Source organism: Rhinoraja longicauda, chromosome 1, assembly GCF_053455715.1.
Source record: "Rhinoraja longicauda isolate Sanriku21f chromosome 1, sRhiLon1.1, whole genome shotgun sequence".
Taxonomy (NCBI): Eukaryota; Metazoa; Chordata; class Chondrichthyes; order Rajiformes; family Arhynchobatidae; genus Rhinoraja; species Rhinoraja longicauda.
Genome location: NC_135953.1, coordinates 141041577 through 141329934, shown reverse-complemented (window position 1 = coordinate 141329934; position 288358 = coordinate 141041577). Strand labels below are relative to the sequence as shown.

Here is a 288358-nt window from a genome sequence, read left to right as displayed (position 1 = left end):
ACAGGCGGCATCTCGGGAGAGAAGGAATGGGTGACGTTTCGGGTCGAGTCCCTTCTTCAGACTGATGTCAGGGGTGGGTCAAAGATAGGATGTAGTCGGAGACAAGAAGACTTGTGGGAGAACTAGGAAGGGCGAGGGGAAGCAGGGACTATCTGAAGTTAACTGGGAAGGGTGAGGCTTCCCTCTCTATCCCCTCCCCTTCCCAGGTCTCCCACTAGAGTTCTTGTCTCCGACTACATCCGACTCGGTGTGCACCAGAGATGGTCAGTGATACTGGCCACTGCTCACAGGGGTTTAGAAGAATGAGCATGCAGGGTTCTGAGGGGTGGTGGGTGGGGGGGGGGGGGGGGGGGGGGAAGAGGGAAGAGGGACTGGTGCTAAGATATGTTTCCCCTGTTTTGCATCACCTCATACTCAATCTTCCAAAATCGTCAGGATTTGACAATAGAGACATTGTTTTGGGTTGCTGATTGAAGACTGTGAACTTTCCATCTTACACAGAAACATAGAAAAATAGGTGCAGGAGTAGGCCATTCAGCCCTTTGAGCCAGCACCACCATTCAATATGATCATGGCTGATCATCTAAAATCAGTACCCTGTTCCTGCTATTTCCCCATATCCCTAGATTCCGTTAGCCCGAAGAGCTAAATCAAACTCTCCCTTGAAAACATCCAGTGAACTGGCCTCCACTGCCTTCTGTGGCAGAGAATTGCACAGGTTCATCTGGTGGCTCTTGGCATGAGGAGAGAGGAAAGGGGGGGGGGTATAGAAGGGAGCGTGGAACAAAATGGGGGGGGAAAGAAATGGGGTAAAAGGTGCCCGGGATCAGGCTAGACAGGTATGCTTGAGTGGGGAGGGGGGGGGAGAGAGGGTGCAGACGGTGGGCTTGGGTCCTTGTGTGTTGCATGTCGCAGTGCGGGGTACGGAGGAGAGGGCTTGGGGTCGGGATTGGATGGGAAAGTGAACAAGATTCTGGGGAGTCTGTTAACATCACAAAGGGCCTCACACACACACACGCACACGCACGACTGGCTCATTTCTTACGCAGCGTGGCATTTTAGAAATCGCATCTTTTCGTGTTAAGATGTTTCCTCAAAGTGAAACTGAATTCTGCGTCATGCTAAATTGAACAGGTCGTTAGGTTGAGCCGTGGAAGCAGATGTGGTGGTCATTAAGTTCTGTTAGTGAGTGATTCTCCTTCAACGTGAAGATGTTGGGGGGAAATTGCCTTGTAATCTTAACTCTGTCAGCGGTACCATCAACGTAAATATACTGGGAAACATCGTGCTGCCAATGATGTGTTTGTTGCATATGTAGATTTAAAAGCAATAGATGGCAGAAATCTGAAATAAAACTAGATAAAGGGGGATGTATAGTTTAGTTTAGAGATTCAGCGCGGAAACTGGCCCTTTCCGCCCACCGGGTCCACGCCGACCAACAATCCCTGCACATTAGCACTATCCTACACCCACAAGGGACAATTTTTACATTTACAAGCCAATTAACAAGCCTGTACGTCTTTGGAGTGTGGGGGGAAACCGAAGATCTCGGAGAAAACCCACGCAGGTCACGGGGAGAACGTACAAACTCCGTACAGACAGCACCCGTAGTCGGGATGGAACCCGGGTCTCCGGCGCTGCATTCGCTGTAAGGCAGCAACTCTACCGCTGCGCCACCGTGCCGCCCTCTGAAATAAAACTAGATGAAAGGGAATGGATAGGGTAAATGCACAGAGTCTATTTCCCAGGGTAAGGGGAAACAAGAGCCAGGCGACATAGGTTTAACGTCAGAGAAAGATTTAATAGGAACCTGAGGGGCAACTTTTTCACACAGAGGGTGGAGGGTGTATGGAATGAGCTGCCTGAGGAGGTAGTTGAGGCACGCACTGTAACAACATTTAAAAGACATCTGGACAGGTACATGAATAGTAAAGATTTAGGCGATGGCGCAAATGGGACTAACTTAGATGGGGCACTTTGGTCAGCATGAACAAGTTGGATCGAAGGGCCTGCTTTTGTGCTGTATGGCTCTGTAACAATGACTCTGTACTGGAAATGCTCAGGTCAGGCAGCATCTTTTGAAGAGAGAGAGAGAGAGAGATACCTTTTCAGGTCAGTGTAAATGTAGGTTGTACATGTATCATGGGATCACTTGCTATCTATTTATTCGTGAGTGGAAAAGCCCACTAACCAATCATCATAGTGTCATGAGATTTCAAAGCAGTTCTACGTGGTTATTGTGTGCATGTATGCCTTCATTGTGCCTCTCAGACGTCAAATGACCCAGAAAATGCTTCCTTCAATGTTACTTCCCCACAGGGTGATCATCCTGCCTTTATTCCAGAGTTGCACAGAGTAAAAACTCTAGCTGAGCCTGACAAGTGACAGCTTCTCACCCCAGCTTCACTCAAGCAAGTGAGATGCTTCCTTGATTGTGTGTTCATAAGTTCTAGCACCGAGCGCGGCACGGTGGCGCAGCGGTAGAGTTGCTGCCTTACAGCGAATACAGCGCCAGAGACTCGGGTTCGATCCTGACTACGGGCGCCGTCTGTACGGAGTTTGTACGTTCTCCCCGTGACCTGCGTGGGTTTTCTCCAAGATCTACGGTTTCCTCCCACACTCCAAAGACGTGCAGGTTTGTAGGTTAATCGGCTTGGTAAATGTCAAAATTGTCCCTAGTTGGTGTAGGATAGTGCTAATGTGCGGGGATCGCTGGTCGGTGCGGACCCGGTGGGCCGAAAGGGCCTGTTTCTGCGCTGTATCTCTAAACTAAAAATAAGGCTATTTGGCTCATCAAGTTTACTCCACCATTCAATCACGGCTGATCTATCTTTCCCTCTCAACCCCATTCTTCTGCCTTCTCCCCGTAACTCCTGATACCTGTACTAATCAATAATTTGTCAATCTGCGGCTTAAAAATATCTATTGACTTGGCTCCACTGAGTCCGTGAGTCTGTTGCTGCTTCCCAGACTGAGGGATGGTTTGGGCATGAAGGGTGGAAGTGGGAAACTGTTTACAGTGGGTATAAGGACCAGGATGGTGGTGCAGCGGCAGAGCTGTTACCTCACAGCGCCACAGACCCAGGTTCGATCCTGACTACAGGTGTTGTCTGTACGGACTTGATACGTTCTGGAAGTGTATACACTGGAATTTAGAAGGATGAGAGGAGATCTTATCGAAACGTATAAGATTATTAAGGGGTTGGACACGTTAGAGGCAGGAAGCATGTTCCCAATGTTGGGGGAGTCCAGAACAAGGGGCCACAGTTTAAGAATAAGGGGTAGGCCATTTAGAACTGAGATGAGGAAAAACTTTTTCAGTCAGAGTTGCGAATCTGTGGAATTCTCTGCCTCAGGAGGCAGTGGAGGCCAATTCTCTGAATGCATTCAAGAGAGAGCTAGATAGAGCTCTTAAGGATAGCGGAGTCAGGGGGTTTGGGGAGAAGGCAAGAACAGGGTACTGATTGAGAATGATCAGCCATGATCACATTGAATGGCGGTGCTGGCTCGAAGGGCCGAATGGCCTCCTCCTGCACCTATTGTCTATTGTTCTCCCTGTGAGCTCGTGGGTTTTCACCAGGTGCTCTGGTTTCCTCCCACACTCCAAAGACATCCAGGGTTGTAGGTTAATCAGCTTCTGTAAATTGTCCCTGGTGTGTAGGATGGTGTTAGGCTGATGTTGGATGGTGTCGCTGGTTGGCCGAAGGGCCTGTTTCCACGTTGTATCTCTAAAGTCTAAAGTAAAGTGTTTATCCAGCTTTCTCTGAAACACTATTTCCCTCCACCATTCACTGTGGGTCACAGTTCTGCTCTCTGGTTAAAGCACTTTCTCCTGAACGCCCAGTTTAATTCAGCATAGTTTTATATGAAGAGAGTGTTTCACAGTAGCGAATGCTGGACTCTCCTGGAGTGTAAATAAAGAACTGCTGGCTGCTCTGGAAAATACGAGTAGGATTGTAGTGAGGAATGTTTGCAACAAAGTGAATATAGACATAAAGTGCTGGAATGACTCAGCGGGTTAGGTTTGGCAGCATCTCCAGAGAAACAGGAAAGGGGATGTTTTGGGTCAGGAACCTTCGTCGGACCTGAAACGACACCCATCCTTTTTCTCCGGAGATGCTATCAGACCCACTGAGTTGCTCCAGCACTTTGTGTCTATCTTTGGCATAAGCCAGCATCTGTGGTTGTTTGTTACGACAATGAAGTTGAGATGTTGTTAAGTTGGTGGTTCAGGTAGACGTTGATCTGTTGGGTGTGCAGAGAGCTTGAAGTAGTTCCTCCTTTACTGACAGACTGCAGTTGTGGCTGCAGATGTCTCTTGAGTGTGGGCTGGAGGGAATCCCCTGCCCATGTGTGTTTAAATTAAGGATGTTTCCTATTGATTAGGCTTGTGTCCCCATGAGTAGAGGCGGGGCTTGCTTTTGGATCAGTTTGGGTGGGTTTTTTTGGCAAAGAATACTATTTTTGCTTATTAACAAAAAAAATCATTCAATCTCAAGTCAACTCTGTACTTGCCAATAAGTACATTCTGGTTCAAGCATTTAGCACAGCTATTTTGACAAAAGATTCATTCTTTGTGTAATTATGGACACATTTGCCCCATTCCTTCCCACAGACAAACAAGATTTGCCATTTGTGGCATTCTTAAAGCAGAGCTGGATCTTCAGTGGGGTTGGCTTGGCTGTCATGCTTTGGCCAGAGTGCAGAGAAGTTTCATGAGGACGTTGCCTGGACTCGAGGGCCTGAGCTATAAGGAGAGGCTGGGCAGGCGAGGACTTTATTCCGTGGAGCATACGAGGATATGGGTGATCTTATAGAGGTGTAGAAAATAATAGAGTCTTAGAGTGATACAGTGTGGAAACAGGCCCTTCGGCCCAACTCACCCACACCGGCCAACATGTCCCAGCTACATTAGAATCATAGAGTGATACAGTGTGGAAACAGGCCATTCAGCCCAACTCACCCACACCGGCCAACATGTCCCACTTGCATGCGCTTGGTCCATATCCCTCCAAACCTGTCCTATCCATGTACCTGTCCAACTGTTTCTTAAACAATGGGATAGTCCCAGCCTCAACTACCTCCTCTGGCAGCTTGTTCCATACACCCACCACCCTCTGTGTGAAGAAGTTACCCCTCGGATTTCTATTAAATCTTTTCCCCTTCACCTTGAACCTATGTCCTCTGGTCCTCGATTCCCCTACTCTGGGTAAAAGACTCTGTGCATCTACCCGATCTATTCCTCTCATGATTTTGTATCCCTCTATAAGAACTCCCCTCATCCTCCTGCGCTCCATGGAATACAGACCCAGCCGGCTCAACCTCTCTCTATAGCAGATGGCGGGACTGTTATATGAGGAAAGATTGGAAAGACTGGGCTTGTATTCACTGGAGTTTAGAAGGATGAGAGGGAATCTTATAGAAACGTATAAAATTATAAAAGGACTGGATAAGCTAGATACAGGAAAAATGTTCCCAATGTTGGGGGAGTCCAGAACCAGGGCCACAGTCTAAGAATAAAGGGGAGGCCATTTAGAACTGAGATGAGAAAGAACGTTTTCACCCAGAGTTGTGAATTTGTGGAATTCTCTGCCACAGAGGGCAGTGGAGGCCAGTTCACTGGATGGATTTAAAAGAGAGTTAGATAGAGCTCTAGTGGCTAGTGGAATCGAGGGATACGGGGAGAAGGCAGGCACGGGTTACTGATTGAGGATGATCGGCCATGATCACAATGAATGGATGTGCTGGCTCGAAGGGCCAAATGCACCTATTTTCTATGTTTCTATGTAATGGATGGGTGACGTTTTCTGGGTTGGGATCCTTTCTCAGGCCAGGTTTAGATGGATGTATGAGCCAAACGCAAGTAGGTGGGACTAGTGTGGACAGGGCATCTTGGTTGGCATGGGAAAGCAAGGCCAAAGGGCATGTTTGCATGTTGTAAGACTCTTATGCAATGAAAACTATCCAGCCCTGAGTAAAACATTGAGAGAGGGGGTGAAGGTGCTTCCTGTGCTGTGAGATGTCCAGAACAAGGGAGCAAAGAGGTATAAATGATGCGCTTGTTGTCAAGGAATGATGTTGGCAAGCACATGGGACACAAAGGCAGTGGAATCTGTAACCCACCTCCATCCACACCCCTCTGCTCGCATGGAATCAAATGCCAGAGGAGGTAGTTGAGGCTGGGATTATCCCACCATTGGACAGGTACATGAATAGGACAGGTTTGGAGGGTTATGGACCAAATGCAGGCAAGTGGGACTAGAGCAGCTAGGACATTGTTGGCCAGTTGGGCTGAAGGGCCTGTTTCCATACTGTATAAATCTATGACTTCATGGCTTCATACCTCTGTACACGGGATAATAGACTAAACTGAATAAACTCAACTGAAGGAGGGACAGGCCTGGAGTGTTGGGGGAGATTTACCTATAATGACTTGAATACTAGGACAAACTCGATGGGCTGAATGGCCCGTGGCGGGCGCCCAGCACAAGTGACTATTGCATTGATAGGAAGAATGTGGGGTGAGCCAGCGTTTGCACAGTCTGGTAAGGTATCCCGATTTCTTCCAGGGGAAGGTGGGAGAAGTGGATTTTGCGCGAGATCTAGATTGCTGCATTTTGTGGTCCTGCTTCTTTTTACGGTTTCACCGCTGTGTTCCTTTTCCCTGCCACCCGAGATTCTCGTGGACTGCAGAGGAGAAATGGGAATGAGTTTAAGTCTGATTAGTTATGAACGTCCATCTGGAAAAGATGTCTATGTCATGAAGACAGTGGAGCTGCTTGTGTTTCTGGCTGAAATGTTAAATCCACCCCATCCGTGCTGCATGATGCTAATCCCTTTCATGCTGATGTTTTCCATAAACCACTCCCTGATTTCGACTGCAGCACTGTTGGGTCTAAAATAATACTTACTGATGTTTGAGACGTGTCGTGTGGATTTTCTCGGCAAGTTGAATGCTCTGATTCATTCTGCAAAAACCATGCAACACCTTGAACAATGTGGTACTCTATCCAAAGGCAAATTCCCTTATTCTGGAGAGAAATTAAGAGCTAAGGTAGGACACAAAATGCTGGAGTAACTCAGCGGGTCAGGCAGCATCTCGGGAGAGAAGGAATGGATGAAGAAGGGTCTCGACCCGAAACGTCACCCCTTCCTTCCCTCCCGAGATGCTGCCTGAGCCGCTGAGTTACTCCAGCACTCTGTGTCCATGTTCTCCAGAGATGCTGCCTGACCCGCTGAGTTACTCCAGCACTCTGTGTCCATGTTCTCCAGAGATGCTGCCTGACCCGCTGAGTTACTCCAGCATTTTGTGTCTACCGTTGATTTTAACCGGCATCTGCAGTTTTTTTTCCTACAGAAATTAAGAGCTGTTTTTTGTAGCTTAATCGAGATGGCTTGAATATACCAGTGCCTGCGTTCATGTATTATAGTCAAAATTGTTAGGTGTACAACCAGATAAAGGGCAAGAGACGAAAGCTTTACAGGTAGGCTTTAAAGAATGATTGTGTGGAAGGGAGAATGGAATTTGCATGCTGGTTACTAAGGGACTCGTTGAAAATGTATTCATGTCTGAGCAAAAGCTGTGCTTTCCTGCAGTAAGGGGAACAATGGTCCATTGTGGAGTCTGAGAGTGCATGAGATTGTTTTCTTCCCTGGTAAGGTCGAGTCTTGCTGTAATCATAGGGTTGTACAGCACGGAAACAGGCTCTTCAGACCAACTGGTCCCAATAGACAATAGGTGCAGGAGGAGGCCATTCAGCCCTTTGTGCCAGTACCACCATTCACTGTGATTATGGCTGATCATCCACATTCCTGTCTTCTCCCCATATCCCTTGACTCCGCTACCTTTAAGAGCTCTAAAAGCTCTATCTAACTCCAACGAAGCCAGTGCCATGCACTAGGGTTAGGGTTAGAATCTTGCCCCTCTCATGGAAACAAATGGTTCTTGATTCCTCCATCCTGGGAAAAAGACTGTGCATTCAAAAAGACCCTATCCATGATCCGTATGGTTTCATACACCTCTATAAGATCAACCCTTAGCTTCTTCCACTTGAAGGAATAAAGTCCTAGCCTGCCCAACGTCTCCCGATAGCCCAGGCCCTCAAATCCTGGCGACATGGTTGTAAATCTTCCAGCTTAATGGCTTATCTGCTTGAGAAAAAGTTGGGTGTGCCTAGCAGGTCTTGTGGCATCATCACAATTGTGCATCAGATCTAGAGACAAAGGGCGGTCACAGTGATGCAGCGGTAGAGTTGCTGCCTTACAGCGAATGCAGCGCCGGAGACCGGGTTCCATCCCGACTACGGGTGCCATCTGTACGGAGTTTGTACGTTCTCCCCATGACCTGCGTGGGTTTTCTCCGAGATCTTCGGTTTCAACCCACACTCCAAAGGCGTGCAGGTTTATAGGTTAATTGGCTTGCTAAATGTAAACGTTGTCCTTAGTGGGTGTAGGATGGTGCGGGGATCGCTGGTTGTCGCGGACCCGGTGGGCCGAAGGGCCTGTTTTTGAGCTGTATCTTAAACTATCTAAACAAAGTCCAATGTCCACAATGGGGTAGAGGTGGACATTGGACTTTGTTTAGATAGTTTACCCTAGCTTAAGGAAAGGGCCGTCCAGAAGCCTGATAACAGAGGGGAAGAAGCTGTTCCTGAGTATGGTGGTGCGCGCTGTCAAGCCTCTGTACCTTCTGCCGGACGGGAGCGGGGAGAAGCAACAATGAATGACTGGGTTTCTTTGCGAGATCTGGCGATGAGGCAATCTGCCAAATGATTTGGACAGTCTCCGCAGAAAACCACCCCCTGCAGAGCCTCCAGGACATCCTGTGCCAAGCAGCCTGATCGGCTTGTGGTTGAGGGCCTTTCTGTGAAGAAGGGGCAGTGTGGCACAGTTCAGATCAGTTTAGTTTAGAGATACAGCGCGGAAGCAGGCCCTTTTGGCCCACCGGGTCCGAGCCGACCAGCGATCCCCGCACATTAACACTATCCTACACCCACTGGGGACAATTCCCAGTTGGCAGCCATTTTGATTTCCCTTCCCACACCGATGCTGTCCTTGGCTTCCTTCACTGTTGGGTGAGGGCAAGCTCAACCTTGGGGAACAGCCCCTCGTGTTCTGCCTGGGTAGTCTACAATGCAATGGTACGGACGGTATGCTCCAGTTTCAGGAGACGCACATCCCCTCAGCCTGAAGAAGGGTCTCGACCAGGAACGTCACCCATTCCTTCTCTCCTGAGATGCTGCCTGTCCCGCTGAGTTACTCCAGCATTTTGTGTCTACCTTTGATTTTAACCAGCATCTAAAGTTGTTTTCCTACACATCCCCTCTGTTTGTTCCCTTTTCTCTTTTATCTGCCCTCCTCCTCTCTCACACTACCATCATCTATCTCACCTCACCCTCCAGCTCTTGCTTATTCACCTCCCCTCCCCTCCTCATCTGCTACTGCCCTACAATCAGATCACATCCCAGGAGCCTGCGGCCTTTTGTTCCCCATATCACCCCCGCCCTCTGTCTCTGTCCCCACCCCCTGTCTCTGTCCCCACCCCCTGTCTCTGTCCCCACCCCCTGTCTCTGTCCCCACCCCCTGTCTCTGTCCCCACCCCCTGTCTCTGTCCCCACCCCCTGTCTCTGTCCCCACCCCCTGTCTCTGTCCCCACCCCCTGTCTCTGTCCCCACCCCCTGTCTCTGTCCCCACCCCCTGTCTCTGTCCCCACCCCCTGTCTCTGTCCCCACCCCCTGTCTCTGTCCCCACCCCCTGTCTCTGTCCCCACCCCCTGTCTCTGTCCCCATCCCCTGTCTCTGTCCCCACCAGCTGCCCTCCATATTTTTTTCTGTAGAGATTCCAGCATCTGCATCTTCCTATGTTTGCGTGCGTGTGTTTATGAGTGTAGAGAGGGTGAGTGTGTGTGCAGAGTGCGAGTGTGTGTGTGTGTGTAGAGGGTGAGTGTGTGTGTATGTAGAGGGCGAGTGTGTGTGTGTGTAGAGGGCGAGTGTGTGTGTGTGTAGAGGGCGAGTGTGTGTGTGTGTGTGTAGAGGGTGAGTGTGTGTGTAGAGGGTGAGTGTGTAGAGGGTGAGTGTGTGGGTGTGTAGAGGGTGAGTGTGTGGGTGTATAGAGGGCGTGTGTGTGTGTGTAGAGGGCGTGTGTGTGTGTGTGTGTAGAGGGTGAATGTGGGTGTGTAGAGGGCGAGTGTGTGTATGTAGAGGGTGTGTGTGTGTAGAGGGCGTGTTTGTGTAGAGGGCGAGTGTGTGTAGAGGGGGAGTGTGTCTGGGTGTAGAGGGTGAGTGTGTGGGTGTAGATGGTGAGTGTTGGTGTAGAGGGCAAGTGTGTGGGTGTAGAGGGTGAGTGTGTGGAGAGTGTGTGTAGAGGGTGAGTGTGTGTGTGTGTAGAGGGTGAGTGTGTGTGTGTAGAGGGCGAGTGTGTGTGGAGGGTGAGAGTGAGTGTGGAGGGCGAGTGTGTGTGGGTGTAGAGGGCGAGAGAGTGTGTGTGTGAGTGTGCAGCTCCCTGTGGTGGATAGTTGACCCACTTTGTGAGGCCTTGTCTGAGAGCCTGCCCTTGGCTGTGGTGGGCACACTGGAGCCACTGTTGTTCTGCTTGGGCATCACAGGTTGGCTGCAGGCAGCCTTTGATGCACAATAAAACTGCAGCGTCTTTCAGCGTAATTAATCAATGTGCCCGAGTTGGGAAAAAGCACCTTGGCAACAGTTTAGAACAGCAGCCGCCAATTCAATAGATGCGTGAATTAACACTTCTTCATAAATTCACAGGCCTGCCTTTGTGTGTCTCCGAGCCGTGACACAGGTGTTGTTTATAAAAGGAAGCAGCTTTCAACTCTGCATCAAACAGATCTTTTGCCAATGAAAATCCAGAGAGTTGAATTTTAATGTGGCTAATTGAACTTTAAAACACAAATTAGCAGAAGTGTTTTGGTTGTCCTGGTGGTTCAGTGGCTATCTGTGCATGTAATGCAGCGCAAGAAACTGTGTCACTGTGTGGTCGTGATCAAAGTCAGGGGGAGGTTTGGCAGTTTATTGGAAGGATGGGGTGGAATGGGCTGGGGGGGGGGGCTAGGGATTGAGGGAGAGCTGAGAATTCTTTACCTTTTTAGATTTAGAGATACAGGGCAGAAACAGGCCCTTCGGCCCACCGGGTCCGCGCCGCCCAGCGATCCCCGCACATTAACACCATCCTACACCCACAAGGGACAATTTAAACATTTGCCCAGCCAATTAACCTACAAACCTGCACGTCTTTGGAGTGTGGGAGGAAACCGAAGATCTCGGAGAAAACCGACGCAGGTCACGGGGAGAACGTACAAACTCCGTACAGACGGCGCCCGTAGTCAGGATCGAACCCGAGTCTCCGGCGCTGTATTCGCTGTAAGGCAGCAACTCTACCGCTGCGCCACCATGATCTGTTGCGTAGAAGGGGATTGGGATGATAGCAAGGTTCTGTGGGAGATGGTGAGGTCTTCAAAGAGCTATCACGGTGCATCACCGTGGGAGGTCACGGTGGCGCAGCGGTAGAGTTGCTGCCTTACAGAAAATGCAGCGCCGGAGACCCGGGTTCCATCCCGACTACGGGTGCTGTCTGTACGGAGTTTGTACGTTCTCCCCGAGACCTGCATGGGTTTTCTCCGAGATCTTCTGTTTCCTCCCACACTCCAAAGTCTTATAGGTTTGTAGGTTGATTGGCTTGGTACATGTAAAAAAACTGTCCCTAGTGGGTGTAGGATAGTGTTAATGTGCGGGGATCGCTGGTCGGCGTGGGCCGCGCTGTCTAAATCTAAAATCTGACAAAAAAATCTAAGCTAGCATGGACACAGTGGGCTGAATGGCCACGTATATTATGATAGCGCTGTAGGTGATTGAGCCAATGGAGGTGAACAAGGAATTTGTCCTGGAGAGACAAGACTGCAGATACTGGAATCTTCAGCACCAACACAAAGTATTGGGGGGGTTGCAGTGTCAGACTCAGGCAAGGTCTGGGGAGGGAATAGACGCTTTGTGTCAGGATCCTTGTTCACACTGATGGAGCAGTGGGGGAGAAAGCTGGAAAAGAGAGGTAAGTGGAGGTGGCAAAGGCCTGGCAAGTGATAGGTGGATACAGGTGAGGGGAGGGTGGGGAGGGTTGTTGGTTGGCAGATGGGTGGACTCAATGACAAAGGCAAGACCTGAAAAGGAGCCAAAAGGATGTCAAGATAAGGAACAAAGTGGAATGAAACAAAGCTGGAATAGAAGGGAGACCCAAAAAAGCTGGCGTAACTCAGCCGGGCAGCCAGCATCTCTGGAGAGAAGGAATGGGTGACATTCAAGATTTAATTTAATTGTCACGTGTACCAATTAAGGTACAGTGAAATTTGAGTTACCATACAGCCAATTTCAAGTAATGCCTGACCTATTCTCCACCCTCCTCCCCACCCTGGTGTGCATATCAGTCCATCCTCCAACTGCCAGTCACCCTGCTCCTTCCCACCCTCCTCTGCTCTTCTCTTCTCCCATCTCCCCAGTCCCACATTCCCTTGATTCTACCATTTATTCACGTGCGAGTGTGTGGTGGGAATATGGTTGCTGTAGGAGCCATTTATGTTTAGTCTAGCTACTGTTGGCATATTATATTATTTTGTCTAGATATATCTTGCCGTATTATTCTGGACACTTGGTCGTTAGATGAACAGGGTGGTGTGTATGTATGTATATACATATATATATATATATATATATATATATATATATATATATATGCATAATGGACTGGGAGTGGTCAGATACAGGGAGAGAGTGTTTGCAGTTCTTACCAGACCTGGGAAAGATCTGGAGACCTGGGACCAGACCAGGGTCAGAGCAGCCAGCTACGACTAGAATGCAATATAAGTAAAGCCTGGTATGTTCATCACCTTGTTTGTACAACTACTTCAATAAACAACTAATTAAACTGGAAATAACGACTGGAAGATCCGTTCTGTTGGGTCTGCGTAAAGATCACTCCGACTCCCTGTGTAGTAATGGCACTGCAAAGTTTCTTTGCTTTAGACTTTACTATAGACTTTATATATACAGCATGGAAATGTGGCCTTCGGCTCACCGAGTCCATGCCGACCAGCGATCACCCCGCACACTAGCACTATCCTATACACTCGGGACAGTTTACACTTTACAGAAGCCAATTAACCTTCAAACCCGTTCGTCTTTGGAGAGTGGGAGGAAACTGGAGCACCCGGACAAAAGGTACGTAGTCACGGGGAGAAAGTTCAAACTCCATACAGACAGCACCCGTAGTCAGGATCGAACCTGGGTCTCTGGCACTGTAAGACAGCAGCTTTACCGCTGCGCCACCTTTGATTGAGCTTTTGATCAGGATTCTGTCTCCTTGTTAGCTCATGGTCAAAGCTCTTTGGAGACAAGGGGTGGTGTTTACAACTGTCCTCTGGAGCACTTTGTGTGGTCTGAAAACATTAAAGGTACAGTATAATTGTAGCATTTTGCAGGAAAGGTCCCTTCTGGGAATTTGAGATGGAGATGTGAATCATCACCAGCTGCCTTGCACTTGCTTCCCTTCATTGGAACAGGCTCCCAACAGGTGGCTCGGCCACATCACACCAACAATCGACAGCCATGTCTACAAGTCTATTCAGTGCAGCCCAGACTAAAATAGGCTCAGATGGAGTTAGGAAGGAGTTTTTCGGAAGTCTGCACTAAATCTCCAACTGTACTGCACAACTTGAGCAGCTCGGCAGTTTACTAACATTGGCTGACTTGCATCAGTCTTTAGACTTTAGAGATACAGCGTGAGAAAAGGCCCTTTGGCCCACCGAGTCCACGCCGACCAGTGATAACCCCGTACACTATTCCACACACTGGAAACAATTGACATTGTTTTACAGAACCTACAAACCTGTACATTTTTGTGGGAGGAAACCGCAGCACCCGGAGGAAATTCATGGGGTCACAGGGAGAACGTACAAACTCCACACTGACAGCACCTGTAATCAGGATCGAACCCCGGTCGGTCTCTGGCGTTGTGAGGCAGCAACTCTGCTGCTGCGCCACTGTGCCACCTTTCAGTCCGTGAAAAGAAAGTGAAAGAGAATCGAAATGGTGTGTCCTGAATAAATGAATATGAATATGAATGAATACCCCCTGACAATTAATTGTCCGCTGGGATAGAGATGGGATTTGTGTTGGATTATGGCCACTACCGCCTTTTTACCTTTTATCCTTTTATAGCTGCACCTAGTCACCAACTGAAGTTCTCCAAGAACTCGTAAAAGCTACCTGTCGCAGTTTCTTAGCATTTGTACTTCAAGAAAGTCAAGAGTGTTCAATTCTCATATGTACCGAAAACGGGAACAATGAAACTTTTACTTGCAGCAGCATAACAGGCTTGTAAAACACAGTCTTCACAGATAACATAACAGAAAAGCTCGATAAATTTTAAAAAACAATATTAGTGCAAAAAAGCCCAAAGTCCTCAGTACAGCCATCGCAGTTTGTAATTTATTTGGAGTTTGTCGTGCACAAGAGCTCTGGGTGGTTGTTGGAAAGAAGCTGTCCTTGAACCTGGAGGCTCCAGTTTTCAGCCTCCTATACTTTCTTCCCGATGGCAGGAATTGCATGAGAGTGCGGCCAGCATGGTGTGGGTCTCTGATGCTTTAAAGAAGCATTAGAAATGTATTCTTTAACAGCAAAAATGTGAATTAAAAAAAATGCTAAATGTTCTGCGCATTCATTAATTGTATTAAAACATGAATAAATGATACCCTTATACATTATTTAGTCTATTCTACTGAAAGATAAAGGATGGCATTTACATTGTATCTAAAATGTGAATGCCATGTTGTAAAAGTTTTAAATTAGCTAGCAAATGCATCTAGAAAATGAATGATTTGGACAAAACAGTTCCCAATTTGTGCCAGTTGCAACTGCCCACTTGCCTTGTATTTACTCCTTATGTCTAGTTTTAGTTTTAGAGATACAGCGCGGAAACAGGCCCTTCGGCCCACTGGGTCCGCTCCGACCAGCGATCCCCGCACATTAACACTATCCTACACCCACTAGGACAATTTTTTACATTTACCAAGCCAATTAACCTACAAACCTGCACGTCTTTGGAGTGTGGAAGGAAACCGAAGATCTCGGAGGAAACCCACGCAGGTCACGGGAAGAACGTACAAACTCCGTACAGACAGTGCCCGTAGTCGGGATGGAACCCGGGTCTCCGGCGCTGCATTCGCTGTAAGGCAGCAACTCTACTGCTGCACCACCGTGGCCTACTGGAACAGCGGTTCAGGGTTTCCCTCGTTTTACGTCAACTCTTTGCCTATCCCCCTCTCCACCATCTCTCCCACATGCGCAGCCAACATGCTTTGCTATTGAACCTGCCTCATCTACGGTGTAACGAGTGGAAATGAATCTCTGTGCGCAGGGTTAGAAACTGATCGGTCATCTTGAAAGGTCATATTCAGGAGCTGCTGGAAATGTTCCTGTGGTGATCCGTCCCATTTTCAAAAAAATATGATCAATACTGTTGTAGAAAAATGTATGCAGAGCTTCGATAGAGTAAGTAAGGAGAGATGGTTTCCAATGACAGGAGTTGATAATGAAAGGCACAGTGAAAATCTTGCTTACAACAACACAGGCACATAGACCCAGACAACACATACAAAATGTAAATTATGCATTCGTTACATACTAATTCTGAAACAGTGTAAAGAAAATGACTGCAAAACAAAAACAATTGGAAAAGAAGTCCACGGTGGTGCAAGGAGTGGTCCACAATATTCTGTTGCCGAGGTGGGATTAGGGTTGTGAGGGTCGGGTCAAGCACCTGACTGTTGTAGGAACGTAGCTGTTCCTGAACCCAGACGTGTGGGACTTCAGGCTTCTGTACCTCCTGTCCAACGGTAGCAGTGAGAAGATGGTGGGGATCCTTGATGCATTCTTGGGGCAGCGCCTGGCGTAGATGCTCTCGATGGGGGGGAGGACCGTGCCCGTGATGGACCGGGTTGAGTCCGCCCACTCTCTGCATCCTCTTGCGTTCCTGTCCGCTGGAATTGCCGCGTTTCAACCAGTCGGGATTCTTGCTGCGGTGGCATGCCGACTCTCTTTACATATCTAGGAAAGTTGAGGTGCTGGCACGCCGCCTTTGTGATCACGCCCATGTGCTGTGACCATTGCCTAGTTTTGGACTCGTTATTCAAGGAGCGACCTGCTAACAGCAGAGGCAGTCCAGGGAAGGCTCCTGGGATGAAGACGTTGTCTTGCAAGGAAAGGTTGCTTTTAAACTCGAAGGTTAAAGAGTTGATAATTATCAAAATGCAAAAGAGGGAGCTAGATAGCAGAGGTGAGAGGATTTATCAGATGTGGGGAGGGGGAGAACGGTGGAAGCCACAGCTTGGCAACATAGTTTTAGAATAAATTCCATTTTCAATGGTGTTGAAGAGGAGTTTCTTCCTCTGTGGTCTCGAATCTTTGAAATACTGTACCCCAGAATTGTGGATGCTACTTCATTGAATATGTTCCAAGCCATGTGATATTTCAGTCTGGGAGTGGGTGAAGGTTATGATCAGGGAGGCAAGTACAGCTGAGGAGGCCCAGGTCAGTCGGCCATAATTTTTGTGGTGGATCAGGCTTGAGGAACCAAATGGCTTTCTCTTGCTTCCTTCTAATGTGAGTTCCTTCCTCCAGCTGGCAAAGCCACGATGGGCAGCACCAGCCTCCGTCATTTGGGTATTTTTCCAATGGTACAATCAAAACTGAAGCATAGATACAGGCCAACTGCTCAGTGCTATTGCATTCGCTCCACTGAATCACCTCCCACATCATCTCCCTCCATTCCTTTCTCCCCTCACATTTATCCGGGTTTCTGGTATTCGCCACTAGTTCTGCGTAGAAACGAGTCTGCACGCTCTCTGGGGCAAGGTTTATTCTCAGGTTAGGCAGATGCAACAAGTGCAGATGGGAAATGTTGGCCAGTGTGGGCAAGTTGAGCGGAAGGGCCGGTTTCTAGTTTTAGCATCACTCTTCCACAGTCCCCTGGTTGTCTTTGCTCTATGACCTGTGTTGCCCGCAGTCTACTTTTTCCTTTGTTCTTGAACTGTGAAGCTGAGATGAAGAGTCCAATTGTCCTTTTCTCCCATTTATAATGTCTGGCATACAGTCTTGGCTGATTCCGTTTATGAAGCATTATCCTGTAACTCACAATGTGGGGTATCATGTGGGTGCTTTGCAAGAGGTTTCTCATGTTATTGAGATGCTGAAGACCAGAATCAGTGGTCGGAGCTGCTTGATAGTAATTCCAAAATCCTATAGGGAATGTAGACAAACATTTTTTTTCACCCAGTCAGGAGAATATGGAGAAGCAAAGAACTGCAGATACTGGTTAATACCAAAGATAGACACTAAGTGCTGGAGTAACTCAGCGGGTCAGGCAGCTTCTTCAATCTGAAGAAGGGTCCCGACCCGAAACATCACCCATCCTTTTTCTCCAGAGATGCTGCCTGACCCGCTGAGTTACTCCAGCACTCTGTGTCCATGTTCTCCAGAGATGCTGCCTGACCCGCTGACTTACTCCAGCACTCTGTCTATCTCAGGAGAATGTAGAGCTAGCTCTCAAACTTGGCAAAGTTGTGGTAATTGTTTCTAATATATATAAATGATTAGGGTGAGAGTGTAGGGTGTGTGCTTATCTAGCAAAGTCTGCACTCCCTGGTCCACTCGTCCCTTCCTACCCAAACCACCCCATCCCCGGGCACTTTCTCCTGCAACCGCACGAGATGCAGTTTCCCCAGTCCCTTTACCTCCCCCATCAACTCCATCCAAGGACCAGCACCGCCATTCATTGTGATCATGGCTGATCATCCACGATCAGTAACCCGTGCCTGCCTTCTCCCCATATCCCTTGATTCCGCTAGCCCCTAGAGCTCTATCTAACTCTCTTTTAAATTCATCCAGTGAATTGGCCTCCACTGCCTTCTGTGGCAGAGAATTCCACAAATTCACAACTCTATGGGCGAAAAAGTTTGTTCTCGCCTCAGTTTTAAATGGCCTCCCCCTTTATTCTTAGACTGCGTGGCCCCTGGTTCCGGAATGGGCCGAATGGCCTTAATCTGCTCCTGCAACATATGAACATGAGGGGCAGCATGGTTGGCATGGATGAGATGGGCTAAAGGGCCTGTTTCTGTGTTGTGTGTTTCTGAGTCTAATTGCTCCAGGACTTTGGTAAGGCAAGCTTCCCAGCCTCTGAAATTCATTCAGTCAGACCCGGCAATAAACTGCTTGCCACATATTAAAATCACACCATGGGCAATTATCCTAATTGGTGGCAAGTTTATAAGGTGAATGGAACATGAAAGCTGTAAACCGTCTCTGAGCATGCATTCACTGCCTCCCAAAAGTAAGTCCGTGCCCTCACATATTTTGACCGTGTTAATTGGTCCGTGTGAGGTTGTCTTCCACTTGCACACACCATAAACCTGAACTTGCTGCTAATTTGTAGTTCTGATTTGTAGCCTGTGTCACCCCTTGCCATCTCTGCTCACTGATCTATGCCGCCTCTCCTTCCTACACCATAGAACAGAACAGTACAGCACAAAAGCAGTCCTTTCGGTCCACAGTGTCTGTGCTTAGCCCTTAAAGATTAAGGGGTGGGCAGACTATCGAGGACTGAGATGGGGAGAATAAATTTCACCCAGAGAGTTGTCAATCTGTGGAATTCTCTGTCACAGAAGGCAGTGGAGGCCAATTCACTGGATGAATTCAAGAGAGAGTTAGATAAAGCTCTTAGGGCTAATGGAATCAAGGGATATGGGGAGAAAGCAGGGACAGGGTACTGATTGTGGATGATCAGCCATGATCATATTGAATGGCTGGCTCGACGGGCCGAATGGCCTACTCCTGCACCTATTTTCTATGTCTCAGTTTAGTTTGGTGTATTGTCACATGTACCGAGGTACAGTGAAAAGCTTTTCTGTTGCGTGCTATTCAGTCATTGGAAAGACTATACATGATTACAAACGAGCCGAGCGCAGTGTGCAGACACATGATAAAGGGAATAATGTTTGGTGCAATGCTGAACGTGATGCCAAGAGCATCTTTTGAAGGGTACAAGATGCAGCCTAAAATGTGGCTATTCTTATGTGCTGACTCAGTGTGGTCTACTGTCTTACACTCTTACACGTAGTCTGATTCTGCCGAACGTATACTAGGATTGTCACTGAACTGTCTGTAACAAAATAATTTCACTGTACTTAAGCACAGGTGTCAATAAAGTAGCATTAATGATTTAATATAAACATAGAAACGTAGAAAATAGGTGCAGGAGGAGGCCATTTGGCCCTTCGAACCAGCACTGCCATTCATTGTGATCATGGCTGATCATCCACAATCAGTAGCCCGTGCCTGCCTTCTCCCCATATCCCTTGATTCCACTAGCCCCTAGAGCTCAATCTAACTCTCTTTTAAATTCATCCAGTGAATTGGCCTCCACTGCCTTCTGTGGCAGAGAATTCCACAAATTCACAACTCTCTGGGTGAAAAAGTTTGATCTCACCTCATTTTTAAATTGCCTCCCCTTTATTCTTAGACTGTGGCACCTGGTTCTGGACTCCCCCAACATTGGAAACATTTTTCCTGCATCTAGCTTGTCCAGTCTTTTTATAATGTTACATGTTTCTATAAGATCTCCTCTCATCCTTCTAAACTCCTGTGAATACAAGCCCCGTCTTTCCAATCTTTCCTGGTATGACAGTCCCGCCATCCCGGGGATTAACCTCGTGACCCTACACTGCACTGCCTCAATAGCAAGGATGTCCTTCCTCAAATTAAGAGACCAAAACTGCACATGATACACCAGGTGTGGTCTCACCAGGACCCTGTATAGAAGGAACAGCAGAAGGATCTCTTTGCTCCTATACTCTATCCTCTCATTATGAAGACCAACATGCCATTAGCTTTCTTACCATCAAATCTCATATCTGTCTGCACATAACCCATATCCATCAATTCCCTGCATATCTTTGTGCCTATCCAAAAGTATTTTAAATGCCACAAACCTATCTGCTTCAACTTCTGGCAGTGTGTTTCTGGCACTCACCACCCTCTGTGTGGAAAAGAGAACTTGCCCGGCACATCTACTTTAAACTTGGATGTTAAGGCTTTGCCCTTGATTTCTGGCACTGCTTCCGAACTTGCAGCTCTGCACCGATCTTTGTCTGACCTTGTACACCCGCCGAGTTTCATCACGCTCCCACCCCCAATATGTGGAATTCCCACCCGAAATCTTTCCCTTTTCTGTAAAACCAAGCGTGTGGCCATCTTGAATATTGTTAGGCAGCATTCCAGTTCGACTTTGGAGAATGTTTACTGACATTCGAGTTGTTCATGCGTTTTTTTTTTGCTCGCTCTTCGTAATGGGATTCCCAGGCACCTGATCCGTGCCGGCTTTCCGTATAAGTGCTGCGGATTAGGGATGTGCTGCGATAGACACAAAATGGTGGAGTAACTCAACGGGACAGGAGGCAGCTTGAGAGAAAAGTAATGGGTCTCGACCTGAAACATCACCCATTCCATTTCTCCAGAGATGCTGCCTGACACGCTGAGTTACTCCAGCATTTTGTGCCTATCGTCAGTGTAAACCAGAATCTGCAGTTCCTTCCAAAACAATGAACTACTTCTGTTTGCAGCCTTCCTTTGCCCTAATCCGTATCTGATTCGTATTCTTAAAACAAGCATATTTGTTTGCCATCAGAGTTCCAAATGTTACAGATCTTATTTATCCGGTGTTGCAATAATTTAAACTGCAGATCTATGGTTTGCCCAAAGTTGAGGCAAGGCTGATCATGGGTTAAACCATCATGGGCTCTCCCGGCATCGGAGTAGCTGGTGGGTGGCATTAGTAGTTGTTTTGTTTATTTGAAGACGACTCCCCTGGCACCCATTTAATGGCAGAGGTATTTATTTGGGCTGTTTCTTTGTTACTGCAACTTATCTCAGCTGGGACCAGCTGTTGATGTTGATGATGCTCCTCAACTGTTGAAGCCCTTGCTGTGGAGTCACTTCTGCCGGTGTAGCGAGGCAGAGAAATAATAATGCAGTCAGAACCCTGCATAACTCTGAGGGTTTGTGTAGAATAAGGAGGGAGCAACTTTTCCCCGCTGGCAACAGGGTTGATAGCCACAAGACCACGGTCGGTCACGCTGGCGCAGCGGTGGAGTTGCTGCCTTACAGCGAATGCAGCACCGGAGACCCGGGTTCCATCCCGACTGCGGGTGCTGTCTGTACGGAGTTTGTACGTTCTCCCCGTGACCTGCGTGGGTTTTCTCCGAGATCTTCGGTTTTCTCCCACACTCCAAAGACGTACAGGTTTGCAGGTTAATTGGCTTGGTAAATGTAAAAATTGTCCCCAGTGTGTGTGGGATGGTGTTAATGTGCGGGGATCGCTGGTCGGCGCGGACCCTGTGGGCCGAAAGGGCCTGTTTCCGCGCTGTATCTCAACTAAACCCAAAGAAAAATATATTGCAAACAAACCAGAGGGAAGATAGCCCAGGGCCGAAGGAGACTACAGAGAATGGTAGACATTACCTGGTCCACCACGGGTACCTACATCCACCATCGAAGGGACAAAATGGCAGCCAATATATCAGGGACCCACACCACCCTGGCCATGCTTTCATTTCCATCGGGAAACATGGAAACATGGAAAATACGTGCAGGAGGAGGCCATTTGGCCCTTCGAGCCAGCACCGCCATTCATTGCAATCATGGCTGATCATCCAAGATCAGTAACCTGTACCTGCCTTCTCCCCATATCCCTTGATTCCACTAGCCCCTAGAGCTCTATCTAACTCTCTTTTAAATTCATCCAGTGAATTGGCCTCCACTGCCTTCTGTGGCGGAGAATTCCACAAATTCATAACTCTCTGGGTGGAAAAAGTTTTTTCTCACCCCAGTTTTAAATGGCCTTCCCTCTATTCTTATACTGTGGCCCCTGGTTCTGGACTCCCCCAACATTGGGAACATTTTTCCTCCCCACTCATGGGGAGTTCACAGCTAAAGGTGTGCCCATTTAGGAACAAGATGAGGAATTTTTCCTGAGGATTAGGAATCTTCGGAATTCTCCGCGTCAGAAACTTGTAGAGGTGAAGTATGTTCAAGGCTGAGTAAGGTTTTTTGGACTGATGGGCAATCTAAGATACTAGGTAGAAACAAAGAACTGCAGATGCTGGTTTACACCAAAGGTAGACACAAAGTGCTGGAGTAACTCAGTGGGTCAGGCAACATCTCTGGAAAACATGGACACAGTGCTGGAGTAACTCAGTGGGTCAGGGTTCCATGGACACATGGAGAACATGGACACAGAGTGCTGGAGTAACTCAGCGGGACAGGCAGCATCTCTGGAGAAGATGGACACAGAATGCTGGAGTAACTCAGTGGGTCAGGCAGCATCTCTGGAGAACATGGACACAGAGTGCTGGAATAACTCAGTGGGTGAGGCAGCATCTCTGGAGAAAAAAGATGGGTGAAATTTCAAATCAGCTATCCTTTTTCTCCAGAGGTGCTGCCCGACCCGCCGAGTTACTCTAGCAGCATTTTGTGTCTATCTAAGACTCTGGGTGTTGGGTAGGATAGTAGATGTGAGACGCACAGTGACACCATTCACGGACTTGTTGTCAAGGGGCTTTGTGACTACTGCTGTTTCAGCAGCACATTGCAGACAATATCACAGGAGAGTGGTGTAAGCAGCTTTGCATTGTCTCAGAGCGTCCACCTGGATTATATACTCGACTCTCAGCCCAACCTGCAGCTTCTCAATTCGAGCACTCGAGTGCTGCCTACTGATCTGTAGTGGGGAAGTTGAGTTTATTGTCACGAGTACCAAGGTACAGTGAAAAGCTCTTGATGTGTACCTACTAGTCAGTGGAATGACAATGCATGATTGCAATCGAATCTTCCACAGTGCACAGATATACGATAAACGGAATAACGTTTAGTACAAGCCTGTAAAGTCCGATCAAAGGTAGTCCGAGGGTCTTCAATGAGGTAGATAGTAGTTCAGGACCGCTCTCTGGTTGCGGTAGGATGGTTCAGTTGCCTGATAACAGCTGGGAAGAAACTGTCCCTGAATCTCGAGGTGTGCGTTTTCACACTTCTATACCTTTTGCCTGATGGGAGAGGGGAGAAGAGGGAGTGACCGGGGTGAGACTGGTCCTTGATTGTGCTGCTGGCCTTGCCGAGGCAGCGTGAAGTATAAATGGAATCAATGGAATGGAGGTTGGTTTGTGTGATGGTCTGGGCTGCGTCCACAACTCTCTGCAATTTCTTGCGGCCTTGGATGGAGCTGTTCCCAAACCAGGCTGTGGTGCATCCTGATAAAATGCTCTCTATGGTGCATCTATAGAGGTTGGTGAGAGATGTAGGGGACATGCCGAACCTCTGACGCCTTCTAAGGAAGTAGAGGCGTTGGTGTGCTATCTTGGTCGTTGCTTCAATATGGGTGGTCCAGGAGAAGTTGTTGGTGATATTTATTCCCAGGAACTTGAAGTTTTCAACCATCTTACTTTGGTGCCGTCAATGTAAACTGGGGAATGTGTACTGCTTCACTTCCTGAAGTCCATCACTATCTCCTTTGTCTTGCTGACATTGAGAGAAAGGTTGTTGGGTCGAAACCAGGACACGAGGTTCTCCATCTCCTGTGCTGCGTCTCATCGTTGTTTGATGTCCGGCCCACAATGGTGGTGTCGGCTGCGGGTTTGTAAATTGAATTGGATTTGTACGTTGCTGCACAGTCGTGGGTGGACAAGGGGCAAAGGTGGCTGAGAACGCATCGTTGTGGCACACCAGTGATGAGGATTATCCTGGAGAATGATTTGTCACCAATCCTCACTGGTAGGGGTCTGTTGGTCAGGAAGTCAAGGATCCAGTTGCAGAATAACTGCAGATACTGGTACAAATCGATAGTATAAGAAGTTTCGATTTGATCCATTTGCAGAGGTGAGTGCTGACACCAAGTCCCGCGAGTTTGGTGATGAGCTTGGATGGTGTAATGGTGCTAAAGGCAGAGCTGTAGTCTGTGAATAGGAGTTGACGTAGGTCTCTCTTTTCCAGTGTTCCAGGGATGAGTGTAGGGCCAGGGTGATGACATCATCCGTGGACCTTTTGTTTAGTTTAGTTTAGATTAGAGATACAACGCGGAAACAGGCCCTTCGGCCCACCAAGTCCGCACTCACTTCCTTACTCAGCCTTGAACATACTTCACCTCTACAAGTGTCTGACACTGACCAAGTCCACACTGACTCCCGCACATTAACGCTATACTACACCCACTAGGGACAATTTACACGTATACCAAGCCAATAACCCTACAAACCTGCACGTCTTTGGAGTGTGAGAGGAAACCGAAGATCTCGGAGAAAACCCACGTGGTCACGGGGAGAACGTAGAAACTCCGTACAGACAGCACCTGTAATCGGGATGGAACCCGGGTCTCCGGCGCTGCATTCACTGTAAGGCAGCAACTACTGCTGCGCCACTACTGTTGTCGCAGTAGGTGAACTGCAGTGGGTCAAGGCTTCTTGGTAGACTGGATTTGATGCGTTCCATAACTAGCCTCTCACAACATTTCAAGCTAAAACTGAACTGGTTCAGATGATTTGAAAACACATACTATATGTGTACCAAATATATGAATAGGGTACTGTATCAACATGTACCTCGCGGTTCATCCATGGTTTTTGGTTGGGGAACACTGGGATCGCCTTCGTCGGCACCCAGTCTTCCGCACACTTGCTGGTGAAGTCAGTCACGGCGGTGGCGAACTCATTCAGGATAGCTGCAGAATCCCTGAATATGGACCGGTCCACTGACTCAAAGCAGTTGCGTACAATGCCATCCGTGTCTGTTGACCAGCATTGAGCAACTCTCTGTACCGGATCCTCCTGCTTCAGTGTTTATTTGTAGGCAGGGAGCAGAAGCACAGCTTGGTGATCAGATTTCCCGAACTGTGGCCGAGGCGTTTGTTTTATTGAAGTGCAGCAGTGGTCGAGGATGTTCTGGCCCCTGGTGTGACAAGAGACATGCTGGTAGTACTTTGGTAGTACGCCCCTGAGATTGGCTTCATTGGAGTCTCGGGCCACTACGACCAGTGTGTTTTGCCTTGAGGCTATTGATAGCAGAGCACAGTTTGTTCAGCACAAGCTTGACGCTACGTGGGGGCGGGGGGAGGGGGGGGTAGGTGGGTGGGGGGGTGATGTAGACTGCTGTCAGGATAGCTGAGGTGAATTCCGTCAGCAGGTAGTAGGGACGGCACTTCACAGTCAGATATTCCAGGTCCGGGCGGTCACGGTGGTACAGCGGTAGTGTTGCCGCCTTACAGCGAATGCAGCGCCGGAGACCCGGGTTCCATCCCGACTAAGGGTGCTGTCTGCACGGAGTTTGTACGTTCTCCCCGTGACCTGCGTGGGTTTTCTCCGAGATCTTCCGTTTCCTCCCGCACTCCAAAGACGTACAGGTTTGTAGGTTAATTGGCTAGGTAAATGTAAAAGAAATTGTCCCTAGTGTGTGTAGGACAGTGTTAATGTGCGGGGATCACTGGTCGGCGCGGACCCGGTGGGCCGAATGGGCCTGTTTTTGCGCTGTATCTAAACTAAACTAAACTAAACTAAAGCGGCATCTCTGGAGGGAAGGGCAGAGTTACTGATTTAGGTCAAACAGCCTTCCTTGCTGAGTGTCTCCAATATTTTGTTTATTCAGATTTCCAGCATCTGGAGCAATTTACCTCAGTTGCTTCTGATCTTTGTTTACTCAGGGAAAGGTTTGTTCAGAAATTCACGGTGGATAATTTAAGGTGTTGATCCGCCTATCTCTGCATATCTGCGGATGGTATCCATTTGGTACTAGGCCGCACAATGTGTGGGGCCACAATAGCGGCACGGTGGCGCAGCGGTAGAGTTGCTGCCTTACAGTGAATGCAGTGTCGGAGACATGGGTGCCATCCCGACTACGGGTGCTGTCTGTACGGAGCTTGTACGTTCTCCCCGTGACCTGTATGGGTTTTCCCTGGGATCTCCGGTTTCCTCCCACACTCCAAAGACGTCCAGGTTTGTAGGTTAATTGACACGGTATAATTGGAAATTGTCCTTAGTGTGTGCAGGATAGTGTTAGTGTACGGTGATTGCTGGTCGGTGCGTACCCGGTGGGCTGAAGGGCCTGTTTCCGCACTGTATCTCTAAACTGAACTAAACTAAAAAAATAGCTGGTGTTTGATTCGCAAACACCAAAGCAAAGGGGAAAATATCTCCCTCCACCTTCCTCAGTAGTGCTGGTGCTTACAATGATAACTCCATAAGGATAATCCTTGTTCCATTTGGTCAGGAAACCTCTCCATACTTCAGCACGGCACAACAGTAGAGCTGTATCACAGCTCCATAAACCTAGTTTGACCTGACTGCGGGCGCTGTCTGTACGGAGTTTGTACGTTCTCCCTGTGACCGTGTGGATTTTCTCCAAGTGCTCCGGTTTCATAGAAACATAGAAAATAGGTGCAGGAGGAGGCCATTTGGCCCTTTGAGCCAGCACCGCCATTCATTGTGATCATGTCTGATCATCCACAATCAGTAACCCGTGCCTGCCTTCTCCCCATATTCCTTGATTCCACTAGCCCCTAGAGCTCTATCTAACTCTCTTTTAAATTCATCCCGTGATTTGGCCTCCACTGCCCTCTGTGGCAGAGAATTCCCTCTCTGGGTGAAAAAGTTTCTTCTCACCTCAGTTTTAAACAGCCTCCCCTTTATTCATCGACTGCGGCCCCTGGTTCTGGACTCCCCCAACATTGGGAAAATGTTTCCTGCATCTAGCTTGTCCAGTCCTTTTATAATTTAATATGTTTGTATAAGATTCCTCCCACACTCCAAAGATGTGCAGGTTTGTAGGTTAATTGACTTTGGTAAATAAAAGGTGAATTGTTCCTAGTGTGTGTGTGTGTAGGATCGTGTTTGTGCACAGGGTGACCGTTGGTCGGCACGGACTTGGCGGGCCGAAGGGCCTGTTTTCACACTGTATCCCTAAAGTCTAAAAGTAGGTTTCCATACCATGAGCTGGACCACATTAACAGTTCAACAGAGCTTTATTTGTCATTCGGTACCAAGGTACCGAACGAAACTACATAGCAGTCACACACAAAAAAGAACACAAGACACATGACCCCAACACAAACGTTCATCACAGTGACTCCAAACACCCCCTCACTGTGATGGAGGCAACAAAACTTCCACTCTCTTCCCCACACCCACGGGCAGACAGTCGCTGTCGCTGTCATGTTTGTGTTGAGTAGCTCAGTAATACCCATAGCTGTTGGTACTGTTTTGATTTTGTTTATACGACACGAGAGTAAGAGTGCTCGCTGAGGCTGCCCCATGCAGGGAGGAGTTGAACTTGAAGCGCCAGAGGCAAACCGCCTAGCCCAGGTACCAGGTGTGGCAGGCCCTCCCCTGACACCTTCGAGTTCACTGCCGATGCAATGTAAGGAGAAGCCTTTCTAATTTGAACTGTGCTGCACACAAAGATGTAGTTACTCCCAGCACTGTTTACAACACATCATGGATGGGTGTGGGTGTAAGTGGTGTTGCTAATTGTCACATTTTCCCTTGGGCTGCACTGCTTACTGACTTAATGTATTTGTCTGAGACACATTGCATCTGCTCCAGGTAGGCAGCTCGATTAGAGCCATCCAGCGATGCAGCACGAGAACGGGCCCTTCTTGCTCATGTGGATCAAGGTTCAAACACGGGTGGCACGGTGGTGCAGCGGCAGAGTTGCTGCCTCACAGCGCCGGAGACCCCAATCCTTTCCTGACTGCGGGTGCTGCCTGTACTGGAGTTTGCACGTTCTCCCCGTGACTGCGTGGATTTTCTCTTGGTGTTCTGATTTCCTCCCACATTCCAAAGACGTGCAGGTTTCTAGGTTAATTGGTTACTGAATATTGTCCCTAGTGTGTAGGATACAACCAGTGAATGGGCAATCGCTGGTTGGCATGGGCTGAAGAGCCTGTTTCCACACTGTATTTTTTAGTTTAGTTTAGGGATACAGCACAGAAACCGGCCCTTTCGGCCCACCGGGTCCGCGCCAACCAGCGATCCCCGCACATTAACACTATCCTACACCCACTAGGGACAATTTTTACATTTACCAAGCCAATTAACCTACAAACCTGTACGTCTTTGGAGTGTGGGAGGAAACCGAAGATCTCGGAGGAAACCCCTGCAGGTCACGGGGAGAACGTGCAAACTCCGTACAGACAGCACCCGTAGTCGGGATGGAACCCGGGTCTCCGGCGCTGCATTCGCTGTAAGGCGACAACTCTACCGCTGCGCCACCGTGACCGGCCAAACCTCTAAACTAAACTCCATGAGCTAGTCCCATTTGCCTGTTTTTGTCCCAAAACCCTCTAAAGTTTTCCATGTACCTGTCCAATTGTTTTTTTAAAATATTAATATTTAAAAAATGTAATAGTACATTTTTAAAATATTAATATTTTAAAAATGTAATAGTACATGCTTCTACCACTACCCCTGGCAGCTCATTCCAAATACCTACCACCACCCTCTACTTAGAAAGCTTGCTCATCAGGTCCTGTAGAGGAGGATGGGGGTTTAAGAGTTAATGCAAACAGATTGCATGTTGCGTTTGGTGAGCCTGGTTTACTTTCTTGGAATTGCTAGCTCAAGTATAACAGGTTGTTTTGCTGAACTGCAGAGGGTGTTGTGACTAAGGGAGAAAGGCTCGATACCAAGTAGTACAGCAGAGAACAACAAGTCTGTTCTAGACAACAAGAACCAGTGCAGAACTGTGCCGACTGTGTGATTAGCTGGACCCGTGACTACTTGTGTTATAAATATACTGCTGATGCACAAAATCATTGGGTGGGACTGTCGCGAGGAGCTGGCAAGTATGTAACCATACTCGCAGTGACTCTCCCATTCCTGCTAACGTAATAAAGTTGTGTCTTCACTATATGAGCATCAGTGTCTGACGGTGTTTGTTATTTCAGAGCGTGGGCAGGCTTTAACAGTTCCCCTGTAAATCTTTTGTCATTCACCTTCTATCTATTTTAGACTCCCCTACCTTGGGGTAAAGAGACTGCTCCTCATTATTGTATAGACCTGTGAGCTCAGCCCTCAGCCTCCGAAGCTCCAGGGAAAGCAGTCACATGCGTCCACACTTGAGATATTATCAAGTTTTGCCCATCCATTCTACTTGGTCTCAGATTTCCCTGCAGTGGCTGCGAAAAAGCACTGAGGTTTGGGTGTAGTGTATGTATCTGGGTTCCTGAACTCTCTTCCATTTCTCTATTCCCCCCCCCCAACAAAAAAACATCGACTGCTCCCAAACAAAGCCTCCAGCATGGGTGGTCACGGTGGCACAGCAGTAGACTTGCCGCCTTACAGCGAATGCAGCGCCGGAGACCCGGGTTCCATCCCGACTACAGGTGCTGTCTGTTCGGAGTTTGTACGTTCCCCCCGTGACCTGCGTGGGTTTTCTCCGAGATCCTCGGTTTCCTCCCACACTCCAAAGCCGTAACTTTAGAAGGGAGATGAGGGGGAATTTCTTGAGTCAGGGGGTGGTGAATCTGTGGAATTCATTGCTACAGATAGTTGTGGAGGCCAAGACATTGGGTATATTTGAAGCGAAGATTGACAGATTCTTGATTAATAAGGGTGTCAAAGGTAACGGGGAGAAGGCAGGAGAATGGGGTTGAGAGGAAAAGATAGATCAGCCATGATTGAATGGCAGAATAGACTCGATGGGCCGAAAGGCCTAATTCTGCTCCTCTGACATATGAACATGAAGTAGTTTTCCAGAAAGCCAGCATCAATTCGAAGCACCCTTAGCTCAATGATCTTCATTGCTTGAAGGGAAGCGGAAGTCATGTTCAAGGCAGTGAAAACGAGGTCAACGCTGAATTGACTCAAGAAATTCCTCCTCATCTCCCTTCTAAAGTTACGTCCTTTTATTCACTCGAGCACTGTGCAAGTCTCTCGATGGTGTCTACACCCGAATGCTCAGGAAAGTTCAAAATGTCAGTTGGAGGGACCACACCACCAATGCCCAGCTCTACGTGGAGATTCCACCTCTGACCGAGAGGATCAGGTCGAGAAGGATGAGGCTGGCTGGTTGTTGCTACCGCCGTCCAGAAACACTAGCAAACAAGGTAGTGCTGTGGGAACCCACCCATGGAAGACGGAACCCGGGACCACCAAACAAGACCATGCTGACGACGTTGATGGAAGACGCAAATGTAGAGACCAAAGAGGAGCTGGCCAGCTGTATGGAGGACAGAGATATGTGGGGCGTCCATCACCGTGCCCGTCGCAAACCAGCGCCACTGCGTCGCTAATGTTTTCAACGATTTTAACTTAATTAAAAAATGAATGTGCCCTCTAGTCCTGCACTCTCCCACTAGTGGAAACATTCTCTCCACATCCACTCTATCCAGACCTTTCACTATTCGGTAAGTTTCAGGTCTACACAAAAATGCTGGATTAACTCAGCGGGACAGGCAGCATCTCTGGAGACAAGGAATGGGTGACGTTTCGGGTCGAGACCCTCCTTCAGATCCTCCCACTCATCTGAACTCCAGCGAGTACAGGCCCAGTGCCATCAAATGCTCATCATACGTTAAACCAATCATCCCTGGGATCATTCTTGTAAACCTCCTCTGGACCCTCTCCAACAGCAGAACATTCCTCCTCAGATATGGGGGCCTAAAACTGCTCGCAGTAGCTCTGCAGTCTCCTGGCACTTTTGCCAGAGTCTTGTGACAGGATTGCAGATCCAAGTTCAATTCTGTCAGTGCACTTTGACTGTCTAATTAAACGGCACAAATTGGACAAACACGGGACAATGCAGGCACGTTATGGCAGTCCAAGTCACAGGAATTAATCCTCATGGAATTCACAAATCGCAGCCAAAATATCTGGCGCGATGAATTAAAAGAATCACTTACTAAATATATGTGACAATAAGTAAATATAATCTTTTGTCTTTCAACTCTTATTTTTTGATTCCTGACACTCTTCATTCCCCCATCCCAAACATCCCCCATCCCCACGAAAACATGTCCAGCAAAACTTGGCCTGAGCGGCTTTAGGGAATGTTATCTAATAATGGTCCCCATGTTGGGGGAGTCCAGAACCAGGGCTCACAGTTTAACAATAAGGGGTAGGCCATTTAGGACTGAGATGAGGAAAAACTTTTTTTCACTCAGAGAGTTGTGAATCTGTGGAATTCTCTGCCACAGAAGGCAGTGGAGGCCAATTCACTGGATGTTTTCAAGAGAGAGCTAGATAGAGCTCTGAGGGCTAACGGAAACAAGGGATATGGGCAGAAGGCAGGAACGGGGTACTGATTGTGGATGATCAGCCATGATCACAGTGAATGGCGGTGCTGGCTCGAAGGGCTGAATGGCCTCCTCCTGCACCTATTTTCTATGTTTCTAATGCAACTCTCCTGTTGGATCGGCCGTGCCAGGTCCGAGTCCATTGCATATCGGAGCTGGCAATGTAGTCGGCATGTGGAAGAGATTGTGAGACGTTTCAGACCACGTCCTCAATAGTTGAAGCAGTTGGATCGTTCTCAGGGGCACCCCCAGGTGAAGCCTGATGTTTTCCAGCCGAGTCCCTGGGGAGGGAGTTGTGCCGCCTGCCGTTGGCCTGTTGACACATTTGGAGCTATCTCTCAACATATGGCACCTGAAACTCCAGGGGCTTCTCCAATTAATTTCCAGGTCCACTGGGATAATGACTCATGAACGACTTCAACTGAAATAATTAACAATAAACCGAAAAGAACAAATTGTTTTCTATTTGGGCAAATCTGATCTTCAGCTGCTATTCATTTTGAGCAAATGTTACACGTGGATGTGGGGGTTTCCCTTCTGTCTAATATGCCAAAACATTATGACCACTGACAGGCAAAGTGAATAACATTGATTATCTTGTTACAATGGCACCTGTCAAGGGGTGGGATATATTAGGCAGCAAGTCAGTTCTTGAAGTTGATGTGTTGGATGCAGGAGAAATGGACAGGAGTAAAGACCTGAGCGACTTTGGCAAGGGCCAAATTGTTATGGCCAGACGACTGGGTCAGAGCATCTGTGAAACGGCAAGGCTTGTGGTAGTGGTGAGTACCTACCGACAGTGGTTCGGCGACAGACAGGGTGTTGGGCGCCCAAGGCTCATCGATGCGCGAGGGCAACGAAGGCTATCCCATCTGGCCCGAACCGACAGAAGGTGTACTGTGGCATAATAGACAATAGGTGCAGGAGTAGGCCATTCGGCTCTTCGAGCCAGCACCGCCATTCACCGTGATCATGGCTGATCATGCACACTCAGTGCCCCGTTCCTGCCATCTCCCCATATCCACAAGTCACAGAAAATTTTAATGGTGGTCACGGGAGGAAAGCACTTTGTCAAATCTGTCAATCTCTGGCATAAAAATATCCATTGACTTGGCCTCCATAGCCATCTGTGTGGCAACAAATTCCACAGATTCACCACCATCTGACTAAAATTCCTCCTCATCTCCTTTCTAAAGGTATGTCCCTTTATTCTGAAGCTTTGGCCTCTGTGCCTAGACTCTTCCACTAGTACAAACATCCTCTCTCCATTCACTCTATCCAAGCCTTTCGCTATTCAGTAAGTAACCGAGTTCAGCACTGAATTTTGCTGAAAATGCCGAAACATAGAAAATAGGTGCAGGAGGAGGCCATTTGGCCCTTCCAGCCAGCACTGCCATTCATTATGATCATGGCTGATCATAATGGCTTCTTTGACTTTCATTGGCACAACTTTGGTCCTCATGTTGATAAGCAGCGATAAAAGTTTCCGAAGGTGATGGAAAGACTGGAGGAAAGACTAGGTGCTGAGAGCTCTCTTATACCTGCATTAAGGGGGCAATTAAACACACCCGAGCAATTACAAATGCCCGTGAAGCCATGTGTCCCAAACATTATGGTGCCCTGAAATGGGGGGGGGACTATGTGTAAATACAACTGTAATCTCTATGTGGTGAAACCAAAATGTATAAAAATGGCCTTTAATAAAATCTGACAATGTGCACTTTAACCACAGGTGATTTTATTTCTGTAACAAATCTCAAATTGTGGAGTATAGAGGCAAATAAATAAACGATGGGTCTTTGTCAGAAACATTATGGAGGGCACTGTACCTATCAACCTTCATGTGAAAGAAGTTGCCCCTCAAGTTCCTTTAAATTGAGTCTGCACACGCGTTGGAATGTTGGCTCTGAACCAGTAACTGCGAGTTCATGCTACGTACATGCATCAAATGAAAGGAATCATGTGTCTTCCTTCTGAATGCAGAGGGGAGGGCACAGAGGTGCAGCGGTAGAGTTGATGTGTCACAGCGCCAGACACCAAGGTTCTATCCTGAGTACCGGTGCTGCCTGTACGGAGTCTGTACATTCTTGCTGGGACCGTGTGGGTTTTCTCTGGGTGCTCGGGTTTCCTCCCACACTCCAAAGATGTGCAGGTTTAGTTTAGAGATACAGCGTGAAAACAGGCCCTTTCGGCCCACCGGGTCCGCGCCGACCAGCACATTAACACTATCCTATACCCTCTAGGGACAATTTTATTTACATTTACCAAGCCAATTAACCTACAAACCTGTACGTCTTTGGAGTGTGGGAGGAAACCAAAGATCTCGCAGAAAACCCACGCAGGACACACGGGGAGAACGTACAAACTCCGTACAGACAGCTCCCATGGTCGGGATGGAACCCGGGTGCTGCATTCGCAACTCTACTGCTGCGCCACCGTGCCACCCTAGGTTTGTAGATTAATTGGCTTTAGTGGAGTTGTAAATTGTCCCCAGTGTGTAGGGTGGTGTTAGTGTACGGGGTGATCGCTGCTAAGATAGGTTTAGTGGGAAAGCTGCATCTGTTGCTACGGTGGAGTTGGGCTGAAGGGGCGGTTTCCCTGCTGTGTGACTCAACGACTCTATAAACTGCTGCCTCAAGGTGCTTTCTTTCTAAAATATTCCTTGCACAATCATCTTTAACCTATTTTGCCCGCAGAGATCCTGGTCTCGCGGGCATGCCATAACTTGTTCTTCTCAGGCCGAGAAATATCTGACGGGAAGTATTAATTAAAAAATTACAAAGACGCTCGTTTCCACCCGTGATCTACTACTATGATCAACAGGGAAAAGCAAGGTTGTGGAACTCTGGCTGGGTTTAAAATTAAACCATGACACAAACTGGACTTTCATTGCTTTAGCCTGAACTATTGATTCACCTCCTCAGTCTGCAGATGTTGCATGACCCGATTTTAGTTTAGTTTAGAGATACAGGATGGAAACGGGCCCTTCAGCCTACCGAGTTCACGCCGAACATCGATCACCCATAAACTTGTTCTGTCCTGCATCCTGAGGGCAATTTGCAGAGGATGATCAATCTACACACCCGCACGCCTTTGGGATGTGGGAGGAAACCAGAGCACCCGGAGGAAACCCACACGGTCACAGGGAGACTGTGCAAACATCACACAGACTGCATCCCGATGTCAGGATTGGACCAGGGTCTGTGGCGCTGTGATACACTAACTCTACCGCTGTGCCACCATGCTGCCACTAATTGCTTCCGTCATTTATCATTTGCTGATCCCACCTTAAGTGTGACTCATTGACTCGTTGTGACTCATTGACTCGTGAATGCAATGTAGGGGACAGTGTGGTCCACTGGTCTCTGCCATCTCCCAGCAGAGCAGTCTCATGAATCCCAGGCCCTCTCTTATCTCCCTCTGGCTCTGCAGCTTCTTCTCCCTGACACATCCTTGCAACCCCCTTTTGATTCTTTTGCCAGTCAACTAATGCCACGGAGCACATTCCAGTGGCCAGTTACCCATGCCACACATCTCTGATATGTGGGAGGAAACTGGAGCATCCTGCAGTTTAGTTTGGGTTAGAGATACCACATGGTAACAGGCCCTTCATCCCACTGAGTCCACGCCAACCATCGATCTCCCGTTCACACTACTCTGTCAGCCTGAAGAAGGGTTCCAACCCAAAACGTCGCCTATTTCTTTTCTCCAGTGATGCTGCCTGACCCGCTGAGTTACTCCAGCACTCTGTGTCCATGTTCTCCAGAGATGCTGCCTGAGCCACTGAGTTACTCCAGCACTCTGTGTCCATGTTCTCCAGAGATGCTGCCTGACCTGCTGAGTTACTCCAGCACTCTGTGTCCATGTTCTCCAGAGATGCTGCCTGACCCGCTGAGTTACTCCAGCATTTTGTGTCTACCCATTCACACTAGTTCTATGTTATCCCACTTTCTCATCCACCTCCCGACACACTGGAAGCAATTTACAGAGGGCCAATTAACCCACAAACCCACCCCTCTTTGAGATGTGGGAGGAAACCAGAGCACCCGGAGGAAACCCACGCGGTCACGGGGAGAACATGCAAACTCCACACAGACAGGTCAGGATCAAACATGGGTCTCTGGCGCTGTGAGGCAGTGGCTCTACCCACTGTGCCGCCCCGAAACAGTGAAACATGGAACAGGGAACATGAAAACTCCACGCAGGCAACACTAATTATCTTCTTAAAAGTTTGCGAAATGCCATATTTCTGCTCTCTCCATAATCCTTAATGACCATTGGGAGCAGACATATGGTCAGAGGATGGGTATATTTTCTTCAAGGATTATGTTATATTTAGTAACGTAACAATGATTCTTAGAAGCGATTTTGTGAAGGCCTTTTGTACCCTCTGCTTCCAGAATAAGTAGCAGAAATAGTATCTGTATAATAATGAACTGTATGTGACCTCTCTGTCTTTTAATCTGTTGATAATCTCCTTTTGTTCTTTAGAATGAGCCTGGCAGATACCTACTGAAATATTTAAGGTCTTTAGCCTCAGCATGTCATTCATTGATCCATTGTGGTCCTCCAGAAAGATTGCTGGAAGAAGCTCCATTGTGTAGAAATAAAGCCCCATCTCATTTATAAACACAAAATGCTGGAGTAACTCAGGGGCTCAGGCAGCATCTCGGGAGAGAACGAATAGGTGATGTTTTGGGTTTGGACCAGTCTGAAGAAGGGTCCGAACCCGAAATGTCACCTTTCTATTTTCTCTTGAGATGGTTCCTGGCCCGCTGAGTTACTCCACCATTTTGTGTCCACTTTGGACCATTTTGATAGAAACCAGCATCTTCGGTTCATTTAATTACCCCTCATTCACTCTTTCTCCAGTCATAGAAACATAGAAAGATAGAAAATAGGTGCAGGAGGAGGCCATTTGGCCCTTTGAGCTAGCACCGCCATTCATTGCGATCATGGCTGATCATCCACAATCAGTAACCCGTGCCTGCCTTCTCCCCATATCCCTTGACTCCACTAGCCCCTAGAGCCTCTATCTAACTCTCTTTTAAATTCATCCAGTGAATTGGTCTCCACTGCCTTCTGTGGCAGAGAATTCCACAAATTCACAACTTTGGGTGAAAAAGTTGCTTCTCACCTCAATTTTAAATAGCGTCCCCTTTATTCTTAGAAAGTGGCCTCTGGTTCTGGACTCCCCCAACATCGGGAACATTTTTCCTGCATCTAGCTTGTCCAGTCCTTTTATAATTTTATGTCTCTATAAGATCCTCTCTCATCCTTTTAAACTCCAGTGAATACAAGCCCAGTCTTTCCAATCTTTCCTCATATGACAGTCGCTCCATCCCGGGGATTAACCTTGTGAACCTACGCTGCACTGCCTCAATAGCAAGGATGTCCTTCCTCAAATTAGGAGACCAAAACTCCACACAATACCCCAGATGTGGTCTCAACAGGGCCCTATACAACTGCAGAAGGACCTCTTTGCTCCTATACTCAACTCCTCTTGTTATGAAGGCCAACATTCCATTAGCTTTCTTCACTGCCTGCTGTACCTGTATGCTTACTTTCAGTGACTGGTGCACAAGGACACCCAGGTCTCGTGCACCTCCCCTTTACCTAACCTGACACCATTGAGATAATAATCTGCCTCCTTGTTCTTGCTGCCAAAGTGGATAACCTCTCATTTATCTACACTGCATCTGCCGTGCATCCACATGTCCCTACATGTGGTCCACTGTCGCTTCTCTCTATTCCTGTCAGGCACCCAGCTCCTCCACCCTCACTCCTGTAGCACCTCCCTTTCATTTTATCGATGTAAAGAGAGCTAACCTATTAGTTTTGGTTTATTATTTTCATGTGTAACACGATACGGTACATTGCTTTCAATCAAATCATGCCATACAGGAGTACAGTCAAGCCGTACAACAAGTACAACAGGTAGTTCAAAGAGAAAAACACCAGGGTGCAGAAAAGTACCAGAGTGTTGGTGCCACGGCATTTCAGAAAGTGCAAGAGCCACAATGCGATGGATTGGAAGATTGGGACTGCACACCAGCTGATTTAGTTTAGAGATACAGCGATGCAACAGGCCCTTCGGCCCACCGGGTCCGCGCCGACCAGCAATCCCCGCACACTAACACTATCCTACACCCACTAGGGACAATTTTTACATTTACCAAGCAAATTAACCTACAAACCTGCACGTCTTTGGAGTGTGGGAGGAAACCGAAGATCTCGGAGAAAACCCATGCAGGTCACGGGGAGAAAGTACAAACTCGGTACAGACAGCGCCCGTAGTCGGGATGGAACCCAGGTCTCCGGCGCAGCATTCGCTGTAAGGCAGCAACTCTACCGCTGCACCATCGTGACCGCCTGCCGGAGCGGAGTGGGAGGACCGTTTAGTTGAATGATAAGGTGCAGGTCAGACGCATTTGGAGTATTGTGAGCAGTTTTGGGCTCCATACAGTAGTATCTGAGGGTGGATTTGTTGGCCTTGGAGAAGGTCCAGAGGAAGTTCACAAGAATGATCTGGGAGATGATTGGGTTGATATATGATGAGCGTTTGATAGCATTGGGCCTGTACTTGCTGGAGCTTAGAAGGATGAGGGGGGGATTCTTACCAACTTTCCGAATAGTGAAAGGCCTGGATGTGGAGAGGATATTTCCACTAGTGGGAGAGTCTAGGAATAAACACAGCCTCAGAATAAAAGGACATACCTTTAGAAAAGAGATGAGGAGGACTTTCTTTAACTAGAGGGTGGTGAATCTGGAATTAATTGCCACAGTCATAGAAACATAGAACGTAGGTGCAGGAGTAGGCCATTTGGCCCTTCGAGCCAGCACCGCCATTCAAATTCAATATGATCATAGCTGATCATCAAAGATCAGTACCCCGTTCCAGCCTTCTCCCCATATCCCTTGATTCCGTTAGCCCTAAGAGCTCTATCTAACTCTCTTGAAAACATCCAGTGAATTGGCCTCCACTGCCTTCTGTGGCCGAGAATTCCACAGATTCACAACTCTCTGGGTGAAAAAGACGGCTGGGGAGGCCATGTGATTGGGGTTAGGCACAGATTGAGATTCTTGATTAGTATGTGGTCACGGGTTGTGGGGAGAAGGTGGGTATATGGGGTTGAGAGGGAACGATATATCAGCCATGATTGAATGGCGGATTAGATCAGATGGGCCAAATGGCCTAATTCTGCTCCTATAACTCGAATGTATGAGATCTTGGGATGTCATAGGACTGGATGAGGTTACAGGTTAGGGAGAGATGTGGACAGTAGAGATGTTTAGTTACCATATGTATGGAATACTGAGCAATGGGCTTAGAAGATAGACACAAACTGGTGGAGTAACTCAGTGGGACAGGAGGCAGCTTGAGAGAAAAGTAATGGGTCTCGACCTGAAACGTCACCCATTCCTTCTCTCCGGAGATGCTGCCTGGCACGCTGAGTTACTCCAGCATTTTGTGCCTATCGTCAGTGTAAACCAGAATCTGCAGTTCCTTCCTAAACAATGAACTACTTCTGTTTGCAGCCTTCCTTTGCCCTAATCCGTATCTGATTCGTATTCTTAAAACAAGCATATTTGTTTGCCATCAGAGTTCCAAATGTTACAGATCTTATTTATCCAGTGTGACAATAATTTAAACTGCAGATCTATGGTTTGCCCAAAGTTGAGGCAAGGCTGATCATGGGTTAAAGCATCATGGGCTCTCCCGGCATCGGAGTAGCTGGTGGGTGGCATTAGTAGTTGTTTTGTTTATTTGAAGACCCACCCCCCCGCGATGGGCCAAATGTCCCAGTTCTGCTCCCGCGACACGACAGCAGCCAAGAGAAGGCTGTTCTTGAACCCGGTGCTTGTGTTTTGAAGCTTTTGCATCATCTGCTCAAGAGGAGAGAGGAGAATAGGGAACGACCGGGCTGTGAGCGGTCCCTGGTGACGTTGGCTGTTTTCCCGAGCCAGCGTGTGGATGGGCCTGGTGCGGGGGAGGCTGGTTTGCACGATGGACTGGGCTACATCCACAACACTCAATAAAAAGCCATTTTTATTCATCTCCAATGGTGCTAATAAATAACTGTCTTGGACAGTTATGGGATTTAGTGCTGATCCTCTGCAGAATGTGTACATCTTTAATCTAACTCCTTGCTCTTGCATGGCCATTCTGACTAATGGCTCTTCCCGATCCCCCAGTTTTTTTTTTGCTGATCAATGTGCTTAAAGCTCATTTGATAGTGGCTTTCACTGCTTAATATAACCTCAGTTGTTTCTACCCCTTTTTTGTCCTGATATCCTAATGCCATTTTTATTTGCGTTGCTTAGGTATTTAATTGTGAGCCATTTTATTGGGAGCTGAGTGTCTTTATATTAAAATGTTATTTCACCGGTTTAAATATTCTGCTGATGAATCATGGCCAGAGTATCCTATTTCCCCTTTCATCGTTACACAGCACGGAAACAGGCCATTTGGCCCATCGTGCCCTTGCTGACTTGGCAGACCCATCGTGTTAATCCCATCCTCCACCACTTGGCCAGTAGCCACCCGAGAGCTCGGAGATTGTGTGCTTGCCCATACCTTTAAACGTTGCCAGTGACTCGACATCCACCACCCTCTCCAGCAGTGTATTCCAGTAAACTCGACACTCTCTGACACAGATGTCACCTAGTAGCTCCTGTTTAGCTGCTGAAACTCTTTCAACATTGAAAGACAGAACTGTGACTGCCGGTCCTGAAAAGGACCTTGTGTCTTGTTCTTGAGGTAACACTACCTCTGGATCGGGGTACAGCAGTTGGTAGCCATGGATACAGTGTGTGGTGTGGTAGCGGGATTCGCAGATACTTGTAGGATCTCCACATGCTGAAGTGGGGATATACTGAAGATGCGGCAGACTGCGAGTGGGGACAGGGCCTCCAGACTGTGGAACATCTCCTGAGCTGTGACATGCTGTATGACACACGCACTGTAAAGGATCTTGCAGAGGCTAACCACGTGGCACTAAAATTTGCTCGTTATTGGCAAATAGTTGTGTGATGACAGGAAATATATATATACCTACACTCTCTGGGTGAAAATGGTCTTCAGTTCTTTGATAAATTTCTCGCCTCTTAACCTAAATCTTCTGACATGGTGAAAGGTTTTCTTTAGTCTATCTATATCAGTCATAATTTTACATGCCTCAACCATGTCCCCTCGTAACCTCCATTCCAGAAAAAGCACCTAGTCTTATACTCAGCAGCCTGACTAATGAACTCCATCATCCCATATCATTCTTCACCTGCCGCTTGCCCGCTTTCCAAAGTTCTACGGACATGTACAGGCGGTCACGGTGGCGCAACGGTAGAGTTGCTGCCTTACAGCGCTTGCAGCGCCAGAGACCCAGGTTCCATCCCGACCTCGGGTGCTGCCTGCATGGAGTTTGTACGTTCTCCCCGTGACCTGCGTGGGTTTTCTCCGAGATCTTCGGTTTCCTCCCACACTCCAAAGACGTGCAGGGTTGTAGGTTAATTGGCTTGGTAAATTTAAAAATTGTCCCCAGTGGATGTAGAATAGTGTTAATGTGCGGGGATCGCTGGGTGGCGCGGACCCGGTCGGCCGGAGGGCCTGTTTCTGCGCTGTATCTCTAAAATCTACTAAAAAAAGACAAATGAAAGCCATCTTCCCATATTATTCTTCACCTGCCGCTTGCCCGCTTTCCAAAGATCCATGGACTTGTGCATCAAGATGTCACTGCTCCTTTGCTCCCTAGGAACTACCATTCATGGATGACTGAGCCTCAAGAGTGCTCCATTGTGAATGTCCCAGAACTGGAAACTATTTTAGCTTCAGAGATATTGCGTGGAAACAGGCCCTTCAGCCCACCAAGTCTGCACTGACCAGCGATCACCCTGTACACTAGCACTATCCTACACACTAGGGACAATTTACAGAAGCCAATTACCTACAAACCTGCACATCTACAAAATCATGAGAGGAATAGATTGGGTAGATGCACAGAGTCTTTTACCCAGAGTAGGGGAATCGAGGACCAGAGGACATGGGTTCAAGGTGAAGGGGAAAAGATTTAATAGGAATCCGAGGGGTAACTTTTTCACACAGAGGGTGGTGGGTGTATGGAACAAGTTGCCAGGGGAGGTAGTTGAGGCTGGGACTTTCCCATCGTTTAAGAAACAGTTGGAAAGGTACATGTATAGGACAGGTTTGGAAGGTTATGGACCAAGTGCAGGCAAGTGGGACTAGGGTAGCTGGGACATTGTTGGTCGGTGTGGGCGAGTTGGGCCGAAGGGCCTGTTTCCACACTGTGTCACTCTATGACTCTATCTCTGGAGTGTGGGTGGAAACGGAGCACCCGGAAGAAACCCACACAGGCACAAAACTCTGTACAAACAGCACCAGTTATCAGGATTGAACCTGGGTCTCTGGTTCTGTAAGGCAGCAACCCTACTGCTGCGCCACCGTGCCACCATTGCGTACTCTAGGTGAACCTGCATGCCTCTCGGGCGGTTTGTGGCTACTTCAGAGTTTCGTGTCACGTGAAAGTGTGAAGTAATATTTTTTCTATTTAATTAATTGTAAGTGATCCTAGTTCCCTACTTAAAATTATGACCCTTCAAAAAATTAAATTGAAACGTCTAGGCAATTTCTTCGGCACTTGACATTCAGCCATGTTGTCGGGCTTCATCCAACTGTATTCCTTTCTTTCCAAACATACTATCACAATAATACAATACATTCATAATTATCTAATTCCCCAAGCCTTGTCTAGACATCTACTTGCTTCTTATGGTGATCTCTGTATTTTCCTTACAAAGAAAGATTTGAGTAAATGGTGACGATATATTGTCTATAACAAGATGAAATAACTCTTTGTCTTTTCTCAAAGACATTGAATATTTTAAATAGTGTTTGTCCTGAAAAGGTAACTATTTCTTCCCCCGATGCTGCTGATCTGAGCATTTCCAGCATTTTGTTATTTTAGTTCAGGGATACAGCGCGGAAACAGGCCCTTCGGCCCACCGGGTCCGCGCCGACCAGCGAACCCCGCACATTAACACTATCCTACACCCACTAGGGACAATGTTTACATTTACCAAGCCAATTAACCTATAAACCCGTACGTCTTTGGAGTGTGGGAGGAAACTGAAGATCTTGGAGAAACCCCACACAGGTCACGGGGAGAACGTACAAACTCCGCACAGACAGCACCCGTAGTCGGGATGGAACCTGGGTCTCCAACGCTGCATTCGCTGTAAGGCAGCAACTCTACCGCTGCGCCACCGCGACTGTTGTATTGTAGACATCTGGCATCTGCAGTTCTTAATTGTTCAATTCAATAACATTGTTTTTGATAAATATGCCAGCAGATAATGGTACGAAGCATGTCTTATGGATTTGAAGTCATGATTCAGATATACTATTAGAAATAATTAATTTGTGATTGAGCGGGAATAATCTTTGATCTTCCCGTAATCTTGGACCTTGGAGCGATTTCTTCTGGTGAGGAAAACTAATACATTTCTGAGGAGCGATTAACCTTTGGTTTGGATGGGCGGGCATAAAATTATGGTACATAGAATATAGAACAGAACAGTGCAGCACCGGAACAGGCCCTTCACCCCACAATATCTGTGCTGAACATCATACCAAGACCAACCCTTATCTACCTGCACAAATGCATGAGTCTGTCCAAAAGTCTCTAAAATGTCATTATCGTATAGAGTCATAGTGATACAGCATGGAAACAGCCTTCAGCTGCCTCAAACCTAATCCCAGCCATCCCATCCCTAAACCTCACAACAGTGCCTTGTCTTCATATGGAGCCTTTAAGGTAATAGATTGTACACCAGAAAAGGCTGTTTTATGAAGGCTCTCGTGAGATAAGGGGGCAGCCGAGTCAAAGATTAATCATTGTCATACAGGGTCGAGACAGGCCCTTCAGCCCAACTTGTTCATGCCAACCAAGATGCCCCATCCAATAGACCTCAACTCATCTGTACCCACGTATCACTTGCCTGTAGAAACAAGGAACTGCATGTGCTGGTTTATACCAAAGATGGACACAGAGTGCTGGAGTAACTCAGCGGCTCAGGCAGCATCTCTGGAGAACATGGACACAGAGTGCTGGAGTAACTCAGCGGGTCAGGCAGCATCTCTGGAGAACATGGACACAGAGTGCTGGAGTAACTCAGTGGCTCAGGCAGCATCTCTGGAGAACATGGACACAGAGTGCTGGAGTAACTCAGCGGGTCAGGCAGCATCTCTGGAGAACATGGACACAGAGTGCTGGAGTAACTCAGCGGGTCAGGCAGCATCTCTGGGGAACATGGACACAGAGTGCTGGAGTAACTCAGCGGGTCAGGCAGCATCTCTGGAGAAAAAGGCTGGGTGACATTTCGGGTTGCGACCCTTCTTCGCCCTGGTTTTGTCTTACTCCCCCACTGCCCTTTTCCAGCTTTCCCCCCCAGTATAATCAGTCTGAAGGTGGGTCGTGACCTAAAACACTCACTGCCTATCTATGTTCTCATGCTGCCCGACCTGCTGAGTTACTCCAGCACTTTGTAATTCCCCCCCCCCCCCACCTAAGGGTTTGGCCCATATCCCTCCAAACCTTCACCATTCATGAACCTGTCCAAATCCCTTTTAAATGTTGTTATAGTACCTGCCTCACGTACCTCCTCTGGCAGCTCGTTCCATTGACTCATCACCATCTGTATGAAAAAATTGCCCCTCAGGTTTCTATTACATTTTTCCTGACTCACCTTAAACCTATGCCCTGTAGTTCTCTCCCTGTGCCTCAGCACTTCAACTCCCCCTCCCATTTCCAATCTGACCTTTCTGTCCTGGGCCTCCTCCATTGTCAGAGTGAGGCCCAGCGCAAATTGGAGGAACAGAACCTCATATTTCGCTTAGGTAGCTTACACTCCAGTGATATGAACATTGACTTCTCTAACTTCAGATAGCCCTTGCTTTCCCTCCTTCTCCATCCCCTCCCCCTTCCCAGTTCTCCCACCAGTCTTACTGTCTCCGACTACATTCTATCTTTGCCCCTCCCCTGAGGGTCTCGACCCGAAACGTCACCCATTCCTTCTTTCCAGAGATGCTGCCTGACCCGTTGAGTTACTCCAACATTTTGTGTCTGCCAAGGAATTTCAGAAATTGGTCTTCTAAAGACATTGCTACTTTGGTAACATCCCAATGTCCCATAGTATTTGAAGTTCTACTTGGATTTTGAAATACTGCTGTGATGCTCCTTGATGTTTTACTCGATGATGCTTTGTATGTTCAGTTTAATTTATTATTGTCAAGTGTACCGAGCGAGGTACAGTGAAAAGCTTTTGCTTGCATACTATCCAGTCAAAATAAACGACTCAGCATGATTCAAATCAAGCCGTCCACAGTGTACTGATACATGATAAAGGGTACACCATTTAGTTCAGGTTAAACTCCAATTAAAGATAGTTCAAAGGTCTCCAATGAGGTAGTTGGGAGGTCAGGACCGCTGATGAGAGGACGGTTCACTTGTCTGATATCAACTGGGAAGAAACTATTCTTGATTCTGGAGGTATGCAAATCACAAACATTTGTATCGCTTGCCAGAAGATGACTGGGGTGAGACAGGTCCTTGATTATACTTAGGAAAAAAACTGCAGATGCTGGTTTAAAATCGAAGGTTGACACAAAATGCTGGAGTCACTCAGCGGGTCAGGCAGCATCTCTGGAGAGAAGGAATGGGTGACGTATCGGGTCGACACCCTTGTACAGACCCTTCAGCCTGAAGAAGGGTCTCGACCCGATACGTCACCCATTCCTTCTCTCCAGAGACGCTGCCTGACCCGCTGAGTGACTCCAGCATTTTGTGTCTATCCTTGATTATGCTGGCTCCCTTGCCGATGCAGCGTGAAGTGTAGGTGGCATGCGAGTAACTGATGTCATTGTCGTCCTTATCTTTTTAAACTGATATATAACCAAAACACGAAGCTTCATTATCTACTCCTCAGGGGCCACGTGTGAACATGTGTGTCGTATACAAAGATGTTTGCCACTCCTCACCAAGTCCCAGCGGTACACGTTCCCTGCGCTCTGTATCACTCGGGGGGAATGGGTGAGAGTGTTTGAATAAAAACACGATGGGTGCAATCATTGCTTACCCCTGCCCTTCCCCACCCACACGCCTCGACAACTGCAGCCTGACTTCCATTGAGGCGAACACACGGCGTTGGAGAAACTCAGCAGGTCATCATATCATATATATACAGCCGGACACAGGCCTTTTCGGCCCTCCAAGTCCGTGCCGCCCAGTGATCCCCGTACATTAACACTATCCTACACCCACTAGGGACAATTTTTACATTTACCCAGCCAATTAACCTACATACCTGTACGTCTTTGGAGTGTGGGAGGAAACTGAAGATCTCGGAGAAAACCCACGCAGGTCACGGGGAGAACGTACAAACTCCTTACAGTGCAGCACCCGTAGTCAGGATCGAACCTGAGTCTCCGGCGCTGCATTCGCTGTAAAGCAGCAACTCTACCGCTGCGCTACCGTGCCGCATCTTTGGAGTTCGTGGATAAGTAGCGTTGCCAACTTTCTCACTCCCAAATAAGGGACAAGGTGACATCACCGCCCCGCGCCCCACGTGACCTCACCCAGCCAGCAGCCACTTGCTCCCGCTCCACCAATGGTGGCAGCCAGGGCCGGGAGGCCAGTTGCTATGCGACCTCCGTTAGGCGGTGCCTAGGCCTCCGGACCTACACTGTGAGGGCCTACACTGTCCGGGCCTACACTGTCCGGACCTACACTGTGAGGGCTTACACTGTCCGGACCTACACTGTCTAGCCCTACACCGTCCGGGCCTACAGTGCCCCCGGGTCTAATGCGGAACAAGGGCAGTTCCGTACGGGACAAGCCAATTTAGCCCAAAATATGGAATGTCCCGGCTAATACAGGACAGTTGGCAACCCTATGGAAAAGTGACGTTTCCGGTCAGGACCCTTCAGTCGAGGCACTGTTTCCATCAACCATCTATGGAGCACCTTAAAGGAGCAACACTTTAACTTACAGCAGCACCCCCACTGGTTCTAGAATTTCCGCGTTCGCCCCATTACGATGTCTTGGGTTTTGTGTTTTCCCTGAAGTCCCCACATCCTCTCAAATCTCCCTGTGTGTGGTGCTTCCTCAAATGGCAGCCAGTATCATCAAGGATGAGGCTGGCTGGTCGTTGCCACCGCTGTCCAGAAATACCAGCAAACAAGGTAGTGCTGTGGGAACCCACCCATGGAAGATGGAACCCGGGACCACCAAACAAGACCATGCTGACGACGTTGATGGAAGACGCACATGTAGAGACAGAAGAGGAGCTGGCCAGCTGTATGGAGGACAGAGATGTGTGGGGCGTCCATCACCGTGCCCGTCGCAAACCAGCGCCACTGCGTCGCTAATGTTTACAACGATTTTAACATATTTTTAAAGATTAATAAATCATCAAAGATTCACACCATGCTCGCTGGAAAGAAACTGAATCTGGAGATGTGTGTTTTCACATTTCTGTACCACGTGCCTGATGGGAGAGGGGAGAAGGGGGTGAGACTGGTCCTTGATTATGCTCCTGACCGTGCCCATGCAGAGCCGTGTAGATGGAGTCAATGGGAGGGAGTTTTCTTTGCGTGATGGGCTGGGCTGCGTCCACAACTCTGCAATTTCTTGTGGTCTTGTACGGAAGACAGAGATGTGTGGAAGACAGCTCTTGTATGGAATACAGGTCTCAGACCATGCTGTGATGCATCCCGATAAAATGTTGTCTACAGCGCACCTGTATAAGTTGGTGAGGGTTGTGAGGTACATGTCGAATTCCCGAAGCCAACATCATTAGAGACCCACACCACCCTGGCCACGCTCTCATCTCGCTGCTATCTCCAGGGAATTCTGGAGTAGTTCCAGAAGGTAGTTGGGGCCAGTTCATTGGCTATATTTAAGAGGGAGTTAGATGTGGCCCATTTTGCTAAAGGGATCAGGAGGTATGGAGAGAAGGCAGGTACAGGTTACTGAGCTGGATGATCAGCCATGATCATATTGAAGGGCCGAATGGCCTACTCCTGTACTCCTGTACCTATTTTCTATGTTTCTATGGAAGAAGGTACAGGAGCCTGAAACTATGATCTCCAGTTTCAAGAACACCTTCTTCCCTCAACTATTAGGCTCAGCGCTAACCTCAGCAACTGAAATCTGCAATGGGCTGTCTTTGGTTTCATTACGGACTTCAGTTTTTGCACTAATGTGATTAGCTATTATTACGGTTATTAATTTATTGCTACATTGATTATACGTTTGTGTGTTAATGTTAGTGCAGCAAGTAAGAAGTTCACGGTTTTCTGTTGCTGGTACATATGACAATTAATTCAACACAAAGATAGACACAAAGAGCTGGAGTAACTCAGCGGGATAGGCAGCAACATCTCTGGAGAGACCTTTGTCATTTGGCCATCATTGGAGGGAGGAACACCACCACCTATGGATCAGCCATGGATCAGTCACGCATCAGCACAGGATGAGAGGTGCACAAGATCATGAGAGCAAATGATAGGGTAAATGCACAGTCTTTTACCCAGAGTAGGGGAATCGATAACCAGAGGACGTAGAGAGAGGGAAAGTTGAGAGAGGGAAAGATGCAATAGGAACCTAAGGGGGAAACCTTTTTTTAACACAAAGCGTAGTTAGTGTATGGATCGAGCTGCCAGAGGAGGTAGTTGAAGCAGATACTATTGCGATGTTTAAGAAACGTTTGGACAGGTACATGGATAGGACAGGTTCAGACGGATATGGGCCAAATGCGTGCAGGTGGGACGAGTGTAGCTGGGACATATTGTTCGGTGTGGGCAGGTTGGGCCAAAGGGTCTGTTTCCATGCTGTTTGACTCTTATGACCGTGTAATGCGGCAATATATTGCTGATCCATCCTCGTTACTGGGTTAAAACCGTAGGGTTCCCCGCCCATAGCCCTGTGAAGTACTCACGGAATTGCCCATCCTTGTACTAGGTTAAAATCTTGGGATTCCCTGCCCAATAGACAACATAGAAACATAGAAAATAGGTGCAGGAGGAGGCCATTTGACCCTTCGAGCCAGCACCGCTATTCATTGTGATCATGGCCGATCATCCACAATCAGTAACCCGTGCCTGCCTTCTCCCCATATCCCTTGATTCCGCTAGCCCCTTGAGCTTTATCTAACTCTCTTTTAAATTCATCCAGTGAATTGGCCTCCACTGCCCTCTGTGGCAGAGAATTCCACAAATTCACAACTCTCTGGGTGAATTTTTTTTTTCTCACCTCAGTTTTAAATGGCCTCCCCTTTATTCTTAGACTGTGGCCCCTGGTTCTGGACTGTGGAAAAACTCTCAGAAGGTCCATCCTAGTCAACAGTCAGTACTTTCATTATTGTCATGTGTACCAGGTCCAGTGAAGCATATTTTTGGCATACAGCTCAGCATGACACATAAGCACAATCGCCCCAGTTAGTACAGTGCGCACAGAACAGCCCGCCGAGTCCATATGCAGGAGGTGCCATTTTCAGGTCCCAGCTGCAGCTGGCCACAAAGCCCGCTGCAGGTGTCTCCTCCATTTCGGGGGTCCAGCGATCCGATGTTCTTCTCCACGCCTGGCCCTCTCCAGCCCTCGTTCCCTGGGTTCTCCCCGCCCATTAGCACTGTGGAAATAGTCTCACAAAAGGTCCATCCTTATCATCATCATCGGCAGTCACTGGAAGCGAGTATGCCTGTCCTCTCCAGAGGGTCGTTGGATCCCCTTTATGGAGGACGCCTGTGCGTGACTTTGACAGATCTGGGTCAGGATCCAGTGGCGTGGAGTCCAAGACGATCGGGGACCCTTTTCTGCCGCAGCCTTCATCCATCCGCCTTCCTAGCCGTTGTGACGCTCCACTAAAGTCAGCCGCCATCCTCGGCCTGTTCCACCGTTGAGGTCTTGGTTGGATTGCTCTTTGTCAGGGACCCCCCCCTCGACCTTACCGCCATGGGTGACCCTACCAGGAGCGTAGCTCCAGACGGCATCGCTCTCAGGATCTCAGGACCACACGAGCTTCTCCACCACCACAAGGTGACAATCCACAGAGAAGCCCATCCTTACACTGGATTAAGATCACGGGTATTCCCCGCCCATTAGCACCGTGGAAGTACTGTCACAGAAAGACTGGTGCTGTTGAAGAATGTAACTCAGCACCACGTACAGAGCCACTAACCATGGACGATGCACACCAGCCTCTACAACATTGCCCATGTCCCATGGATGTATTCCCATTGCACCAACATTTTTACTTGTTTCTGCAGTCAACTCTGCAGAAAATTTCCTGTCAAACTCAATGTCTTTTCTTCAGTTAACAATGTAAACCATGCACTAATGTAGAGATGAGCTGATTGATGTATTATAGAAACATAGAAAAGAGGTGCAGGAGGAGGCCATTCAGCCCTTCGAGCAAGCACCGCCATTCATTGTGATCATGGCTGATCATCCACAATCAGTAACCCGTGCCTGCCTTCTCCCCATATCCCTTGATTCCGCTAGCCCCTAGAGCTCTATCTCACTCTCTTAAATTCATCCAGTGAATTGGCCTCCACTGCCTTCTGTGGCAGAGAATTCCACAAATTCACAACTCTCTGGGTGAAAAAGTTTTTCCTCATCTCAGGATTAAATGGCCTCCCCTTTATTCTTAGACTGTGGTCCATGGTTCTGAACTCTCCCAACATTGGTAACATTTTTCCTGCATCTAGCTTGTCCAGTCCTTTTATAATTTTATGTCTCTATAAGATCCCCTCTCATCCTTCTAAACTCCAGTGAATACAAGCCCAGTCTTTCCAATCTTTCCTCAAATGACAGTCCCGCCATCCCGGGGATTAACCTGGTGAATCTACGCTGCACTGCCTCAATAGCAAGGACGTCCTTCCTCAAATTATCTGTCTGTGTGCAAATGTTCTGACGAAGGGTCCAGACCTGAAATGTCACCGGTCCATGTTCTCCAGTGACACCTGCCTGACCCGCTGAGTTACTCCAGCATTTTGTCTTTTTTTGTAAACCACCATCTGCGTTTCTTTGTACCCAGTTTAGTTTATTATTGTCGTGTGTATCGAGGTACAGTGAAAAGCTTTTTTGTTGCATGCTACCCATCAACAAAAAGGCAATGCATGATTACAATCAAGCTATTCACAAAATGCTGGAGTAACTCAGCAGGTCAGGCAGCATCTCGGGAGAGAAGGAATGGGTGACGTTTCGGGTCGAGACCCTTCTTCAGACTGATGTCAGGGGGGCGGGACAAAGGAAGGATATAGGTGGAGACAGGAAGATAGAGGGAGATCTGGGAAGGAGGAGGGAAAGGGAGGGACAGAGGAGCTATCTAAAGTTGGAGAAGTCGACGTTCATACCACTGGGCTGCAAGCTGCCCAGGCAAAATATGAAGTGCTGTTCCTCCAATTTCCGGTGGGCCTCACTATGGCACTGGAGGAGGCCCATGACAGAAAGGTCAGACTGGGAATGGGAGGGGGAGTTAAAGTGCTCGGCCACCGGGAGATCAGTTTTGTTAATGCGGACCGAGCGCAGGTGTTCAGCGAAGCGATCGCCGAGCCTGCGCTTGGTTTCGCCGATGTAAATAAGTTGACATCTAGAGCAGCGGATGCAATAGATGAGGTTGGAGGAGGTGCAGGTGAACCTTTGTCTCACCTGGAAAGACAGTTTGGGTCCTTGGATGGAGTTGAGGGGGGAGGTAAAGGGACAGGTGTTGCATCTCGTGCGGTTGCAGGGGAAAGTGCCCGGGGTTGGGGTGGTTTGGGTAGGAAGGGACGAGTGGACCAGGGAGTTACGGAGGGAACGGTCTCTGCGGAACGCAGAGAGGGGAGGGGATGGGAAGATATGGCCAGTGGTGGGGTCCCGTTGTAGGTGACGGAAATGTTGGTGGATGATATGTTGGATCCGTTGGCTGGTGGGGTGGAAGGTGAGAACGAGGGGGATTCTGTCCTTGTTGCGAGTGGGGGGAGGGGGAGCAAGAGCGGAGCTGCGGGATATAGAAGAGACCCTAGTGAGAGCCCAATCAAGCCATCTACAGTGTACAGATAACGTGTACATTATTTAGTGCAAGATAAAGTCCAATTAAAGATAGTTCAAAGCACTCCACTGAGTTATATTGGAAGTCAGGACCGCTCTCTAGTTGGTGATAGAATGGTTCAGTAGCCCAATAATAGCTGGAAAGAAACTGTCCCTGAATCTGGAGAATTCGCAGAGTCTGAAGAAGGGTCTCGACCCGAAACGTCACCCATTCCTTCTCTCCCGAGATGCTGCCTGACCCGCTGAGTTACTCCAGCATTGTGTGTCTACCTGAATCTGGAGATGCGTGTTTTAACATTTCTGTACCGCTTGCCTGATGGGAGAGGGGAGAAGTTGGTGAGACTGGTCCTTGATTGTGCTGCTGGCCTTGCCGAGGCAGCGTGGTGTAGATGGAGTCAATGGAAGGGAGTTTTCTTTGCGTGATGGTCTGGTCTATGTCCACAACTCTGTAGTTTCGTGTGGTCTTGTACGAGGCTGTTCTCAGACCATGCTGTGATGCATCCCGATAAAATGTTCTCTACAGCGCATCTGTAGAAGTTGGTGAGGGTTGTTCGGTACATGTCGAACTTCCTAAGCCATCATCATCAAAGTATGGCACGGTGGTGCAGCGGTAGAGTTGCTGCCTTACAGCGAATGCAGCGCCGGAGACCCGGGTTCCATCCCGACTACGGGTGCTGTCTGTACGCAGTTTGTACGTTCTCCCCGTGACCTGCGTGGGTTTTCTCCGAGATCTTCGGTTTCCTCCCACACTCCAAAGACATACGGGTATGTAGGTTAATTGGCTTGGTAAATGTAAAAATTGTCCCTAGTGGGTGTAGGATAGTGTTAATGTGCGGGGATCGCTGGTCGGCGCGGACCTGGTGGGCCGAAGGGCCTGTTTCCGCGCTGTATCTCTAAACTAAACTAAGCCCACACCTCCCTGGCCACGCTCTCATCTCGCTGCTTTCATCGGGGAAGAAGGTACAGGAGCCTGAAAACCGTGACCTCCAGGTTCAAGAACAGCTTCTTCCCAGCAACCATCAGGCTCGAAGATTGCACAACACTGACCTCGGCAACTGTGATTGTTTATGGACTGCGTTGTTGGTTACATTTCCTGTCCGTAGTTCCGGAGCCTTCTAAAGAAGTAGAGGCAGTGGAGTTCTTTCTTGGCCATTGCTTTGATGTGGCCAAATGCTTGGTCTTTGTGGTGGGAAACGGAGCAGCCAGTTTGCATGCACAGGTTTGCACTGTTAAAGTTCAGTCCGCGCTTTCAGCCAACAAACCACATCAGACACCTTCAGAATGAAACACCTTTTCCTTTACGCATGCGGATGTGGGAGAGCACCCCGAGTATGGCCAGGGGCATACTCTCTGTCCCTCGTGGTCCCACACCAAGGTTCGATCCCAACCCGTGCTTACCTCTTTCATCACCAGCACCCTTGATACAAAGCCCCTCGTGTTGGGACATGGCCGGACGTCCTCCCCTGCACTTACACTCTAAATCCTTTCTGGCACCAGTACTTGTCTGGATCAGACTTGTCTTCCTGTGTGGTTTTACTTTCACAATCGGGCATGTCTGCCTTACCCGCTGAGTTACTCCAGCATTTTGTGTCTCCCCTCCCCTCCCCTGACATCAGTCTGAAGAAGGGTCTCGACCCAAAACATCACCCATTCCTTCTCTCCCGAGATGCTGCCTGACCCGCTGAGTTACTCCAGCATGTTGTGTCTAACAATCAGCCACCTCGTTATTTTGTCACACCTTGGATCCGTTTCTTTTGTCATGCACAACATTGTAATTTCAACTAATCTTGTTTCCACATATTTCTTGTCCGAGTCATTCCTCTGCTGTTCTAAAACTCTGTCAGCACGACAAACAGTGATTGACATATCAACATTAAGGCTCAGGTATCACAAAATGCTGGAGTAACTCAGCAGGTCAGGCAGCATCTTTTGAGAGAAGGAATGTGTGACGTTTCGGTTCGAGACCCTTCTTCACTGATGTCAGGGAAGGGGGACACAAAATGTCACATCAGTCTGAAGAAGGGTCTCGACCCGAAACGTCACCCATTCCTTCACTCCAGGGATGCTGCCTGACCTGCTGAGATACTCCAGCATTTTGTGATACCTTCGATTTGTACCAGCATCTGCAGTTATTTTCCTGCACAACATTAAGACTCATGCCGATCCAGAGACTGACACACTCCATTCGAAGCACAACTTTGTCGCAGGAGGAGTGGGCAATTTACGTCTGCACATTTTCTCTGCAGTTCCACAAGATCACCAGTGCACCAGTGACCTTTACCTCAGTGCTACACCCCAGCTCTAACCACATGCCTGCATCATCCCATTGAGTGGCCTTCTGATCGTGCATTCACAGAGCGGTCAGCCGTGACAGTATTTTGCCTGTCTTGCAGAGACAAAATCACATTGATAAAATATAGGAGTTCTTAAATTCCTCGTTTCTCCTGGAATTGAGAAAGATAAAACACGCAAATCTTGTGTAGGAAGGAACTACAGATGCCGGTTTAAACCGAAGACAGACACAAAAAGCTGGAGTAACTCAGCGGGACAGGCAGCATCCCTGGAGAGAAGGAATGGGTGGCGTTTTGGGTCAAGACCCTTCTTCAGACTGGTTAGGGATAAGGGAAACGAGAGATTATAGACGGTGAAGGGAAACACAAAATGCTGGAGTAACTCAGCAGGTCAGGCAGCATCTCGGGAGAGAAGAAATGGGTGACGTTTCAGGTCGAGACCCTTCTTCAGACTGATAGACGGTGATGTGGAGAGATAAAGAACAATGAATGAAAGATGTGCAAAAAAGTCACGATGATAAAGGCCATTGTAAGCTGTTTGTAGGGTGAAAATGAGAAGCTAGTGCGACCTGGGAGAGAGAGGGAATGCTGGGGCTACCTGAAGTGAGAGAAATCAATATCACACCACTGGGCTGTAAGCTGCCCAAGCGAAATATGAGATGCTGTTCCTCTAATTTGCGTTTAGCCTCACTCTGACAATGGAGGAGACCGAGGACAGAAAGGTCAGTGTGGGAATGGGAAGGGGAATTAAAGTGTCCAGCAACCGGGAGATCAGGTTGGTTCAGGCGGGCTGAGCGAAGGTGTTCCGCAAAACGATCACCCAGACTGTGTTTGGTCTCGCTGATGTATCAGAGTCCACATCTTGAACAACGGAAATCTTGTAACCTGCTGATTGCCGCCTTAGACCTTAAACCTTTTCTTCATCACCCCTCAACTCTTCTCCCCTTCCCCCAACCCCTCTCCAACTCCCCTCCCCTCCCCCACCGATTCCCCTCCCCTCCCCCCTGACTCCTCTCCCCTCCCCTGACTCTTCTCCCCTTCCCTCGACTCCTCTCCCCTCCCCCCGACTCCTCTCCCCTCCCCCGACTCCACTCCCCTTCCTCCAACTCCTCTCCCCCCTGACACCTCCCCCCTGACCCCTCTCCCCACCCCTCTCTCCAACCCCTCTCTCCCACCCCTCTCTCCCACCCCTCTCTCCAACCCCTCTCTCCCACCCCTCCCACCGCTCTCTCCCACCCGTATCTCCCACCCCTCTCCCCTACCCATCTCCCCTACCCCATGCTACCACTGCCACCCCTTAAATGTGTTTGGAAAATGTTTTGACAGATGATTGTGATAAAAGACGCTACAGATGAGACTCCTGCATTAGTACTAATTCAAAGCTTGGACAGGAGCCAAGAGGAATAATAGTTTTGAGATCTGTTTTATTGCAGAGTGCTTTTATTATATGTTCTGAATTTAAGGGCCCTTTTGTGACCTTGGTAATTCTAAACAGCGGCTATTCCTAGGGGAGGCTGTGAAACATGGAATTCAACAATTGCTTTCCGCTAAGCGCTTGGGGTGCACCGGTACTGAGAGTCTTGGCAGACATTGAAACTGGTTCTGTGTGCGGGTGAAAGGAGAGAACGGAGCAGCCAGAGTCTCACTGGTATCACTCTGTCCCAGGCAGAGGGCTCTATTGCATCCACCTCTGCCTGATGGCCGTAATTGAAGTGTAACGATGAAAGTATTAATGAGGTGTGTAACCGGAGCACACAGGCAGAGAATAATTGAAGGAAGAGTCAGGGGGGAGATGCTTTGCGGTGTGCACTGTCTGTACGGAGTTTGCATGTTCTCCCCGTGACCTGCGTGGGTTTTCTCCGAGATCTTCGGTTTCCTCCCACACTCCAAAGACGTGCAGGTTTGTAGGTTAATTGGCTTGGTAAATGTAAAAATTGTCCCCAGTGGGTGTATCCTATAGGATAATGTTAATGTGCGGGGATCGCTGGTCGGCGTGGGCCGGAAGGGCCTGTTTCTGCGCTGTATGTCTAAACTAAACTAAACTACTGGGAAGTGCCGTTAGGGTGGCACTTGAAGTGAGAGAAGTCAAGATTCATACCGCCAGGGTGTAAGCTGTCCAAGCAAAATATAGGTATTTCGTATTTCGCTTGGGCAGCTTACACCCCAGTGGTCTGAATATTGTCCTCTAACTTCAAGTAACCCTTGCCCTCCCTCTCTCTCCACCTCTTCCTAGTTCTTCGACCAGTCCACCTGCCCCACCTACATTTTATCGCTGTATGCTTTGTTGCCACCTTCTCCTGGATGACTATGATCCATTCTACATTTCCCTAGATCAACGTCTCCTTTGATATCTCGTTTTCACACCTTACACTTCCTTATCTCTGTGTCCCCTGACTCTCAGTCTGAAGACCCGAAACGTCATCCATTCCTTTTCTCCAGAGATGCTGCCTGTTAAGCTGAGTTACTCCAGCATTTTGTGGTCTATCTTCGAGCTAGATGGGAGATCAGGACCGCACTCCAGCTGATGAGAGGATGGTTCACTTGCCTGAGCTAAATGCAATGCTCCTTTTAATGTTCCAGTGCAGGTCAGTCACCTGGTCACGCTCCCTCTACCGTCCATTCCTGGATTAAAGCTGAGGGGTGGGTGGAGTTCATAACTTATAGGAGCAGAATTAGGCCATTTGGCCCATCAAGTCTACTCCATCATTCAATCCTGGCTGATCTATCTTTCCCTCTCAACCCCATTCTCCTGCCTTCTCCACATAACCTCTGACACCCTGACTAATCAAGAATCTGTCAATCCCACTTTGAAAATACCCAATGACTTGGCCTCCACAGCCAATGAATTCCACAGATTCACCACCCTCTGACTCAAGAAATCCCTCCTCATCTCCTTTCTAAAGGAATGTCCTTTCATTCTGAGGCTGTGCCCTCTGGTCCCAGACTCTCCCACTGGTGGAAACACCCTCTCCACATCCACTCTATCCAGGCCGCTCACTGTTCAGTACTCTGTCTCGGGCCCTCTCTCAGCAGGCCCTGTCCCTGAGCTTGGGGCAGCCACGTCCAAGTTGCAAGCCCTCCTTGCTCGGTCCCCCTGGCCCCCATACAGGGCAGGCTGTGGGACTCTGCACAACCACCAGCCAGCAGGTCACCAGTCTTTCTCCATCCGTCTCTCTCATTCACTCTCTTGACAACGCTTGTAGCCGACTTTTGGAAATTGGCGCCTGTTACTTAATGCGGCCATCTTCTGACATTTTAATGTGGGTTTATAAATAAAAATTATTCTCTAACTTCATATCTGGTTGTTAATCCAATTTTTTTTCTTCTGGGCGAGAATGCCTTCCTATTTCCCCATAACCCCCAGGCAGTCACGGTGGCGCAGCGGTAGAGTTGCTGCCTTACAGCGAATGCAGCGCCGGAGACCCGGGTTCCATCCCGACTACGGGCGCTGTCTGTACGGAGTTTGTACGTTCTCCCCGTGACCTGCGTGGGTTTTCTTCGAGATCTTCCCACACTCCAAAGACGTACAGGTTTGTAGGTTAATTGGCTTGGTGCATGGGTAAATTGTCCCTAGTGTGTGTAGGATAGTGTTGGTGTGCGTGGATCGCTGGTCGGCGTGGACCCGGTGGGCCGAAGGGCCTGTTTCCGCGCTGTATCTCTAAACCAAACTAAACTAAACTCCCACTAACTTTCCTCTGAGGCGTTTTTCAGAGATACAGAGTGGGAACAGGCCCTTCGGCCCACCGAGTTCATATAGACCAGCGCTCACCCCCATATACTAGCACTATCCTACACACACTAGGGACAGTTGACAATTTACAGAGACCAATCAGCCTATAAACCCGCACGTCTTTGGAGCGTGTAAGGAAACAGGTGCACCCGGAGAAAACCCTCGAGATCACAGGGAGAACGTACAAACTCTGAACAGACAGCACCTGTAGTCAGGATCGAACCTGTGTCTCTGGTCCTGTGAGGCAGAAACTCTACTGCTGTGCCACCAGCAGCTGTGCCCAACTGCACTGGCAGAGTCCATTCATTTCACACACGACTGATCATTGACCGAAATTGCCCACGTTGCCAAACCATGCTGGGCTTATGCCTTTGGTCAAGGTTGTGCTATGAGCCATGACAGTTCAGTTCAAGGATTGTAGGAAAAAAAACTGCAGATGCTGGTTTAAATCGAAGGTAGACACAAAATGCTGGAGTAACTCAGCGGGTCAGGCAGCATCTCTGGAGAGAGGAATGGGTGACGTTTCGGGTCGAGACCCTTCTTCAGACTGAACTGTCTACAGTTCAGTTCAAACTAATTCAGTTCACAGGAGCAGAATCAAGGGTGGTGGCGCAATGGTAGAGCTGCTGCCTCACGTCACAAGAATACCGGGTTCCATCCTGACCTCAGGTGGTGCCTGTGTGGGATTAGCACATTCTCCCTGGGACCGTGAGGGTGTCCTCCCACATCCCAAACACGTGCAGGGGGGTTGGTTCCTTGGCCTCTGTAGGGTGTAGTAGAATTAGGTGATCAATGGTCGGCGTGGACTAAGTGGGCAGAAAGAAGGGCCTGTTTTCATGCTGTATCTCTAAAAAAAAAAATTAAAGCCATTCTGCCCATTGAGTCTACTCTGCCATTCGATCAAGGTTGATCTACCTTTCCCTCTCAACCCCATTCTCCTGCCTTCTCCCCATAACCCATGACTCCCTTACTAATCCATCTTAAAAATACCCATTGACTTGGCCTCCACAGCCGTCTGTGGCGATGAATTCCACAAATTTGCCACCCTCTGACAAAAAAAAATCCTCTACATCTCCTTTGTACGTCGTTTTATTAAAGAGGTTGTGTCCTCTAAGCCTAGACTCTCCCACCAGTGGAAAAGGCCCTTGAGTAAAATGGATGGGCATGGGGACTCCTCTTCTTGTTGGGACAGGTGCAGTGGTAGAGTTGCTGCCTCACAGCGCCGGAGACCCGAGTTTGATCCGACTACGGGTGCTGTCTGTACGGAGTTTGTACGTTCTCCCTGTGACCTGCGTGGGTTTTCTCCGAGATCTTCGATTTCCTCCCACACTCCAATGACGTTGTGAGTTAATTGGCTCAGTGTATGTGTAAATTGTCCCGAGTGCGTGTAGGACAGTGTTAATGTATGGGATCGCTGATCAGCGCGGAAAAGACTGCATAACGTTGTGAACACTGCCCTGTCCATCACCAGCTCTGACCTCCCCACCATCGAAGGGATTTACCGGAGTCGCTGCCTCAAAAAGGCAGCCAGCATCATCAGAGACCCACACCACCCTGGCCACACTCTCACTGACCCACACCACCCTGGCCACACTCTCACTGACCCACACCACCCTGGCTACACTCTCACTGACCCACACCACCCTGGCCACACTCTCACTGACCCACACCACCCTGGCCACACTCTCACTGACCCACACCACCCTGGCCACACTCTCACTGACCCACACCACCCTGGCCACACTCTCATTTCACCCCTGCCATCGGGAAGAAGGTACAGGAGCCTGAAAACTGTAACGTCCAGGTTCAGGAACAGCTTCTTCCCTACAGCCATCAGGTTATTAAACACCACAACCTCCAAATAAGCTCTGAACTACAATAGACTATTATTATTATTATTATTATTATTTACAGTGTACTATGTTTAGATATTCTGTTGTGCTGCAGCAAGTAAGAATTTCATTGTTCTATCTGGGACATATGACAATTATTTATTCGTGTCACACAACTGTTTGCCAATAGCGAGCAAATTTTAATGCCACGTCGTTGGTCTCTGCAAGATCCTTTACAGTGCGTGTGTCAATAAAACACTCGACTCCTGGCTTGGTGGACCGAAGGGCCTGTTTCCGCGCTGTATCTCTAAATTAAACTAAACTCAGTGGGGAATCTTTTATCCAACTGCCTGGGCTGTTTGTACTCATTGAGGGAAAATGTGATGGAACATACATTGGTGTGAAGCTTTGTCAGCCACTTTGCCTCATTGTGTGAGGGGGATTCGTAGCATGTCATCCTTTATGAGGGAAGGTTTGAATGAATGACTGGAGAGACATCGATTCCCCCCCCCCCCCCCTCCCCACAGTGTGCCTGATGAAATGTTTACACTGCATGGTCTGAGATGAATAATGGTTGTTATCTCGCAGTGGCATCACACTTCAATTGTAGAGTTCTACCTTACCCACGCTTATTAGAAGCCACGGTGGCTTCCAGGAGTTGAAGTGTTTCTGCCTGTTGCCTTTGTGATGCATGTGGATGATTATGTGTAAGTGAGCGCGAGTATCATGAGCAAGAATTGGGGAGAGATTAGGAAACCATCTGTCCCAGTGACCTGTGCGTTGTCTATTTTACATCAGGGGGCCCGAGTGTCAAAATACTTTCTTTTTGAATCCTGCAAGAATACTGTCTTTGTCCAAGAGTTTTCTGGAAGGTAAATACTTTGCTTTTCTAAGGTCGTATTATTGAATTTCTGCCGTTCTATATTCACACTGGCACTCCTCCAGCCTGCATAGAACTTTCAGGGTGGCGCAGCGGTAGAGTTGCCGCCTTACAGCGCTTGCAGCGCCAGAGACCTGGGTTCATTCCCGACTACGGGTGCTGTCTGTATGGAGTTTGTACGTTCTAACTGTGACCACGTGGGTTTTCTCCCAGATCTTCGGTTTCCTCCCACACTCCAAAGACGTACAGTAGGTACAGATGTAGTAGGTTAATTATCTTGGAATAAATGTTAAAAAATCTTCCTAGTGCATGTAGGATAGTGTTAGTGTGCGGGGATCGCTTGTTGGTGTGGACTCGGGCTGAAGGGCCTGTTTCTGCGCTGCATCTCTAAACAAAAGTAAATGAAGCTAAACTAAACAAGTACTATTTATAACTACTTTTTAAATATAGGAATAATGTGGTGGCCATTGAGCCCTTCAACGCCTGCTGTAGTATTTGGTCAGTCTTTCAAGTATTTCTTTGTTCTACATTCTATGCCTTCAAGCGATGATTGAGTGATGCAGTAGACTTGATGTGTCGAATGGCCTAATTCTACTCCTATGATTTATTAACTTATGAACCTCTAACAAAAATTTATTTTTGACATTTGCTTCCAAAGACTCTTTGAATGGGAGTTAACTAAATGGTTTCCAGATGCTTTTTCAATAGAATGCCCTGAAAGAATTTGTTGAGCAATTCATAGGGTGTGGGATGAACAAGTGGGTCAGACTGGGAATGGACAATCAACATTTTTGGTCGGGATCTTTACAATTGAAGAAGCAGTCCAACCCGAAACGTCGTCAGCCTGAAGTAGCCTCCAGAACTTGAAGCTTGAAAGGGTTCAGAAAAGATTTACGAGGGTGTTGCCAATGACTAGAGGGTGTGAGCTACAGGGAGAGGTTAAGTAGGCTGGGTCTCTATTCCATGGAGCGTAGGAGGATAAAGGGAGATCTCATAGAGGTGTATAAAATCATGAGAGGAATAGATCGGGTAAACGCACAGAGTCTTTTACCCAGAGTAGGGGAATCGAGGACCAGAGGACACAGGTTCAAGGTGAAGGGGAAAAGATTTAATAGGAATCCGAGGGGTAACTTTTTCACACAGAGGGTGGTGGGTGTATGGAACAAGCTGCCAGAGGAGATCGTTGAGGCTGGGACTATCCCATCGTTTAAGAAACAGTTGGACAGGGACATGGACAGGACAGGTTTGGAGGGATATGGGCCAAGCGCAGGCAAGTGGGACTAGTGTAGCTGGGACATGTTGGCCAGTGTGGGTGAGTTGGGCTGAAGGGCTTGTTTCCACACTGTATCACTCTATGAGTCTATGACTAACTGAAACGTCGCCTGCCACTCCCTCCTCAGATAGTTCGATGGTTTCTTTATTATCTCCGGTAACAAGGTACAGTGAAATGAGCATGCAGCTCAGTAAGACGATCGCCATACATGTGCACAATCCCCCGGTGAGTACAGAATGCACACAGCAGCCCACTGAGTCTATATGCAAGATGCTTCATTTTACAGTCCCAGCTGCAGCTGGCCTGTAAAGTTGTGAATCTGTGGAATTCTCTGCCTCAGAAGGCAGTGGAGGCCAATTCTCTGAATGCATTCAAGAGAGAGCTAGATAGAGCTCTTAAGGATAGCGGAGTCAGGGGGTATGGGAAGAAGGCAGGAACGGGGTACTGATTGAGAATGATCAGCCATGATCACATTGAATGGCGGTGCTGGCTCGAAGGGCCGAATGGCCTCCTCCTGCGTCTATTGTCTATTGTCTGCAGCCGTCCATTCCGGTCCCCCTGCTTCCTGACAAATGGTAGCTGCACCAGTGGGTCAATCTGTGTTTGAAAGTAGACTCTGCATATAGCAGTGAGACCAGCCTTGGCTAATCAAAGTCCATCTCTGCATTTCTTCCACTTAGAATCATAGAAAATAGGTGCAGGAGGAGGCCATTCGGCCCTTCGAGCCAGCACCGACATTCATTGTGATCATGGCTGATCATCCACGATCAATAACCCGTGCCTGCCTTCTCCCCATATCCCTTGATTCCACCAGCCCCTAGAGCTCTATCTAACTCTCTTTTAAATTCATCCAGTGAATTGGCCTCCACTGCCTTCTGTGGCAAAGAATTCCACAAATTCACAACTCTCTGGGTGAAAAAGTTTTTTCTCACCTCAGTTTTAAATGGCCTCCTATTTATTCTTAGACTGTGGCCCCTGGTTCTGGACTCCCCCAACATTGGGAACATTTTTCCTGCATCTAGTTTGTTCAGTCCTTTTATAATTTTATACGTCTCTATAAGATCCTCTCTCATCCTACTAAACTCCAGTGAATACAAGCCCAGTCTTTCCAATCTTTCCTCATATGACAGTCCCTCCATCCCAGGGATTGACCTTGTGAACCTATGCTGCACTTCCTCAATAGCAAGGACATCCTTCCTCAAATTAGGAGACCAAAACTACACGCAATACTCCAGATGTGGTCTCACCAGGGCCCTATACTACTGCAGAAGGACCTCTTTGCTCCTATACTCAAATCCTCTTGTTATGAAGGCCAACATGCCATTACCTTTCTTCACTGCCTGCTGTACCTGCACGCTTACTTTCAGTGACTGGTGTGCAAGTGTGGAGAACTGTCCGTAGCCTCAAGCAGGTGTGAGAGAGAAAGAGAGAGCCTCAAGCATGTGCCTAGCACACAATGCTGCAAAGCCCATGCGGAGTCTAGTGGCTGAAGCAAAGAAAAAGGACAGTTCTCCACACAAGGACACCAAGGTCTTGTTGCACTTCCCCTTTACCTAATGTGACACAATTGAGATAATAATCTGCCTCCTTGTTTTTGCCGCCAAAGTGGATAACCTCACATTTATCTACATCATACTGCATCTGCCGTGCATCTGCCCACTCACTCAACCTGTCCAGGTCACCCTGCAATCTCCTAACATCCTCTTCACGTGTCGTGAGCTGGCCTTCTGCAGGGAAGGTCATGACTAATGTGACTCATTTTCATGTGGTTGAACATGTGGGCAGTTTCAGAACCCCACACAGACCAAAGATGGAATGTCTGGCAATTATCCAGCCAGCAAACGTACTCTGCCTGTCAGCAGAGTGGCTGCATTATCATTTCTTTATCGGTGCCAGTGGTTAAATCACTGGACTTGGTATCCAGAGGCCAGGCTAATAATTGGCAACAATCGAATGGGAGATTTTAAATTCAGTTCTTGAACCTGGAATGCAAGAGTCATACTAGACCAAGTGGACCCATTGGGCCCAAACCTCTCCTGCATTGGTGCAGCACCCTCTCCTCCCCCCCTCCCCTCCCTTCCTCCCCTCCCCCCCTCCCCTCCCCTCCCTTCCTCCCCTCCCTTCCTCCCCTCCCTTTCTCCCCTCCCTTCCTCCCCTTCCCCCTCCCCTCCCTTCCTCCCCTCCCCCTCTCCCTTTCTCCCCTCCCTTCCTCTCCTCCCCCCCTCCCCCTCCCCTCCCTTCCTCCCCTCCCCTCCCCTCCCTTCCTCCCCTCCCCTCCCTTTCTCCCCACCCCTCCCCTCCCTTCCTCCCATCCCCCCTCCCCTCCTCCCCTCCCCTCCACTCCTCCCCTCCAACCCCTCCACCCCCTCCCCTCCACCCCCCTCCACCCCTCACCTCCCTCCCCCCTAACCTCCACCCTTCCCCTCACCCACTCCATCCCCCTCAACCCCCCCTAATCCTCCCTCCCTCCCCCCTCCCTCCCTAGATCTAAACTTTAAAATGTGAATAACTTTAAAAATATGACACTGATTTCAATGAAACTTCTTCCATTAGCACCAAAGGGACGACGGTGAGTAAGGTGGGCCTAAAATTGTCGCGCTATCATGTAGGCTGCAGTTCAGGAACAAACAAACGAGAGTTTTAGTCTATAGATGTCCTGAAACGTAATAATGAAATTCTTACTTGCGGCAGCATAATAGATATGTAAACACAGTACTCTAATTCAGTAATTCAGTAAATAGTAATAAAGCTAATTCAGTGATAGGGACCATGCAAGAAAAGATTGTTCTCACGCCCCATCTGATTCACTTACAGTCCAATAAACAAACTCATTCAAACCTCTGCTGCCAGTGTCCTAAGTCTGTTAGGCAACGTTCTAATCGGCCTAGCAGGGCACCACCCTGCCTGAGGTCATTTGTGGTTGGCCCAGATTGGTCCTGGTCTTTTAGTTTAGTTTAGAGATTCAGAGCGGAAACAGACCCTTTCGGCCCACCGGGTCCGCGCCGACTAGCGATCCCCGCACATTAACACTATCCTACACCCACTAGGGACAATTTTTTACATTTACCAAGCCAATTTGAGAAAACCCATGCAGACCATGAGGGAGAACGTACAGACAGCACCCATAGTCAGGATCGAACCCAGGTCTCCGTCGCTGCATTCGCTGTAAGGCAGCAACTCTACCGCTGCGCCACTGTGACCGCCCAAATGTTCTCGCCGGCAGCTCTTCACTTCACCCCTCCCCCCCACCCCCCTATTTTCAGCCTGAAGAAGGGTCCCGACCCAAACCGTCACCCAATCCTTTTTTCTCCAGAGATGCTGCCTGAGCCGCTGTTACTCCAGCACTCTGTGTCCATGTTGTCCAGAGATGCTGCCTGACCCACTGAGTTACTCCAGCACTCTGTGTCCATGTTCTCCAGAGATGCTGCCTGAGCCGCTGTTACTCCAGCACTCTGTGTCCATGTTCTCCATAGATGCTGCCTGACCCGCTGAGTTACTCCAGTTCAGTTTCGGTTCTGTTTTCATTTATTGTCACGTGTACCGAGGAACAGGGAAAAGCTTTTGTTGCGTGCTATCCAGTCAGCGGACGGACAATAAACAAGTACAATCGAGCCATTCACAGTGTACAGATACATGATAAGGGAATAATGTTTAGTGCAAGGTAAAGCCAGCAAAGTCCGATCAAGGATAGTCCGAGGCTCTCCAATGAGGTAGATAGTAGTTCAGGACTACTCTCTGGTTGCATCTAGATGGTTCAGTTGCCTGATAACGGCTGGGAAGAAACTGTCCCTGAATCTTGATTATGCTGCTGGCCTTGCTGACGCGTCATGAGGTATAAATGGAGTCAATGGAAGGGAGGTAGGTTTGTGTGATGGTCTGGGCTGCGTCCACAATTCTCTGCAATTTTTTTGCTCCAGCAACTTTGTTCATCTTTGGTATAAACCAGCATCTGCAGTTTCTTGTTTCTACATCCTGGAAAAGCCACGCGTACACCCGCTCCAAAGCCTCCTCGTGGCTTGTGCTGCTTTGTGGCCTGTTACGATTGCTGGTTGTGAATGTAGCAGCTACCTCGGAGTACGAAGCAGAGGATGCACTTACCCCAGCAAGAGCCCTTGGATTTATTATTGTTATGGTCACGTACACAGAGGTGCAGGGAAAAGCTTTCTCGGCATCGTCGCGTAACAGTTCCATAGACAATTTCCAGGGGCGGCACGGTGGCAGAGCAGTAGAGCGCTGGAGACCCGGGTTCCATCCCGACTAGGGGTGCTGTCTGTACGGAGTTTGTACGTTCTCCCCGTGACCTGCGTGGGTTTTCTCCGAGATCTACGGTTTCCTCCCACACTTCAAAGACGTACAGGTTTGTAGGTTAATTGTCCCTAGTGGGTGTGGGTTAGTGTTAGTGTGCGGGGATCGCTGGTCGGCACGGACCCGGTGGGCCGAAAGGGCCTGTTTCCACGCTGTATCTCTAAACTAAAAAAAAATCTAAACTAAACGAAGTTCAATGTCCGTAATGAGGAAGGTTGGAGAATCAGGACGGTACCCAAGCTTATGGAAAGACCATTCAGAAGTCTTGTGTCCAATTTGGTCAAAGCCTCCCAAGGGGTTGGAGCAGATGTATTGGAGAGACTAGAGAAGGAGAGATGATTCCCTTATAGAGTCATGCAGAGTGGAAACGGCTCTTCGGCCCAACTTGCCCATGCTGACCAACATGCCCCATCTGCCCTCGGCCCACCTGCCTGCATTTGATCCACGTCCCTCACACATATCCCACCCATCAAAATCTTTCCAATCCATGTACTTGTCCAAATGTTAAACATTGCCATAGCACCAGCCTCAACCATCTCCTCTGGCAGATAGTTCCATACACCCACCACCCTTTGTATAGAAAAGTTGCCCCTCAGGTTCCCCTCAGGTGCAGGAGGAGGCCATGAGGTGAGAAAAAACGTTTTCACCCAGAGAGTTGTAAATTTGTGGAATTCTCAGCCACAGAGGGCAGTGGAGGCCAATTCACTGGATGAATTTAAAAGAGAGTTAGATAGAGCTCTAGGGGCTAGTGGAATCAAGGGATATGGGGAGAAGGCAGGCACGGGCTACTGATTGTGGATGATCAGCCATGATCACAATGAATGGCGGTGCTGGCTCGAAGGGCCAAATGGCCTCCTCCTGCACCTATTTTCTATGTGTCTATTCAGTCTTTTCCCTCTCATCTTATGAGAGATTAAGAGGCTATTGATGAAGTTCTGAGTGGCAGTGATTGGCGAGAGTGAGATGAGTGTGTTCCTCAGTGATCCAGAACCTCTTTTCTGAAAGGATAGTGGAAGCTTTACAGAGGGATTTGGAGAAATGCTCATGGCTGTGGGGAAAGAGGGGCACAGTCGGACCCACGGGGAGACCTTTTCATTGCCAGCAGAGGCACGATGGCCTGATTGACTTGTGCTGCCATTGTTCTGAGACTGGGCGGCAGGCACGGTGGCGCAGCGTTGGAGTTGCTGCCTCTCGGCGCCAGTGATCCAGGTTTGATCCTGACTACGGGTGCTGTCTGTACGGAGTTCGTACGCTCTTCCCGTGAACCGCGTGGATTTTCTCCGGGTGCTCCGGTTTCCTCCCACATTCCAAAGATGAACAGGTTTGTAGTGTAAATTATCCATGGTGTGTAGGATAGTGTTGGTGTACAGAGTGAGCGCTGGTTGGTGTGGAATCTGAGGGCCGAAGGACCTGTTTCCGCGTTGTATCTCTAAAGTCTGAATTTGTGCTGTACCATTGCCGGGAGTCTAGATGTGCCTGCACCATTGGTGACCATACATCATCGTCGTAACAAGGGACCAGCCCAAAATATGAGCACTTCTCCCAAGTTCAGTGCCGTAAATTTGTTCGAAACCTCAAACATCAAAAAAAACGTCTGTGCGTCAAACTCTTAAGCCGTCACAGCCAGACAATCCTGGAGAATTTGCAAAGGTCACCTAGTTCGAAGGTGGGTAACTGAATTGTGGGATCAGTGATTCACTCCTCACTTAATATGGAGAATTGTGAAGTGCTAATGATTTATCACGCACCTTGCTGCATTAAACTTGCCTTTTAAACTGATCCTTTATTCCTGCACAATATCCATCCCTCGCGAGTGTGTGTGTTTTTTTTTTGCTGCTCTGCTAATGTCATTTTGTGACTGGTGTACAACACTCGAATATAATCTCAGTTTGGAAGTTAGCCAGTGAGCTGCTGGGTGCATTGCTTTTTCTCAGCAAACCTACAGTGCTTGGAGTCACACAGCATGGAAGCAGACCCTTCAGAACAAGTCGTCCATGCCGACCAACCCAGCCAGTCCCACTTGCCCGGGCCTGACTTACCCATTACCCCTCCAGATCTAGTGTAGGAAAAAAACCTGCAGGTGCTGGTTAAAATCGCAGGTAGAGACAAAATGCTGGAGTAACTCAGCGGGTCAGGCAGGCAGCATCTCGGGAGAGAAGGAAGAAGGGTCTCAAACCGAAATGTCACCCATTCCTTCTTTCTCTCGAGATGCTGCCTGATCCGCTGAGTCCGTCCAAATCTTTCCCATCTATCCTCCATTCTGTGGATGCAAATCTATCTTCCAGTCTCAAGAAATGTCCCGACCGAAACATAACCTACCCATGTTCTCCAGAGATGCTGCCTGACCGCCCCCCCCCCCCCCCCCCCCCGTTTATTCTATAGCAAAAGTTAGATTCCCTCCCCCCTAGCCACTTGGAGAAGCCAAGTAAAGGTCGGGTTTAGACTTGAGCGATACAGTGTGGAAACAGGCCCTTAAGCCCACTGAGTCCACACCGACCAGCGATCACCCCGTACACTAGCACTATCCTACACACTAGGGACAATTTAACAATTTTTTCAGAAGCCAATTAACCTACAAACCTATACGCGTTTGGAGTGTGGGAGGAAACCAGAAGCACCAGGAGAAAACCCTTGTGGGGGAGTGTGCAAACTCCGTACAGACTGCACCCATAGTCAGGATGGGACCCGGATCTCTGACGCTGTGAGGCAGCGACTCTACTACTGCACCACTCTGCCGCCCTAAAGAGTTGCCAAAATATACACTTGTTTCTTCGCAAGTTCGTGTGGAGTTGTTGGCTGTGTGGGCCAACTCACAAGTTGTCAGGGCTACCCCGATCCCTCACTGTTACAGGGAGACTGTACAAACCGTGTACGCACAGCACCCGCAGTTAGGATTGAACCTGGGTTGCTGGCGCTGTGAGGCATCGACTCTATGTGGTACACTCTGGAACTGGTTGAACAGCTAGGGAGGAGGAAGGGGGCAAGAGGAGCGGGGAATATTAGTAGGTTACTTAAAATTAGAGAATTGAACGTTCATGCAGCTAGGTTGTGAGCTGAACGCGTGAAATATGAGGTATATTGCTGCATCTGGCTTTGCACATGACTAAATGTGAAGTAGACAATAGACAATAGACAATAGGTGCAGGAGGAGGCCATTCGGCCCTTCGAGCCAGCACCGCCATTCAATGTGATCATGGCTGATCATTCACAATCAGTACCCCGTTCCTACCTTCTCCCCATACCCCCTGACTCCGCTGTCCTTAAGAGTTCCATCTAGCTCTCTCTTGAATGCATTCAGAGTGCGGCCCATGTTAGATTTTACTGCTGCCTTGTTGGTTCAAGGTCCTCCTTTAACTAGGGATTGGCTAAGGGGTGGTTGCTTCACTCTCATCTGTTGGAGCTGCGTGTGTATCTCTGATGAGTTGGCAAAGTTCCAGTTACATCGGAGCGCAGCACAGAGTGGTCACAGCAGCCTGCCGCCCGCCGCAAGATCATTCAGCTGGCCGGACAATCTTCACCTTCCTCACAAAAGCGCAGCGTTCTGATCGATTGGAAGGCCGGGGCAATGGATAATTTTAAGCCCAGGATTGACTGATTTTTGATTAGTACGGGCGTCAGGGGTTAAGGGGTTATCAGGAAGGAAAATGGGCTCGAGAGGGAATGATAGATCAGCCACAATTGAATGGCAGTGTAGACTTGATGGGCCGAATGGCCTAATTCCTCTCCTCGAACTGATGAAAGGGACAGCATTGAAACGGGCCCTTCGCTCCATGTCGACCATGAACGACACGCTCACACCCGCTCCATGCCATCCCACTCACAATGCACCAGGGGCAGTATACAAAGGATGAGTGGGAAGTTTTGAGCTTGTGGTAGATGACACTCATTGCACAGGCTGGACACTTCATATGGCATCACTTTACAGCTGAAAATTAAATACGGAATGGAAACGGGTCCCTTCGGCCCACCGAGCATGTGCAGACCAATGACCACCCTGCGCCGTGCAAGACAAATGTTCCCAGTGTTGGGGGAGTCCAGAACCAGGGGCCACAGTCAAAGAACAAAGGGGAGGCCCTTTGAAACCGAGGTGAGAAAAACCCTTTTTCATCCAGAGAGTTATGAATTTGTGGAATTCTCTGCCACAGAGGGCAGTGGAGGCCAATTCACTGGATGAATTTAAAAGAGAGTTAGATAGAGCTCTAGGGGCTAGCGGAATCAAGGGATATGGGGAGAAGGCAGACACGGGTTACTAATTGTGGATGATCAGCCATGATCACAATGAATGGCGGTGCTGGCTCGAAGGGCCAAATGGCCTCCTCCTGCACCTATTTTATATGTTCTATGTTCTACACTAGCACTATCCTCCACACCTGCGACAATTTACAATTTATAGAAGCCCTGTGACCTACAAACCTGCACGTCTTTGTAGTGTGGGAGGAAACCGGAGCACCCGGAGAAAACCCACGTGGTCACGGGGAGATCGTGAAATCTCTGTACAGATAGCACCGTGTACAGTCAGGATGGAACCGGGGTCTCTGGCGCTGTGAGGCAGCAACTCTACCGCTGCGCCACGGTGCCGCCCAAAAGCCATTGAGTCCACTGTTGCTGGTGAGTCTACTCAAGGCACAGTGTGAGGTGGTGTGTCAACTATAACTTGCATCCACAGTCAGACGCAGCCGCCTGTACTTTCAATCTCTCATCCTTTACTGTAAGCTGCTGTTCAAAATTGCTCAGCCTGTCTCCAGGGTGCACACGATTCACAACTTAACATACATTTAAATACGTTTTCCACAGTTCAGCAGCTTTATGCAAGAAATTGCTGGAAATGTTTCCTTAATTTATTGATGGGATGTGGGCACTGCTGGCGAGGCCCGGAGTTAATGCACATCCCACCTCCTGATTGCACGCACTGGTTGCAAATGCATGCTAACATAGAAACATAGAAAATAGGTGCAGGAGGAGGCCATTTGTCCCTTCGAGCCAGCACTGCCATTCATTATGATCATGGCTGATCATCCACCATCAGTAACCCGTGCCTGCCGTCTCCCCATATCCCTTGATTCCGCCAGCCCCTAGAGCTTTATCTAACTCTCTTTTAAAACCATCCAGTGAATTGGCCTCCACTGCCCTCTGTGGCCGAGAATTCCACAAATTCACAACTCTCTGGGTGAAAAAGTTTTTCTCACCTCAGTTTTAAATGGCCTCCCCTTTATACTGTGGCCCCTGGTTCTGAACTCCCCCAACATTGGGAACATTTTTCTTGCATCTAGCTTGTCCAGTCCTTTCATAATTTTATACGTTTCTATAAGATCCCCTCTCATCCTTCTAAATTGCAGTGAATACAAGCCTAGTCTTTCCAATCTTTCCTCATATGACAGTCCCGCCATCCTGGGGATTAACCTGGTGAACCTACGCTGCACTGCCTCAATAGCAAGGACGTCCTTCCTCAAATTAGGAGACCAAAGTTGCACACAATACTCCAGATGTGGTCTCACCAGGGCCCTGTACAACTGCAGAAGGACCTCTTTACTCCTATATTCACATCCAGGCTATGGAGCAGGTTGTGGTGCTTGGTATGGCTGCATGAAAAGGTTGGACGAGAGTGGGTATTCCACACACTGCAGTCAGACATGCAGCACGGAAACGGGCCCTTCGGCCCAACTCGTCCATGCCCACCAAGGTGCCCTATCTCAGCTCATTCCATTTGTCAATGTTTAGTGTTAATGTGCGGGGATCGCTGGTCGGCGCGGACCCGGTGGGCTGAAAGGGCCTGTTTCCATGCTGTATCTCTAAACGAAACGAAACCTTTGGAGTGTGTGAGGAAACCGGAGCACCTGGTGTAAACCCACACGGTTTGATGGAGAATATATTCAAGATCTGCATAGATAGCACCCGTGGTCAGGATCGAACCTGGGTCTCTGGTGCTGTGCCACTGTTGGAGCTTGAAGCATTCTTGCCATGAGAGCATTTGAAGAAACATACTGGAGGCACAGGCAGGATAAGGATGCGGGACAGGTAACTTTAGTTTTTATTTCAGTTCAGTTTAGAGATACAGCACGGAAACAGGCCCTTCGGCCCACCTGGTCCGCACCGACCAGCGATCCCTGCACATTAACACTATCCTACACACACTAGGGACAATTTTTACATTTACCAAGCCAATTAACCTACAAACCTGTACGTCTTTGGAGTGTGGGAGGAAACCGAAGATCCCGGAGAAAACCCACGCAGGTCACGGGGAGAACGTACAAACTCCGTACAGACGGCGCCCGTAGCCAGAATCGAACCTGAGTCTCCGGCGCTGCATTCGCTGTAAGGCAGCAACTCTACCGCTGCGCCACCGTGACCACCTGAGAGAACCTCCTTGAATAGTTCACCAGTTTTCCTGATCAGGATTCCCGGGTCAGTTAGCAAGCGAGCATATCTTTGCCCCGCTGGGATTTGAGTGTGGTTACTTGTTGTAAGCATCAGCAGACTGGAAGCAAAGAGCTATGGGCACTGAAGTGATGACACTCTGCTCGAGAGGTCCTCCATCAGCAATTTTGGAGCAGATTCGTTATGGAACAGGGTAATACTTAAAACAGAGAGAGTGCAGGCTAATGTGGAAAGAGCAGAGGAGTGGGAGTGATTAGGCAGCACTCTCAAAGTCAGTACGGGTTCGAGGAGCACTTTCTGTCACTCTGAATTCTAATGTGACCAAATTAAAGAGGTTGATTTCATTTTATGCTCCAAAAATACAATATTTTGATTGCAAGCCACTAGGAATTTAGGTGTATTATCATCATGTGTACTGAGGTAGAGTGCAAAACCTTGTGTCTGCAACTCATGCACTCCAATTCTAAGAACGATATTTTGCACTCTGTATCTTCCTCTTTGTTCTACTTATTGTATTTGAGTTTGACTTTATTGTATTTATCTCTCGTGTTATCTGATCTGTTTTAGATAGCATGAAAGACAAAGTCCAATATCTGTGGTTGGGTGAAGATGAATTGGAAAGTACCCTAGCTTCAGAAGCCTGAGACCCTAGATTCAAAAGCCTGAGACCGGATCCCAGAACTTGATGTTTAATAGTTGCACAAAAGAACCAGGGGCCACAGTTTAAGAATGAGGGGTAAGCCATTTAGAACGGAGATGAGGAAAAACATTTTCACTCAGAGAGTTGTAAATCTGTGGAATTCTCTGCCTCAGAAGGCAGTGGAGGCCAATTCTCTGGATGCTTTCAAGAGAGCTAGATAGAGCTCTTAATGATAGTGGAGTCAGGGGGTATGGGGAGAGGGCAGGAACGGGGTACTGATTGAGAATGATCAGCCATGATCGGTGCTGGCTCGAAGGGCCGAAGGGCCTCCTCCTGCACCTATTGTCTATTGTCTATAAGATTACTTGTAATTTTTAGAAATTGTGCTACAAATCTGCTAGACGTTTGAAAAATGCAAAATAGTACAATAACAGGAATGTCCATCAATTATGCCAAGAAACTGATCTCATCCTCATGTACGTGATCCATATCCCTCTATTCCCTGCATATCCGTGTGACTGTCCAAAAGCCTCTTAAACCCACTATCGTATCTACCCCCACCCCTGGCAATGTGTTTCAAGGCCCCCACCACTCTTTGTGTAAAGTGCCCCACACATCTCCATTAAACGTTCCCCCTCTCACCTTATAACTACGCCCTCTAGTGGTGGACATTTTCATCCTGGGAAAAATGTTCTGACTGTCTACCCTATCTATGCCTCTTATAATTTTATATACGTCTATCAAATCTCCCCTCAACCTCTGACGTTCCAGAAAAAAAACTATCCAAGTTTATCCATCCTCTCCCTGCAGCAGAAACCCTCTAATCCAGGCAGCGTTCTGGTAAACCATCTCTGCAGCATCTTCAAAGCCTCCACGTTCTTCCTGTAACGGGGCGACCAGAACTGCACTCGACACACCAAATGCTGTCTGACCACAGTCCTATAGAGCTGCATCATGACTGAATGGTTGTGCAGGAACTTAGATTCGACTTTAAACTTTGGAGATACAGCGCGAAAACAGGCCCTTTGGCTCACCGAGTCCGCGCCGACCAGCACACTAACGGTATCCTGCACACTAGCGCCAATTTATAATTTCACCATGCCAATTAACCGACAAACCTGTATGTCTTTGGAGTGTGGGAGGAAACCAGAGCACCCGGAGAAAACCCACACAGGTCACAGGGAGAAGGTACAGACAGTACCCGTTGTCAGAATTGAACTTGGGTCTCTGGCGCTGTGAGGCAGCAACTCTACCGCTGTACCACTGTGCCGCCCAATCTTCTCATTAAAGAGCTCTCTGTTCAATTGCCCTCGTGTTTGTTGATGAATTAGAAGGATCTTCATATATAAATGCAGCAATTTTGAAACGGAGCTTCAGAGGGAGTTAGTTCTTCTCAAAAACTGAAAAGGGAGCTATTAAATTATTTTTTAAAGCCGCCTCACAGGTTAGCAGACACAGAATTCATAAGTGACGTAATAAACAAAAAATTTCAATAAATTGAAAACAATAAATATTAGTCCAAAAAAACCAACTCCAAAATCAGTCCAAAAAACGCCCAACTCTCACCAACTTCTACAGATGCGCCGTAGAAAGCATTTTATCAGGATGCATCACAGCTTGGTTTGGGAACAGCTCCATCCAAGGCTGCAAGAAATTGCAGAGAGTTGTGAATGTAGCCCAGACCATCACACAAACCAACCTAAGGTAGACACAAAATGCTGGAGTAACTCAGCGGGTCAGGAATGCGTGGCGTTTCGGGCGGAGACCCTTCTTCAGACTGATGACACAAAACAACCTCCCTTCCATTGACTCCATTTATACCTCACACTGCCTCCACAAGGCCAGCAGCATAATCAAGGACCAGTCACTCCCTCTTCTCCCCTCTCCCATTGGGAAGAGATACAGATGTGTGAAAACGCACACCTCCAGATTCAGGGACAGTCTCCTCCCAGCTCAATAGACAATAGACAATTCGGGCCAGCACCACCATTCAATGTGATCATGGCTGATCATTCTCAATCAGTAACCCATTCCTGCCTTCTCCCCATACCCCCTGACTCCGATGTCCTTAAGAGCTCTATCTAGCTCTCTCTTGAATGCATTCAGAGAATTGGCCTCCACTGCCTTCTGAGGCAGAGAATTCCACAGATTCACAACTCTCTGAGTGAAAAAGTTGTCATCTGGTGCTTAGCTGTTATCAGGCAACTGAATCATCCTACCACAACCAGAGAGCAGTCCTGAACTACTATCTACCTCATTGGAGACCCTCGGACAATCTTTGATCGGACGTTACTGGCTTCATCCTGCACTAAACATTATTCATGTTATTCCCTTTATCATGTATCTGTACACTGTGAATGGCTCGATTGTACACTACAGACACCAACTGAAATATGAACTGTCTTGATTGCATTAGAGACCAGACTTAAGCTAAACCCTAAAAAGCCTGGTCACTAATACAACCAAGACAGTTCATATTTCAGTTGGTGTCTGTAGTGTGCAAGAGCCTGATGGCTGTTGGGAAGAAACTGTTCTTGAACCTGGAGGTCCTACATGAACCTGTGGAGGACACTGTGGGTGAAACTGTTGTGCGGGTGCTGAGGGCAGAGCTAGGTAGTGTGGCATTGAAGCAGAGCTGCCTGAAATGGTATGTGGCACAGAATTTCAATCTTGTAGCATAGGAGACAATCGGCACGGTGGCGCAGCGGTAGAGTTGCTGCCTTACAGCGAATGCAGCGCCGGAGACCCGGGTTCCATCCCAACTACGGGTGCTGTCTGTACGGATTTTGTACGTTCTCCCCGTGACCTGCGTGGGTTTTCTCCGAGATCTTCGGTTTCCTCCCACACTCCAAAGACGTACATGATTTGTAGGTTAACTGGCTTGGCAAATGTAAAAATCGTCCCTAGTGGGTCTAGGATAGTGTTAATGTGTGGGGACCGCTGGTCGGCGCAGACCCGGTAGGCTTTAAGGGCCTGTTTCTGCGCTGTATCTCTAAACTCATCTACAATCCTCGCACTAACTTACTAGTGAAACAGTTTCTCCATACTCCATCAAAAGGCCAGTGTTGTGACCACCCTCAGTGAGTCTCCTTGTCGTCCCTGCTTTAAACCTGGGCGCCATCTTATCTAGATCCAAGATGGCGCCCAAGCCAGGCGAGTCTTTGTGTGCCGGTCACAGAAGTGGATCTGTCATCACGCATTCCAATCGCTCCACTCTTTTAAATCTCCATTCCAACAGCAGCATTTCTTACTTTAACTGAACATTATTCACGTTAATCCCTTTGTCACGTAAATGTGAAGTGGAGATGGCTCAATTGTAATCATGTATTGTCTCACCACCGACTGGGTAACACCCAACAAGAACTCTTCTCTGTACCTCGGTACATTTGACAATAAACTAAACTAAACTAAACTAAAGAAGCTGAAATGGCCAGGGATGTTTGATGCATTGTGTGGAATTCCCCATTATTCCATGCACATCTCCAAAGATTGGTGCTGGGCCCAGCACAATAATGTGCAAACGTAAAAAGCTCATCAACGCCTCTACTTCATTAGAAGATTGAGATGATTCAGTGAGTTGCTAAATACTCTTGTCAAACGTCAAGCACACAACACAAAGTGCTGAAGGAAGGAACTCAGTGGTCAGGCGTATCTTAGCAGTGGGGTATAGACAGATGACATTTTGGACCGGGACATTTTGGACGGCACGGTGGCGCAGCGGTAGAGTTGCTGCCTTACAGTGAATGCAGCGCCGGAGACCCGGGTTCCATCCCGACTATGGGTGCCGTCTGTACGGAGTTTGTACGTTCTCCCCGTGACCTGCGTGGGTTTTCTCCGAGATCTTCAGTTTCCTCCCACACTCCAAAGACTTACAGGTATGTAGGTTAATTGGCTTGGTAAATTGTAAAAATAAAATGTCCTTAGTGGGTGTAGGATAGTGTTAATATGCAGGGATCACTGGTCGGTGCGGACCCGGTGGGCCGAAGGGGTCTGTTTCCGCGCTGTATCTCTAAACTAAACTAAACTAAAGTAAACGAACGATTAGTGCATTACTGTGGGCAGCTGGCTTTAATGGGAATTTGGAACCATAAGGTAATACCTCAAGGTAATGCTTCAAGGACTAATGAATTAGCTATAAGCGTGTAGTGCCGTCCAGACCCAGTGATGACCCACAGTAGGAGTGCCTGCTTGCTGTACAATGTAGCTGATGCCCAGACCCGAGGGAGTTCCCTTCAGCTCCAGTACCTTGCTGTATGTAGCGTGATACTCACCCCTTCTCACTCTGCCTAATGAATACTGCCTTCTTCATGGCTCGATGTAGTTGGATATAGTTCTTAGGGCTAACAGAATCAAGGGATATGGGGCGAACGCAGGAACAGGTTACTGATTCTGGATGATTAGCTATGATCATATCAAAGGGCTGAATGGCATCCACCTGCACCTATTTACCATGTTTCTAATTTCAATGCCTGAGAACGAAGGAGAAGGCAGAGAGTGGCAGACACTGCCCAGTCCATCACAGGTACTGACCTCGCCACCATCAAAGAGATCTACTGGAGGTGCTGCTTCAAACATACAGCCAGCTTCATCAGAGACCCACCCACACCAAAGGACCCAAAGTACTGGAGTAACTCAGCGGGTCAGGCAGCATCTCTGGAGAACATGGACACAGAGTGCTGGAGTAACTCAGCGGGTCAGGCAGCATCTCTGGAGAACATGGACACAGAGTGCTGGAGTAACTCAGCGGGTCAGGCTGCATCTCTGGAGAACATGGACACAGAGTGCTGGAGTAACTCAGCGGGTCAGGCAGCATCTCTGGAGAACATGGACACAGAGTGCTGGAGTAACTCAGCGGGTCAGGCAGCATCTCTGGAGAACATGGACACAGAGTGCTGGAGTAACTCAGCGGGTCAGGCAGCATCTCTGGAGAACGTGGACACAGAGTGCTGGAGTAACTCAGCGGGTCAGGCAGCATCTCTGGAGAACGTGGACACAGAGTGCTGGAGCAACTCAGCGGGTCAGGCAGCATCTCTGGAGAACATGGACACAGAGTGCTGGAGCAACTCAGCGGGTCAGGCAGCATCTCTGGAGAACATGGACACAGAGTGCTGGAGCAACTCAGCGGGTCAGGCAGCATCTCTGGAGAACATGGATAGGTGACGTTTGGGGTCGAGGCCCTTCAAACAGATTGTAGGGAGAAGAAAACAGTTGGAAAAGGATTGCCCAATGATCCACACCACCATGACCACGCTCTCATCTCGCTGCTCCCATCAGACACATTTAAGGGAAACTAGGGTGATATTTGTTGAATGTTTTCAGCTAATTGTAGAATCAGGCAGGGCAGGGGATGGAAAGAGCTGCCAGAGGAGGTAGTTGAGGCTGGGAGTATCCCAATGTTTAAGAAACAGTTAGACAGGTACATGGATCGGACAGGTGTGGAGGGATATGGGTAGGGGTGCCAACTATCTCACTCCCAAATACGGGACAAGGTGATGATCCAGCCAGCGGGCACGTGCTCCCACCCCACCAATGGCGGCTGCCCGGGACGGGAGGTGGGTTGCCAAGCAACCTCCGTTAGGCGGCGCCCAGGCCTCCGGCCCAACGGTGGCCAGAGCTAAAATGTCGGAAATCTAGAGTGTCGGGACTTAAACTGTCGGGACCTACAGCGTCGGGGCCTACAGTGTCCGGGCCTACAGCATTGGGGCCTACAGTGTCCGGGCCTATGTCCCCCCCCCCCCCCCCCCCCCCCAGGCCTAATATGGGACTTGGGCGGTCCCGTACGGGACAAACAGATTTAGCCGAAAATACGGGATGTCCTGGTTAATACGGGACAGTTGTCAACCATAGATATGGGCCAAACACGAGCAGGTGGGACGAGTGTAGCTGGGACACGTTGGCCGGTGTGGGCAAGTATCACTGTTCCACGCAATATCACTCCATGACTCTATGACTCTTACCCTTTGGCCCATCAAGCCTGTGCTGGCTCTTTGCAAGAAACCTCCAATTAATCCACTGTCCTTCCTTTCCCCACAGCTCCACAGAATATTACTTTTCAAGTTTTTATCCAACTCCCTTTGGAAGGTTAGCATTAAGTCTACTTCCACTGCCCTTTTATGGCATTTCCAATTTGATTCACAATTCACAATTCACAATAATACTTTATTAGCCAAGTATGTTTTGCAACATACGAGGAACGTCATTTGCCACACAGTCATACCAATAAAAAGCAACGGGACACACAAAATACATTTTAACATGAACATCCACCACAGTGACTCCTCCACATTCCTCACTGTGATGGAAGGCGAAAAAACATTCAATCTCTCCCTTCTTTGTCCTCCAGCGGTCGGGGGCCTCGAGCCTTCCGTTGACGGGACGATCTTGACCCCCGTAGCCGGCGGCGGGCCTTCCTTGTCGGGGCGATCAAGTTCCTGCATCGGGGGGGAATCTCAGCTCCCCCGCGCCGGGCGATCTACCCCCGGGTCGGGGCTGGTCGAACCTCCTGCGGCTTGGAGCTCCCAACTTTGGTCTCCACCCGAGACTGCGAGCTCCTTGATGTTAAAGTCCGCAGGCCGCGGTTGGAGCGTCGATCCCAGGCAAGGGATCGCAGGCTCCGATGGTAAGTCCACGCCCCGCGGTGGGGCTCAAAGTCGGTCCCGGGCAAGGCCGCCAGCTCCACGATGTTAGGCCGCAGAGCGACCGGAGATACGATCCGCAAAACAATCGCAACTCCGGCAAGGTAAGAGATTGATGAGCTCCTAGCAGTTGGCACTTTGTTGTTGTTTGGAAAATTCCAAACTCGATTCTTCAGGTGAGCTGAATTTCACACATGGCCGCTGGCTGTAGTGGCTGTGGGTGTGAAGGTGACGCTTGTTGTATTTTGTGGCTACACAGCAGCGATCAGTCACTTCAGTTTCACTAATGGTGTTTGTTGTGTGTCGCTCCCTTTAACTGGCACCTCCCCTCAACTGAGACGTGTGGAAGTGATTCTTGAAACTAATGATCATTCAACTGAGTGTGAAGCTGTGGATAGGTCCAGAGGGCACACAAACAGTCTGGCTGCAGTATCAACAATCCTGAGCTGCTGCGGTCGGTCGGTGGAAGATGTGTGCCGCCTTGTTCACACCGAGTTTCCGAACAGACCCTTTAGTAAATGCAAGTCTTCTTTTCGCCAATGTTTTCCTGACCTGATTTAAAAATAAATGTTGTCATGGCACCACGGAGAAGTTGCTGAGGAACTGCTGGCACAGGCGCGCCCGCGTGAGGACATGGTGTGGCATTTATTACCAACCAGACCAAGCGGACCCGTTGGGCCCAAAGCCCTCCTGCATTGGTGCAGCACCCTCTGACGTGCTGAGTTACTCCAGCACTCTGTGTCAATGTTCTCCAGAGATGCTGCCTGACCCTCTGAGTTACTCCAGCACTCTGTGTCCATGTTCTCCAGAGATGCTGCCTGACCCGCTGAGTTACTCCAGCACTCTGTGTCCATGTTCTCCACAGATGCTGCCTGAGCCGCTGAGTTACTCCAGCACTCTGTGTCCATGTTCTCCAGAGATGCTGCTTGACCCGCTGAGTTACTCCAGCACTCAGTGTCCATGTTCTCCAGAGATGCTGCTTGACCCGCTGAGATACTCCAGCACTTTGTGTCCATCTTTAGCGTAAGCCAGCATCTGAGGTCCTTTATTTCTACAAAAGATCTCGCCTTCCTTGCTAAGCAAACCATTTTTGAGGCAAGTACAGACATGCTCCTTTCACTCAAAGGGTCTGTTCTCCATTCCAAGCGACCACTTCTCTAATTGGTAGTTTGTGGAGACTTCTGCAATGTAATATACATCGAGAGCCACTTTCTCCTTCCTCCTTGCATACACTGTACACAAAAGAGTCGCCACAAGGCACCGACAAAGTTACAAAGTACCCTTAAATATTGTTGGTCCCTTCCCGCCTCCCCCCTCCCCCCACTACAGGTTCCTCTTGTTCTCGGCGCCCCCCCCCCCCCCCCCACGCCGGGCCCCCTTTGTTCCCTGTGACGCGACGCGACCCGTCCACCTCTACCCCCAGGGACTGACCTCGATGTTCCACGTCGCTTCTCAGCTCAGTGCAGATGCTCAGTTTAGTTTATTGTCATGTGTACCGAGGTACAGTGAAAAGCTTTTGTTGTGTGCTATGCAGTCAGCGGAAAGACGATGCATGATCACAATCGAGCCGCTTACAGTGCATGGATACATGATAAGGGAATAACGTTTAGTGCAAGGTAAAGCCAGATCATATTTAAAGCAAGAAATGTTGCCGTAGGATTAGAGATTTAAGAGTGTGGAGCGAATGTAATATATTTTTGTGGGGTGTCACGGTGGCGCAGCGGTAGAGTTGTTGCCTTACAGCGAATGCAGCGCCGGAGACCCGGGTTCCATCCCGACTACGGGCGCTGTCTGTCTGTACGGAGTTTGTACGTTCTCCCCGTGACCTGCGTGGGTTTTCTCCGAGATCTTCGGTTTCCTCCCACAGTCCAAAGACGTGCAGGTTTGTGGGTTAATTGGCTCAGTAAAAGTAAAAATTGTCCTTAGTGTGTGTAGGATAGTGTTAATGTGCGGGGATCGCTGGTCGGTGTGGACTCGGTGGGCCGAAGGGCCTGTTTCCACGCTGTATCTCAATATGTAATATCAATGGGTTCAGGTTGTTGCTTGTCAGACCCAGACCCATAGGATTGAAAAAGACCGGCTTCCATTGCACATTGTGACGTGGTTGATGTAGGAAGCTGAGCCAAGTGGTATGTAACTGGAAGGCTGAGTGGGTGCTTATTAGGGTTGCCAACTGTCCCGTATTAGCCGGGACATCCCGTATATTGGGCTAGATTGGTTTGTCCCGTACGGGACTGCCCTTGTCCCGTATTAGGCCCGGGGACCGCTGTATGCCTGGACACTGTAGGCCCGGACAATGTAGGCCCGGACAGTGTAGGCCCAGACACTGTAGGCCCAGGGGTCGCTGTAGGCCAGGACACTGTAGGCTCATGGACTGTGTTCGGGGAGCGGGGCCGAATGTGTTCACCTAACGGAGGTTGCGTGGCAATCTGCCTCCCGGCCCGGGCGGCCGCCATTGATGGAACGGGAGCATGTGGCCGTTGGCTGGGTGAGGTCACGTGGGGCGCAGGGCGGTGACGTCACATTTTGTCCCTTATTTGGGAGTGAGAAAGTTGGCAACCCTAGTGCTTATTGAGGTGGTGGCCATTACACTGGGCCTTAGCATGCACCCAGCACGTGGGCTCGAGGTTCGGGGTGCTGCCCCAAAAGCTGCTCCTCCACTCTAGTGCTAGTGGACCAGGGAGTACGTGGACACTGAAAAGAAGTAGCTGATTAGTTGTCTAAAATTAAAGACCTTGCATTCATACCGTCAGATTGTAAGCTTTGAGGTGCTGTTCCTCCAATTTGCATGTAGGGCCTCACTCTGGCAATGGAGGAGTGTTCTAATCTGGCAGGTCTTGGCAGCCCAGCAAAACGGTTGCCGTGCCTATGCTTGGTCTCACCGATGTACAGGAAGGCACATCGGGATCACGGTGGTGCAGCGGTAGAGTTGCTGCCTTACAGCGCCAGAAACCTGAACTCAATCCTGACTGCGGGTGCTGTCTGTAGAGAGTTTGTACGCGTGGGTTTCTCCGGGTTCCTCCCAAACTCCAAGGACGTGCAGGTTTGTAGGTTAGTTATCTTCTGTAAATTGTCCCTAGTGTGCAGGATAGAACGTGTGTGCGGGGATCGGTGGTCGGTGCGGACTTGTTGGGCCGAAGGGAACTGTTACCATGCTGCATCTCTGAACTAAACACATGATGCAAATGCAACGAGAAATGTGCTGTGCTGACCACAGTGACTGTAATCCACTGCTGATATTGTGGCCATTTTGGACGGGCGGCACGGTGGCGCAGCGGCAGAGTTGCTGCCTTACAGCGAATGCAGCGTCGGAGACCCGGGTTCCATCCCGACTACGGGTGCTGTCTGTACGGAGTTTGTAAGTTCGCCCGGTGAACTGCGTGGGTTTTCTCCGAGATCTTCGGTTTCCTCCCACACTCCAAAGACGTGCAGGTTTGTAGGTTAATTGGCTTGTTAAATGTAAAAAATTGTCCCCAGTGGGTGTAGGATAGTGTTAATGTGCGGGGATCGCTGGTTGGCGCGGACCAGGTGGGCCGAAAGGGCCTGTTTCCGCGCTGTATCTCTAAACTAAACTAAACCTGTTGGTAGACACAAAATGCTGGAGTAACTCAGCGGGTCAGGCAGCATCTCAGGAGAGAAGGATCTGAAGAAGGGTCACATTCCTCCCGTGATCACCATTAACATTTTCTGTGACTTGTGCCACAGTTGACCTTCTGTCGGTTCGGACCAGACGGGATAGCCTTCGTTGCCCTCGCGCATCGATGAGCCTTGGGCGCCCAGCACCCTGTCTGTCGCCGGTTTGTGGTTTGTCCCTCCTCGGACCACTGTCGGTCGGTACTCACCACTGCTGACCGGGAGCACCCCACAAGCCTTGCCGTTTCAGAGATACTCTGACCCAGTCGTCTGGCCATAACAATTTGGCCCTTGTCAAAGTCGCTCAGGTCTTTACTCCTGCCCATTTCTCCTGCATCCAACACATCAACTTCAAGAACTGACTGTTCACTTGCTGCCTAATATATCCCACCCCTTGACAGGTGCCATTGTAACAAGATAATCCATGTTATTCACTTTGCCTGTCAGTGGTCCTAATGTTTTGGCTTACATGAGTACAGTCAAGCTATATGCAGGTACAACAGGTGGTGAGTAGAGAAAAATGCCAGAGTGCAGAATATAGTGTTGTAGCGTTGTGGTGTTAAAGTTCTGGAGAAAAGGTCCAGTGTCCACATTAAGGAAGGTCCCAAGATCAGGACTACCCCATAGCTAATGTGAGGATAATTTAGTAGTCTGAATGTAGTCAGATAATTTAGTAGTCATGCAGCGACCCTCTGTGGCTCCGGTTTCAACATACTAGGAGCATGGAGAACCAGCTGGGAACAGACATCGCCACTTCCTCAATTCACTGTCGCACCGAACACCACAGCCCCACCCGGCTCGGACATGCCCCGCAAAGAGTGGGTCGCCCTGAACCGGCTCCGCACAGGGGTCGACCGGTTCAACGCCAACATGCATCGTCCATCAGCAGCCTGCGTGTGTGGAGCAGACCAGCAAACAGCGCAGCACGGCATGTCCGACTGCACTGTCCTCCGTCCCCCTGGTGGAGGGGTAGACCTCACGGCCCTCGACAACAGCACATTACACTGGCTACAGCGCCTGGAGGCCGTTACATAACTTCTGCTGCCTCAAACGCAAGAAGAAGAAGTAGTCTGAATACAGAGGGAAGAAGCTTTAGTTTACTTTACTTTAGAGACACAGCGTGGAAACAGGCCGCTTGCACCACCAAGTCAAACGCCCATCAATGATCACCCGTACACGAGTTCTATTTTATCAAACGTTCGCATCCAACGCACTTGGGAGCAAGTTACAGAAGCGAAAACTGGAAAACGGGCTACAACGTCCGGACCTACAGTGTCCGGGCCTACAGTGTCCGGGCCTACAGTGTCCGGGCCTACAGTGTCCGGGCCTACAGTGTCCGGGCCTACGGCGCCCCCCGGGCCTAATACGGGACAAGGCCGGTCCCCTACGGGACAAACAAATTTAGCCCAAAATACGGGATGTCCCGGCTAATACGGAACAGTTGGCATGTGTCATGTGTCATCCGTTTATTAATGAAAGCCTGTTCTCAAGTTTAATTCCTTCAGTGGTCAGAAGCTGCAGGATCTGTTGTTATTTCTGTGAGTTTCCCTCCTCCCCTTCCCATTGTCTGTTCGATTCTGACAATTAACAAAGGTGTGTTCTTAGTCAGTCAAGCAACAGAGAATAACAGCTTCAAACTGCAGTGGAACACTCCTGGGAACGAGAAACAAGTTAGTCTGAAGAAAGGTCTCGACCCGAAACGCCACCTATTCCTTTTCTCCCGAGATGTTGCATGACCCGCTGAGTTACTCCAGCACTCTGTGTCCATGTTCTCCAGAGATGCTGCCTGACCCGCTGAGTTAGCCCAGCACTCTGTGTCCATGTTCTCCAGCCGATGCTAGTTTATAAAAAAAAGGACACAAAGTGCTGGAGTAACTCAGTGGGTCTGGGAGCATCTCTGGAGATCTAGGATAGGTGATGTTTTGGGTCGGGACAGGGTCGACACGTCACTTTTCCATGTTCCCCTGAGATGCTGCCTGCGTGCTGAGTTACTCCAGAATGTTGAGTCTCTTCCTTTTATTGCTAGGAACTAATGGATGAGTTTAACAGTGCCATGGTTTCATCAAGCAGCCTGTGAGGCAGGGTCTGCAGATTTTGTTTTGGGGTAACAGCACATTGTTAGCCGTGCCAATGTGGCGCAGCGGTAGAGTCGCTGCCTCACAGCGGCAGAGACACGCGTTCAATCCTGACTACGGGTGCTGTCTGTACGGAGTTTGTACGTTCTCCCCGTGACCACATGCGGTTTCCCCAGGAGCTCTCCGGTTTCCTCCCACACTCCAAAGACTGGCACCTTTGGAGGTTAATTAGTTTAGTTTAGTTTAGAGATACAGCGCGGAAACAGGCCCTTTCGTCCCACCGGGTCCGCGCCGCCCAGCGATCCCCGCACATTAACACTATCCTACACCCACTAGGGACAATGTTTACATTTACCAAGCCAATTAACCTACAAACCTGCACGTCTTTGGAGTGTGGGAGGAAACCGAAGATCTCGGAGGAAACCCAGACAGGTCACGGGGAGAACGTACAAACTCCGTACAGACAGCGCCCGTAGTTGGGATGGAACCTGGGTGTCCGGCGATGCATTCGCTGTAAGGCAGCAACTCTACCACTGCACAAAGTGACTGCCCACTTCTGTAAATTGTATATTGTTAATTGTTAAATTGTTATTGTTAAATGTTCTGTTAATTGGCTTCTGTAAATTGTATATTGCCGCTAGTGGTGGCTGGGAAGGGATGGAGAATGTGAGAAAGGCCAGTCACGGTGGCGCAGCGGTAGAGTTGCTGCCTTACAGCGAATGCAGCGCCGGAGACCCGGGTTCCATCCCGACTACGGGTGCTGTCTGTACGGAGTTTGTACGTTCTCCCCGTGACCTGCGTGGGTTTTCTCCGGGATCTTCGGTTTCCTCCCACACTCCAAAGACGTGCAGGTTTGTGGGTTAATTGGCTTGGTAAATGTAAAAATTGTCCCTAGTGGGTGTAGGATAGTGTTAGTGTGTGGGGATCGCTGGTCGGCGCGGACCCGGTGGGCCGAAAGGGCTTGTTTCCGCGCTGTATCTCTATACTAAACTCTCAACTTTCCCCTCTGCATTACGATCTTCTCCGCTGCCTGGAAAGTGATACTGTAGAAGCCAAGCGGAATTGGATAGTTGAACTTTTTATTTTTTAAAGAGCTCTAGCAGAGAGTGAGGTCATGCCTCGTTGCCTGAATGACATCTAGCTCGGCATCACTGAGCTCGGTAACTAATTCCCTTTTGCTCTGAGAGGATTGGGTACCATCTTGTGGATGTGAGAAAGTGTGAAGTCTGTTGAAGATCCAAATATTGAACAGTTCTTGAAAGCTGTTCACTCGGGGGAATGAACACTTTGGCAGAGTTTGTGAGTGAAATGTGTTGGAACAATCTGCAACTGTTGAGGGCTGTGCACAGCACTCTGCCTTCCCAGAGGTTACTTAGTGCTCGTGGTAATGGCTTCTCGTCCAGCCCCAGCATAATATCTAGCGTGATTTTTATTTGCAAACCTGTCAATTGTGGAGATGTTAAATTAGTGTGGACAGTTGGCACAGTGGATGTTCACTCTCCAGTGACTGGAGAAGCAATTGACCGGAACTGTTAGCAAATTGGCTTCTTGTCCATTTGGCATGGGGTGCTGTGGCTGCTTGATAAATGGCTGCATGCATTCAATTGGATTCAGGATCAATAATCAGTTTTTGTTGCCATCGCAAGCAGTGAGGAAGAGGACGCACTAGAGATTGCTGCCCGCTTACATTGATACAGACTTTAGAGATGCAGCGTGGAAACATGCCTTTCAGGCCCACCGAGTCTGCGCCGTCCAGCGATCACCCCGTACACCAGCACTATCCTACACACTAGGGACCATTTGCAATTAACAGAAGCCAAATAACCCACAAACCTGTCCTTCTTTGGTTTAGTTTAGAGATACAGTGCAGAAACAGCCCCTTTTGGCCCACCGGGTCCGCGCCGACCAGCGACCCCGCACATTAACAGCATCCTACACCCACTAGGGACAATTGTTTACATTTACCAAGTAAATCAACCTACATACCTCCACGTCTTTGGAGTGTGGGAGGAAACCGGAGCACTCGGAGAAAATTCACGTGGCCACAGGGAGAACATACAAACTCCACACAGACAGCACCCGTAGTCAGGATTGAACCGGGGTCTCTGGCGCTGTGAGGCAGCAACTCTACCGCTGCGCCACCGTGCTACCCCAGTCCACCCTGATCTCATTGACCACATCCTTCTATGCCTTGGCTGCTCTTGCCTGCCTAGGTGTCTAGCATAGTGACTGTACCTGATTCCACCACTTCCTCTGACAGTCACTGGCAGATAGGAGATGGCAACTGCAGCAAAAGATACAAAGGAGGGGGAGGGGGGAGTTTTCCTCCAGCTTTCCCCCCCCCCCTCAATCAGTCTGAAGTAGGAACTCAAACAGAAGCATCATCTATCCATGTTCTCCAGAGATGCTGCCTGACCCGCTGAGTTGTTCCAGCACTCTGTGTCCATGTTCTCCAGAGATGCTGCCTGACCCGCTGAGTTACTCCAGCACTCTGTGTCCATGTTCTCCAGAGATGCTGCCTGACCCGCTGAGTTACTCCAGCACTCTGTGTCCATGTTCTCCAGAGATGCTGCCTGACCCGCTGAGTTACTCCAGCACTCTGTGTCCATGTTCTCCAGAGATGCTGCCTGACCCGCTGAGTTACTCCAGCACTCTGTGTCCATGTTCAGAGATGGTGCCTGACCAGCTAAGTTACTCCAGCACTCTGTGTTCATGATCTCCAGGGATGCTGCCTGAGCCGCTGAGTTACTCCAGCACTCTGTGTCCTTTTGTGCATTGAACTGCATCTGCAGTTTTCTTTGTTTCCACAGCTGTTGGAATCTGGGGCAAAAAGCAAGCTGCTGGGGGATCTCAGCGGGCCAGGCGGCATCCGTAGAGGCAAGGGGATAGGCAACATTTTGGGTCAAGACCCTGCACCAGGATTGACCGACCTCCAATTTTGTATTTCAAATTTCCAGCGACTGCTTTTATTTTATTTTGATCCTTATTCACTGTTAGGTTCCCTGCTTATCCCCCACCTTTCTCAACTAGTGTGACAGGTATAATTGAGGATGTTGCCAGGACTCGAGGTCGTGAGCTATAGGGAGAGGTTGGGCAGTCTTGGACTTTATCCCTTGGACAGCAGGAGGATGAGGGGTGATCTTATATGGAGGTGCATAAGATCATGAGGGGAGTAGATGGAATGAACGCACAGAGTCTTCTACCCAGAATAGGAGAATCAAGAACCTGCAGACATCGATTGTAGGTGAGAGGGGCAAGATTAATTGCGAACCTATGTCCCCTGGTTCTTGATTTCCCCTACTCTGGGTAAAAGACTGTGCATTCATTCTATCTACTCCTCACAGGGTGGAAATAGGCCCGACGGCCCACCCAGTCCACGCCAAGCATCGATCACCCGCTCACACTCGTTCTACGTTACTCCACTTCCTCATCCACTCCCGACACACTAGGGGCATTTTACAAAGGGCCAATTAACCCGTACAAAGGGCCAATTGGTTAACCTACAAACCTGCACGTCTTTGGAGTGTGGGAGGAAACCGGAGCACCCGGAGAAAGCCCACGCGATCACAGAGAGAACGTGCAAACTCCATTCAGACAGCACTCGTAAACATAGAGACATAGAAAACAGGTGCAGGAGGAGGCCATTTGGCCCTTCGAGCCAGCACCGCCATTCATTGTGATCATGGCTGATCATCCGCAATCAGTAACCCGTGCCTGCCTTCTCCCCATGTCCCTTGATTCCGCTAGCCCCTAGAGCTCTATCTAACTCTCTTTTAAATTCATCCAGTGAATTGGCCTCCACTGCCCTCTGTGGCAGAGAATTCCACAAATTTACAACTCTCTGGGTGAAAAGGTTTTTTTCCACCTCAGTTTGAAGTGCCGTTGTGGGGATGTATCCCGGGTGTCTGGCGCCGTGTGGCAACAACTCTGCCGCTGTGCCGCCCCTATCCCAGTCACTTTGGCTCCATGACATATTATGGTGGTGAAGACCTGAGAGAGGTACATGGGGCGATGTGCCAAATTGAAATGGGGCTGAGTGGAGGGACTGGTGATTTGTGTGGTGCTGAATCAGTTGCTGGCAGCTGAATCACTGAGAGCCTGTGTAATGGAGTGTGGGCTGAGAGTGCGTCCATCAGTAAATTCTGTACATCTTCCTCCCACTCCTATGCTAATCATGGAAGTGCAGTGTGGGAACTATGCCAGATAAACAGCATTTTCCCAACATTTATTAGGAAGGATTGAAATCCATAACTCTCTGCAATTTCTCTGAGTCAGTGGCTATTTCACCAGTTCATTTATATTGGAGCCTCAACCTTTCAAAGTGTAACTATTACTTTAGTTTAGTTCGCTTTAGAGATACAGTGCTTCATTCAGCCCACCGAGTCGGTGCCGACCAGCGATCACCCCTTGCACTAGCACTATCCTACACACACCAGGAACAATTTACTATTTTTACCGGCCAATTAACCTACAAACCTGCACGCCTTCAGAGTGTGGGAATAAACCGGAGCACCCGGAGACAACCCACGCGGTCACGGGGAGAACGTACAAATGCTGCAAAGACGTTTAGGGAGAGGTTGGGCAGTCTTGGACTTTATCCCTTGGACCGCAGGAGGATGAGGGCTGATCTTATATGGAGGTGCATAAGATCATGACGGGAGTAGATGGAATGAACGCACAGAGTCTTCTACCCAGAATAGGAGAATCAAGAACCTGCAGATATCGATTGAAGGTGTGAGGGGCAAGATTAATTGCGAACCTATGTCCCCTGGTTCTTGATTTCCCCTACTCTGGGTAAAAGACTGTGCATTCATTCTATCTACTCCTCACAGGGTGGAAATAGGCCCGACGGCCCACCCAGTCCACGCCAAGCATCGATCACCCGCTCACACTCGTTCTACGTCACTCCACTTCCTCATCCACTCCCGACACATTAGGGGCATTTTACAAAGGGCCAATTAACCCGTACAAAGGGCCAATTGGTTAACCCAATTAACCTACAAACCTGCACGTCTTTGGAGTGTGGGAGGAAACCGGAGCACCCGGAGAAAGCCCACGCGATCACAGAGAGAACATGCAAACTCCATTCAGACAGCACCCGTAAACATAGAAACATAGAAAATAGGTGCAGGAGGAGGCCATTTGGCCCTTCGAGCCAGCACCACCATTTATGGATGGATTAACTCAGCGGCTCAGGCAGTATCTCTGGAGAACATTGATAGGTGACCTTTCGGGTTGAGTAAATCGGGTAAGTACTATAAGTATGTTTAAAAGACACTTGGACAAGAACATAGATCAGAAAGGTTTGGATGTTACGGGCCAAACGTGGGCAAATGGGACTATCTAAATGGGGTATGTTGGCTGGCATGGACGCGTTGGGCTGAAGGGCCTATTTCCTGCTGTATGACTCTGTGTTGCCGATTACTCTTCACTTGCTTGCCTTAGTGTCGAGCCCCTGATTCTGACCGTGTGTCCTGGGCATCACCACAGTGCTGTGTTCCCCCTGCTCAGCACTGATGTAGCACTGAAGCCTCTCAGCACCCCAGGGATCGGAGAATCCCTTCAATTATCTGCGGTCTGTTTTGCTCGACCTGTTTCTGAACCCACGGCTGAAATATTTTGCAGGGAATGCTATAATTCCCGTGGGCAATTGCTCCGGTTGTCAGATCTGCATCTGCAGACAGTGAGAAATGTTGTGTAAGGGTTGTCGGAGCTGTAAGATGCTCAGAAGGTTAATTAGCATCAAAATTACCGTTCCTGTCGTTCGTTCATGGTCTTCTTTCCCAGCTGTCAAGGATATTACTGTACTTTCTTAATTGCATGTTTGCGGTTTTTTTGTGAGCAGGCTGGTTCAGACAGCCGACGCTAAATACCAGGAGCCCTTGGCTGATTCCACGGAATATCAGGATATGTCCAGACCCGTACACACTTGACTGTACCTGAGTATTTGCATCTCAGGGCAGAAATTCAGCTGCAACCACATTCTCCACATTCCAAGCCACCTTTAAGTGGCAGCACGGTGGCACAGCGGTTGAGTTGCTACCTCACAGCGCCAGACTACGGGTTCTGTCCGTACAGAGTTTGTACGTTCTCCCCGTGACCGTCTGGGCTTTTTGGGGTGCTCCTGTTTCAATAGACAATAGGTGCAGGAGGAGGCCATTCGGCCCTTCGAGCCAGCACCGCCATTCAATGTGATCATGGCTGATCATTCTCAATCAGTACCCCGTTCCTGCCTTCTCCCCATACCCCCTGACTCCGCTATCCTTAAGAGCTCTATCTAGCTCTCTCTTGAATGCATTCAGAGAATTGGCCTCCACTGCCTTCTGAGGCAGAGAATTCCACAGATTCACAACTCTCTGACTGAAAAGGTTTTTCCTCATCTCCATTCTAAATGGCCTACCCCTTATTCTTAAACTGTGGCCCCTGGTTCTGGACTCCCCCAACATTGGGAACATGTTTCCTGCCTCTAACGTGTCCAACCCCTTAATAATCTTATACGTTTCGATAAGATCCCCTCTCATCCTTCTAAAATCCAGTGTATAAAAGCCTAGTCGCTCCAGTCTTTCAACATATGACAGTCCCGCCATTCCGGGAATTAACCTAGTGAACCTATGCTGCACGCCCTCAATAGCAAGAATATCCTTCCTCAAATTTGGAGACCAAAACTGCACACAGTACTCCAAGTGCAGTCTCACTAGGGCCCTATACAACTGCAGAAGGACCTCTTTGCTCCTATACTCAACTCCTCATGTTATGATGGCCAACATTCCATTGGCTTTCTTCACTGCCTGCTGTACCTGCATGCTTCCTTTCAGTGACTGATGCACTAGGACACCCAGATCTCGTTGTAAGTCCCCTTTTCCTAACTTGACACCATTCAGATAATAATCTGCCTTCCCATTCTTACCACCAAAGTGGATAACCTCACACTTATCCACATTAAACTGCTTCTGCCATGCATCTGCCCACTCACACAACCTGTCCAAGTCACCCTGCAACCTCATAGCATCCTCCTCACAGCTCACACTGCCACCCAGCTTTGTATCATTTGCAAATTTGCTAATGGTACTTTTAATCCCTTCATCCAAGTCATTAATGTATATTGTAAATAGCTGCGGTCCCAGCACCGAGCCTTGCGGTACCCCACTAGTCACTGCCTGCCATTCTGAAATGGTCCCATTTATCCCCACTCTTTGCTTTCTGTCTGTCAACCAATTTTCTATCCATGTCAGTATCCTACCTCCAATACCATGTGCTCTAATTTTGCCCACTAATTTCTTATGTGGGACCTTGTCGAAGGCTTTCTGAAAGTCGAGGTACACCACATCCACCGGCTCTCCCCTGTCAATTTTCCTAGTTACATCCTCAAAAAAAAAAGCTCCTACACTCCAAAGACGTGCAGGTTTGTAGGTTAGTTGGCTTCTGTAAATTGTTCCCAGTGTGCGATAGTGCTAGTATACAGGATGATCGCTGGTTGGCATGGACTCGGTGGGCCGAAGGGCCTGTTTCTGCACTGTATCTCTCTAAAGATCAAAGAATTTAAGCTTTTGTCGAGTTATTACCAATCCTAAGCATCCTAAAAGTGGGTTCTGCAATGATTAGCATCTCCCACTGTCATTCGGCAGAATGTATTGGGTATATTGCCTCAAAATGGCAGATCTATCATCAAAGATCCCAACCCCACCACCCCACCTCTTCTCACTGCCACCATCGGGCAGGAGGTACAGAAACCTGAAGTCCCACGTCACCAGGTTTAGGAACAGCCAAATTGTGGTCTCCAAATTTGAGGAAGGACATTCTTGCTGTTGAGACAGTGCAGCGTAGGTTCACCAGGTTAATTCCCGGGATGGCGGGACTGTCGTATGTTGAAAGAATGGAGCGACTGGGCTTGTATACACTGGAGTTTAGAAGGATGAGAAGGGATCTTATTGAAACATATAAGATTATTAAGGGATTGGACACGTTAGAGCAGTGCTTCTTAAACTGGTGAATGGTTCACCAAAGTGCCAATGAAATTATTTTGGGGTGAATGAAACTATAGGGGTTCTCTAGTTAAAACATAAGAACATTTAGTCGAGGGTGAATGAAATTTTGTGATAAAGACTCAAGGGTGAATGACACTGAAATAGTTTAAGACGCACTGCGTTAGAGGCAGGAAACATGTTCCCGATGTTGGGGGAGGCCAGAACCAGGGGCAACAGTTTAAGAATAAGTGGTCGGCCATTTAGAACGGAGTTGATGAAGAACCTTTTCACCCAGAGAGTTGTGAATCTGTGGAATTCTCTGCCAGACGACTAGGTCAGAGCATCTCTGAAATGGCAAGGCTTGGGGGGTGCTGCTGAAGAATCTGCTGCTAATATTTTGGTGCCAGATACCACAGGACACCTTCAGGGGTCTTGTAGAGTCCATGCCTCAGCAGGTCGGCACTGTTTTGGTGGCACACGGAGGACCAACAGCATATTAAGCAGGTGGTCATAATGTTTTGGCTCATCGGTGCAACTCCGAGCAGTGGTGTGTGGAACACTGTTGAGAACTCTAGCTATGTGTTGCATTCGGTGGTGAATCTGTGGCATTCATTGCCGTAGACGGCTGTGGAGGCCAAGTCAGTGGGTATTTTTAAAACAGATTGCCAGATTCTTGATTAGTTGGGGTGTCAAGAGTTATGGGGAGAAGGCAGGAGAATGCAGGAGAGGGAAAGATAGATCAACCATGGTTGAATGGTGGAGTAGACTCGATGGGCCGAATGGCCTAGTTCAGCGCCTATGACATATGAACGTACTGATGCAACTTGTGTCATGAACCGAGGGTCCCGACTCGAAACATCACCTATCCGAGCTCTCCACAGATGCTGCCTGAGTTACTCCAGCACTGTCTTTTTTTGTCAGGGACCATGACTTAAATGGGTGGAAAGAGAGACTTGCCTTTCTGTTGTGCCTGTTGTCATCTCAGGAGGAAAACAGCCCAAGCTGTTTTAGAATCAACAAAAGCCCTGGGAATCACTGTGACAGCCAGTGAATGTACTGCCAGCCAGTTTATGCCCAGTAAGCTCCTATGGACAGTGACAATCTGATAAATCTATATATATCTATACACTAAAACTCTTGTTTGTTTGTTTGTTTGTTTGTTTGTTCCTGAACTACAGCCAAAACGGTGCACGATAGCGCGACAATGTAAGGCCCACCTTATTCACCGTCGTCCCTTTGGTGCTAATGGAAGAAGTTTCATTGAAATCGGTGTTATATTTTTTAAGTGATTCACATTTTAAAGTTTAAATCTATCTCCTAGGGAGGGAGGGGAGTGTAGGGAGGGAGGAGGGAGGATAAGGGGGGTTGAGGGGGATGGAGCAGGGGGGAGGGGAATGGGGAGGGGGGGAAGGGAGGGAGGGGGAGGGGGATGGGAAGAGGGTGGGGGGGGGGGAGGAGAGGGTGCTGCATCAATGCAGGAGAGGTTTGGGTCCAACGGGTCCACTTGGTCTAGTATATTAAACACTCATCTTGTATATTTGTGGATATATTTGATCCTGAAATACAGCCAAAACGGTCCACGATAACGCTACAATTTTAGGCCCACCCTACTCACCATTCGCCTGCGGTCTCGATTGATCAAGTTTTGTTACATTTTAAAAACAATTCACTTAATAAACTTTAATAAATGTGTTCCTCCCTCCCCCCCCCCCCCGCCGGGAGGACCGGCGCCCGTCCCTGCGTGCCCCGCGCCTGACCTTCCTCCCATGGTGCAGCGCGGCGGCAGAGGGTCAAACAAGATGGCCGTCGCCGCCGAGCTGTCGCTGCAGGAGAGGTTTCCACCCAATGGATCCACGCCAGATTAGTCTGCTTTATAAATCAGTTAGCAAATGCAGTGCTTTCTAAACAATAACCATTGGTTGGCACACCAAGATGAACTCTGCACTTTCAGAATAGGTTCTGATTTACTATTGTCACGTAATGAAGCACATTGAAAATCTTTAGTTTTGCACACTGAACTATCGAATCAGATAATGCTCTGCATAAATAAAATCAAGCCAAACTCAGGTACAGTAGGTGGAGCGAAGGGAAAGATACAGAGCGCAGAATATAGTTCTCAGCATTGTAGCGCATCAGTTCTACAGACAAAGTCCAATGTCCGCAATGGGGTAGAGGTGAATCGGACAGTACCCTAGCTTATGGAAGGGCCGTTCAGAAGCCTGATAACAGAGGGGAAGAAGCTGTTCCTGAGTCTGGTTGTGCGTGCTTTCAAGCTTCTGCCAGATGGTAGCGGGGAGAAGAGTGAATGACCGAGGCAGGGCCAGTCTTTGATTATGTTGGCTGCTTTCCCGGGGCAGCGTGAGGTTCCTCTTGCCAGTTCCACTTTGGCACCATTGGAGCAGATTGGGGCCTGCACTTCACCACGCTTCCTATGGTCGACATCTAGCTCCTTCTTCTTGCTGACAGTCAGGGGGAGAATTTTGTCCTGAAACCATGTTACTGAAGAAGGGTCTCGTCCCGAAAGGTCACCCATTCCTTCTCCCCAGAGATGCTGCTGGGATAGGGACTAGTCTTTGATGATGTTGGCTGCTTTTCCCGAGGCTGCGAGAAGTGTAGATGGAGTCAATGGTGGGGAGTGTGGTCTGAGTGATGGACTGGGCTACGTCCACAACTCTCTGCAATTTCTTGCAGATTTGGGCAAAGCTAATCCCGTACCAAGCGGTGATGTAACCCGACAGTCTGCTTTCTACGGTACATCTGTAGGAGTCTGTAAAAGTCATGGAGGCATGCCGAATCTCCTCACCTCATCACGAAGTAGAGGCATTGGTGTGCTTTCTTGGCTGTTGTTCATAAGATCATAAGTGATAGGAGCAGAATTAGGCCATTCGGCCCATCAAATCTACTCCGCCATTCAATCATGGCTGATCTATCTTTCCCTCCTAACCCCATTCTCCTGCCTTCTCCCCATAACTCCTGACTCCCATCAAGATCAAGAATCTATCTTTCTCTCTGCCTTAAATATATCCACTGACGGCCTCCACAGCCTTCGGTGGCAAAGAATTTCACAGATTCACCACCCTCTGACTAAAGAAATTGATCCTCATCTCCTTCCTAAAGGTACGTCCTTTAATTCTGAGGCTGTGACCTCTGGTCCTAGACTCTCCCACTAGTGGAAACATTCTCTCCACATCCACTCTATCTTCGGTGTAAACCAGCATCTGCAGTTCCCTCCTATTCATAGAACATAGAAACATAGAAAATAGGTGCAGGAGGAGGCCATTCGGCCCTTCGAACCAGCACCGCCATTCATTGTGATCATGGCTGATCATTCTCAATCAGTAACCCGTGCCTGCCTTCTCCCCATACCCCTTGATTCCGCTAGCTCTTAGAGCTCTATCTAACTCTCTCTTAAATCCATCCAGTGATTTGGCTTCCACTGCCCTCTGTGGCAGAGAATTCCACAAATTCACAACTCTGGGTGATAAAGTTTTTTCTCAACTCAGTTTTAAATGGCCTCCCCTTTATTCTTAGACTGTGGCCCCTGGTTCTGGACTCCCCCAACATTGGGAACATTTTTCCTGCATTTGTCCAGTCCTTTTATAATTATATATGTTTCTATAAGATCCCCTCTCATCCTTCTAAACTCCAGAGAATACAAGCCTAATTCGTTAGACTTGCTGATCCCCCAGAAGAGATGGTTGGTCCATGTCAGATCACTGGTAACATTCATGCCTAGTAACTTGAAGCTCTCAACCATAGTATTGAGAGATGGTTAAAGACCACGCTAGGGCTGATGTGAACTCAGTACAGCATCTCCTGCTAAAGGTGGCACCTCTGGTAGTTTGACATTGAGTCTAGCACCTGTCATGTTAGGAGAAACAAGCAATTGCAGATGCTGGTTTAGGAAAAAAGACACAAAGTGTTGGAGTAACTCAGTGGGTCAGGCAGTATCTCTGGAGAACGTGTGTAGGCGATGTTTTGGGTCGCGATCCTCCGTCAGACTGGAGGGGAAATTGTCTGAAGAAGGGTCCCCACCTGAAACTTCACCTACCAATGTTCTGTAGAGATGCTGCCTGACGCCGGCACAGAGTGCTGGAGTAACTCAGCGGGTCAGGCAGCATCTCTGGAAAACATGGACACAGAGTGCTGGAGTAACTCAGCGGGTCAGGCAGCATCTCTGGAGAACATGGACACAGAGTGCTGGAGTAACTCAGCGGCTCAGGCAGCATCTCTGGAAAAAAGGAATAGGTGATGTTTTGGGTCTAGACCGTTCTTCAGGTAAGTTAATTGTCGTGACTTGTAGTGTTAGCCTGTTTTGCCTTTGCACTGAAGTTTCTGTGGAGGTTGGTTACTGTTTAGAGACGAGCTTGTTGTGGATCCTGCACTCATGCATTGATTTTGAATTGTCAGCGTGCCATGTGGTGTCTCACCAGTTTCCAGTGGACTACCTTTTATAGTGCATAAATGGAAAGGAAAAGAACCAGCTCCCGGAACCGCCGTGTTCCTCGTGTGCCTGACAGCCGGAACGATGGGAGCCAGTGTACGCCCTGCTGCTCCATAATGCAAGCGTGGCTCTGCCTAGCCGGCCTTCCGCAGGCTCGTCTACTTTCATCCCTTCATATAGTTGTTCCGCAAAATTGGAAGCACATATCAATCATGATATAACAATAAAGGGGAGGCCATTTAAAACTGACGTGAGAAAAAACTTTTTCACCCAGAGAGTTGTGAATTTGTGGAATTCTCTGCCACAGAGGGCAGTGGAGGCCAATTCACTGGATGAATTTAAAAGAGAGTTAGACAGAGCTCCAGGGGCTAGTGGAATCACGGGATATGGGGCGAAGGCAGGCACGGGTTACTGAATGTGGATGATCAGCCATGATCACAATGAATAGCTGGCTCGAAGGGCCGAATGGCCTCCTCCTGCACCTATTGTCTATGTTTCTATGTCTCCATGAGGGGAATAGATTTGGTGAATGCACAGAATCTTTTAACCAGGGTAGGGGAATCAAGAACCGGATGTCATGGGTTTACGGTGGAAACATTTATTAGGCAGCTGAGGAGTCACTTTTTGTACACAGAGGGTGGTGGGTGTGTGGAACGAGCTGTCGGAGGAGATAGTTGAGGCAGGTGCCATTGCAACGTTTAAGAAACGTTGCAATAGCAACGGTGGCAACGTGGGCGTCGCGGTGGCGCAGCGGTAGAGTTGCTGCTTGACAGCGAATGCAGCGCCGGAGACCCGGGTTTCATCCCGACTACGGGTGCTGTCTGTACGGAGTTTGTACATTCTCCCCGTGACCTGCGTGAGTTTTCTCCGAGATCTTTGGTTTCCTCCCACACTCCAAAGACGTGTAGGTTTGTAGGTTAATTGGCTTGGTAAATGTAAAAATTGTCCCTAGTGTGTGTTGGATCGTGTTAATGTGCGGGGATCGCTGGGCGGCGCGGACCCGGTGGGCTGAAGGGCCTGTTTCCGCGCAGCATCTCTAAACCAAACGAAACATTTAGACAGGTACATGGATAGGACAGGTTTAGAGGGATATGGGTCAAACTCAGGCAAGTGGGACTAGTGTAGATGGGGCATGTTGGTTGGCGTGGGCAAGTTGGGCCGAAGGGCCTGTTTCCGTGCTGTATCACTCTATGACTCTAACTGCCGGAGCAGCTCCTGGGCGGGAGCCACTCTCTGTGTTCAGCCAGCTCTACAGTCTCTGGTGCCTCCTAGTATTATACTAATCGCATTTACCTGCATCAAGGTTTCTATACCTATGTGGTTCATCTGCTTAAATGCTGTGCGATTATTTGTCTGTATCACCCTTGTGACGTGCGTTCCAGATTTCAGCTTCTCCCCCTCCCCCACCCCAACCCTAAACTAACACTATTCGAAACTCAGCGGGTCAGGCAGCCTCTCTGGAGAACATGGATAGGTGACATTTCGGGTGGGGATCCTTCTTCAGACATGACCCGAAACGTCTCCTATCCATGTTCTTCAGGGATGTTACCTGTCCAGCTGTTACTTCAGCATTTTGTGTCTTTCTTTGGTCTAAACCAACATCTGCAGTGCAGTTCCTTGTTATTACATACTGACAGCTCTCTAGTTTTAGAAACTTCAGCTTCTGAGTTTAGTTTAGTTCAGAGATACAGCATGGAAACTGGTCATTCGGCCCACCGAGTCCATGGCGACCAGCTCCTCTATGCACTAGTGATAATTTATAGTAGTCAATTAACCTACAAACCTGCACGTCTTTGGAATGGGGGAGGAAACCGGAGCACCCGGAGAGAACCCACACAGTCACGGGGAGAATGTACATCACCCGTAGTCAGGATTGAACCTGGATCTCAGGCGCTGTGAGGCAGCAAGTCTACTGCTGCGCCACCGTGCAGTCTGTTCTGGTACATAATCTGTGAGCACAGTTCCCACCTACACTGCAACCATATCTGTGAATGTACAGTTACAGGGATAAAACAAACTATATTGAACCCTTCTCTGTGGAGTCCAGGAATGTTATGTGCTCTTTCCCTCGGTCTGAATAACTCTGAATGCTACCTGGCCTCATTGAAATCTCATTCTGTTAACAATCCTCTAAACATTTTTTAGTCTAGTTTAGTTTAAGATACAGCGCGGAAACAGGCCCTTCGGCCCACCGGGTCCGCGCCGACCATCAATCCCCACACATTAACACTATCCTACACCCACTAGGGACAATTTTTTTTACATTTACCAAGCCAATTAACCTACAAATCTGTACGTCTTTGGAGTGTGGGAGGAAACTGAAGATCTCAGAGGAAACCCACGCAGGTCACGGGGAGAACGTACAAACTCCGTACAGACAGCACCCGTAGTCGGGGTGGAATCCGGGTCTCCGGCGCTGCATTCGCTGTGAGGCAATTTGTGTTGGGCATGTCTTGATTTACTCGATGCAAGGAGCATATCAACTCAGGCGTACTAGCACTTTGTCAAAGAGTTCTGGCAATAACTTTCCTCATGATTTAATACCCTTAAATAGCCCCTGAAGCCCACTCTTGCAGTGGAGTGGCAGGGCTGTAATTTGAAGGCATGATTCAGGATGATTCACCAGGGCATTCCCTGGGCTTGTGGGCTTGAGTTATAGGGAGAGGTTGGATAAGCTGGGACTTTTTTATTTGGAGGGTAGGAATAGGGTTGCCAACTGTCCCGTATTAGCCGGGACATCCCGTATTTTGGTCTAAATTGGTTTGTCCCGTACAGGACCGCCCTTGACCCGTATTAGGCGCGGGAGGCACTGTAGGCCCGGATGCTGTAGGCCCCGACCTGTAGGCCCGGACACGGTAGGCCCCGACGATGTAGGTCCCGACAGTTTAGGTCCTGACACTCTAGGTTTCCGACATTTTAGCTCCGGACAGTCTAGGCCCGGAGGCCCGGGCGCCGCCTAATGAAGGTTGCCTAGCAACCCGCCTGCCGGCCCGGGCGGCCGCCATTGGTGGAGCGGGAGCACGCGGCCGCTGGCTGGGTGAGGTCACGTGGGGCGTGGGGCAGTGACGTCACCTTGTTCCGTATTTGGGAGGGAGATAGTTGGCAACCCTAGGTAGGAGGCTGAGGGGTGACCTTATTGAGGTGGACAAGATCATGAGGGGCATGGATAAAGTGAACGCTCAGTGTTTTTCCCCAGGGTAGAGGATTCTAAAACTAGAGGACATGCGTTAAGGTGAGAGGGGAGAGATTTCAGAGTGATGTCTGCAACTTTTTCACTCAAAGGGTAGTCGTATCTGGAAAAAGCTGCCAACGGAAGCTATAGAAACGGATACAATTCTGACTTTTAAAGACGTTTCGTTTAGCTCAGTTTAGAGATACAGTGCGGAAACAGGCCCTTTCTGCCCACAAGGTCCAGGTCGACCAGCGATCCCCGCACATTAACACTATCCTACACCCACTAGGGACAATTCTTACATTTACCAAGCCAATTAACCCACAAACCTGCACGTCTTTGGGAGTAGAAACATAGAAACATGGAAAATAGGTGCAGGAGGAGGCCATTCAGCCCTTCGAGCCAGCACCGCCATTCATTGTGATCACGGTTGATCATCCACAATCAGTAACCTGTGCCCAACCTCTCCCCATATCCCTTGATTCCACTACCCCCTAGAGCTCTCTCTAACTCGCTTAAATTCATCCAGTGATTTGGCCTCCATTACCCTCTGTGGCAGAGAATTCCACAAATTCACAACTGTCTGGGTGAAAACGTTCCTTCCCACCTCAATTTTAAATGGCCTCCCCTTTATTCTTGGACTGTGGTCCCTGGTTCTGGACTCCCCCAACATTGGGAACATATTTCCTGCATCTAGCTTGTCCAGCCTTTTATAATTTTATATGTCTTTATAAGATCCCCTCTCATCCTTCTAAACTCCAGCGAATACAACCCCAGTCTTTTCAATCTTTCCTCATATCACAGTCCTGCCATCCCAGGGATCAATCTCGTGGGAGTGTGGGAGGAAACCGAAGATCTCGGAGAAAACTCTCGTAGGTCACGGGGAGAACGTGCAAAGTCCGTACAGACAGCACCCGTAGTCGGGATGGAACCCGGATCTCCGGCGCTGCATTTACTGTAAGGCAGTTACGCCACCGTGACGTCTCTTTGGGCAGTTTGGGCAGATATATGGACAGGAAGGGTTTAAAGGGAGGCGGGCCAAATGTGGGGTAATGGGATGAGCCCAGCATGCCAGCTTGGCCGGCATGGGCAAGGTGGGCCGATGGGTCTGTTTCAGTGGAGTACAGATCCTTGACTACGGTTGCAGAATTCCAAACTTCACAAGTCATCCTAGTCCTCAAGAATCTCAGAACCAATGGTCTGAATAAAAATCCAAGAGAAAATGAATAAGAGCTCTCACTGGCCAGTCCGTCCCTGACTTTCCACCGCCTCTGCCCCTCAGAAATATCCCAACGCCTGATGAGAATTTAAGGTGTGTGCATATACGGAGAGCTTCCCTGCTGACCTCTGTGGGTTTGTAGGTTAATTGGCCTCTGTAAATTGCCCCTGGTGTGCCGGGAAAGTGGGATAACATAACTTCAGAAGCTCCTAGACTTACGATGGGGGTCATGTTCCGATAAACTTTTTAACTTTTTCACTCAGAGAGTTGTGAATCTGTGGAATTCTCTGCTTCAGAAGACAGTGGAGGCCAATTCTCTGGATGCTTTCAAGAGAGAGTTAGATAGAGCTCTTAAAGATAGCGGAGTCTGTGTCCATGTTCTCCAGAGATGCTGCCTGACCCGCTGAGTTACTCCAGCACTCTGTGTCCATGTTCTCCAGAGATGCTGCCTGACCCGCTGAGTTACTCCAGCACTCTGTGTCCATGTTCTCCAGAGATGCTGCCTGACCCGCTGAGTTACTCCGGCATTTTGTGTCTACCTAGAACTGGTGTGAATGGGTGATCAATGGTTGGCATGGGCTACGTTCACCGAAGGGCCTGTTTCTACGCTGTGTCTCTAAACTAAACATGGGAGGGTACAGCACAGGAAGAGGCCCTTTGGCCCACAATGTCAAGGCCAAAGATGATGCCAAGATAAATTAATCTAATCTGCGTAGATACTATTCCCTGCATATCCATGTGCCTACCTAAAAGCCACTTAAACACCATTATCGTATTTGCCCCCATCATTACCCCTAACGGTGCCTGCGTTCCAGGCACCCACTACTCTCTGTAAAAAAAAGTTTTGCCCTGCATTTATCAATTTTGCCTCTCTCACTTTAAATCTAGTATTTGATGCATGCTAAACAGGAACTCATGGCAGTGAAGTGCGGTTCTGATTATTGAACCGTGTTGTGATGACTGGATTATTATAATTTATCATGTTCATATTACTTCACGTAATTAGAGTATTGATGAATCAAGCAGAATATCTTTTTGCGTCCACATCTTCCTTCGTTAGGGCGGTCACGGTGGCGCAGCGGTAGAGTTGCTGCCTTATAGCTAATGCAGCGCCGGAGACCCGGGTTCCATCCCGACTACGGGTGCTGTCTGTACGGAGTTTGTACGTTCTCCCCGTGACCTGCGTGGGTTTTCTCCGAGATCTTCGAATAGTAATTTGCGGGGATCGCTGGTCGGCGCGGACCCGGTGGGCCAAAGGGTCTGTTTTCGCGCTGTATCTCTAAACTAAACTAAACTAAACTAATCACCTCTTCCACAGCCAACAATGAACCATTGTGGGCTCCACCTATCCTTGTCACCGGTGCCAGCTCTGATTTGTTCTGAACCTTTTCATACCTCCAGTTTCCATCCCCCCCCCCCCCGACTCTCAGTCTGAAGAAGGGTCTCGACCCTCCTTCAGACTGTTCTCCAGTCTCATCGTCGCCCATTCCTTCTCTCCAGAGATGCTGCCTATCCCGCTGAGTTTCTCCAGCATTTTGTGGTCTATGGTGTAAACCGTAAAATCATGAGAGGAATAGATCGGGTAGATGCACAGACTTTCTTGCCCAGAATATGTGAATCGAGGACCAGGGGACATAGGTTCAAGGTGAAGATTTAATAGGAATCTGAGGGGTAACTTTTTCACACAGAGGGTGGTGGGTGTATGGAACAAGCTGCCAGAGGAGGTAGTTGAGGCTGAGACTATCCCAACATTTAAGAAACAGTTAGACAGGTGCATGGATCGGACAGGATTGGAGGGATATGGACCAAACGCGGGCAAGTGGGACTAGTGTAGCTGGGAGGTACCCCAGCATTTTGTGTCTATCTAAAGCAGAATATACTTCCGTCTCACCGTCAGCTTGCAGGGTCAGTGGCTGCCGCAGGAGAAACAGTGTGTGCATCTCTGTTGATGCAACTTTCACATGGAAGTGAGCACTGAGGCAATGCTGCGTTATCGAGGCTGCACTCCTCTAATTGTATCTGCAGGGATATTCCTGGCACAGGGTAGGACATTAGCTTCATTTCAAAGACAATTATGTTCCAAAATATCTAATGGTCCAGAGTAATTTTGGTGCGTTAGAAAGATGTGCATCATTTTACAGCGTGTGAGAGAATGCTTACAATGTCTCATGCAGTTAACACTGAAATCCTCTCCAATAGAAACTTGAGTGTCACAACATGAATTGAATGGCTCCTTGATTCTTGAGGAGAACCCGTCGAAATGTCAGAGGTTGAAGAGAGACATGATAGCGCATGGTGGCACAGCGGTAGAGTTACTGCCTCACAGCGCCAAAAACCCAGGCTCCATCCTGACTATGGCTGCTGTTTGTACATTCTCCCTGTGACAGCGTGGGGTTTCTCCAGGTGCTCCAGTTTCTACTCACACTCCAAAGATTTGTAGGTTAATTGGCTTCTGTAAATTATCCCTAGTGTGTAGGATAGAACTAGTGTACGGTGAATGTTACTCCAGCACTCTGTGTCTGTGTTCTCCAGAGATGCTGCCTGACCCGCTGAGTTACTCCAGCACTCTGTGTCCATGTTCTCCAGAGATGCTGCCTGACCCGCTGAGTTACTCCAGCACTCTGTGTCCATGTTCTCCAGAGATGCTGCCTGAAAGGCATATGGGTTACTGGCCTTCATTAGCCGGGGCATCGAATATAAAAGTAGGGGGGTAATGATGGAATTGTACAGACCACTGGTGAGGCCACAGCTGGAGTATTGTGTACAGTTCTGGTCACCACATTATAGAAAGGATGTGATAGCTTTCGAGAGGGTGCAGAGGAGATTCACCAGGATGCTGCCAGGGAAGAAAGGGGCTCGGCTATGAGGAGAGACTGGGCAGACTGGGGTTGTTTTCCCTGGAGCAGAGAAGGCTGAGAGGGGACATGATCGAGGTGTACAAGATCATGAGGGGCATAGATAAGGTAGATGGCGGGGAACTTCTTCCACTGGTGGAAGGTTCAACAACGAGGGGACATAGATACAGGGTAAGGGGAGGGAGGTTTCGGGGGGATGTGAGAAAGAACTTTTTCACCCAGAGGGTGGTTGGAGTCTGGAACTCACTGCCTGGGATGGTGGTGGAGGCGGGAACACTCACAACGTTTCAGAGGCATTTGGATGGGCACTTGAAATGCTACAACATTCAGGGCTACGGTCCAAATGCGGGAAAATGGGATTAAAATTAGACTGTGTTTGGTAACGGGCGGCGCGGACACGATGGACCGAAGGGCCTCTTTCTGTGCTGTAGGACTCTATGACTCTATGACCCGCTGAGTTATTCCAGCACTTTGTGTCTATCTCTAGTACAAACCAGCACCTGCAGTTCTTTGTTTCTGCATGGAGATTACTCAGGATCGTTTTCAATGACAGATGGGTGGGCTTTGAGATGGGGTGTGTGGAATCCATCACCAAGGGACAACCCAAAGGCTTTTGGCCAGCTGATGGGAATTGGGGGGTAACTGAGGGCAGAACAGGAGCAGTGCCGTGATGTAGGAGGGGTGTGGGGATGTGAGGATGGAGGTAAAGTGATGGAGAGAGAGGGCGATGCGATGGCAGATTGTGGCCAACGATGGCATTTGACCAGTGGATTATTCCCTGACACTCATATCCACTGGGAAGTTCAGGTGAAAAGTGATGACCAAGGGATTTCTACTTGTACAGACGTGACAGTGAGGGGGCTTCTTTGCAATGTCAGAGAGTGGCTGGCTGGCTATCTGCCCAATGACTTCATCATTTTTGCTTCAATACAGGGACGTACTTTTAAATCTTGAATAAACATCAACAATTAATGATCGGAACACGAGGCAGGCAATTAATCTTGGGGAAAGCACGGCATTTCCAGTTGGAATCGAGTTTGTAAAAGCAGTGAAATGTTAACCAGAACCCCATTTGTTCCATCGAGAGTCATAGAGTCGTACGTCGTGGAAACAGGCCTTTCAGCCCAACTTGTCCACACCCACCAACTTGCCCCATCTACTCTAGTCCCACCTGCCCACGCTTGGCCCATATCCCTCTCAATCTGTCCTTTCCATGTACCTGTCTAAATGTCACATTAGATGACACACGTCTAAATGTCACAGCACCTGTCCTCATTCCATATACCACCACACTTTGTGTAAAAAGAAGTTACCCCTCAGGTTCCTATGAAATCTCCCCCCCACCCCCCCCACCTTAAACCTATGTTCTCTGGTTCTCGATTCCCCTACTCTGGGAAAGAGTCTGCATTTACCCAATGTATTTCTCTCCATCTCATTCCTTGTCTTTCACAGATCACCATCTCATGTAGATTGTGGGCCAGCACAGAGTAATTCAGCAAAGAAAAAATATTCACCTGGGAATATTCTGTGTTCAGCCACCTCACTCCCCTGGCCCCTTCCCTGAAGCCGTGCGATTATTTTCTCTTTCAAGGCTATGACCTAAAGGATGGAAATGTCAAAGGCGAGAGGGATAGCTTTAAGGTGAGAGAGGCAGTGTTTAAAGGAGGTTAGATCAAGTGGACCCATTGGGCCCAAACCTCTCCTGCATTGGTGCAGCACCCTCTCCTCCCCCACTCCCCCCCTCCCCTCTCCTCCCCTCCCTCCACCCTCCCTTACCCCTCTTCCCCTCCCCCTCCCCTCCCCCTTCCCCTCCTTCCCCTCACCCCTTCCCGTCCCCCCACTCCATCCCCCTCAACCCCCTATCCTCCCCCCCCTCCCTCCACCTTCCCTCCCTCCCTCCCTCCTTCCCCAGGAGATAGATTTAAACTTTAAAATGTGAATAACTTTCAAAATATAACACCGATTTCAATGAAACGTCTTCCATTAGCACCAAAGAGACGATGGTGAGTAAGGCGGGCCTAAAATTGTCGCGCATAGGTGGGGCATGTTGGTCGACATGAGCATTGGGTCGAAGGGCCTGTTTCCTTGCTATATGACTCTACGACAGGTGACATTTTGGGTCGGGACCCTTCAGACTGCTGTGCGCTGTCATGTTAGTTAAGCTTTGAGGAGCGTGGCTTTGCAGCTGTGACAGGTCCCTGCACAGTTAATGTGCATCCAGCCTCAGGCTACCTCCCACCCAGCTATTATTCCCTGAACACACAACATCTCCCACCCCACCTAAAGCTTTCTAGTAGAGCTCGATTTGATGATTCAATCAGCAACATGCCTGTTCCTGTTCAACACGTTCAAAGTTATTTTTTAATCTTTTTTTACGCGTGAGTCAACGGTTTGAAGCCCAGGAAAGGCAGTGCTTAAGGGGAATGATAGGAGGCAACACCACAGCACAGGAGCAGGCCCTTTGGCCCATCATAGGCCTGTTGCCAGAATTAACCTAATCCTGTCTACCTGCGCATGGGGTGAGCGTGGGACTCCGGCGCTGTACGGCAGCAACTCTACCGCTGCACCACTGTGCCGCCCGTGTGCGTCACGCTCCTGTACGTCTTTGGAGTGTGGGAGGAAACCGGAGCACCTGGAGAAACCGCACGGTCACGGGGAGAACGTACAAATACCATTTAGACAGCACCCATAGTCAGGATTGAACCCGGGTCTCCGGCGCTGTGAGTCAGCAACTCTACCGCCGAGCCACAGTGCTGCCCCTAATTACATGACATCCTTGATGACATCCTTCCTCGAGCTAGTGCTGATTTTTTGGGCTTGCCATTTTCTCTGCAGCATGAGTGATTCGTACGCAGGTCAGGGCAGGAGTGGCCCAGTTTTCTCCTGACGGAACTGTCACTGCAGTGTGAGGAGTAAGATAACGTGCCAGCCCATTGGCTCCGCCAATTTGGAGGATTAAGGTCAAAGTGACACGGCTGTTCACTAACAACAAGGGACAAACGACATTGCTGCAGCCCCACAGGGATTGCAACTTTGCTCCAAGTTCCTTGAGCATCACGGTGGCGCAGCGGTAGAGTCGCTGCCTTACAGCGAATGCAGCGCCAGAGACCTGGGTTCCATCCCGACTACGGGTGCTGACTGTACGGCGTTTGTACGTTCTCCCCGTGACCTGCGTGGGTTTTCTCCGAGATCTTCGGTTTCCTCCCACACTCCAAAGACGTGCAGGTTTGTAGGTTAATTGGCTTGGTAAATGTAAAAATTGTCCCAAGTCGGTGTAGGATAGTGTTAATGTGCGGGGATCGCTGGTCGGCACGGACCCGGTGGGCCGAAAGGCCTGTTTCCGCGCTGTATCGGGACCAGGGGCAAGGTTTTTCCCAGGGAGAAAATGTCAGATACCAGAGCACATATTCCCACATTTCCTCCCACACTCCAAAGACGTGCAGGCTTGCAGGTTAATTGGCTTCTGTACAGTGCTAGTGTACGGGGTGATCACCGGTCGGTGCCGACTCACTGGGCCGGAAGGCCTGTTTCCACGCCGTATCTCTACAGTCTAAAGTCCTTCTCTACCGTCGGGCTGGATTTTTAGATTTTTTAGATTTAGAGGTACAGCGCAGAAACAGGCCCTTCGGCCCACCGGGTCCGTGCCGCCCAGCGATCCCCGCACATTAACACTATTATCCTACACCCACTAGGGACAATTTTTACATTTGCCCAGCCAATTAACCTACAAACCTGTACGTCTTTGGAGTGTGGGAGGAAACCGAAGATCTCGGAGAAAACCCACGCAGGTCACGGGGAGAACGTACAAACTCCGTACAAACAGCACCCGTAGTCGGGATGGAACCCGGGTCTCCGGCGCTGCATTTGCTGTAAGGCAGCAACTCTACCGCTGCGCCACCGTGCCGCCGATATAAAAGCTTGAAAGCACGTACCACCAGACTGGGGAACAGCTTCTTCCCCACTGTTATCAGCCTACTGAACGGCCCTTCCACAAGCTGGAATATAGTCCAGCTTTTCCAACCTACCGCATTGTGGTCATTGTTTTTAATTTTCTCTGGAGCTATAATGCTGCAATGCTGAAAAAATATATTCCGCACTCTAGTGTATTTTTCCTCTTTGTTCTACCTGTTGTGTAAGGCTTGATGATTGCATGCATACAAAGGCTTTTCACTGTATCTCTGTACACATGATAATAAACCAATATCAAGATAATCAATATATCAATATTAGACAGGGATGTGAAAGCTAGTCGGTTTAGGGTAGGGAACAGTGATATCTTGGAGCACATCAAGATTCAAGATTCATTTTAATTGTCACATGTACCAATTAAGGTACAGTGAAATTTGAGTTACCATACAGCCATCTATCTATATACTAAAACTTTCGTTTGTTTGTTTGTTTGTTCCTGAACTACAGCCAAAACGGTACACGATAGCGCGACAATTTTAGGCCCACCTTACTCACCGTCATCCCTTTGGCTGATCATCCACAATCAGTAACCCGTGCCTGCCTTCTCCCCATATCTGTCGATTCCACTAGCCCCTCCACAAGCATTAAGGAAGAGGTCTAGCAGCGTTTAAACAAGGGGAAACAATGGTTCAATGGTGCTTTATTGTCACCAATGACAAACGTACAGTGAAATTATTTTCTTACAAACAGTTCAGTAGAGGATTGCCATATCTAAGCACATCCCCGAGAGGTTGTTGAGAGAGCTGTGTTGCTGCCCACCAGCGACACAATGGAGGTAGTCAGGAGGCCTGCTTGCTATCTATCTGGTGATGTGGCTGGCTGTCCCGGGTGCAGCAGGGAGTGTACCTTTGGGTGGGGTGTGCTGGGTGTGGCAGTGGTTCCTGTGGTGTAACAGTCGCTTGTGTGACTGGCTCACACTCAATTTGTCTGATGATTTAGTTTTAGGGGTGCCAACTGTCTCACTCCCAAATACGGGACAAGGTGACGTCACCGCCCCGCGCCCCACGTGACCTCACCCAGCCAGCGGCCACGTGCTCCCGCTCCACCGATGGCGGCTGCCCGGGCCTGGAGGCAGGTTGCTACGCAACCTCCGTTAGGCGAACACACTCGGCCACTCTCCTCGAACATACGCCGTTAGCCTACACTGTCCCGGCCGACAGTGGCCCACGGCCTAATACGGGACAAGGGCGGTCCCAAGGGGACAAACCAATTTAGCCCAAAATACGGGATGTCCCGGCTAACACGGGGCAGTTGGTAACCCTATTTAGTTTAGAGATGCAGCGTGGGAACAGGCCCACCGAGTCCACTCCAACCAGCAATCACCCCGTACACTAACACTATCCCACGCACTAGGGACAATTAACAGAAGCTAATTAAACTACAAACCCGCACATCTGGGTGGAGAATGGGTGGAAACCGGAGCACCCGGTGAAACTCCACGCGGTCACGGGGATAACGTACAAACTCCGTACGGACAGCACCGGTAGTCAGGATGGAAGCCGTGTCTCTGGCGCTGTGAGGCGGCAGCTGTACCGCAGTGTCACTGCACCACCATGTTGAGTGGCTGCAGAGAGCGTCTGCAGTGCCCGTCCCTGCACAGAGGTTTGTTTTTGATCACAACTTTGAACACTAATGGCAAACTGTTCACGTTTAATGTAAACTCTGCTGGGTTAGAGGGCAGTTGTTTTCCCAAAACAATGCATGATAATCGCAGGCGTTGCAAACGTAGTGCATGACGCACATCCAAACCAGTGTGTGACTTAGAAACATAGAAACATAGAAAATAGGTGCAGGAGGAGGCCATTTGACCCTTCGAGCCAGCACCACCATTCATTGTATAAGACAATAACTGCAGATGCTGGTACAAATCGAAGGTATTTATTCACAAAATGCTGGAGTAACTCAGCAGGTCAGGCAGCATCTCAGGAGAGAAGGAATGGGTGACGTTTCGGGTCGAGACCCTTCTTCAGACTGATGCCAGGGGGGCGGGACAAAGAAGGATATAGGTGGAGACAGGAAGATAGAGGGAGATCTGGGAAGGATGAGGGGAAGGGAGGGACAGAGGAACTATCTAAAGTTGGAGAAGTCAATGTTCATACCACTGGGCTGCAAGCTGCCCAGGCGAAATATGAGGTGCTGTTCCTCCAATTTCCGGTGGGCCTCACTCTGGCACTGGAGGAGGCCCATGACAGAAAGGTCAGACTGGGAATGGGAGGGGGAGCCATTGTGATCATGGCTGATCATCCACAATCAGTAACCCGTGCCTGCCTTCTCCCCATATCCCTTGACTCCACTACCCCATAGAGCTCTATCTAACTCTCTTTTAAATTCATCCAGTGAATTGGCCTCCACTGCCTTCTGTGGCAGAGAATTCCACAAATTCACAACTCTCTGGGTGATTTTTTTTTTTCTCATCTCAGTTTTAAATGTCCACCCCTTTAGACTGTGTGGCCCCTGGTTCTGGACTCCCCCAATATTGGGAACATTTTTCCTGCATCTACCTTGTCCAATCCTTTTATAATTTTATACGTTTCTATAAGATCCCCACTCATCCTTCTAAATTCCAGTGATTACCAGCCCTGTCTTTCCAATCTTTCCTCATATGACAGTCCCGCCATTTCGGGGATTAACCTTGTGAACCTACACTGCACTGCCTCAATTACAAGGACGTCCTTCCTCAAATTGGGAGACCAAAATTGCACACAATACTCCAGGTGTGGTCTCACCAGGGCTCTATACAAGTGCAGAAGGACCTCTTTACTCCTATACTGAAATCCTCTTGTTATGAAGGCCAACATGCCATTAGCTTTCTTCACTGCCTGCAGTACTTTCATTTGGGATTGAATGCTGTGAATGAATCCCTGTGTGCCATTCTCTGGCCTTGTGTTCCTCCCTCACCGCTTGCTCCTGCATCGTTAAGCCACACAGTTCCTGTGGCCACACACTCCACCTATGGCCACATGCTCTGCCAATGATCAACATGTTGAAACAAAGAACTGCAGATGCTGGTTTATGCCAAGGATAGACACAAAGTGCTGGGATAACTCAGCGGTTCAGGCAGCATCTCTAGAGAAAAAGGATGGTGACGTTTCGGGTTGGGACAGGTAGGCACAAAATGCTGGAGTAACTCAGCGGGTCAGGCAGCATCTCTGGAGAACATGGACACAGAGTGCTGGAGTAACTCAGCAGGTCAGGCAGCATCTCTGGAGAACATGGACACAGAGTGCTGGAGTAACTCAGCGGGTCAGGCAGCATCTCTGGAGAACATGGACACAGAGTGCTGGAGTAACTCAGCGGGTCAGGCAGCATCTCTGGAGAGGAATGGGTGACGTTTCGGGTCGAGACCCTTCTTCAGGCTGATGTCAGGGGAGGGGGCGGGACAAAGATAGACTGTAGTCGGAGACAGGAAGACTAGTGGGAGAACCGGAAAGGGGGAGGGGATGGAGAGGGGAAGCAAGGGCTATCTGAAGTTACGTTCAGGAGGGGAGAGGTTAGAGTAAGTCAGGGGAGTGGAAAATGTGAGGCGATTGATGTCCAGCCGGCAGTTGTACGTTCAGGAGGGGTTAGGACCCTTGAAATGTCGCCCATCCATTTTCTCCAGTGATGCTGCCTGAACCGCTGAGCTACTTCAGCACTCTGTGTCTACCCCTGTCTGCGATCAAGCTGGCTGATACTGTTTCAGATACACAGTAGAATCGTCAGGCTGGTGTGTCAATATTGCAGAGAGAAGGCTCACTTGGGACAGGCTGGGAATCTGAATGGAGATTCTCCCAGCTCGGTGAGAATAATTATTAACTCACTTCTTCAAAGGTCACAGACTGAAGCTAGTGATGAAGGTGGCAGCTTTAGATTTGTGTGTGGGGGGAGATTTTGCACAGCGTGCTGCCAGCACTAATTGGACTTTATCAAATATTGCCGTAAATTCCAGTTTGAGATGGTTAACAAGTACAGCTGAAATTATAGATCTGAAACATACTCAGAATGCAGAACAAAACTCCATGTTGACTCAGTGCCAGAGTTTAGCTCGACTCTACTTAAAACAAGTGTAGGATTTCAGAGCGTCTCGCGGTAAAATATTAATGCTAACTTGTAATCATCGTGTAGATGAGAATTGAATTATTTAACGTCATTTATAAAATTGAAAAATAACTGCTTGCTCGTGGAATCGTCATCTCCCCCCCCAGCATGTGAACCCACACACTGGGCATGCCATGGTGTCGGAATAAAACAACTTGGTCATGAAGGGTGAGCATCCAGAATGGAATTAATTGCCCCAGACGGTGGAGGCCAAGTCATTGAGTATTTATAAAGGGGTGATTGATCAGTTCTTGATTAGTAAGAGCGTCAAAGGTTATGGGTGGAAGCAGGAGAATGAGATTGAGAGGGAAAGATGGATGAGCCATGATCAAATAGCGGAACTGACCCAATTGGCCGAATAGCCTAATTCTTCTCCAATGTCTTAATTATTATATATATTACTAAAACGCTCATCTTGTTTGTTTGTTTGCCAGTTTGTTAGATCGATTGTACGTACCCGAAATACAGCCAAAATGGTGCACAATAACGCAACAATTTTCGGTCCACCCTACTCACCATTCGCCTGCGGTCTCGATTGATCAAGTTTTCTTAACATTTTAAAAGCAATTAAATTAATAAACTTTAATAAATGCGCTCCACCCCCCCCCCCCCCCCCGCCGGGAGGACCGGCGCCCCGCGCCTGACCTTCCTCCCATGGTGCAGCGCGGCGGCAGAGGGTCAAACAAGATGGCCGTCGCCGCCGAGCTGCCGTTGCGGGAGAGGTTTCCACCCAACGGGTCCACGGCTCCCTCTCCCCTCTCCCCTCCCCCCCTCGGCCCCGGGGGACACTCCCCGGCTGGCAAAGGCTCCACGGAGCGTCAGTTGGGGGAGGGTTGGCAGAAGAGGTTTGCACCCAACAGGACAAACGCCTGCCTAGCGATCTGTAAAGTCAGAGTCATTCTTCATGGAGTCAGGCCCTTCACTCGAACTTGCCTACACGGACCATAATCCTTTCCATTCGATTGATATCAAAAATAAATGGTAGGTACATCAAAGGTTCCATTATACCGTTGAAACAAGGAACTGCAGATGCTGGTTTACAGAAAAGGGCACAAAATGCTGGAGTAACTTAGCTGGTCAGGCAGCATCTCTGGAGAACATGCATAGTTTAGTTTAGAGATACAGCGCGGAAACAGGCCCTTTGGTCCACCGAGTCCGTGCCGACCAGCAATCCCCCGCACATTAACATTTTCCTACACATACTAGAGGCAATTTATATTTATACCAGGTAAAGGAAGAAGGGTCTCGATCTGAAACATCACCCATTCCTTCTCTCCACAGATGCTGCCTGACCCGCTGAGTTACTCCAGCATTTTGTGTTACATTTATACCAAGCCATTTAACCTATAAACCTGTACGTCTTTGTAGTGTGGGAGGAAACCGAAGATCTCGGAGAAAACCCACGCAGGTCACGGGGAGAACGTACAAACTCTGTACAGACAGCGGCCATAGTCGGGATGGAACCCGGGTCTCCGGCGCTGTAAGGCAGCAACTCTACCGCTGCGCCACCATGCTGCCTTCCAGTGAACAGTTTTTGTTTGCCTGCTATCCAGTCAAAGAAAGGACTGCATATGAGCCATCCACAGTGCATAGTCATGTATAGTCTTTTTTTTTTACTAGAGAGCACACAAGCAAAAGCTTTTCACTGACAGCACCCGTAGTCAGGATTGAACCTGGGTCTCTGGCGCCGTAAGGCAGCAACTCTACCGCTGCACCACCGTGCTGCCCTCCCGGAACGAGGGCTGTGAATGGAGCAGCTCAGTGGGTCAGGCAACGTCTCTGGAGAGAAGGAATGGGTGACGTTTTAGGGTCGAGACCCTTCTTCGAACCTTCTTTGGAAGAAGGGTCTCGTCCCGAAAGGTCACCCATTCCTGCTCTCCAGAGACGCTGCCTGTCCCGCTGAGCTGCTCTGGCATTTTGTGTCTATCTTCGGTGTAAACCCGGCATCTGCAGTTCCTTCCTCCACGCTGTGAAGGGAGTGCTGGTGTGCTGGGGGGAGCTGGCTTCAGCAGTGGGGGAGTCGCTGCTTGTGATGTGGACGTTCAGGTCAGGCCACCGCTGCTGGCTTGAGCAGAGGGGCCCGCCCGGGAGAGCAGGCTGTTGCTGACAGCACCTGTCTGGTCTGTTGCTGAATGTGTGTCTCCAGAGATTGCTGTCAGTTCTTAGTTTTGTTCAGTGATGCAGCGCAGAAACAGGCCCCACGCCGGTCACGGGGAGAATGTACAAACTCCGTACAGACAGCACGCGTAGTCGGGATGGAACCCGGGTCTCCGGCGCTGCATTCCCCCACATACCCCCCCCCCCCATACACAACCAAAACACCCCACCACCAACACACAAACAAAAAGGACAAACAGACTGCCAGCGAGCCGCAGCCGTTAGGCGCCGCCACACGTGACCAGGCGTGATCACATTGAATGGCGGTGCTAGCTCGAAGGGCCGAATGGCCTACTTCTGCACCTATTGTCTATTGTCTTTTGCCCAGAGAACCAGAGGACACCGGTTTTAGGTGAAGGGATAAAGATTTCATAGGAACCTGAGGGGTAACTTTTTTACACAAAGGGTGGTGGGCCTATGGTACGAGCTGCTGGAGGAGGTAGTTGTGGCAGGTACTATCGCAACTGTAGGCCCGGACAGTGTAGGTGCGGACAGTGCAGGCCCGGACAGTGTAGGTGCAGACAGTGTAGGTGCGGACAGTGTAGGTGCAGACAGTGTAGGCCCGGACAGTGTAGGTGCGGACAGTGCAGGCCCGGACAGTGTAGGTGCAGACAGTGTAGGTGCGGACAGTGTAGGAGCGGACAGTGCAGGCCCGGACAGTGTAGGTGCAGACAGTGTAGGTGCGGACAGTGTAGGTGCGGACAGTGTAGGTGCGGACAGTGTAGGTGCAGGCAGTGTAGGTGCGGACAGTGTAGGTGCGGACAGTGCAGGGCCGGACAGTGTAGGTGCAGACAGTGTAGGTGCGGACAGTGTAGGTGCGGACAGTGTAGGTGCGGGCAGTGTAGGTGCGGACAGTGTAGGTGCGACAGTGTAGGTGCGGACAGTGTAGGTGCAGACAGTGTAGGTGCAGGCAGTGTAGGTGCGGACAGTGTAGGTGCGGACAGTGCAGGTGCGGACAGTGCAGGTGCGGACAGTGTAGGTGCGGACAGTAGGTGCGGACAGTGTAGGTGCGGACAGTGTAGGTGCGGACAGTGTAGGTGCGGACAGTAGGTGCGGACAGTGTAGGTGCGGGCAGTGTAGGTGCGGACAGTGTAGGAGCGGACAGTGCAGGCCCGGACAGTGTAGGCCCGGACAGTGTAGGTGCGGACAGTGTAGGTGCGGACAGTGCAGGCCCGGACAGTGTAGGTGCAGACAGTGTAGGTGCGGACAGTGTAGGTGCGGGCAGTGTAGGTGCGGACAGTGTAGGTGCGACAGTGTAGGTGCGGACAGTGTAGGTGCGGACACTGTAGGTGCGGACAGTGTAGGTGCGGACAGTGTAGGTGCGGACAGTGTAGGTGCGGACAGTGTAGGTGCGGACAGTGTAGGTGCGGACACTGTAGGTCCGGAGGCCCGGGCGCCGCCTAATGGAGGTTGCTTAGGAACCCGCCTCCCGGCCCGGGCGTCCGCCATTGGTGGAACGGGAGCACGTGGCCGCTGGCTGGGTGAGGTCACGTGGGGCGCAGGGCGGTGACGTTACCTTGCCCCGTATTTGGGAGTGAGGTAGTTGGCACTCCTGGCTGGGTGCAGCCAGCGTCCGTGGAGCAGAGGTCTGACTGAGCTGAGGTTTACGACGGGTAGTAGTGTGAAGCTGCTCTGGCATGGAGAACATTTGTACAGTGGGGGCGGTGAACGATGGATTTCAAGCACTGCGCCTGGCACTCTTTAATTAAATGGCACTGCGTCTCGAAGCTGAACCTACTGGGCACAGTGTCGATTACATAAACACTCCGCGTTTATTGTGGCTTTGAGGGAAGAGGCCGAATATAGAGTGATACAGCACGGAAACAGGCCCTTCAGCCCAACTTGCCCATGCCGACCAACATGCCCCATCTACACTAGTCCCATCTGCCTGCGTTTGACCCATATCCCTCGACACCTGTCCTGTCCATGTACCTGCCCAAATGCCTCTTTACATTAGAGGTACAAGGCGGAAACATGCCCTTCGGCCCACCAAGTCCGCTCCAGCCAGCGATCCCCGCACACACTAGCACTATCCTACACACAGAAGGGACTATTAGTAGAAGCTAATTAACCTACAAACCTGCGCGTCTTTAGAGTGTGAGAGGAAACTGGAGCACCCGGAGAAAACCCACGCAGTCACAGGGAGAACGTACAAACTCCGTACGGACAGCACCCGTGGTCGGGATGGAACCCGGGCTTCTGGCGCTTTAAGGCAGCAACTCTACCGTTGCGCCACTGTGCCGCGCCGCACCCCGTTGGGTTGCTTCTCTCCTTGTTTGGGATGGGGAACATCTCCCCCATCCCCTTCCCTTTCCCCACCCCCCCTTCCCTTTCCCCACCCCACCCCCCCTTCCCTTTCCCTGTGCAGGAGGGGGGTAGGTCTTTGCCAATGTGTGTGTGTGGATGGAGTAATCCGCGGTATTGTGATGGCCTTCTCTCTGCTCTCACTCTCTCTCTGGCCAGCTGCCCTGTGTCCGATTGATGTGGTACATCCTTCTCCCGACAGTAGCTGCAGGGAGAGAAGTTCACTCCCATCAATCTGAGTCACAGCAGAAGCCATTCATCCTGCTGATGAAAGGTAGCTGTGCGTTTGCCAGCGTGGCCTCCATCCCAACAATCACACAAACGCATTATCGATATGGGAACCATGGCTGCTGTATACAGCAGAAGTCCTTAGTGCTGCTTTCACCACAGCTTAAACCGTGAATTGCAATCTGTGCTGCCTCCTGACCTCAGGGATAGGTTCTGTCTGAATCTGATCAGTCGGAAGAAGGGTCTCGACCCGAAACCCATTCCTTCTCTCCCGAGATGCTGCCTGAGCCGCTGAGTTACTCCAGCACTCTGTGTCCATGTTCTCCCGAGATGCTGCCTGACCCGCTGAGTTACTCCAGCACTCTGTGTCCATGTTCTCCAGAGATGCTGCCTGAGCCGCTGAGTTACTCCAGAACTCTGTGTCTATCAGGGTCAAGTTCCATTGTTCTTCGACATAGTTCAATGCAGCCTGACTTGTCTGTTTTGAGTGTCAGGGGCGACACTGTGGTGCAGCAGGTAGAGCCGCTGCCTCAAAGCATCAGAGACCCAGGTTCCATCCTGACTACGATCCTGACTACTGTCTGTGTGGAGTTTGTACGTTCTCCCCGTGACCTGCGTGGGTTTTCACCGGGTGCTCCGGTTTCCTCCCACACGACCAAAGACGTGCAGGTTTGTAGATTAATTGGCTTCTCATATCATATCATATCATATATCTACAGCCGGAAACAGGCCTTTTCGGCCCTCCAAGTCCGTGCCGCCCAGTGATCCCCGTACATTAACACTATCCTACACCCACTAGGGACAATTTTTTTTACATTTACCCAGCCAATTAACCTACATACCTGTACGTCTTTGGAGTGTGGGAGGAAACCGAAGATCTCGGAGAAAACCCACGCAGGTCACGGGGAGAACGTACAAACTCCTTACAGTGCAGCACCCGTAGTCAGGATCGAACCTGCGTCTCCGGCGCTGCATTCGCTGTAAAGCAGCAACTCTACCGCTGCGCTACCGTGCCGCCCTGTAAAGTGTCAATTGTCCCTCATGTGTCGGATAGAGCTAGCGTACGGGGTGATCGCTGGTCGGCGCGGACTCTGGGCCGAAGGACGTGTTTCCGCGCTGCATCTTGAAAATCTAAAACGCTTCGTTTCTAGAAATATCTTTTCTAGAAATACTATTCCAGTTTAGTTTAAGTTTAAAGATACAGCGCGGAAAGAGGCCCTTTCGGACCACCAGCGATCCCCGCACATTATCACTATCCTACACCCACTAGGGACAATTTTCACATCCACCAAGCCAATTAACCTACAAACCTGCACGTCTTTGGAGTGTGGGAGGAAACCGAAGCACCCGGAGTAAACCCACGCAGGTCACGGGGAGAACGTACAAACTCCGTACAGACAGCACCCGTAGTCGGGATGGAACCCGGGTCTCCGGCGCTGCGTTCGCTGTAAGGCGGCAACTCTACCGCTGCAAATAGTCGGTAAATAAAGCAGAGCGTAAGTAAGGCATTGAAATTGGCGGGGGCTGGGCCGATGGGTGCGGGAGTGCGCCGGCCTCTTGGACATGTTGTGACGTTCTGTTCCCGTTTGCCCACAGCTGTGCCCTTCCCTCCGAGCCACCGACTGACCATCAAGGAGGTGTTTGACCACGATGGGAAACCGCGGGTCGATGTCCTCAAGGCTCACCTCACCAAGGAAGGCCGCGTGGAGGAGACTGTCGCCATGCGCATCATCACCGAAGGGGCATCCATCCTGCGGCAAGAGAAGACCATGCTCGACATCGAAGCACCAGTGACGGGTGAGTCCTTCAGAGCCCGCGGCCCTGCCCCATGCCCACCTCCTCATCCTCACTGGACAGGCACAGGCCCGAGTAACTCAGCGGCCCAGGCAGCAATCTGTGGAGAGATGGAAGAGGTGACGTTTCAGGTTGGGACCCTTCTTCAGACATGTGCCTCCAGACAGACTCCAGCATTATGGAGAAAAATTCAGTCTGAAGAAGGGTCCCTACCCAAAACGTCACCCATCCCTTTTCTCCAGAGATGCTGCAGGCCCGTTGAGTTACTCCAGCATATTGTGTCTATCTTGGGTGTAAACCAGCGCCTGCAGTTCCTTCCTACACACCTCATCCTCACTGCTAACTGCAGCTCCTTACTGTGCCTGCTGTTACCACTGGCTGTTACACCATAGAGCACTGCAATCACCTCGTATAAGGAGACGAGGAACTGCAGATACTGGGTTTACAAAAAAAGACACAAAGTGCTGGAGTAACTTAGTTGGGCAGACAGCATCTCTGGAGAACATGGGTAATACAGTTTACACGGCTCTTTTTGTTAGCCTACTTGTGAATCTTATTTCACGTCATGCCCAATGCCTCTATGTACATTGCCCATGAAGTGGAGAGTAGAGTGGTAGCCAGCACTATTCTTGGGTCAGGATCCTTCTTCAGACTGGGTCCCGACCCAAAACGTCACCCATCCATGTTCTCCAGAGATGCTGCCTGAGCCGCTGAGTTACTCCAGCACTCTGTGTCCATGTTCTCCAGAGATGCTGCCTGAGCCGCTGAGTTACTCCAACACTTTGTGCCTATCTTCTGTTGAGTAACACTGATTTGTTTACAGCAACAAATGGTGTGTCTGCATCTTTCGCTCTGATACTTGGGTTGCACTAACTCTCGGTAGCTCATGTTTCTCCATTGAATGTAAGATGTCTTGATGATGTACAGTTCCATTTAATTCTGAAGCTTTGTTATGGATGGTCCACCGGTTTGTAATTTTCAATTCGAGTCAAGCTGATGAATTAGAAGTTTCACAATGAATATGTTTGTCCGGACAGAGCCTGAGCAGGGTTTGTACGTGGGCAGCCAAGTGACTGGAGCTGCAGACCAGAGACTGCCGCAGCTGAAGTCTGTGGGCAGACAGCAACCTGCTGGGGAACGCAGGGAGGGGGGATGGAGCAAAACTATTGGCCTTCATGTCAAGACCTTGCGCCAAGACTGAGTATGGAGAGGGAAGCTGGCCAGTGTAAAGTGAAAAGGGTGAGGGATGAGAAGGGTCCCGACCCAAAACGTAGCCTATCCTTGTCTTTCAGAGATGCTGCATGTCCCGCTGAGTTACTCCAGCACTCTGTGTCCATGTTCTCCAGAGATGCTGCCTGACCCGCTGAGTTACTCCAGCACTCTGTGTCCATGTTCTCCAGAGATGCTGCCTGTCCCGCTGAGTTACTCCAGCACTCCGTGTCCATGTTCTCCAGAGATGCTGCCTGTCTCGCTGAGTTACTCCAGCACTCTGTGTCCATGTTCTCCAGAGATGCTGTCTAACCCGCTGAGTTACTCCTGATGGGCACTTGCCCGGGGCCCCACGAGCATAGGGGCCCCATTTTATCGACCATTTACATTTTTATTCCTGTGAGTAATTGTCGTAGGGATCCCAGTACACTGCTTTGCCCGGGGCCCATAATGCTGTAAAGACGGCCCTGGTTCTCCACAGATCTGCCTGGGAGTAGGGGAGTAAATGAGCTGGAATATTTGAGCCCATTCCTGCCTCCAGTCTCCATGGCAACACTAAGCCATCATTGAATGTCACCCTCTGTGCTCAGAGATCAAGTAAGGGGTCATCTATCAGTTTTAAGCAAAATGATGAAAGAAATCAATGGTGCAATGGCAGTTTACTTGTCACATGTAATGAGGTACAGTAAAATCCATTTTTGTATACAGTTCAGTACAAGTAGGTTTGCCAACTTCCTCACTCCCAAATAAGGGACAAGGTGACGTCACCGCGCACCATGTGACCTCACCCAGCCTGCGGCCACGTGCTCCTGCTCCACTTATGGCGGCCATCCGGACCTCCGGGCCTACAGTGTCCGGGCCTACAGTGTCCGGGCATACAGTGTCCGGGCCTACAGTGTCCAGGCATACAGTGTCCAGGCATACAGTGTCCGGGCCTACAGTGTCTGGGCCTACAGTGTCCAGGCATACAGTGTCCGGGCCTACAGTGTCCGGGCCTGCAGTGCCCCCCAGGCCTAATATGGGACAAGGGCGGTCCCATACAGGACAAACCAATTTAACCCAAAATACGGGATATCCTGGCTAGTACGGGACAGGTGGCAACCCTAAGTACAATTGTCACTATACATAAGCACTCAGATACATCCTGGATAAGCCTCTCAGCGAGAGTACCAGTGTATAACTGTAGTACACTGAGACACTATACATAGTTGCCAGATTTGGTGCCATTGTCAAGTCCCAGTTGTTGTAAGTGCAGAGTTCTTGATCTGACCAAGAAGGCCCGTTGCCCTGGCGGCGCTGTAGGGTCGGCCTGGCCAAGCGTGGCCGTGATGTCCGTACCACTGCAGGCCGTGTCTGGTCCACGTGCTCGGCCTCTGGGAGCGGTCCTCGTTCCAGCCGATCCCCAGGCTGCTGCAGGGCCTCCAGCGGCCCACTTCCCCGTCGAGGCTCAGCACTGTCTCCCTCCCGCAGCCATTCTGCTTCCCGGCCCTCCACCCGGCTCCCTCCTCTCTGGTCCATGGGGCGAGCAGGGGCCCGGCTCAGCGGCTCCCCTCTCCGGGCCAGCTCCCGGCTCCGCGGCGGGCGAGCAGGGCTGATGTTGGGCAAGACCGCGGCTCACCGTGCCGACCCTCTCCCACGTGGCATGCCGGAGCCACCCTTACCTGGGTAGCTGGTGAATAGCTATAGGAACTGTTTAGTTTAGATATATAGCGCGGAAACAGGCCCTTTCGGCCCACCGGGTCCGCTCCGCCCAGCAATCCCCGCGCTTTAACACTATCCTACACCCACTGGGGACAATTTTTACATTTACCAAGCCAATTAACTTACAAACCTGCACATCTTTGGAGAGTGGGAGGAAACCGAAGATCTCGGAGAAAACCCACGCAGGTCACGGGGAGAACGTACAAACTCCGCACAGACAGCACCCGTAGACGGGATGGAACCCGGGTCTCCGGCGCTGCATTCGCTGTAAGGCAGCAACTCTACCGCTGCACCACCGTGACCAGTTTGTTGTACAACTGTTCTAGTTGGGGGGGGGGGGGGGGTGTGCATGTAAGGCTGATTGATGGAAACGAGGAGGTGAGCATAAATTGGAGAATTTATAGGCAGTGAGAAAGTGGTGGAAAGCATTGAACACAATGTCATTAATATTTCACTGAGGAGCCAAGAGTCAGCCTAGGTTTAGACTTAATAAACTGCTTGCCTCAGAAGTCTTGGAATTCTTTAAGAAAGGAGCGATATTGCTCAGTGAGGGCTTTCCGGATAGAATGGCTTTGTATTTTCACGGGCGCTCGGTGGAGTTCCAAGCAGAAGTCATCTTTCAGGCAAGGGTGAGGGTGGTGAAGTTAGTGAGTGTGCCGGTGGGAATCAGGACCTGGAATCCACGGGGAGCTGCACTTTAACAAGTGAAACAGTGACTGAGGGAGGGAGCCAACAATATTGTTCCAAATTGTGGAACCAATTGTGGAGTGAAGCCAGCTGGTTCAGGGACAAAAGCTGTTTTTTGGGCTTAGCTGGTTTAGCTGGTTTACTGGTGTAGGAAAAGAAAACTGCAGATGCTGGTTTAAATCGAAGGTAGACACAAGAAGCTGGAGCAACTCAGCGGGTCAGGCAGCATCTGTGGAGAGAAGGAATGGGTGACGTTTCGGGTCGAGACCCTTCTTCAGAGTTTACCGTGCTCAGAGCTGAGTGAAGCGTGAGCCTTGACGGGCTATGAGCCCAAACGCTAGGCTGAGTTGAGTGGAGTTGAGCTTATTGCCATGTACACCGAGGTACAGTGAAAAGCTTTTGTTGCATGCTAACCAGTCAGCGGAAAGACAATCTGAAGAAGGGTCTCGACCCAAAACGTCACCCATTCCTTCTATCCAGAGATGAGGCCTGTTGAGTTGCTCCAGCATTTTGCGTCCATCTTCAATGGAAAGACAATACATGATTACAATGGAGCTGTCCATAGTGTACAGATGTATGATAAAGGGAATAATGTGAATACTGTTTAGTGCAAGATAAGTCTGATCAAAAATAGTCCAAGGGTCTCCAATGAGGTAGATAGGGCGGCACGGTGGTGCAGCGGTAGAGTTGCTGCCTTACATTGAATGCAGCGCCGGAGATCCAGGTTCGATCCCGACTACGGGTGCTGTCTGTACGGAGTTTGTACGTTCTCCCCGTGACCTGCGTGGGTTTTCACCGAGATCTTCGGTTTCCTCTCACACTCCAAAGACGTACTGGTATGTAAGTTAATTGGCTTGGTAAATGTAAAAATTGTCCCTAGTGGGTGTAGGATAGTGTTAATTTGCGGGGATCGCTGGTCGGCACGGACCCAGGCCAGGTCAGAAAAGAGTGGCGGAAGAGTAGGCCGTTTTCAGGATGGGAGGATGCAACAATTGAGGGGAGGAGCAAGGGGGCTGCAAGAATCAGAGCTGGGCCTTCAACTACTGAGGGCACACTGAGCAACCCAGCTTCAGTCCTACATCTGGCACTGTCTGTGTGGGGTTGACAAGTTCTCCCTGTGACCATGTGGGTTTCAATAGACAATAGACATTAGACAATAGGTGCAGGAGGAGGCCATTCGGCCTCTTGAGCCAGCACCACCATTCACTGTGATCATGACTGATCATCCACAATCAGTACCCCTTTCCTGCCCTCTCCCCATACACCCTGACTCCACTATCATTAAGAGCTCTATCTCTTGCACAGTGGCGCAGCGGTAGAGTTGCTGCCTTACAGCGAATGCAGCGCCGGAGACTCAGGTTCAATCCTGACTACGGGTGCTGTCTGTACGGAGTTTGTACATTCTCCCCGTGACCTGTGTGGGTTTTCTTCGAGATCTTCGGTTTCCTCCCACACTCCAAAGATGTACAGATATGTAGGTTAATTGGCTGGGTAAATGTAAAAATTGTCCCTAGTGTGTGTAGGATAGTGTTAATGTGCGGGGATCGCTGGGCGGCACGGACTCGGTGGGCCGAAGGGCCTGTTTCCGCGCCGTATCTCTAAACTAAACTACAATTTAGTGCGGGTGTCAGGGGTGATGGGGAGAAGGCAGGAGAATGGGGTTGAGTAGGATAGATCGGCATTGATTGAATGGCAGAATAGACTTGATGGGCCGAATGGCCTAATTCTGCTCCTATTACTTATGAACTTTATAAGCCATCAGTTGGAGCACAGAAGGATGGGACTGCACCAGTGAGAGTGCAGAGGAGATTCACCGGTACGTTGTCTCGGGTGGAGTGTGTCAGTTAGGATGAGCAGCGAGGGGGGGGGACATGAGATAAAAGTGTACAACATTGAGCAGCGTAGATAAGAAACCTTTCCCATTAGCTGGGGAAATATAAAACCACAGGCTGTACATTCAACAAAATCTCCCCACCATCTACACTCCACGCCGCCTTGGGAAAGCAGCCGACATCATCAAAGACGTGTCCCTCTCCCACCCCGGTCATTCCCTCTTCTCCTCGCTCCCGTCCGGCAGAAGGTACAGAAGCTTGAAAGCGCGCACCACCAGACTCAGGAACAGCTTCTTCCCCTCTGTTATCAGGCTTCTGAATGGACCTTCCATGAGCTAGGGCACTGTCCCATTCACCTCTACCCCATTGCGGACATTGGACTTTGTCTGTGGAACTGATGCGCTACAATGCTGAGAACTATATTCTGCACTCTGCATAGAGTCATAGTCATAGAGTGATACAGTGTGGAAACAGGCCCTTCGGCCCAACTCGCCAACAATGTCCCAGCTACCCTAGTCCCACTTGCCTGCGCTTGGTCCATAACCCTCCAAACCTGTCCTATCCATGTACCTGTCCAACTGTTTCTTAAACGATGGGATAGTCCCAGCCTCAACTACCTCCTCTGGCAGCTTGTTCCATACACCCACCACCCTCTGTGGGAAAAAGTTACCCCTCGGATTCCTATTAAATCTTTTCCCCTTCACCTTGAACCTATCTTCCCCTTTGCTCTACGTCTTGTACTGGAGTTTGCCTTGGTTATATTTATGTGTAGTCATTCAATCCAAAACTGGGGCCTTAAAGCTGGACACAGGAAGCCATGAAGTTGTGGGAGCAGTTTGACACTGGCTGATTGGGAAACGGCAATGATGCTCCTTTAAGACACGTAGACATAGACAAAAGGTAATCTATCCGTAGCTGACAGGGAAATGAATAAAGATGGGATGAACTCAGAAAGGATCTTTTTATCAATTTGTCAGGAATAGCGGCGGACATGAGGGTTTGGAGCATTTTACAATTCGGCAAAGAAGAATCAGAAAAATCGATAGTGAAACCGACAAAAACAAAGATGGATTGTAAAATACGTAGAAAGAAAGACCAACAGGGCAACAGTGGAACCCTTGCAGGCAGGTGGGATGACATATGATGGGGAAGAAGGAAAGGGGGGGAGAATCAGGCGGATGGAGTCAATGGGAGGGAGGTTGGGTTGTGTGACGTGTCTGGGTTGTGTCCGCAACTCTCTGCAATGAAACCGTTGAAACTTCCTGTGTCCTGTGCTAGATTCTGCAGCGGACTGCAGCACCTTTTGTCTGCCTTGCCCCATACTGATGTGGGCATGTTTTCTCACCTGCGTTCCATCTTGTAATCTTTTATTAAAAATCTCAGGAGGCGGTGATGGTGGTGGTGTGTCCTGGGCCAGGGGTTTCTCTGCACCTGCTTGTGTTTATATTCTCAAGGGTAGAAGTCTGCGTGCTGTCCTGGGAGAGGTCTGTAACAGGTGGCAGACACTAGGGGTGGTGCAATTCCACAAATAGACCAGAGCAGAGCTAGTCAATCTGCTGCCTGACCTGTCGCGTACAAGGACACAACATGACATAGGATGCTCCATGCACACCTGTGGATACAACATTTCCCTCACATCGCAGAAGGGTGGAAAAGTGGAAACTGGGCCATTTCAACATAATCGCCAAACTCTTACTTTCAAAGCTTCATAGACAATAGACAATAGGTGCAGGAGGAGGCCATTCGGCCCTTCGAGCCAGCACCGCCATTCAATGTGAACATGGCTGATCATTCTCAATCAGTACCCCGTTCCTGCCTTCTCCCCATATCCCCTGACTCCGCTATCCTTAAGAGCTCTATCTCGCTCTCTCTTGAATGCATTCAGAGAATTGGACTCCACTACCTTCTGAGGCAGAGAATTCCACAGATTCACAACTCTCGTGCTCTTTAAAAGCTCTCTCTTTTTATAACACTGGATTAGTTTAGAGATACAGCGCGGAAACAGGCCCTTCGGCCCACCGGATCCGCGCCGACCAACGATCCCCGCACATTAACACTATCCTATACCCACTAGGGACAATTTTTACATTTACCAAGCCAATTAACCTACTAACCTGCACGTCTTTGGAGTGTGGGAGGAAACCGAAGATCTCGGAGAAAACCCACGCAGGTCACGGGGAGAACGTATAAACTCCGTACAGACAGCACCCGTAGTTGGGATGGAACCCGGGTCTCCGGAGCTGCATTCGCTGTAAGGCAGCAACTCTACCGCTGCGCCACCGTGACCGCCCTTTCTTTCAAGGCTTCGTGCTCTTTAAAAGCTCTCTCTTTTCATAACACTGGATATATCATATACCTCGTCTACTATATTCTCCAAACTTTTGATAGTTCCAAACCAATTGAATGCATTCAGAGCCTCGTTGACATATTTACTTTTAGTTTTACTGTAGAGATACAGCACGGAAACAGGCCCTTCGGCCCAGCGAGTCCATGCCAACCAGCGTAAACCATGTACACCAGCACTATCCATACTAGGGACAATTTACAGAAGCCAATTAACCCACAAACCTGCACACTTTGGAGTGTGAGAGGAAACCGGAGCACCCGGAGAGAACCCACGCGGTCACAGGGAGAAGGTACAAACTCTGTACAGACTGCACCTGAAATCAGGATCGAACCCAGGTTTCGTTTAGAGCTACAGCGCGGAAACAGGCCCTTTGGCCCTACGGATCCAACACACATTAACACCATCCTACACACACTAGGGGCAGTTTACACAGTTTTACCAAGCCAATTAACCTACAAACCTGCACGCCTCTGGAGTGGGAGGAAACCAGAGATCCTGGAGAAAACCCACGCGATCAGAGGGAGAATGTACACACTCCTTCCAGACGGCGCCCGTGGTCAGGATGGAAGCCGGGTCTCTGACGTTGTAAGGCAGCAACTCTGCCGCTGCGCCACCGTTCCGCCCTATTTGGTGAATTGTGTGGAATAAGCGCTGTGGGCCAGTGAAGAGTGAGACCAGATGGCATTTTCAGGTGCAAGGCAGTCTTGCAGAGGAGGTGGCACATTGGCGATTCCAAGGCCCATCAGTTTAATTCTGGAAAGCCTTCAAGGTGACGGAAATGTGCTTGGGACACGGATCAGTTTTGATCTGATTGCACGCTGAAGAGGTCTCCAGGGATTGCCTGATTAAGGTCTCGTGTTTCTGTGTGAAATTATGGAATTTGCAGATGCTCACCCCAACAGATGTAAACAAGAATGTAGCCAGGCCATATTAGTTCACATTCATAAGCCATAGGGGCAGAATTAGGCCATTCGGCCCATCGAATCTACTCCAACATTCAATCATGGCTAATCTATCTTTCCTTCTCAGCCCCATTCTCCTGCCTTCTCCCCATAACCCCCGACACCCGCACTAATCAAGAATCCGCCTTGAAAATACCCACTGACTTGGCCTCCACAGCCGTCTGTGGCAATGAGTTCCACAGATTCACCACCCTCTGGCGAAGGACATTCCGCCTCATCTCCTTTCTTAAGCCATGTCCTTTTATTCTGAGGCTGTGCCCCTTGGTCCTAGACTCTCCCCCTTGTGAAAACATCCTCTCCACATCCACTCTATGTCGACCTTTCATTATTTGGTAAATTTCAATGAGACTCCCCACTCCAAACGCAATACCCAAACACAAAGAGTTAGCAAGCAACGAGTACACGAGTTGGATGCAGAATTTGCTAGATGGTCGGAGGTAGAGGGTGACGGTGGAAGGTTGTCATTCAGACTGGACACCTGTAACATAACATAACATAACATAACTTTATTGTCACTCGGCACAACACCGAGCGAAATTTCAGCAGTCACACAAAACACAGCAAAAAAGAAAAGAACACAGGACACCCGACCCCAACACAAACATCCATCACAGTGACTCCAAACGCCCCCTCACTGTGATGGAGGCAACAAAACTTCCCCTCTCCTCCCCCCGCACCCACGGACAGGCAGCTCGACCCCTACCGAGGCAAACGACACGCACAGCCCCCGCAAGGGGATGGAAGGCTCCGCGGCCGAGCCGCCCCGGGCACCGAAACGTCCCGCAGCCACACCGGGCGATGTTAAGTCCAACGGCCGAGCCACACCGGGCACTGATACGTCCCGCGGCCACACCGGGCGATGTTAAGTCCAGCGGCCAAGCCACACCGGGCACTGAAACGTCCCGCAGCCGAGCCGCACCGGGCACTGAAACGTCCCGCAGCCACACCGGGCACTGAAACGTCCCGCAGCCACACCGGGCACTGAAACGTCCCGCAGCCACACCGGGCACTGAAACGTCCCGCAGCCACACCGGGCGATGTTAAGTCCAGCGGCCAAGCCACACCGGGCACTGAAACGTCCCGCACCCGAGCCGCACCGGGCACTGAAACGTCCCGCAGCCACACCGGGCGATGTTAAGTCCAGCGGCCGAGCCGCACCGGGCACTGAAATGTCCCGCGGCCGAGCCGAGCCTGCGATGTTAAGGCCCACAGCCGAGCCGCGCCCCGGGGAAGAGACCCAATAAAAGAAAGGTTTCCCCCCGCCCCCCCCACCCCACAACCCCCCACCCCCACCACACATACACAGCCAAAAACAGAAACAAAAACCATCCCAACACCGACACAAACAAAAAAAAAAGAAAAAAAAAAAAGACAACAGACTGCCAGAGAGCCGCAGCCGTTAGCCGATTAGTGGTGTGCCTCAGGGATCATTGCTGGGCCCATTGCCCTTTGTGGTTTACTTCAACGATTTGGATGTGAAGACACAAAACATGATCAGCACATGGCACTAAAATCGGTGGTTTCATAGATAGCAACGATGGCTATCTAGAAATATCGTGGGATCGTGGCGGCACGGTGGCGCAGCGGTAGAGTTGCTGCCTTACAGCGAATGCAGCGCCGGAGACTCAGGTTCGATCCTGACTACGGGTGCTGTCTGTACGGAGTTTGTACATTCTCCCCGTGACCTGTGTGGGTTTTCTTCGAGATCTTCGGTTTCCTCCCACACTCCAAAGATGTACAGGTATGTAGGTTAATTGGCTGGGTAAATGTAAAAATTGTCCCTAGTGTGTGTAAGATAGTGTTAATGTGCGGGGATCGCTGGGCGGCGCGGACTCGGTGGGCCGAAGGGCCTGTTTCCGCGCCGTATCTCTAAACTAAACTACAATTTAGTGCGGGTGTCAGGGGTGATGGGGAGAAGGCAGGAGAATGGGGTTGAGTGCAGGGAAAAGCTTTCTCGGCATTGTCGCGCAACAGTTCCATAGACAATTTCCAGGGGCGGCACGGTAGAGCGCTGGAGACCCGGGTTCCATCCCGACTAGGGGTGCTGTCTGTATGGAGTTTGTACGTTCTCCCCGTGACCTGTGTGGGTTTTCTCCGAGATCTTCGGTTTCCTCCCACACTCCAAAGACGTACAGGTATGTAGGTTAAATGGCTGGGCAAATGTTTTTTTTTAAATTGTCCCTAGTGGGTGTGGGATAGTGTTGGTGTGCGGGGATCGCTGGGCGGCGCGGACCCGGTGGACCTGTTTATGCGCTGTATCTCTAAATCTAAAATATCTAAATCTAAATGTAAAATCGTGGGGTCGTGGGCGTGGGCTGAGGAATGGCCAGTGGGGTTGAATGCAGATAAGTGCAAGATGCTGCATTTTGGGAATTCAAACAAAGCAAGACCTTCACGGTGAATGGCAGGGCAGTGGGATCTAGGATTGCAGGTACATAGTGTAGTGTAGTGTACGCCTGAATGTGGCGTCACAGGTAGAGAGAGTGGTCAAGAAGGCTTTTGTAACATTGGCTCTTCATCCAGTGTTGCAGTGCTAATTGTTTAGGTGCCGGAGCGGCCGCTGTTAGATTTCCCGCTAGTTTTACAGCGGTGTTGGAGCGGCGTTCCGGTGAGCTCCACCAGCAAGTGCATGCACCCCTGCCTTTATCAGTCAGGATATTGAATACAGAAGGTAGACACAAAACGCTGGAGTAACTCAGCAGATCAGGCAGCATCCCGGGAGAGAAGGAAAGGGTGACGTTTCGGGTTGAGACCCTTCTTCAGACTGATGTCAGGGGAGGGGGCGGGACAAAGATAGGATGTAGTCGGAGACAGGAAAACTAGTAAGAGAACTGGGAAGGGGGAGGGGATGGAGAGGGAACGCAGGGACTATCTGAAGTTAGAGAAGTCAATGCATACAGATTAGCCAGAAAAAGTAGCATACCAGAGGACTGGGAGAAATTCAGAGTCCAGCAGAGGAGGACAAAGGGCTTAATTAGGAAAGGGAAAATAGATTATGAGGGAAAACTGGCAAGGAACATAAAAACTGACTGCAAAAGCTTTTATAGATATGTCAAGAGAAAAAGATTAGTTAAGACAAATGTAGGTCCCTTGCAGTCGGAAACAGGTGAATTGATCATAGGGAACAAGGAGATGGCAGACCAATTGAACAAATAATGGTTCTGTCTTCACTAAGGAAGACATAAACCGTCTGCCGGAAATAGCAGGGGACCGGGGGTCTAATGAGATGGAGGAACTGAGGGGAAATCCAGGTTAGTCGGGAAGTGGTGTTAGGTAAATTAAATGGATTAAAGGCAGATAAATCCCCAGGGCCAGATAGGCTGCATCCCAGAGTGCTTAAGGAAGTAGCCTCAGAAATAGTGGATGCATTAGTGATAATTTTTCAAGACTCTTTAAATTCTGGAGTAGTTCCTGAGGACTGGAGGGTAGCTAATGTAACCCCACTTTTTAAAAAGGGAGGGAGAGAGAAAACGGGGAATTATAGACCAGTTAGCCTAACATCGGTAGTGGGGAAAATGCTAGAGTCAGTTATTAAAGATGTGATAGCATCACATTTGGAAAGTGGTGAAATCATCGGACAAAGTCAGCATGGATTTACCAAAGGCAAATCATGTCTGACGAATCTTATAGAATTTTTCGAGGATGTAACTAGTAGAGTGGATAAGGGAGAACCAGTCGATGTGTTATATCTGGACTTTCAGAAGGCCTTCGACAAGGTCCCACATAGGAGATTGGTGTACAAACTTAAAGCACACGGTATTGAGGGTTCAGTGTTGAGGTGGATAGAAAATTGGTTGGCGGACAGGAAGCAAAGAGTAGGAATAAACGGGACCTTTTCGGAATGGCAGGCAGTGACTAGTGGGGTACCGCAAGGCTCAGTGCTGGGACCCCAGTTATTTACAGTGTATATTAATGATTTGGACGAGGGAATTGAATGCAACATCTCTAAGTTTGCGGATGACACGAAGCTGGGTGGCAGTGTTAGCTGCGAGGAGGATGCTAGGAGGCTGCAGAGTAACTTGGATAGATTAGGCGAGTGGGCAAATGCATGGCAGATGCAATATAATGTGGATAAATGTGAGGTTATCCACTTTGGCGGCAAGAACAGGAAAGCAGAGTATTACCTGAATGGTGACCGATTGGGAGAAGGGGAGATGCAACGTGACCTGGGTGTCATGGTGCACCAGTCATTGAAAGCAAGCATGCAGGTGCAGCAGGCAGTGAAGAAAGCGAATGGTATGTTGGCATTCATAGCAAGAGGATTTGAGTTTAGGAGCAGGGAGGTTCTGCTGCAGTTGTACAGGGCCTTGGTGAGACCGCACCTGGAGTATTGTGTGCAGTTTTGGTCTCCTAACCTGAGGAAAGACGTTCTTGCCTTAGAGGGAGTACAGAGAAGGTTCACCAGATTGATCCCTGGGATGGGGGACTTTCATATGAGGAAAGACTGGATAGACTGGGCTTGTACTCGCTGGAATTTAGAAGACTGAGGGGGGATCTTATAGAAACATATAAAATTCTTAAGGGGTTGGAGAGGCTAGATGCGGGAAGATTGTTCCCGATGTTGGGGGAGTCCAGAACCAGGGGTCACAGCATAAGGATAAGCGGGAAGTCTTTTAGGACCGAGATGAGAAAACATTTCTTCACACAGAGAGTGGTGAGTCTGTGGAATTCTCTGCCACAGAAGGTAGTTGAGGCCAGTTCATTGGCTATATTTAAGAGGGAGTTAGATGTGGCCCTTTTTGCTAGAGGGATCAGGGAGTACGGAGAGAAGGCAGGTACAGGCTACTGAGCTGGATGATCAGCCATGATCATGTTGAATGGCGGTGCAGGCTCGAAGGGCCGAATGGCCTACTCCTGCACCTATTTTCTATGTTTGTATGTTCATACTGCTGGGGTGTAAACTGCCCAAGTGAAATATGAGATGCTGTTCCTCCAATTTGCGCTGGGCCTCAATCTGACAATGGAGGAGGCCCAGGACAGAAAGGTCAGACTGGGAGTGGGAGGGGGAGCTGAAGTGCTGAGCCACCGGGAGATCAGGTTGGTTAAGGTGGGCTGAGCGGAGGTGTTGAGCGAAACGATCGCCGAGCCTGCGTTTGGTCTCGCCGATGTAGAGACGTTCACACCAGGAACAGCCGATACAGTAGACGAGCTTGGAGGAGGTGCAGGTGAACCCCTGCCTCACCTGGAAAGACTGTTTGGGTCCTTGGATGGAGTTGAGGGGGGAGGTAAAGGGACAGGTGTTACATCTCCTGCGGTTGCTGGGGAAAGTACCCGGGGAGGGGGTGGGAAGGGACGAGTGGTTCAGTGAGTTTCGGAGGGAACAGTCTCTGCGGAATGCAGAAAGGGGAGGAGATGGGAAGTTGGGATGTTACATGACATATTGGTGAGGCCACATGTTCCCCAGAGATGCTGCCTGACCCGCTGAGTTACTCCAGCACTCTGTGTCCATGTTCTCCAGAGATGCTGCCTGACCCGCTGAGTTACTCCAGCACTCTGTCCATGTTCTCCAGAGATGCTGCCTGAGCCGCTGAGTTACTCCAGCACTTTGTGTCCATCTTAGGTATAAACCAGCATCTGCAGTTCCTTCTTTATTACCTTTGACAGCAGGAACCAGTGGGATATCCCACACATCTGACATCTACCTATAGGTCCTGTCATTTCTATGTCTCCTTTACAGCTAAATCTAAACATATAAACTTCAAATTAAATGAAACTGTGCACAGAGCTTGTTGAATAATCAGTACTAAATAGACAACACCGAAAAGATAGTTCTTTTTCATTGGAATTACAAGCCTTTGACAGGAGCATGGTCATTTTTTGGAGTCAGAGTTGTACAGCAGGGAAATAGGCCCTTCGACCCAAAATGACAATGCCGACCAAGTTGGCATACTGGGCTAGTCATTTTCCCCTGTATTTGACAATATACCTCTAAACCCAAAATGTCTGAATGTCTCTTCAAAGTTATCATTGTATCCGCTTCCATAGCTTCCTCTGGCAGCTCATTCCAGATCTAGATGACCCTCTTAACATAGAAACATGGAAACATAGAAAATGGGTGCTGGAGGAGGCCATTTGGCCATTCATTGTGATCATGGCTGATCATCCACAATCAGTAACACGTGCCTGCCTTCTCCCCATACCCCATTGAGAGCTCTATCTAACTCTCTTTTAAATTCATCCAGTGAATTGGCCTCCACTGCCTTCTGTGGCAGAGAATTCCACAAATTCACAACTCTCTGGGTGAAAAGGTTTCTTCTCACCTCAGTTTTAAATGGCCTCCCCTTTATCCTGAGACTCTTGAATAAATTCTTTTCAATGTAGGCCCTTTCTCTTCGATAAAGTTGTACAAGGGTGCTTTTCATTTTGCATTCCCAAAGTAAACGCTGAACACCAGTGCAAAAAGCAGGGTGGCACGGTGGCGCAGCGGTAAAGTTGCTGCCTCACACCGCCAGAGACTCGGATTTGATCCTGACCACGGGTGCTGTCTGTACGCAGTTTGTGCGTTCTCCCCGTGACACCCTCGGTTTTCTCTGGGTGCTCCAGTTTCCTCCCACACTCCAAAGCCTTGCAGGTTTGTGGGTTAATTGGCTTTGGTAAAATTATGAATTGTTCCCAGTGTCAGTAGATGGTGTTAGCGATCGCTGGTCGGCCTGGACTTGGCGGGCCGAAGGGCCTGTTTCCCACGTTGAATCTCTAAAGCCTAAAGTCCAAAAGTCCAAACCATAATTTAAGGCATAATAACAAGAACGAGGTTCCTCGGTATTATTCTACGTTTGCACATTGCATATATTTTAGTGAAAAGTAAATGATTCAGTGCTTGTTTGCCAGTGAGATGTCAATATTTGCCGTGTTAACACAAGGTTGTGGATCCAGGCAGGAATATTGGGAGCCTCGGTCCAATGCTCCACCTATATTGGTATCAGGTTTTATTTATAATCATTGCTGAAAATCCATAGTCATGAAGATAATCGAGTGGAATGGCAGTAACATTTGATTGCAGGTTCAGAGTTCTAAACGTTCTTTAATGATTTTAGCCCAGACGATTGTAAAAGTCCGTTTCTGAAGCAGTAATTAGGTCGGCACAGCAGCACAGCTGGTAGAGTTGCCCCCTCACACTCCAGAGACCCGCCTTCGATCCTGACCACGGGTGCTGTCTGTGTGGAGTTTGCACGTTTTCCCTGTGACCACGTGGGTTCCCTCCGGGTGCACCGGTTTCCACCCATATCCCAAAGACGTGCGGGTCTGTAGGTTAATTGGCCCTCTGTAAATTCCCCCTAGTGTGTAGGGGAAAGTGGGATAACATAGAACGAGTGTGAGCGGGTGATCGATGGCCAGCACGGACTCGAAGGGCCGAAGGGTCTGCTTCCCAGCTGTATGTCTAAACTAAACTAAACTAGAATGCAAGCTCTTTGTTGTGTGACACTGCGGCCGCCTCTCCTGTTTAGTTTAGAGATACAGCGCGGAAACAGGCCCTTTTGGCCCACCGGGTCTGCGCCGCCCAGTGATCCCCGCACATTAACACTATCCTACACCCACTAGGGACAATTTTTACATTTACCAAGCCAATTAACCTACAAACCTGCACGTCATTGGAGTGTGGGAGGAAACCGAAGATCTCGGAGAAAACCCATGCATGTCACGGGGAGAACGTACAAACTCCGTACAGACAGCACCCGTAGTCGGGATGGAACCCGGGTCTCCGGCGCTGCATTCGCTGTAAGGCGGCAACTCTACCGCCGCGCCACCGTGATGCAGCCAGCGATCTGATGCCAGCGTCTACTGATGTTGCTGCCATCCATTGCTTTCCTCTCAGTGGATCAGACAACAAGGGGAATTTGCTGAGTTTGTTGAGATTTGAACTTGGGCATGATGTTATTTTGCTGTGGAGAATGATAGCCAAGTCTTCGCATTGATGACAGCTGAAACTGGGGCATGTCAAAATAATTGCCTGACTCGTTTCTTTCAAGGCTTCGAGCTCTTTAAAAGCTCTCTCATTTCATAACACAGGATATATCATAATCCTCATCCATTATTTTCTCCAAACTTTTGGTAGTTCCAAAACAAGTGAACTGTACCTGCTTTGACATTGTGGGGGCAATTTAAATACTTGGAAAGCCACGTGCAAATGTAATTCAGCATAAGAGACCCAGACAAGGCAGGGTGTGTAGGATGCTGGTTTACACTGAAGATAGACACAGAGTGCTGGAGTAACTCAGCGGCTCAGGCAGCATCTCTGGAGAACATGGACACAGAGTGTTGGAGTAACTCAGTGGCTCAGGCAGCATCTCTGGAGAACATGGACACAGAGTGCTGGAGTAACTGAGCAGGTCAATAGACAATAGACAATAGGTGCAGGAGTAGGCCATTCAGCCCTTCGAGCCAGCCCTTCAATGCGATCATGGCTGATCACTCTCAATCAGTACCCCGTTCCTGCCTTCTCCCCATACCCCCTCACTCCGCTATCCTTAAGAGCTCTATCCAGCTCTCTCTTGAAAGCATCCAACGAACTGGCCTCCACAGCCTTCTGAGGCAGAGAATTCCACACCTTCACCACCCTCTGACTGAAAAAGTTCTTCCTCATCTCCGTTCTAAATGGCCTACCCCTTATTCTTAAACTGTGGCCCCTTGTTCTGGACTCCCCCAACATTGGGAACATGTTATCTGCCTCTAATGTGTCCAATCCCCTAATTATCTTATATGTTTCAATAAGATCCCCCCTCATCCTTCTAAATTCCAGTGTATATAAGCCCAATCGCTCCAGCCTTTCAACATACGACAGTCCCGCCATTCCGGGAATTAACCTAGTGAATCAGGCAGCATCTCTGGAGAACATGGACACAGAGTGCTGGAGTAACTCAGCACGTCAGGCAGCATCTCTGGAGCAAAGGAATAGGTTCCATTTCGGGTCGAGCCCCTTCTTCAGTGAGTACTAGTAGGCCCTGTGCACCTTAATAATGTTGGCATGGTTTTTTTGTGTTTAGTTTAGTTTAGAGACACAGTGCAGAATCAGGCCTTTCGGACCACTGAGTCTGGTGATCCCTGCACATTAACTCTACCCTAAATGCACTTGGGACAATTTGGAACACAGGGAGGGAGGGGGGGAGGGAAGGGGAGAGGATGGGGGGAGGGGGGGAAGGGGAGGGGGGGAAGGGGGAGAGGAAGGAAGGGGGGAGGGGGAGGGGAGGAGGCAGGCGGAGGAGAGAGGGAGGAGGGGGTGAGGGTGGGTGGAGGGCGAGGGAGGGAGGGGAGGGGCGGAGGCAGGGGGAGGGAGGGGGAGGGGTGGAGGAGAGGGGGAGGGGGGAGAGTGGGGGAGGGGGGAAAGTGGGGGAGGGGGAGTGTGGGGAGAGGGGAGGGGGAGGGGGAGAGGGGAGGGGGAGGGGGAGAGGGGAGGTGGAGGGGAGGGGGAGGGGGAGGGAAGAGGGGAGAGGGGAGGGGGGGAGGAGAGGGTGCTGCACCAATGCAGGGGAGGTTTGGGCCCAATGGATCCATTTGGTCTAGTGCGCAATAAAAGCTGCCGTTCCTCATTGTACCCATATCGCATGTACAAAGGAATAAAAGGCTTGATGTAGATTTTAAATTCTTGGGAGCATTCAACAGCAAATTGGGCTTGGACTTTAAAGTTTGTGTTTGTGGGTTGACTCTTTAAGACTTCAGACTTTAGAGATACAGCGTGGAAGCAGGCCCTTCGGCCCCATCGAATCCGTGCCAACCAGCAATCACCCGGTGCACTAGCACTATCCTATACACTAGGGACGATTCACAGAAGCCAATTAACCTACAAACCTGCACATATTTGGAGGAAACTGGAGCACCGGAAGAAAAGACACGGGGAGAGCGTACAATTTGCGTACAGACAGCACCCGTAATGGGGATGGACCCTGGGTCTCCGGTGCTATGAGGCAGCAACTCTACCGCTGAGCCACCGTGCCACCTTGCCTCACCTTTATCATGAGTCAATGCGCATCACACGTCAACAACATTAGAGCAGAGTCCAAGGCAGAGTCTCGTGTGTGGGGACTCTCTGTGTCACTGATCACAAGTGTTTTCACTTCAGGAGTCTTGTCAGTAGCTGTAAAGTGCTCTGGGAGGGCCCGAGGTGACAGTGTTGCACTTCATTATTGATGAGAAGTCGCTACGTCTCGTTGGAACCTGAGTCCATGGAGAGGCTCCTGGCACCGTCCTAAACTGATGTAAACTGCCGCATTTAAAATGGCATCTGTGTTTCTGCAGGGTAGAGATCGACTCATTTTATTCGAAGTGCACGGTGGTGCAGCGGCAGAGCTGCTGCCTCACAGCGCCAGAGACCCGGGTTCCATCCTGACTGCGGGTGCTGTCTGTACGGAGTTTGCACGTTCTCCCCGTGACCACGTGGGTTTTCTCCGGGTGCTTCGGTTTCCTCCCATATCCCAAAGATATACAGGTTTGTAGGTTAATTGGCTTCTGTAAAATTGTAAATTGTTCCTCGTGTGTATGATAGTGTTAATGCGTGGGGATCGCTGGTCGGCGCAGACTCGGTCGACTAAAGGGCCTGTTTCCACGTTGTATCTCTAAAAGAAAAATTATAATGGCATTGGTTTAGTTTAGTTTAGTTTAGAGATACAGCGCGGAAACAGGCCCTTCGGCCCACCGGGTCCGCGCCGACCAGCGATCCCCGCACATTAACACTATCCTACACACACTAGGGATTTTTTTTTTTACATTTACCGAGCCAATTAACCTACAAATAGACAATAGACAATAGACAATAGGTGCAGGAGTAGACCATTCGGCCCTTCGAGCCAGCACCGTCATTCAATGTGATCATGGCTGATCATTCTCAATCAGTCTGCACGTCTTTGGAGTGTGGGAGGAAACCGAAGATCTCGGAGAAAACCCAGGCAGGTCACGGGGAGAACGTACAAACTCCTGGGTGGAACCCAGGTCTCCGGCGCTGCATTCGCTGTGAGGCGGCAACTCTACCGCTGCACCACTGTGTTGCCAATGTTCAGATCGACAACATGCAGAGTATTTTGTTTTAGGACTCCGTGCGTGTGCAATGGAGCTGGGAGCAGTTCTTTCGGCCCCTGTACCTGCCCAGCCATTCTGTGACCATGGCTGTGTAGGAAAATAACTGCAGATGCTGGTACAAATCAAAGGTATCAGCAGGTCAGGCAGCATCTCTGGAGAGAAGGAATGGGTGACGTTTCGGGTCTCGACCCGAAACGTCACCCATTCCTTCTCTCCAGAGATGCTGTCTGACTTGCTGAGTTGCTCCAGCATTTTGTGATACCAGTGATCATGGCTGTTCACTCCACTGCACAAATCCAACATCCATTTTTCTAACATCTTAAAATCGGTCTCTCTGTGCTGAATGCAATCTATGACCGAGCCCCCATTGTGCTCCAGGGTGGAGTATCTCCAATGACTTTCTACGAACTTGGTGAAGAAACTTCTTCCCGTCAATGTCTGACCCTTAGTTTCAGTCACCCTGGGGGTGCAGGGAGACATACAACAGGCCCGTCAACCCACCTCGTCTGTGCTGGTCAAATAAACATACTGGGCTAGTCCTATTTGGCCCATATCCCTCTAAATCCTTCCTATCCATGGACAGTATCTGCCCAAATGAAATTATTTCAGCTTCCATGGCTTCCTCTGGCTGCTAATCCAGTTACGGACTACCCTCAGAGTGAAAAGGTGATGATGATGCCAAGTTAGACTTATCTCATCTGCCTGCATGGGATCCATATCCCTCCATTCCCTGCCTGGCCTCTATTGTATCTGCGTGCACCACCACTCCTGGCAGCGTATTCCACACACCCACCACTCCACATGTGTGTAAGAACTTGCCCTGCATATCTCCTTTAAACTTCACCCATACATAGGGGTTGCCAACTATCTCACTCCCAAATAAGGGACAAGGTGACATCACCACCCCGCGCCCCACGTGACCTCACCCAGCCAGCAGCCACGTGCTCCCGCTCCACCAATGGCGGCCGCCCGGGCCTGTAGGTAGGTTTCTATGCAACCTTCGTTAGGTGGCGCCCGGGCCTCCGGACATACACTGTCCGGACCTACAGCGTCAGGGCCTACAGCGTCCGGGCCGACAGCACCTCGGGGGCGTAATAAGGGACAAGGGTGGACCCATACGGGACAAACCAATTCAGCCCAAAATACAGGATGTCCTGGCTAATACGGGGCAGTTGGCAACCCTACCCATACACCCTAAAGCTGTGCCCTCTAACCTGTGACATTTCCACTCTGGGGGACACAGGTTCTGACGGTCTACCCCAGCGTTTCTCAACCGCTCTTGTCCCGTATTAGGCCCGGGGAGCGCTGTAGACCCGGACACTGTGGGCCCGGACAGTGTAGGCCCGGACACTGTAGGACCGGACAGTGTAGGTCCAGACAGTGTAGGTCCGGAGGCCCGGGCGCTGCCTAACGGAGGTTGCATAGCAACCCGCCACCCGGCCCGGGCAGCCGCCATTGGTGGAGCGGGAGCACGTGGCCGCCGGCTGGGTGAGGTCACGTGGGGCGCGGGGCGGTGACGTCACCGTGTCCCTTATTTAGGAGTGAGATAGTTGGCACCCCTAGCTGCCTGGTTCACAAGTTATAGGAGCAGAATTAGGCCATTTGGCCCATTGGGTCTACTGTGCCATTCAATCCTGGCTGATCTATCTTTCCCTCTCACCCCATTCTCCTGCCTTCTCCCCATAACCCCTGACACCCGCACTAATCACGAATCTGTCAATCTGCTTTAAAAATAGCCATTGATGGCCTCGACAGCCACCTGTGGCAATGAAGTCCACAGATTTACCACCCTCTCACTCAAGAAGTTCCTCCTCATCTCCCTCGTAAAGATATTCTAGGCGAGTCTGTTCTGTTTTTTTTGTTTTGTAAGAGATTTTCAGAATAATAAAATACTGGGCAAGTGAATATATGATTTTTTACATTTGCTTAAAGGCAGAATTATTGTCGCTCAGAGATTATATGCAAGTACTCGCTGGAATACAAATGAGATACTTTCCCCTCAATTATTCTTGTGTAACTTCCAGAAGTGACAAGGATTGATTTGCAGATCGTTCGTATCCTCTAACAACCTTTGTTCACTTTACTTCTGGAGCAGAATTCAGCTTTTCTGTGCACAGGTTGTAATGATCTTGATCATGTTCTGGTTGATAGGATGCTCAAGTAGACACTGTAGACCAGCGTTTCTCAACCTGTTTACCCTTGCGGAACCCTTGATTTTTTTTTTTTAGATTTTAGATTTAGAGATACAGCGTGGAAACATGCCCTTCGGCCCACCGGGTCCGCGCCGCCCAGCGATCCCCACACATTAACACTATCCTGCACACACTAGGGACAATTTTTACATTTACCAAGCCAATTAACCTACAAACCCGTCTTTGGAGTGTGGGAGGAAACCGAAGATCTCGGAGAAAACCCACGCAGGTCACGGGGAGAACGTACAAACTCCGTACAGACGGCGCCCGTAGTCAGGATCGAACCTGGATCTCCGGCGCTGCATTCGCTGTAAGGCCGCAACTCTACCGCTGCGCCACTGTAGTGTGGCTAAAATAATGTTCAATGTCTCAGGGAACCCCCACACAAAAATTATTATATATCTTTATTAACTTGGCGGTAGCGACGGCCGTCTTGTCTGACCCTCTGCCGCCGCACTGCACCACGGGAGGAAGGTCAGGCGCGGGGCATGCCGTGACGGGCGCCGGTCCTCCCGGCAGGGGGTGGGGGCACATTTATCAAAGTTTCAGCTCGATGGCTCGGAGACCCTAGCGACCTCTCGCAGAACCCGAGGGTTCCAGGCACCCCCGGTTCAGGAACGCTGCTGTAGACTGTTTGCTGTAGCGCGCACTGGAAATAAACCGTGCTAAATACTTCAATTAATTTAGAGATACAGCTTGGAAACAGGCCCTTCAGCCTAACCGAGTCACCCTTTCATGCTAGTTTTATGCTATCCCATTTTCGCATCCACTCCCTGCACACTGGGGACAATTTACAGAAGCCAATTAACCTACAGACCAACACGTCTTTGGGATGTGGGAGGAAACCGGAGCACCCGGAGGAAACCCACACGGTCACAGGGAGAACGTGTAAACTCCAAACAGACTGCACCTGAGGTCAGAAATGAACCCGGGTCTCTGGCGCTGTGAGGCAGCAGCTTTACCAGCTGCGCCACTGTGGAATATACTGACAGTCTTGCTATGGATTCTGCAGCTTCTGAGGTCGTTAGCTACGTAACTGGTTGGGTCTTGACACAATTTAACAAGCTGCTGGCCAGGGCTCTGGTTTCTCTGCTGGTGGCAGCTCTGGTTTCCTCCCACACTCCAAAGACGTGCATGTTTGTAGGTTAATTGGCTTGGGTAAAATTGTAAATTGCCCCGAGTGTGTGGGATAGTGCTAATGTACGGGGTGATCGCTGGTAGGCACGAACTCAATGGGTCAAAGGACCTGTTTCCTCCCTGTATCTCTAAAGTAAAGTCTACTAGAGCAGAGTGCAGGCTGGGAGGGGGCTTTACACATCACAGCGATAACTGAACAGATATGTAGTAACTCTGTCTGCACAGAGTTTGTCGTTCTCCCCGTGACCTGCGTGGGTTTTCTCCGAGATCTTCAGTTTCCACCCACACTCCAAAGACGTGCAGGTTTGTGGGTTAATTGGATTGGTCAATGTAAACATTGTCCCTAGTTGGTGTCGGATAGTGATAATGTGCGGGCATCGCTGGTCGGCGCGGACCCGGTGGGCCGATAGGGCCTGTATCTCTAAACTAAACTAAACTAGACTGTCAAACCTATTCTGCATTATCCACAGACAGTAGCATCCATCCACTGCCAGCTAATGAGTTGGCAGCATCCCCGGATTTACAGCAGGCTTGTCAGTCCCCTTTGGATTTATTGACTTTACGAGCTTAGGTTTTAAATGAAAGACCAAGATGCTGTGTACCTAATGGGGACACGTTCAACTTTTATGTACTTGTGCATCACCCAGCGTAGTCATTGATGTTTGTTTACTCCAGTGAACCAAATGAACAATTCCTAAAAAAAAGCCCAGGTTATTCAATGGTTCACAGAGTCATACAACGCGGAAACAGGCCCTTCAGCCCAACTTGCCTTCGTTGGCCAACGAGTCCCATCTACACTAGTCCCAACTGCCTGCGTTTGGCGCATATTCCCACTAAACACTATTCCCAATGTGAGAGGGGACCTTATAGAGACGTATAAAATTATAAAAGGAATGGACAAGTTCGATGCAGGGAAGATGTTCCCAATGTTGAGGGACTCCAGAACCAGGGGCACAGTCTAAGAATAAAGGGGAGGCCATTTAAAACTGAGGTGAGAAAAAGCAGCAGTAGAGTTGCTGCCTTACAGCGAATGCAGCGCCGGAGACCCGGGTTCCATCCCGACTACGGGTGCTGTCTGTACGGAGTTTGTACGTTCTCCCCGTGACCTGCGTGGGTTTTCTCCAAGATCTTCGGTTTCCTCCCACACTCCAAAGACGTGCAGGTTTGTAGGTTAATTGGCTTGGTAAATGTAAAAATTGTCCCTAGTGAGTGTAGGATACTGTTAATGTGCGGGGATCGCTGGTCGGCACGGACCCGGTGGGCCGAAGGGCCTGTTTCCGCGCTGTGTCTGTGTCTCTAAACTGATTGTTTAGTTTAGTTTAGTTTAGAGATACAGTGTGGAAACAGGCCCAACTCTACCACTGCGCCACCGTGACTGCCCAGATTGTAAATTATTTGGGGGGGAGGTGGGGGAGCTGGAAGAAAGCCTGTCTTCTCCCATGATTGAAGTTAGAGAAGTCATTGTTCATACCGCTGGGTTTGTAAGCTGCCCAAGCAAAATATGGGGTGCTGTTCCTCCAATTTGCATTACGCCTCACTCTGACGTAAAGAAGAGGAACAGCACTTCATATTTCGAATATTAACTTCTCTAACTTCAAGTGACCATTGCTTTCCTTCTCTCTCCAACCCTCCCCCATCCTAGTTCTACGACCAGTCTGACTGTCCTGATTAAATGTTATCTTTGTATGCTTCGTTGTCGCCTTCTCTAAGCTACAATGATCCATTCTACATTTCCCTTTATTTACGTCCCTTTTGATGTCTCGTTTTCACACCTTCCCCTTCCATATCTCTGTGTCTCACTCTCCCCTGAATCTGAAGTCTCAGTCTGAAGAAGGGTTTCGACCCAAAACGTCACCCATTCCTTTTCTCCAGAGATGCCACCTGTACCACTGTTACTCCAGCATTTTGTGTCTATCTTCGGTGTAAACCAGCATCTGCAGTTCCTTCCTACACATTCTCTAAAGTCTAAAGTAACTGTGGAGAGAGAAGCAATGTTAACAGTTAATCTAACGTCATGGAAAAGCTGAGGGAATCCTAATTACAACAGGCCCGTTCAGAGCAAGAAAGGACAGTATTCTGAATTTTTTGAATTCTGTATTGAATCCTGAAGTCCAAAATGTTTCCAGTCAGAAGCGAAGGTGTTGGTCCTTGCCCTTGCATTGGCCTTTGTTGGAGTGGTCTGGTAGATCGAAGGCAGAGAGGTAGGGATGGGAGTAGGATGGAGAATTCACATAACTAGAAGATCAGTGATTGATTTCTGTGTGTCTCTCTAAATCTCTTGGTCTATACTGCTATCAACAGTATACTGTTGCCAACTGTCCCATATTAGCCGGGCCATCCCGTATTTTGGGCTAAATTGGTTTGTCCCGTATGGGACCGCCCTTGTCCTGTATTAGGCCAGAGGGCTGAAGGCCTGGACGCTGTAGGCCCGGACGCTGTAGGTCTGGATGCTGTAGGCCTGGACACTGTTGGCCCAGACGCTGTAGGTCCGGACAGTGTAGATCCGGAGGCCCGGGCGCTGCCTAACGGAGGTTGCATAGCAACCCGCCTCCCGGCCCGGGCGGCCACCATTGGTGGAGCGGGAGCACATGGTCGCTGGCTGGGGTGAGGTCACGTGGGGCACGGGGCGGCGACGTCACCTTGTCCCTTATTTGGGAATGAGAAAGTTGGCAACCCCAACTGCTGCTGCAAGCAAGATTTTCATTGTACCTGTAGCTCACCGGAATTGTACACATGACAATAAAGTCTACTTGATTTCAGTAGGGTTTTTTTCTTTACGGCTGTGTTTTGGAGCTCGGTGTTTTGTGTTGTAACCCGTAGAACATTCTGTAACTATCATTTCCAAATCTGGACATCCATCCAATTTCGCAGTCTACAGCTTTTGGCTAGTTCACTAATGAGGAGATTTGGGATTGGTAGTTGGCAGTTTGTTTCATTCTTAATATGGCCAGGGCGACTCATGCCAAATACACAACTGTTGATTCAAGTTGTGTGTTGAGGTATTTGCTGGTTCTGGGGCTGGCTACGTGGATTCCTCATCTCCTAATTTAAGGAAGGACATCCTTGCTATTGAGGCAGTGCAGCGTGGGTTTACAAGGTTAATCCCCAGGATGGCGGGACTGTCATATGTGGAAAGACTGGGCTTGTATTCACTGGAGTTTAGAAGGATGAGAGGGGATCTCATAGAAACGTGTAGATTTTAGATTTAGCGATACAGCGCGGAAACAGGCCCTTCGGCCCACCGAATCCGCGCCGCCCAGCGATCCCCGCACATTAACACTATCCTACACACACTAGGGACAATTTTTACATTTACCCAGCCAATTAAACTACATACCTGTACGTCATTGGAGTGTGGGAGGAAACCGAAGATCTCGGAGAAAACCCACGCAGGTCACGGGGAGAACGTACAAACTCCGTACAGACGGGGTCGGTAGTCAGGATCGAACCTGAGTCTCCGGCGCTGCATTCGCTGTAAGGCAGCAACTCTACCGCTGCGCCACCGTGCCGCCCACAAATTATAAAAGGACTGGACAAGCTAGATGCAGGAAAAATGTTCCCAATGTTGGGGGAGTCCAGAACCAGGGGCCACACAGTCTACGAATAAACGGGAGGCCATTTAAAACTGAGGTGAGAAAAAACTTTTTCATCCAGACAGTTGTGAATTTGTGGAATTCTCTGCCACAGGAGGCAGTGGAGGCCAATTCACTGGATGAATTTAAAAGAGAGTTCGATAGAGCTCTAGGGGCTAGTGGAATTAAGGGATATGGGGAGAAGGCAGGCACGGTTACTGATTGTGGATGATCAGCCATGATCACAATGAATGGCGGTGCTGGCTCCTAGGGTCAAATGGCCTCCTCCTGCACCTATTTTCTATGTTTCTATGTTTCTCTAATGTTTTTGCCCAGGACCCTTCTTCGGACTGACGCGACTGGTTCTTACCTTGTAGCTCCTTTCTTTTCACATCGCCACACAGCTCCATTGTGAATGTTACATTGAATTTGCAGCCTGGCAATAAGTCCCTGAGCCGACAACTCACTGGGAAAGATATGGCCACTTTGGGGCTTTCTCCCAATGATCTTCACTCTGTAGAAGAAAGGAACTGCAGATGCTGGTCTACACAATAAGGCACAGAGTGCTGGAGTAAGTCAGCAGGTCAGGCAGTATCTCTGGAGGACATGGATAGGATGAATCTGAAGAAGTGTTCCGATCCGGAACGTCACCTACCCTTTTCTCCAAAGATCTGGGCGGTCACGGTGGCGCAGCGGTACCGTTGCTGCCTTACAGCGAATGCAGCGCCGGAGACCCGGGTTCCATCCCGACCACAGGTGCTGTCTGTACGGAGTTTGTACGTTCTCCCCGTGACCTGCGTGGGTTTTCTCCGAGATTTTCGGTTTCCTCCCACACTCCAAAGACATACAGGTTTGTAGGTTAATTGGCTTGGTAAATGTAAAACTTGTCTCTAGTGGGTGTTAATATGTGGGGATCGCTGGTCGGCGCGAACCTGGTGGGCTGAAAGGGTCTGTTTCCGTGCTGTATCTCTAAACTAAAGTGCTGGAGAACACGGATGGTTGATGTTTCAGGTCTTCATTCTGTGTTCCCTTGGTGCTCTGCCAGGAATAGTTTTGCCAAGAGATTCCTTTCTCAATGTTCTCTGTATTCAAGTATCACCATCAGATTCCAACTGCCACCTTCTTGGCTCCACCACCACCACCACCTTCTCATGCTCATTGGAACAGAATTAGGCCATTCGGCCCATCGAGTTTACTCTGCCGTTCAATCATGGCTGATCTATCTTCCTCTTGTAACCCAATTCTCGTGCCTTCTCACCATAACCCCTGACACCCATAAGAATGAATCTGTGAATCTCCACCTTAAAAAAAAACCAAATGACTTGCCCCTCCCCCCCACCCCCACTCCCTCTTCCCCCATTGCAGTAATTAGTCATCGGAAGTTTAGTTTAGTTTAGTTTAATTTAGTTTAATTTAGTTTAGTTTAGAGATACAGCATGGAAACAGGCCACTCGGCCCACCGAGTCTACAGTGACCATCGATCACCCGTTCACACTAGTTCTTGTAATTGAGGCAGTGCAGCAGCGTAGGTTCAAGAGATTGATCCCTGGGATGGCGGGACTGCTGTATGAGGAACGATTGAAAAGACTAGGCTTGTATTCACTGGAGTTTAGAAGGATGAGAGGGGATCTTATAGAGACATATAAAATTATAAAAGGACTGGACAAGCTAGATGCAGGAAAAATGTTCCCAATGCTGGGGGAGTCCAGAACCAGGGGCCACAGTCTTAGAATAAAGGGGAGGCCATTTAAAACTGAGGTGAGAAGGAGAGTTGTGAATTTGTGGAATTCTCTGCCACAGAGGGCAGTGGAGGCCAGTTCACTGGATGAATTTAAAAGAGAGTTAGATAGAGCTCTAGGGGCTAGTGGAATCAAGGGATATGGGAAGTTGGGCAAAGGTTACTAATTGTGGATGATCAGCCATGATCACAATAGATAGAGCTCTTAAGGATAGCGGAGTCAGGGGGTATGGGGAGAAGGCAGGAATGGGGTACTGATTGAGAATGATCAGCCATGATCACATTGAATGGCGGTGCTGGCTTGAAGGGCCGAATGGCCTCCTCCTGCTCCTATTTTCTCTGTTTCTATGCTATCCCACTTTCTCATCCACTCCCTACACACCAGGGATAATTTACAGAAGCCACTTGATCTCCAAACCCGCACGTCTTTGGAGTGTGGGAGGAAACCCAGAGAAAACCCATGTGGTCACGGGGAGAACGTACAAACTCTGTGCAGACAGCACCCGTAGTCAGGATGGAGCTCGGGCCTCGGTTGCTGGGAGGCAGCAACTTTACCGCTGTGCCACTGTGTCGGCCTGAAGGTTGCACAAGATGTCTGTTTTTCTTCCACGCTTGGGCCAAGGAGAGTGGGGGAAGATTGATTCCATTAACCCTCAGGTATCGTCAGGGCTGAGTGAGAAGCATTAGATTTTAGAGATACAGCGCGGAAACTGGCCATTCGGCCCACCGGGTCTGCACTGACCTGCGATCTTCCCATACACTATGATACTGTGTGGCACCAGGCCCTGATCTTGAAGCTCCTCCGCACCATCCCTGACCATCATTTAGTGCGGTTCCCTGACAACATCCTTGCCAACCGCAGTTTTGTACTCAAGACCAGCGACGAACAATCTAGCCGACTGCGACGCCTAAGAAACGGAGTCCCCCAAGGCTCGGTACTGGCCTCCATGTTCTTCAATCTCTATATCAGCGATCTGCCATGCACGACCTCGCGCCAGTATGGATACGCAGATGACTTGGCCCTACTGCACTCGGACAGGAGCTGGTCAAATGTTGAGGATGTGCTCTCGGCGGATATGGAACTTGTCGCGGGCTACCTTAAGACCTGGAGACTAAAACTGAGTATGGCAAAAACCACCACAACGGCCTTTCACCTGAACAACAAGGAAGCTCAACGCCAGCTAACCGTCACCCTACAACCCTTATCCTACATATCTCGGGGTGAAACTAGATCGGCAGCTGACCTACAAGCAACACCTTGAAGCTCTCCGTGCTAAAATCTCGGCACGGAACAACCTCCTGCATTGCTTGGCCGGATCGTCATGGGGCGCCAGGACATCTACTCGTGTACAGCGCCGCTGAGTACGTCACCCCAGCAGCGCTCATACCAGCAAGCTAGACGCCACCCTCAACGACACCATGCGGATCATCACTGGCTGCCTACGCCCTACTCCGACGGATCTCCTGCCGGTGCTCGCAGGTATCGCACCCGCCAAGCTTCGCAGAGAGTTCTTCACTCATAGACTGGTGTGCAAGGCCCCATCGGATGCCAAACATCCTTTGCACCATCTCTCCCAGGATTCACAGCAACTGGGACCTCAACACCTGTCATCTTGTCACCCTTTCTCCCGTCATGCAGCGACCCTCTGTGGCTCCGGTGTCAACATACTAGGAACATGGAGAACCAGCTGGGAACAGACATCGCCACCTCCTCAATTCACTGTCGCACCGAACACCACAGCCCCACCCGGCTCGGACACGTCCCGCAAAGAGTGGGTCGCCCTGAACCGGCTCCGCACAGGGGTCGTCCGGTTCAACGCCAACATGCATCGTTGGGGGTTGCATCCATCAGCAGCCTGCGTGTGTGGAGCAGACCAGCAAACAGCGCAGCACGGCATGTTCGACCGCACTGTCCTCCGTCCCCCTGGTGGAGGGGTAGACCTCACGGCCCTCGACAACAGCACATTGCACTGGCTACAGCGCCTGGAGGGCGGCACATAACTCCTGCTGCCTCAAACGCAAGAAGAAGAAGTCCCCATACACTAGCACTATCTTACACACACTAGGGATAATTTACAATTTACAGAAGCCAATTACCCAACAAACCTGCACGACTTTGGAGTGTGGGAGGAAACCGGAGCACCCGGAGAAAACCCACGCGGGTCTCAAGGAGAACATATAAACTCCGTTCAGACAGCACCCGTTGTGCCACACTGTGACTCTTGGATGGCTGTGTTTGGAGCTGGAGTCCCACGTGACAACCAACGGGAAGGAAAGCACGGACCGGCTGGGTGTAACCCCCGAGAAAGACCCCTCTTACCCACGTTCAAAACCCTACACAACAACCAGCCTCTTTTGGCGCCTCGTGTTGTTTTAATTTGAACACATTTTTGTGGTCATAACGGGTTATTTTCACGATCAGTATGATGCGTTTAGTGACCAGAAGCTATCTAGCAGTCTGCCAAAGTTCCTACATTTTATTTATTATTAAATGTCACGCAGCGATGCCTCATATTTTCCAAAACAAACTTGATGCATGTGCCTGGCACTCTTGCCAGTAGTTGGCTCGTGGTTAGTCTGAGTTGATGAACTGACTCCAGAGTGTTGAGTTTAACCATTGGTTATGTTGGCAGACCTGGTGGAACAGCATGTGCAAGGAGCTGAAGCAATGTTCCACTGCCTTCTAATACTGAGTGATGTTACTGTTCATATTTTAGTGCTGTCTCAATTTCTCAGTGGGTCTTCACAGCCAGGCCTTGTTGCAATATCCTCAGATGCAATTTGGTCTCCTAATTATTGAGTGCAGTTTTGTCTCCTAATTATTGAGTGCAGTTTGGTCTCCTAATTATTGTGTGCGGTTTTGGTCTCCTAATTTGAGGAAGGACATCCTTGCTTTTGAGGCAGTACAGCGTAGGTTCACCAGGTTAATCCCCGGGATGGCGGGACTGTCTTATGGGGAAAGATTGGAAAGAGTGGGCTTGTATCCACTGGAGTTTAGAAGGATGAGAGGGGATCTTCTAGAGAGGTATAAAATTATGAAAGGACTGGACAAACTAGATGCAGGAAAAATGTTCCCAATGTTGGGCGAGTCCAGAACCAGGGGCCACACAGCCTAAGAATAAAGGGGAGGCCATTTAAAACTGAGGTGAGAAGAATCTTTTTCACCCAGAGAGTTGTGAATTTGTGGAATTCTCTGCCACAGAAGGCAGTGGAGGCCAATTCACTGGATGAATTTAAAAGAGAGTTAGATAGAGCTCTAGGGGCTAGTGGAATCAAGGGATATGGGGAGAAGGCAGGCACGGGTTACTGATTGTGGATGATCAGCCATGATCACAATGAATGGCGGTGCTGGCTCAAAGGGCCAAACGGCCTCTTCCTGCACCTATTTTCTATGTCTACGTCTATGTCTAAGGGACTTGACCTGAAATGTCATCCATTCCTTCTCACCAGAGATGCTGTCTGTCCCGCTGAGTTACTCCAGCATTCTGTGTCTGGGAGATTGAGGTGATAGTTGTTGGACTGTGGTGTCACAGTAAGGAGACATTGTCCTCCCACCCAGATCTGACGTCCGTGCTGGCACAACTCTTGTCTGGCTGAGATATGGTGGGTTTGGGCGGCAGGGTGGCGTGGCGGTAGAGTTGCTGCCTTCCTGCACCAGAAAACCGGCTTCAATCCTGACCACGGGTGCTGTCTGTGCTGAGTCTGCACGTTCTCCCCGTGACCCGTGTGGGCTTCATCTGGCTGCTCCATTTTCCTTCCAAATTCCAAAGGCATGCAGGCTTGTAGATTAGCTGGCTTCTGTAAATAGTCCCTGGAGTGGAGGATAGTGCTAGTGTACGGGGCACACCATGTCTCCCCGTGACATTTACCAAGCCCATTAACCTGTAAACCTGCACGCCTTTGGAGTGTGGAAGGAGACCGGGTCTCCGGCGCTGCATTCGCTGTAAGGCAGCAACTCTACCGCTGCACCTCTAGTTCCTGCCTGGTCTTGCTGGAACCCTCTCCGCCTCTGTCCTGCCCTTGCTTGCCTTGGAAGTACGGTTGCGAATCTTGGATGGTAGACACAAAATGCTGGAGTAACTCAGCGGGACAGACAACATCTCTGGAGAGAAGGAATGGTACGTCACCCATTCATTCTCTCCAGAGATGCTGCCTGACCCGCTGAGTTACTCCAGCACTCTGTGTCCATGTTCTCCAGAGATGCTGCCTGACCCGCTGAGTTACTCCAGCACTCTGTGTCCATGTTCTCCAGAGATGCTGCCTGACCCGCTGAGTTACTCCAGCACTCTGTGTCCATGTTCTCCAGAGATGCTGCCTGACCCGCTGAGTTACTCCAGCACTCTGTGTCCATGTTCTCCAGAGATGCTGCCTGACCCGCTGAGTTACTCCAGCACTCTGTGTCCATGTTCTCCAGAGATGCTGCCTGACCCGCTGAGTTACTCCAGCACTCTGTGTCCATGTTCTCCAGAGACGCTGCCTGACCCGCTGAGTTACTCCAGCACTCTGTGTCCATGTTCTCCAGAGATGCTGCTTGACCCGCTGAGTTACTCCAGCATTTTGTGTCTACCTTCGATTTAAACCAGCATCTGTGGTTTTTTTCCTACACATGTGTATCTTGGATGATGTGGGTACAAAACAATAAGTGATTATTATTATCACTTGCACCGAGGTACAGTGAAAAGCTTCTTGCTGCGTGCTATCCAGTCAGTGAAAGGGTTATACATGATTGCAATCAAGCCATCCACAGTGTACAGATACAGGATAAAGGGAATAATGTAGGTCATTACATTCACACAGCACGGAAACTGGCCCTTCAGCCCGACTTGTCCATGATGCCCCATCTAAACCAGATGCCCATTTGCCCGCGTTTGGCTCATATCCTTCCAAACCTTTCTTATCCATTGGAATATGAATTGAAAAAATATATATATTTTTGGAGTGTATTGAGATATATAGAAACATAGAAAATAGATGCAGGAGGAGGCCATTGAGCCAGCATCGCCATTCATTGTGATCATCCACAATCAGTAACCCGGGCCTGCCTTCTCCCCATATCCCTTGATTCCACTAGCCCCATGAACTCCATCGAACATACTGCAGCCTATATTTTAACCTTGATAGAATGGTTGAAAGGTTCTGGCACAGTCGGAAGCCATTTGACCTGTTGTATCCGCTCTGGTCACAGAGATCTTCCCGGCCTTGCTTCACCTTCCTGCAGCCAGCTCCAAACCTCTCAGGTCATCGCTCACAGTACTGTTCAGCTTTCCGCCTCTCCTCACCTTGGTTTTGACCCCTCTGCTCGGGAAATGGGTCTTTCCTATTTACCGTGAAACCCTTTCTGACTTCAACTACCTCCCAACATCCTGCGTTCCAATGAAAACAATCCCAGCCTCTCCGACCCTTCCACAAAGCTACAACTTTCCAGCGTTCGTAAAGGTCCCCCGTGATCACATTCCTTCCTGTAAGTGCTCAGTATTTGAGCTGCACTTTAACTTTCACCAAGGATGTCAATTCCAAAAGCTGGAGCCCTGCAGCTCCACAAAAATTGTGAACGCAGCCCAGACCATCACACAAACCAACCTCCCTTCCACCGACTCCATCTACACCTCACGCTGCCTCGGCAAGGCCAGCAACCCAGACCATCACACAAACCAACCTACCTTCCACTGACTCCATCTACACCTCTCGCTGCCTCGGCAAGGCCAGCAGCATCATCAAGGACCAGTCTCACCCCGGTCACTCCCTCTTCTCCCCTCTCCCATCGGGCAAGAGGTACAGAAGTGTGGAAACGCACATCTCCAGATTCAGGGACAGTTTCTTCCCAGCTGTTATCAGGCAACTGAACCATCCTATCACCAACTAGAGAGCGGTCCTGACCTACAAATGATCTCATTGGAGACCCTGGACTTTATTTTGCACTAAACGTTATTCCCTTTATCCTGTATCTGTACCCTGTGCACAGCTTGATTGTAATCATGTAGAGTCTTTCCGCCGACTGGATAGCACGCTACAAAAAAGCTTTTCACTGTACCTCGTTACAATATATGTGATAATAATAACAAATGAAACTAAACTAAAGACTATGAACAAAGCTGAGATACAGGGATAGGGAAGGTCTAGAGGGCTATGGACCAAACGTGGGCAGGTGGAACGAGTGTTGATGGGGCATGTTGGTTGGCATTGCCAGGTTGGGCCGAAGGGCCTGTGTTGTATGGCTCTATGAGATTAAAACAAAGTGCTGCCCTCGGGTGCCACTCTTTGTCACCGCAAACCCAGCGCCATGGCCGACTGGGTAATGTTCTGGAAAAACTCCCTTAAAAGGAAAAACAAACGATTTGTCTTTATTTCAGACTTCCAGCATCTGGAATTTGATTTTCTATAGACATGAGGAACTGCAGGTGCTGGTTTACTGAAAAAAGACACAGAATGCTGGAATAACAGCGGGTCAGGCCCAGCATCTCTGGAGAAGATAGACACACAAAGCATTAGTAACTCAGCGAGTCAGGCAGCATCTCTGGAGAAATGAAGTTGGTGACGTATCGGGTCGGGACCCTTCTTCAGTCGTGGATAGGTGAGGTCTCGGGTCGGGACCTTCCTTCCCACATGGATAGGCAACGTTTCGGGTCGGGACCCTTCCTCAGGCTGACTGTGTGGGGTGGAGAGGGAAGTAAGCTGGAAGAGAGTAGGGGCAGGACAAAGCCCAGCGAGTAATGAGTGGATGCAGGTGAAGAGAGACTGTGAGTGACAGTGGTGGGACAATAGACAATAGGTGCAGGAGGAGGCCATTCGGCCCTTCGAGCCAGCACCGCCATTCAATGTGATCATGGCTGATCATTCTCAATCAGTACCCCGTTCCTGCCTTCTCCCCATACCCCCTGATTCCGCTATCCTTAAGAGCTCTATCTAACTCTCTCTTGAATGCATACAGAGAATTGGCCTCCACTGCCTTCTGAGGCAGAGAATTCCACAGATTCACAACTCTCTGACTGAAAAAGTTTTTCCTCATCTCAGTTCTAGGCCAGGACAGAGGCCAGAGATGGGGAGGCAGGAGGTGCAGACACAAGAGCTGTGAGAATTGTGAAGCTAGAGCAATGTGGGTGGAGAGGGAAGGGTGAAATAGGTGCGTATCCAGGTGGGGCACAGTGGAGAAGGAGGGGCGGGGGGGGGATTTGGTAGTTACCTAAACTTGGAGAATTCAATCTTCATATCGCTGGGTTGTACTCTACTAGAGTTGCCAACTGTCCCGTCTTAGCCGGGACATCCTGTATTTTGGGCCTGGACACTGTAGGCCTGGACACCCCGGACACTGTATGCCTGCACACTGTAGGCCCGGACACTGTAGGCCCGGACACTGTAGGCCCGGACACTGTAGGCCAGGACACTGTATGCCTGCACACTGTAGGCCCGGACACTGTAGGCCCGGACACTGTAGGCCCGGACACTGTATACCTGCACACTGTAGGCCCGGACACTGTAGGCCCGGACACTGTATGCCTGCACACTGTAGGCCCAGACACTGCAGGCCCGGACACTGTAGGCCCGGACACTGTAGGCCAGGACACTGTATGCCTGCACACTGTAGGCCCGGACACTGTAGGCCCGGACACTGTAGGCCCGGACACTGTATGCCTGCACACTGTAGGCCCGGACACTGTAGGCCTGCACACTGTAGGCCCAGACACTGCAGGCCCGGACACTGTAGGCCCGGACACTGTAGGCCAGGACACTGTATGCCTGCACACTGTAGGCCCGGACACTGTAGGCCCGGACACTGTATGCCTGCACACTGTAGGCCCGGACACTGTAGGCCCGGACACTGTATGCCTGCACACTGTAGGCCCAGACACTGCAGGCCCGGACACTGTAGGCCAGGACACTGTATGCCTGCACACTGTAGGCCCGGACACTGTAGGCCCGGACACTGTAGGCCCGGACACTGTATGCCTGCACACTGTAGGCCCGGACACTGTAGGCCCGGATACTGTATGCCTGCACACTGTAGGCCCGGACAGTGTAGGCCAGGACACTGTAGCTCGGGAGCCGCTGAGGTCCCGGACAGGACAACCGCCTAACGGAGGTTGCATAGCAACCCGCCTCCCGGCCCGGGCGGCCGCCATTGGTGAACCGGGATCACGTGGCCGCTGGCTGGGTGAGGTCATGTGGGGCACGGGGCGGTGACGTCACCTTTCGTCCCTTATTTGGGAGTGAGGAAGTTGGCAACCCTATACTCTACCCAAGCGGAATATGAGGTGCTGTTCGTCCAGTTTGCGTGTGGCCTCACTCTAGCAATGGGGGGCGGCCCGGGACAGAAAGGTCAGTGTGGGAATGGGAAGGGGAGTTTAAATGGCTCGCCCATTAGCCTTGGCGGACCGAACGCACGTGTACAGCGAAACAGTTGCCAATGTGCAGGAGGCCACATCTGGAATACCGGATGCAGTAGATGAGGTTAGAGGAGGTGCACGTGAACCTGTGTCTCACCTGGAACGACTGCTGGGGTCCCTGGATGGGGTCGAGGGAGGAAGGTATAGGGACATTTATTTCACAAAATGCTGGAGTAACTCAGCAGGTCAGGCAGCATCTCAGGAGAGAAGGATTGTGTGGCATTTCGGGTCGAGACCTTTCTCCAGACTGACAAGGTATAGGGGCAGGTGTTGCATCTCCTGCGGTTGCAGGGGAAGGTACCTGGAGAGGGGGCGGGAAGGGGTGAGCAAGCCAAGGTTTTGCGGAGGGAGTGAACTCTGTGGAAGGCGGAGACGGGAAGATAAAGACTGGTGGCGCGATCTCGTTGGAGGTGACAGAAATGTTGGAGGACGATGTGTTGGATGCGGAGGCTGGTAGGGGTGAAAGGTGAGGACCAAGAGGATTCTCCTTGTCCAACCTGGGGGGGGGAGGGGTGAGAGTAGAACTATGGGACACAGAAGACACCGGTGACGGATTCATCTGTGACAGCAGGAGGAAAATCACATCCACAAAATAACCAAGACATCTCAATTTGCTGTAACTGAGTTATTGGAGCTATTTAAAACCTTTCCATCAGGCTCTTGAACACTGCACAACGCGAACCTCATCAGCTACGATCTTCTATAGTCTGAATCTTTGGTTGCACTATGGGCTTTGGTTTGGCACCATTATGATTGCCTAGTGAGGTTGATTATTAATTTATTGTAATTTTGATTACATATTTGTGTAAAGCTGCTGCAAGAATTACATAGTTCCATTACGGGTACAAAGGGCAATTAAAGTCTCGACTTGACTCTTGAATGAAATGGTGTCAGGTTAAGAAAAAGAGAAGTGCAATGAGACCTGGGTGTCCTTGTGCACCAGTCACTGAAAGTAAACATACAGGTACAGCAGGCAGTGAAGAAAACTGATGGCATGTTGGCCTTCATAACGAGAGGATTTGAGTATAGGAGTTAAGAGGTCCTTCTGCAGTTGTACAGGGTCCTGTTGAGACCACATCTGGAGTGTTGTGTGCAGTTTTGGTCTCCTAATTTGAGGAAGGACATCCTCGTTATTGAGGCAGTGCAGCGTAGGTTCTCGAGGTTAATCCCCGGGATGGCGGGACTGTCATATGAGGAAAGATTGGAAAGACTGGGCGTTTTCACTGGAATTTAGAAGCATGAGAGGGGATCTTATAGAGACGTATAAAATTATAAAAGGACTGGACAAGCTAGATGCAGGAAAAATATTCTCTGTGTTGGGGGAGTCCAGAACCAGGGGGCCACAGTCTAAGAATAAAGGGGTGGCCATTTAAAACTGAGATGAAAAAAAACTTTTTCACCCAGAGAGTTGTGAATTTGTGGAATTCTCTGCCACAGAAGGCAGTGGAGGCCAATTCACTGGATGAATTTAAGAGAGAGTTAGATAGAGCTGTAAGGGCGAGCAGAATCAAGGGGTATAGGGAGAAGGCAGGCACGGGTTACTGATTGTGGATGATCAGCCATGATCACAATGAATGGCTGTGCTGGCTCGAAGGGCCAAATGGCCTCCTCATGCACCTATTGTCTATGTTTTCTATGTTTCTATGTAAAGGAAAACAAGTGCATTTGTTTGTATTTCAGATTTTTGGCCTCTCCAAGTTGCTTTCCTGTAACTGAGGTGTTGGACATATTGTGGATATACTTAAAAGATAGATCTTACTATTCTGTTCACATGCTGCATGTGTGTGTGAGAGAGAGGGAGAGATTATTGAGGGCTGTCTGACGAAGGGTCTCGACCTGAAACGTCACCCATTCCTTCTCTCCTGAGATGCTGCCTGAGTTACTCCAGCATTTTGTGTCTACCTTCTTATTGAGGGCAGTGATAAATTGAAGGCCAGTATTGATCTTTGTACCTGTGTGCTGTGAATGTGCTTGTGCATCAGTTACATGAAGGGAATTGCTCGTCTCATTGACTTCCAAGCTTTGTCTCTGACTCTTGATTGATACATCAGACCGGCTCGATTCCTTGATGTGGTTGAATGTTGCATCAGCTCTCCTGGTCCAGACTACCCCACGTCCCCCGAGATGTGTCAGACTTTTCATCTCCCGCACTTGGGAATGTGTGTGAAGTTGCACCAAGCTCATCAGAAAACCACACTTCACGGCAAATTAAAGCAAAATTAATTTGGAGACTCAAGGAGTTGCCTCCTCATGTCCAAATAACGGTGTGCGTTTTTCTAAAAAAAACACAAAGTGCTGGAGTAACTCAGCGGGTCAGGCAGCATCTCTGGAGAACATGGACACAGAGTGCTGGAGTAACTCAGTGGGTCAGGCAGCATCTCTGGAGAACATGGACACGGTGGCGCAGCGGTAGAGTTGCTGCCTCACAGCGCCAGAGACCCGGGTTCCATCCTGACCACAGGTGCTGTCTGTGTGGAGTTTGCATGTTCTCCCTGTGACCGCGTGGGTTTTCTCCGGGTGCTCCGGTTACCTACCACACTCCAATGACGTGCAGGTCACGGGGGGAACGTACAAACTCCGTACTGACACCACCCGTAGTCGGGACGGAACCCGGGTCTCCGGCGCTGCATTCGCTGTAAGGCAGCAACTCTACCGCTGCGCCACCGTGACCGCCCAGAATTATTGCAAAGTGTCAGCTCAAACATCACTGGTTTGGGTTTTTTTTTTAAATGATTTTTGGTTAATTATTCAATGTTAGCTCTTGTTTAGACTAGTGATTCTGTGCCACAAATGTTTAACATAATCAGGATTTACTGCTTGGATTTACTGCAAGAGTCTTCAGATAGTGAAAGTGAAAGTAAAACACAAACTACTGGAGGAAAGTACTCAGTGGTGGCCCAGTGGTGGAGCGGTAGTGTTGCTGCCTCACAGCGCCAGAGAGACCCGGGTTCCATCCTGACTGCGGGTGCTGTCTGTACGGAGTTTACACATTCTCCCCGTGACCGCGTGGGTTTTCTCCGGGTGCTCCGGTTTCCTCCCGCACTCCAAAGACGTGCGGGTTTGTCGGTTAATTGGCTTCTGTAAATTGTAGCTAGTGTGTGTAGGGTAGAACTAGTGCATGGGTGATTGATGGTCGGCACAGACTTGGTGGGCCGAAGGGCCCTTATCCACGCTGTATCTCTGAACTTAAACTAAACCAAACTTAATCTGTGGAGGGAATGGACAGAAGACATCTCGGGTCGGCTCCCTCTGTCGGGATTTATTGCGCACTCGCTTCACGGAGTTTTGATCTCCTTCCCCGCATTGGTTACTTGCACACATGCTTGTCATAGCAACAGCTTGTGTTCATACGGCAGCTTCATTGTGAATGCCTGTCCCAAGGCATTGCACAGCAGGTCACCAATAAAGGCAATCTCAGTGAGTTTGGGAAACGGTGGTGGGGAGATGTTAACCTGAGGGATTGAAGGGTCTTCTACGTGAAACTCTGCTGGAATTTATTCCACAGTGCCCTCCATAATGTTTGGGGCAAAGACGCATCATTTATTAATTTGCCTCTCTACTCCACAATTTGAGATTTGTAATTGAAAAAAATCACATGTGGTTAAAGTGCACATTGTCAGATTTTAATAAAGGCCATTTTTATACATTTTGGTTTCACCATGTAGAAATTACAACAGTATATGTATCCCAAACATTATGGTGCGCTGAAATGGGGGGGGGACTATGTGTAAACACAACTGTAATCTCTACGTGGTGAAACCAAAATGTATAAAAATGGCCTTTAATAAAATCTGACAATGTGCGCTTTAACCACAGGTGATTTTTTTTCTATTACAAATCTCAAATTGTGGAGTACAGAGGCAAATAAATAAATGCTGGGTCTTTGTCCCAAACATTACGGAGGGCACTGTGTCAGTGGAATATTGCCGCTACTGTGCTTGCATCTCCCACGGTCCATCTGTCACATCCCTGCTTCGTGATGTGAACCCACAGGCCCTCAACAGACCTGATCTCAGTGCAGGCAGGTGTGAGGCAAGGCTGCCCCGCTCCCAATACATCTCAATCTTGGCACAACGCTGCACCTCCGCCTTCCGCGAGCTTCCCGCACGAGTGCAGCTACCGTGGTCAGCGTGCTCTGACCTACAATGCAGCAGAAACAAGAGCACTCTGTTCTGCATCCAGCTGCCGCTGCGCCACTCCGCCAGTTCTCAGCAAAGCCTTTGGGGGGGAACGTGTGTTTGAAAATCAACATCTAAACCTACCTGATCTCCCGGTCGATAAACCACTTTAACTCCCCCTCCCATTCCCACACTGACCTTTCTGTCCTGGGTAGGGGGTGCCAACTATCTCACTCTCAAATACGGGACAAGGTGACGTCACGGCCCCGCGCCCCACGTGACCCTCACCCAGCCAGCGGCCACGTGCTCCCGCTCCACCAATGACGGCCGCCCGGGCCGGGAAGCGGGTTGCTACGCAACCTCCGTTAGGTGGCACCCGGGCCTCTGGGCCTACACTGCCTGGGCCTACAATGTCCGGGCCTACAGTGTCCGGGCATACACTGTCCGGGCCTACAGTGTCTGGGCCTACAGTGTTCGGGCCTACAGCGCCCCCCAGGCCTAATACGGGACAGGGGCGGTCCCGTATGGGACAAACCAATTTAGTCCAAAATATGGGATGTCCCAGCTAATATGGGACAGTTGGCAACCCTAGTCCTGGGCCTTCTCTATTGTCAAGTGAGGCCACATGCAAATTGGAGGAACAGCACCTCATATTTTGCTTGGGCAGCTCACACCCCAGCGGTATGAATATCAACTTCTAGTAGCCCTTGCTTTCCATCTCTCTCCATCCCTCCCCATCCTAGTTCTCTGACCATTCTGACTGTCCCCTTGACTAAGTTTTGTATCTCTGTCTGCTTCCTTCTCACCTTCCCCGAGCTAACAATGACCAATACCACATTTTCTTGACCTACATCCCCTTTGATATCTTGTTTTCACACCCTACACATCACACCTCTTCCACCTGCTCCATCGTTCCTGTGCTCTCCTGGATAGGCCGGGAAGCACTGTGAGAGTCATGTTTTTTTACCTCTCCAGTGCTTTTAACACTTTCCTGCACTGCTAGTGTGCAAACTGAGGAAGATGCGGGTGGATGCTCCATTGGGTGTCCTGGATCACCAACTACCTGACTGGACGACCACAGTATGTCAGGCTACAGAACTATGTCTCAGACAAGATGGTGAGCAACACAGAGGCCCCACAGGGGACGGTCCTCTCTCCCTTCCTGTTCACCATCTACACCTCGGACGTCAGATACAACTCCGTCTCCTGCCACCTGCAGATGTTTCCAGATGACTCTGCAATTGTGGGCTGCATCAGTGAGGGGAGGGAAGCTGAATACAGAGGTGTGGTCAACGACTTTGTTGAGTGGTGTGGGCTGAATCACCTACAGCTCAACACCGACAAGACTAAGGAGTTAGTGGTGGACTTCAGGAGGAGAGGAACACCCCTCTCCCCTGTCTCCATCAATGGTGTGGATGTGCAGTTTACCAAGGAGTACAAATACCTGGGAGTGTACCTGGACAGTAGACTGGACTGGTCCAGGTACGCTGAGGCCCTGTACAGGAAGGGACAAAGCCGCCTGTACTTTTTGAGAAGGCTCCGCTCCTTCAACATCTGCAGTGAGATGCTGCAGATGTTCTGCCAATCGGTGGTAGCCAGTGCCGTCTTCTTCACTGCCGTGTGCCGGGGCAGCAGGGCGAAGGCTGCGGACACCAACAGGATCAACAAACTCATCAGGAAGGCTGGCTCCGTCCTGGGGGCGGAGTTGGATTCATGGGAGGTGGGTCTTGGAGGGGAGGATGCTCCTCAAACTGCAGAGCATCCTGGACAATACAGCTCACCCCCTCCATGACACACTGGTCAACCTGAGGAGCACCTTCAGCAACAGACTGGTCCCACCAAGATGCAGCACAGAACGTCACAGGAGATCCTTCTTCCCTGTGGCTATCAAACTGTGCAACTCCTCCCCCTTCTGTTGTGGGGTCGACTGAGACTGAGATTGACTCCCCCCGCCCAATCTTTGCAAATCCCCAATCCTTTCCACTCGTCACTTTAATCTCATGTTTCATGTATCTTCTGTTTTATGACTGTTGGCAGATCTATTTCCCTCCTGAGATAAATAAAGTTCTATCGTATCGTGTCGTTTACAGGGTCTCGACCTGAAACGTCACCATTCCTTCTCTCCAGAGATGCTGCCTGACCCGCTGAGTTACTCCAGCACTCTGTGTCCATGTTCTCCAGAGATGCTGCCTGACCCGCTGAGTTACTCCAGCATTTTGTGTCTTTCCAAGCCGGTGTGTGGGCGACTGTGAGCCCCTGCCTCCTATTGATCTGCAGGGCGGTCACGGTGGCGCAGCGGTAGAGTTGCTGCCTTACAGCGCTTACAGCGCGAGAAACCCGGGTTCCATCCCGACTACGGGTGCTGTCTGTTCGGTGTTTGTACGTTCTCCCCGTGACCTGCGTGGGTTTTCTCCGAGATCTTCGGTTTCCTCCCACACTCCAAAGACGTGCAGGTTTGTAGATTGATTGGCTTGGTAAATGTAGAAATTGTCCCTAGTGGATGTAGGATAGTGTTAATGTGCAGGGATCACTGGTCGGCGCGGACCCGGTGGGCCGAAGGGCCTGTTTCCGCGCTGTATCTCTAAACTAAACTAAACAAAGTCTCCTCGCTCATTCCCTCCCGTCACTCCTTGAAAATAAAACGATGCACTTCCTTGGCATCTCCATAATTAGCAGCCCGTCTTGGCAGCTTGTGGGAGCTGTGCCATTAGTTGCTTCTTGATACGCACTTACTACTACTGGGTTTTTTTAAGATGCACCCTCAGCGATTGGCACTGATTCTGCAACAAATCATGCTTTTAAAAGAAAGAGTTTGTATTTATAAGCCATCTCCTGCAATCTTCTAGCAGACAATACTGCTTTCATGCCACTGAAGTGCGTTGAGTCAATCGCACTTTATTTGCCACATGTTTTAATTTATTGTCACCTGTATCGAGGTGCAGTGAAAAGCTTTTTTGTTCCATGCTATCCTGTGTCGAGGTACAGTGTGCAATGCATTATTGCGTACCGTTCAGTGCAAGTGTCACTGCACATAAGCACTCAGATACATCCCAGTACACTGGACAAGCTAGATGCAGGAACAATGTTCCCAATGTTGGGGGAGTCCAGAACCAGGGGCCACAGTCTCAGAATAATGGGGAGGCCAATTAAAATGGAGGTGAGAAAAAAACTCTTTCACCCAGAGGGTTGTGAATTTGTGGAGTTCTCTGCCACAGAGGGCAGTGGAGGCCAATTCACTGGATGGATTTAAAAGAGAGTTAGATAGAGCTCTAGGGGCTAGTGGAATCATGGAATATGGGGAGAAGGCAGGCACGGGTTACTGATTGTGGATGATCAGCCATGATCACAGTGAATGGCGGTGTTGGCTTGAAGGGCCAAATGGCCTCCTCCTGCACCTATTTTCTATGTTTCTACACTGAGACACTGTACAGAGTCACCGGATTTGGCGCCGAAGTGTCGTTACTGCTGTAATAGGGGAATCATTGGGAGATGTGTGCGTGTTGTGTGAAGAGATTGTGCTTTCAATGCTATTTTCTGGTCAATGGAACTTCCACTGATATTGCTTTCATCATAACACGAGTGGAAAGTACCTCCTCCCATGCCTGACCTGACCTGTTGAGGTTCAGCAGTCAATAAGTGTCACGACATGAAGTTGCAGAGTACTGGTGACAGTCGGGTGCCTTCACGTTTACCAGGCTGGTTTCCAATTTATGAAAGGCACAAACTGCTGCAGTAACTCAGCATGTCAGGCAGCTTCCCAGTCTGAAGAAGGGTCTCGACCTGAAACGCCACCCATTCCTTCCCTCCAGAGATGCTGCCTGTCCCGCTGAGTTATTCCAGCACTCTGTGTCCATGTTCTCCAGAGATGCTGCCTGACCCGCTGAGTTATTCCAGCACTCTGTGTCCATGTTCTCCAGAGATGCTGCCTGACCCGCTGAGTTACTCCAGCACTCTGTGTCCATGTTCTCCAGAGATGCTGCCTGACCCGCTGAGTTACTCCAGCACTCTGTGTCCATGTTCTCCAGAGATGCTGCCTGACCCGCTGAGTTACTCCAGCACTCTGTGTCCATGTTCTCCAGAGATGCTGCCTGACCCGCTGAGTTACCCCAGCACTCTGCTGTTTTTTTTGTAAACCAGTACCTGTAATTCCTTGTGTCTCCGTCTTCCAATTTACGATGGTGTTTGCGATTTTCAAAAATTCTAGCAGTTATAAACTAGCTGCTGCCAAACAGCCTCTGTGTATCTTGCAGCCTATGTGTATCCAGCATTTTGTGTCTACCAAGCATCTTAACCTTTCTGCGTTGGAAAGAACTGCAGATACTGGTTTAAAACGAAGGTAGACACAAAATGCTGGAGTAACTCAGCGGGTCAGGCAGCATCTCTGGAGAACATGGACACAGAGTGCTGGAGTAACTCAGCGGGTCAGGCAGCATCTCTGGAGAACATGGACATAGAGTGCTGGAGTAACTCAGCGGGTCAGGCAGCATCTCTGGAGAGAAGGAATGGGTGACGTTTCGGGTCGAGACTCTTCCTCAGACTGATGTCTTAACCTTTTATCTTTTATCAGACCTTAACCTTTCTATTAATCTCTTCCAGTTTGTGGCGATATCCATGGGCAGTTCTTCGATCTGATGAAGCTGTTTGAGGTTGGTGGATCTCCAGCCTCTACTCGCTACCTGTTCCTGGGTGACTACGTGGACAGAGGCTACTTCAGCATTGAGGTGAGTGCACTGCAGCTGAGATAAAGGACACGCATTTACAATGGAGATGGGGAGAGATTTCCTCAGCCAGAGGGTGGTGAATCTGAGGAATTCATTGCCAAAGGTGGCGTTGGAGGCCGTCAATGGGTATATTTAAAGTGATTGACAGGTTCTTGATTAGTAAGGATGTCAGAGGATATGGGGAGAAGGCAGGAGAATAGAAACATAGAAAATAGGATCATGTCTGATCATCCACAATCAGTAACCCGTGCCTGCCTTCTCCCCGTATCCCTTGATTCCACTAGCCCCTAGAGCTCTATCTAACTCTCTTTGAAATTCATCCAGTGAATTGGCCTCCACTGCCCTCTGTGGCAGAGAATTCCACCAGAATGGTGTTCATAAGTGATAGGAGCAGAATTAGGCCATTCGGGCTATCAAGTCTACTCGACCATTTAATCATGGCTGATCTATCTCGCCCTCTTAACCCCATTCTGCTGCCTTTCCCAGTCTACCTGCATATTGAAATTCCCCATGACCACCGTAGCACTGCCTTTCTTACATGCAAATTGTCTCTCCTGATGTAACTTGTATCCTACAGCCTGGCTTTAGGAGGGAAAGATAGATCAGCCATGATTGAATGGTGGTGTAGACTCGATGGGACGTACAGCCTAATTCTGCTCGTTATGTTTTGTGACCATGAGCTTGCATGCGATTGTGGTCAGGTGGTGAGGTGGGAAAGGAGCGTAATCCCTGCTGATCCATGAACCCATTCCACTCAGTGGGTCAGGCAGCATCTCTGCAGTACGCCGGAGACCCGGGTTCCATCCCGACTACGGGTGCTGTCTGTACGGAGTTTGTACGTTCTCCCCGTGACCTGCGTGGGTTTTCTCCGAGATCTTCTGTTTCCTCCCACGCTCCAAAGACGTACCGGTTTGTAGGTTAATTGGCTTGGAAAATGTAAAAATTGTCCTTAGTGGGTGTAGGATAGTGTTAATGTGCGGGGATCGCTGGTTGGCGCGGATGCGGTGGGCCAAAAGGACCTCTTTCCACGCTGTATCTCTAAACTAAACTAAAATACATGGATAGGCGATGTTTCGGGTTGAGACCCTTATTCAGACGGATTGTAATAGTTTAGTTTATTGTCACGTGTATTGAGGTACTGTGAAAAGCTTTTTGTCTAGTGCTATCCAGTCAGTGGAAAGACTATACATGATCACAATCAAGCAGTCCTCAGTGTACAGATACAGGATGAAGGGAATAACGTTCATTGCAAGATACAGTCCAGTAAAGTTAAGTTAAAGATAGTCCGAGGGTCTCCAATGAAGTAGACGGGAGGTCAGGACCACCTTCTAGTTGTTGATCGAATGGTTCAGTTGGGGGGAGAAGCATAGGCAGCATCTCAGGAGAGAAGGAATGGGCGACGTTTCGGGTCGAGACCCTTCTTCAGACTGAATAAATACCTTCGATTTGTACCAGCATCTGCAGTTATTTTCTTACACTTTCGTATAGAACATAGGAATGTCATCGATGTGCGTTCGTTGCTGAGATTGATCCCTCTGACTGCTAGGCGAATGTTGTCAGGTTAATCCGCTGTTTAATGTTGGAACACGTTGTTGCCCCTGGCAACCAAATTATGCCTTTCAAAAACAGAGTTGGCTTTGAAGCTCTGAATTAATGTTTGTGCTCAGTGAGGCATTCCTCTGGTCAAGTTCATTAATTGGTGTCTCTCTATCCCTGGCCCGTTACTGAGCTCATCAGGTATACTTTCCACTGGATTAAAATATTGAAGGAGAGGGGCAGTGCAGGAAACATGTTCCCAATGTTGGGTGAGTCCAGAACCAGGGGCCACAGTCTAAGAATAAAGGGGAGGCCATTTACAACTGAGGTGAGAAGGAACTTTTTCACCCAGAGAGTTGTGAATTCGTGGAATTCTCTGCCACAGAAGGCTGTGGAGGCCAATTCACTGGATGGATTTAAAAGAGAGTTAGATAGAGCTCTAGGGGCTAGTGGAATCAAGGGATATGGGGAGAAGGCAGGCACGGGTTACTGATTGTGGATGATCAGCCATGATCACAATGAATGGCGGTGCTGGCTCGAAGGGCCAAATGGCCTCCTCCTGCACCTATTTTCTGTTTCTGTGTTTCTAGTACCAGCCAAAGATGTTTATGTGGAATGTAAAATGTTTAAAGTCTTCATTATTTCTTCTGGTACTAGTTTAGAGTCATAGAGTCCTACAGCACAGAAAGAGGCCCTTCGGCCCATCGTGTCCGTGCCGCCCGTTACCAAACACAGTCTAATTTTAATCCCATTTTCCCGCAATTGGACCGTAGCCCTGAATGTTGTAGCATTTCAAGTGCCCATCCAAATTCCTCTTAAACGTTGTGAGTGTTCCCGCCTCCACCACCACCCCAGGCAGTGAGTTCCAGACTCCAACCACCCTCTGGGTGAAAAAGTTCTTTCTCACATCCCCCCGAAACCTCCCTCCCCTTACCCTGTATCTATGTCCCCTCGTTGTTGAACCTTCCACCAGTGGAAGAAGTTCCCCGCCATCTACCTTATCTATGCCCCTCATGATCTTGTACACCTCGATCATGTCCCCTCTCAGCCTTCTCTGCTCCAGGGAAAACAACCCAGTCTGCTCAGTCTCTCCTCATAGCCGAGGCCCTTCATCCCTGGCAGCATCCTGGTGAATCTCCTCTGCACCCTCTCCAAAGCTATCACATCCTTTCTATAATGTGGTGACCAGAACTGTACACAATACTCCAGCTGTGGCCTCACCAGTGTTCTGTACAATTCCATCATTACCCCCCCTACTTTTATATTCGATGCCCCGGCTAATGAAGGCCAGTAACCCATATGCCTTTTTGACCACCCTGTCCACCTGTCCTGCTGCCTTCAAGGACTTGTGTACCTGTACTCCAAGGTCCCTCTGTACCCCTGTCTTCCCTAGGGTCCTTCCATTCATGGTGTACTCCCTCTCCAAGTTATTCCTGCCAAAGTGCATCACCTCGCACTTTTCAGGATTCAATTCCATCTGCCACTGCTCCGCCCATCTGACCATCTCATCTATATCTTCCTGCAGCTTGCAGATCCCTTCCTCGCTATTCACCACCCCCCCTAACTTTGTGTCATCTGCAAACTTGCTGATCATGCCCTGTACGTTGACATCCAGATCATTAATGTAGATTACAAACAGTAAGGGACCCAACACCGATCCCTGCGGCACCCCACTGGACACCGGCCTCCAGTCACAGAAGCACCCTTCTACCATCACCCTCTGCCTTCTGTCACTAAGCCAGTTTTTTATCCATTTTGCCAAGGTGCCCTGGATCCCATGGGCTCTTACCTTCTTGACTAATCTCCTGTGTGGGACCTTGTCAAAAGCCTTACTGAAATCCATGTATACCACATCCACTGCACTACCCCCATCTACCTCCTTGGTCACCCCTTCAAAAAATTCAATCAAGTTAGTCAGACACGACCTTCCCTTAACAAAGCCATGTTGACTATCCTTAATTAACCCTCGATCCTCCAAGTGAAGACTGATTCTGTCCCTCAGAATCTTTTCTAGCAGCTTCCCCACCACCGATGTCAGACTCACCGGCCTGTAGTTACCAGGTTTATCCCTACTGCCCTTTTTAAATAATGGCACCACATTAGCTATCCTCCAGTCCTCCGGTACATCCCCTGTTGCGAGAGAGGCTCTGAAAATTTGTGCCAGAGCCCCCGCAATCTCCTCCCTTGCCTCTCTCAGCATCCTGGGATACATCTCGTCAGGGCCCGGAGACTTATCCACTTTTAAGCCTGCCAGACCCTCTAGCACCGACTCCCTGTCAATAGCAATATGCTCAAGAACATCACAACCCTCCTGCTCCATTTCTAAGTCCGCATCGCCCTCCCTCGTAAAAACAGATGCAAAAAAATCATTTAAAACATCTCCTACATCCTCTGGCTCCACACACAGCTTTCCACTATGGTCCCTGATGGGCCCCACTCTTTCCCTCGTTATCCTCTTACCCTTGATATACTTATAGAACACTTTGGGATTTTCTTTTATTTTGCCCGCTAGTGCTATCTCATGGCCCCTTTTTGCTCTCCTAATTTCTTTTTTAAGAACCGCCCTACACCTTCTGTATTCCTCTAATGATGTCTGTGCCTTAAGTTCTTTATGCCTTCCAAAAGCCCCCCTTTTTTTCCGAATCAATCCTACTATATCGTTCGACATCCAAGGTTCTTTGGACTTGTTTGTCCCACCCTTAAACTTTAGGGGAACATGCTTCCTCTGTACTTTTTCAATTATTCCTTTGAATGACTCCCACTGTTCTGATGCGGTCCTCCCCACGAGAAGCTGATCCCAGTCCACCAGGGCCAACTTCTGCCTTATCAGATTAAAATCGGCCTTGCCCCAATTTAGAAATTTTCCTCTTTCCTCTGGTCCTCTTTATCCTTTTCCATTACCACCTTAAATATCACTGAATTGTGATCACTGTCACCAAAATGCTCTGCCACTGACACTTCAGCCACCTGTCCGGCCTCATTTCCCAAGATTAAGTCCAATACCGCCCCCTCCCTTGTTGGACTTTCAACATATTGGCTCAAAAAGCCCTCCTGGATGACCCTTAGGAACTCTGCACCCTCAGGGCCCTTGACACTTTGGCTATCCCAATCAATATTCGGGAAGTTGAAATCCCCTACTATTACTACCCTGTTGTTTTCACACACCCCCGAGATTTGCCTACAAATATGTTCTTCTATTTCCCTCTGACTGTTTGGGGGTCTGTAGTATACACCCAGTAAGGTGCATGCCCCTTTTCTATTTCTCAATTCCACCCAAATAGCCTCATTTGAGGAACCCGCTAATATGTCATCCCTTCTTACAGCACAAATAGATTCTTTGATTAATACTGCAACACCCCCTCCCCTTTTTCCCTGCTCTCTGTCTCTCCTGAAGATTCTATACCCTGGAATATTGAGCTGCCAGTCCTGCCCTTCCTTCAACCATGTTTCCGTAATGGCAACAATGTCGTACTCCCATGTGTTCAGTAACACCTTCAATTCATCCCCCTTGCTTCCAATACTCCTTGCATTAAAATAAATGCCGTTCAGACTTGCCCTACCCCATTGTGCTGGGGCATTCTTGTTCTGCCTCCCAATCTGACCAGTTTTTTCCTCTATATTTTCCTTCTCCTCACCCCCTATACTAGCTCCATGCTGTATCCCAACCCCCTGCCAAATTAGTTTAAACCCTCCCCAACAGTGCTAGCAAACCTCCCCGCCAGGATATTGGTCCCCCTCTGGTTAAGGTGGAGACCGTCCGGCCTATACAGTTCCCACCTTTCCCAGAAACAGGCCCAATTATCCAGAAAAACGAATCCGTCCCCCCTGCTCCAACTCCTGAGCCACACATTAAGCTGCTCTATCCTCCTATTTCTATACTCACTAGCTCGTGGCACAGAGGAGTAATCCAGAGATTACAACCTTAGATGTCCTACACTTCAATCCTCTACCTAGTCCTTTTTTTAACTCTCTTCCTAGCCCCCTAAATTCTCCTTTCAGGACCTCTTCCCTTATCCTACCTATATTGTTGGTACCTATATGTACCACGACCTCTGGCTCCTCTCCCTCCCCTTTCAGGATATCCTGGACACGCTCAGACACATCCCGGACACCGGCACCAGGGAGGCAAACCACCATCCGGGTCTCCCGACTGCGTCCACTGAATCGCCTATCTGACCCCCTCACTATAGAGTCCCCTATTACTATCGCTCTCCTCTTCCTTTCCCTACCCTTCTGAGCAACAGGGCCGGACACTGTGCCAGAGGCCCGGGCACCATCGCTGCCCCCAGGTAGGCTATACTCCCCAACAACACCTAAACAGGAGTATTTATTACCAAGGGGTACATCCACAGGGGTACTCTCTCGTCCCTGCCTCTGCTCCTTGCCCCCCCTAACCGTGACCCACTTGTCTACCTCCCGTGGTCTTGGAGTGACCACCTCTTTATAACTCCTCACTCTCCCTAACCAGACGGAGGTCATCAATCTGCCGCTCCAGGTTCCTAATACGGTCCCTTAGGAGCCCCATCTCGTCACACCTGGCGCAGATGTGGATGTCTGGAAGACTATCAGACTCCCAGATTCCCCACATCCGACACCCAGAACAATAAACTGCCCTGGCACTCATACTCTCCAAACAAAGCCCCGTGCTCGGTTACTAAACCTACCGCCCGGCCGCTGCTCCACCCGCTCCAACCGCCCACCCAAAAGAACTGAGTGATCTCCTGGGAGAGGCGAAAAACCGGATTAAAAACCCAGGCCAATTTGGGAATAAAAAATCCGGGAAATTCCTCTCCGACCCCCAAGCTAGGCGATCGAAACTTGTCCGGGAGATCACACAGGTCTTACTCCTTACTATCCCCACACAATACTTCCCAAGCTGCTGCTGGTGCTGGTGCTGCTGCTGGTGCTGGTGCTGCTGCTGGTGCTGCTGCTGGTGCTGCTGCTGCTGCTGCTGCTGCTGCTGCTGCTGCTGCTGCTGCTGCTGCTGCTGCTGCTGCTGCTGCTGCTGCTGCTGCTGCTGCTGCTGCTGCTGCTGCTGCTGCTGCTGCTGCTGCTGCTGCTGCTGCTGCTGCTGCTGCTGCTGCTGCTGCTGCTGCTGCTGCTGCTGCTGCTGCTGCTGCTGCTGCTGCTGCTGCTGCTGCTGCTGCTGCTGCTGCTGCTGCTGCTGCTGCTGCTGCTGCTGCTGCTGCTGCTGCTGCTGCTGCTGCTGCTGCTGCTGCTGCTGCTGCTGCTGCTGCTGCTGCTGCTGCTGCTGCTGCTGCTGCTGCTGCTGCTGCTGCTGCTGCTGCTGCTGCTGCTGCTGCTGCTGCTGCTGCTGCTGCTGCTGCTGCTGCTGCTGCTGCTGCTGCTGCTGCTGCTGCTGCTGCTGCTGCTGCTGCTGCTGCTGCTGCTGCTGCTGCTGCTGCTGCTGCTGCTGCTGCTGCTGCTGCTGCTGCTGCTGCTGCTGCTGCTGCTGCTGCTGCTGCTGCTGCTGCTGCTGCTGCTGCTGCTGCTGCTGCTGCTGCTGCTGCTGCTGCTGCTGCTGCTGCTGCTGCTGCTGCTGCTGCTGCTGCTGCTGCTGCTGCTGCTGCTGCTGCTGCTGCTGCTGCTGCTGCTGCTGCTGCTGCTGCTGCTGCTGCTGCTGCTGCTGCTGCTGCTGCTGCTGCTGCTGCTGCTGCTGCTGCTGCTGCTGCTGCTGCTGCTGCTGCTGCTGCTGCTGCTGCTGCTGCTGCTGCTGCTGCTGCTGCTGCTGCTGCTGCTGCTGCTGCTGCTGCTGCTGCTGCTGCTGCTGCTGCTGCTGCTGCTGCTGCTGCTGCTGCTGCTGCTGCTGCTGCTGCTGCTGCTGCTGCTGCTGCTGCTGCTGCTGCTGCTGCTGCTGCTGCTGCTGCTGCTGCTGCTGCTGCTGCTGCTGCTGCTGCTGCTGCTGCTGCTGCTGCTGCTGCTGCTGCTGCTGCTGCTGCTGCTGCTGCTGCTGCTGCTGCTGCTGCTGCTGCTGCTGCTGCTGCTGCTGCTGCTGCTGCTGCTGCTGCTGCTGCTGCTGCTGCTGCTGCTGCTGCTGCTGCTGCTGCTGCTGCTGCTGCTGCTGCTGCTGCTGCTGCTGCTGCTGCTGCTGCTGCTGCTGCTGCTGCTGCTGCTGCTGCTGCTGCTGCTGCTGCTGCTGCTGCTGCTGCTGCTGCTGCTGCTGCTGCTGCTGCTGCTGCTGCTGCTGCTGCTGCTGCTGCTGCTGCTGCTGCTGCTGCTGCTGCTGCTGCTGCTGCTGCTGCTGCTGCTGCTGCTGCTGCTGCTGCTGCTGCTGCTGCTGCTGCTGCTGCTGCTGCTGCTGCTGCTGCTGCTGCTGCTGCTGCTGCTGCTGCTGCTGCTGCTGCTGCTGCTGCTGCTGCTGCTGCTGCAGCACCAGATAGCTGCTGCTGCTGCTGCACCAGATAGGTGCTGGTGCTGCTGCCTATCTGACCCCCTCACTATAGAGTCCCCTATTACTATCGCTCTCCTCTTCCTTTCCCTACCCTTCTGAGCAACAGGGCCGGACACTGTGCCAGAGGCCCGGGCACCATCGCTGCCCCCAGGTAGGCTATACTCCCCAACAACACCTAAACAGGAGTATTTATTACCAAGGGGTACATCCACAGGGGTACTCTCTCGTCCCTGCCTCTGCTCCTTGCCCCCCCTAACCGTGACCCACTTGTCTACCTCCCGTGGTCTTGGAGTGACCACCTCTTTATAACTCCTCACTCTCCCTAACCAGACGGAGGTCATCAATCTGCCGCTCCAGGTTCCTAATACGGTCCCTTAGGAGCCCCATCTCGTCACACCTGGCGCAGATGTGGATGTCTGGAAGACTATCAGACTCCCAGATTCCCCACATCCGACACCCAGAACAATAAACTGCCCTGGCACTCATACTCTCCAAACAAAGCCCCGTGCTCGGTTACTAAACCTACCGCCCGGCCGCTGCTCCACCCGCTCCAACCGCCCACCCAAAAGAACTGAGTGATCTCCTGGGAGAGGCGAAAAACCGGATTAAAAACCCAGGCCAATTTGGGAATAAAAAATCCGGGAAATTCCTCTCCGACCCCCAAGCTAGGCGATCGAAACTTGTCCGGGAGATCACACAGGTCTTACTCCTTACTATCCCCACACAATACTTCCCAAGCTGGTGCTGGTGCTGGTGCTGCTGCTGGTGCTGCTGCTGGTGCTGCTGGTGCTGCTGCTGGTGCTGCTGCTGCTGCTGCTGCTGCTGCTGCTGCTGCTGCTGCTGCTGCTGCTGCTGCTGCTGCTGCTGCTGCTGCTGCCTTTAGTCTAATTTAGTTTATTAGTTTAGTTCAGTTTAGTTTATTGTCACGTGTACCGAGGTACAGTGAAAAGCTTTTGTTGCGTGCTATCCAGTCAGCGGAAAGACTATACATGATTACAATCGAGCCATTCACAGTGTACAGATACAGGATAAAGGGAATAACGTTTAGTGCAAGGTAAAGCCAGCAACGTCCAATCAAGGATAGTCCTAGGGTCACCAATGTGGTAGATAGTAGTTCAGCACTGCTCTCTGGTTGTGGTAGGATGATTCAGTTGCCCGATAACAGCTGGGAAGAAAAATCCATGTCCCTGAATCTGGTGGTGTGCGTTTTCATGCGTCTATCCTTATATTGTCTCGTGTACCGAGCGAGATACAGTGCAAAGCTTTTGTTGATGTAAGTGTTCTTCATGGAAACTTTAGTTTCTATTTGATTGACAATCTTTTTCCCAGGATAGAGAATTCAAAAATGAGAGGGCACAGGCTTCAGGTGAGCGGGGAGAGATTTAAGAGAGACGGCGAGAGTTTTTTCACTCAGAGGGTAGTCCGTACCTGGAACGAGCTGCCAGAGGAAGCTATAGAGGCGGAGACAGTTATGACTTTTGTACAGACATATGGTTCGGTGGGGCTGAGAGGGCCATGGGCCAAACGCAGGTAAATGGAACTCGTCCAGTAGGCTAACTTGGTTAACCTCTCTCTTCCCCCCGGTCACTCCCTCTTCTCCCCTCTCCCATCGGGCAAGAGGTACAGAAGTGTGGAAACGCACACCTCCAGATTCAGGGACAGTTTCTTCCCAGCTGTTATCAGGCATCTGAACCATCCTACCACAACCAGAGAGCGGTCCTGACCTCCCATCTACCTCATTGGAGACCCTCAGACTATCTTCAATCGGACTTTACTGGACATTATCTTGCACTAAACGTTATTTCCTTTATCCTGTATCTGTACACTGTGGACGGCTCGATTGTAATCATGCATTGTCTTTCCGCTGGCAGGTTAGCGTGCAACAAAAGCTTCTCACTGTACCTCAGTACACGTGACACTAAACGAAACTAAACTAAAAGGGCAAGAGGGCCGAATTGGCCTGTTTCCGTGCTACGTAGCTCTCTGACTCTATTTTCTCCATCTATATAAATGGAAGATGGTTACAAAATGCAAGTTAGATGCGTGAAAACAATTGCAATTGAGTACAGTGAAGTTTACTGCCAGGTGTACCGAGGTACAGTGTAAAGCTTTTGTTGTGTGCTATCCAGCCAGCAGAACGACAGTACATGGTTACAATCGAGCCGCTTACAGTGTACCAGACCACCCGTTGGGTCCAAACCTCTCCCGCATTGGTCTAGCACCCTCCCCTTCCCCACTCCAAACGCGTACAGCAAGATCCCAGGGTATATCTGCCCCGTGGCCATGGGCGGGCGAGGGGGGAGAGGAAAGGGGAGAGGGAGCCACTCAACCCGGCCCTGTGGAGCCCTTGGGTTTCCGCTGTGACAGCCCTGGGGCCGGGGGGGGGGAAGATACATGATAAGGGAATAATGTTTGGTGCAAGGTAAAGCCAGGAAAGTCGGATCAAGGATAGTCTTAGGGTCACCAGTGAGCTAGATGGTAGTTCAGCACTGGTCTCTGGTTACGGTTTACAGGAGTGTGGTCTCTGTCTGAGATGGATGGTGTAATCATTCATTTGTCTCCATTAACACTGGGGCCAGTGTCTGCATCTGCCGTTGATAATTATTCCTGACAGGTGTCCCAGAAGGTAGAGAGTTATTCAAGTTTCTCTGCCCGGCCACACTGCCTCAGCTCATGTGCGTACACATTGGTGACCTTGTTTGTGACTCGGGGACTCTGTTTGTCTTTCAGTGCGTGTTGTACCTCTGGGCCTTGAAAATCCTGTATCCAAAAACGTTGTTTCTCCTTCGCGGGAATCACGAGTGCCGGCATTTGACGGAGTATTTCACCTTTAAGCAGGAATGTGAGTATGGATTGCTCTCTGTGTCTGTTACCTCCATGCTGCTGTTCTGGCCCACGATTAACGGGCAGAGTCGCAGGGGGAATATTTATGTTGTTGATTAGACCTGGTACACGGGCGGTCACGGTGGCGCAGCGGTAGAGTTACTGCCTTACAGCAAATGCAGACCCGGGTTCCATCCCCACTACGGGTGCTGTCTGTACGGAGTTTGTACGTTCTCCCCGTGACCTGCGTGGGTTTTCGCCGCGATCTTCAGTTTCCTCCCACACTCCAAAGACGTGCAGGTTTGTAGGTTAATTGGCTTGGTAAATGTAAAAATTGTCCCTAGTGGGTGTAGGATAGTGTTAATGTGCGGGGATCGCTGGTCGGCGCGGACCCGGTGGGCCGAAAGGGCCTGTTTCCGCGCTGTATCTCTAAACTAAACTAAAAAAAGAGCCTGTTGGTTGCTGGGAAGAAGCTGTTCTTGAACCTGGAGGTCATGGTTTTCAGGCTCCTGTACCTTCTTCCCGATGGTAGCAGCGAGATGAGAGCGTGGCCAGGGTGGTGTGGGTCAGTGAGAGTGTGGCCAGGGGGGTGTGGGTCAGTGAGAGTGTGGCCAGGGTGGTGTGGGTCAGTGAGAGTGTGGCCAGGGTGGTGTGGGTCAGTGAGAGTGTGGCCAGGGGGGTGTGGGTCAGTGAGAGTGTGGCCAGGGTGGTGTGGGTCAGTGAGAGTGTGGCCAGGGTGGTGTGGGTCAGTGAGAGTGTGGCCAGGGTGGTGTGGGTCAGTGAGAGTGTGGCCAGGGTGGTGTGGGTCAGTGAGAGTGTGGCCAGGGTGGTGTGGGTCAGTGAGAGTGTGGCCAGGGTGGTGTGGGTCTCTGATGATGCTGGCTGCCATTTTGAGGCAGCGACTCCTGTAGATCCCTTTGATGGTGGGGAAGTCAGTACCCGATCTCCTTCGTTCCTGGGCATTGGAGTTACTGAACCAGGCTGATGAGCAACCAGTCAGTGTGATCTCCACCGTACCACTGGTGGAAGTTCAACAGAGTATTTGTCGAGAAACCAAATCTCTTCACAATTCTAAGGAAGTAGAGATGTTGGTGAGATTTCTTAGACAAGAGGCAATAGACAATAAGTGCAGGAGGAGAACGCCAGCACCGCCATTCACTGTGATCATGGCTGATCATCCACAATCAGTACCTCGTTCCTGCTTTCTCCCCATATCCCTTGGCTCCGCTATCTTTAAGAGCTCTATCTAACTCTCTTGAAAACATCCAGAGAATTGGACTGTGGCAGACAATTCCACAGATTCACAACTCTCTGGGTGAAAAGGTTCTTCCCCATCTTCGTTCTAAATTATTCTTAAACTGTGGCCCCTGGTTCTGGACTCCCCCCAACATCGGGAACATGTTTCCTGCCTCTCGCGTGTCCAATCCCTTAATAATCTTATATGTTTCAATAAGATCCCCTCTCACCCGTCTAAATTCCAGTGTATATTGGAATATTGGCAGGAAACATTCTTTCAACATACGACAGTACCGCCATCCCGGGAATTAATCTGGTGAACCTACGCTGCACTCCCTCATTAGCAAGAACGTCCTTCCTCAAATTAGGAGACCAAAACTGCACACAGCACTCCAGGTGTGGTCTCACCAGGGCCCTGCACAACTGCAGATTCTTTGAGACTGCAATGATGTGCTGGGTCCCGGACAGATCTTCAGAGTAGAACCCTCAGCTGGTGATCCTCTTCACCACTGTCCTCTCGATGGACACAGTTTGTGGATATCTGCTTTATCCTCCAGAACTAGGCGTTAGCGGAGATTTGGTGGTGTTCAAAATGATTCATGATCAATCTCGAATGATTTTGATAGAGTAAATGAGGAGGTGTGTTTCCAGTGCCAGAGAGGATTATTAGCCCACGGGGCAGGCAGATTAAAAACAATTGGCAAATAATTCTTTTGCAGAAATTTCAATGATTAAATGGTGCTTCTATTGCCCCATGTGCAAAGTATAAATGCTCAGTGAAATTCTTTTCTTCCCTATAGCCCAGTAGAGTATTGCCGTACCCAAGCCTATCCCCGATTAGCAAGTGTACAGATATAGTCCACTGATCCCGCATGCAAGAGGCTCCATGTTTTGGTGCCATTTTCCAAGTCTAGTCCGCGCTCTAGTTGTTATGAGCGGTGCCCGTTCCAGGCGAGCCCCAGGCTGCTGCAGGGCCTCCAGCCGTCGCCTTCCTCGCCCGTCCACCTTTGTTCCCCGGGGTTCCTCCCACGGCCGGCCTGGGGGGTGCGGTAGGCCAAACCCCGGTTCCCTCCCCTCACCCCTCGCCCGTCACATTCGTCACCACCGGCTCCATCCTCCCGGTCTCTGTTCTTCAGGGGACAGGCAGGGGCCGGCTCGGCGGCTCCCCCTACAGGCTGGGCCCCCCGGGTGCTAGAGCAGAGGCCGGCTCCCCCTACAGGCCGGGCCCCCCGGGTGCTAGAGCAGAGGCTGGCTCGGCGGCTCCCCCTAAAGGCCGGGTCCCCCGTGTGCTAGAGCAAGGGCCGGCTCAGCGCCTCCCCCTACAGGCCGCGGTGCTTCCGCCACTGGGCACCGCGTTCTTGGAGCTTCAGGTTTGTAGCATTGTGGGGGGTAACAGTGGAGTGGGTATCTCAGAGCCAGCACAGGCACCACGTCCTGCGTTGTCTTTCTATTCCAATTAGCTTCAAGACGTTGTGACATTCACATGTCGTGCAGTGCTAGGCAGTGCTGAAATGACAGCTTGCACCAACTGGTGGTGTGTGGCTGAATTCCCACAGAACCTCTCTGATCTTCTATCGCTGTGTGATCTGCAATCAAAAGGTACTGTTGCACTCGTGTTCACTGCCTCGGTCTGTCCAGCTGTAAACAGCACATCTGCCTGCCTCTGCAGAGGTTAATCACCGGGATGGAGAGACTGTCATATGAGGAAAGATTGGAAAGCCTGGGCTTGTAATCACTGGAATTTAGAAGGATGAGAGGGGATCTTATAGAGATGTATAAAATTATAAAAGGACTGGACAAGCCAGATGCAGGAAAAATGTTCCCAATGTTGGGGGAGTCCAGAACCAGGGGCCACAGTCTAAGAATAAAGGGGAGGCCATTTAAAACTGAGGTGAGAAGAAACTTTTTCACCCAGAGAGTTGTGAATTTGTGGAATTCTCTGCCACAGAAGGCAGTGGAGGTAATTCACTGGGTGGATTTAAAAGAGAGTTAGATAAAGCTCAAGGAGCTAGTGGAATCAAGGGATATGGGGAGAAGGCAGGAACGGGTTACTGATTGTGGATGATCATCCATGGCATGATCAACAAGGAAGCTCAATGCCAGCTAACCGTCACCCTCAATGGGTCACCCCTACCCTACAACCCATTTCCTACATACCTCGGGGTGAAACTAGATCGGCAGCTGACCTACAAGCAACACCTTGAAGCTCTCCGTGCTAAAGTCTCGGCACGGAACAACCTCCTGTGTTGCTTGGCCGGATCGTCATGGGGCGCCAGGACATCTACTCTCGGAACCAGTGCTCTTGCACTCGTGTACAGCGCCGCTGAGTACGCCACCCCAGCATGGTGCCGCAGCGCTCATACCAGCAAGCTAGACGCCACCCTCAACGACACCATGCGGATCATCACTGGCTGCCTACGCCCAACTCCGACGGATCTCCTGCCGGTGCTCGCAGGTATCGCACCCGCCAAGCTTCGCAGAGAGTTCTTCACTCATAGACTGGTGTGCAAGGCCACATCGGACGCCAAACATCCTTTGCACCACCTCGCCCAGGATTCACAGCAACTGGGACCTCAACACCTGTCATCTCATCACCCTTTCTCCCGTCATGCAGCGACCCTCTGTGGCTCCGGTGTCAACATACTAGGAGCATGGAGAACCAGCTGGGAACAGACATCGCAACCTCCTCAATTCACTGTCGCACCAAACACCACAGCCCCACCCGGCTCGGACATGCCCCGCAAAGAGTGGGTCGCCCTGAACCGGCTCCGCACAGGGGTCGTCCGGTTCAACGCCAACATGCATCGTTGGGGGTTGCATCCATCATCAGCCTACGTGTGTGGAGCAGACCAGCAAACAGCGCAGCACGGCATGTTCGACTGCACTGTCCTCCGTCCCCCTGGTGGAGGGGTAGACCTCACGGCCCTCGACAACAGCACATTGCACTGGCTACAGCGCCTGGAGGGGGGCACATAACTCCTGCTGCCTCAAACGCAAGAAGAAGAATCACCCATGATCACAATGAATGGCGGTGCTGGCTCAAAGGGCCAAATGGCCTCCTCCTGCACCTATTTCTATGTTTCAAAGCGGTCGGTGTGAGTGCGGAGAACATTAAAGGGGGAAGAAGTGTGTTGGAGCGGGGAGCTGGAGTGTTGCCTGCTTGCAAGTGTTGTCAAGCTGGAGAGGGTGGTAGAGAAGATTTACAACGATGTCGCCAGGCTCGAGGGCCTGAGCTACATGGGGAGGTTGACCTGGCTGGGTCTCTATTCCTTGGAGCGCAGGTGGATGAGGGGTGATCTTATAGGGGTGTACAAAATCATGAGAGGAATAGATCGGGTAGACGCACAGAATCATTTATCCAGAGTAGTGGAATCGAGAACCAGAGGACCGAGGTTTAATGTGACGGGGGGAGAAATGTAATAGAAACAGTGTTCAGTTCTGGGTTCCATGTTCTAGGAAAGATATTGTCAAGCTTGAAAGGGATCAGAAAAGATTTACGAGGATGTTGCCAGGACTAGAGGGTGTGAGCTACAGGGAGAGGTTGAGCAGGCTGGGTCTCTATTCCTTGGAGCGCAGGAGGATGAGGGGAGATCTTATAGAGGTGTACAAAATCATGAGAGGAATAGATCGGGTAGATGCACAGTCTTTTGCCCAGAGTAGGGGAATCGAGGACCAGAGGACATAGGTTCAATGTGAAGGGGAAAGATTTAATAGGAATCTGAGGGGTAGCTTTTCCACACAGTGGGTGGTGGGTGCATGGAACAAGCTGCCAGAGGAGGTAGTTGAGGCTGGGACTATCCCATCATTTAAGAAACAGTTGGACAGGTACATGGATAGGACAGGTTAGAAACATAGAACATAGAAAATAGGTGCAGGAGTAGGCCATTCGGCCCTTCGAGCCTGCACCGCCATTCAATATGATCATGGCTGATCATCCAGCTCAGTATCCTGTACCTGCCTTCTCTCCATACCCCCTGATCCCTTTAGAAAAAAGGGCCACATCTAACTCCCACATCTAGGAGGGATATGGACCAAGCGCAGGCAAGTGGGACTAGTGTAGCTGGGACATGTTGGGCGGTGTGGGTGAGTTGGGCTGAAGGGCCTGTTTCCACACTGTATCACTCTATGACTCTAGTGTAGCTGGGACATTGTTGGCCGGTGTGGGTGAGTTGTGCTGAAGGGCCTGTTTCCACACTGTATCACTCTATGACTCTATCTATTACTCTAACCGGTGTGGGAGTATCTTTTTTACACAAAACGTAGTGGGCGTATGGAACAGGCTGTGGAGGAGGGAGTTAAGGCAGGTTCCATCGCAATGCTTAGGAACATTGCCTCTCTGAACCATTTGGACAGGTACATAGATGAGACAGGTTTAGAAGGATGTGGGCCAAGCGCAGGCAGAGGGACAAGTGTAGATGGGGCATGTTGGTCGGTGTGGACAAGTTGGGCCGATGGGCCTGGCTCCACGCTGTCATCACCATCATCGGCGGTCACTGGAAGCGAGTGTGACTGTCCTCTCCATAGGGTCGGACGCCTGTGCGTGACTTTGTTTAACGTGGGGAGACTGGTGCACAGACAGCCACCACACGGTCCTTGACAGATCTGGGTCAGGACCCAGTGGCGTGGAGTCCAAGACGACCGGGGACCCTTTTCTGCCGCAGCCTTCATCCATCCGCCTTCCCAGCCGTTGTGACGCTCCACTAAAGTCAGCCGCCATCCTCCCTCCGCCTGTTCCACCGTTGAGGTCTTGGTTGGATTGCTCTTTGTCAGGGACCTCCCCCTCGACCTTACCACCATGGGTGACCCCACCAGGAGCGTAGCTCCAGACGGCATCGCTCTCAGGATCTCAGGACCACACAAGCTTCTCCACCACCACAAGCTGACAATCCACGCTGTATCACTCGAAGACCCTCTCTACGACTCTCAAGCCTGAAGCATTTTCCACCTCAGGCATGGGGGGTGTGTCTGAGCGGTGTCTGCTGTCCATGAAGTATATCTTGTGCTCAGAGCTTTGAGAGTTGGGAAGCTGCATTGGGCCAGAGAGGATGCAACGGCGTGGCACCTCTCTGGTGTCTCCATGTTTCACTGAAGCAGTACACTGAATGGAGTGCAGTTTGCCTGACTTTGACCTGGAGCATTGCAAGCTGCTGTCAAGGAGCCCCGTGGTGTGAACTCCCTGTTCTGCTGCCAAGGCACGTTCTCAGAAACTCTTGGCAGCGTATTTCCTTGCAAGCCAGGAACCTGTACTTTGCTTGACTCATCTAAAGCACCGACTGCCTGCCTCTGCAACTTGCTCACGGTGCAGCTGACATAAGATACGCAGAGCCGAAACAGGCCCTTCGGCCCACCGAGTCTGTGCCGCCAGCGATCACCCTGCACACCAGCACAGTCCTACACACTGGGGAGCAACTTACAATTCTACCCAAGCCAATGAACCTACAAACCTGCACGTCTTCCGAGTGTGGGAGGAAACCGGAGCACCCGGAGAAAACCCACCTGGTCACAGGGAGAACGTACAAACTCCGTACGGACAGCACCCGTAGTCAGGATCAAACGCGGGTCTGTGGCGCTGTGAGGCAGCAACTCCAGCGCTGCGCCACCGTGCACGACAACTAAACAAGCTCATGGGTGGCGCCAATTCCTTCAACAGTCAGTGTGCCTGTCGATCTCCGCAGAGGTTTGCTAACAGCGCCAGGCAGCAGTGGTGAATCGCCTGCAAGCTGGCTTGGCACTGACTCTACTGATGAATTGTGGCCAAAGGACTGCCCGGAAAGATGGATTGCAAAATCTGAAGAAGCAAAGTGACTTGAGGAGGGGAGGCAGGGGAGCTGGCAACCTCAGCAGCAGAAGCCACAGCCGCCAGCGGTATCTGTGATGGCACAACGTCGCAGTGGTAGAGTTGCTGCCTTACCGTGCCAGGCAGCCGGGCTCCACCCTGACAAAGACCCGACGGGTAAACCTTTATGTCTCAATATCAGACGTTGAGGGGACACCTATTAGCAGTTTATAAATTGATCAGAGGCACAGATAGGGGCGAGACCAAGCGCAGGCTCGGCGATCGATTCGCTTAACACCTCCACTCAGTCCATCTTCACCAACCTGATCTATAGAGTTATAGAGATGTATAAAATTATAAAAGGACTGGACAAGCTAGATGCAGGAAAAATGTTCCCAATGTTGGGGGAGTCCAGAACCAGGAAGCTGCATTGGGCCAGAGAGGATGCAGGGGAGGGTGTGTCTGAGCGGTGTCTGCTGTCCGTGAAGTATATCTTGTGCTCAGAGCTTTGAGAGTTGGGAAGCTGCATTGGGCCGGAGACGATGCAACGGCGTGGCAAGAATAAAGGGGAGGCCATTTAAAACTTAGGTGAGAAAAAACGTTTTCACCCAGAGAGTTGTGAATTTGTGGAATTCTCTGCCACAGAGGGCAGTGGAGGCCAATTCACTGGATGAATTTAAAAGAGAGTTAGATAGAGCTCTTAGGAGCTAGTGGAATCAAGGGATATGGAGAGAAGGCAGGCACGGGTTACTGATTGTGGATGATCAGCCATGATCACAATGAATGGCGGTGCTGTCTCGAAGGGCCAAATGGCCTCCTCCTGCACCTATTTTCTATGTTTCTATCTCCGGTGGCTCAGCACTTCAACTCCCCCTCCCACTCCCAATCTGACCTTTCTGTCCTGGGCCTCCTCCATTGTCAGAGTGAGGCCCAGCGCAAATTGGAGGAACAGCACCTCATATTTCGCTTGGGTAGTTTAAAACCCAGCGGTATGAACATTGACTTCTCTAACTTCAGATCGTCCCTGCTTTCCCACTCTATCCCCTCCCCCTTCCCGGATCTCCCACTAGTCTTCCTGTCTCCGACTACATCCTACCTTTGTCCATCAGTCTGAAGAAGGGTCTCGACCCGAAACGTCACCCATTCCTTCTCTAGAGGTCATAGCTTCAGAATTAAAGGATGTTCCTTTCGGAACGAGATGAGGAGGAATTTCTTCAGTCAGACGGCGGTGAATCTGTGGGATTCTTTGCCACAGAAGGCTGTGGAGGCCAAGTCAGTGGATATATTTAAGGCACAGGTAGATAGATCCTTCATTAGTGCGGGTGTCAGGGGTTATGGGGAGAAGGCAGGAGAATGGGGTTAAGAGGGAGAGATAGATCAGCCATGATTGAATGGCGGAGTAGAACTGATGGGCCGAATGGCCTGGTTTTTCTCCGATCACTTATGACCTTATGAAACCGGAGCATGCAGAGGAAACCCACGCAGTCACAGGCAGATCGTGCAAACTCCACACAGACAGCACCAGAGGGCAGGTTTCAACCCGAATCTCTGGTGCGGTGAGGCAGCAGCTCTACTAGCTGCACCATAAATCGAAGCATTGAGATCATTTTCATCAAAATTGGTGCAAAGTTGTGGCGAATCTTTGACATTTCATCGGAAATTAAGAGTAAATAACCAAACATGAAGAGGCTGGATGCAAGAAAGCATCAGAGAACATTCAGCGTCTTTCGTATCCACTTCTTAGCTTCCTCTGACAGCTCATTCCAGGTACGGATGACCCTCTGAGTGGAGAACGTTGCCCCTCACTGTCCCTTTTAAATCTCTCCCCCTCACCTTAAGCCTGCGCCCTCTAGTGTTAGAATCATCTATCCTGGGGGGAAAGACTGAGCGTTCAGTTTATCCATGCCCCTCATGATCTTGTACAACTCAATAAGGTCGCCCCTCAGCCTCCTACACTCCAAGAGAAAAAGTCCCAGCTTATCCAACCTCTCCCTGTAACTCAAGCTCAAAAGCCCATGTAACATCCTGTTGAAGATAGACACAAAAAGCTGGAGTAACTCAGCAGGTCAGGCAGCATCTCTGGAGAACATGGACACAGAGTGCTGGAGTAACTCAGCGGGTCAGGCAGCATCTCTGGAGAACATGGACACAGAGTGCTGGAGTAACTCAGCGGGTCAGGCAGCATCTCTGGAGAACATGGACACAGAGTGCTGGAGTAACTCAGCGAGTCAGGCAGCATCTCTGGAGAACATGGACACAGAGTGCTGGAGTAACTCAGTGGGTCAGGCAGCATCTCTGGAGAACATGGACACAGAGTGCTGGAGTAACTCAGCGGGTCAGGCAGCATCTCTGGACAACATGGACACAGAGTGCTGGAGTAACTCAGCGGCTCAGGCAGCATCTCTGGAGAACATGGATAGGTGACGTTTCGGGTCCAGACCCTTCTTCAGACTGGTGGATCTCCTCTGCATCCTTCCCAACTGAATGGCATCCTTTCTGTGGCTGGGCGAGCAGAACTGCACACAGTACTCCAAGTGTGGTCTCACCAACGACTTGTAAAGCTGCATCAAGATGTCCGAACACTTTGACTGCCTGAGAAGACGGCAGGGAAGAGAGAAGACATGCTGGCCTTCCATCACAGTGAGGAGGTGACTGGAGGAGACTCACAGTGATGGACGGTCTTTGTTTTATGTTGGTTTTTGTGACTGTGTGTTTTATTGCTTTCTTTTTTTTTATTGCCTCTCATTGTTGACTGTGGGTAAAGTAATTTTGTCCAAAAACATGTTTTGGGATGGCAATAAAGGTACTTTATTATTATTATTATTATTATTATTATTATTATTATTATATTTTATGCATACATCTCGTAATGAAAGTAAGGCGTGTCAAATGCCTTCTTCACCACCCTGTCCACCTGACAGTACCTTCAGGGGATGGCATACCCAGATCTCTTATGTCTACAACACTCCAGGGCTCTACCATTGACTGTGTTCGTCCTGTCCCCGTGTGACATGCCAACGTGTACACCCAAGTCGTTAATCTGTGCGCATTCTTTCTTAGCGCGGACGCCTGGGAATTCAGTGGTACTCTGTCATTGCTGAATGTTTCGCTTGCTGTTTGCCAATTTACAGGGGACAGTGAAAACCGATGTGTGTGACTGCCTGCTCGTTATTTAAACACAGGGATTGCCCAATTACATTTCCAAGCAGGGGGGGAGAGAGAAAGAAAATGCTCAAACGAGCTAAGATTCAAAAAGGAAAAAATGCAAGCAGTGTGACAGAGACATTAATAGCTTGATTAAATGCCCAAAACAGTGACAGATGGGTGTCAGTGGCAGCTAATGTGAGGGCTCTTCCCTTCAGATGTAACATTGACAGTGTTTTGTGGACGATATCAAAGTTTAATGAGGCTGAGTGATGTAAACATGCTGGGCACGGTGTGGGAATGAATTGCTGCCCTGCACACGAGGACAATAGACAATAGGTGCAGGAGGAGGCCATTCGGCCCTTCGAGCCGGCACCGCCATTCACTGTGATCATGGCTGATCATTCTCAATCAGTACCCCGTTCCTGCCTTCTCCCCACACCCCCTGACTCCGCTATCTTTAAGAGCTCTATCTAACTCTCTCTTGAAAGCATCCAGAGAATTGGCCTCCACTGCCTTCTGAGGCAGAGAATTCCACAGATTCACAACTTTCTGAGTGAAAAAGTTTTTCCTCATCTCCGTTCTAAATGACCTACCCCTTATTCTTAAACTGTGTGGCCCGTGGTTCTGGACTCCCCCAACATTGGGAACATGTTTCCTGTCTCTAGCTTGTCCAATCCCTTAATAATCTTATATGTTTCAATAAGATCCCCTCTCATCCTTCTAAATTCCAGTGAATACAAGCCCATTCACTCCATTCTTTCAACGAATGACAGTCCCGCCATCCCGAGAATTAACCTCATGAACCTACGCTGCACACCCTCAATAGCAAGAATGTCCTTCCTCAAATTTGGAGACCAAAACTCCACACAATACTCCAGGTGCGGTCTCACTGGGGCCCTGTACAACTGCAGAAGGACCTCTTTGTTCCTATACTTAACTCCTCTTGTTATGAAGGCCAACATGCCATAAGCTTTCTTCACTGCCTGCTGATCCTGCATGCTTACTTTCAGTGTACCTGCATGCTTACTTTCAAGGACATAAGATTTCGGAGCAGAATTAGTCCATTCGGCCCCTCAAGTCTACTCCACCATTCAATTCTGGGCTGTTCTATCTCTCCCCCTCAACCCCATTCTCCAGGCTTCTTCCCGTAAACTTTGACGCCCTTACTAATTAAGTACCTGTCAATCTCCACTTTAAAGATACATAATGATGACCTCCATGGCCGTCTGTGGCAATGAATTCCACAGATTCACCACCCTCTCTGGCTGAAGAGATTCCTTCTCATCTCCATTCTAAAGGTCGGTCCTTTTATTCTGAGGCTGTGGCCTCTGGTCCTGGACTCTCCCACTAGTGGAAACATCCTCTTCACTTCCACTATCTAGGCATTCTCTGCACATCCAATCTACTATATATATGACACTGGAGTACTAGGGCGGAGATTACACAACAGGTATATAAATCCTTGGGTAGACCATGTTAGGGCAACTGCAGCAGTTAAATACAACAGTGATCGGCTGTGCCCTGGAGGGATCTAGGAGTGCAGGTACATAGTTCCCTGAAGTGGTATTGCAGATGAATAGGGAGTGTTGTAGAGCAAAGGGATCGAGGATTGCAGGTACATAGTTCCCTGAAAGTGGTGTCACAGGTAGTTAGGGAGTGTTGCAGAGCAGAGGGAGATAGGAGTACAGGTGCATAGTTCCCTGAAGTGGTGTCACAAGTAGATAGGGAGAGTTGTAGAGCAGAAGGATCTAGGAGTGCAGGTGCATAGTCCCCTGAAGTGGTGGTCACAGGTAGATGGGGAGTGTTGTAGAGCAGAAGGATCTAGGAGTGCAGGTACATAGTTCCCCTGAAAGTAGTGTTGCAGGTAGCTAGGTTGGAGAAGGAGGCTTGGTGGGTGTGCTCTCCTGTCCAGACGCTGGATGGATAGCCTGATATAACTGGTAGAAAAAATGCAAAAGCTGAATTCTTAGGCAATCTAATGTCGTTTTAACTTCTGAAGGGTAGAAAGGTAATTGATAAGAGAGTTCCTGTTAGTACAAGGGGCAAGCACGAAGGGAGATAGCGTGAAGATTGGCAAAAGAACCAGAAATGTCACGAAGCACATTCTTATTTCAGTGAGTAGTTGACATCTCAAAGGCACAGCTGGGGGGTGGTACTGGAGGCAGCAGATTCAGTGATAGCTTGAGAAAGCGGAGCTGGCTACTTTACTTTAGTTCATTAGTTTAACTTATTTTAGTTTAGTTTATCGTCACTTGCACCGAGGTACAGTGAAAGGCTTTTTTTGTAGCGTGCTATCCAGTCAGCGGAAAGACTATACATACATGATTACAATCAAGCCGTCCACAGTGTACAGATACAGGATAAAGGGAATAACATTTAGTGCAAGATAAAGTCCGATTAAAGATAATGCAAGGGTCTCCAATGAGGTAGATGGGAGGTCAGGACCGCTCTCTAGTTGGTGAAAGGATGATTCAGTTGTGGACAAGTCTGAATTACATTGCCCCAGGGGGAATTGGCTGTGTTTAACTTCATTTGCAGGTGGGCGTAAACCTCCCGTCTAACATTTGCTTCTCTGCCCTAGGTAAAATTAAATACTCGGAGCGAATATATGATGCGTGCATGGATGCCTTTGATTGCCTGCCCCTGGCTGCCCTCATGAACCAGCAGTTCCTGTGCGTGCACGGCGGCCTCTCCCCTGAAGTCAGCAACTTAGACGACATCAAGAAGGTAAGATGGTGCCTCAGCTCACCCTGCAAGTGGCCAGGGTTCCCTTCCTCACTTCAGCGTGTCACAGCTCGCTCAGCGGCTACGGTGGTGCGCGGTAGAGTTGCCGCCATACAGCGAATGCAGCGCCGGAGACCCGGGTTCCATCCCGACTACGGGTGCTGTCCGTACAGAGTTTGTACGTTCTCCCCGTGACCTGCGTGGGTTTTTTCCGAGATCTTCGATTTCCTCCCACACTCCAAAGACGTGCAGGTTTGTAGGTTAATTGGCATGGTAAATGTAAAAATTGTCCCCAGTGTGTGTTGGATAGTGTAAGTGTGTGGGGATCGCTGGTCGGCGCAGACTCGGTGGGCCGAATGGCCTTGTTTCCGTGCTGTATCTCGAAACTAAACTAAACTAAGCTAAATGCAGGTGAACGGAACTAGCCCGTTGTGTCGAGCTGGTCACCATGGAGAATGTGGGCCGAAGGGCCTGTTTCCCTGCTGTGGGAGCAACACCCTCAGCTGGAGATGAAGGGTCTTGACCCGAAACGTCACCCATTCCTTCTCTCCCCTCCCGAGATGCTGCCTGACCTGCTGAGCTACTCCAGCATTGTGTGTGTACCCTCAGCTGGAGCCTGTACTTGATGTTTTCAGATGCCTGTGAGCATTGTGTGGGTGGATTGCTGCAGGCGCCTCTGCTGCCTGAAGCAGTGCAAAGTGGCGGGTGGGCTGTGTTCGTGATGCTCCTGGTATCCCAGCACCAGCCTGCTGTGTGGAGGTGGTGCTTTGACTCAATTCCCGGTACTTCCCTCAGCACATGGATAATTACATCTGTTGACGTGGGATGTTTCTTATTGGATTTAAAACAAAAACCAAAAACGAGTTTTTAACTGTGCAGCAGGGTGGCGCAGCGGTAGAGTTGCAGCCTCACAGCACCAGTGATCCGGGTTCCATCCTGACTACGGGTGCTGTCTGCACGGAGTTTGTACGTTCTCTCTGTGACCGCGTGGGTTTTCTCTGACATTCCAAAGACGTGCGGGTTTGCAGGTTAATTGGTCCTCTGTAAATGGCCCCTAGTGTGTAGAAAGTGGATGAATAAGTGGGGTAACATACAACTAGTGTATGGGGTGATCGCTGGTCGGCGTGGGCTCGTTGGGCATGAAGGACCTGTTTCCACACTGTACCTCGAAGCTAAAGGGCGGTCACGGTGGTGCAGCGGTAGAGTTGCTGCCTTACAGCGAATGCAGCACCGGAGACCCGGGTTCCACCCCGACTACGGGTGCTGTCTGTACAGAGTTTGTACGTTCTCCCCGTGACCTGCGTGGGTTTTCTCCGAGATCTTCGGTTTCCTCCCACACTCCAAAGACGTGCAGGTTTGTAGGTTAATTGGCTGGGCAAATGTAAAAATTGTCCCTAGTGTGTATAGGATAGTGTTAATGTGCGGGGATCGCTGGTCGGCGCGGACCCGGTGGGTCCGAAGGGGCCTGTTTCCGCGCTGTATCTCTAAACTGAACTAAAGTGAAGAGTTGTGAGGTCGTATCAAAGCGGGGCTGGTGTGTCAGACAGCATGGGTGGAAGGAGGAGGTCGGGACCCTTCAATGTCATCTGTCCATTACCTCCACACATGCTGCCTGACCCGCTGTGTTTGCTTAGAGTCCCGCACCAAGGAAACAGGCCCTTCAGCCAACTGGTCCATGCTGACCCACCACGATGCCACATCTGAGCTAATCCCATCCCCACGTTTGGCCCGTTTCCTCCAAAACCTTTCCTATCCATGCACCTGCCCAAGTGTCCTTGCAATGTTGTTACGGTACCAGCCTCAACTACCTCCTTTGGCAGTTCGTTCCATATACCCACCATCCTCTGAGTGAAAAAGTTGCCCCTCAGGCTCCTATTAAGTCTTTCCCCTCTCACCTCTCACCTGAAGGTTGAGTCGCAGGTACATAAGGTGGTCAAAAAGGCTTTTGGCACTTTGGCCTTCATCAGTTAGAGTATTGACTACAGAGGTTGGTAGGTCATGTTGCAGTTGTATAAGAGGTTGGTGAGGCTGCATTTAGAATATTGTGTACAGTTCTGGGCACCATGTTATAGGAAAGATATTGTCAAGCTTGAAAGGGTTCAGAAAAGATTTATGAGGATGTTGCCAGGACTAGAGGGTGTGAGCTACAGGGAGAGGTTGAGCAGGCTGGGTCTCTATTCCATGGAGCGCAGGAGGATGAGGGGAGATCTTATAGAGGTGTATAAAATCATGAGAGGAATAGATCGGGTAGATGCACAGAGTCTTTTACCCAGAGTAGGGGAATCGAGGACCAGAGAACATGGATGCAAGGTGAAGGGGAAAAGATTTAATAGGAATCCGAGAGGTAACTTTTTCACACAGAGGGTGGTGGGTGTATGGAACAAGCTGCCAGAGGAGGTAGTTGAGGCTGGGACTATCCCATCGTTTAAGAAACAGTTGGACGGGTACATGGATAGGACAGGTTTGGAGGGATATGGACCAAGCGCAGGCAGGTGGGACTAGGGTAACTGGGACATTGTTGGCCGGTGTGGGCCGAGTTGGGCCGAGGGGCCTGTTTCCACACTGTATCACCGAATGGCCTACTCCTGCACCTATTTTCTATTTTTTCATTGTTTCTATGTACAATGAGATCTGAGTGTCTTAGTGCATCAGTCACTGAAAGGAAGCATGCAGGTACAGCAGGCAGTGAAGAAAGCTAATGGCATGTTGGCCTTCATAACAAGAGGAGTCGAGTATAGGAGCAAAGAGGTCCTTCTGCAGTTGTCCAGGGCCCTAGTGAGACCGCCACTGCCGTCTGTGGCAATGGATTCCAGATACTCTCCCACCCAGCGGTTTGTTTGTCTGGGCTGAATGTTCACTTGCGGCAATGTGCAAGAAGTGGGGACTGTTGTTTACAAGAGCGCTCATCTCATTTGCCTGTTTGTGTGGAGGGTAACAACTCTCTGCCAGAGTTGCAGTCTGCAAAACCATCAATATTTATGAGTTTGCTTTATTTTCAGATTTATTGAAGTTTTTCTTTAATGTGACAGGGTGTGTGAATTATTTAATGCCTGCAGCAAGTTAACTGTGTCGGGAACTTTACCGAACCTGTTTGTTGTTGCACCTGAATTACTACGCTGAAAGACAGCAAAGCCCCCGGACTGGAGAAACGCCGACGCATCTTATAGACTTGTCGTAATGAAACGTATTGCACCAATGGCACCGTGTGCCTCAAGTAGAATTTGGAAAAAGCATTTTTAATGAGGCTGTCTTCATTTGCAGAATGTGCATTGATTCTCCAGTGAGGACACAAATTGCTGGAGGATATAGTTGCTCCTGCAGTGGATTTGTATCCGGCTGAAATTGTAGAACGTCTGCCTTACCTGCTGCCTTTTGTGCTGCCTTTCCTGCTGTCTATACACTGGAATTTAGAAGAATGAGAGGGGATCTTATCGAAACATATAAGATTATTAAGGGGTTGGACACTTTAGAGGCAGGAAACATGTTCCCAATGTTGGGGGAGTCCAGAACCAGGGGCCACAGTTTCAGAATAAGGGGTAAGCCATTTAGAACGGAGATGAGGAAAAACTTTTTCAGTCAGAGAGTTGTGAATCTGTGGAATTCTCTGCCTCAGAAGGCAGTGGAGGCCAATTCTCTGAATGCATTCAAGAGAGAAGTAGATAGAGCTCTTAAGGATAGCGGAGTCAGGGGGTATGGGGAGAAGGCAGGAACGGGGTACTGATTGAGAATGATCAGCCATGATCACATTGAATGGTGGTGCTGGCTCGAAGGGCCGAATGGCCTACTCCTGCACCTATTGTCTATTGTCTATTACTCTTTAATCACTCATAAGATCATAGGTGACAGGAGTAGAATGAGGCCATTCGGCCCAACAGGTCTACTCTGTCATTCAATCATGGCTGATCAATCTCTCCTCCCAACCCCATTCTCCTGCCTTCTCCCCGTAACCTCTGATGCCCGTACTAATCAGGAATCCAACTACAGTATCTCCGCCTTAAATATATCCACTGACTTGACATCTACTGCCGTCTGTGGCAATGAATTCCACAGATTCACCACCCTCTGACTAAATAAACCACTCCATTCCCATCCGACATTGGTTTTGAAAGGCAATGATGACAATTCCTGGCGTTTCTGATGGACTCAGGCATGGCCTGCTCTCTACACAACCTGTCCTCACAAATGGTTGTAATGTTCTTTGCTGCTACAGCAGGTCAGACACACCATGGATCCTCTTCCATTGTCAGAGTCTGTACCTCAGATATCACTTGGGTAGCTCACAACCCAGTGGTATGAATGTTGAATTCTCTCATTTTGGGCAATGTCTACAACCACTCCCCCTTCCCCCACCAAGTCGGTCAGCCAGTTCCACTGTTCACAACGATGTCTCCCTCTTGGGACCACACCGTCCCTAACCAACAATCAGCATATCAGAGAACCTCCCTGCCTTAACTCATGTTTCCAGTTCCCCCCCCCCCCCCCCCCACCCGTACAATCAGTCTCAAGACAGGCCCCGACCTGAAACGTCACCTATCCATGTTCTCCTGAGATGCTGCCTGACCCGCTGAGTTACTCCAGCACTCTGTGTCCATGTTCTCCAGAGATGCTGCCTGACCCGCTGAGTTACTCCAGCACTCTGTGTCCATGTTCTCCAGAGATGCTGCCTGACCCGCTGAGTTACTCCAGCACTCTGTGTCCATGTTCTCCTGAGATGCTGCCTGAGCCGCTGAGTTACTCCAGCACTCTATGTCTATCTTAGGCAAACCATGGAAGCTAGTTGGTAATTGGAAGGTGGGATGCCCTGCTTCCATTGAGGTATTAGTCAGTGTCTGAGAGCGTTTGAATATGGCTTCTCAATAGACAATAGACAATAGACAATAGACAATAGGTGCAGGAGTAGGCCATTCAGCCCTTCGAGCCAGCACCGCCATTCAATGCGATCATGGCTGATCACTATCAATCAGTACCCCGTTCCTGCCTTCTCCCCATACCCCCTCACTCCGCTATCCTTAAGAGCTCTATCCAGCTCTCTCTTGAAAGCATCCAACGAACTGGCCTCCACTGCCTTCTGAGGCAGAGAATTCCACACCTTCACCACCCTCTGACTGAAAAAGTTCTTCCTCATCTCCGTTCTAAATGGCCTACCCCTTATTCTCAAACTGTGGCCCCTTGTTCTGGACTCCCCCAACATTGGGAACATGTTATCTGCCTCTAATGTGTCCAATCCCCTAATTATCTTATATGTTTCAATAAGATCCCCCCTCATCCTTCTAAATTCCAGTGTATACAAGCCCAATCGCTCCAGCCTTTCAACATACGACAGTCCCGCCATTCCAGGAATTAATCTAGTGAACCTACGCTGCACGCCCTCCATAGCAAGAATATCCTTCCTCAAATTTGGAGACCAAAACTGCACACAGTACTCCAGGTGCGGTCTCACCAGGGCCCGGTACAACTGTAGAAGGACCTCTTTGCTCCTATACTCAACTCCTCTTGTTACGAAGGCCAACATTCCATTGGCTTTCTTCACTGCCTGCTGAACCTGCATGCTTCCTTTCATTGACTGATGCACTAGGACACCCAGATCTCGTTGAACTCCCCCTCCTCCTAACTTGACACCATTCAGATAATAATCTGCCTTTCTATTCTTACTTCCAAAGTGAATAACCTCACACTTATCTACATTAAACTGCATCTGCCATGTATCCGCCCACTCACACAACCTGTCCAGGTCACCCTGCAGCCTTATTGCATCTTCCTCACAATTCACACTACCCCCCAACTTAGTATCATCTGCAAATTTGCTAATGGTACTTTTAATCCCTTCGTCTAAGTCATTAATGTATATCGTAAATAGCTGGGGTCCCAGCACCGAACCTTGCGGTACCCCACTGGTCACTGCCTGCCATTCCGAAAGGGACCCATTTATCCCCACTCTTTGCTTTCTGTCTGTTAACCAATTTTCTATCCATGTCAGTACCCTACCCCCAATACCATGTGCCCTAATTTTGCCCACTAATCTCCTATGTGGGACCTTGTCGAAGGCTTTCTGAAAGTCGAGGTACACCACATCCACTGACTCTCCCTTGTCAATTTTCCTAGTTACATCCTCAAAAAATTCCAGTAGATTTGTCAAGCATGATTTCCCCTTCGTAAATCCATGCTGACTCGGAACGATCCCGTTACTGCTATCCAAATGCTCAGCAATTTCGTCTTTTATAATTGACTCCAGCATTTTCCCCACCACTGATGTCAGACTAACTGGTCTATAATTACCCGTTTTCTCTCTCCCTCCTTTCTTAAAAAGTGGGATAACATTTGCTATTCTCCAATCCACAGGAACTGATCCTGAATCTATAGAACATTGAAAAATGATCTCCAATGCTTCCACTATTTCTAGAGCCACCTCCTTAAGTACTCTGGGATGCAGACCATCAGGCCCTGGGGATTTATCAGCCTTCAGTCCCATCAGTCTACCCAAAACCATTTCCTGCCTAATGTGGATTTCCTTCAGTTCCTCCATCACCCTAGGTTCTCCAGCCCCTAGAACATTTGGGAGATTGTGTGTATCTTCCTCAGTGAAGACAGATCCAAAGTAACGGTTTAACTCGTCTGCCATTTCTTTGTTCCCCATAATAAATTCCCCTGCTTCTGTCTTCAAGGGACCCACATTTGCCTTGACTATTTTTTTCCTCTTCACGTACCTAAAAAAACTTTTGCTATCCTCCTTTATATTATTGGCTAGTTTACCCTCGTACCTCATCTTTTCTCCTCGTATTGCCTTTTTAGTTAACTTTTGTTGCTCTTTAAAAGAGTCCCAATCCTCTGTCTTCCCACTCTTCTTTGCTATGTTATACTTCCTCTCCTTAATTTTTATGCTGTCCCTGACTTCCCTTGTCAGCCACAGGTGTCTCTTACTCCCCTTAGAGTCTTTCCACCTCTTTGGAATAAATTGATCCTGCAACCTCTGCATTATTCCCAGGAATACCTGCCATTGCTGTTCTACCGTCTTCCCTGCTAGGGCCTCCTTCCAATCAATTTTGGCCAGCTCCCGCCTCATGCCTCTGTAATCCCCTTTGCTATACTGTAATACCGACACTTCCGATTTTCCCTTCTGCCTTTCCATTTGCAGAGTAAAACTTATCATGTTGTGATCACTGCCTCCTAATGGCTCTTTTACCTCTAGTCCCCTTATCAGATCAGGATCATTACACAACACTAAATCCAGAATTGCCTTCTCCCTGGTAGGCTCCAGTACAAGCTGTTCTAAGAATCCATCTCGAAGGCACTCTACAAACTCTCTTTCCTGGGGTCCATTTCCAACCTGATTTTCCCAGTCTACCTGCATGTTGAAATCTCCCATAACCACCGTAGCATTACATTTTTGACACGCCAATTTTATCTCCTGATTTAACTTGCACCCTAAGTCGAGGCTACTGTTTGGGGGCCTATAGATAACTCCCATTAGGGTCTTTTTACCCTTACAATTTCTCATTTCTATCCATACTGATTCAACATCTCCTGATTCTATGTCACCCCTTGCAAGGGAATGAATATCATTCCTTACCATCAGAGCAACCCCACCCCCTCTGCCCACCTGTCTGTCTTTTCTATACGTTGTGTACCCCTGAATATTCAGTTCCCAGCCCTGGTCCTCTTGTAGCCATGTCTCAGTGATCCCTACAACATCATACTTGCCCATGACTAACTGAGCCTTTACAATAGAGTAAAGAGTAAAGGCCTGTAGTCAGACATGAGGCCTATTGAGGAACGAACTGCAACTGAACTTTGTTCATTGCTTACACAAACTAAATAGGTGAAGAGGTGCAAGTCCATCATTGATAGGAACAGAATTAGGCCATTCAGCCCGTCGGGCATACTCCGGTATTCAATCATGGCTGATCTATCTCTCCCTCTCAACACCATTCTCCTGCCTTCTCCCCATATCTTTTGAAGTTCCCAGAGTGGAGAGCTCCATATAAATTGATGTCCACAGCAGATGGTTCCAGGTAGATCTGTTTGTAAAGATCCTCGTAACTTTAAGGTGAGACGGATAAAGTTTAAAGGAGATGTGTGAGGCAAGTTTTGTTACAAGAGGGTGATGAGTGTGTGGAACGCACTGCCGGGGGTGATGGGTAGGGGTTGCCAATTATCTTATTCCCAAATACGGGACAAGACGACGTCACCGCCCCACGTGACCTCAACCAGCCCAGCGGCCACGTGCTCCCGCTCCACCAATGGCGCCCCCCCCGGGCCAGGAGGCGGGTTGCTACGCAACCTCCGTGAGGCGGCGCCCGGGCCTCTGGACCTAGGCTGTCAAACGCTCTCAGACACTAATTAAAAAGTCGGAAACCTAGAGTGTCGGGACCTAAACTGTCGGGACCTACAGCGTCTGGGCCTACAATGTCAGGGCCTACAGTGTGCAGGCCTACTGTGCCCCCCGGGTCTACAGTGTCCGGGCCTATGTTATCCGGGCCTACAGTGTCCGGGCCTACAGTGTCTGGGCCTACAGTGTTCGGGTCTACAGCACCCCCCTCCCCCGGGCCTAATACGTGACAAGGGCGGTCCCGTACGGGACAAGCCATTTTAGCCCAAAATACGGGATGGCCTGGCTAATTCAGGACAGTTGGCAACCCTATTGATGGTGGAGGCAGATATGATAACTGATAGCTTAAGAGGCTTTTGGATAGGTCCATAGATATGTGGGGAATGGAGGGATTTGGATTATGTGCAGGCAGATACCTAGCGGTATGAATGTTGAATTCCCATATGCCGCTTGAGCAGCTTACAACCCAGCGATACCAACGTAGGTTTCTCTTATTTCAAATAACCCCTACATCCCTTTCCCCCACCCCTCCCCCACCTAGTTGTCGTCCCAGTTCGAAGACAAACACAAAGTGCTGGAGTAACTCAGCGGGTCAGGCAGCATCTCTGGAGGAAAGGAATAAGTGACATTTCAGGTCGAGGCCTGCTAGTTCCAGTGTTTGTATCCTTGTATCCCTGTCGTTAGCACACCTTCCCCAGCCATAAATGGGCTCCACCCTTCCTGAGGTCATCTGTTGCTAGCCCTGTTTTGGTGTGGCCTTCTCTATCTTTCAGTCTGAAGAAGGGTTCCGACCCTCGACGTCACCTATTGCTTTTCTCCATGGATTCCGCCTGACCCGCTGAGTTACTCCAGCATTTGGTGTGTATCTTCAGCTGACAGTAGGTCTTGACCCGAAAGACCATCGGATTGTTGTACGACCGTTCCCCTTCACAGATGCCGCCTGACCCAGCACTTTGTGTTTCATATAGTGTGCTTTGTTTGTAGGGAGAAAACAATGATATCTGTGTACCAGGTCGGAGCAGGCGTTTAAAGTCTATAATTCAGATTATTATCTGAATGGTGTCAAGTTAGGGAAAGCCGAAGTACAACGAGATCTGGGTGCGCTTGTACATCAGTCACTGAAAGTAAGCATGCAGGCACAGCAGGCAGTGAAGAAAGCCAATGGCATGTTGGCCTTCATAACAAGAGGAGTTGTGTATCGGAGCAAAGAGGTCCTTCTGCAGTTGTACAGGGCCCTAGTGAGACCACACCTGGAGGACTGTGTGTGCAGTTTTGGTCTCCATATTTGAGGAAGGACATTCTTGCTATTGAGGGCGTGCAGCGTAGGTTTACTAGGTTAATTCCCAGGATGGCGAGACTGTCGTATGTTGAAAGACTGGAGCGACTGGGCTTGGATACACTGGAATTTAGAAGGATGAGGGGGGATCTTATAGAAACATATAAGATTATTAAGGGATTGGGCACGTTAGAGGCAGGAAACATGTTCCCGATGTTGGGGGAGTCCTGAACCAGGGGCCACAGTTTAAGAATAAGGGGTAGGCCATTTAGAATGGAGATGAGGAAAAGCTTTTTCACCCAGAGAGTTGTAAATCTGTGGAATTCTCTGCCTCAGAAGGCAGTGGAGGCCAATTCTCGGAATGCTTTCAAGTGAGAGCTAGATAGAGCTCTTAAAGATGGTGGAGTCAAGGGATATGGGGAGAAGGCAGGAACGGGGTACTGATTGTGGATGATCAGCCATGATCACATTGAGTGGTGGTGCTGGCTCGAAGGGCCGAATGTCCTCCTCATGCACCTATTGTCTATAATGCAGAACATCCATTCTGTTTCCTGAATTCCACTGTTGTGACCTTGTATCACCTCATTGCAGGTAAAGGTATCTTTAGACTTTGGTGATACAGAGCGGAAACAGATCCGTTCGGCCAGGCCAGCGATCACCCCGTACACCTGCACAATCCTGCACACTAGGGATCATTTTACCGAAACCTATTAACCCACGAATCTGTATGTCTTTGGAGTGTTGGGGGAAACCGGAGCACCCGGAGAAAAACCCACACTGTCACGGGGAGAACGTACAAACTCCTTACAGACAGCAACCGAGGTCAGGATTGAACCCGGGTCTCTGGTGCTGTGAGGCAGCAGCTCTACCCGCTGTGACACCATGCCGCCCAGTGGTTATGGCTTTGCTGAACCCCCTCGTCGGAAACATCACAAGAAGACTAACCCTGTGGATCAGTCCTCTCCATTCAAAGGAGTGAAATGGGAGGGTTTATCCTTGCACTGACCCTGTCGCTCCACTGGTGAAGCGCATATCTTTTGTCTATGTTATATTCAATGTTTTCAATTTGTGTTTTCTTTCTTTGTAGTTAGATCGATTCAAAGAGCCCCCTGCTTACGGACCCATGTGTGACCTGTTGTGGTCGGACCCACTAGAAGACTTTGGCAATGAAAAGTCACAGGAACACTTTACTCACAACACAGTCCGCGGCTGTTCTTACTTTTACAGGTAAGAGGGCTGTTTTCCCATCATTCTTAGTCTGTGGAACCCTTTGGGGTTACTTGTTTGCTGCATTTTACTTCTGCCTTGGGTCATAATCTAGACCAGGGGTAGGCAACTTCGTTCTGCAAAGGCCCCAGGGCCCATGTCTGTGAGCGGATGGCAGGCCACATCTATCGCCATAGTTGATAAATGGTGCTAATCATAATAATACATCTATATACTAAAACTCTCGTTTGTTTGTTTGTTTGTTCCTGAACTACAGACAAAAAAGGTGCAGGATAGCGCGACAATTTTAGGCCCACCTTACTCACCCTCATCCATTTGGTGCTAATGGAAGAAGTTTCATTGAAATTGGTGTTATGTTTTTCAAGTTATTCACATTTTAAAGTTTAAATCTATCTCCTAGGAAGGGGGAGGGGGGGGGGAGGGAGGGGGAGGAGGGAGGATAAGGGGATTGAGGGGGATGGTGGGGGGGGGGGGAAGGGGGCGGGGGGAGGAGAGGGTGCTGCACCAATGCAGGAGAGGTTTGGGCCCAACAGGTCCACTTGATCTAGTACTAACTAAACTTTGACTTACATTTATATATTTAAGCAATTTGATGTCCACTGAACACTGGTATTGAACCTACCCACACCTCTGTCTGTCTGTCTGTTTGTCTGTCTCATAGCAGTTAGTGTGACACCTGGTGTTGTTTTTCGCTCGAAAGATCCCTGCTAAACTATTCCTATAACTGCGCACCAAAGCCCGCTTATGTACTGTCTGCAAAGAGACTCGTGGCATCATCCCCAGTAACATATCTCACTTCATTCAATCCAATACCTAGAAATTCACAAGACAGTCCTCGGGTCACTTCATTTATACTAGAATGAGAGCAAACAATGAGAGCCGCCTACAGTCACTATATCCATGGACTATCCCAGAGTGGGACATCCTTCCCGACACCACCAGATGTGCACCAACCTTGTCACTCTTCCAGTCACAGCTCGACAACTTGGACATGGATCATCTCACCAAACTTGCCCACATAAAAATCTAAATAACCCTTTTGCAACCAGTACCCACGTGAGCGAAACCTGCACGAGTTAGCCCAGCAGTTGGCGGTTGTGCAGTAGAAAACAGAAAAGAAAAGCAGAAAAATAACCAATGTTAGAGTCATCGTAAATCTATTAGCATTCTACTGGGTTTTGCTGAAGGCCACATGAAAGCACAGTCGCCCCATAGTATTTCTGGACTCGATCTCTCGGCTTTCCTCAGGCCCGTCCTAACGCTTCGTTCACTGCCCCGTGTGATTGGCCATTGAGCGGAATGGAGGGATGGTAAGGGCGGGAGGATGCAAGAGCGCACGGAAGTGTACGGACCGAGAGAGCGAGAGAGAGAGTGAGTCGACGGGTGTTCCGATGTGGAATCGGCTGCGCGTGTGTGTGAACCACTCCCAGATAAGTGTTGTGTGTGTGTTATGCTACTTTTAGAGACAGACACCTTAATAAAACCATATCTCGTGAAATTTAATCTATGAATCAGAAGTATTGGTAAATAATCAGGAAAAGTAAATACGCCTGCGGCCTGGGTTGTTATAATATTTCTCTTAAGAGCCTGTCCCACGTAGGCGATTTTAAGGCGACTGCCAGTGACTAGGCTGTGGCTGAACGTTTGCCGGGGTGTAGTGGGCATGATCGCGAGGAGTCTTCAAAGAATCGTAGCGGATCTCAGCGGGTCGCGGAAAAAAATTCCCGATAGAGATTTCTGGGCGCCAGCTGGCTTGTGGCCAGGTATGGTAGCTTATTGCGGGCGCTGTCTGTCGCACGCTGTCCCCAGGTTTGCTAGGTTGTCGCAGACGCATTTAGAAGCACGTAATATTAAATTAAGAAAAGCCATTTGAAGATACCAGAAGATAGTTTTGTTTATCCAATTTATTTACCGTCAGGACATTTGACAGGTAGATTGGAGGCGACAGTTTGACGGTCAGGTAATCGTGGGAATTTCGTGATGTTTCCGAAGACGGTGCAATCTCTCAGCCAGGTGCTAGTTAGCAGCACGGTGGCGCAGCGGTGGAGTTGCTGCCTTACAGCGAATGCAGCGCCGGAGACTCAGGTTCCATCCTGACTGCGGGCGCCGTCTGTATGGAGTTTGTACGTTCTCCCCGTGACCTGCGTGGGTTTTCTCCGAGATCTTCGGTATCCTCCCACACTCCAAAGACGTACAGGTATGTAGGTTAATTGGCTGGGCAAATGTAAAAAAAAATTGTCCGTAGTGTGTGCAGGATAGTGTTAATGTGCGGGGATCGCTGGGCGGCGCGGACCCGGTGGGCCGAAGGGCCTGTTTCTGCGCTGTATCTCTAAATCTAAATCTTAAATCTAGTTTCACAAAAAAAGTCACTTGTATCGACCTGACTCGGCATTGTCGTGGTCATTGTCGTAGGGTAAAAGAAAATTTCGGCGATCTCGAACCACTTTGACAGTCGCCGGCAGTCGCTTTAAAAATTGCGTAACTGGGGCAGGTCCTTAAGGGACTGCGGGCTGGATGAGTTCAGCTCACAGGCCGTTCCGTAGGTTGCCGATCCCTGATCTAGATGTTAACTCAGACTTTCAAGAGTCTAGCAAGGAGTACTCTCCAATGCAAAGTATGATTAAAATTAGATCAAGGCTCTAAGAGGGAGGTTTAGACTTTAGATGTTAGAGATACAGCGTGGAAAAAGGCCCTTCGGCCCACTGAGTCCACGCCAACCAGTGATTACCCCGTACACTAGCACTATCCTACACACTTTACAGGGGACACCCGGAGAAAACCCACGCGGTCATTGGGAGAATGTACAAACTCTGTACAGTCAGCACCCGTAGTCAGGATGGAATCCCGGATCTCTGGCGCTGTGAGGCAGCAACTCTACGACTTTGCCACTGTGCTACCCCCACTGCATGCAGAGTATGGTTACAATTAGATCAAGGCTCGAAGAGGGAGGTTGGGATGATGTGAGGATGGAGAGGTGGATCAATCAGACGCTTAATTAATGATGCTAAATCCGTGATCGATGTTTTTAGACCAGGGTGTTTTGGGATTATGGAGGCAAGGGGGTGTGGTGGAAGGAACGAAGATATTGATCACGCCTGATCGCACTGAATACCAGAACAGGCTTGAGGGCTCTCGTGAATTGCCATGAATCTTGGATCAGTTGTTAATTTAAAACCCGATATTGCTAGATGTGAGGAAGGGGGCCTGACCTGAGACGTCACCACGGATGCTGCCTGACCAGCTGAGTTACTCAGCAGAGATGGACAGGTTCTTGATTGGTAAAGGGCATCAAAGGTTATGGGGAGAAGGCGGGAGAATGGGGTTGAGGGGGAAAGATAGATCGGCCATGATTGAATGGCGGAGTGGACTCGATGAGACGAATGGCCTAATTCTGCTCGTATGACTTCGGAACACTCCAGCACGTTGAGTCTTTTTTAAGCAGGTGCATGGATAGGATAAGTTTAGAGAGTTATGGGCCAAGCGCGGGCAGGTGGGACTAGTGTAGATGGGGCACACTGGTTGGCGTGGGCAGTTTGGGCTGAAGGGCCTATTTCCACGCTGTATGCCCCCGACCCTTCTGTGAATCGAGGGTATTAGGATATTAAAACAAACTTGAGTAGGTGGGTTGAGGTGATGGATCAGCTGTGATCTCAGTGAGCGGTCGAGCTCTTACCTGTTGCCAAACCCAATCCCACAATCCCTGGAATGGTTGCAGTACTCTCTCCCCATGAGAAGCCATCTTGACCTCAGAGGAACTCAGTGTCGATGCCTTGTTCCAGAGACCAATAATGGGGCCGGTCACGGTGGTGCAGCGGTAGAGTTGCCGCCTTACAGCGAATGTAGCGCCGGAGACCCGGGTTCCATCCCGACTACGGGTGCTGTCCGTACGGAGTTTGTACGTTCTCCCCGTGACCTGCGTGGGTTTTCTCCGAGATCTTCGGTTTCCTCCCACACTCCAAAGACGTGCAGGTTTGTAGGTTAATTGGCTTGGTAAGTGTAAAAAAATTGTCCTTAGTGGGTGTAGGATAGTGTTAATGTGCGGGGATCGCTGGTCGGCGCCGACCCGGTGGGCCGAAGGGGCCTGTTTCCGCGCTGTAACTCTAAACTAAACTCTAAAATTGGATGTACTTCTGGAGAGGTAATCCATGTTGTAATTGATATTTTTAAAATGTTTCGAAAAAGTTTTTCTTGCAGAGGTAATTATATTCCAAAATGGATTATCAAGGACATAGGTGCCTTTTCTAATTAGATAAAAGCTCTGAGAGAGAGGTTTAGGTGATCTGAGGATGATGAAGGTGGTGGAACCACTGCCTGACAGTGCCACAAACAGACCCAGGTTCGATCCGCACCTCAGGTGCTGTTGGTGTGGAGTTTGCACGTTCTCCCCTGTGACCGTGTGGGGTTTTTCCGGGTGCTGCGGTTTCCACCCACATCCCAAAGATGTGCAGGTTTGTAGGTGAATTGGCCCTCTGTAAAATGTGCCCACTAGGGTAAAGGGAGGGGATGCAACAATGGGACAACATGGAGGATGGAGAGATGGAACGATCAGAGGCTCAATAAATGATTTTAAATCGCGACCAGCTGCCTCACAGCGCCAGAGACCCGACTTCCATCCCGACCTCAAGTGCGAAGGAATGGGTGACATTTCGGGTCGAGACCCTTCTTCAGACTTCAGTCATCAGTCTGAAGAAGGGTCTTGACCCGAAACGTCACGCATTCCTTCTCTTCTGAGATGCTGCCTGACCCGATGAGTTACTCCAACATACCTTCAACCTGATCTCAAGTGCGTTTTGTTTTGGAGTTTGCACGTTCTCCCTGTGATGGCGCGGATTTTCTCCGGGCGCTCCGGTTTCATCCCACATCCCAAAGACGTGCGTGTTTGTAGGTTAATTGGCCTTTGTAAATTTCCCCCTCGTGTCTACTGCGGAGCATCCTGGACAATACAGCTCACACTCTCCATGAGGGCTCACCCTCTCCATCTGTGGAATTCTCTGCCACAGAAGGTAGTTAAGGTCTGTTCATTGGCTATATTTAAGAGGGAGTTAGATGTGGCCCTTGTGGCTAAAGGGTTCAGGGGGTATGGAGAGAAGGCAGGTACAGGATACTGAGTTGGATGATCAGCCATGATCATATTGAATGGTGGTGCAGGCTCGAAGGGCCGAATGGCCTACTCCTGCACCTATTTTCTATGTTTCTATGACACACTGGTCAACCTGAGGAGCACCTTCAGCAACAGACTGGTCCCACCAAGATGCAGCACAGAACGCCACAGGAGATCCTTCTTCCCTGTGGCTATCAAACCGTACAACTCCTCCCCCTTCTGTCGTGGGGTCGACTGACTCCCCTCCCCCCCCCCCCCCCTCCCCAATCGTTGCTCATCCCCAATATGACTGTTGGCAGATCAATTTCCCTCCTGGGATAAATAAAGTTCTATCGTATCGTGTCGTAGGGAGTGAATGAGAAAGTGGGACAACATAGAACCGGTGTGAAGGGGTGATCAATGGTCGGCGTGGACGTGGTGGGCTGAAGGGCCTGTTTGCACTCTGTATCTCTAAACTGAACTTAACTACAGGTCAAAGATAGACACAAAGTGCTGGAGTAACCCAGCAGGTCAGACAGCACCTCTAGAGAAAAAGGTTAAGTAACCTTTTGGGAAATAGAAACATAGAAAAATAGTAGGCCATTCGGCCCTTCGAGCCATTTTTAGACGATCATGGCTGATCATCCACAATCAGTACCCCGTTCCTGCTTTTACCCCACATCCCTTAATTTCCTTAGCCCTAAGAGCCGAATCTAACTCTCAAGGGTCGGGACCCTTCTTCAGATTCATCCTATCCATGTTCTCCAGAGATGCTGCCTGACCCGCTGAGTTACTCCAGCACTCTGTGTCCATATTCTCCAGAGATGCTGCCTGACCCGCTGAGTTACTCCAGCACTCTGTGTCCATGTTCTCCAGAGATGCTGCCTGACCCGCTGAGTTACTCCAGCACTCTGTGTCCATGTTCTCCAGAGATGCTGCCTGAGCCGCTGAGTTACTCCAGCACTCTGTGTCCATGTTCTCCAGAGATGCTGCCTGACCCGCTGAGTTACTCCAGCACTCTGTGTCCATGTTCTCCAGAGATGCTGCCTGACCCGCTGAGTTACTCCAGCACTCTGTGTCCATGTTCTCCAGAGATGCTGCCTGACCCGCTGAGTAACTCCAGCACTTGGTGCCTATCTTTGGTATGAACCAGCATCCGCAGTTCTTTGCTTCTACATTTGGACTCTGGGTCATCTGGTTAATGGGGCAGTGTGCGTGTGAGACACACACACACAGAAGTGTGAAACTTATCTGGCAGTAGGTGGGTGACTCAGAGCAGATGTTGGGCAGAGCCAGTACAGTGAAAGCATTGTTACCTGAAGCTGTAGAATCTGTTACCGAGGCAGAAGATGTGGTGTTGTTTGATTGTGGCACACCCTTGTGACAATTTTCTACTCAAACGTGTTACATAGATGACTGTTGGATGGAATTCAAATCATTTTGCTGCAAAACTGAAGCGTAAGGTATAAACTGTGCATATAATATCAAGGTAGACACAAAATGCTGGAGTAACTCAGCAGGTCAGGCAGCATCTCGGGAGAGATGGAATGGGTGACATTTCGGGTCGAGACAGCATGCATGTACAGCAGGCAGTGAAGAAAGCCAATGGAATGTTGGCCTTCATAACAAGAGGAGTCGAGTATAGGAGCAAAGAGGTCCTTCTGCAGTTGTACAGGGCCCTAGTGAGACCGCACCTGGAAGACTGTGTGCAGTTTTGGTCTCCAAATTTGAGGAAGGATATTCTTGCTATTGAGGGCGTGCAGCGTAGATTTACTAGGTTAATTCCCGGAATGGCGGGACTGTCATATGTTGAAAGACTGGAGCGACTTGGCTTGGAAACACTGGATTTTAGAAGGATGAGAGGAGATCTTATCGAAACATATAAGATTATTAAGGGGTTGGACACGTTAGAGGCAGGAAACATGTTCCCAATGTTGGGGGAGTCCAGAACAAGGGGCCACAGTTTAAGAATAAGGGGTAGGCCATTTAGAACGTAGATGAGAAAAAACGTTTTCAGTCAGAGAGTTGTGAATCTGTGGAATTCTCTACCTCAGAAGGCAGTGGAGGCCAATTCTCTGAATGCATTCAAGAGAGAGCTGGATAGAGCTCTTAAGGATAGTGGAGTCAGGGGGTATGGGGAGAAGGCAGGAACAGAGTACTGATTGAGAATGATCAACCATGATCACATTGAATGGCGGTGCTGGCTCGAAGGGCTGAATGGCCTCCTCCTGCACCTATTGTCTATTGTCTATTGAAACGTCACCCATTCCTTCTCTCCAGAGATGCTGCCTGTCCCGCTGAGTTACTCCAGCATTTTGTGTCTACTTTCAATTTAAACCAGCATCTGCAGTTCTTTCCTACACATGTCATATGAATCTGGGGGATGGGATTCATTTTACAACTTTGTCAGCTCAGCATCACCGTGCGCGTCTGTCAGACGGCTGGCGGACGGAGGAAGGAATTGAAGGGAATTCAAGTGTGCACAGAACCCAAGCACTGCATTCCCCCCTCGGTTCCTCTGCATCATCACAGCCCACGAAACCCTGTGCAGTCACGGACTAAAATGGACTTAAAACAAGCACCAGGATAAACGTGGCAGTCGTGAACGAGAGGATGGGATCAGCGATGAAGCAGCACCTTTAGTTTAGGGTGGGCGGGTGTTTGAAAGGGCAGAGAGTGCTTATAAACAGCCAGAGCCGGTCAGAGTGTGGGTGTCCTGGCCATGACTCACCTGATTCCTCCCACCGTTTCCCCCGTCAGCACGGCCAGGGCCAGGAGCAGGGGCACAAAGGGAACACTCCCCGCCTGCCTGCCCGCGGGAGTGCCGTCACCATCAAACAGCCCGTCCCTTCCACCGCTCACTCTTTAGAGTTTAGTTTACAGATACAGCGCGGAAACAGGCCCTTTCCACGCCGACCAGCGATCCCCGCACATTAACACTATCCTACACCCACTAGGGCCAATTTTTACATTTACCTAGCCAATTCACCTGCAAACCTGCACGTCTTTGGAGTGTGGGAGGAAACCGAAGATCTCGGAGAAAACCCACGCAGGTCACGGGGAGAACGTACAAACTCTGTACAGACAGTGCCCGTAGTCGGGATGGAACCCGGGTCTCCGGCGCTGCATTCACTGTAAGGCAGCAACTTTACAGCTGCGCCACCGTGCGTTAGGTTTCGTTTAGTTTAGCATTTTAGAGGTTTAGAGGGATATGGGCCAAATGAAGGCAGGTGGGACCAGCGTAGCTGGGACATGTTGGCCAGTGTGGGCAAGTGGGGCCAAAGGGCCTGTTGTGACACTGTATCACTCTATGACTCTATGGTCATGTATACGGTGGCACAGCCGGACTGGGTACTGACTGCAAGGTGTTTGTACGGTAGGGTTACCAACTGTCCCGTATTTGCCGGGACAGTGGGCAGTGGGCAAGTCCTAAATGGGACTTGTACAGGAGTTGGACGACCCCGCCCCCACGATGTCTCCACTGTCTTGTGTGCATGCCACATGTACAGTTGGCAAGTCGTTGGTTCCAGCGGCTTTAGGGCTTGTCTACCTAGCATGTGAAGTCTGGGTTCGGCGGATTGTGCGGAGGAAACCACCAGAAGGTTCAACAGGCAGAAAGACGACCCCACCAAAGCTCCGTGTAGCGCAAACAGGGCAGAGTGAGATACATAGGACACTTCTGACCATCCACTGCATCCTGACCTGTCCCCAGCCGTCCCGACTATGTCTTGCTGCTGGAACCCGATAGGCCGGGACGAGAGAGTGAGGCCGACGATCTGTGCAACTCCCCCTCACTTAAATCCAAGTCAAGCGCAAGTCATGACTTCAACCCCATACCGTGCAACCTTAAGTCCTGTGGCGATGGGAGAGTGGCGAAGCAGCAGGTGTGGATACACTGGAAGATGTAGTCACCAACCTGCACACAGGCGGCCCAGGGCATAGGGTCGCCCTCTACTGGACCGAAGCAGCAGTGGAGTTCGGCAGCCCCCCCCCCCCTCCCCCCGGGTGTCTGAGCAGCCCTCTTTAGGATTCGCTCTGCTCACCTCCATGGAGCAAGGGGCTAGAAAAGGTGCCTCAGACATAGCCTGCTTCACTTCACCTTGGCCAGCATACCGCGGCTGGCGGGGATCCCAATCAGCGGTCGAAATAATAAGAAAAACAAGTTGAAGGTGCTCAATCTCGGCACGTGGAACGTGTGAACCATGCTGGATAACATCAAGGCAGACAGACGCACTGCAGAAGCCCAGAGGAAACGCACCGCGTGCAAGGCCCGGGCTACCTCCACTCCCACTGCAGCACCCATCCACTTGTGTCCTACGTGTGGGCGTGCCTTCCGGGCCCGGATTGGCCTCACCAGTCACTTCCAGACCCACAGTCACCAATCCTCCAACTGAAAGTGAAGTCATGGTCATCTTCAAAGCCGAAGGACGAACAACATTAGCCGGGACATCCCGTATATTGGGCTAATTTGGTCTGTCCCATACGGGACCGCTCTTGTCCCGTATTAGGCCCGGGGGGCGCTGTAGGCCCGGACACTGTAGCCCTGGGGGCCGCTGTAGGCCCAGACACTGTAGGCCCGGACACCGTAGGCCCGGGGGGCCGCTGTAGGCCCAAACAGCGTAGGTCCGGAGGCCCGGGCGCCACCTAACGGAGGTTGCGTAGCAACCTGCCTCCCGGCCCAGGCGGCCGCCATTGGTGGAGCGGGAGTACGTGGCCGCTGGCTGGGTGAGGTCACATGGGGCGTGGGGCGGTGACGTCACCTTTTGTCCTTTATTTGGAAGTGAGATAGTTGGCAACCCTATTGTATGCTCACACTGTGTGTGAATTTTTATCTGGTTCCCCAGTTTTCTCCCGCACTCCAAGGACGTGTGGTTTGTGGTTAATGGACCAGTAAAATGACCCCTCGTGCATAGGATAGTGCTAGTGTACGGGGTGATCACAGGTCAGCATGGACACGGTGGGCCGAAGGACCTTTTTCCGAGCTGTATCTATAGTAAAGTGTACTAAGGCACAGTGAAAACTTTTTTGTTGCGCGCTACCCAGTCAGCAGAAAGACTATACATGATTCCAATCGAGCCGCCCACAGTGTACAGATACAGGATAAAGGGAATAACGTTTTGTGCAAGGTAAAGTCCAGCATTCTGTGTCCATGTTCTCCAGAGATGCTGCCTGACCCGCTGAGTTACTCCAGCACTCTGTGTCCATGTTCTCCAGAGATGCTGCCTGACCCGCTGAGTTACTCCAGCACTCTGTGTCCATGTTCTCCAGAGATGCTGCCTGACCCGCTGAGTTACTCCAGCACTCTGTGTCCATGTTCTCCAGAGATGCTGCCTGACCCGCTGAGTTACTCCAGCACTCTGTGTCCATGTTCTCCAGAGATGCTGCCTGACCCGCTGCGTTACTCCAGCACTCTGTGCTTTGCTGAAGATTCCTGTGTGTGCAACCTCTTGCACACTAATGTGCAACCTCACACATTAATGAAGGCACACTGCATTTCCCCTCTTCAGCACAATCTGTTCTTGCTGTGCGCAAACATTGATACGGAGAACCAAATTATTCTCCATAAAGGGTTATTTTTTTTACAAAGCACAAAAATGTGAGAAACTTAACGCTTCCTGCTTCCATTTGGGAATAATAAATGTTTCAGTAGTTTTGTGAATAAAATGTGCTTTTTTTTTTTCTTCGATAATGTGATTCTTGTGAATAGTGAATAATGGATTCTGTCGCATTGTGGATGCAAGACTGCAGGCTACAGTGAAGTAACAGCATTTACATTCATCAGGAACGCGCGCGGCCTGTGAGAGTGCCAGCGAGCTGCTTTTGCAATTTGATCGGTAGCTTTATTGAGTGGCCTGATGAATGGTGTGGGTGTGGAAGCTGTAATTGGAGGGGAGATGGCTGCAGGTGGAATTATGTTTTCTCTTGAAGCTGCAGACTGCATTGATTTGTAAGCCAGCCGCTTTATTCTAACGAGCTGATTTTTTTCTTTCTCGTCTTCCTCCTCTCCTTGTCTTCTCTCCGTTGGGTGAGGCATTAGGCTGAGGCTCAGAGCAAGACAGAAGTCCATCAGTCATGGGAGCAGAGGTAGTATAAAAAAATAACTGCAGATGCTGCTACAAATCGAAGGTGTTTATTCACAAAGTGCTGGAGTAACTCAGCAGGTCAGGCAGCATCTCAGGAGAGAAGGAATGGGCGACATGGGAGCAGAGGTAGGCCATTTGGCCCGGCGAGTCTTTGGTGAACCTGTGGATAGACAGATTCTTGATTCCTGCGGGCATCAGGGGCTATGGGGAGAAGGCAGGGGAATGGGGTTAGTAGGGAGAGATAGGTCAGCCATGATTGAATGGCGGAGTAGACTTGATGGGCCGAATGGCCTAATTCTACTCCTATTCCTTCATCATCATCGGCGGTCACTGGAAGCGAGTGTGACTGTCCTCTCCATAGGGTCGGACGCCTGTGCGTGACTTTGTTTAACGTGGGGAGACTGGTGCACAGACAGCCACCACACGGTCCTTGACAGATCTGGGTCAGGATCCAGTGGCGTGGAGTCCAAGACGACCGGGGACCCTTTTCTGCCGCAGCCTTCATCCATTCGCCTTCCCAGCCGTTGTGACGCTCCACTAAAGTCAGCCGCCATCCTCCCTCCGCCTGTTCCACCGTTGAGGTCTTGGTTGGATTGCTCTTTGTCAGGGACCTCCCCCTCGACCTTACCGCCATGGGTGACCCTACCAGGAGCGTGGCTCCAGACGGCATCGCTCTCAGGATCTCAGGACCACACGAGCTTCTCCACCACCACAAGCTGACAATCCATGGAGAAGAGCTATTCCTTATGACCTTACGAGTCTACTCCGCCATTCAATCATGGCTGATCTATCTTTCCCTCTCAACCCCATTCTCCTGCCTTCCCCCCGTAACCCCTGACACCCATACTCATCAGGGATCTGTCATTCTCCACCTCAGTTGAGCCATTAAGTGTGTGCTGAAGATCTCATGGTGTTACCCCAGCAAGCAGAGACAGCTCTCCCGCCTGTCCCATCCCATACCTATCCCCCCCGTCATCAGCACTGAAGACAGATGTGATCCTCATCACATTGCCTGTGGGAACTCGCCGTGCACAGTAATCGCTGAGTTTCCTGCATCGGAGATCTCCATGTCTAGGAAAAAAAACTGCAGATGCCGGTTTAAATCGAAGGTAGACACAAAATGCTGGAGTAACTCAGCGGGTCGGTCAGCATCTCGGGAGAGAAGGAATGGGTGACGTTCGGGTCGAGACCCTTCTTCAGACTGATCTCTATGTTTTTATATTTGGTTAACTACGGCTGAGATTATAACAGATGCAGCACAAATGCAAGGCCTTCTGTCAAGTGGCCGTCGTGGTGGCTGTCCCTTGAAGTCGAGGATGATGGTCTACCTTCCATTGTGTTTATGAACTCTCAGGTGGCTTATGAGTCCAATCCTGGCTTTGAAAGCTCTTTGGCATTCAGGGCAGATAATTCCAGATGTCAGATCGGGCTTTGGTTGTTGCTGCCTGCCTCTCCTTCCGTTTCCTTCTCTTCTCTTCTAATTCTGCGCCTCTGTTGGCTTCGAAGGTCGCTGTTCCTTTTTGGATGATGGTTGGCCAGGGTTTCCTGTCCTGGGCATTGGTTTCCCAGTTGCCAATATCAACGTTACATTTCTTCATGCTGGCTTTTACGGCATCTTTGAATCTCTTCTTTTGTCCGCCTCTTTTACGTTTGCCTTCTTTAAGCTGGGAATAGAAGGTTTGCTTTGGAAGATGCTTGTACATGGTACATTGATTAATAGAGTCATACAGCGTGGAAACAGGCCCTTCAGCCCAACTCGCCCACACAGACCGACATGTCCCATCTACACCGTAAACCTATGCCCTCGGTTGCTCAATTCCCCGACTCTGGGAAAGAGACTCTGTGCGTCTACCCGATCTATTCTTCTCATGATTTTATACACCTCCACAAGATCTCACTCCTCATCCTCCTGCGCTACAGGGAACAGAATCCCAACCTGCTCAATCTCTCCCTGTAGCTCATCTTTCACCTCACCCCAGACTCGATTTAATTCTACATTTCCCTTTGCTCTCTTTAGATGCCTTCCAAAAGCTGAAGTTGTGCACACAATCGTTCTGATAGCATCTAAAGTGATGTAGTCATGGCGCTGTACATAGGGTTGCCAACTATCTCACTCCCAAATACGGGGCAAGGTGACGTCACCGCCCCGCTCCCCACGTGACCTCACCCAGCCAGCAGCCACATGCTCCCGCTCCACCAATGGCGACCGCCCGGGCTGGGAGGCAGGTTGCTACGCAACCTCTGTTAGGTGGCGCCTGGGCCTCCGGGCCTACACTGTCCGGAGCTAAAATGTCAGAAACCTAGAGTGTCGGGACCTAAACTGTCAGGACCTACAGCGTCCGGGCCTACAGTGTTGGGCCTACAGCGTCCGGGCCTACAGTGTTGGGCCTACAGCGTCCGGGTCTACAGTGTTGGGCCTACAGCGTCCGGGTCTATAGCCCCCCCCCCCCCCCGGGCCTAATACGGGACAAGGGCGGTCCCGTATGGGACAAACCAATTTAGCCCAAAATATGGGATATACCGGCTAATACAGGACAGTTGGCAACCCTACTCACCCTCAACCCTACTTAACCCTAAAAAAGTTACTCCTCGGTTCCTTTTAAATCTTTCCCCTCTCACCTTAAACTCATGTCCTTGGCATTCATGGCGAGGGGATTTGAGTATAGGAGCAGGGAGGTTCTGCTGCAGTTGTACAGGGCATTGGTGAGACCACACCTGGAGTATTGCGTACAGTTTTGGTCTCCTAATCTGAGGAAAGACATTCTTGCCATAGAGGGAGTACAGAGAAGGTTCACCAGATTGATTCCTAGGATGGCAGGACTTTCATATGAAGAAAGACTGAATAGACTCGGCTTGTACTCGCTGGAATTTAGAAGATTGAGGGGGGATCTTATTGAAACGTACAAAATTCTTAAGGGGTTGGACAGGCTAGATGCAGGAAGATTGTTCCCGATGTTGGGGAAGGCCAGAACAAGGGGTCACAGTTTAAGGATAAGGGGGAAGTCTTTTCGGACCGAGATGAGAACGTTTTTTTTCACACAGAGAATGGTGAATCTGTGGAATTCTCTGCCACAGAAGGTAGTTGAGGCCAGTTCATTGGCTATATTTAAGAGGGAGTTAGATGTGGCCCTTGTGGCTAAAGGGATCAGGGGGTATGGAGAGAAGGCAGGTATGGGATACTGAGTTGGATGATGAGCCATGATCATATTGAATGGCGATGCAGGCTCGAAGGGCCGAATGGCCTACTCCTGCACCTATTTTCTATGTTTCTATGTCCTTTGTTACTCAATTGCCCTACTCTAGGCAAATGACAAGCCTGCTGAACCTCTCCCTATAGCTCAGGCTCTTGAGTCCTGTCAACATCCTCGTAAACCTTTTCTGCACCCTTTCCAGCTTAACAACCACTCCCCTATAACATGGATCAAAACTGAACACAATGTTCTAAATGTGACCACACCAATGTCTTATACAACTGTAACATGACCTCCCAACTCTACACTCAATACTCTGACTGACGAAGGCCAAGGTGCCAAAAGCCTTCTTGACCCACCCTATTTACCTGTGATGCCACTTACAAAAAGGTATGTAGGTGGACTAGGAGATCCCTCTGCTCTACAACACTCCCTAGAGCCCTACCGTTCACTGTGTAGGGCCCTGCCCTTGCCCAAAATGTAACAAACTTCGTTAACCATTCCACAGCCCACCTGCCCAGCGATTCCCGCACACTAACATATACGCACTAGGAAAAACATTACAATTATACCAAGCCATGTATCCTACAAACCTGCACGTCTTTGGAGTGTGGGAGGAAACCAGAGCAACCGGAGAACTTGCATGGTGTACTTATGGTGGGTAGTAAGACCTTAAAATAAATCTTGAGCAAAACATAAATGCTGGAGTTAACTCAGCGGGTCAGGCAGCATCTCTGGAGAACATGGACACAGAGTGCTGGAGTAACTCAGCGGGTCAGGCAGCATCTCTGGAGAACATGGACACAGAGTGCTGGAGTAACTCAGCGGGTCAGGCAGCATCTGTGGAGAACATGGACACAGAGTGCTGGAGTAACTCAGCGGGTCAGGCAGCATCTCTGGAGAACATGGACACAGAGTGCTGGAGTAACTCAGCGGGTCAGGCAGCATCTCTGGAGAACATGGACACAGAGTGCTGGAGTAACTCAGCGGGTCAGGCAGCATCTCTGGAGAAAGGGATCCAATGATGCTGCCTGACCCGTTGAGTTATAGGAGAAGAATTAGGCCATTCGGCCCATCAAGTCTACTCCATTAAATCATGGCCAAACTTTCCCTCTTAACCCCTTTCTCCTGCTTTCCACAACCCCTGATACCTTTATGAAACAAGAATCTGTCAATCCCACTTTAAAAATACCCAATGACATGGCCTCCTCTGTCTCCTATGGCAATGAATTCCACAGATTCACCGCCTAACGGAGGTTGCGTAGCAACCCACCTCCCGGCCCGGGCAGCCGCCATTGGTGGAGCAGGAGCACGTGGCCGCTGGCTGGGTGAGGTCACATGGGGTGGTGACGTCACCTTGTCCCGTATTTGGGAGTGAAGAAGCGTGGACAAGGTGAGCTGAAGGCCCTGTTTCTGTGCATACAGCTCTACGACTCAATGGTGGGTTTATTGTCACATGTGCATAGTGCTAACACGCAGTGAAATTCTTTTCCTTACAAACAGTCCAGGAGAGTATCGCCATGCTCCTGATCCCCGATTAGCAAGTGTACAGATATAGTCCACTGATCCCACATGCAAGAGGCTCCATGTTTTGGCACCATTTTCCAAGTCTAGTCCGCGCTCTAGTTGTTATGAGCGGTGCCCGTTCCAGGCGAGCCCCAGGCTGCTGCAGGGCCTCCAGCCGTCGCCTTCCTTGGACGTGTGGATCGTCCAGTGAACCCACGTCCCTCTCCTCGCCTGTCCACCTTTGTTCCCCGGGGTTCCTCCCACGGCCGGCCTGGAGGGTGCGGTAGGGCAGACCCCTGTTCCCTCTCCTCGCCCCTCGCCCGTCACCACCGGCTCCATCCTCCCTGTCTCTGGTCTTCAGGGGACAGGCAGGGGCTGGCTCGGCGGCTCCCCCTACAGGCCGGGCCCCCCGTGTGCTAGAGCAGGGGTCGGCTCGGCAGCTCCCCCTACAGGCCGGGCCCCCGTGTGCTAGAGCAGGGGTCGGCTCGGCGGCTCCCCCTGCAGGCCGGGCCCCCCGTGTGCTAGAGCAGGGGCCGGCTCGGCGGCTCCCCCTACAGGCCGGGCCCCCGTGTGCTAGAGCAGGGGCCGGCTCGGTGGCTCCCCCTACAGGCCCGGTAGCGCAGCGGTAGAGTTGCTGCTTTACAGCGAATGCAGCGCCGGAGACTCAGGTTCGATCCTGACTACGGGTGCTGTACTGTAAGGAGTTTGGACGTTCTCCCCGTGACCTGCGTGGGTTTTCTCCGAGATCTTCGGTTTCCTCCCACACTCCAAAGACGTACAGGTATGTAGGTTAATTGGCTGGGTAAATGTAAAAATTGTCCCTAGTGGGTGTAGGATAGTGTTAATGTACGGGGATCGCTGGGCGGCACGGACTTGGAGGGCCGAAAAGGCCTGTTTCCGGCTGTATATATATGATATGATATGATATGATAGGCCGGGCCCCCCGTGTGCTAGAGCAGGGGCCGGCTCGGTGGCTCCCCCTACAGGCCGGGTCCCCCGGGTGTTAGAGCAGGGGCCGGCTTGGCGGCTCCCCCTACATCTCCCCCTGAAGCCACAATCTGCCGGGAGACAGGGCCTGGTTCGATCTGTACCGGACACGCTCACTCATTCCCGCAAGCCTTGTTTTCTTAGCAGCCTGGCAACGGAACATCGAGCGTTCAGACTTGAACTCTTCGTGGGTGAGCAAAGGTTCACGTTGAACACAACACTGGAGCTGCTATTCACGTCTGTGACTAACTTAGCGTGGCCTTTCACACGTACAAATCGGAATAGAAAAGATAATTACCATCCCAATCTTTGTATCCCAATCTATCCACCCACCTGCTGTGCACTGAAGGCTTCTTGGGTTGTTCTTAATAACGGCTAATAATAATTGAAGTGGTTCTGCATGTAGATTGGGAAAGGCAAGTGTCTGCTGTCTGAGACGGTCAGGTTGGCCGCTGTCCATGCAGTGAAGCCCAGGTTTACACCCAATGCTGTATCTGCTCACTGCAGATGGGCTGTGGCAACTGATCACTGATCGAGAGGCTGCACAAAGGCAAAGAGGGGGATTTAATTCCATTTAAACCTGATCAGACAATTTCAGCGTTGTTTTAGTTTTAGTTTTAGAGATACAGGGCGGAAATAGACTCTTTGGCCCAGCAGGTCCACGCTGACCAGCGATCACCCCGTACACTAGCTCTATCCTGCACAGTAGAGGTGATTTACAGAAGCCAATTAACCTACAAACCTGCACGTCTTTGGAGTGTGGGAGGAAACCAATGGTTCAATGGTGCTTTTATTGTAACACTAGAAAAGGGTGGACACGTTGGGCCCATACCTCTCCTGCATTGATCTAGCATCCCCCACTACCCACCTCCCCCCTTTCCCCTCCCACTCCCCCTCCCCCCCACTCACCCCTACTCACCCCCACTCACCCACTCCATCCCATCCCCCCCTCAACCCCCCTTATCCCCCCTCACCCACTCCATCCCCCCACAACCCCCTTTATCCCACCCTCCTCCCCTCACCCCCCTTCACCCACTCCATCCCCCTTCCCCACCCCCCCCTCCCTTTTTGCACCATCGCAAAGTGGGAATATCGTAAGTGGAAGCATCGTAAGTCGGGGAGCATCTGTATTAGAACAACGGGCCCCAACTGTGCCGGCGGGGACCCGTTGGGCTCCCATTGTGACGTCGAACACGGAGGTATTACTGCGCGGGTCAGCCAGCATCTCTGGAGAACATGGACACAGAGTGCTGGAGTAACTCAGCGGGTCAGGCAGCATCTCTGGAGAGAAGGAATGGGTGAGGTTTCAGGTGGAGACCCTCCTTGCACCATCCATTGGCGTGTGTGAGAGAATGTTGCCACACTGTGAGAGATGACTCTCGCCCATGGTTAGTGCAATGTTTGATAACTCCAAACGCATGTGTAATCTCAGAGGATACAAATGACGTTGGAGTACCCATGCCTGCTTGCAGTGGCATTCAGTGCGATTACCACTGTGTCGTAAAGCTGCCTCATAGAAACAGGCCAGCGGTAGAGTTGCTGCCTTACAACGAATGCAGCGCCGGAGACCCGGGTTCCATCCTGACTACGGGTGCTGTCTGTACGGAGTTTGCACGTTCTCCCCGTGACCTGCGTGGGTTTTCTCCGAGATCTTCGGTTTCCTCCCACACTCCAAAGACGTGCAGGTTTGTAGGTTAATTGGCTTGGTAAATGTAAAAAAAATTGTCCCTAGTGGGTGTAGGATAGTGTTAATGTGCGGGGATCGCTGGGCGGTGTGGACCCAGTGGGCCGATGATCCTGTTTCCGCGCTGTATCTCTAAACTAAACTAAACAAAACTAAAACTAAGCCCACCGAGTTATTCTCGCACTTTGCGTCTATCTTTGGTATAAACCAGAATCTGCATCTCCCACACACTGCCCATCTTCCCCTCTCACCATCCCTTCCTGTCCCTCAACCCCACCCCCTGTGTTTATCCAGCTGCCTCATAAACCCTTTACTACCGTCTACTTTTAGCCTGTCCTTGGGGGGGAGACCCACCTTCTCCCCACCCTCTGCAGGGAGGAATCTCCTCTGGGATTGATGCCCGATTATCCCGTGTTGATAGTAACCATCCTGTTGTTAGTCGCTATCTTGATCTTCTCGATGACCATCTTGTTTTATGATCCCAGTTTTGGACTATGTACACGTTTAAATAGCTGCGTACTTTGCAGTCAAGCGGAGAGGATGAGGTTGCAAGCTTGTAAAAAGTGTGTGGCCTTCAAATTTGACTACACTTATTGAACACTTTACGCTTCGTAAAGTGACAGAGTCGAGAGTGTTTTATTGTCATACTCGGCCAAGTGGACCCGTTGGGCCCAAACCTCTCCTGCATTGGTGCAGTACCCTCTCCTCCCCCACTCCCCCTCCCCTCTCCCCTCCCCTGCTCTCCCCTCCCCCCTCCCCCTTCCCCCACCCTTCCTCCCCCTCCCCTTTACCTCCCCCCCAAATTCCATCCCCCTCAACCCCCCTTATCCTCCCTCACCCCCCTCCTACCACCCCATACCTCTCTCTCTCCCCCTCCCTAGGAGATAGATTTAAACTTTAAAATGTGCATAACTTAAAAATTATAACACTGATTTCAATGAGACTTCTTCCATTAGCACCAAAGGGACGACGGTGAGTAAGGTGGGCCTAGAATTGTCGCGCTATCGTGTACCGTTTTGGCTGTAGTTCAGGAACAAACAAACAAACAAACAAACAAGAGTTATTATATAGATGTCCCAAAGCAGAACAATGAAATTCTTACTTGCAGCGGCACAACAGATATGTAAACATAATACTCTGTAAATACCATAATAAACAACATTATAAAAAGTACAGAATGTATATAATGTAATATAATATAATGTATATAAAGAATACATTAACAATAATAATGCAACGTTTAAAATAATATCCCAAATCTATGGGAGCCTATTTGGAGGTTGTGGTGTTTAATAGCCTAATGGCTGTAGGGAAGAAGCTGTTCCTGAACCTTCATCCCGATGGCAGGGGTGAAATGAGTGTGTGGCCAGGGTGGTGTGGGTCAGTGAGAGTGTGGCCAGGGTGGTGTGGGTCAGTGAGAGTGTGGCCAGGGTGGTGTGGGTCAGTGAGAGTGTGGCCAGGGTGGTGTGGGTCAGTGAGAGTGGCCAGGGTGGTGTGGGCCAGTGAGAGTGTGGCCAGGGTGGTGTGGGTCTCTGATGATGCTGGCTGCCTTTTTGAGGCAGTGACTCTGGTAGATCTTTTTGTGATGGTTGAGAATTCCAGGCGTGCCGGTCAGAGCACCATCCCGGCAAATGTGTGCCAGGAATGTGCAGGAAACAGGCCCTTCGGCCCACCGAGTCCACGCCGACCAGCGATCACCCCGTACACGAACACTATCCTACACACTAGGGACAATTTACAATTTTTACAGAAGCCAATTAACCTACAAACCTGTACGTTAGATAGAGCTCTAGGGGCTAGCGGAATCAAGGGGTATGGGGAGAAGGCAGGCACAGGTTACTGATGGTGGATGATCAGCCATGATCACCATGAATGGCGGTGCTGGCTCGAAGGGCAAAATGGCCTCCTTCTGCATCTATTTTCTATGTTTCTATGTCTTTGGAGTATGGGAGGAAACCGGTGCATCTGGAGAAAACCCACGCAGGTCACGGGGGAGAACGTGCAAACTCCGTACAGACGGCACCCGTGGTCAGGATCGCTCCTGGGTCTCTGGCGCCACGAGGCAGCAGCTCTACCGCTGCGCCACCGTGCCGCACCTGAATCCTGATGAAAGTAATTAGATCGCTCAGTATTAAGGCTTTTTGTTCCCCTAGTAAGGGACGACGGTGAGTAAGGTGGGCCTAAAATTGTCGCGCTATCGTGTACCGTTTTGGCTGTAGTTCAGGACCAAACAAACAAACAAACAAGAGTTTTAATATATGGATGTCCCAAAACGGAACAATGAAATTCCTCAATGAACAATGGAGACGGCAGCCTTAGACACACCCTGAACAAGCTGGTATCCTGAGCAAGAAACCCTGAGCTGTAGGCAGAGGTTGAGTAGGCTAGGACTCTATTCCTTGGAGCGCAGGAGGATGAGGGGTGATCTTATTGAGGTGTACAAAATGATGAGAGGAATAGATCGGGTAAACGCAGTCTTTTACCCAGAGTAGGAGAATCAGAGGACATGGGTTCAAGGTGAAGGGTTTAAAATGTAATAGGAACCTGAGGGGCAACCTTTTCACACTGAGAGTGGTGGGTGTATGGAACGATCTGCCAGAGGAGGTAGACACACAATGCTGGAGTAACTCAGCAGGTCAGGCAGCATCTCAGGAGAGAAGGAATGGGTGACGTTTCGGGTCGAGACCCTTCTACCGCCCGGGATCGATCCTGACCACGGGTGCTGTCTGTACGGAGTTTGCACCTTCTCCCCGTGACCTTTCTGAAGAAGGGTCTCGACCCGAAACGTCCCCCGTTCCTCCTCTCCCGAGATGCTGTCTGACCCGCTGAGTTACTCCAGCATCTGCAGTTTTGTTCCTGCCAGAGGAGGTAGTTGAGGCAGGGACTGTAACAGCATTTAAAAGACACTTGAACAGGTGCGTGGATAGGAAAAATTGAATTGAATTGAATTTAATTTAATTGAATAAGTTTATTGACCAAGTATGCAGATACAAGGAATGTGCCTTGGTGCTCCGCTCACAAATGACAACAAAAACATACAGTTAACAATTAAGAATAAAGCATAAACACATCAAAATAATAAGGATACAACATTACGGTCTAAACATGTGGGTGAAAACAAACCAGAGCAAAAAAGGGACTACAGACTTTGGTTGTTGAGTAGAACTATCACTCGTGGAAACAAGCTGTTTTATGTCTGGCTGTGGCTGCTTTGACAGTCCGGAGTCGCCTTCCAGAGGGAAGTGCTTCAAAGAATTTGTGGCCATTGCCCGCTCGCTTCCTGGCCCTTGCAGTGTACAGTTTGTCAATGGGGGGAAGGTTGCAGCCAACAACCTTCTCAGCTGTGTGAACGATCCGTTGCAGCCTCCGGATGTGGTGCTTGGTGGCCGAGCCAAACCAGACCATGATGGAGAAGGTGAGGACGGACTCAATGATAGCAGTATAGAATTGGACCATCATTGCCTGTGGCAGATTGTGTTTCCTCAGTTGCCACAGGAAGTACATCCTCTGTTGGGCCTTTTTGACTGTGGAGTCGATGGTGGCCTCCCATTTAAGGTCCCTGGAGATGATAGTTCCAAGGAACTCCACAGATGTAACTGTGGTGTTATTGATGGTGAGTGGGGGGAGGGGAGGGGGATCTCTTCGAAAGTCTACAATCAATTCCACTGTCTTGAGAGCATTGAGCTCCAGGTTGTTGCGATGGCACCAGGACGCCAGCTGTGTCACTTCCCATCTGTAGGCAGATTCCTCCCCATCCTAGATCAGTCCAATCAGGGTTGTGTCATCCGCAAACTTGAGGAGCTTGACAGAGGAGTCTGTGGAGGTGCAGTCGTTGGTGTAGAGAGAGTAAAGGAGAGGGGAGAGTACGCAGCCTTGCGGTGCTCCTATGCTGAGGGTCTGCGGGTCCGAGATGTGCTTTCCCAACCTCACATGCTGCTTCCTGTCCGTCAGGAAGTTGATGATCCACTGACAGAGGGGTTCAGGCACAGTCAGCTGGGAGAGTTTGTAGTGTAGTAGCTCTGGCACAATGGTGTTAAATGCAGAGCTAAAGTCCACAAACAGAATCCTGGCCTGGGTCCCCTTGTGGTCTAGGTGCTGGAGGATGAAGTGCAGGTCTAGATTAACTGTGTCGTCCACCGATCTACTGGCCTGGATTGCAAACTGCAGGGGGTCCAGCAGGGGGTTTGTGATGTTTTTCAGCTGGGCCAGCACTGGTCGTTCAAAGGTCTTCATGACTACAGAGGTCAGTGCGACAGGCCTGTAGACATTAAGACCAGCGATCCTTGTCTGTTTGGGTAGAGGGACAATAGTGGAGACATTGAAGCAGGCAGGGACAGTGCAGGTTTGCAGGGACTGGTTGAAAATGTCTGAGTAGATCGGTGCCAGTTGTTCGGCACAGAGCTTGAGGGTAGAGGGGGAAACATTGTCCGGTCCTGGAGATTTCCGGCTTTTCTGTTTTCTGAATAGCCCGTCCACCTCCGCAATTTCTATTGTTGAACTGGAGTCATTCTGTGAGGATTGCAGAGGGGTGGGGGGGAGGGGGGGGGGAGGAGGGCCAGTCTTTGCAAACTCCAGCCAGTCTCTGAGTAGGTGTGAATTGCTGCATGGGGCGGAGTGGATCGGGACGGATTCCAGCCTTGCAAACTGGAGTCAGTCTTTGAGTACGTGTGAAGTGAAATTTAGAGGTAAATGGGCTAAACGCGAGCATATAGGATGCGTAGATGGGCTAGCTGGGTCAAGCTGCACGAGTTGGCCTAAAGTGCCTGTTTCCGTGCTGCGTGGCTCCAAGCAAAGTGCTGGAGGAACTCGGCGTGTCCGGCAGCATCTGTGGAGGCAATGGGCAGGTGACATTGAAGAGTCCCCACCTTTTTCCTCCACCCATGCTGCCTGACCTGCTGAGACACCAGCCCTGCTTTCCACTCTGTTATCCAGGGTCTGGAGTAAACATGCCTTCCATGGCTCGGCACGGTGGTGCAGCAGGTAGAGCTGCTGCCTCACAGTGCCGGAGACTCGGGATCGATCCTGACCACGGGTGCTGTCTGTACAGAGTTTGCACGTTCTCCCCGTGACCTGCGTGGGTTGTCTCCGGGTGCTCCGGTTTCCTCCCACACTCCCCTACGTACAGGTTTGTAGGTTAATTGGCTGCTGTACATTGAAAATCGTCCCTCGCGTGTGGGATAGTGCTAGTGAACGGGATGATCGCTGGTCGGCACGGACGCGTTGGGCCGAACGGCCTGTTTCCGTGCTGTATCTCTAAAGTAAAATACTAAAGAAGGTAACAACATTTATCCAAGTTCTTGCACATTAACAGTAGATTGCATCCGACTGTGTACTGCTACTAGGGTTGCCAACTGTCCTGTACAAGCCGGGGCATCCCGTATTTTGGGCAAAATTGGTTTGTCCCGTGCGGGACCGCCCTTGTCCCGTATTAAGCCCGGGGGGGGGGCACTGCAGGCCCGGACACTGTATGCCTGGACACTGTAGGCCCGGACACTGTATGCCTGGACACTGTAGGCCCGGACACTGCAGGCCCCGATACTCTTGGCCCGGGGGCCGCTGTAGGCCCAGACGCTGTAGGCCCGGACACTGTAGGCCATGGGGACGCTGTAGGCCTGCGGGACAGTATAGGCTAATGGAGTGTGTTGAGGGAGAGGGGCCGAGTGTGTTCACCTAACGGATGTTGCGTAGCAAGCCACCTCCCGGCCCGGGCGGCCGCCATTGGTGGAGCGGGAGCACATGGCCGCTGGCTGGGTGAGGTCACGTGGGGCGCGGGGCGGTGACGTCACCTTGTCCCGTATTTGTGAGTGAGATAGTTGGCAACCCCTAGCTGCGACTGCAATCCAGGTGGAGCCTCGGCAGCAGTTGTACAGGAGACCTTTGGCAGTGTCGCCTTCTGATGAACGTTTGTAACGCCACACGAACAAACTATTTGCACAGTACCATCAATGAGGTGAAATGCTAATGGCATTTCACAAGCGTGGAGCCAAACAGAACTCGTCACTCAGCCACCACAGGGGACTCGGCTTTTCTGAAGGCTGGCCGTTCTACACCTGGTTTATTGGGCTTGGCGTTGGAGCGTGGCTGCAAGACAGTGCGCCAGAGGTCACGGTCATGTGCGACATCTGTGAGCTGTTGGGCCATGGCACGGTAGCGCAGCGGTAGAGTTGCTGCTTTACAGCGAATGCAGCGCCGGAGACTCAGGTTCGATCCTGACTAAGGGTGCTGCACTGTAAGGAGTTTGTACGTTCTCCCCGTGACCTGCGTGGGTTTTCTCCGAAATCTTCGGTTTCCTCCCACACTCCAAAGACGTACAGGTATGTAGGTTAATTGGCTGGGTAAATGTAAAAATTGTCCCTAGTGGGTGTAGGATAGTGTTAATGTACGGGGATCGCTGGGCGGCACGGACTTGGTGGGCCGAAAAGGCCTGTTTCCGGCTGTATATATATGATATGATAGACAGGACACTAACACCGTATGACTGATGACGGCAGGTCTACGGTTACTATTCTCAAGTGTGTTTTATTGTCGATCGAAGATAGACACATGTGTCCATGTTCTCCAGAGATGCTGCCTGACCCGCTGAGTTACTCCAGCACTCTGTGTCCATGTTGTCCAGAGATGCTGCCTGACCCGCTGAGTTACTCCAGCACTCTGTGTCCATGTTCTCCACAGATGCTGCCTGACCGGCTGCAGCATTTTGTGCCTATTGTTGGTGGGGTGACGGGCCTGTGTCTGCACTGTGTCTCTACCGTGTAAACTCTTTGAGTACTCGGAGTTGTTACTGGGCAGAGTCTGTTTACCAGCTCCCCAGAGAGGCTGCAGCTTATAACCATATAACCATATAACAACTACAGTACGGAAACAGGCCCGTTCGGCCCTACCAGTCCACGCCGACCACTCTCTCTGACCTAGTCTCATCTACCTGCTCTCAGACCATAACCCTCTAATCCCCTCTTATCCATATACCTATCCAATTTACTCTTAAATAATAAAATCAAGCCTGCCTCCATCACTTCCACCGGAAGCCCATTCCATACAGCCACCACCCTCTGAGTAAAGAAGTTACCCCTCATGTTACCCATAAACTTTTGTCCCTCAATTCTGAAGCTATGTCCCCTTGTTGGAATCTTCCCCAATCTCAAAGGGAAAAGCCTACCCACGTCAACTCTGTCCGTCCCTCTTAAAATTTAAAAAACCTCTATCAAGTCCCCCCTTAACCTTCTACGCTCCAAAGAATAAAGACCCAACCTGTTCAACCTCTCTCTGTAGCTTAAGTGCTGGAACCCTGGCAACATTCTAGTAAATCTCCTCTGTACCCTCTCCATTTTGTCGACATCCTTCCTATAATTTGGCGACCAGAACTGCACACCATACTCCAGATTCGGCCTCACCAATGCCCTGTACAATTTTAACATTACATCCCAACTTCTATATTCGATGCTCTGATTTATAAAGGCAAGCATACCAAACGCCTTCTTCACCACCCTATCCACATGAGATTCCACCTTCAGGGAACAATGCACAGTTATTCCCAGATCCCTCTGTTCCACTGCATTCCTCAATTCCCTACCATTTACCCTGTACGTCCTATTTTGATTTGTCCTACCAAAATGCAGCACCTCACACTTATCAGCATTAAACTCCATCTGCCATCTTTCAGCCACCCTTCCAAAAGGCCCAAGTCATATCATATCATATCATATCATATATATACAGCCGGAAACAGGCCTTTTCGGCCCTCCAAGTCCGTGCCGCCCAGTGATCCCCGTACATTAACACTATCCTACACCGACTAGGGACAATTTTTTTAAAAACATTTACCCAGCCAATTAGCCTACATACCTGTACGTCTTTGGAGTGTGGGAGGAAACCGAAGATCTCGGAGAAAACCCACGCAGGTTCACGGGGAGAACGTACAAACTCCTTACAGTGCAGCACCCGTAGTCAGGATCGAACCTGAGTCTCCGGCGCTGCATTCGCTGTAAAGCAGCAACTCTACCGCTGCGCCACCGTGCCGCCCAAAGTCTCTCTGTAGACTTTGAAACTCTACTTCATTATTGGCTTGTCATTGTTTTGCCGCGGACATTGTTGATTCCACTGCCACGCCCAGCCATAGGCAACCTTCCAGTTGGTCATAAACAACGTATTTTGTGAAAATCTGTCAAAAACCTGCAGTTGCTGGAAATCCGAAATAAAGTAACAAATGCTGGATTCACTGGGCAACGAAACGTGACGATCGACTGAAAGATATTAGTGTTTCTTTACACTGTGAAACTTTAGAGATGCAGCGTGGGAACAGGCCCTTCGGCCCACCTAGTCCATGCCGACCAGTGGTCGGTACACTAGCGCTCTCCTGCACACACTGGACAATTTACAATTTGCAGAAGTCAATTAACTTACAAACCTGCACGTCTTTGGAGTGTGGGAGTAAACCGGAGCGCCCGGAGATGGGTGTGTGGAGCGAGCTGCCAGAGGAGGTAGTTGAGGCAGGAACTATCGCAATGTTTAAGAAACATTTAGACAGGTATGAGGATAGGACAGATTTTGAGGGTTTTGGGGCTAACGCAGTGGGACTCGTGTAGATGGGGCATGTTGATGAGTGTGGGTAAGTTGGGCTGAAGGAGCTGTTTCTGTGCTGTGTGACTCCACGACTAAATCGGCCGTGGGTATTTCAGCGGTGTGTACATTTTGTTTTTGACTGGTTTGAATGTGATTGTACGCTGTGAATGATGCGACACATCTCCACAGGACTGGGCAGTGAGTAGGGTTGCCAACTTTCTCACTCCCAAATAAGGGACAAGGTGATGTCACCGCCCCGCACACCACGTGACCTCACCCAGCCAGCGGCCACGTGCTTCCACTCCACCAATGGCAGCCGCCCGGGCCGGGAGGCGGATTGCTACGCAACCTCTGTTAGGCGGCCTCCGGGCCTACACTGTCCGTGCCTACAGCGGCCCCCGGGTCTACAGTGCCCCGCCTATATCAAAAATCTTCTAACCCACCACTTTATCTCCAGGTCCCTCAGGTTGGCCGACTTGGGGCTACTGACTATCCCGCGGTCTAGGCTTAAGCTCAGGGGTGACCGCGCTTTTGCGGTTGCAGCTCCTAGACTGTGGAACAGCATCCCTCTCCCCATCAGAACTGCCCCCTCCATCCACGCCTTTGTCCAGGCTCTAAACCTATTTCTACTCCCTAGCGTTTGAGGCTCTCTGAGGGGGCTCTGTGAACTGTTTATGTATGTGCTGTTTTTGTATGTTCATTCTTAGTACCTGAACTGATGTACAGCACTTTGGTCAATGTGGGTTGTTTTTAAATGAGCTATACAAATAAAATTGACTTGACTTGACTACAGTTTCCAGGCCTACAGTGTCCGGGCCTAGAGCGGCCCCCGGGCCTACAGTGTCCGGGCCTACAGCGGCCCCCGGGCCTACAGTGTCTGGGCCTACAGTGGGCCCCGGGCCTACAGTGTCCGGACCTACAATGTCTGGGCCTACAGTGGCCCCCGAGCCTACAGTGTCTGGGCCTACAGTGGCTCCCGAGCCTACAGTGTCTGGGCCTGCAGCGGCCCTCCGGCCTAATACGGTACAAGGGCGGTCCCGTACGGGCCAAACCAATTCAGCCCAATTTACGGGATGTCCCGGCTAATACGGGACAGTTGGCAATCCTATCAGCGAGAGATGGTGGCCATGTTGCAGCTCTCCATCTGCGGCTGGGTCAGGGCACCTGAACCCTCAGCTCCAGCACAATCCGTCAGCCTCAGAGCAACGTCGGCCGACGGAGACAGAGAGTCACAGAGCTGTACAGCACAGGCCCTTCGGCCCTCCTCGTCCATGCCAGACAGGTTGGCATTCCGAGCTAGGCCCATCTGGCCCACAGCCCTTTAAACCGTCAACTCATCTTTTTGGGCGGTCACGGTGGTGCAGCGGTAGAGTTGCTGCCTTACAGCAAATGCAGCGCCGGAGACCCGGGTTCCATCCCGACTACGGGTGCTGTCTGTACGGAGTTTGTACGTTCTCCCCGTGACCTGCGTGGGTTTTCTCCGATATCTTCGGTTTCCTCCCACACTCCAAAGACGTGCAGGTTTGTAGGTTAATTGGCTTGGTAAATGTAAAAACTATCCCTAGTGGGTATAGGATAGTGTTAATGTGCAGGGATCGCTGGTCGGCGCGGACCAGGTGGGCCGAAGGGCCTGTTTCCGCGCTGTATCTCTAAACTAAACTAAACTGTCAGGTCTGGGGTTCTATCCGAAGAGAGACGCTGCACTGATCCAGGCCCTTCAGCCCATCAAGTTTATGCCAAACCATCAACCATCAACCATCCATTTACACTATCCCGTGTTAACCTCATTTAGTTTTGTTCCCCCCCCCCCCCCACCAACTCTTCCTAATTCTACCTTCTATCTTTAGACTTTAGGGATACAGCACAGAAGCAGGTCATTCAGCCCACCGAGTCCACACCAACCACTCCGTACACCAGTCAATTAACCTACAAACCTGTGTAGATTCCTACAGTTCCTACAAACCTGTACATCATTGGAATGTGGGAAGGAAACCGGAGCACCCGGAGAAACCCCACGTGGTCACGGGGAGAGCGTGCAAACTCCGCACAGACAGCGCCCGAGGTGAAGATGGAACCCGGGTCTCTGGCGCTGTCTGTGAGGCAGCAACCCTGCCGCTGTGACGCCCTTTTAGGAACGTGCTTGGCTTTCAACACAAGGTTCTCTGTGGTTCCAGCCAGAGACCAGGTCATTAGCTTTCAAATCAATTCAATTTAATTATAATAATTGTTGAATATATACAATAAAATGCAATCAATGATAGAGGCATTAAGGTGAATGGCTTCCATCGACCAGGTGCATGCAGTCAGATGCAAAGATCAGTGAGGGCAGCAGCACAAAGGCACACGAACCTGAAATACACTCTGGTAAATACCGCAGGACATCACTGTGGAGTTGCTGCCTTACAGCGCTTACAGCGCTTACAGCGCCGGAGACCCGGGTTCCATCCCGACTACGGGTGCTGTCTGTATGGAGTTTGTACGTTCTCCCCGTGACCTGTGTGAAGGGTTGCCAACTGTCCCGTATTAGCCGGGACCTCCCGTATTTTGGGCAAAATTGGTTTGTCCCGTATGGGACCACCCTTGTCCTGTATTAGGCCCGGGGTGCGCTGTAGGCCCAGACACTGTAGGCCAGGACGCTGTAGGCCTGGACACTGTAGTCCCGGACAGTGTAGGCCCGGACGTCGCCTAACGGAGGTTGCGTAGCAACCCGCCTCCCGGCCCGGGCGGCCACCATTAGTGGAATGGGAGCACGTGGCTGCTGGCTGGGTGAGGTCACGAGGGGCGCGAGGCGGTGACGTCACCTTGTCCCTTATTTGGGAGTGAGATTGTTGGCTCCTCTACCTGCGTGGGTTTTCTCCGGGATCTTCGGTTACCTTCCACACTCCAAAGACGTACAGGTTTGTAGAATAATTGGCTTGGTATAAGTGTCAAAATTGTCCATGATGTGTGTGTGCGTTAAGATGCAGAGCTAACTGGTCGGTGTAGATTCGGTGGGCCGAAGGGCTTTCTTCCGTGCTGTATCTCTAACCTAAACTAAACTAAACTCAACCTCCGTACAGACAGCGCCCGTAGTCAGGATCAAACTCCACTCTCTGGCTTTGTAACAGTCAAGTGTTTTATTGTCATATGTCCCAGACAGAACAATGAAACTCTTACTTGCAGCAGCACAACAGAATATTTCAAGATAGTACATTGTAAACACTATAATAAACGAGAAGACATCGTTCAGTCTGCAACTCTGTGCCACCCCATTGTCATGGGCTCGTTCTGTGAACAGGGCCAGTTCGCAAACGCAGGCTCGGCGATCGCTTCGCTCAACACCTGCGCTCAGTCCGCCTTAACCAACCTGATCTCCCGGTGGTTGAGCACTTCAACTCCCACTCCCAGTCTGACCTTTCTGTCATGGGCCTCCTCCAGTGCCATAGTGAGGCCCACCGGAAATTGGAGGAACAGCACCTCATATTTCGCCTGGGCAGCTTGCAGCCCAGTGGTATGAACATTGACTTCTCCAACTTTAGATAGTTCCTCTGTCCCTCTCTTCCCCTCCCCCTTCTCCCCAGATCTCCCACTGTCTTCCTGTCTCCACCTATATCCTTCCTTTGTCCCACCCCCCTGATATCAGTCTGAAGAAGGGTCTCGACCCGAAACATCACCCATTCCTTCTCTCCTGAGATGCTGCCTGACCCGCTGAGTTACTCCAGCATTTTGTGAACAGGGCCAGTTGTAAGATCAGTCCTGCAACGGGTTGCAGCATTCTGTGCCGGTTCCAACACAGAAGCTGGCCTTCCCTTCACCACATCTTATCTGCAGCAGCATTCAGCACTTCCCCACGGCCAGGAAATCCTGCAGGAGCAGACAATCGCTGGAGACAACAGGACCACCCGTCCCTGGTGGTCACATCCCACACCGGGGCAGCGTGGACTCTGCACATTTAGCTTCGAGAAACGAGTGATTGCTTTAAATGATCTTTAGGCTTTTTTAGTTTTGGTTTAGTTTAGAGATACAGCGGAAACAGGCCCTTTCGGCCCACCGGGTCCGTGCTAGGGACTCGAGGGACAATTGTCCCTACCCACTCGGGACAATTTTTACGTTTACCAAGCCAATTAACCTACAAACCTGTACGTCTTTGGAGTGTGGGAGCAAACCGAAGATCTCAGAGAAAACCCACGCAGGTCACGGGGAGAACGTACAGACAGCACCCGTAGTCGGGATGGAACCCGGGTCTCCGGCGCTGCATTGCACTGTAAGGCAGCAACTCTACCGCTGCCCTCAGATACAGTGTGGAAACAGGCCCTTCGGAACACCGAGTCCACCCCGCCCAGCAATCACCAGTACACTAGCACTATCCTACATACTAGGGACAGTTTAGATTTTACAGACTTCAATCAACCTACAGACCTGCACGTTTTCGGAGTGTGGGAGGAAACCGAAGATCTTGCTGACAGCACCCGTAGTCGGGATGGAACCCGGGTCTCTGGCGCTGTGAGGCAGCAGCAACTCTACCACTGCGCCACAGTGAGATTGTGGAGTAGTTGTGGGTGACACAGGGTGGTTGCAGAGTGGTGGGCTGCATGGACCTGTAGATCTGTGGAATTCATTGCCACAGATGGCTGTGGAGGCCAAGTCAGCGGATATTTTTAAGGCGGAGATAGATAGATTCTTGATTAGCACGGGTGTCAGGGGGTTATGGGGAGAAGGCAGGAGAATGGGGATGGGAGGGAGAGATAGATCAGCCATGATTGAATGGTGGAGTAGACAATGGGCCAAATGGCCTCATTCGACTATCACTTACGAACTTCTGAATAGCTGTTTGCGTCCATAGCTCTCTCTCTCACTCTGGACAGTGGGAATCAGCTAGTGGAGGATCTGTGAATTAGCTTTCATTTTTACCCTGATATCTTTGTCACTCTTTGTGCTTTGTGAAGTCCTTATGTGGTAACGAGGGCATCGAGTGCATTGGGGAAACAGCTGAGTGTATTCTCAGGCTGAATCAACCAACTGGACCAGTGTGAAGTGTTGGAGTAAACATAGAAAATAGGTGCAGGAGTAGGCCATTCGGCCCTTCGAGCCTGCACCGCCATTCAATATGATCATGGCTCTTACCAGAAGCGTCAAAGGCCACTGCCAAGCTATGTTTAATCACACAGCGTGGAAACAGGCCCTTCACCCCAATTTGTCCACACCGACCAACATGCCCCATCTGCACTAGTCCCACCTGCCTCTAAACCTATCCTACCCATGTACCTGTCCAAAGTACCCGCCTCAACTACCTCCTCTGGCAGCTCGTTCCATCCAGCGAGATGGAAAACCATACAGACGCAGCAAATAAACAGGCCCAAACAGGCCCATCAAGTCTGTGTCAACCACAATCACCTGTACACTAGTTCTATCGTACACAACAGGGACAATGAACAGAGGCCAATCAACCTCCAAACCTGCACGTCTTTGGAGTGTGGGTGGAAACCAGAGCGCCTGGGGGAAAACCCACAAGGTCACAGGGGGAACGTGCAAACTCCGTACAGACAGCACCCGTAGTCAGGATGGAACCTGGGTCTCCGCCACTGTAAAATAGCTGCGCCACCGTGTCGCGCAATGGGGTTGCACTGGATGGAGGGTGATTCCAGTGTAGGAGGTGCACTGGGTGAGAAGTGATCCCCGAGTAGGTTTACTGGATGGGGGTAACCCCAGAGTAGGAGAGGGTGCACTGAATGGAGGTGATTCCAGAGTAGTGGGTGCATTGGATGGAGGTGATTCCAGAGTAGTGGGTGCAGTGGATGAGGGGTGATCCCAGAGTAGGAGAGGGTGCACTGGGTGTATCTGTGTAGGAGGGTGCACTGGATAGAGGTGATCCCAGTTTAAGACGGTGCACTGGATGAAGGGAGATCCCAGAGTAAGAGAAGGTGCACTGGATGAGATCCCAGTGTAGGAGGGTGCACTGGATTGAGGGTGATCCCAGTGTAGGAGGTTGCACTGGATGGAGGTGATCCCAGAGTAGGAGGGGGTGCACTGGATGTGATCCCAGAGTAGGAGGGGGTGCACTGGATGAGGGGTGATCCCACAGTAAGAAAGGGTGCACTGGATGAGGTGCTCCCAGAGTAGGGGGTGCACTGGATCGAGGATGATCCCAGAGTAGGGGGTGCACTGGATGGAGGATGATCCCAGAGTAGGAGAGGATGCACTGGATGTAGGGTGATCCCAGAGTAGGAGGATGCACTGTATGTAGGGTGATCCCAGAGTAGGATGCACTGGATGGAGGGTGATCCCAGAGTAAGAGTGGGTGCACTGGATGGAGGGTGATCCCAGAGTAGGAGAGGATGCACTGGATGTAGGGTGATCCCAGAGTAGGATGCACTGGATGGAGGGTGATCCCAGAGTAGGAGAGATGCACTGGATGTAGGGTGATCCCAGAGTAGGACGCACTGGATGGAGGGTGATCCCAGAGTAAGAGTGGGTGCACTGGATGGAGGGTGATCCCAGAGTAGGATGCACTGGATGGAGGGTGATCCCAGAGTAGGATGCACTGGATGGAGGGTGATCCCAGAGTAAGAGTGGGTGCACTGGATGGAGGGTGATCCCAGAGTAGGAGAGGATGCACTGGATGGAGGGTGATCACAGAGTAGGAGGATGCACTGGATGGAGGATGATCCCAGAGTAGGGGGTGCACTGGATGGAGGATGATCCCAGAGTAGGGAGTGCACTGGATGGAGGGTGATCCCAGAGAGGGTGCACTGGATGGAGGGTGATCCCAGAGTAGGAGAGGATGCACTGGATGGAGGATGATCCCAGAGTAGGAGAGCATGCACTGGATGGAGGGTGATCCCAGAGTAGGAGGATGCACTGGATGGAGGGTGATCCCAGAGTAGGACGGGGTGCACTGGATGAGGGGTGATCGCAGTGAATCACAGTGACCCAGTAATTGTGAGAGTCCATGAATGAGATGGCCCCCTGGTTGTGATGGGAAGCAAAGGAGTGGAGAGCTGTTGGCTGGGCACAGCTTTGTGTATCTCTGTCAGCCACAGGCGGCAGGGACACTGGAAGAAGGATTGTCATGGTCCGTTACTGAAGGTGGGGAGTGACACGTCAAGTGGCTGCAGGCCCTTCAGCTCCATGACATGGGGGGCAAGTTACTGGAGAATTTGGGATAGGCAGGAACCTATCAGTCAGATCCTGCCTCACTCATTTGGTCGAGTATCTGACGTGATCATGATGAAGATAAAATGTATTAAAAAGGAACCGCAGATGCTGGTTTATACCACTGTGGAGTTTAGTTTAGAGATACACTGTGGGAACAGGCCATCACCCCGTAGACTAACACTGCACTTGCACACTCCGTACCATTTACAGAAGCCAATTAACCTACAAACCTGCACGTCTTTGGAGTGAGGGAGGAAACCGGAGCACCCGGAGAGAACCCACGAGGTCACAGGGAGAACGTAAAGCTCTGTACAGCCAGCACCTACAGTCAGGATCGAACTCGGTTCTCCAGCACTGTGAGGCAGCAAGCAACTGTACTGCCCGTGCACAAAGTGGACCCAAAATGCTGGAGTAACTCAGCGGGCGGGGCCAGGCAGCATCTCCGGAGATAAAGGATAGGAACCCTCCCTCAGAATCCTCCTTTCGGAGTCTGAAGAAGGGTCCCGACCCGAGACGTCACCTATTCCTGATCTCCCGAAATGCTGGCTGACCTGCTGAGTGACTCCAGCACTTCTTGTCAATCCTTGGTGTAAACCAGCATCTGCAGTTCTTCGTTGTTTTACTTTCCATGAAGTGGCCACTGTGTTTCCCACATTCACAACATGACCAGACTGCACGAGCATTTCCTAACATCTTAAGGTGATTGCAGTTGCTGTGGAGATAAAATGATCTCTTTCAACCCCTCTGCATCAACTTGTGTTTATCCAGCTTCCCTTTACACACATTGATGTTGCTTGCAATGGTTAAGAATCTTGTCGAAAGCTAATGATACCAGTGTTTGATGCGTTGACTCTGTTTGTTTTCCAGTTATCCAGCCGTGTGCGATTTCCTACAGCACAATAATTTATTATCAGTAATCCGAGCTCACGAGGCACAGGATGCCGGGTAGGTGCTTGTTTGTATCTCAAAAAAATAATTCTCGCTGTTGACATTGAATGTTTAATTCCCGTGCATTAAAAAGCAAACTCTGTGTGCAGTGGTGATGGTCTTTGTGGAACCACAAGTTCATAAGGTCATAAGTGGTTTTTACGAGGATGTTGCCAGGACTAGAGGGTGTGAGCTATTGGGAGAGGTTGAGCAGGCTGGGTCTCTATTCCATGGAGCGCAGGAGAATGAGGGGAGATCTTATAGAGGTGTACAAAATCATGAGAGGAATAGATCGGGTAGATGCACAGAGTCTTTTACCCAAAGTAGGGGATTCGAGGACCAGAGGACATAGGTTCAAGGTGAAGGGAAAAATATTTAATAGGAGTCCCAGGGGTAAATATTTCACACAGAGGGTGGTGGGTGTATGGAACAAGCTGCCGGTGGAGGTAGCTGAGGCTGGGACTATCCCATCGTTTAAGAAACAGTTGGACAGGTACATGGATAGGACAGGTTTGGAGGGATATGGACCAAGCACAGGCAAGAGGGATTAGGGGAGCTGGGACATTGTTGGCCGGTGTGGACAAGTTGGGCCGAAGGGCCTGTTCCCACACTGTATCACTCTATGACTCTATGATCGGAGCAGGATTAGGCCACTCGGCCCATCAAGTCTACGCCATTCAATCATGGCTGATCTATCTCTCCCACCTAACCCCATTCTCCTGCCTACTCTCCATAACAATAGACAGACAATAGGTGCCAGCACCACCATTCAATATGATCATAGCTGATCATTCACAATCAGTACCCCGTTCTCTGCCTTCTGTGGCAGAGAATTCCGCAGATTCACAACTCTCTGACTGAAAAAGTTTTTCCTCATCTCCGTTTTAAATGGCCTACCCCTTATTCTTAAACTGTGGCCCCTGGTTCTGGACTCCCCCAACATTGGGAACATGTTTCCTGCCTCTAACGTGTCCAATCCCTTAATAATCTTGTATGTTTCAATAAGATCCCCTCTCATCCTTCTAAATTCCAGTATATAACCCCTGACACCGGTACAAATCAATAATCTATCTATCTCTGCCTTAAAAATATCCACTGACTTGGCCTCCACAGCCGTCTATGGCAAAGAATTCCACAGATTCACCACCCTCTGACTAAAGAAATTTCTCCTCATCTCCTCCCTAAAAGAAGCTCCTTTCATTCTGAGGCTGTGCCCTCTGGTCCTAGACTCTCCCACTAGTGGAAACATCCTCTCCACATCCACTCTATCCAGGCCTTTGACTGTTGGGTAAGTTTCAATGAGGTCCTCCCTCATCTGTCTGGGGGGGGGGGGGGGGGTTGATGGGAGCATGAGAGGACTGAATGTAGATCGATAAGACCATAAGACGTAGGAGCAGTGAGGCCATTCAGCCCTTCCAGTCCACACTGCCATTCAACCATGGTTGATCTACCTTTCCATCTCAATCCCATTTTCCTGCCGTCTCCCTGTCACACCTCACACCTTTCAAAGGAGAAGGCAGGAGAATGGGGTTGAGAGGGAAAGATAGCTCAGCCATGATTGAATGGCGGAGAAGACTTGATGGGCTGAATGGCCTAATTCTGCTCCTATCACATGAACTTTCCTAATCAAAAGCCTATCAATCTTCACTGTAAAAATACCCAATGACTTGCCGAGAATTCCACAGATTCACCACCCTCTGACTAAAGAAATTCCTCCTCCTCACCTCCATTGTAAAGGTACATCCTTTTATTGTGAGGCTGTGCCCTCTGGTCCTGGACTCTCCCATCACTGGCGCTGTCGCTGGCCAATGTGCAACCAGTGCAGTGAGAGCAACTCTTCCCCCTTCTATGCACAATCTTCTCAGCAGATGCCAACATCCTCCATGTCACAGAGTCATAGAGTGACACAGTGTGGACACAGGCCCAATGGCCCAACTTGCCCACACCAGCCAACAATGTCCCAGCTACACTAGAGTCATAGAGTGATACAGTGTGGAAACAGGCCCACTGGCCCAACATGCCCACCATGTCCCAGCTACACTAGAGTCATAGAGTAATACAGTGTGGAAACAGGCCCTTCAGCCCAACTTGCCCACGCCGGCCAACAATGTCCCAGCTACACTCGTCCCACCTGCCTGCGTTTGGTCCATATCTCCTCAAACCTGTGCTAAGTACCTGTCCAAATGTGCCTGAAATGGTGTTATAGTACCAGCCTCAACTACCTCCTCCAGCAGCTCATTCCATACACCCACCACCCTTTGTGTAAAAAGGTTACTCCTCAGATTCTTATTAAATGTTTTCCCCTTCACCTTAAACCTATGTCCTCTGGTTCTCGATTCCCCTACTCTGGGCAAATGACTATGTGCGTTTACCCGATCTATTCCTCTCATGATCTTGTACACCTCTATAAGATCAACCCTCATCCTCCTGCGCTCCATGGAATAGAGTCCCAGCCTGCTCAACCTCTCCCTGTAGCTCACACCCACGAGCCCTGGCAATGTCTTCGTAAATCTTCTCTGCACCCTTTCCAGATTGACAGCATCTTTCCTATAACATGGTGCCCAAAGTAAACATAGACATAGAAAACATAGAAAACAGGTGCAGGAGGAGGCCATTTGGCCCTTCGAGCCAGCACCGCCATTCATTGTGATCATGGCTGATCATCCACAATCAGTAACCCGTACCTACCTTCTCCCCATATCCCTTGATTCCGCTAGCCCCTAGAGCTCTATCTAACTCTCTTTTAAATCCATCCAGTGAATTGGCCTCCACTGCCCTCTGTGGCAGAGAATTCCACAAATTCACAACTCTCTGGGTGAAAAAGTTGCTTCTCACCTCGATTTTAAATGGCCACCCCTTTATTCTTGGACTGTGGCCCCTGGTTCTGGGCTCCCCCAACATTGGGAACATGTTTCCTGCGTCTAGCTTGTCCAGTCATTTCATAATTTTATACGTCTCTATAAGATCCCCTCTCATCCTTCTAAACTCCAGTGAATACAAACCCAGTCTTTCCAATCTTTCCTCAAATGACAGTCCCGCCATCCCGGGGATTAACCTGGTGAATCTACGCTGCACTGCCTCAATAGCAAGGACGTCCTTCCTCAAATTAGGAGACCAAAACTGCACACAATACTCCAGATGTGGTCTCACCAGGGCCCTGTACAACTGCAGAAGGACTTCTTTGCTCCTGTACTCAAATCCTCTCGTCATAAAGGCCAACATGCCATCAGCTTTCTTCACTACCTGCTGTACCTGCATGTTTACTTTTAGTGACTGGTGTACAAGGACACCCAGATCTCGCTGCACTTCCCCTTTACCTAATGTGACACCAGCCGGAGGTAAAGCTTGGGAATGACTGTCCTCTTGTGGTCTTCACAGGTATCGAATGTACAGGAAGAGCCAGACAACGGGCTTCCCCTCACTAATCACCATCTTCTCAGCTCCCAACTACCTGGATGTCTACAACAACAAAGGTACGGGACGCGGCGCCACGCGCGTGACTTAGATTTTTTTAAGATTTAGAGATACAGCGCGGAAACAGGCCCTTCGGCCCACTGGGTCCGCGCCGCCCAGCGATCCCCGCACACTAACACTATCCTACACCCACTAGGGACAATTTTTACATTTGCCCAGCCAATTAACCCACAAACCTGCACGTCTTTGGAGTGTGGGAGGAAACCGAAGATCTCGGAGAAAACCCACGCAGGTCACGGGGAGAACGTACAAACTCCGTACAGACAGCACCCGTAGTTGGGATGGAATCCGGGTCTCCGGCGCTGCATTCGCTGTAAGGCGGCAACTCCACCGCTGCGCCACCGCCATCAGTACAACACGCGTGTGACTGCATCAGTACAACACGCGTGTGACGTAGGCGCGAGAGGGCGGTCCCTTTGATCTTAGAAGGCTGCTCTGCAGTAACAGGATCTAGTTGTAACCGCAGCTTCACATCCCCATCCAACTGGGTGACCTTCACCCCTGTTCTGTCAAAGACATAGAAACATAGATAATAGGTGCAGGAGGAGGCCCTTCGGCCCTTCGTGCCAGCACCTCCATTCATTGTGATCATGGCTGATCATCCACAATCAGTAACCCGTGCCTGCCTTCTCCCCATATCCCTTGATCCCACTAGCCTCTAGAGCTCTATCTAACTCTCTTTTAAATTCATCCAGTGAATTGGCCTCCACTGCCCTCTGTGGCAGAGAATTCCACAAATTCACAACTCTCTGGGTGAAAAAGTTGCTTCTCACCTCAGTTTTAAATGGCCTCCCCTTTATTCTGAGACAGTCGGGGACTCTGCCAAAGCTATGTCCCATTTTAACAGAGATCCCCAAGCCTGATGGCCCCAGGATGGAAACTTTGAACTTGTGTTAAATGGAAGCTTCCTCATTGTTAAACAACACTCCATAAGATCCCCTCTCATCCTTCTAAACTCCAGTGAATACAAGCCCAGTCCTTCCAATCTTTCCTCATATGACAGTCCCGCCATCCCGGGGATTAACCTGGTGAACCTACGCTGCACTGCCTCAATAGTAAGATTCAGTTGAGTTTAGAGACACGGTATGGAATGAGCCCACAAAGTCCGCACCAACCATTCACACAGGTTAAATGTTATCCCACTTTCCCATCCCCAATACCTTCACACTGTTGGCAATTTACAGAGGCCACAAACCCGCACGTTTCTGGGACATGGGAGGAAACCAGAGCACCTGGAGAAAACCTAGGCGGTCACAGGGAGAACATGCAAGCTCCACATAGACAGCACCCGAGGTTAGGATTGAACCAGGTGTCTGGCGTTGTGAGGCAGCAACTCCATCAGCTACACCACCGCCTGCCAGCGGCACAATTGTGAGAGGAATCCTGAGCTAGGACTGTGTGCCAACTTTCTCGCTCCCAAATAAGGGACAAAAGGTGACGTCACCCAGCCAGCGGCTACGTGCTCCCGCTCCACCAATGGCTGGTGCCCGGGCCGGGAGGCGGGATGCTAGGCAACCTCCGTTAGGCAAACACACTCGGCCCCGCTCCCTAAACACACTCCGTTAACCTACACTGTCCCAGCTTACACTGGCCCCCGGGCCTACACTGTTCAGGCCTACAGTGGCCCCTGGGCCTACAGTGTCCGGGCCTACACTGCCCCCCGGGCCTACAATGGCCCCTGGGCCTACAGTGTCCGGGCCTACACTGTCCGGGCCTACACTGGCCCCCGGGCTTACTGTGTCCGGGCCTACAGCGGCCCCTGGGCCTACAGTGTCCGGGCCTACAATGTCCGGGCCTACAGTGCCCCCCCCCCCCACCCGGGCCTAATACGGGACAAGGGCGGTCAAATTTAGGGCAAACAAATTTAGCCCAAAATACGGGATGTCCCGGCTAATGCGGGACAGTTGGCAACCCTACTGATCAATGAGGAAAGATGTGTGCTGGTTGTATAAAACACCTGCTGTAACATACACCAGGGATCACAGCACCTCCCCTCACATCTATTTTGTGGGGCAATGGGACTTTGGAGAGACAGCGCGGAAACAGGCCCTTTGGCCCACGAGTCCACACGGACCTGCTACCACCCCGTACACCAGCACCATCCCACACACTAGGGACAATTCACAATTTTTAAACAAGCCAATTAACCTACAAACCTGTACGTCTTTGGAGTGTGGGAGGAAACCGAAGCACCCGGAGAAAACCCACGCAGGTCACGGGGAGAACGTACAAACTCCGTACAGACAGCACCCGTAGTCAGGATTGAACCCGAGTCTCTGGCGCTGTGAGGCAGAAACTCGACCGCCGTGCAGCCCTGTGTCAGCTCTGTGGGACCTCACTAATGGGGCCGGCGCACGGGACCCAGAGGGATGTCGGCAGGGTTAACTTGGTGGGCTTTCTTCCCCCCTGTGGGAGAATTGGCCCCGTGGGTTCACGTTAATGAACCTGAACCACTCCTTCCCTGATGGGGAAATTCCTTGTTAGAGTTAAATCCCATTCCCCAGCGCTGTCTATGCCAAACTTGGTGATAATTAGCACACCTTGGAAATCTGCAGTGAAGAGATGTCACGAGAATGCACCTAAAAATACCTCCCCTCGTGAAGCTCCCTGAAACCTGGCTGCTGCTCAGAATGAATGTGTGGAATGCCTTTCAGTAGCGAGTGTGTTTCTGCATCGTGTGTCTGCTGTGTATTCTCAGCCAATGGTCTTATGTCGAGGTGGCTCGATTCACATCCACACCAGCTTATTCTCAGATAGAAACATTGAAAATAGGTGCAGGAGGAGGCCATTTGGCCCTTCGAGCCAGCACCAACACTCATTGTGATCATGGCTGATCATCCACAATCCACACCCATGCCTGCCTTCTCCCCATATCCCTTGATTCCACTAGCCCCTAGAGCTCCGTCTAACTCTCTTTTAAATTCACCCTTTTAAATTGGCCTCCACTGCCCTCTGTGGCAGAGAATTCCACAAATTCACAACTCTCTGGGTGAAAAAGTATCTTCTCGCCTCAGTTTTAAATGGCCTCCCCTTTATTCTTAGACTTTGGCCGCTGGTTCTGGACTCCCCCAACATTGGAACATTTTTCCTGCATCGAGCTTGTCCAGTCCTTTTATAATTGTATACGTTTCTATAAGGCTATATAAACCAGGGAGCACATGAGGCGCACAGAGTATACAGTGCACACATAATGAAAGGTACAACGATAAATACAACGACGGATGTGCAGCAATAGAATGGCGCAAGGATTGGAGCACAATCCAACGTAACGCTTTGGAAGTTTAAAGGAGATGTGTGGGGAAGGTTTCTTTCCATTGAGGTGGTGGGTGCCTGGAAGGAGCTGCCGGGGGTGGTGGTGGAGAAAGATGCAATAGTGGCATTGAAGAGACCTTTGGATCGGCACACAAACATGCTGGGAATAGTGGGATATGGATCATGTGCAGGCAGATGAGATTGGTTTAACTGGGTATCACGAAGGGAACAGCGATCGACTACACGTACGTACCCCAGTTTGCATTTTCGGCGCCAAAGTAGAGATGGTTGGAAACTTCACATTCCTCGGAGTCAGTATCACCAACAACTTCTCCTGGACCACCCATACTGAAGCAACGACCACGAAAGCACGCCAACGCCTCTACTTCCCGAGAAGGCTTAGGACGTTCTGCGTGTCCCCTGCAACTCTCACCAACTTCTACAGATGCGCCGTAGGAAGCATTTTATCAGGATGCCTCACAGCTTGGTTTGGGAACAGCTCCATCCAAGGCCAGCCCAGACCATCACACAAACCAACCTCCCTTCCATTGACTCCATCTACACCTCACGCTGCCTCAGCAAGGCCAGCAGCACAATCAAGGACCAGTCTCACCCCGGCCACTCCCTCTTCTCCCCTCTCCCATCAGGCAAGAGGTACAGAAGTGTAAAAACGCACACCTCCAGATTCAGGGACAGTTTCTTCCCAGCTGTTATCAGGCAACTGAACCATCCTACCACAACCAGAGAGCAGTGCTGAACTACTATCTATCTCATTGGTGACCCTCGGACTATCCTTGAACAGACTTTGCTGGCTTTACCTTGCACTAAACGTTATTCCCTTATCATGAATCGAAACACTGTAAATGGCTGAATTGTGATCATGTATTGACTTTCCGCTGACTGGAGAGCTTGCAACAAAAGCTTCGCACTGCACCTCCAAGGTAGACACAAAATGCTGGAGTAACTCAGCGGGTCAGGCAGCATCTCCGGAGAGAAGGAATGGGTGACGTTTCGGGTCGAGACCCTTCTTCAGCCTGAAGAAGGGTCTCGACCCGAAACGTCACCCACTCCTTCTCTCCAGAGATGCTGCCTGACCCGCTGAGTTACTCCAGCATTTTGTGTCTACCTTCGATTTAAACCAGCATCTGCAGCTTTTTTTCCTATACATCTTGCACTGTACCTCGGTACACGTGACAATAAACTGAACTGCACTGAAACTGAAACTGTTCAGCACACACATTGTGGCCCGAAGGGTCTGTTCCTGTGTTGCACTGTTCTATGTACTATATTTTAATGCAAAAAAAACTGTGGCATGGTTGTGCAGCAGAGAGTTTCTGCCTTAGAGCATCGGAGACCTGGGTTCAATGACACTGGTGAATGACCCCCCTCCCCTCTTCCCCCTCCTCCCCTCCCTTCCCCCTCTCCTCCCCCTTTCCCCCTCCCTCCACCCCTCTCCCCTACCCTCCATCCCTCCCTCCCCCCTCCTCCCTCCCTCTCTCCCCCCTCCCTCCCTAGGAGATAGATTTAAACTTTAAAATGTGAATAACTTAAAAAATATAACACCGATTTCAATGAAACTTCTTCCATTAGCACCAAAGGGACGACGGTGAGTAAGGTGGGCCTAAAATTGTCGCGCTATCGTGTACCGTGTTAGCTGTAGTTCAGGAACAAACAAACAAACAAACAAATGAGAGTTTTGGTATATAGATGAAGTAAAGCACAGCAAGTGGAGCAAGGATGTTTCTTGTAATTAGATGAGAATTGAGAGAGAATAACTGTCAGGAACATAGAGTGTAAGAAAATAACTGCAGATGCTGGTACAAATCGAAGGTATTTATTCACAAAATGCTGGAGTAACTCAGCACAGTGCAGGGACAGGCCCTTTGGCCCACGATGTCCATGCTGTACATGATGCCAAGTTAATCTAATCTGCTCTGCCTGCACGTGATCCACATCCCTCCATTCCCTGCGTATCAGTGTGCATCTAAAAGCCTCTTCAACAGCGGTATCGTATCTGCCTCCACCACCACCCACCGCCGGCCGCTCGTTCCAAGCACCCACCACCCTTTGTGCAAAAAAAACATTCCCCGCACATCTCCTTCAAACTTTGTCCCCCTCACCTCAAAGCCCCGCTCTCTACTCTTTGACATTTCCATCCCGGGAAAAGGTTCTGACTGTCTACCCTATCTGTGTCTCATGGGTTTTGTACTTTCATCAGGTGTTCCCTTATCCACCAGCGTTCATAGAAAATGGGTGCAGGAGGAGGCCATTTGGCCCTTCGAGCCAGCACCGCTTATCCTTAAGAAATAATAATATAAAGCACCGCAAAAGTACAAAGGAGATTTATAGGAGTTAAACCAGAATTAGTGGCGCAGCGGTAGAGTGGCTGCCTCACAGCGCCAGAGACCCGTGTTGGATCCTAACTATGTCTGTGTGGAGTTTGCACGTTCTCCCTGTGAGCCCCGTGGGGTTTCTCCGGGTGCTCCGGTTACCTCCCATATTCCGAAAACGTGCAGGTTTGTAGGTCAATTGGCTTCTGTAAATTGTAAATTGTCCCTAGTGTGTAGGATAGTGCTAGTGTCTGGTCGGCGTGGATTTGGCGGGACGAAGGGCCTGTTTCCGCGCTGTATCTCGAAACTAAAATTAAATTGAGGGAGTGTACCTGAGAGGATAAACTGGTCAATTGCCTTGTTACTGTAGAAGAGCGCAGACAGAGGACTGAGCTCTGAGTCGGTGGAAATGCTGGAATGGATGGAGACAGTGTGCGGGGCGTGGACTGGGTGGGCCGAAGGGCCTGTTTCCACGCTGTATCTCTATAAAGTAAACTAAGGATTAATCCGGCAACTTGCAATAGTTGTGATCACTTCGTGAACAAGAGCCCGCCTTGCTTGGTATCATGGCTCTTGTGCAGAATGATCCAGGTGGATTCTGGTGACGCCAGCTTTCGCTGCTGTCTAATGTGGCGCTTGCTGCCAGTAAGCAGTCTGTATACAAGTCGCAGGGCTGTGGTGTGAATTCCATCAGAATCGCAACACATTACATTCTCACACATAATATTGAGACTGTGCTCAAAATCTTCTCATCATAGATACTGCAGGCACAAGGTTTTGAATTTACAACCAAGATGAAGAAATGTTTACAGAACCTGGAGGTGACTGGATAAAGGGGTGAGGGGGTGAACAGTGAAAGGCCTGGATAGAGTGGATGTGGAGAGGAGGTTTCTACTAGTGGGAGAGTCTAGGGTCAGAATAAAATGACTAACCTGTCGAAAGAAGATGAGGAGGAATTTCTTTAGTCAGAGGGTGGTGAATCTGTGGAATTCATTGCCACAGACGGCTGTGGAGGCCAAGTCAGTGGGTATTTTTAAAGCGGAGATTGACAGGTTTTTGATCCGTGCGGGTGTCAAAGGGAGAAAGCAGGAGAATGGGATTGAGATAGATCAGCCATGATTGAATGGTGCAGTAGACTTGATGGGCCGAATGGCCTAATTCCTCTCCTTTGACATGACCCTGCCCGCACATCGCCAACACCAAATTCAAACACTTCCTTACAAATCGTCTCTGGTCTCGCTCCCCACCTCTTCTTCCCCTCATCCCCATCGTCAACCTCAGATGGCCTAAAATGGCCTTTCTGCCCCCCCCTCGTGTCCTCACACCAAGCACTCGATGTTATTTGTGCTGTGTGGAGAATGTTTCCTGTCTTTAGTCAAACAGGTCGAAGGACCTGCAGGTAGACACAAAACGCTGGGGCAACTCAGCTGGTCAGGCAGCATCTCTGGAGAAAATGGATGAATGACATTTCGGAACGGGACTCTAGGTTTAGTTTAGTTTAGAGATACAGCGCAGAAACAGGCCCTTTCAACCCACCGGGTCCGCGCCGACCAGTGATCCCCGCACATTAACACTATCCTACACCCACTAGGGACACTTTTTACATTTACCAAGCCAATTAACCTACAAACCTGCACGTCTTTGGAGTGTGGGAGGAAACCGAAGATCTTGGAGAAAACCCACGCAGGTCACGGGGAGAACGTACAAACTCCGTACAGACAACACTGTGGACGGCTCGATTGTAATCATGTGCAGTCTATCCGCTGACTGGTTAACACGCAACAAAAGCTTTTCACTGTACCTCGTGACTATAAACTAAACTAAACTTCCTACTGCCATTGAAGATTAGTGCATCCCACAGGATCAAAGTTCTAAACTCCTGCTTCTGGATTCTGGATATTCTTTCCTTTAGACTTTAAAGATACAGCGCGGAAACAGGCCCTTTGGCCCACCAAGTCGGTGCCGACCAGCGATTATCCCGAACACCAGCACTATCCTACACACACTAGGGACAATTTGCAATTTATAAAAGCTAAATAACCTACAAACCTGTACGTCTTTGGAGTGTGGGGAGAAACTGGAGCACCCGGAGAAAACCCACACGGTCACAGGGAGAACGTACAAACTGTGCTGACAGCACGCATAGAGAGCTAAATCGAACTCTCTCTTGAAAACATCCAGTGAATTGGCCTCCACTGCCTTCTGTGGCAGAGAATTCCACAGATTCACAACTCTGGGTGATTATTAATGTGACTGAATACCACGCAAATTTACAACACAAATATCGATGAAAATCACCATCCTACAAAAATCACAAAACATTTATCAAATTCTCTATTATCTTTTTGCAACTGCTTTATATGCCAAAAGCTCCTGCTCTCCTCCCTCCTGAACCCAGGTCTCTGACACTGTACCACTATGTCACCCTTTCTTCTGTCGTGCTCCCGCTCCAGCAATGGAGGCTGCCCGGGCTGGGAGGCGGGTTGCTACGCAACCACCGTTAGGTGGTGCCCGGGCCTACGGGCCTACACTGTACCTGACCTACACTGTCCAGACCTACACTGTCCAGACCTACACTGTCCGGGCCTACACTGTCCGGGCCTATACTGTCCAGACCTACACTGTCCAGACCTACACTGTCCAGACCTACACTGTCCGGACCTACACTGTCCGGGCCTACACTGTCCGGGCCTACACTGTCCGGACCTACACTGTCCGGACCTACACTGTCCAACCTACACTGTCCAACCTACACTGTCCAGACCTACACTGTCCGGGCCTACACTGTCCAGACCTACACTGTCCGGACCTACAGCATCCGGGCCTACAGCGTCCAGGCTGACAGCGTCTGGGCCTACAGCGCCCCCCCGGGCCTAATACGGGACAAGGGCGGTCCCGTACGTGACAAACCAAAATACGGGATGTCCCGGCTAATACGGGACAGTTGGCAACCGCTATGGTGGAGACAGGTACGATAATGGCGTTTCAGTGTTTTTTGGATAAGCACATGAATATGCAGGGAGTAAAGGAATATGGATCACTTGCAGGCGGAGGAGATTAGTTTCACTTGGCATCATGCTCGGCACAGACATTGTGGGCCGAAGGGCCTGTTCCTGCGCTGTACTGTGTTCTAGATTAATCTAATATTTTGTTTTGTAAAACTGCTACTCTTTAAAAAAAATCAATGAAACAAGGAAGAGCGGAACCTTTTATACAGATGTCTTGCGCTAGTGATGGTGTCTAGCAGCAGCTGTGAAGTGCCGAGAGTTGTGGACGCAGCCCAGACCACCACCCAAATCAACCTCCCTTCCATCAACTCCCATTTACACCTCACGCTGCCTCGGCAAGGCCAGCAGCATAATGTACGGGGATCACTGGGCGGCACGGACTTGGTGGGCCGAATGGCCTGTTTCCGGCTGTATATATATGATATGATATATGATAATCAAGGACCAGTCTCACCCCGGTCAGATTTCAGATTTAAAAGATTTCAAACTTCAGATAGTCCATGCTTTCCCTCTCTATCCCCTCCCTCTTCCCAGTTCTCCCACTAGTCTTCCTGTCTCCAACTGCTTTGTATCTTTGTCCCGCCCCCTCCCCTGACATCAGTCTGAAGAAGGGTCTCGACCCGTAAACGTCACCCATTCCTTCTCTCCCGAGATGCTGTCTGACTCGCTGAGTTACTCCAGCATTGAGCGTCTACCTTTGATTTTAACCAGCATCTGCAGTTTATTTCCTACACATCACTCCGGTCACTCCTTCTTCTCCCCTCTCCCATCGGGCAAGAGGTACAGAAGTGTGGAAACACACACCTCCAGATTCAGGGACAGTTTCTTCCCGGCAGTTATCAGGCAACTGAACCATCCTATCACCAACTAGAGAGCGGTCCTGACCTCCCATCTACCTCATTGGAGACCCTTGGATTATGTTTAATCGCACTTTACTGGGCTTTACCTTGCACTGAACATTATAGTGCACGGCTGGCTTGGATGTAATCATGTGTAGTCTTTCCGCTGGCTGGATGGCACGCAACAAAAGCTTTTCACTGTACCTCATAGGGGTGCCAACCGTCCTTTATTAGCTGGGACATCCCGTATATTGGGCTAAATTGGTTTGTCCCGTACGAGACCTCCCTTGTCCCATATTAGGCCCGGGGGGCTCTGTAGGCCTGGACAGTGTAGGCCCGGGCACTGTAGGCCCGGAGGCCGCTATAGGCCCGGACACGGTAGGCCCGGACACTGTAGGCCCGGACACTGTAGGCCCGGACACGGTAGGGCCGGACACTGTAGGCCCAGACACGGTAGGCCCGGACACTGTAGGCCTGGACACTGTAGGCCCGGGGGCCGCTATAGGCCCGGTCAGTGTAGGCCCAGGCGCCGCCTGACGGAGGTTGCGTAGCAACCCGCTTCCCAGCCCGGGCGGCCGCCATTGGTGGAGCGGGAGCACGTGGCCACTGGCTGGGTGAGGTCACATTGTCCCTTATTTTGGAGTGCGAAGGTTGGCAACCCTAGTACCTCGGCACACGTGACAATAAACTAAACTCAAACTGAAACGCCTCTGCTGCGATGTAACTATCCAGCCTGTAAACAAATGTTTGTGCAAGCTTTGCTTCCTTTCAGCAGCGCGCTCTTCCTCGTGTCACACGAGCCCACTCTCTCTCTCTGGGCCTCAGCATGTTTCCAGTTCAGAGGAAGTGAGATCTTTTTTTCCAGCACATGAAGGTGGAGGGTTTTGGAAAGATCGGCAAATCTCTTTGTGTTTCCGGAAAGACCCACAGCTTAAACAGGAGGCTCTGAAGCCCTGCCAAGATAAATAGGGCCCGTCAAATCAAGAAGAATGTGCCGGGAAAATAGTGTCATTGTTTCCCCGGTAATTGGCTCGATTCTCAAAGCCAGGCATCAGTGGAGATAACTCTTAAAATAGTACATTTTTTGAAGTTGCAGGGTTTGTTACTGGTCACTCATGTTCAAAAGTGATAGGAGCAGAATTAGGCCATTCGGCCAATCAAGTCTTCTCCGCCATTCAATCATGGCCGATCTATATTACCCTCTCAACCCCATTCTCCTGCCTTCTCCCCATAACCCCAGACACCCACACTAATCAAGAATCTATCTATCTCTACCTTAAAAATATCTATTGACTTGGCCTCCACAGCCCTCTGTGGCAATGAGTTCCACGGATTAACTACCCTCTGACTAAAGAAGTTCCTCCTCACCTTTCTAAAAGAGATCCTTTTAATTCTGAGGCTTTGTCCTCTGGTCCTAGACTCTCCCACCAGTGGAAACACCCTTTTCACGTCCACTCTATCTATGCCTTTCATCATACGTTAACCCACTCATTCCTGGAATAATTCTCGTAAACCTCCTCTGGACCCTCTCCAGAGCCAGCACATCCTTCCTCAGATATGGGGCCCACATTTGCTCACAATACTCCAAATGTGGCCTGACCAGAGCCTTATAGAGCCTCAGCATTACATCTCTGTTTTTGTATTCCAGTCCTCTTGATATAAATGCTAGCATTGAATTTGCCTACCGATTCGACTTGCAAATTAACCTTTTGGGAATCCTGCACCAGCACGCCCAAGTCCCTTTGCACCTCCGATTTCTGGATTATTTCTCCATTTAGAAAATAATCTACGCCTTTATTCTTATTACCAAAATGCAGGATTCCACACTTTGCTACACTGAATTTCATCTGCCACTTCTCTGCCCACTCTCCCAACCTGTCCAAGTCCTTCTGCAGAGTCCCAGAGTGTTGGGAGTAGTGTTCAACGTGATTGGACCTGGACACATATTTACACCCATGAACGTGAAGTTCTTACCATCTCCACCTCAGCTCCATTGATGTAGTCTGCCGTGTGCTCCATTTCCTCTCTCCACTACCTGAAGTCCATCTTTTGCTGACACTGAGATTAGGGTTGCCAACTTCCTCACTCCCAAATAAGGGACAAAGGGTAACTCAGCGGGTCAGGCAGCATCTCTGGGGAACATGGACACAGAGTGCTGGAGTAACTCAGTGGGTCAGGCAGCATATCTGGAGAACATGGACACAGAGTGCTGGAGTAACTCAGCGGGTCAGGCAGCATCTCTGGAGAACATGGACACAGAGTGCTGGAGTAACTCAGCGGGTCAGGCAGCATCTCTGGAGAGAAGGAAAGGGTGACATTTTGGGTCGTGACCATTCTTCATTCCTTCGTACTATCCGGAGATGCTGCCTATCATTGCTTAGTTACTCTAATAATAAAACGTGTTAATATATTAATATACGAGGATCGCTGGTCGGCACGGACCCGGTGGGCCGAAAGGACCTATTTCCGCGCTGCATCTCTAAAAGAGCGGCACGGTGGCGCAGCGGTAGATTTGCCGCCTTACAGCGAATGCAGCGCCGGAGACCCGGGTTCCATCCCGACTACGGGTACTGTCTGTACGGAGTTTGTACGTTCTCCCCGTTTTCTCCGAGATCCTCGGTTTCCTCCCACACTCCAAAGGCGTACAGGTTTGTAGGTTAATTGGCTTTGTAAATGTAAAAATTGTCACTAATGTGTTTCAGATAATGTTAATGTGCGGGGATCGCTGGTCGGCGCGGACCCGGTAGGCCGAAGGGCCTGTTTCCGCGCTGTATCTGTAAGCTAAAACTAAAAAACACTCTTGACTCTTGGATGGAGTCAGTGGTGAGAATGAAGCTTTCATTTGGCAGTGAGAGGGGTTTATTCCCAGTTGCCCATTGTAGGTTTTGCAGTTGTGAATGTGAACCACAAACATGTACTCTGTTAGGGCAGGGTGTCCACACTAAACGTCGGGATTACTGGTGACACCTCTCATTTCCTTTGTAAAAGACATTTTGGTCAGTGCCTGTAGCTCTCTGTACTTCAAGCTGTCACATGCTGAAAATGTTGTGAAAAGATAACCCTGACCTGAATGTTTTTGTTGGAAGTGGAGTTAAATGACCTGGGGCTTGTTAAGAAGTCTGCTCTGCATTCTATTCCATTGCCTTCACCGATGATCAGTGCCCTGTTGCTCTGGTGTGACAGGAGAAGGTTGCTCTTGCTGTGTGACAATACTGTAGTTGCCATGGGTCAACGACTGAGAGTCTTCATGTCTGGGTGCATTGAACATGAGGCTGTCTGTGTGAAGGCCAGGGTCAGTACACAACCATCTCCACTGTCTCTGGTCTGAAGAAGGGTCTCGGCCCGAAACGTCACCTATTCCTTTTCTCCAGAGATGCTGTCTGACCCGCTGAGTCAGTCCAGCTTTTTGTGTCTATCTTCGGTTCAAACCAGCATCTGCAGTTCCTTGCTACACATCTCCACTGTCTGTCTGGTACAGGATGCAACTCTGCAGGTTTGGTTTAGTTTAAGGGGAGATACAGCGTGGAAACAGGCTCTTCAAGAGTGAAGAGTGTTTTATTGTCATATGTCCCAAATAGGGGTTGCCAACTATCTCACTCCCAAATATGGGACAAGGTGACGTCACCGCCCCGCGCCCCACGTGACCTCACCCAGCCAATAGACAATAGACAATAGACAATAGGTGCAGGAGTAGGCCATTCAGCCCTTCGAGCCAGCACCGCCATTCAATGAGATCATGGCTGATCACTCTCAATCAGTACCCCGTTCCTGCCTTCTCCCCATACCCCCTCACTCCGCTATCCTTAAGAGCTCTATCCAGCTCTCTCTTGAAAGCATCCAACAAACTGGCCTCCACTGTCTTCTGAGACAGAGAATTCCACACCTTCACCACTCTCTGACTGAAAAAGTTCTTCCTCATCTCCGTTCTAAATGGCCTACCCCTTATTCTTAAACTGTGGCCCCTTGTTCTGGACTCCCCCAACATTGGGAACATGTTTCCTGCCTCTAATGTGTCCAATCCCCTAATTATCTTATATGTTTCAATAAGATCCCCCCTCATCCTTCTAAATTCCAGTGTATACAAGCCTAATTGCTCCAGCCTTTCAACATATGACAGTCCCGCCATTCCGGGAATTAACCTAGTGAACCTACGCTGCACGCCCTCAATAGCAACGTGCCACGGCCACGTGCTCCCGTTCCATCAATGGCGGCCGCCCGGGCGGGGAGGCGGGTTGCAACGCAACCTCCGTGAGGCGGCGCCCGGGCCTCCAGGCCTACACTGTCCAGACCTACAGTGTCCGGGCCTACACTGCCCGGGCCTACAGCGCCCGGGCCTACAGTGTCCGGACCTGAAGTGTCCGGGCCTACAGCGTCCGGGTCTACAGCATTCGGGCCTACAGCGTACGGGCCTACAGTGTCCCAGCCTACAGCGCTCCTCCGGGCCTAATACGGGACAAGGGCGGTCTCGTACGGAAAAAAACAATTTAGTCCAAAATACGGGATGTCCCAGCTAATACGGGACAGTTGGCAACCCTAGTCCCAGATAGACCAGTGAAATTCTTACTTGCAGTGCTACCATCAAATACGTGCACACGATCTGGGTAAAGTGCTGGGAATATTGATGACAATGTTGCCAGTACTCGATGGTATGAGCTATAGGGAGAGGTTGAGCAGGCTAGTACTCTATTCCTTGGAGCACAGGAGAATGAGGGGTGACCTTATAGAGGTGTATAAAATCATGAGAGGAATAGATCGGGTAAACGCACAGTGTCTCTTGCCCAGAGTAAGGGAATCGAGAACCAGAGGGCATAGGTTTAAGGTGAGGGGGAGGGGGAAAGATTTAATAGGAACCTGAGGGGTATCTTTTTTATAGAAAGGGTGGTGGGTGTGTGGAACGAGCTGCCAGAGGAGGTAGTTGAGGCAGGTACTGTTACAACATTTAAGAAACATTTAAACAGGTAACTGAATCGGACAGGTTTAGAGGGAACTGGGCCAAATACTGGCAGGTGGGACCAGTGTGGGCATGTCGGCCGGTGTGGGCAAGTTTGGCCAAAGTGTTTCCACGTTGTATCACTCTGTGTCTCTAGTTCGATGCTATCCCACTTGCTCGTCCACCTGCTCCACACTGGCGCCAATTCACAGAGGGCCAATTAACCCACAAACCTGCACGTCTTTGGGATGTGGGAGGAAACCAGAGCACCCGGAGAAAACCCACACGGTCACAGGAAGAACGTGCAAACTCCACACAGATGGCACACGAGGCCAGGATGTAACCTGGGTCTCTGGCACTGCGAGGCAGCGGCTCTACCCGCTGCACCACTGTGCCGCCCCGGGTCACTGAACCTATCCTGCATCTCTGAAGGAGTTTTTCCGGTCAGTTCCTGCACATATCCCTGTAAGCCTGCAAATGCCTGATGAATCTGATTTCACGGTCCTTTAAGGCACTCAGTTCCAAATCATAGCTCTCTCAGTTGAAGACTCTCCCTGATGCAGAAGAGATTAGTTTAGTTCAGTTGAGAGATATAGCGCGGAAACAGGCCCTTCGGCCCACCGGGTCCGTGCCGACCAGCGATCCCCGCACATTAACACTATCCTACACACACTAGGGACAATTTTTACATTTACCAAGCCAATTAACCTACATACCTGTACGTCTTTGGAGTGTGGGAGGTAACCGAAGATCTTGGAGAAAACCCACGCAGGTCACGGGGAGAACGTACAAACTCCATACAGACAGCACCCATAGTCGGGATGGAACCTGGGTCTCCGGCGCTACATTCGCTGTAAGGCAGCAACTCTACCGCTGCGCCACCGTGACCACCCATGTGTTTTGGGAAGGAAATGAGGGATGCCAAAAGAAAGCCTCTCCAGCTCAATGTTCAGTGTGTAGGAAGGATCTACAGATGCTGGCTTATACCAAAGATAGACACAAAGTGCTGGAGTATCTCTGGGACAGGCAGCATCTCTGGAGAACATGGACACAGAGTGCTGGAGTAACTCAGCGGGTCAGGCAGCATCTCTGGAGAACATGGACACAGAGTGCTGGAGTAACTCAGCGGGTCAGGCAGCATCTCTGGAGAACATGGACACAGAGTGCTGGAGTAACTCAGCGGGTCAGGCAGCATCTCTGGAGAACATGGACACAGAGTGCTGGAGTAACTCAGCGGGTCAGGCAGCATCTCTGGAGAACATGGACACAGAGTGCTGGAGTAACTCAGCGGCTCAGGCAGCATCTCTGGAGAACATGGACACAGAGTGCTGGAGTAACTCAGCGGGTCAGGCAGCATCTCTGGAGAACATGGACACAGAGTGATTGTGGTGGGGAGGGAGGATGACGCTGTATGAGAGGTGATGGGTGGAGTTTGAAAGGCAGACGGTTGGACTAAGGTGAGAGATGAAAATAAACAGGTGTGAGTCAAATGGATTGACGAGTTGCGAATTGTGAAGCTGGAGGAAGAATGTAGGTTGTGAGGCGAGGGGAGGGGAGAAATAGGTGCGAGCCCAAGTGCGGTGCAGGGGAGAGAGGGGGGAGGGGGAAAGAGGGGTGTTGCTGAGGTACCTAACATTGGAAAATTCAATGCCATACAATTGAGTTGTAAGCTGCCCAAGCACAATGAGGTGCTTAACCTCTAGTTACCATAGCTAAATAGGAATGAGCAGCCAATGCCCAAATTACAGTTGACCCCATATTTTAGTTTGGACATACAGCGCGGAAACTGGCCCTCCGGGCCCACCGAGTCCGCGCTGACCGGCGATCCCTGCACACTGACACTATCCCACACACACTAGGGACAATTTACATTTATACCAATCCAATTAACCTGCAAACCTGCACGTCTTTGGAGTGTGGGAGGAAACCGAAGATCTCAGAGAAAACCCACGCAGGTCACGGGGAGAACGTACAAACTCCGTACAGACAGCACCCGTAGTCAGGATGGAACCCGGGTCCCTGGCATTGTAGGGCAGCAACTGTACCGCTGCGCCACCGTGACCGCCTAATATCCGGAAAACTAAATAAAGAAAAGCCTCTCTTTCTCTGCTGCCAAAATAACGATTGCTTATATCTCTGTGCGGGGTTTGCACATTTTCCCTGAGACCACGTGGGTTTACTCTGGGTGCTCTGGTTTCCGACGACACGCCACAGACATGCAGGTTTGTAGGTTAATTGGCTTTGCTAAAGATTATAAATGGACCCCAGTGTGTAGGTTAGTGATCGATGGTCGGCATGGACTTGGGAGGGCCGAAGGGCCTGTTTCTATGCTGTATCTCTGAAAAGTAAAGCCTAATCTCATGTTCTGAAAATCTAAAGTCAAGTAGAATGGCAAACTGTGAAATGTTTTTTTTAGATTTAGAGATACAGCGCGGAAACAGGCCCTTCGGCCCACCGGGTCCGCGCCGACCAGCGATCCCCGCACATTAACACCATCCTACACCCACTAGGGACAATTTTTACATTTACCCAGTCAATTAACCTACATACCTGTACGTCTTTGGAGTGTGGGAGGAAACCGAAGATCTCGGAGAAAACCCACGCAGGTCACGGGGAGAACGTACAAACTCCGTACAGACAGCACCCGTAGTCAGGATTGAACCTGAGTGTCCGGCGCTGCATTCGCTGTAAGGCAGCAACTCTACCACTGCACCACCGTGCCGCCTGGGTTATCAAAACCAGGTGACTGTTGAGTGAATCAGAAATCATCGATGTGGCAGACCCTTTACTCCTTCATCTGCACTCTCTTATTGAATGTGTGGAGCTATTTTGATGGAAGTAATATTGAGGGTTTCACTATTATTAAAGTTTAAAGTTTGCGATTCACTGTTGGAGCAACAGTGACCCCTAGTGTCCCATGAGAGGTCTTTCTGGTCCTGTCAGAATTCCGCGCTATGATCTCTGATCTTTAATGCTGTTCCATTATATTTATTTGGAGTACGGCGTGCAGTTCTGGTCGCCCCCATTACAGGAAGGCTGTGGAGGCTTTGGAAAGAATGCAGAGGAGGTTTACCAGAATGATGGACACAAAAATGCTGGATTAACTCAGCGGGACAGGCAGCATCTCTGGAGAGAAGGAATGGGTGACGTTTCGGGTCAGTACAGAACCGTCTCCACTGTCTCAGTTCGAGACCCATATTCAGAAGAAGGGTCTCGACCCGAAACGTCACCCATTCCTTCTCTCCAGAGATGCTGCCTGTCCCACTGAGTTACTCCAGCATTTTGTGTCTATCTTCAGTTTAAACCAGCGTCTGCAGTTCCTTGTACATTGACCATGAACGATGCGTGGATTAGAGGGGTATTAGAGTGAGACATTGGACAGGCTTTCGACTTTATTTTAGTGATATAATGTGGCCCTTCGGCCCACCACGCCTGTGCTGACCATCGATCAACCATTCACACGAGTGCCTGTACACGCTCACTATCCCACACACTAGGGACGATTTAAAAATTTTAATGAAGCCAATTAACCTACAAAACTGTATGTCTGGAATGTGCGAGGAAACCAGAGCGCCCGAAGAAAACCCACGCAGTCACAGGGAGAACGTGCAAACTCCATACAGACAGCACCCATGGTCAGGATCGAACCCGTGTACATGGCTCTGCGTGGTGGCAGCTCTACCGCTGCGCCACCGTGCTGCCCCCTACTGTCCAACTCCCCTTTCTTCCCCCACACTAACCTTACCTTTTCATGGATAGTCAAGAGTGCTGGAGTAACTCAGTGGGTCAGGCAGCATCTCTGGAGAACATGGACACAGAGTGCTGGAGTAACTCAGCGGGTCAGGCAGCATCTCTGGGGAACATGGACACAGAGTGCTGGAGTAACTCAGTGGGTCAGGCAGCATCTCTGGAGAACATGGACACAGAGTGCTGGAGTAACTCAGTGGGTCAGGCAGCATCTCTGGAGAACATGGACACAGAGTGCTGGAGTAACTCAGCGGGTCAGGCAGCATCTCTGGAGAACATGGACACAGAGTGCTGGAGTAACTCAGCGGGTCAGGCAGCATCTCTGGAGAACATGGACACAGAGTGCTGGAGTAACTCAGCGGGTCAGGCAGCATCTCTGGAGAACATGGACACAGAGTGCTGGAGTAACTCAGCGGGTCAGGCAGCATCTCTGGAGAACATGGACTCAGAGTGCTGGAGTAACTCAGCGGGTCAGGCAGCATCTCTGGAGAACATGGACACAGAGTGCTGGAGTAACTCAGCGGATCTCTGGATCAAGACCCGAAACGTCACCCATTTCCTCTCTCCCGAGACGCTGCCTGTCCCGCTGAGTTACTCCTGCATTTTGTGTCTACCTTCGGTTTAAACCAGCTGTTTTTCCTATTGATTTTAATTGCGCTCTGTTTAACTTTCCAGCTGCGGTCCTGAAGTATGAGAACAACGTCATGAACATCAGACAGTTCAACTGCTCCCCACACCCGTACTGGCTGCCCAATTTCATGGACGTCTTCACCTGGTCCCTGCCCTTTGTTGGGGAGAAAGGTTAGTAACGTTGCCTCTTGCCTGGGCTGAGGAAGCACTGGGTTTTATTGACCAAAACAAAAATAAAAAAAATATTTACAATAATATGTACAGTATGAAAAAAATCAAAAACAAAACCCACCACCATAATACAACTCATAGAAACATAGAAACATTGAAAATAGGTGCAGGAGGATGGCATTTGGCCCTTCGAGCCAGCACCGCCATTCATTGTGATCATGGCTGATCATCCACAATCAGTACCCCGTGCCTGCCTTCTCCCCATATCCCTTGATACCACTAGCCCCTAGAGCTCCATCTAACTCTCTTTTAAATTCATCCAGTGAATTGGCCTCCACTGCCCTCTGTGGCAGAGAATTCCACAAATTCACAACTCTCTGGGTGAAAATGTTTTGTCTCACCTCAGTTTTAAATGGCCTCCCCTTTATTCTTAGACCGTGGCCCCTGGTTCTGGACTCCCCCAACATTGGGAACATTCTTTTCTGCATCTAGCTCGTCCAGTCCTTTTATAATTGTATACAGTTATAAAGTCAAACAAATATTCTTCAATACTAAATATACTATTATACAACTATTTCCCCATCCTTATTAAGGATGTATTCCACCCCTCGCAGTACCCAGCGGTCCCGGAAATCCCCCAGGGTGCCCGTGGACAGCGCGTAGTCCCTCTCTAACACCACCCGGGCACAAATATAACCCCAAGTATTTACCAGATACTTTTAATCTAGGTGCCTCACCGAGCAATATTGGGGTAAAACCTGTCACTGAGTGTCAGCAGGTGGTGCATCGGTAGAGTTGCTGCCTCCCAGCGCCAGAGACTCGGGCTCCATCCTGACTACGGGTGCGGTCTGCACGCAGTTTGGACGTTCTCCCCGTGATCACGTGGGTTTTCTCCGGGTGCTCTGGTTTCCTCCCACACTCCAAAGACGTACAAATGTATAGGTTATTTTGCTTCTGTAAATTGTAAATTGTCCCGAGTGTGTAAGGATAGCGCTAGTGTACGGAGACATCGTTGGTCGGCACGGACTCGGTGGGCCGAAGGGCCTGTTTCCATGCTGTATCTCTAATCTCTTAAACTATTACTGGTAATCAATGATTAGAAGTTTAGAGCTTGAAGGTTTGTTCATTGTAACTGCTCACCAGGGCCAGAGATCACAGAGCTGTGCAGCACAGAAACAGGCCCTTCTTTGACCACGCCGACCAACTAGGCACTCTAGGCTAGTGACAACGCCGAGCGCAGAAATATGTTTGCCTCGGGTTGCAAGTGCCAAATCAAGCAGCATGACTTAAAATTTGTCACGTTTATTTATTAGTTTAGTTTGTTATTATTGTCCCGTGTACTGTGCACTGTGGAAAGCATTTTTGTGCGTGCTATCCAGTCAGCGAAAGAATATTACATGATTACAATCAAGCCGTCCACAGTGTACAGATACAGGTTAAAGGGAATAAGGTTAGTGCAAAGTACAGTCCAATTACAGATAGTCCGAGGGTCTCCAATGAGGTAGATGGGAGGTCAGGACCGCTCTCTAGTTGGTGATAGGATGGTTCAGTTGCCTGATAACAGCTGGGAAGAAACTGTTCCTGAATCTGGAGATGTGTGTTTCCACACTCCTGTGTCTAATGTGCAAGTCTTGATCTAGATCTAGATCTGCATTTGGCCCATATCTAGGGCTGCCAACTATCTCACTCCCAAATAAGGGACGAAGGGTGATGTCACCGCCCCTTGCTGTGCTTTGGTGTTGGCCTCCGTTTGTGCTCCCTTAAAGACAGCTCCTCCATCTGTTGGCTCTCTGGGCGTACCTGCTAATACTAGAGCTTTGTTTGGTTTAGTTTAGAGATACAGCGTGGAAACATGCCCTTCGTCCCACTGAGTCCATGCCGACCAGTGATCCCCGCACACTAACAGGGACAATTTACAATTTTTATCAAAGACAATCAACCTACAAACCTAAGACCATAAGTTCACCAGAGCAGAATGAGGCCATTCAACCCATCAAGTCCACTCCGCCATTCAATCATGGCCGATCTATCTCTCCCTCTCAACCCCATTCTCCTGCCTTCTCCCCATAACCCCTGACACCCGCACTAATCAAGAACCTGTCAATCTCCACCTTAAAAATATCCATTGACTTGGCCTCCACTGAATTCCACAGATTCACCGCCTTCGGACTAAATGTCTGCACATTTTTGGAGTGTGGGAGGAAATCGGAGTACCCGGAGAAAACCCATGCAGTCCACGGGGAGAACGTACAAACTCCGCACAGACGGCAACCGTAGTCAGGATGGAACCCGGGTCTCCGGCGCTGCGAGGCAGCGACTCTAACGCTGCGCCACCGTGCCGCCACGGTGAGTTGTGGAACCAATGCTTGTGTGTTTTACTAACCCGTTTACTCTCTCTCTCCCTCTCCCTCTCCCTCTCCCTCTCCCTCTCTCTCTCTCTCCCAGTGACTGAGATGTTGGTCAACGTGCTGAGTATCTGCTCTGATGATGAACTGATGACGGAGGGAGACGACGGCTTTGATGGTGAGGAGTTATTGCCCCCCCACAAAACACAGGCCGCTCTTGCTTTTAAACCTTCCTCCCACAGCTTCCTGACAGCTAAACCAAAAACCCCTTCCATCTCTTTCTCATTAACAATTGTGTTCTACTCCTCCCCCCCCTCCACCTGTTTATCACCATAATTTATTGTCTAATTTTAATTTTCATCATTTCCCATTGATGCTTCGCATGGAAGGATTCATTTCTAACAGCCCTGCCACGTTAGCAACATAGAATAATCAATGAGCCAGAGCCGTAACTCTTGTTGGACAATTTGTGGTTTCGTCCTCACTGGAAACTGCTCCCAACGTCAGGAATGGCTTCCCAGAACTCAGGCTCTTCCCTGCATCTCATCACCTAGATCCTAGGAAGAACCTCCACGGGACACACACTTCCCACCAGCATAAGATCCGCATTAACCTTTGTAGATACGTTCATCAGTCATTGGAGCAGAATTAGGCCATTGAATCTACTCCGCCATTCAATCATGGCTGATCTATCTTTCCCTCTCAACCCCATTCCCCTGCCCTCTCCCCGTAACCCCTGACACCCGCACTAATCAAGAATCTGTCAATCTCCGCTTTAAAAATGCCCACTGACTCGGCCTCCACAGCCGTCTGTGGCAAAGAATCCCACAGATTCGCCACCCTCTGACTGAAGAAATTCCTCCTCCTCTTTCTAAAGGTGCGTCCTTTTATTTCTCGATGGGCTTGGAAGTAACTAAAAACAAATGAAAAATGAAATAGCATCAGAATGAGGAGCTCTGTAAGGAGCTGTGAGATGACCTGGCTGATTTGGGCCCTGCCATTTGTCCCACACCGCATTCACAGTGTGTCGAGAGCCATTTGGGCCCTGCCATTTGTCCCACACCACATTCACAGTGTGTCGAGCGAGAGCCATTTGCCTGAACCTGTCCTTAGACATTGGAGATACAGCATGGGTACAGGCCCACTGAGTCCACGCTGACCAGCGATCACCCCTTACACCAGCACTGTCCAACACACTTGCGACCATTTACAATTTACAGAAGCCAATTAACCTACAAACCCGCACGTCTTTGGAGTGTCGGTAGAAACCAGAGCACCCGGAGAAAACCCACGCGGTCACGGGGAGAACGTGCAAACTCCACACAGACAGCACCCGTAGTCGGGATGGAACCTGGGTCTCTGACGCATTTGAGGCAGCAACTCTACCGCTGAGCCACCGTGCCGCCCCCCATGCTCCAACTCCCCGATCTTTCCCCACACTCAAACAAAACTTACCTTTTCAGAAACTTTCCCAGGGAATCTTTTCTCCAAACTGGAAATATCAAAGACTAGAGGGGCAAAGTTTAAAGGAGATGTGGGGGCAAGTCCTTTTTTAGTGCAGAGGGTGTTGGCTGCCCTGAACTTGCTGCCAGGGGTGGTGTTGCGGGTAGTTTAGAGATACAGCGCGGAAACAGGCCCTTTGGCCCATCGTGTCCGCGCCGACCAGCGATCCCCGCACACTAACACTATCCTACACACACTAGGGACAATTTTTACATTTACCCAGCCAATTAACCTACAAACCTGCACGTCTTTGGAGTGTGGGAGGAAACCGAAGATCTCGGGGAAAACCCACGCAGGTCACGGGGAGAACGTACAAACTCCGTACAGACAGCACCCGTAGTCGGGATGGAACCCGGGTCTCCGGCGCTGCCTTCGCTGTAAGGCGGCAACTCTACCGCTGTGCCACCGTGCCGCAAGGATAAAACCGGTAGAAAGGATAAAAGCATTTGAGTTTTTTAGATAGGCCCATGGATATGCTGGTAATGGACGGAGATGGATCACGTGCAGGCTGCGGAGATTAATATACCTTGGCATCTTGTTCAGCACCGACATTGTTGGCCAAAGGGCCTGACCCTGTGCTGTACTGTTCTTTATCCTCAATTCTCTCTTTTTAACTCCAATTGAATTTGCTTCCAATAGACAATAAGTGCAGGAGGAGGCCATTCAGCCCTTCACGCCAACACCGCCATTCAATGTGATCATGGATGATCATCCACAATCAGTACCCCGTTCCTGCCTTCTCCCCATATCCCTTGACTCCACTATTTTTAAGAGCTCCATCTGACTCTCTTGAAAACATCCAGAGAATTGGCCTCCACTGCCTTCTGAGGCAGAGAATTCCACAGATTCACAACTCTCTGACTGAAAAAGTTTTTCCTCATCTCAGTTCTAAATGGCCTACCCCTTATTCTTAAACTGTGGCCCCTTGTTCTGGACTCCCCCAACATTGGGAACATGTTTCCTGCCTCTAGTGTGTCCAATCCCTTAATGATCTTATATGTTTCAATAAGATCCCCTCTCATCCTTCTAAATCCCAGTGTATACAAGCCTAGTCGCTCCAGTCTTTCAACATATGACAGTCCCGCCATCCCGGGAATTTCAGGCAAAGGCATACATACAGAAACAGGCCCTTCGGCCCACATGGCTCATGCCTACCAAGGTGGCATGCTAGACTAGTCCCACTTGCCTGCATTTGGTCCATCTGCTGCTGAACTCTTCCTGTCCGCAACCCAATCCGTTCCTGATGCCAACAGCTCGTTGTGTGGAAACATTCGTTCCCTCTGTTCATTCTCTTCGCTCCGTGTCTTCTGCTTGCCAACCCTCTCACAGGGTCTTCTGAATTTATGCTAGAAACCCCTGTTTTGTACCCCACTGTCACATAGAGGCACACAACATGGAAACCGGCCATACGCCCCAACTTGTCCATGCCGACCATCTAAGCTAGTCCAATTTGCCCACATTTGGCCCGTATCCCTCTAAACCTGTCCTACCCATGTATCCGTCCCAATCTGTCTTTTAAATGTTGCGATCGTCCCTGCCTCAACTACCTCCTCTGGCAGCTCGTTCCTTACACCCACCGCCCTCTGTGTGGAAAAGGTTGCCCCTCAGGTTCAGATTAAATCTTGCCCCTTTCACCTTAAACCTACGTTCTCCTGTTCTTGATTCCCCCCCCACTCTGGGAAGAGACTCTTGCCAATTCCTGCTATCGATTCCCCTGATGATTTTATACCCTGCTGTTAGATCCACAGCTCAGACTCCTGCATTCCAAGGAATAAAGTCCCAGCCTGCTCAACCTCGGGCCCTCGAGTCCCTGGTGACATCCTCGTTCCTTCACCTTCTGTGCTGCAAGAGTGGCCCTGGTTTCACTGGGCTCTACGCAGAACCAAACCCCCTTGAATCTGGTGCCGTTCGAGTGAGCTGTCCCTACACCTCACCTGCTTCTCAACTGCGCAGCGTCCACACTGTGGCAGCATTATTGCTAATCAGACCTGCAGCTAATGCGATTCCCCATGCGCATTATGTAGCAAACCCACCCCCCCCCAACCTTAGCTAGCTAGCATCAAAGGGCTAATTCTCGATCAAACTCATTTTATTTCAAGTGCCTTATTTCCATCAACTTTTTCTTTTCAATTTCCTTATCTAATTTGTTTCTTTTCTATCTCCACAGACTTTGGTTTTAATGCTTTTCCGTTGGTTCTGTCAGATATCTGTACCTGTGTTTTGTTCTCATTCTCCGAGCTTCCCCACTGACCTTTCTATCTCTTTATTTTCTGGATTGTGCCATGAGAAGAACACCTCATTCATGGCCAGAAGAAAGGTACAAACCAAGTGGCTTGTGAAGGGGAGAGCTGGTAGACACTCTGGCCCCATGTCCTTGTTTCTCGTGCACGATTTTCACCTCTGCAGGGCACAGTGTCCCCCACTCTCTACAACCCGAGCCCCGTGTGCAAGGAGGAGGGGAGGGGAGGGGAGGGGAGGGGAGGGGAGGGGTAGCGCCCAGCACGTCACCTGTTGCTACTTATGGAGAGGCTCTCATAACATGTCCGCAGATGAGATGGGTTGGCAGAACCTGTGCTGGTCTTTTGTCAACCTCTCTGCTTTTGTCTTCAGTAAAGCAAACCAAATGAGTTTACAGCCTAACAGAGTGCTGGGGTAACTCAGCGGGTCAGGCAGCATCTCTGGAGAACATGGACACAGAGTGCTGGAGTAACTCAGCGGCTCAGGCAGCATCTCTGGAGAACATGGACACAGAGTGCTGGAGTAACTCAGCGGGTCAGGCAGCATCTCTGGAGAACATGGACACAGAGTGCTGGAGTAACTCAGCAGGTCAGGCAGCATCTGTGGAGAACATGGACACAGAGTGCTGGAGTAACTCAGCGGGTCAGGCAGCATCTCTGGAGGACACGGACAGGCGACGTTTCGAGTGGAGACTGTAGACGGACCCCGACCCAAAATGTCACCTATCCATGTGCTCCAGAAATGCTGCCTGACCTGGCTGAGTTACTCCAGTACTTTTTGTGTCTTTTTTGGTAAACCAGCATCTGCAGTTCCTCGTGTCAATAGACAATAGGTGCAGGAGGAGGCCATTCGGCCCTTCGAGCCAGCACCACCATTCACCGTGATCATAGCTGATCATCCACAATCAGTACCCCATTCCTGCCTTCTCCCCATACCCCCTGACTCCGCTATCTTTAAGAGCTCTATCTAGCTCTCTCTTGAAAACATCCAGAGAATTGGCCTCCACTGCCTTCTGAGGCCGAGAATTCCACAGATTCACAACTCTCCGACTGAAAAAGTTTTTCCTCATCTTAGTTCTAAATGGCCTATCCCTTATTCTTAAACTGTGGCCCTTGGTTCTGGGCTCCCCCAACATTGGGAACATGTTTCCTGCCTCTAGCGTGTCCAATCCCTTAATAATCTTATATGTTTCAATAAGATCTCCTCTCATCCTTCAAAATTCTAGTGTGTACAAGCCCAGTCGCTCCATTCTTTCAACATACAACAGTCCCTCCATCCCGGGAATTAACCTGGTGAACCTACGCTGCACTCCCTCAATAGCAAGAATGTCCTTCCTCAAATTTGGAGACCAAAACTGCACACAGTACTCCAGGTGTGGGGAGGGATTGTCTGACCAAGTCATCAGCTATGGGGAGGGATTGTCTGGCCGAGCTGGCATTTGAAGTCTTTCCCCAACAACTCTTCCACCCTCGCCCCTCGGTCGCGTAGCCAAGGGCCAGCGTGAACAGTGAGTATAGGCAGGCACGGGGTGGGCTAGGGTATCAGTTCCAAGTCCAATATCTCTGCACAACACTCATCGTCAAGCAACCCTAAGCTGGAGTTGAGAAGGATGAGAGGGGGGGGGAACCTCATCGAAACTTACCGAACAGTGAAAGACCTGCATGGAGTGGATGTGGAGAGGATGTTTCCACTTGTGGGAGAGTCTAGGACCAGAGGGCACAGCCTCATAACAGAAGGAAGTACCTTTAGGAAGGAGATGAGGAGGAATTTCTTCAGTCAGAGGGTGGTGAATCTGCGGAATTCATTGTGGAGGCCAAGTCAATGGGTGTTTTTACAACAGGTTCTTGAATAGGACGGGAGTCAATGGTTACGGGGAGAAGGCAGGAGAATGGGGTTGAGAGGAAAGGATTGATCAGCCGCGATTGAATGGCGGAGTGGATTCGACGGGTCGAGTGGCCTAATTCTGCTCCTGTGACTTACGGACCCATGAAGTGAGAGCTTGGTTCTCATTCAGGGATGTGGAAGCTGAGACCGTTGTTGCTTTGTCACGGCCAGCTCAGCCCGGGATTTCCCCCAGTCTGTAGAGGTCTGGTGTACAGCGTGGGGCTTTGCTGCTCCACACTTTTCAGCTTCGTTTCGGCGACATGGAGAGCCACTTGTGAGGTCCCTGCTGGAAGAATGAGCCTTTAGCGGCCAGCACTGACAGTGCCACGTGTGTGTGAGCATTCCTGCCTCAGTCCGTGTCCCCCAAATGCTCCGGGGAATTGTGTAGAATTCCAGCAGGCATACGAGGAAAGATTGGAAAGACTGGGCTTGTATCCACTGGAGTTTAGAGGGATGAGAGGGGATCTTATAGAGACGTACAAAATTATAAAAGGACTGCACAAGCTAGATGCAGGAAAAATGTTCCCAATGTTGGGGGAGTCCAGAACCAGGGGCCACACAGTCTAAGAATAAAGGGGAGGCCATTTAAAGCTGAGGTGAGAAAAAAACATTTCCACCCAGAGAGTTGTGAATTTGTGGAATTCTCTGCCATAGAGGGCAGTGAAGGCCAATTCTCTGGATGAATTTAAAAGAGAGTTAGATAGAGCTCTAGGGGCTAGTGGAATCAAGGGATGTGGGGAGAAGGCAGGCACGGGTTACTGATTATGGATGATCAGCCATGATCACAATGAATGGCGGTGCTGGCTGGAAGGGCCAAATGGCCTCCTCCTGCACCTATATTCTATGTTTCTATGTAACTCCACCCGTAGTCAGTATTGTACGCGGGTCTCGTCTCTGCCGCTGTGAGGAAGCAATTCTACCACTGCGCCACTGCGCTGCTCTTTGGCTGGTTTCTCTCCAGTTTCTATCTCTTCTCCCTATTTCCCACGAACCACCTTGTCTCCCACCACTCACGTACTAATTTCTCACCATTCATAAAACATTCTTGTCCATTCGTCCCTTCCCACTACATCTCATATATCACCACGTCATCCTACAGTCACCAAACTCCATTCACCTCCTGGCCTTCGTTTACCGTACACTTCCTTCCACTCCGTTCACTTGCCGTCAGCAACATTGGATACTCTCCGGCCTCTCATTCAGGGCATTAATAATATTGTCAAATATCTGATACTCATCAAGACCTGTAGTGCCCCACCAGTAGCCACCTGAAGCAGGATGTGTTAGTTCCCAGAAGAAGGCACAGAGTGCTGGAGTAACTCAGAGGGTCAGGCAGAATCTCTGGAGAACATGGACACAGAGTGCTGGAGTAACTCAGCGGGACAGGCAGCATCTCTGGAGAACATGGACACAGAGTGCTGGAGTAACTCAGTGGGTCAGGCAGCATCTCTGGAGATCATGGACACAGAGTGCTGGAGTAACTCAGCGGGTCAGGCAGCATCTCTGGAGATCATGGACACAGAGTGCTGGAGTAACTCAGTGGGTCAGGCAGCATCTCTGGAGATCATGGACACAGAGTGCTGGAGACCGCACCTGAAGTATTGTGTGCAATTTTGGTCTCCTAATTTGGGGAAGGACATTCTTGCTATTGAGGGAGTGCAGCGTAGGTTCATGAGGTGAATTCCCGGGATGGCGGGACTGACATATGATGAAAGAATGGGTCGACAGAGCTTGTATTCACTGGAATTTGGAACGATGAGAGGGGATCTTATCGAAACATATAAAATTCTTAAAAGATTGGACTGGCTAGATGCAGGAAAAATGTTCCTGATGTTGGGTCCAGAACCAGGGGTCACAGTTTAAGAATAAGGGGAGGCCATTTAAGGCTGAGACGAGTAAACCTTCTTCATCCAGAGAGTTGTGAATCTGTGGAATTCTCTGCCACAGAAGGCAGTGGAGGCCAATTCACTGGATGTTTTCAAGAGATAGTTAGATTGAGCTCTTAGGGCTAAAGGAATCAAGGGATATGGGGAAAAAGCAGGAACGTGGTACTGATTGTGGATGATCAGCCATGATCATATTGAATGGCGGTGCTGGCTCGAAGGGCCGAATTGCTCCTATTTTTCTATGTTTCTATGGATAACAAGGACACAGAGTGTTGGAGTTACTCAGCGGATCAGGCAGCATCTCTGGAGAACATGGACACAGAGTGCTGGAGTAACTCAGCGGGTCGGGAAACATCTCGAAAGAACCTGGATCGGCGATGTTTCGGCTTGGGACCCTTCTTCTTTACCCTAGAAACCAGCATCTGCAGTTGCTTCCTACACATTCTCCAGAGATGCTGCCTGACCCGCTGAGTTACTCCAGCACTCTGTGTCCATGTTCTCCAGAGATGCTGCCTGACCCGCTGAGTTACTCCAGCACTCTGTGTCCATGTTCTCCAGAGATGCTGCCTGACCCGCTGAGTTACTCCAGCACTCTGTGTCCATGTTCTCCAGAGATGCTGCCTGACCCGCTGAGTTACTCCAGCACTCTGTGTCATTTTCATAACGGTAAATGCTTTACGGGTTGCAGGGGTGAATAATTTTAGTGCCGTAGGATTGTTGATAACTATTTGATTTTGTGTCCCAAACCAAAACATATGGGGAGAAGGCAGGCACGGGTTACTGATTGTGGATGATCAGCCATGTTCACAATGAATGGCGGTGCTGGCTCAAAGGGCCAAATGGCCTCCTCCTGCACCTTTTTTCTATGTTTCTATTACCTATCCATGTTCTCTGGAGATGCTGCCTGATCAGCTGAGTTACTCCTGCACTCTGTGTCTTTTTTTTGTGGAAACCAGCATCTGCAGTTCCTTGTTTCTACAGTAAGCAGCAGATTGGACAGCATCGATCACTGTGTTGATCATTGTAAAATTGCCTCCCCCTCGTATGGCACAAGATGTCTTGATTTGTGTGCAGGGCAAGAGTGGAACAGTAGTAATGCAAGCGATGGAGTGTAATGAGATCCCGCACTGCAACCGAGGCACTTTATTACAGAGACCTTACATTTTGCAATCTAGTTTGCCCTGTCCACAGTGAGGAAATGAGAAGAGGGAATGTCGGACCAGTGTGTGTGTGCTGGGTGCACGAGGTGTCGTCAGGGTCTCACCTATGCATGGACGCCTGTCCTCAACTCCTCTTTGCTGCAACTTTGCAAATTCTGTTTGTTGGAGTGATGCCACCTACAGCCTAACACTGAATGTTGTGTGTGTATGTGGGCACGTGTGTTTGTGTACCACTGCGTGTGTGTGTGCATGCCAGTGTGTTGGTGTTCACGCACACCAGGCATGTATATGTGTGTGCACATGTTAGTGTGTGTGCGTGCGTGTGTATTTGAGGGTGTGTATGTGCGTGCGCGCGTGTGAGTGTGTGTGAGTGCGTACGCGTGTGTGTGTGTGCCAGCACACATGTGAGTGTGTTTGTGTGCGCGTGTGTGTGCCAGCAGAGCACACATGTGAGTGTGTTTGTGTGCGCGTGTGTGAGTGTGTGCCAGCATGCATGTGAGTGCGTTTGAGTGTGTGTGCGCGTGTGATTATGTGAGTGCATTTGCGCATGTGTGTGAGCGCTCGTGTGCGTGCGTGCGCCAGAGTGTGTGCCAGAAGACATGTGAGTGCATTTGAGTGTGTGAGTGTTCACATGTGAGTGCGTTTGAGTGTGTGAGTGTACACATGTGAGTGCGTTTGAGTGTATGTGCGCTCACGCGTATGCACGAGTGTGTGTGTGTGTGTGTGCACGTGTGTGAGTGTGCGTGCGTGTGTCAGTGAAGCCGATGAAGGAATCAGACACTGACTCGCTCGTGTTTTGCCAGTTGCCTCTGCAGCAGCCCGTAAAGAGGTGATTCGGAACAAGATTCGAGCGATTGGAAAGATGGCCAAGATGTTTTCTGTCCTCCGGTAAGTGTCCAGGGTGTTTTGGCCACTGCTTGGGCTATCAGTGGCTCAGGGTGGAAGGGAGAGTATGTGCTCAGTGTTTCTCTCCCCTTGTTTTGTACCACACTCCCCTGGGCTAGACCCGAGCTGCAGTGCCATCTCCAGCAGTTAGAATGGAAATTGTCAATGAGTTTTCACATTTGGAACTACTTACTGTTAGTTTACGAGATACAGCGTGGAAACAGGCCATTCAGCCTACCAAGTCTGTGCCGACCAGCAATCACCCCGTACACTAACACTATCCTACACACACTAGGGACAATTTACAATTTACAGAAGCCAATTAACCTATAAGTATTTGGGAACCCGGAGAAAACCCACGCAGGTCACGGGGAGAACGTGCAAACTCCGTACAGACAGCACCCGTAGTGGGGATAGAACCCGGGTCTCCGGTGCAGTAAGGCAGCAACTCTACCGCTGCGCCACTGTTAGGCCCTCATCTTAGTCCCAAACAGCCGTTCCCTTATTGTGTAACTGTGTCCCCGGTCAGGAGAAACATCCTCCCTGTGTACATATTACACCTTCTAAAGTCCAGGGATCACAGTGCCAGGCTGCTCCATCGTTAAGCTGGAAAGAATGCAGCGAACATTTACGAGGAGGTTCTGGGTTTAGTTTAGTTTAGATACAAGCACGGAAACAGGCCCTTTGGCCCAACGAACCCACACCAACCACCGTTCCCCGCACACTAACACTACCCGACACACTAGGGACAATTTACAGAAGCCAAATAACCGATCGAACTTGTACGTCTTTGGAGTGCGGGAGGAAACCAAAGCACCCGGAGAAAGCCCACGCGGTCACGGGGAGAACGTACAAACTCCGTACAGACAGCACCCGTGACCAGGATGGAACCCGGGTCTCTGGAGCTGAGAGGCAGCAACTCTACCGCTGCGCCACGGTGCCGCACAAACCGCAGATGCTCAGTGACAAGTTTTACCTCAATATTGCCCGGTGAGGCATCTAGATTAAAAGTGTCTTACAAATACAACAATTATTATTTTGCTGCTCCAGTCCTAACTATCTTTGCTGTTCAACGTGCCAAGGCAGCCAGTTTTAAAGTCCAGCAAGCTACCACTAACATCCAGTAATGTATAACAACAGTGGAGTATGTAAATCAACAAACTGCTCCTTGTGTAAAACACAGTGCTGGAGAAACTCAGCAAGTCAGGCTGCATCTCAGAACTTCATAGGTCATAGGAGCACAATGAGGCCATTCAGCCCATCGAGTCTACTCCACCATTTAATCACGGCTGGTCTATCTTTCCCTCACAACCCCATTCTCCTGCCTTCTCTCCCTAAACCCATGACACCCGCACGAATCAAGAATCTGTCAATCTCCGCTTTAAAATTATCCATTGGCTTGGCCTCCACAGCCGTCTGTGGCATTGAATTCCACAGATTCCAAAGATTATCCATTTTTAGTTCAGTGATACAGCGCGGAAACAGGCCCTTCGGCCCACCGAGTCCGCACTGACCAGCGACCATCCCGTACACTAGCACTATCCAACACACTAGGGACAATTTACAATTTACAGAAGCCAATTAACCTCCAAACCTGCACGTCTTTGGAGTGCGGGAGGAAACCGGAGCACCCTGAGAAAACCCACGGGGTCGCAGGGAGAACATGCAAACTCCGTACAGACAGCACCCAGGGTCTCTGATGCTGTGAGGCGGCAACTCTACCACTGTGCCCGCCCGATGTTCTGGTCAAGTTATCCCTCTTTCCTGAGCAAACTGCGGTCCCCGGTCATAGACAATAGACAATAGGTGCAGGAGGATTGGCCTCCACTGCCTTCTGAGGCAGAGAATTCCACAGATTCACAACTCTCTGACAATAGACAATAGACAATAGGTGCAGGAGGAGGCCATTCAGCCCTTCGAGCCAGCACCGCCATTCAATGCGATCATGGCTGATCACTCTCAATCAGTACCCCGTTCCTGCCTTCTCCCCATACCCCCTCACTCCGCTATCCTTAAGAGCTCTATCCAGCTCTCTCTTGAAAGCATCCAACGAACTGGCCTCCACTGCCTTCTGAGGCAGAGAATTCCACACCTTCACCACTCTCTGACTGAAAAAGTTCTTCCTCATCTCCGTTCTAAATGGCCTACCCCTTATTCTTAAACTGTGGCCCCTTGTTCTGGACTCCCCCAACATTGGGAACATGTTTCCTGCCTCTAATGTGTCCAATCCCCTAATTATCTTATATGTTTCAATAAGATCCCCCCTCATCCTTCTAAATTCCAGTGTATACAAGCCCAATCGCTCCAGCCTTTCAACATACGACAGTCCTGCCATTCCAGGAATTAACCTAGTGAACCTACGCTGCACGCCCTCCATAGCAAGAATATCCTTCCTCAAATTTGGAGACCAAAACTGCACACAGTACTTCAGGTGTAGTCTCACCAGGGCCCGGTACAACTGTAGAAGGACCTCTTTGCTCCTATACTCAACTCCTCTTGTTATGAAGGCCAACATTCCATTGGTTTTCTTCACTGCCTGCTGTACCTGCATGCTTCCTTTCATTGACTGATGCACTAGGACACCCAGATCTTGTTGAACTCCCTCATCTCCGTTCTAAATGGCCTACTCCTTATTCTAAAACTGTGGCCCCTGGTTCTGGACTCCCCCAACATTGGGAACATGTTTCCTGCCTCTAACGTGTCCAACCCCTTAATAATCTTATACGTTTCGATAAGATCGTGTGGTGGCGTGCTGTGCCCGGACTGGCGCCAGGTCTGGGGGTGACATGCTCGGGACGGTCTGTGTTGTGTCCGTGCGGGCGGTTTCTGCGGGTAACGGCGGGGTTGGTGTTATTTTGCAGGGAGGAGAGCGAGAGTGTGCTGACGCTGAAGGGACTGACCCCCACAGGCATGCTGCCCAGCGGAGTGTTGGCCGGGGGCAAGCAAACCCTTCAAAGTGGTAAGAGCCAGATTCCTTCCTCCTGCTGTGTTGATGAGTGGCACCCCTCTCACCAATCCGTTTGCTGCCAGTCTTTTCCCACTGGCCACAATGTTCCAATTCTGGTAATGGCCGGCACAAGAACAGACTGAATTCATGGCTTCCCCCTGGGTTACAAGATCCAGGAGCAGAATTAGGCCATTCGGCCCATCAAGCCCACTCCGCCATTCAATCAATCCTCCGCAGATCCATCTTCCCCTCTCAACCCCATTCTCCTGCCTTCTCCCCGTAACCCCTGACACCCACACGGATCAAGAATCTGTCAAAGGTAGACACAAAATGCTGGAGTAACTCAGTGGGTCAGGCAGCATCTCGGGAGGGAAGGAATGGGTGACGTTTCAGGTGGAGACCCTTCTTCAAACTCTGCTTTAAAAGCTTTAAAAGAGATCTTCTGGAAATCTCCGCTTAAAAAATATACATTGACTTGGCCTCCACAGCCGTCTGTGGCAAAGGATCCCACAGATTCACCACCCTCTGACTGAAGAAACTCCTCCTCATCTCCTTTCTTAAGATACATCCTTTAATTCTGAGGCTGTGCCCTCTGGCCCTAGACTCTCCCACTAGTGGAAACATCCTCTCCACATCCACTCTATCCAGGCCTTTCACTAATCATAAGAGTAGTTACTCGTAGACACAGAATGCTGGAGTAACTCAGCGGGTCAGGCAGCATCTCTGGAGAACATGGACACAGAGTGCTGGAGTAACTCAGCGGGTCAGGCAGCATCTCTGGAGGACACGGACACAGTGCTGGAGTAACTCAGCGGGTCAGGCAGCATCTCTGGAGAACACGGACACAGAGTGCTGGAGTAACTCAGCGGGTCAGGCAGCATCTCTGGAGAACATGGACACAGAGAGCTGGAGTAACTCAGCGGGTCAGGCAGCATCTCTGGAGAACACGGACACAGAGTGCTGGAGTAACTCAGCGGGTCAGGCAGCATCTCTGGAGAACATGGACACAGAGAGCTGGAGTAACTCAGCGGGTCAGGCAGCATCTCTGGAGAACATGGACACAGAGTGCTGGAGTAACTCAGCGGCTCAGGCAGCATCTCTGGAGAACATGGATGGGTGACGTTTCAGGCCAGGACCCTTGTTCAGACCATTTCCTCCAGGTGTTTATCTCCAGACAGCACGTTGTGTTTGACCACATGCAGGGTGTTGGAACTCACGGCGATAACTAGCCCAGAGAACGGCAAGCTGCAGCAACTGTGCGCCAGAGGCCCGGCTGTGATCCTGACCCGTCGTTAGCCGCGTGCTGCAGTAACCGTTGTTTGTCGCGTGTGGTGGTCGTGTGTTACTGTCAGTGACTTTACTGCGGGGCGCAGCTAACTACATGACCGTGAGGGTCCGGGAGTGGCGTTCTCCTGCCCCTGCACAGTGCTGTGTGAGCCTCTTGAAGGGCAGATAGATGACCAGGGGGTGGGCTGTCCTGGCACAGTACCCCTGGAGTGCTGATGGAACTGACTCTGAACCCCGCTGTTCAACCCCCCACCCACACCGGCCATTACCCAGAAGGAACTTTGTTTCAAATAATATTTTTAAATTTATCCCAAACAATTTTTAAAGTCCTTCAGCACATTGGTGAGAGTGTCGGTGTGTACCTTCTTTGTTGATCTTTAGGGCTGCTAATTTTTACTTGATGTAAGAAATATTTAAGAGCAACAGCTTGGTCGTAGTACAAATTGGACTAAATTATTCCCGTTGTAAACTTTGCTTGATAATCTGGCATTTTCAATTGCCTTAAAATACTTTTTCTTTTTAAATTCCTTAGTATTAGCAGCCCTACAGTTAATATTTCGGACTTACATGGTTTGATAATGATGTATTTAATGGGTACCGTCTATATGATTCATGAACGCTTTGTGTTATCGTTATTCTCCCAGTGTCCAAGCCTTAGCATAAGAGGTTCATGGAAAAAATGGATATCCCTGAACTGCCTTTTCATTCGGAAACACAAATCTGTTTGGCCTGTCATTTTCACTTATAAAATTATAAAATCTTCAAAAGATCATCAAGACCCAAATTTAAACAAAAGGTACAACATAATTTTCTACTACCTAAATGGAGGATACGCTTGTGGCCGCACGCCACCTGATTGATTTTGCCCTTTTTTTGGTTCAAGAATATTTGTGAAGGAATATTTCCTGCACCCAGTCCCAGTTCTGCAGCCGTGCAGTAATTCAGAGAGCTCGCCCCCTCGGTACCAGCTTGTAATCAGCTCAAAGACAGACACAAAGTGCTGCATCAACTCAGCGGGTCAGGCAACATCTCTGGAGAAACAGGATGGGGGACGCATTGGGTCGGGACTAGGGTTGCCAACTGTCCCATATTAGCCGGGACATCCGTATTTTGGGCTAAATTGGTTTGTCCCATACAGGACCGCCCTTGTCCCATATTAGGCCCGGGGGGGCGGGCTGTTGACCCGGACAGTGTAGGCCCGGACAGTGTAGACCCGGACAGTGTAGGCCCGGACAGTGTAGACCCGGACAGTGTAGGCCCGGACAGTGTAGGCCCGGACAGTGTAGGCCCGAACAGTGTAGAGCCAGGCAGTGTAGGCCCGGACAGTGTAGGCCCGGACAGTGTAGGCCCAGACTGTGTAGGCCCAAACAGTGTAGGCCCGGACAGTGTAGGCCCAGACAGTGTAGGTCCGGACAGTGTAGGTCCGGATAGTGTAGGGCCGGAGGCCCGGGTGCCGCATAAAGGAGGTTGCATAGCAACCCGCCTCAGGCCTGGGCTGCCGCCATTGGTGGGGCGGGAGCACGTGGCCGCTGGCTGGGGTGAGGTCACGTGGGGCGCGGGGCGGTGACGTCACCGTGTCCCTTATTTGGGAGTGAGATAGTTGGCGCCCCTAGTCGGGAGTAAGGGGTGGGGAGGTGAAGGGCTGGAGGCGCGAAAAGACCAGGATCAATCAGGGCCGGCAACAAATGAACTCGGGCAAGGTGGTGCCCTGGTAGGCCCATTGCTGGTTCGGGAAGGTGTGATCTCAAGATAGATACAATGTGGAGAACTGTGGAACTGGTTAAACGACAGGATGGAGGAAGGGGGCAAAAGGGGTGTGAGTGGAAGTCATTTAAAATTAGAGAATTCAACGTTCATACCGCTGGGTTGTAAGCTACCCAAGCAGAATATGAGGTGCTGTTGCTCCAATCTGCGTGTGGCCTCACTCTGGCAATGTAAGAGACCCAGGACAGAAGGGTCAGTGTGGGAAGGCGAAAGGGAGTTAAAATGGCTGGCAACTGGGAGATCCAGCAAGCCTTGGAGGACCGAGCGCAAGTGTTCAGCGAAACGGTCACCGAGTCTACGCTTGGTCTCACCGATGTACAGAAGGCCACATTGGGAACAATGGATGCAGTTAGGGTTGCCAACTGTCCCGTATTAGCCGGGACATCCCCTATATTGGGCTAAATTGGTTTGTCCTGTACGGGACTGCCCTTGTCCCGTATTAGGCTCGGGGGGCGCTGTAGGCCCAGACATTGTAGGCCCGGACACTGTAGGCCCGGTCAGTGTTGGCCCGGGGGCCGCTGTAGGCCCGGACACTGTAGGCCCGAGGGCCGCTGTAGGTCCGGACAGTCTAGGTATGGAGGCCCGGGCACCGCCTAACGGAGGTTGCGTAGCAACCCGCCTCCTGGCCCGGGCGGTCACCATTGGTGGAGCGGGAGCATGTGACCGCTGGCTGGGTGAGGTCACGAGGGGCAGTGACGTCACCTTGTCCTTTATTTGGGAGTGAGAAAGTTGGCACCCCTAGGTGCAGTGGATATTTTGTTTCTCCAGTAAAGTTAAATGAGGAAAGATAAGAGTTAGTGTTTGGGAATGTAACTTTAAAGGGGTGACACTGTATCCATTAGCGTTTGTTTGCCTGCAATGCTCAAAGTTTAAGCTGTTCGTTTTAACGCTGTATTGTTTACAACAGTTAAAGAGACACTGGCAACTCGAGTAAAATATTTATACAGTTCTGTGAGGGAAATATCTGCCCTTAACCTGGCTGAGAGATTATCCTCTTCAAGTCTGCCCATTTATTTCCCATATATTAATCTTCATCTTAAAATAGTTTAGTTTAGTTTAGAGATACAGTGCGGAAACAGGCCCTTCGGCCCACCGGGTCCGCGCCGACCAGCGATCCCCGCACATTAGCACTATCCTACACACACTAGGGACAATTTTCACATTTACCAAGCCAATTAACCTACAAACCTGCACATCTTTGCAATGTGGGAGGAAACCGGAGCATCCAGAGAAAACCCACGCAGGTCACGGGGAGAACGTACAAACTCCGTACAGACAGCACCCGTAGTCGGGATTGAACCCGGGTCTCTGGCGCTGGAAGGCTGCAATGCTACCGCCGCGCCACCCTCAGTATTGCGAAGTCTTATTGTTCCCATCCATGCGTTAAATACTCTGGGATATCAGGAGTCCATGTTACATACTGAAGCAGCCATGTCACCAATCTGCTGCTCACCACTCCCCTCTTCAACGTTTTGCCAGAGAATGAGCATGGCAGAATAAAAACACTTCACTTGTAATCAATGAACTGTCTTGGGGTAAGTCTTGGACACGGTGAGATGAGTGAATTAGCTGTTAAACCTGCTCAATAACCAAGTTTTCTATCCCTGAATTATTGACTTGTGTTGTCGCAGATAATATCTGAAGTAAGTTGTCTATTTTATATCTCTATGTGTGTGAACTGGGTATTGTGTGTGGAATGGGGCTGTGTTCAAAGCCCCCCGTGAATTCCCTCCCTCTTCACTCTTTTCCAATGTTCTACTTGCTCTCTGATATACTCTTTCTCTCTTCCTCCTGTTCAGACGAATCAGGTACCCACTTCCTTCACTTCACCCTGTGCCTCTGTGTGTCAGTGTTCTGTGTGTTAGTGCTAACCCCACTTGCTGGTGACACTCACATGCGCTCACACCCACACGCCCGACGATCAGCCCGATGATGGAGCCGCAGGGGGGGGGGAGCACCTCCTTTGCCAGCGCGCGTACATCCGCCACACCACCACCCTTGACACTTCTTACACCCACCTCGCCAATCAATTCCTCCGTTCACTTCAAAGTAAAACACGACCGAAAACAACAACAAAAGCATGCTCGGGAAATGCCCAGGAAACAACTGCAGATGCTGGTGCAGATCGAAGGTAGACACAAAGTGCTGGAGTAACTCAGCAGGTCAGGCAGCACCTATGGAGAGAAGGAATGGGTGCCGTTTCGGGTCGAGACCCTTCTTCGGTCTGAAGAAACGTCACCCATTCCTTTTCTTCAGAGATGCTGCCTGACCCACTGAGTTACTCCAGCACTTTGTGTCTACCCTCGGAAAATGCTCGTGGTTTAAAGAGAAAATCTTAATGTTGTACATTAAAGATCAAGAGTAACCAGTTAACTATCCACAAACTGGCCACCTGAATCTCCGTGTTATTTGATGGAATATAATACTGTACACACACGTGTGTGTGTGTGTTGTGTGCGTATGCACACAGATATGCACACATGTTTAATGTGTGCACAAATATTTAACATGTGCATTTATACTTGTGCACACGCGTGTGCGTGCGTGCGTAAAGTGCATCTGCCCATGCTAAATGTTCCCCACCCCCCACTGAGTGAGGGGCTACAGGAGTCTCAGAGAGAGCGGGGCAGCCGAGCCAAGCTTTACTTTAGACTTCAGAGAAGCGGGCCCTTCAGCCCACCGGGTCTGCCCGACCAGCGTACACTGGTTCCATCCCTCACACCACGGGGCCAATCTACAGTTACAAACCTGCCCGACTTTGGAGTGTGGGGGGAAACCGGAGCACCCCAGGACCTAACCCACGCGGGTCAAGGGGGAGAACGTACAAACTCCGTGCAGACAGCGCCCGTGGTCGGGATGGAACCCCGGGTCTCCGGTGCTGTGAGGCAGTGGTTCTACCGCTGTGCCGCCGTGCGGCCCCCTCTGGCCATCAGTGTGGAAGGAAGTCACGGCAGGAGAGCGGATGGGAGGACTCGGAATGACATCGGCTGGCACCCAGCGTGGGATATCGTGCCTTCTGTAGCAGAGAATTCCGCAGATTCACAACTCTCTGGGTGAAGAAGTTTTTCCTCATCTCAGTCCTCTGGCCTACCACCTTATTCTTAGACTGTGACTCCTGGTTCTGGACTCCCCCAACATGGGGAACATTTTTCCTGCATCTAGCCTGTCCAATCCTACATGCGCTGTTTATGAACATGGAGACCCAGCCCTCCATCACGTGGATGGAAACCCCAGGGCTCGGCAGAAGACAATGCTCCGGCCTCCTCCTCCCTGACGGGTCTCAGAGACGGACCGGGGCTGGCGGCCATCTTTCATTGACCTCGTGGTGTTTTGCTTATGTCCTCAGGGGTCTTCATCTCCATCCTACTCTTTAGACTTTAGAGATATAGCGTGAAAACAGGGCCCTTCGGTCCACTGAGTCTGTGCCGACCCCTAGTAGACTAGCACTGTCCAACACACTGGGGGACAATTTACTGAAGCCAATAAACCTACAACCCTGCTGGTCTCTGGAGTGTGGGAGGAAACCAGAGCACCCGGAGCAAACCCACGCGGTCACGGGGAAAATGTGCAAACTGGTACACACAGCGCCCGTAGTCAGGATGGAACCCGGGGCTCCGGCGCTGCGCCACCGTAGCTCCCTAAAGCAAACAGCAGAGGGTAGTCTTGAACGATCGACCTCTGGGGTGCAGGCCCACCCCACTCCCGCTGTAGGCCCACCCCGCTCCTGCTGGTGGGTTAACCCTGTCATCCCTGCCCCGTCCACAGCACGGAAATCAGGCCCTTTGGACCCGACGTGTCCATGCCTTCCGAGACCCCTCTCCACACTGGGCCCATCTCCCTCTGCTCCCTGTACCTGCCGAAACGCTGCCTCCACCAGCTCGTTCCACTACCTGCCCCCTTCTGCATGAGAAACCTGCCCCTCAGAACTGCACTGAGCCAAAGCCACTCGAATTAGGGTTACCAACTGTCCTGTATTAGCCGGGACATCCCGTATTTTGGGCTAAATTGGATTGACCCGTACGGGACCGCCCTTGTCCCGTATTAGGCCCGGGGGGGGGGGGGTGCTGTAAGCCGTAGCTGTAGGCCCGGACACTGTAGGCCCGGACAGTGTAGGCCCGGACACTGTAGGCCTGGACAGTGTAGGTCCGGACAGTGTAGGTCAGGACAGTATAGGCCCGGACACTGTAGGTCCGGACAGTGTAGGCCCGGACACTGTAGGCCCGGACACTGTAGGCCTGGACAGTGTAGGTCCGGACAGTGTAGGCCCGGACACTGTAGGCCTGGACAGTGTAGGTCCGGACAGTGTAGGTCAGGACAGTATAGGCCCGGACACTGTAGGTCCGGACAGTGTAGGCCTAGACACTGTAGGCCCGGACAGTGTAGGCCTGGACAGTGTAGGCCCGGACAGTGTTGGTCTGGAGGCCCGGGCGCCACCTACCGGAGGCTTGCATAGCAATCCGCCTCCCGGCCCGGGCGGCCGCCATTGGTGGAGCGGGAGCACGTGGCCGTTGGCTGGGTGAGGTCACGTAGGGAGTAGGGCGGTTATGTCACCTTGTCCCTTATTTGGGAGGGAAATAGATGGCAACCCCTACCTCGAATCCCCCTTCCGTCACCTACCTACCCCAGATCCATTCAAGTGCACTGCCCTCCCCCACTCTGCATTGCTGTGAGCCACAGACGCTCCCACTCTCTCATCTGGTCCCACCTCAACACTCTGTGTCTGATCGAAGATCGGCAAACATCGTGATGGATGGCTCCTCCCTCCCCGGCCCAGAGGAGATTGAGGCAAGTGAGAGACAAAATGTTGCACACAATGCCCAGGGAGGCATGTTCAAAACTCACTGGCCAGACGGCAAGGCCAGACCTGAATGCTGAAGGAGAAGGGAGCCGAGCGAGCTGTGCGCAATGGTGCCGATCACCAACACACTGTTGCCGTGAGGTGAAGACCACAGCTGAGAACCGGTGCTCATGTATCAGCCCAGCAACCACTAAACAACTGCTCTGCCTGCTGCTCAATGCAAGGCCCATCAGCCCAACGGGTCCACGCCAACCATCGGTCACCCGCTCACACTCGTTCTACGTAGAAACAAGGAACCGCAGATGATGCTTTACAAAAAAAGACACCAAGTGCTGAAGTAACTCAGCGGGTCAGGCAGCATCTCTGGAGAACATGGACACAGAGTGCTGGAGTAACTCAGCGGGTCAGGCAGCATCTCTGGAGAACATGGACACAGAGTGCTGAAGTAACTCAGCGGGTCAGGCAGCATCTCTGGAGAACACGGACACAGAGTGCTGGAGTAACTCAGCGGGTCAGGCAGCATCTCTGGAGAACACGGACACAGAGTGCTGGAGTAACTCAGCGGGTCAGGCAGCATCTCTGGAGAACATGGACACAGAGTGCTGAAGTAACTCAGCGGGTCAGGCAGCATCTCTGGAGAACACGGACACAGAGTGCTGGAGTAACTCAGCGGGTCAGGCAGCATCTCTGGAGAACATGGATAGTTGCTAATGGACTTTTCCTTCATTACCTTATTGTGGAAAAGTGCATTTGGTGACAGTGCAGTTAGACATGGTGCTGCAAGGATAGGCAGGACTTAGCTCTAATATTGTCTGGATATAACAGTAAAGAAATGGACTTGAGGAAGGGAAGTCTTGTTCCAACACCACAGCAGATCAACATGGATAGGAAAGGTTTAGATGCAAGCAGGTGTGTGCAATGTAGATGGGGGCATCTTGGTCCACATGGGCAAGGTGGGCTGAAGGCCCTGTTTCCCTGCTTTGTGACTGTGATAGATGACTGTCACCTCCAGGGATGCTGCTTAACCTGCTGTGTTACTCCAGCAGTTTGGTGTCTTCTTTCACACTAGTTCTATGCTGTCCCACTTTCGCGTCCACTCCCTGCACACTAGGAGGGCAACTTACAGAGGGCCAATGAATCTACAAGCCGGGGACCTGGGAAGAAACCGGAGCGCCTGGAGGAAACCCACGCGGTCACGAGGAGAACGTGCAAACTCCACACCCACACACACACACACACACACACACACCCCACACACACACGTGCACACACAAACACACACACACACACACACACACACACACACACACACACACACACACACACACACACACACACACACACACATACCCCACACACACACACACCCCACACACACGCGCACACACACACACACACACCCCACACACACACACACACACACCCCACACACACGCGCACACACACACACACACACACACACACACACACCCCACACACACACACACCCCACACACACGCGCACACACACCCCACACACACACCCCACACACACGCGCACACACACACACACACACACACACACTCAGACACACAGACAGCAGCCGGGGTCAGGATGGAAGCCGGGTCTCTGGCGCTGTGAGGCAGCGGCTCTACCCGCTGCACCACCCCGATTGTCCTTCAGGGCGGGCGAGAGTTAGCCGCTGGTCCCAGTCGCAGAGCGGGCATGGGCCTCGCGTGGTGCACAGCTTGTCTCTGACGTGGCTTCGATCCTGGGCACAACTTTGCTAGAACTTGCTGTGAATTTTCCATCCTATACTGTGAGCCGCCACGTGTGGATTGAGTGACCCACACGCCCACACGCCCACTCGCCGCGCACTGATTTTCTGCTCCCACCATCACTATCTCTCTCCTCTTCCCACATAAACTGTCTGTGTGTCGTTCTCTGTGAATGTGTCGTCCCGTTTCTCATCTCCACATAAGAGTTACTTAACTAAAGCTTCTATTAGAACTTGCTGCGGTTGCTGTTTAATTTGCTTCTCATTGATTGTTTACGAATTTAAATTCTCGGCGACTTTTCTCATCCATTTTGCAACCCTTTTCTTTTCTTCAGCGACTGTTGAGGCTATTGAGGCTGACGAAGGTAATATTTTAGCCAGACCCCCTTCTGTTGTGCTGCAGATTGGGGCTGTGCTGGGTTTATGTGTATCTGTATGAGTATACTTGTGTACATAATGTGTGGGTGTTGGGTCTCACCAGTAGTTATCTAACACTCTGTAACACCCCTGTTGTATTAACCGCGTTGAGGTGTGGCTTGCTTTCAGTAGATCCATCGTTTTACGCAGTTGTTCACCTTTGTTCTTGCAAAGTCCTCCTTGTGTCTTTGTGGCTGCATAACCGGGAGCTGAGGACGGCCTCTCTCCCACAAGAGCTATTAACAATTGACGCCTCAAAACTGTGTCAAGGCCCAGACGCAAGAGCAAAGCCGACTGCTGATTAAATAGTGGCCGCTCCACCACTATTTATGCGCCAGTGTAAAACCACCTTTGTTTAACAAACTCCGTTCCACAGACCGCCATGGTGGTGGACATTAATGTTTCGCTTTTATTTTCCGTGAGTCTGTGGCTTTTGCTGTGTGTCGTGTTTAATAGTGTGCGTGTGTAAGCGTGTGTGTAATAAACACCATGATATCCCTCTGGCAGACACAGCAACAAGCTGGATTAGTCCGGCCACTGCACCCCCTGTGATTCACCCACAGGTCTGCAGAACAGGCTCTTAACCACTAAACGGTCGGTGCACACTAGCTGTGTACGCTTGCATCGTCGTAGGTCAGTTCACCCTGGGTCAGTTCACAGTACGGCTCCCTGTTGCTATTGAGTCCATAATCCAGAATGTCCATGACTCGAAATCACTCTGTGCCCTGAGTCATATTCTGACAGGAAAAAAACTGCAGATGCTGGTTTAAATCGAAGGTAGACACAAAATGCTGGAGTAACTCAGCGGGTCAGGCAGCATCTCTGGAGAACATGGACACAGAGTGCTGGAGTAACTCAGCGGGTCAGGCAGCATCTCTGGAGTACATGGACACAGAGTGCTGGAGTAACTCAGCGGGTCAGGCAGCATCTCTGGAGAGAAAGAATAGGTGACGTTTCGGGTCCAGACCCATCTTTAGACTGATAAAGAAGGGTCTCGACCCGAAACGTCAGCGATTCCTTCTCTCCAGAGATGCTGCATGTCCTCCGCTGAGTTACTCCAGCATTTTGTGTCTACCTTCATATCCCGACAGACCAGAGTTGAAGATTAAACGCTTCCAGCTCAAAGTGTTTCATTTCCCTGCTGAAAGTTTCCTGAAACATTTTTGATTTGTACGCATGTATTTAAAAATGCAATTAGGCCAAATGCAAAGTGTTACTGTCCAACCTTTGACTGTAGCTATCACAGGGAGCTCCTGGTGCATCTGAGCTGCGTTATTGTCTGTATCATCAGAGCCCACATGGACCGACCGCTTGTTTGCTGTGTGTCTTCCTGAGGTGACAAATGGAACGGTTAACGGACATTGTGGCTGTATTGCGCATTCCCCATGAGCCACCCTCTAATGGTGCACTGGTCTCCTCCCTCTGGCGTCACCTTCTGTAACGTGTGGTGGCCATGAGAAGGTGCGTCCCTCTCCACGCCCCTTCCCAAGGGTCGGTCCAGGCAGTGATGGGCCAAATGGCCCCCCTTGTGTGTTGTGCCGTGCACTAATTACATAGCAACAGAGCCCGTATTCCAACTGGGAGCACGACATGGAGCCAGCCAGCAGAGGGAACAGGCCAGACAGCCCCCTCTCACCAACTCCTACACATGCACCGTACAAAGCATTTTATCAGGATGCACCACAGCTTGGTTTGGGAACAGCTCCATCCAAGGCCGCAAGAAACTGCAGAGAAATGTGGATGCGGCCCAGACCATCACACAAACCAGTCCATTGACTCCATCTACACTTGGCAAGGCCAGCAGCACAATCAAGGACCAGTCTCACCCCGGCCACTCCGTCTTCTCCCCTCTCCCATCAGGCAAGAGGTACAGAAGTGTGAAAACGCACACCTCCAGATTCAGGGACAGTTTCTTCCCAGCTGTTATCAGGCAACTGAACCGTCCTCTCACCAACTAGAGAGCGGTCCTGACCTCCCATCCACCTCATTGGAGACCCTCGGACTATCTTTAATCAGACTTTACTGGACTTTATCTTGCACTAAATGTTATTCCCTTTATCCTGTATCGGTACACTGTCTTTCCACTGAGTGGATAGCAGGTGGCAAAAAGCTTTTCACTGTACACGTGACAATCAACGAAACTATAAAACTAACCTCCCCATCCCCTCCTACTAGCAGAGGGAGTGAGGATAGCCCGTGATTTAGCTACGGTAGTGTTTACCAGCTCCCAGAGTCCTGTCCCAGGGCCGAGACCCCAGCCCTGCGTCTGAGGAGGGAACGGATCAGGGCAAGAAACCAAGATCACTGGATCACCACCGGCCCACTCCTCTCAGCCGGACAAAGACTATTTAAATGGGTGCTAGAGTAACTCAGCGGTTCAGGCAGCATCTCTCATGGACACAGAGTGCTGGAGTAACTCAGCGGGTCAGGCAGCATCTCTGGAGAACATGGACACAGAGTGCTGGAGTAACTCAGCGGGTCATGCAGCATCTCTGGAGAACATGGACACAGAGTGCTGGAGTAACTCAGCGGGTCAGGCAGCATCTCTGGAGAACATGGACACAGAGTGCTGGAGTAACTCAGCGGGTCAGGCAGCATCTCTGGAGAACATGGACACAGAGTGCTGGAGTAACTCAGCGGGTCAGGCAGCATCTCTGGAGAACATGGACACAAAATAATAATCTCGCTTTTAAAGTTAGAAGTTGGTACAATTACGACTTTTAAAAGACATTTAGACAGGTACATGGACAGGACAGGTTTAGAGGGATTTGGGGCAAAACGCAGGCAGGTGGGACTAGTGTAGCTGGGTGTAGCTAGTGTAGTTGGTCGGTGTGGGCGAGTTGGGCTGAAGGGCCTGTTTCCACACTGTGTCATAGAAACATAGAAAATAGGTGCAGGAGTAGGCCATTCGGCCCTTCGAGCCTGCACCGCCATTCAATATGATCATGGCTGATCATCCAACTCAGTATCCCGTACCTGCCTTCTCTCCATACCCCCTGATCCATTTAGCCACAAGGGCCACATCTAACTCCCTCTTAAATATAGCCAATGAACTGGCCTCAACTACCTTCTGTGGCAGAGAATTCCACAGATTCACCACTCTCTGTGTGAAAAAAAACTTTCTCATCTCGGTCCTAAAAGAGTTCCCCCTTATCCTTAAACTGTGACCCCTTGTTCTGGCCTTCCCCAACATCGGGAACAATCTTCCTGCATCTAGCCTGTCCAACCCCTTAAGAATTTTGTAAGTTTCTATAAGATCCCCCCTCAATCTTCTAAATTCCAGCGAGTACAAACCGAGTCTATCCAGTCTTTCTTCATATGAGAGTCCTGCCATCCCAGGAATTAATCTGGTGAACCTTCTCTGTACTCCCTCTATGGCAAGAATGTCTTTCTGTGACGCTAAGATACATGGAATAGGAAGGGTTTAGAGGGAAATGATAAATGGGAATGGCCCAGAATGGCAACATGGGCTGATGAACCTGTTTCTGTGCTGTCTGGCCCTGTGACTCTGACCATTAACCCCAGCCCCTAGTACAGAGGGTGAGAGGAAACTCATGAATGCATACGCCACAATGTGCTAACCAGATACCTACTGAACCCCTGTATCACTGCAGAGAAACTGTGTTGTTTTATGCTTCTCCTTCTTTTCCCTCCCTCCTCCTTCTCCCTCCCCTCCCTTCTCCATCCCTCCTCTCCCTCCCCCTCCCTCCCCTCTTCCTCCCTCCCCTCTCTCTCCCCTCTCTCCCTCTCCCCCTCTTGCTCTCCCCTCCCCCTCTCCATCTCACCTCTCTCTTCCCCCTCTCTCTTTCCCCTCTCTCTCCCCTTCCCTCTCTCCCCCTCTCCCTCCCCCTCCCTCTCTCCCCCTCACCTCTCTCCCCCTCTTGCTCTGCCCTCCCCTTTCCATCTCACCTCTCCCTCCCCTCTCTCTCACCTCTCCCCCTCCCCTTTCCTCCCCCTCCCTCCCCTCCCCTCTTTCCCCCCCTCCCCTCTTTCCCCCCTCTCTCTCCCCCCTCTCTTTCCCCCACCCCTCTCCCCTCTCTCACTCCCCTCTCTCCCCCACCCCTTTCCTCCCCTCCCCTCTCTCCCCCTCTCTTTCCCCCACCCCTCTCTCGCTCTCTCCCTCCCCTCTCTCCCCCGCCCCTTTCCTCCCCCTCCCCTTTCCCCCCTCTCTTTCCCCCACCCCTTTCCCCCTCTCTCCCTCTCTCCCTAACCCCTCTGCTCTCCTTCCCCCACCCCTCTCTCCCTCTTCCCCCTCTCGCTCTCCCCCTCTCTTCCCCACCCCTTTCCCCCTCTCCCTCTCTTCCCCCTCTCCCTACCCCCTCTGCTCTCCCCCCTCCCTCTCCCCCCTCCCTTGCCCCCCCGGGCTCTCCCCCCACCCCAGCCATCCGCGGCTTCTCACCGCAGCACAAGATCAGCAGCTTTGCCGAGGCCAAGGGGCTGGACCGCATCAACGAGCGGATGCCCCCGCGCAGAGACGGCCTGGGCGGCGGCGGCGGCGGGGACGGCGGAGGCGGCGGCTTCAACAAGGCGGTCTCCTCTGAGACCAACGGCACGGAGAGCGGCAACATCCAGTGATCCCTTCTTCACACGTCCCAGTTCCAAGGCATGATTGTACGGTCGCCCCGGGCGCCACGACCCTGATTACCGCTGCATGCACGGGGGAAGCAGGGCGTGGTGGTGCCGGTGGTGGGCCACGGAATTGTATTGTGATTGTTGAAAGTTAAGTTACCTCAGACGGGATATGCCTTTGACGCTTCTAGACAAGCTGGCTCACTATAACACATTAGATGAATCAAACCGTTTTCCTCTTTGCCATTGAGGTTAGACTCGCAGATCTGTTTTTGCAAAGGCGTTTAATCTTCTGGAGACGGGACCCTCTGATATTGCAGCCCTTACACCTTCTAGCGCCCGTTCACCATTGCAGAATTAAAACGTTTGACATATTTTTCAAAAAAAAAACAATTAAAAAAACGTGAGGTTGTACAAACTAAATAACAGCTGATTTGAAAATGTCGTCTATTTATTAACATTTTTTTTTTCCTTCTCTCTCGTTGCTACTCCGATGAGAGCTTGAAAGAAATTAGGCAGTCTTAAAATAAAATGTAGAGTCGCAAAATCATCTGAAATGCCAAAAAAAAAAAAAAAAAATCTGGTTTGGTTTTTGTACAGATTCTGCTTATCTCAGGTTTATTTAGTGTGGATGCACCAGTTTATCTATGTACTTAGCTCATCCACTTGATCGGAGATAGCCTTTTTTCCAAAAATGAAACTGGAACTTAATTTATAACCTTTTGTCATTCATCATGCCCTTCAATTTCATTTGCATTGAGATGTGTGTAGCTTGCTGGAACTGTGTAATATTAAAGAGTGACGCATACATTTTTAAAAGTTTTTATTTTAACAAACAACAAATATCACGTACCATTATAAAGGCAGTGAAACGCACCTGTAGTCTGTAAAACTGTTCTATGCATGGTTTTTTCTCCCCCCCCCCCCAATTTATTGCTGTATCGTTCCTGTGCGGGACTGTGACGTGCTTAGTGATGATGACCTCTACTGGAAATGTAATGTATACTGGCATACTTTATATTCACCGTATGAAAAAAATGCTTAATGCCTTTTGAAATTTTGTAATTAAAAAAAAAAAGAAAGAAATCATGAACTTACTGAGAGAGGGGAGGAGGGTGGTAGCCTTTGGACAATTTCCTTTTTTTTTGTGCTGATCGGTAAGTACACATTTAGCATGTTTAGCCAGCTTCGTGAACATTTTAACAAAAAATAAAACCCCCCCTCCGTGTGTGCAGGTACATGTGGAAATTCTAAATGCATGAAAGCAGTCGCGACGCGCATATTGGTAATGTCCAGTTATTTTCTGTAACTCCACGCACTCCATACAAGAAAGGTCTCGCGTAACCTCACCTTCTGCTGTGCAATCAGTACGGGTTTGAAAAAAAAATTGGTCATAAACTCTGGTCCACATCGGGTAACCAAACCCATTAACTTTTCTTTTTTTTAAAAATGACGATAAATGTGCCCGAGTAATTCACTACAACCTTGAATGCCTTTTATTTGTAATTTGACCTCGGAAATGTCAGCAATTTAAGCATGCACTTGTAACAATGAGGAAGTATTTTATATAACTATTTGAATAAAACATGCATGAACGTACTAGTTTGTCTTTTCCTTTCGCTGCTTTCCATAGAAACGTAGAAAATGGGTGCAGGAGGAGAGGCCATTTGGTCAATAGACAATAGGTGCAGGAGGAGGCCATTCGGCCCATCAAGTCTACTCCGCCATTCAGTCATGGCTGATCTATCTCTCCCTCTCAACCCCATTCTCCTACCTTCTCCCCCTAATGTTTGACACCCGCACTAATCAAGAACCTCGGCCTTAAAAATACCCTTTGACGATCTCGACAGCCGTCTGTGGCAGTGAATTCCACACATTCCCCACCCATCGGCATAAAGAAATTCCTCCTCATCTGCTTTCTATAGGAACGTTCTTTTATTCTGAAAGAGATTACCAATACGTATGCTCTCTACCATATGG

The 288358-nt window shown here is 50.1% G+C and overlaps 1 protein-coding gene across 1 annotated transcript; it reads left to right on the top strand.

Annotated features, from left to right (window-relative positions):
• The first annotated feature begins 119143 nt into the window (after positions 1-119143).
• Positions 119144-287977, top strand: LOC144597895 (protein phosphatase 3 catalytic subunit alpha). The gene is made up of 13 exons (XM_078407663.1): positions 119144-119343; positions 164820-164944; positions 175602-175713; positions 188435-188580; positions 199267-199406; positions 234498-234575; positions 237936-238030; positions 256813-256938; positions 259384-259461; positions 268758-268842; positions 271701-271798; positions 281728-281757; positions 286191-287977. The coding sequence occupies exons 1-13, from the start codon at positions 119268-119270 to the stop codon at positions 286382-286384; spliced, it is 1383 nt and encodes a 460-aa protein (XP_078263789.1). The 5' UTR covers positions 119144-119267; the 3' UTR covers positions 286385-287977.
• The last annotated feature ends 381 nt before the right edge of the window (positions 287978-288358 follow it).

Coding starts and splice junctions, on each gene's coding strand:
- LOC144597895 (XM_078407663.1), top strand. CDS start 119,268: ATGCGCATCATCACCGAAGGGGCATCCATCCTGCGGCAAGAGAAGACC. Junction 188,581..199,266: donor ACTTAGACGACATCAAGAAG/GTAAGATGGTGC, acceptor CTTTCTTTGTAG/TTAGATCGATTCAAAGAGCC. Junction 234,576..237,935: donor CACGAGGCACAGGATGCCGG/GTAGGTGCTTGT, acceptor TGGTCTTCACAG/GTATCGAATGTACAGGAAGA.